The following is a 283,239-nucleotide window of genomic DNA, read 5'->3' on the forward strand; positions in this document are numbered from 1 at the left end:
CAGAAGGATCCAATCTTGTTCCAGTTGTTAAAATCAAAGTTTTATTAAAAATCACAGTTTAGCTTATTTAATTAAGCCTACTCAATGGAATTCTTATGGGATCATCTTACGCATCTCTGATTGTTAGATTCTAATCTTTCTTACACAGAGAAGACAGTTTCCCCAGTAATACAAGCTTCATATTTTTAATTTGTGAACTCTATATCCAGTGTTTGTCCTCATAACTGAAATTTGTCTTAGATTAATTCGATCTGGATCAGAATACAAGGATGCCTTTATTCTTAGGGTTAGATCATCCAGCTGAGTATGACTAGTAAATGAACATGTTCCTGTTTACAGGGAGAGTAAGAGAGAACTGGTCTTTTTTTTTAATCTAAAAAAAAAATTATCTTTTTTTTTTCCTATCATCGTGCAGTTTGTGTGCTCTGAGGTTGTTTGAGCTCTTGTTCAATTAGGGATTGTATGCCATACGTATAAAGTCATCTCATCTTTCTTTTGCTCTTGTAATAAGGTATATCTATTCAGTTTGGGACGGTTCACAATCCTACAAAAGAGTGAGTTTTGTTATTCCAGCAACCTCAGGAACTAGAGCATTATAGGAAATGATATGTGACTTCTATTTCATTATTTAGAATATTTTGTTTAGATATATTTACCTAATGTACAGAATAGCGTAATTGGAATTTCTATAAACAAAGTTCGGTGCCTGGCTGCTAATGCTCCAACGCTTTCTGGAAGGCTGCAAAACATCAAAAACAAAAGCATACAAAACAATATTAATTACAACCGTTAACAATTACTGCCAATATGACATGCATCAACCTAGATCATCTTCCTCCACACTTTCTATAATCGGGGCTGTGTTATATAATATCAGCTTAACAGCTTCTTAGTTGACTTCCTGATGTAAAGATAAACATCATTATATAACCTGCCTATTTTAACTTTCCCAGTCAAATTAAGCAGAGAGGTCGGTGTCTTGTACGGAATGAGTTTGTCTGCGTGAAAACCCGACCCAAGAAGTAAACCCTCAAAGAACGGGTTAGATGCTCTTCAGCAGTGTTTTCCTGTGAGGAGTGCAGTGGTTGCTTTAGGGTTTGCCTGGTGAAATGCTGACTGGTGTGTTTAGAAATTTAATTTGGGAATTTTTCTATGATCAAGTGTTTCCCAATTAAAACAAAATCTATTCAAAATAAATCTAACTCTTCCCATCATATGAACGTATAACAAATCCCCCCTAAATAGCAAGGTTATCTAATTCAGACAAAACAGAAGAAAGTGCTATTAAACCTCACTGTGGAATTCAGACACAGGCTATGCAAAGTAGCACCTTCCCCCAGAAAGCGCAGAAGCCCTTTTTACTCTAGTGCTTTTTCCTTATTTCTGTGGCACAGTCCACAGCATGCCTTGAAGTGGAGCCGCTAGCCATGGCTCTGTTTACTCTCTGCTAATTTTCAGGCAGCTGCTCTCTGGAGGAGCTACCTCGGCCAGAGTCCTTGCACTGTCCTAGTGTCAGCTCAGACATCTATACGAGCCTAACCACCCCTGGATACAGTAAGTGGTGTGCCTGAACCACACGATCCAGTAGCACACAGCAAAATGACATCACAGCATATCACATCAAGATACCTTTGTTTTCCCAACCCAAACAATGTAGCATTTGTAGCAGAGAGCATGGGATTGTGCCCAGCCTTATGCCTCTTACACAAGGGTGAGATCTATGTACATCTGCTGCCACCACATTGTCCATCACATGCACCTGAAGAAACAAATAGCCTTTGTATTTTGGGATTACAGGTACACGTAGCTAGATTAGGTGAGTGGAAAAACTAGAAAGGGAGTTTGGCAGTGATTTTTATAGGAATCAAAATCATACTTGTCAGAAAGTACCTTCTTTTAACAGCTAAGAATCACTCTCCAAATAAACAAAGTTCTTTTGCAAGGTTATTAAGACATTCTCATTCGCACCAAACACCAAGTATTTCCAAACACTGCAGGAACACACTGAGCACGTGGAGCTCTTATAGTAACCCCCCTCTCTCTCCTGGGATGACAGACAGCTTGTTTAAAATTTGCTCTTCCTATGCTAACACCTACCTTTTGAGTTCATCAGCTAATTGGAGAAATACGTATTTCTAAGCTGTTAGCAAAAGCACAGACAGCAGACTGCTGGTTTGCTCTTCACAAACCGTAGCTTCTTCTGTAGCACTCTGCCTGCTACTAGCTATAGGCTATGCTATGGGTATCCAAGTCACAAACTTCCCCTCTCCTGCCTCTCCTCACTCCCTGCTGCTCAAGATTGTAGAAGTTTTCTGCAAAGAGATCAGTTGAGAGAAGGAGTTACTGGAGCCAGCGCGCTCAGCTGGCCCTCAGGGCTACTGCTGGTGGTGAGCAGGTAATTGAATTATCAGGCACACCTTCCCTTTAATGGGTTTTATTCCTCCTTGTTTGCGTAGAAGCTTTGGGAGGATAAAGGTGAGTATGTTCTACAGCTCTGTGAAGGAAAAGAGCAGTGTTAAAAAGGAATACAGCTAGAGAATTCAAGAAAAGTTTTGTCTTGTTTGGAATTCCATGAATAATTTACATTGTAAGAGGGAGAGGCTGCTAATGACTAAAGCTGAGGGGCAAGTCCTCAAGTGTACCAGTGAACAACTGCAGAGCTGGAGCAACTCTGGATGAGCAGTGAAGAAACCTGGGAAACTGTGTCCAGCTATGCAGGGATCTACTGATGAAGAGGACCTAGGGGCTGCAGAAATTGTCCACAGTCAATGCATCCTACCCTTCACTCCAGGTGAAGTGAGCATTCAGTGGTGCTGAGCTCCCATTAACAGTGAGCATCCTGCAGTGCCCACGCAGCTTTTCTGTTATATTTTCTTATGTGTTTAGGTGTAGAAAGTCCTTGTAAACATGCTCAGTTTCCAAGAAAGGACTTTGCAGGGAGCCCTCATGTGGGTTTTGTAAAAACCACCCTTTAAATCCTAGTGGTATTGTGTCTACTCTTACTGAATATAAAAGAGGTTGTCAGAGTCCAAAGGAACCTGTTACTGATTCACATGCAGATTCCAGTTTGTCCTTTCTGTAAATCCTCTGTGATACATGCTCATTTAAGCTTTATAACTTGCATATCACTTATCTTGCCCCAATTCCCTCATCAAATACTATTGCAAGTTGAGGTCAATGGAAATTTTAACAGTTAATGGTAAGGTCCCAAGGAGTTCATATTAGACTCTCAGAAGCAGAACTACTTCTGAACACACTGACTTAAGTGTTTTGCTGGTGTTGGCAAAGCCTTGCATGGACAACTAACTTCTCCAGCTGGGTCCAAGGATCAAGCTATATGCTCCAGAAAGCTACGGGGAAGCTGGCTGCAATAATCAAACGTACACACTCAGAGGCAACAAGTACTGTAAGGCTATTTACTACTGATATTCCAGTGTTTCTATTCCTTCCATTTGCTTTTTGTCCTCAAAATACAGCATTTTTTGAAATAATATATCAATCATCTTTCTTATTTTCAGATTTTCATTACGGGTGAAAAAGAAAATCTTCCACTAACCATGACTGTGGTTTTTGCAAGGTAAAAAGTGGTATCACCAGAGGCCGTACCACATTCCTTTGCAGATCTACACTATTGCAACAGCAGAGTGTGTTGAGTAACTAGTTTGTCCGATACCAAGACTGACTCATAAGGGCAAAAAAAGTTGGAAGACAGGTGTATGCTTGCAGTTCTTGTCCCATTTCCTTGATAATTTAGAAATGTGGAAGAAGAAAACATTAACTCGGTGATGTGCAGGCCCCTCTTCTGGAATGGTTTACATTCATGTGTTTGCTTAATGCCGAAAGCAGCAAAGTTCCTTTATTTATTTTTGGTTGCAGAGACCATGTGGACTAGGACTTAAAGGTAAAATATTTTGCCTTTTCTTTTATCAGTAAATATTTTACACTCTGTGGAGACAGACTTATAGAAGAAGCATGGGGTGACATGAAGAGCTACAGCAAAAGAAATGCTGTGAAGTTGAATAGTGTAGAGATCAAAGTCATACCAGGCAGGAGGGAGAGGCAAGAAATGTGGGTATTCAACACAGGATGACTGTGCTGAGCCTCTCTTACTGAGATGTGACCATGCAAGGGGAAGATGACTGATGCAGGGTTCAGGAGAGAGATTTTCAGGAGGTAGGATCATCCTGATGGTCCTGTACAAAACACTAGTGAGACCTTACCTAGAGTAATATATAACCATGGCCATCTGCGTTCAGCTAAGGTGAATTTGCACTAGAAGGCGGCAGAGGAGGGCTTCTGGATGATGACCAGAGTGGAGAGCCTCAGAGGATACCCTAAGGTCAGCAGGGCTATTGAGGAAAAAGAACAAGGCTCCCCCAGAAAGCAGAAGGCTTCCTGGGACAAGAACAGTGAGGTTTGGAGCTGCTTCCTAACTAGAAGAGCGCAGACAAGTCACTGAGCTGGTTTGAAGGTGGGACTTGATGAAGCCACACATCACGGTGTCCTTTCAATTCCATGTCCTACAGGCTTGGTGTCTTTTTACCTCGGATACTCAAAGATTGCACCATGTATTTAAAAAGAAAAGTAAATTTCACGGCCAGATTCGGGCTGCATCTGTATTGAAATTGCTCTGTATTGAGGGGAAACAGGGTACAAAAATGTAGATTTTGGTTTTGCTTTATTCCAGTAAATTCTCTCTCTCACACACATAGTTTCTCTTGTGCCTTCATTCTTGACATTTCTGGGGCCCTCTAGTAGGTGGTCTGGACAGTGTCGTAAGGTACAGCAGCTTCAAGGTAGCAAGCTGCTGAAAGCCAGGAGTTCTGAGGACTATTCTGATAGCTGAGGACATCTCTAGCATAGCAAAACACTAGGTATGCTCCTCTACTGTAAGGTGAAGGGGAGGGGACAGACCAAAACCTGTGCTAGTTTTGGGTTGGTTTGTTTGGGTTTTTTTTACTGCTTTATACTTAATCATATGAAGGAAGGGACAAAAATCAGCTAGTGAGGAAGAGTGGTATTCCTCTCATCAAAGCTGCATGGAATTTACGTTTTTGCTCTAGAATTGCTATGAACTTCCAGGCCTGTGCACTAAGGGTAGACTCGAGAGAAGAGCTCAGTCCACCATCGTTGGTCTAGATTCAAGGGCTCCTACTTTCCTAATCAGAAACAGCTCAGTATTCTCATGCAGATGCGGAGCATGTCTCACATTTCAGAAACTCACTAAGGAGTTACTCAATTATTAATTAAAATCTCATTTGATTATGATTCTATCACATGCTGGAGGAAGCATCCAGTTTCATTGCGAACAGTTAATTTAGACTCTCTGAAGATGTTCTGTCATTTAAAACAAAACCAGCAGTCCAAAGCAAGAAAACTATATCATTATTTATGGCATTACATTACAATTCAGATGGGATTAACTAACTCTGTTTCTAATCTTTTTAACAATATAATATGATGAAACATGCTGGCTGTGTTAATTATTGTTTGTTAAGGCTATTTATGCAGGGTACATCTTCGGCATAGTTCCAGTGAATTTCTGATGCATCTTTGCCTCTGCAGATTTCATTTTTCTCTGCTTTGGCTTAATGTAACTAAAAATGATAATTTTGTGGGTAGTCCCTGCACAGTGAGCCACATGCTCATATTTATATCAGAAACAGCTCATACCTTCAAGGAATTAGCAACTGAAGTGTGCTAATTTCTATCTGTGGCTGGAATTAGCTACTAGATACCCATTGTATCTGTTTTTTATATAGGCCCACAGAACCGCAAGCGTCAAAGGGACATTGCATGAGAATAAAGCGGCCCCCTCAGATCTCGCTTGCTTGATTCCTTATGTGGACTTCATTTGAGTTTCTGCAGTTAGTCAGGAAGCGTTGGATTCTGCTGCTACCCTGCTCCACGCTGCCCCAGCGTACACGGCGCTGTGCTCTCCACGTCTGGCCACAGCATCTTGCTGGCCGCAGTTGTACCACCAAGGGGACCGAAGGAGACTCGGCCGACTTTCAGCCCTTATTGACTCATGGTGCTTCAGAAATTTTACTACCCATGCAGTAAGTGCTAGTAAGTAAACTATGTGGTCTAGCCCCAGTAAGTTTAAATTAACATTTCCACACAATACAAACACTTGCTGCTTTTTATATTTTTGCGGCAAGTGATTTCTATAAACTCTTTGGATGGATGGAAAGTACTTTTGAAAATGTGGAAAACATATAAAACTCCTCCAAATAACCTGCAGATTTTAGCAGCCCACACATGGACCAACTCCATTTCACCGCTGGTGCCCACAATGGAAAGCAGACTGCTGGCCCCGGGCAGCCGGAGTCAAATCCCTCACAACAGTGTCACTATTAAAGCTGGGGAAATCACTCCACAATCACCACAGTCAGAATGAAATCATCAGCCTCGTACCACGACAGTTTCAGCAATGTTATATATTGAAAGCAGAACACAGCTTTTCATTTGGTGAATCCAAATCATTTCATGGTGGTGTTGGGTCGATGGTTGGACTCGATGATCTTAGAGGTCTTTTCCAACCTCAATGATTCTATGATTCTATGATTTTACAGACCCCTAAAAGCTTTTCAATATCTGTGCAGACCTGGGGAGTCGCTTTTAGATTCATTAAACAATAGGCTTAATTTCTTGGTTCACTTTTACAATACCCTTAAAAGCAGCCCATCCTACAGACATCCACAGAAGACCATTTGAGGAAAACCGCTCAGCTAGGAGGAAAGATGAGGTGGCATGTGGGAAGTGCAAAGAAGTGCCTGCTAGTTTGTGTTGATGGAGCAGCACATGCTAGCAGGGATCTGGGGCGCCCAGCCTTATCACGTGTGTACCAGGCTTGCTGCTCCTGCTCCTGGTGGCCTTTTCATCCTGGAAGGCTGCAGGGGGAACATCACCTTTCCCTAGGAGTTATTGGGAGGCTCAGCTGAGGACCAAGTTCCCCTGACCAGCTGAGATCACTTAAGCTTTCTCAGCTTGAACCAGAGACAGCTTCAGAAATGCCCCTCAGGAATGGGAACAGCCCGGGTGCTGGGGAGAAAGCTGCCCAGTAAGTGCAATGCACTCCCTTACAGAGAGCTGCCCCTGGGGCTGACAGGAGAGCAAGGCCCCTCAGGGACCGCCAGAAGGCTTCCTGGAACACGGGCACTCCACCACAGCATTTATTTTGCTGTAAGTGGTCATTGACTCTGCCAGAAACAACCTGTAAACTTTCTTCTTCTTACTAAGGAGCTACATTATGCGGACTCAGATCTGTTACGCTGATCCCTCCAGCAGCGCTGGTGGAACAACTCTTCCTAAAAGCAACCACTCGGCTAACTTCTGTTGCTCGTGCAAAAGCATACATTCAGACAGGGTATTTCATCTCTATTTACACTTCAACTTCTTATTCCTCTTCTTATTGGCTAGCATGTTATTGCCAGTATTTCAAGAAGCTCTATATTCGGTGGTGATGTACCATTTGCAGGCAGAACGGTTCCCCTGGTGGTGCTGTATCAGGGGTTCAGCACGCCAGCACCCCCTGCACCCTCTGTGCCAAAGCAGTTTCAGTGAAGCTTTCTCTTTAAGATCTCCTGTCACTTCATGCACCCATGGTCCTTATAACTATTTGTATGTAGTATATCTTGCAGTTCACTGAAATAATATTAAAACTGATTTTTTAATATCAATAAAATTCCTTTAAAGTTTTTGAAGGACTCTGTATTGCCATTCCTGAACTCAGTAATCTCCCAGGACAGATGCTGTGCAGGCAGCCAAAATAAAGCTTTCTTCAAGCTCTTTTACAAAGCACTTGAATGTTGCCATGGAGGGATGCAAACATTTCCTCTTTGGTGTCTCAGATAAGATTGCTGATAAGAAATACCAAAACTGCCTACCCTCATTACATCTGCCCTCTGGGAAATGGGCTGAAACAAACTTATTCCAGAGCAGCCATCAGACTGTAAGTCCTTTCTGTCACTACCAATTATCAATATTGTTTGATTAAACACTATATAGCAAGTTATCCAGGTTTACTAGCACACTTTTTCAAAGTATCTGTGGGTTTGTGTTTTTTTAATTCCAGAGAGTGAATTTTTTGAAACAGAACCAATCTGAATGGAGGGTGGGAGGGGTCTAAATTAGCAATGGTTTTGTGTGCCCATGTGCGGCTTTCCAGGTCAGACACTTCACAACAGTACAGTAACACTAGGAAAGTCCCTGCCTCCACTGAGCAACGTTTTGGGCAGATGAGTAAATTAACATATTCTTTCACGGTGGGGGAAGCAGCTAGAGCGTTTGCCCTAATGAATATTTCTGGCAATTTTACTATGCTAAATTACAGCAAGAAGTTCTCTACAATCTCACATTGCTTCTTCCAGCTCTTCAAAATGCTCACATGTGGCCTCTGTCACTTTTTCTGGCTGTATTAGACCACAGAATTATCATTAGGTTGGGGTACACTTAGGAGGGGATAGAGATATTTTTAATGGATAGAGATATTTTTAATGTAAACAGTCAACTCGCATGCTCTGCAGCAGAACAGTGTATCTACACGTTCCTTCCCCTTAAACCGGTGGTGAGATTTTTCTGCTTAACACCTAACACTGCTAGCATTTGGGGTACGGCTGCAAAAATAGCTCCGTTTCTGGCAGGCTCATTACATCATTCATAGCTGCTGCAGCAAACCTCGGGGCTGCTGTTCTTAATTTGGGCTATAATGCATATCCAGTGCTGGCCCTTTGTAGAGGAAGATGGAAGAGCTATCTTTTCTCTACTTTCATCAGCAAAAAGCAACAGGCAAAGTTTACAGGTTGCCTATGCTGTGCTGAGGAGCCAAAATTACCACGTAATGAGACTGATAAAGGGCAGATAGACTTGTCTGAGGCTGGAGTCCATGCAGCTGAGGAGCTGACAGCATGAAGAGAGACATCTGCCCCTCTGCCCTGGGTCAGTCCCCAGGATGTGCTGGAGCAGTCAGAGTGTGCTCCGTCCGTACCAGACCTTAGCGCAGCGAAGCAGCAGCAAAGGCTCCGGGGTGCCCACGTCCCTACTGAAGGCAGCGCAGCAGCTACCTTTGGACACAGAAACCCACCAAGCAAGGGTCATTCCAGAGCAGTGAGAAAGGGCTAAAGTGACTGGAGTTGAATCTGACCCTGTTCATGGGTTTTTTGTGTTGGACTTTCTGTTCCTAAAGCCCCCCCCTTACTTTCAAAAGGATCTCGCTCTACCAGTTTGATCCCATAGCCTGAGACAGCTGCAGTCAGTGCTCTGCAATCATCTAGATTTGCTTTTCTTCAAAATAGGAAGTGCCCATTGCATTTCCACCCATGAAACTAAAAGCAGAATAGGAAAAACCATACATATGCAAATGGTTATGCATAACTGCCTGAAGTTCTTAAGAGATTGCATGGAAAATAGATGTGGAAATTTCACAGATTTTCAGCATGACTCAGGGGGCATCCAAACAGTAAATGTGACTCATGGACTGCGTAGGCATGTACAGGTATGTGGGTAGGCTTCTGGAAGCCATATGGTTTCCTGCAGGAGCTGAATATCAGCACAAGCGGTGGTGGTGGGGAGAAGAAATGTGACGTTTTATCACATAACAAGCGACTTAAGCACTGCCTGTCCAAGAATTGCTAATGGAGAGGAGCCTGGCAAGGGCTGGCTTCCATCAGCACTGCAGAATAACACGGCTCCTCTAAAGAATGGGATCTATTCACAGGAAACTCTTTAGAGCACAATGAAATTTAAGGGGCGAGGCAACTATATTCCAAAATAATTTGTTTTTGTTGAAACTGGTCTTTGAAGAACTCTCTATAGGAGGCCACAGTCTGGCTGAAATGGGACATCATGTGGGACCCTGGCAATATTTGGGCTTTGTGAAAGCAGCTGGAAGCAATTTCATCTGAACTCTAATAATGTTTAAAAATGAACAGCAAGCTTGGATCCAGAGCAAGACACCTATCCCACAGAGCCAAAGGAGTTGTACCTGCTTAGCCCTGTCTAAATGTGTTATAAGATACTGTAATTAAATATTCAGGTGAACTTCTCCAGTCACAGAACGGGCATGCTGCAGTTGTCAGTTCCTGGCACTGGACAGTGCACAGATCCACCATCCGCTGAGGACGAGGGAAGCCTGAAAAGCTGCTACACCACCAGGGAATTCAATACCTCGCCCCCCACCCCCAAGAACCATGAGAATTTACAAGGTTGTTTTCCCTCAGGGGGAAGAAACAAGGAGGTAAAAGAGAGACATGGATTTTGTGACTTTAGATGAGTAGCATGAACCAGGGCAGACACTATCGGTGAAAGGGGAGCTACACATGATAAATATACACTGCCCCTTCATATTTGACAGCTGCAGCCTGTCATTTATTTCCTGCAAGACAGAAGTAAATCGAAGGAAAAGAGTGGATGTTTTTCCCCCCATTATTCTTCCTACAGCAAGTTCCTCCCCCACTCCAAAGCCCATAAAGAAACTGAAAAGGAGGAGGTAAATAACAGTTACAGGTTATGGGACTCAAACGGAGATTTGTTGTTAAAAGTCAGTATCAATGCAACATAGCATCTGGTGGACATGGTGCATTTGCTCCTGCAGCTTCAGTCTGAAGTCTGACACAAGCAGGAGACAGGTGAGGAAATCAGAATGGATTCGTGTTTCTTTTGTCAGCCAAAGGTACCTGAGGACAGGAGGCTTGCATCCTGCTTTGGGTTTGGATCTCACGGGTGCTGGGTGTCTGGAGATGGGACTGAGCTGATCTCACCCATGCTCACAGCACACCTGATCTGCTGCAGAGCTGGGGTAACGCTTCCTTTGCACAGTGCAGGTGTTACTTGGAGTCCCTCTCCAAAGAAAATTTCCACCAAAAATGGGGACTGTTTTGCCTGAAAGCATCAAAATCCTGGAGAAAGCCTGTGTAGTGGGATGCAAATCTCCTTTTGAGATCTGTACTTAAAGACAGAATTACTCTGGGGCGTTTGACCTAGGGCATGTCCTGTGGTCTGTAGCTTTCACAGTGATGGAAAATCTGTTCTCACCACAGTGGAGACATCCACAGATAGCATAGATAGAGTTACTCTGCTTTTGGGGTAGGTGAGAATTTTGCTGATAAATACTTGTAGATGAGGTAATACCCTTCTGTCAGTGCTGCTTTTACATTATAGCAGATTCAATGAAGGAAAAGAGACAACCATCTTGATCTAACAATACATGAGAAAAACTAGAATGACAGAAATAAAACACTAGTCTCCGAGCTGTCAGAACATCTGTGCTGATATGGGAACAGGCAGGAAGACAGCAGAGGGAGAGCAGGTTACAAAAACAGTGATCAGCCATGAAAGTTTACTTCCAAAAGCCATTTGAAAAGTATGGACACTGAACAGTGAGCCCCATGTTCAGAAGCTGATTAGGGTGCTCATCCACCATCTCCTGTTGGCCTCTACAGGAACAACGTTATCTGCTTTCAAACATATTGATGGTACAATTTTAGCTAGAGTCTTTGGGTGCAGTGCTGCTCCATCCATCTTTTAGTTAGTGGATGTAGAGAATATGGATTAGAGAGTCTCTTTCAGCTCCCTGGACAACTATGACATTTCAACACCTTGAAATCTTGGGACACTTAAGGTAAAAATGGAAATATTTTCTCACCTTCCAGAAATCTGCCAGATCCGCTTGGACAGGACCTGTCTCCCAGCGGTGGGCAGGGAGGGATGAGGGCAGTACTTATCTGCAGGAGTACTTCTGATGTGGGAGAGACACGCTGGAGCTACCCCCACTTCCATGTGCGCAAGCACCCCTTGCCATGGGTAACAAAATGAATGCCCTGCCCCAAAACGGACTGCCTCCTGGCTGCCCTTCTCAGGCACGTCACAGATGTCCTCAGTCATCCACCAGCTGAGCCAGTTTATATCCAGGACACTTCAGGCACACCAGCAAAAATGAAGCAGGCAATTACCAGCAATGTGTGAAGTGAGTACAAACTCCTGTGCGAGGTCCTACATCCAGTTCACTTGTGGCTGAGGCACTTCATGTTTCATTCTTGACTTAGCAAGATCAAGCCTTTACAAATAAATGAAGCACTACTAAATAGACAAGCCCTGTAAGTCTTACGTAGCTTTTAGATGCTAATCTTTCCACAGAATCAATGATTTAATTAATTAATTTTAATTTAGCATAATAAAGATGTCTCTGTAAGAGCTTGAACGTAACTGAACATGAAGTAAACATAACTTAATTATATCTCACTGATATTGCAATTATCTGCACAAGCAGCTGGCTGGTCAGCTGGGTCCCTGCCATCATCAGAGGGGCAGAGCACCGATCCAGGGATCGCACATTCCCTAAGCAACAAGCCTGACAAGCTCCTTCAACCCAGGGGGTAGAGACCTCCTTAATCCAATGTGGAGCTAATGGAGGGGTTTCACTACAGTGGCATAGCCCAGGAAGGGCAGGATTGGAGGGGCAGAAGGGATGTCAAACCTCTTTAAAAGGAAACTCAACACAAGTTTAGGAGGTCCCTGGATGGAGGCTCAGGTCCAGGGTGTATTTCTAGGTGCTCTTTCCATCATGAGGAAAAGTGAGAGAAATGCCAGGTTAGGGTGGAAAGTCAGTGGGCATGCTGGGATCCTCCCTGGGGGATCTGCGGGGAGTTCAGGCTTGCCTGCACCTCGCTGCTACCGGGAGCAGCCCCAGTAGCCACTCATCCTCTGACCGGTGAGGGGAGGTCAGGCTGGCATGGGAGTGGTGGGAGCCAAGTCCACATGCAAAGGTGGCAGGGCACAGAGCAGGTTTCTGTGGGACTCCATTAACTCTGGGCTATTCCCTTCTGCACTTCCAAGTGGTGAATTTGGCTCGGGGGACAGAGCACTACAGACACCTCGAGCCCTGCTTCTGTACAGAAAAAAAGCTGTGAGAGCATGTGAGTGTGTGCAAGGCATTGGCAGCTATGGCTTTCTGCACTGTGAAAAGGATCAGGAGAGCCTGTGATGTGGGCTGAAGATTTCTCTTGCAACCTCTGTGGCAAGTTAATTGTCATTGATTACAAACCCAGTGCAATCTTGTTAATTTGCAACACAGAACAACAACAGCCATTTAAGAGAGCAGCCCTGTATCCAGCTCCTCCAGCACAAAATTCTGACGTTAACAGCATAGTATGAGGCTGTTTAGGAAACAAATAGCACGTAGATCTGTTAAGGGTCAAAGGGATTGAAAAGCAGATAATAGGTACCTGATTAACAACATGAGGTGTTACACTCCATTACCTCTTTTGCGGTGGCAGCCTGCTCTCGTGAAGATCAGGTCTCTGCTGCACTAGAAAATGCAGGCAGAAGAGTCGCTGTACAATGCCTCAGTCTTGTCCTCTCTGCTCTTGTTGGTACCCGCCAGGGAGCCCAGGGGCCAGCTGAAACTCCGGGCTGTCTCACATCTGTATTGCGGGAGCAGTCCAGTCCCTGTACACTGGCATGGCAAGGAGCAGGAAAGAGGCAACCTGAGAGGCAACGTGACTTGACCAAGGTCACCCAGCAGACCAGCAGCAGAGCCGCATGTGAGGCTCCATTGAAATGAGTGACCGCGGTCTGGGCATGGTGCCCCGAGCTCGCCATGGGGCAGGGACAGCGCGTTTGTAGCTGGACGCAGAAGTTGCTAGCTTTTCTGCAAAACAGCCCTTCAGGTGACACCCTTCAAAATTCTGACAGAACAAGAGAAAGCTGCAATTCCTCACGTAGAGCCTCTGTCGGCCCTGTCAGAAGGAGACAGAAGGGAAATGGGATGAGGCCAAGCTCCACCAAAGAAAGAGGCAGGAGACATACGTTGTCTGTGCCCGGTACCCTGGACATATGCTCAGGCAAGTTCTATGGGACACTCTTTCACATCATCTCATGAATAAAGTAATTTCCTATTGCTAAGAGAACCACCACATCTGTACATGGTGCTTGACTTAATTTTTTATTCTAACACAGCAGCAAATAATTGCTTAATATAACACATATTCAAAAGTGGGGTTTGTAATAAATCTGTGTTTTATATTGTTTTCCTTCATTCAAATGTCATGATGTTGCATACGCAGCTCTGCAGTGTGCCTGCCTTCTCGCTAAGCTTATATTGCCCCTTCCCAGAGGAATGGGAGCAAGAGCAGCTCTACTGAGCTGCAGATTTCTTTGTGGCTGTCCCTGATGGATGATGGTGACATAAGCTGGCTGTCTTGGGGATTTCACGTAAGCTGAAGCTTGGAAGGCTGAGCTAAATAGAAGAAGCATCAAAGCACACCCAGGAGCCCAAAATAGGAAGGAGAAGGAGGCGCATGGACTGAAGTGGCTCAGAAGCACTAGATCTGGACAGCAGATTAAATATAAATTGCTGTGAATGTGGGGTTAGTTTAAACCAGCTCCAGCAAGACAGGGATGAGATGTCCTGCGGCATTCCGCAGGCACAGAGTGCTCTTAAGTAAAAATTCTCCTTGCAACCAAAGCAAGAAATCCCAAACCAAAACCTAGTTTGGTTAAAAGCTATCAGTACCAAAAATATTTTTTGGGCAAGTAGAAAAGGTAACTTTTGAAGCAGCAAAACACAGGTGGCAGGAATCAGAAAGGAAAGAGAAGAGACTTGAGTATGCAGGGTCCCGATGCAGTCTGAAAGCACTGGTTATTACCTTCTACTCTATCAAAGGGATCTGGAGTGACATCCAGATCCAAACAAGGCTTGCGCAGACCATTTGGGAAATAAAGTACAGTTTAAGTCTCAGTTACAGTCATGCTATCATTACTGCAACCGGGAGTGAAGGTGTGCGGCTGCAGAGCCTCCTTTAGGGAGGGGTCGCCAGCCTGTGCAAGGAGAGGCAGACAGACTATTTACAAATCTTTTTTTCTTATACACTCCTCAGAACACCTTTGGCCACTTCCCCCTTTCATGTGGCCAGGTAACAATGCAAACAACCAACCTACTGACTACGCCTTCTAGCTGGCATTCAGAAAAATCACGGAAAAATAAAAACGCCTGTATATGAAAATTCAAGCTTTGACTTGCTAATATATCCTCACGTAGCATGAAGCTAGGGCAACTGCATACAGGGGTGTTTTATGGATGGGTGTGAAGAGGGCAGAGATGTAATCACCAAACGGCAGTTGTCACATTCAGGGATGACTGGCTGGTTTCAGGAAGAGGATGTGCTCGTCTTCCCTGACGAGCTGTATGCGAACAGCGATGAGAAATGCTGTCACTTCATTGCTAAATCCAAAACAACACATTCACCTTTAATCTACTGCATTTTAAAAAGCATTAGTCAGACTAGGCACATGACGCTGGTTATCCCAGAAGGAACAGTAAGTAAAGCTTAGAGTCTCCTAAGCAGTTTATAGGCTATACGTTATGCTCGAGTGCCTCCTCTAAGTAAAAACCCGCAAAATCCTTCATCTCTGACACCTTTGGGAGCAACAGAACTGATAACCAGCTGCGCAAGAAGCTGACGCAAGTTGCAAGGTCAGCACCCAGCACAGAGGTACCACGGTGTCCCCATGAAGCAGAGCAAATACCCCTGCAGGACGGTCCCACCACCAGCACAGGCACCAAGGCACTTCAACATCTTCCTTGCTGCCTCCGTTTCTACATCAGCACGCGATACCTTCCAGGCCTCCAGGACTATAGTCTGTCCCTATTCTATGTACCACAGTCACTCTGGACTTTGTGGTTCAATGTCCCTGAGATCAAGGGAATTTATATCTGGATGAGATCCTATGTAACTAGGCAGAAATACAGGGTCATGAAAGCATGGTAGGGAAAATAATCCTAGTAGGAACTGTGGGAGCACTCTCAGCAAGGAACCGGTTCCTGCCTGGTGCCTCTGTTGGGGATGGCTGGACACAATTCCCTTTGCAGATCAGCATTATTCATATGTAAATCAAAAGCTGGTTCAAAGGCTTCTGTTGAATTCTTGATTCCCCCTGACTCTGGCTTTCAGTTTTCCCCCTTTATGCCAACAGCTTAGTCTTTTAAATCGCTGGAAACATCTCAATTATATAATTAACCAGAATGTGAATATCTGCAAACTGCAATGAGGGAAGGCTTTGGCTGCCCAAGCTTGAGGGCATGGTGGAAGCTTGTATGCTATGACTTTTTAGCTAAAGCTGATAGATTGGAAGCTAAAACCAGCTGTGGTCCTCTCTGCCAGTCCCTCCAAGGGCACAGCAGCCACAAACGTTGCACTGTGCCCACATAGTCACATGCACCCCATGGGTATGTGGGGAGGTTTGAATGCCTTCTGTTAAGGGAAGGAATTGCACAGGAGGTGGGTTTTGCATCCTTAGAGGCAACTTGGCAAGCCCCAAAAATGCTTTGTTCCCAGGGCTGGGCTTTGCAGGAGTGCCCCATCACCTGATCTGCGTGAATAAGCCTTTTCCTATTTAAGCTTCACTCTCAGCTGATGGACCATGAACTGCTGAACCCTAAATGAAAGGGCAGGGCTAATGGAGGCAGAAGAGTGAAGGAGTTAAGCAGTCACCAGCCAAGGGCAGTGAACAGGAGAGCAGGGATTTATCTGCCTGGGAAGCAGAGACAAAGATGAGGACAGTTACGAAGGCAGCGTGAAGGGAATGCAAAGAAGCGCAGAGACAGGAGACTGCAGTGGCACAAGATATACGTAACCCTTGAGAGGGACACGTGGTGATGGTTGTTCCAGCATATAGTGCCAGTGACAGAGCTTGCGAAAAGGGAATGGATAAAAATAAGTTATTATTAATTGAGCACATATTAATTTAGACCAAACCTCTAAGAAACATAGGTCTGATTCCAAATTCCCAATTCCAAAAGGCAAATTGATCAGCTCTAGGAAATGAGAAATCAGCTAGGCTGAGGAATTCAAGGACCAAAAAGCAGAAGCAAAGCTCTTAAACTGCTCTGGGACTTGTATCTCATGCAAAAGGGGTAAGGTCTGGAGCAGCACTGCAAGCCCAAGTCCCCGCTCCACCACCTTAGAAGAGTAGTTGGAGCACGCAGAGACTTGCGGTGGAATGGAATAGGGAATAAAAGCAAAGGTACCAATACATGGCAGGTCCAAAACATTTGGTTATCACCTCTGGCAATCCTCAGACCAAACGACACCTCACAGTAGGTATTAAACAAACAGAAAAGTTTAGTCAGCTGTATGAGGAAAAGTAGATCAAAGAAAGGAGAAGGGATGGTCTTTTTACAGAGAAAATGGGGTAAATACTAATCTCAGGGTGGCCCCAAGCTAAGTCAAGTCTATGCCTTACTTTTCAATAGGAAAACAATAATGTTGAATATGAGGTAAAAGGCAAGATGGATAATAGGATAAATATGATAAATACTGTAATTGACCATTTTTTCAGCCCAGAGATGGGGAAAAAAGCACAATTTCACATACTCAGCTGGAGTGGACCGACACAGAAATAGCAGTATTTGAGCAAGTGTTGGACGTTACCATATGACTAGGGAAAAGCAAAATAATATTGATACTTAAGAAGGGAGAAGTGATGAGGACAGCTCGAGGCCCAGTAGTCTAACTGCAGTAGAAAGCTAGGTCTTAAATTTTGAAAGAGTACAAGATAATGAAAAATACAGTAACATTAAATGTGGACTCTGCAAAGAGAAATTCTGTCAGACTTTGTTCTTACTTCCTTTGAAAGCCAAAGGAAGCCCCTTAGAGCTTTTCCCTTTGGACTTCAGAGAGGCAGCTGACATGACATCAAAGGGAGATTAGCAAACTGAAGATGCTTCTGCTAAAAGACAAGACACAAAGTAGGAAGGAACTGGCTACAAGGGAGGCAATGAAAAACAGCATTGACAGAGGCAGGATGAGCCTGAAGAGGAATTATTACCACAGGTCCTTAAGGGTCTGCCATTGAGTTTGATATTTCGACTGTGTCTCTGGCACAAGAAGTGAAGTCTGCTCTTGCTGTCTACGTTCAAGAGAGCTGGATTAATTTCAACAGACACGAAAGAAGGTACCACCAGGAAACCAGCCTGCTTCAGCAAGGACTAAATGGCTGGATAGTTCAAGCTGCAAAAGAAAAACAGAGGAGATCTCGTTCCTCTCTAAAACAGACCAGAAGACAGGCACAAGAGAGGAAACAGCTATTTCAGCCACCGACAGCAGTGGTGCAGGCTGGACAGAGTACACCAGCGTGCACCAGCAGCCCTCTCACCGCCGGGGCAGCGAGGGTGAGATGCCAAACTCATTTCCAGATCAAAAAGGATTCATTTGTGAAGAGCAGCAGACAGGACAGGGTAGTGGGTGCAGTTCTGTGGAGGCACCCACGCTAGCAAAGTCATCCCATTCCCTAGAAACACGCCACTCCTCTCTCTTGCTGCCTGCTTCTTTCCACCCGCGTTCGGGCAGGGTTTCACTTCAAACTGTGCCAAGGCGCTGTGCAAATTGGCCAGGGAGTACTTGCACAGCCATGGTACCTGCAGCACTGCCAGGGAGAAGCTGGGAGCTTGGCAGAGGTTCTCCACTGCCCGGTGCTGCCGGGACAGACCCCTTGGTGACAGGGGGTGCCCCCAGAGCGGCTGATCCCAAGTAATTCAGGAGCATTTCTAGCAGCATTACTCATCACCCTTGTCCTGACACATTCTGGGCCGTCTAGCCAAGTTAATGACACAGACGTTGCTTCACGGTGGTCAAATCTCCTGGCTCATAAAATAGTAGCTTGAGTTTCCTGCCTTTCATAAAAGTCAGGAGCCCTTCAGTATCCAGCTCATTCATGGAAGATAAAAATCTCTTGGCAGAGGCTCTTTCCTCATTTGCAGGTTAATTTCATTGTTCAGGCTCTGCAGAGCACTTAATACATCCCTCCCCTGTTAATCTCCAGCAGAGTTTTTGACTGATGTGGCTGGGTATCAGCCAGGCACCACCAGTTAAGGTGCAGGGGAGGTTCTTTACCAGTGGGTTCGTTTTCTCTCCCATCTCCACAACCAGCAACACGCTATGGGATTGCACAAACCCAGCCTGTCATGCTGCCCCTTGCATCTCTAATCTGCCTCATCTACCACTGAAGACATGTCCAGTGTCTTGCAGCACCAAGGAAGTTAATGACTTGTTCACCGGGGTGGGAAACAGCAAAGGGACCCAAAGGTGTAATGGCAGGGTGCAGGAGACGGCAATGGCCATGTATCAGGGAAATGCTCCCAGAAACAACACGTGCCTGTTAAACACTAAAAGTGCCTGAGCCTTCTGATTTTCCTTAGGGACTGCGCACAGCAATGGTTTGAGCCAGCCAGCATCAGGTGTGTCCTTCTGTTCTGCGAGATAAAGGCACCACTCCAGTGAAGTCAGTACAGTTCAAAGAAATTAAGCAGCACAATTTTAATTAAAATTATAAACTAATGAACCAGGTTCCCAAGGGACATGGTAAAATATCCATCGCTGAGCTTTCACAGTGAGGCTAATTGCATAGCCAGAAAATTAACAATCCTTGGTCTGGAACAAGCGTGGGAACTGTGCAGAGATCTCTGCATCTCCTTCAGAAACCAAACTTCCACACATCTGTGCCCACCTAGTCCTTCCCTCATGGCTTGCTGTGGGTATTTACCAGTTGCTTCCCATCGCTATTTAACTAATGTGGTCATACAGACTGTCCAGTCCTCATCCTAAAGCTATATCCCCTTTGTAGCCATCTTATCTCCGTGAATCTGCAGAGCTCATTTAAACCTTCTGCTGCCTGCTAGCGGTGTAGTGTTTTGTGTCAGGCTAGTAACTGAAAAGCCTTTTACTGTCATCATTTAGCCTTACGTAGAAGCGGTCAGTCATGGATGTGCCTTTGTAATTCAGAATTACAGAACTGAGCCTAAAAAGCACAGTCCTACAAAGGACATTAATATGCAGAAAGGGTTTTGATCTAAATGGGGCCATTTTGTGTGCCCCCACATGGTCCTGCATCTGTCCCTGCAGTGCCACAGCAATGGTGAGAACAGGAGCATCGCCTTTGTTTTTTGCTCCACCAGCACTAGTACTTTTAGAGGCTGAACATTATAACGCAGTGCTAAATAATAACAATAATTAAAAAAAAATCATCACCTCTGCTCTATTAGGCAGCTACAGGGACACCTAGCACTGCTCAACCAGTTTGTTTTTTGTCAAGACAGCACAGGGCTCTTGCAGTGCTCCTGCAGCTGTGAGCTGGCAGTGTCCGAAGCTCAGCAACCTCTCCACAAAGCCTCGGTAATAATACTGGCACCGCTGCCACGCTCAGGAAGGAGACCTGAGCTTTCTTCAGCCTTTGCTGGTGTTGCCCACACCAGGTCTCTTCAGTTCTCTGTTGCACAGGGCAGAAATGGAAAGGCTGCGTTCGGTTTATGAAGCTGATGAGGGATTATCTACAGGGTCCGAGCAGCAGGTCATTTTGCTGTTGCAAGGGGGCAACTCTGGTCACCAGGCTGCGTGTACCTGTAGGACTTGACCCCCAGTTATTCCCCGCCTTCAAGCTCTTCAGTCCAAGGATCAGTCCCAAGCTGTGTCCCCCAAGGTCCCCCACATCTGCCAGAGCTGGCTATGCCTGGGATACCACACATAGCTTTAGCTCTCCCAGACAAAAAGAAGAATGAAGTCACACTGAAATACACAGATTAATTCTGCTCCCCATCTATAAACCCAGTGGTCTGGGACAAGTTTTCCACCTCCTGAGCTCTGTCTCATGGTAATGCCCCAGTTCCTGCTGGTTAATGGCCTCCATCCCTCACGGTCACAGTGAAGTTGCCAAACAGCTGGGGAAACAACAATTTTGGAAAGGATGCAGCGGTGATCAGAAAAACATGAGCTTCCACTGTGACACTACATCCAGACTTGACAAAGCACTAGCTAGACAGCTAGGGAAATATCAGAGCAGAGACACTGCTGTCCCAGCCATTGCTACAGAGCAGCACCCACCCTTCAGGAGGACTCCTTGAATGCAACGATGAGCTCAGGAGTGCCAAAAGGCTTCATCTGGGAAAAATAACACAAGGCAACTCAGCAGTTATCACCTCCCTGCATTTCTGTAACATACTTGTTGCAACCTGTCACGGGACAAGGGATGGAGGGTCCCATCCACCCCAGCTGGGCTCCCTGAGGACAGGACACGTGGGGGGGGGTGGGATGAGCCTTACTGCAGCAACAGCAAGTGCCAGAAACCAAAGCTAGCTGTTCCCTCCCCCCCAAACAGGCCTGAACCTTTCTCACAGAAGGCTAGGGTAGGGGAAAAAGGGAAATCGCAGCTTTGTTTCTAAACTGATGACAACTTTTCTTTCACTTAGAGCAACACTTACATAAACACTTCTTGGAAGAAGCGTTTGCTTCTTTTTTCAGGAGCCAGTAGGCAGATGCACAATGCAGCATTTGGGGCAGAGCAAGGGTTTGTCCAGGGTAATCGTCTTCCCCTGCAAGTACTGAAGCATTTTTCTGTTCTGCTGCCCATTAATTCCTTGCATCGCTTGTCTCACTCAGCAGGAATGACCTAAGGCACAGGCCCTCTGGAAACATCTGGGTAACAAACTGATATGTTTGTCCTTTTTGGTAAAGGAACAATCTTGCAAAAGAATAAAAACCCACTTTATAGAGAAGTTTAGTTTTATGTTTACATCTCCTCTAGTAATTGTATTCACAGAGTTGCATATTTCATCAAGGCATCTTTGTTCTTTTATTTCCCTTCTTGTGCATTTACTCCAACAATGGTTATCGCTCACTGCAGTGCCACCTGAATTAACATAAAAATATTTGTACAATGTCAAACTACTAAGTCTCCTGGAGAACCAGAAAAATATTCAAATAGGTGATTTCATCAAGTGACCTATTTCTCTAGTGAGAAGTTTTTGTGATGTGGAAAGTTATTAAAAACAAGTTTTCATATGTAAATTTACATTAATAACTTCAAGCCCTAGCCCCAAATCTCATTTTTATTTTTGTGTGAAGAAGCAATTCCTTGGCAAAATCAGTGTGACTTGACTCTGGTCTGTAGTACACACGAGAAAGTAAGAGGTAGAGAAACAGCTTTGATTTGAATCACCAAAAGCTTCCTGATTTACTTCCTATTAGAAACACAAATGAAAAACAAGGACCTCATGAATGCATGCAATAGCTTTTCTATCAGTTGACTTTAAAAAACAGAACAGAATCATACTGGTTCACAGTGGAATAAATGTTAAAAGTAGCATCTTGAAAGTCTACTTCCTTAAGTACCTGATAATAATACCTGAAACATGAGGGCCAGTGTCCCAGCCATAAAAAAAACCCAAGCCCCAAACCCCCATAAAGCTATTAAAGTTAACAGGAGCTGAGGGGTTTATCACCTCTGAAGAGGGATGCTTTTAGAGACCGAGTGGGTGTACAAAGCCAGCTTGGGACCCAGATCAGGAGACTGCGAAATTGGCACAGTCTCCAAACACACAAATTTGAGTCAAGACCTGGCTTCACTCCATAGTCCAGGCTAATCTAGTCTTTTTTTTCCACACCTAAACATCATCCCTACATCCAAACACAGTTCTTTGGGGCCAACAGCAGCAGTACAGATTGTACACCTGGATTCCTATAGCAATATCATTTATTGCCTGTCTGCTTGCCACCTCAGTCCCCTTTCCATCTGATTTTCAGGCTAGAGGAGTTTCTCCTAAAGCTAGAGTATCTGTGAACAAGGGTGTCCTTTAGTGGAAACCCAGAAACATCAGACCTCTTCTCTGGAAGCAAAAAGGTAGACATAGCTGTTCCAACAAAGTGCCCTGGTACGGGTCCATCAGCATCTTGCTCTTGGAATTTGGTCTGACCATCCTGTATCTTACGACTGTTTTGCAGGTGACATGCATTTTCTGAATTGCTGTAGGTAATAAATAAAACATGCTTACTTAGCTGTTCCAAGCACAGAAAGTAGCTGCAGAATGATCTGTTGTTAGAAATGTTCTTCTCTGACATGGCTTTTTCATGGAAAGTGTCTTTACATAATCCACAGTAAGGGCTTTTTCCGATTTATATGGTTTGTCCAAGCCATGGCCTATAGTATAGCTCCCTGGTTGAAAAATAAGGTCAGCAAAAATTCACATACACAAAAAGTATATTAATTTTATTCATATTTAAATGTGTTTGCTGCTGTACCCGTGCATATTTGTGCAGAGATACCAACACACTCCTCCAGGTAATGATACACAGAAGAGCAATGCACTGGGGTGCTTTAAAGAAGTTTCACAAAAATAAGTCTTTACTGGAAGTCAGGAGGATTCTCCAGGATTAGGTTTGAACAGAATCCACAAAATAAGGCTTTCTCCTGGGCTGCTAGTCAATTAACTTTATTTTTTGCAAGTTTTGCCTGTCTAAGGCAACACAGCTGTGCTGCCTGCAGAACACACTCCGCAGTGCCCTGGGCACAGCGGTGATTGCTGTGCTGATGGATGGACAAATCTTGCAGGTTGTCAATGCCTGTGGTCATGCAGCAGGTCGGGACAGCTGCTGGGTTATGGGCTGCTCTCCCTGGGTGCCCAGCACGACAGGGCTGCTTCCATCGGCTGCGGCAGGAGAGCGATGTCAGAGAATATTTTGAGCCTGGCACCATGAATGGAGGTAATAACTAGTATCATCACGCAGGAGATAGAAGTAGGTGGAAAGAGAAGCTTTGTGTGGGTGGAGAGAGAAAAAGAGGCAGATTAAGGAGACAAGGATCAGAATTTGCAAATCATGCAAAACCAGTTCTCTGTCAGGCAAGGAATAATTAACTTGCTCTTTTTTTCTAGACAAGCAGCACTGGTGTTGATTTAGAAACTCCCTTTCTGACACCAGGTGAAACTGGACACCCTTGAGGCTGTTTTGCTTTGGATTTTCAGTGGTTTTAGTGCATAGTTTTGCCATTCACTGCATATTAATACAGCACTACAGATGGATAGTGGATGCTACCCTCCATTGCATATCCAAACCTGCTGGCAAAGACACAGGACCTTGGTGAGGGTCAGTGCCTGGGGAAACAGTTCAAGACAGTTCTAGTGATAAACATCAGCTCCAATGCCAGCCAGGGGCACCCTCCTGTGAATTTAAACAAAAGGGGGAGTACTCCCTAGAAAATTTTTTTGTATCAAGATGTAGTGGAATTCCTGTTACGTTATTCATTCCTTGGAGTTTTCTTCCACATAAGGCTTTTGCATTATTACACCCATGCAACTTTGAGGATGGGATCCAGGAACCTGACACGCTGGAGGGAGGATCAGGAGCAAGTAGTGCCATAATAAAGCAGGAACAAAACCAGCCTGCTGGCAGGTGAGCTTCCCCTTCCTGGATCAATACAGGCCTGTCATTTCTGCATTACTGCCTAGTTTTTTTGCCTTGTTGGAATGAGGCATTTTCTGAAGATAGTTACATCCCACATATTAAGAAAATTGCCAGTGCAGGCTGTAGCATTATGCAAACCATACCTGCTCTTGGCCATCATCTGGCCATGACCAGGCTGCGTTCATCTGTTTTCTGCTGGCTACGGTACTGAGCGTAGTTAGTTCTGTTCATCAAGTTGTAAAATAAAAGCTCAGTATTAAAAACGAGAACCTGACCTACTCCTTACAAGCATGATACACATGGCCAGCCTCAGGTCTGAGCACACACTGCTGTTGCTGCCACGTGCAAACCCATCTTTCCCAGGCACTGCGCCTGTTCCCAGACCAGCACAACAAGAAAGCAGCAGCTGTTTGCTCCTTATACCTTTGACACAAGAATCCCAGTTTCTGTTGTGCTTATTTTCAGGACACATGTGGGAAGTAGGTAAGTGTCCCAGGCATAGAGGCACAAAAAGTATTAGAGGGCTTCACTACCTGACCTCTGCAGAAGTCAACCGAAAACAAAACCCAGGAGCCTTTTACATTTTGTCCTGTGTGCTAAGAGCAGAGGTGGAAAGACTCATTGCATGTTTTCACACGTCAGGACAGAATCATCCTGCATTTAGAAAAAAACAGACATTCAAAGCCTGCTGTTTTGAGAAAGAAATTGTTCCACTCAGGGAAAAAAAGACACAGGCAGCTATTATTCTGTCTGTACAAGGCTTATTTAATAACCCGGTGTCTGCAAACCATAACTTGAAAATTTCCCCTGTCGTACAATGTGCCAGACCACAGCTGCATAAAATAGAGAAAACCCATTATAAGTGACCAGAGCCATTGGAAAACTGTGGAAATATTGCCTCAAGCTGCAAGGCCCTTTCCTGTGGAAAGAATATTTTGCAATTGTCTATTAATACTGTTTCCTTGCTGACAACTAGCACTCATACATTCTGGGTTTCATCAAAAAGGCTTACATATAGGCTGTTCAAAACCCTGAATGCAAATAGAGCAAATTTTCTTCCTCTTTATTCCAATTTATTCATTTCCCCCCTCCTTTCCTACCTCACACATCAGACATTGAAGAGAGTAACTCAAAAGCATGGAAATAATGAATGCGCAGGAACTGGATGCCACATGGCACAGAGGCACCATCACTGGATTCTCCATGTAATAAGGGACATTTCTGGACTAGCACAAGTAAGGAGATGCCAGAGGAATGCTTTAAAACAATTTTGTCACTATTACATCAATACTTAGTATTATTCTTTAAGCAAAGCAGCACTCCACATAATCAGTTTTTTGCAATACCTTCTAAGACACCAAGTGAATGAGCAGAAATCAGTGACTGTCTGAGTATCACAGCTGCAAAATTCTATAAAAACCTGTAAAGTTTCAGACCACAGGCAATGCTCCACTCCCCCTCCCTCCCCCAGGCTGCTCCCTTCAGGGTTCTAACTCAGCATCCCCTCCAGTGAAAACTGCCCCTCTCCTGCCTCACAGCCCCATCTGTAATGAATTGTCACTCCCCAGGTCTCTGCTCTGTTTGTGCGCTGATGTTCATCAGCACACATTGCTTTTGGATGAGAACGAGCCAAGGCCTTTGAGCTGAATAATTCACATGCTGATTTTTTGCAATATTTTTTTCTGAGCAATGTACAACTGCAAGCTAACAGATTTGCAGAAGCGTGGAAGCAATTAAACCCAGGGTTTAGGGTAAACTCAAAGCTGATAAAGGGGCCAGTTAAAGATTTAATATGGACAAAGGTTCTTCTAAAGTTTAAGGATGCTGGTTTGGGCCCCTCCATAGCATCTGGGAGAACACAAGCTCAGCTTGCCTATTACACCATCATCAGCTTTGTCAGACAGTCCTCGCTTTTCCACTCACTGGAGAGTTAATAACCTTCTCTAGGTTCAAACAGCCACAGACCCTGCCAAGAAATTCTCCACGGAGCTGCAATTATATTGTTAACTTTTCCTGCCAAAAACGAGTTCGCCAGCAGTCCCCTTGCTGGGGCCCATCAGAAGGAGCAACACTCGCTCAAAGGGGTGTAAGCCAGAAGGGTGACAAAAAAACTCAACCCCAGACTGTGAGCCCTCAAATGGAAGCGAGTAAAGACAACTCAATGTACACAACTGGTGGAGCCACTTGCAGCCCCTTTGGCACCCCACATCCACAGGACAGCCCCCATTCCTGTTTTCTGGTTGCACACCTGCCAGCAAGTGTGCTGAGGAGCTCAGACATACATGGTGCATAATTGCCTCGTGGGGCATAACCCCCCCCTTCAGCTTGACTGCAATCAGAATAGATGTAGTTTGCCCTTGTGTTCCTAACTTATAAAGCATGGAAGATATGAGCACTAATGGTTTTAATGGGGAGGTTTCCAGCAGCAGATTATAGTAGCCAATATAGGGAAGACTCTGGTCTCACAACTGGACTAAGATAAGCAGAAGTTTTGGGGAATGACCAAAGAGAAGAGAATTACCAAGGGTTTAAAAGGGAAGCATTATTTCTGGAGCATGTCCTAGCCACTGTTTCTGTGTGCTTTGCTTGTCAGCTTGGAGCAGGATTAAAGCACCAGAGTGGGGAAAAAGCAGCAGGGGACAGGAGCTAATGAGGGTCTGATTCACTGAGCTGGGAGGTGATGGGCAACCTGGAAATAACAAGGCATTTTGAAGGGTGAGAGCTGTAGCAAAGCCAAAACAGTGTCAGGAAACACAGGGGTCTTCACCAGGGCAGTGAAAACAGCAAAACCAAAAGTTGTGCAGAAGGCAACACCCGTGCCATCTCATGGTGGTTGCACAGTGAGCCACCCACTACAATATAGCCCCCCCCAGGCAGCTCTCATGCTGCCATCAGGGACAGGTTCTCCTGCCTGCAGGGCAGGATCTACAGCAATGCAGGAGTGCAGAGGCAAAGATGAAAAGGCATTTGACAGTCAACAAAATCTGAGCAAAGTTCCCATTTTCACAAGTCTGTTGCAGAAATACAGTGTAGATTTGCAGATTTCTTCAATTTGTCATTATTTTCAACCCCCGTTCTGTCCTCCAGCATGCTTGTGTCAGCCTAGCATGCTCCACACCATCCCCTGTGAGCCAGACTTCTGATGGAGCCACAGTGGAGAACCAGACCTGGGGCAGTCCTCCCCACTTGCTGGTACAGAGCAGCGCTTCACACCTGGGCAGCAGGAGCATTTGCAACATCTCAAAGCTTTCAAACACTTCAGCAAAAAACAGCTTTATACCACTCATCAGAAACTGAAGCACAAGTCCGCATAGTGCTGAGAAATCAAAGAGAAGACCTAGAGATCTTGATGAAGGGGGTTAAAAAAGGGAACCTTAACTAGTGTGGGCTGCCAAGGGGTGAGCTCCCACCCCAGGTCAGGAGCTGCAGGACCAGCCTGGCTGCTACCCAGCAATAAACCGTATCACAGCCCAGACCCCTTCCAACATCTCCTACCTATCTCCTCCTAGCAAACATCCACCCAGACCTGCCCATATTCAGCTAATTCACAGGTCACAGGCAACCCATGCCCCAAGCCAGCTCCAGCACAGAGCAGGGTCAGCTGTGTCCTGCCACATCCTACTTCCCAGGACAAGAGGGGAACCTCTTGCTTTCTCAGGCAAGGCAGGCTTTTGGCAGAGCAACAGGAGCAGGGAAAAGTCAGAGTAACACAGACACGAGGAAACATCTTACACAGCAGAATTGCAGGCGGCTCCAGACCACAGGAGCAGTTCGCAGCACTGACAGCAGCCAAGCAGCTCTGTGCTGCGCAGCCCAGAGAAAACTGAACCCAAAATAAAGAGGAAAACAGACTTCCTGGTAGCACAAGAAAAATCCACTTCCAGCTAGTGGGGGAGGGAGCCCTGCAAAGCCACACAGCCCAGGGCCAGATGGAGAGGTGGAGCAGTGGGCAGTGCCGGGCTTGCAGAGAGAGTTAATCAGTAAATAACACCAGGATTTTTGGCTGTGCAAACAAACGAGAGCAAGGAAAGAAGTGGGGCTGTGGCACACTGACGCTGGGGCAGAAGTAGAGGTCTTCCAGGTCCACAAGAAGGAAGCAGTTTAATTCCTTTTCTCTAGAACAATGGTGGGTGTGGGAAAAAGCACAGGCTGCTGGGAATGAACAGTTAAGCAAGGAAATAACCACATTGGAGGCAAAAAGAAAATTCTGAAGCGCAGCATGCTAGACCAGGGGAGGCCAGGCAACAACCATCCTGGAGAGCTGGAAGCCAGCACATTGAATCACGAGTCTGACAGCAAGGATTTCCAGCAGAGCCATGAACTCGCATGGTGTCAGATGGCTAGGAGAACAGTTTTCCAGGCTGAACACAGGTAGATTCAGCTTGAAAGCCGAGGCTATGGGGGATGAGCGGCTTCCAACAAAAGGTTCACATTACCCTGAAGTTTTCAAGATTTGGGGCTATATGGCTGGGGATGAGGGTCTTGTTTTCTACCTCCCTAACACCCCTGGTCCTCAGCAGGAAGGAAGCAGAGCTGTCACATAGGCAGCACCCAGCGCAGGGCAGGATGAGACCCAGCTGGTCCAGGGAGGTGGAGAGGAGGCTCAGGCAAGGGGGATACCCCTGGCACTACAATACATCTCTGCCCACAAACTCCAGCTTTGCATACTGCAAAGACACCTGTGTAACGGTGCTGCCCGCCAGCTGTGGGGGAGCTGTATACCCCGTGCTTCGCTCTCCGGGAGGCAGAGGGGCTTTGCCAGCACTGCTGTGCTCTGGTCCCTTCAGTCCTCTCCAGAGAGGGGCAGCCCTTTCCTGGCAAGGGGCTGAACCCATCAGGCTGAGAAAGTTTTTGGAGCGCAACATGGGACACACAGAGAGTCAGAGATGCAGCAAGCATCTCCAGGCTCATGGCACAGCTTGGGAGACCCCGAGAAAGCAGAAAACACCCACAGCACAAAACAGACCCAAACCCAGCCCCAGAGATGGGGCAAGAGAGAGACTTCCTAGAGACCCAAAGGACTCATTTCAGAGTTTCTTGCAACTCAGGAGATGCTGAAATCTGCTGAAGTAGAAAGCAAGACTGGACTTAAACACCTTCTATCACACCCAGAACACAGCAAGAAGAGGTAAATCAAATGACAAGGTCTAAAACCAATTCACTCACACAGGAGATCTGTATTTGCACTGTTCAAAGGGCAACCTTGCTCTAGTTACAGCAAAGCGCTGTTTTAGTGGTCAGAAACCTTTTGCTGTCTCCCAGTTAGACAAAGATGGGGCAGAAGTTCCACCTCCAGCTGTTGCAGAGCCCTCTCCCACCTCTCACAGTACTTATAGCACTGCACGATGCTGCTGTCACCCCACCATGTACTCACCCAGACAGCAAACTGGTGGCCCAGATGAGCCCCAACCAGTCTCACACCTTCACTTATAGAAACAAGCCTGAGAGCAGAGGTGGTTATATACTAGTGGGTACCTGAGCAGCTGGGATTGAGAGGGGCTGTCTAGGCTGGTGTTGCCACAGGAACAAATTGATATCATCTGGCCACAATTAAAACTCAGGCTGTGATACTTTTTTTTCTAAAACAAGGTTTCTATCCATCAGAGCTGTGGGTGTCTGCAGCAGCTTCCATATAGGAATAGTGCAGGCCAAGCCCCGCTGTTTATGAAAGGGCTTACATCATACGGTTGCTTGAGATAATAAGTGATCAGATTTGAGGATCCATGAATTTCCTCCTGACCTATTTTCTGTGATCCAAGGAGAGGGTGTTTTTGCCTTCACGTTCAGAGCTGGCTAATTAGGAGAACACCTGCGAAGAGAGCAAAGCAATCTTCCCCATCCGCAAAGGCACTCGTGCAGGCTCCTAGACCATAACAAGGGCGTTGTGCAAAAATGGTGCAGAAAGTCCTGAGCAGCACCTGCCAGGTGCCAGGAACATAGGGAGGGAGACCTCCATCCTTCCTATGGTTTCTGCACACGGAAAGCATAAAAACCCCACACTCAGCGTGAGGCATTCATTACCAGTGCTGCGAAGCCAGGCCAACAAAACATCTCCTTGTACCCATGCGGCATGTGAAAATGGGGCTGCCGTGTTCTAACATCTTAATGGTATGAAATTAGCACAAAACCACATAGCAAACAGTTAAATGGTGTTTTTATCTTATGGAGAAATTAAAATGTACCTATGGCTCTTGTGTACAGAATTAATCTCTTTGTAAGTTGCTAGCAATTAAGGAAAACACACTTGAATTAGAGAACCATGTTGGTTTTAATTTTGAGATTTTGTTATTAGATTGCAGGTTTAATTGAGAGAAGTGCTGCCTTCTGCGCCCGCTGCATCTCACTGTGCCTGTTGGATCTGAGGATGAGCTCGATGTTTTATTTCATACTTACACACAGCCGTGGCCAAGGCGAACCCAGCTTGGGCTTTGGGGTGCTGCTGTCACCGAGCTGAACCAGACAGTCGGGAGGGAAGAAAGTTCCCTCGCGGGATCTCGGCACTGCCCAAACGAGCTCACCTCCCCTCTCTGCCCAGGCAGAGACAGGGACTGCCTTCCTCGTGGTTGTTCTGATACGATCAGGCAACAAATGATTTTTATTCTACCAAACCGAAACCTATTCCTTGAAGCTGTTACAAGGGCGGCTGCGATCAAAGGCGACTGGGAAAGCTGCTGGTGGAAACAGCCGTCAGCGGTTTGCATGACCTAGGGATGGTGTAGACTAGGGAGAAGATGAAGAAGGTCCCGTAGCACCTCCTGTGGTCTATTGTTCAGGACTTCAAAGGGCCCAGGGATCTGTAGCCACTGCTAATAGCTGCTATCTTCCAGCAACAGTAATTATGAACTGAAGGAGACTCAGAGACAGTTACTGTAAAGGGCCAATAAAGCTACACCTTTTCTGCTTCATTTACTTGATTGCCCCCGTTTTCATTATATCCACCCCTCTAGGATGTGTCTTTTAATCCTTCAAGCTGATCTATCCCTATGAATATTCACTGTCAATAATACACTTATTACTGCTCCCTGAATATCCTGAAGCTGCTATCAATCATGCATTAATCTTACACGCAGCTCCTAAGACTTCATCTAAAATGCAAATGCAAAATATGTAAAATGTAAAGAACCAGGAGAAGAAAACGCTAAAGTCAGTAAATGCTGATTTAAGCTTTCCCAGTTCAGCTTCATATTCATTTTGCCGTTCTGGATTTTGGAGTAGTAACTGATCAGGCAGCATTTGTTGAAAGTCCGCATATTATTTATACAGAAACCTATAAACTTCACACATACGTTGAGCAAAGGGATGTGGAAACAGTCACAGTGAGTCGGACCAGTGATGCACCGCCCCAGTGCGTGCCAAGGGAAAAGTAAGTGTCCAGGGGAGCTTGCAAAGATGACTCCTGAATGTCCTCCCCCCGTCTGCTGGCACTTGATTCAGGCACTTCATAGTGGGATTCTATTATTTGAATTAGTGACCACCAGGTATTTTCTTCCATGAATCCAATGAAACATTTTTTGAATCCTTGTAAAACTTTAGTAGCCTCTATGCCACGCAGCAAAGAGTTTCACAGCTTAGGTACAAATTTTGTAAATGAGTATCATCTCCTCATTTGTTGTTGTGAACAGGCTTCTGCTAGTTCCACCTGATGCCTCCAAACCTCATATGAGAAGCAGCAGAGGATAACCATTCCCTATTTGTCACAGCACTCAGTATTTAGTAGACTTCTATAATCTCCCTGGGTCGTTTATTTTTGCAGTCTGTAGAACTGTCCTAACCTGCTGAAGCATCCCTCGTGGGGAAGCCGTTCAAACCCCCGATCATCTTTGCAGTGCATGACCGTGCCACGTCCCTAATAAACCACTTCATTGAGGTGATGCTGGGTGACATACAGATGCAGGAATTTGCTGATGCAGTCTGCACGAGCAGCTGGTGTGGCACTCCCAGGCTGCCACAGCAGAGCGCTCCTCCGTCTGCATGCGCTGAGCTAGCTCCCATCCCTTCTGTGCGCTGAACTAGCTCCATCCCTTGTGCACTGAGCTAGCAGCTCCCATCCCTCGTGTGCACTGAGCTGCTCCTGGGACTGGCAGCGCAGCGACAGCATCCCTTGGCAAGAGAGGGGCTGGCTGTGTGCACAACAAGCTGTCCTGGCAATCAGGGTAGACTGGGAGAGCCAGAGGGTGTTCCCTGAAGCAGGGATTTCACTCATCACTATTTTACACATCACTTTGTTCATATTTCTTCTTCTACAATGGAATGTCATGAGGGGCAAGAGCGCTTTTGTCATCAGCCGATGGGGAGAAACAATAGCTCTGCTCTCTCTGTCACCACCCCGCAGAGGCTGAATCACCATCACAAGGCGAATTATCCTCTTGCCTGCTGCTCAGCTCCTTCATCCCGGTGACTCATTCTGGAACAAGGACGGGAATGAAAGGCGGATGCTACAACCTCCTCCCCCTATACCGAAACGCGAACCAAATAGTAATCTGTGGTTGGGATCATCTCAGGGCAGGGGACAGTGAGAAGGGCTGGCGAGGAGACCCTGGGAGGCGGCGGCGGGGCTCAGAGGCTGGGGGATGCTGCACGTCCGGAGGCAGAGCTGGCACGGGGTGCGGGGAGCACAGGCAGCCTCTGCCTGGCAGCTCCAGACGAGCAGCGGTTTTGCTGGTTCTGCAGCCTCTCTCAGGGGTTGGCTTTCTTGTTAGCTAACTCCACCAGCCTGATACAATGCATAAAAGCTTGTCTTTCCTCGCTCAGCAAAGGTTGCCCATAAGCGATAATATTTCTTCTGCCTTCCTTTGGTGAAGAAATGAAGACTGTTTGGTTTTCTGTACATGGGGCCAGCAAAGCACTGGCTGCTTTGTGGGTAGCATGGAGAGTTGCTCCTCTCCGCAGACTAGTTTAAATAGATTTAAGTGGGCTGTAGGTGCCCACGAGGAGAAACGAACCCTGTCCTGGTCTAACATGGCTCTTGTGTCTCATTCTGGAGGGCAGACATGTCAGTGAGTCCCTGACTGCGGGCTGAAGGCTTTCCTGAAGGGGTCCAAGCCCTGCATATACCCCCGGGCTGTGGGCAGCCAGGGCTGGACCCCAAGCTCAGCCTTGCACATCATCCCCGGGGCACATCCACCCAGCTACAGAGCCAGAGAGGTGGCATCTCACCCGGCGCGTGATGCGTTGTAAGATAAGTGCTGGTGATTTCAGGTTAAAGAAGCTCAAAACAGCCTGACGGGGGAAAATATGTCTCCAGAAAAAGGGTGCCATATGTGCCTGCCGAGCAGGGCTGCTCTCGCCGCTGCAGCGAGGCTTCTCTTGTTACTCATCAGCAGTGAAACACACTGCCAGGCTGGTGGCGAAGAGACATTGCATTACCAAGATTAGACACTAAATGTATTTTACAGGAGGGATAAAACTAGTCTGAGGGTAACAAATCTTACGGCATGCTGCCTTTTGGAGCATGCCAGAGGGAAATTCCTCCTTCCCATGGCTTTGCTGTTAGCAAGGGAGCCCCGAGATCAAGTTGCTGCAGGGGCAGTGTGAGCACCTGGTCGCCCTGGGGGTTCGGGTGAGCAAGGGCATCTCTTGCAACAGGGCGCAGGGAGGAGGGTGCATGCACAGCCCTCAGCTGACCCATGTCGAGGGGCAGCAGCATCTCCGCTCCCTACCCGCCCCAAGGGCACTCTGCCAGGGAAACCCTAAAAAACAGCCCATGGGCACTTCTCTGCTTGCTGGGCGGATCGCTGTAGCAGAAGGATTCGTGCTGGTTTAACTCTTTGTATTTATGTCTCTCTTGTGTCACCACTTGCCTTCCTGGTCCCCCACAGCCACTCCTCCCCCAGGCTTCCTCACCTCCATCACCACCCACGCTGCAGCTCCGCTGTACCTGCCGTGCCTCGCAGAGGCTCGCAGGAGTGCGGCACAGCCAGCAAATGGCCCTTCCTGAGCACACAGAGCTGAAGGAGGAGGCAGCAGGTGCCACAAGTTGCTATGGGATAAATTAATTGTTGATGCAAGAAGGTCATCGCATTATCTCATTGCTAACAGAAAAGTTCAGGCAATTAAGCTTTAAGACACATTGGAGGCACTACCAGTCAGACAAATATTTTGTGGCAACAAATAACAAACGAACACAGATTTTTACCAGGCTTTTCAAGCTTGGGGGAAAAAAGGCCTTTTATTTTTTCTTATAAACCTTCCCTCTGCAAAGGCAGTCAGTAAATCCAATGTACAAGCCTTTGCTGGGAAGGAGAATCTCTTCAGTTTGCAGCCCCAGTGTAAGCTCCTCTGTGTATCATCATACCTTTAATTGTGCCTATTACGCTCAGAAATCACCTATTATTTCATACAAACCATATAATATAAGGCACAGAGTTTCAGAGTGTTGCTGAGGAGCAGAGGGAGCTCTGCAGGCAGCATTTCCATTACAAACAGACTACTCCATGGCCTGCGCCAGCTTGTGTTGCGCATGTTGGACCAGCCGGCCCAGAACAGCACCGTGCAGGACCCGGCTGCCGTAGCCGGGATGCCCCACGGCCACAAAGGCAGACAGGAGCATCCCCAGGCGCTGCCCCCAGCAGAGCCCAGCAGCCAACACAGGGGCTGCAACGCAGCCAGCGCTGCCGTTGTGGGAGGGCTGGAGATGCCTTATCCATGAAGCCTAGCTGTGATTTCTCCTGCAGGGAACCACAGAGGGTCACCTGAATACCTAAAAGGTGAGCGAATGTGCTGAGCTTCTCTCCTGACTCTGCGTGGGATGGCTGTTGCTGCAACAGTCTTTGCTCAATGGCAAAGACCTCACCAGGTGAGCAAGGATTCCCATTGCAGGGTAGCAGGTATCACTGGAAAAGCCCAAAGTGCGGTCCAGCTCAAGTGCCTGGCCCCCGTGAGCGGCAGAGCAGCCCTGCACCCTCTCAGAGTATTTTCTGAGATAGACAGAGAAGGGGAGAGCCTCTCTACAGCATCGCTGCAGCGCTTGAGCGGGGAATAGCATGTTCATGAGGCCACCTGTCCCCACTCCCTTGGGGATTAATGGCACTCACATGTGCTGGTGAATCATTAAGCCCAGGAGAAATGGTTCTCCCGCAGTAATTGTCTTCCCATTGCACAGTAATGTCTGCTAAGAGTACTGACAGCCTCCGCCTTTGGGAGGCTTATCATGTCAGAATTAGAAAATGGGTATTCGTGTTCCTCCTGACCCTGTGCAGACTTCAACCTCTCTGGATAGCTAATTCTATCCCAATAAATAATGGGCTTGCTTAGAGATATTATCAATAGACTGATAAGTAAGCATAAATGACAGGGCTGCTATTATACCAGAGGGTTGTGTTGACATTACAAACCGATACGGAAGCTGGAGAAGTCGCGCTGGGGTCATTGGGCTCCCAGGCAGGACATCGGTGGTGCCCATTGCAGAGGTTCACCCTGAGATATTTCATATTGCTTCAGGATGTATTTCTGTAGCTATTCAGTGACAGCATTTCCAAGCTAGTTTTAGTACAAACAAAATAAAATAATAACGTTTTACACAAAAGACAGCTCCCACAGTTTACAACTGCTGCAAACTTCTTTAAGCCTTTGAGTACTAAGGGGTATTATCAGCATTTTTGAAGGCTGGAAACAGTCTTGGAGGATGCGGAAGCCTTGGTGACAGTGGCACGAGTCTGAACAGGGAGCTTGGGAGAGCCAGCTGAGCCCAAGGCGCCTATCCCTGCTGGGTTCCAGCCTGGGGAGGAGGCTCGCAGCAGGGTGATGGGCAGAGGAAAGACAAGGGAGGGTTACAAAGCAGAGGATGGGGGGGACATCTGGACACCTGCACGGTCACTGCCCGCTGCAGAGCTGGAAGATGCTGCAAACACTGTGGGGTCCAGACACAGTGGTACCTGAGCAAACCGTGTGGGAGAGCCCATCCAGCGCAGCTGGTCTGCGGGAGCAGCAGGACCCATCCCAGCCCTGCGGGTACTCGGGCTCAAACGTGTGGCTGGTTGGGCACTCGATTTAGGAGACCGGGGAGCAGAGGACACACCTGACAGCAGCGCCCGTGTGCCAGGGGACCGAGCTGTGGGTCCCCGCCTTGGCGGAGCACCGCGCTCTCCCCAAACACAGCACACCAAATAAAAGGCAGTGGCACATATCACACAGATAAGACATTTCCTCTCTGAAGTGCTTTATGACTGTAGCCCAGTCAGGCTTCCCCTCACCTCCCAGATGTTATATGACCTCCGGGGCAACACTGCATACCAGAACTGCTGCTTCTGTCCCCAGCACATGAGACAACGCTTGCAGGGACAGCTGAGGTCCTGCGCTGGCCCGACCGACACAAGGAAGGGTTCGCCTACCCGAGCACGTGTCTGTGTCCCCCAGCTGTAGCAGTCTGCTTAATTAAAAACCCACCTCTCCCTGCAAACCCAGGATAGCAGGAACTCCTGCCGGTGGAGGGGAGCGAGTTTGGCAGGTCTCTGCGCTCCCCAGGAGAGGCAAGAGGCTCTGCCTGCCTTGGGGCCAGGAGAGGGAGCTCGGCAGGCACCAAGCCCAGGCCCCCGGGGGGCAGATCCTCCCATACCAGGGGTCTCAGGGAAGCCCAGGCTCCCCACCATGCGCCTCAGGCATCTCTTTTCCCCGAAAAGAGGAAAGGTCTTCAAAATAAGATTTGGGACTCCTACTTGCTCCCCCTGAGCCTGCTCAGGACACATCCAAACTTCTCTCCATGAGTACAAGGGCTGCAGATTGCTTCCTCGGGGCGAGGAGGCTGACGTTGCCAGCTAACCACTTCAGCTGCGAGAGCCTGGAGCTGCAAGGAGAGAAAAGCCACCAAACCTTCTGTGACTCACACCGAAATCATGATTTGTCTGCTTTTCCAGCCAGGCCTGTAATCAGGCTAGAAAAGGGCTGATCCCGAAAGGGTGGGACGGTGACAAGGATCCAGCTGTCAGAGGGGTCACAGCCTGAGCTAAGGGACCCACAGCTTGTCCCCAAGGGCGCAGACCCCCAGGCTGGGGGGAGTATCTCCAAGCAGCCATGTCTGCATTTCCCCCTGGCTGCTCAGGGGCTGCTGCTGCTGCAGAAGCTTCAGTAGGTTTTGCCACTGACAGCACTCATACCACCTCCAAAATTAGGTCTTTTAAGGAATGTACTGTTTTAAAAATTCTGCCGGGGGGGTGTGATACACACCGGTGCGGTTACAGCTCAAGACACATCCACCGCCTGGTTACCAGCAGGCTAAAAATCCAACCCTGCCCATTTGCTGCCTTTGCTTACAGAAGTCCTCCAAAACAGTTGTAATCGCGTTGGGAACACTGTTACTAGCTCAAAATCTCCTGCCTGCCCACTGCTCGCTGCTGCAGCACTACAGGAGCTCCTGTGAGCTCTCCCACCGCACTCGGGATCAAAGCCACCAGCTCAGCTCAAAGCACCGCTGAGAGTGGATCTTAAAGAGCGTTTCAGCCGAGTCCTAAAAAAAGCTCATCTGCTTTCATCCTCGCTGCGGTCTAACAGACATCTACAGGCCCCTGGGTAATTCCTTGCGGATTCCCTTTCTCTCTGCTGTATGAAACCGGGATGAATCCTGTCAAAAAGCACATTTCAAAGACCTCCGCGATCTCAGCAGTCCCGTCTCCACTGGCTGGGAGCTGGGAGGGAGGCAGCGCCGGAGCTGTGTTTTCCAGGAGCAGGAGCTCAGCCTGGCAGGCATCCTCCGGAGATGCCAAGCAGAAGGGCTGTATCGTGTGTCCTGCCTCCTCGGAGGCCTGGCTATCACCTGGGCTGGGAATTTGGGTGCATTTTTTCCATCTCTGGCGTGGAGTTAGCGTGACTGGATTTTTTTCTAAAGAAAATTATAGAAGAGGGGAAACAGCAGTCAGAAGATGCAGTCCTCCAGGGCACCAACATTTCCCTGGAATGGGAAAGAAAAATGCCTGGTGTTATTCTCAGATACCAGGACATCTGCCCAGCTTCTGCTTCCCTGGTGCGATCCCCGGCATGTGCCAGGCACGCAACACCACCGAGCCCAGCCTGGGACCACCTAAGGCCCTGTTTACTCACAAGTAACAACATTAGCAGCAAATCCTCCATCCCATGGAAGGCCAAACGGAGCAGCAAAGCCCCAGTGCTGCTGGGCAGAGCTGTGTACGAGCATGCACCCAGGGCCAAGTTAGCTCCTGGGCACAGACCTCAGGGCAATATGAGCGGCTCTGGAACGGGTCTTTGTTAGGAAATGGAGCTGGTGACCCTCAGCACCATGTGGGACGTGTGGTGCTTGGATGGGATGCACATCCTGGGAAAGCATCACACCCCAGCCACAGGCACACGAAGCCTTCGGCCCAGCACAGCTTGAGAATGGCCACACCTAGAGCAACCCCCAAAAAATGCATGTTGCTGGTGCTCCACTCTTCACTCCGAGTGATTTCTGGAGGATTTCGGCGTGGATTTCAGTTACGGTGCAAACCAGAGCACGACTGCAGCGGGTCAGAAAGTCACAAAAGCATCCGTGCGCTGAATCCTGCCGCGAGCAGAGACGGGTGGTGCAGAGTCCGGCCGCAGCAGCCAGGGCCACAAAGAGCCTTTCAGGGTGGCAGGCGGTGGCTGGGGCTCAGCCCAGTGATGCGGTACCAGCCCGTGCGTGGCCGGCAGCACTGGCACACGGCTCGGCTCTGTCTGCGCTTTGTGCTGGCGGCTGAATCGTCTCTGGCGGATGTGTCGCCCCTTGTTCTCATCTGCAAGGGCTGAAAGGGACCTTTTCAGGGCCTGGGGACAGTTGCTCACCTCCGCCCAGCGCTCAGCACACCCAGTGCTTGTGGCACCTGGCTGGGCCACAGCACCAACACCCATCGCATCTGTGGGGGGACTGCAGGGAACAGCACAACTGTAAGGCACCACGTACTGGGGCTCCAGGGTGTGCCTGGGCTTGCAGACAAGCTAAAACACCCCTTGGGCTGCACAGGAGAGAGACATGAGCAATGGCTTAACGCTTAGAGCCAAGGAGCCCGGGTATCTGACTACCTCGTTCCCACAACCTCCTCCACACAGGAGGGCTAAGCTGATGTGCAAGAGGGGCTTTGCTGCATGCTCGTCCCAGGAGCCGGGGAAGCCAGGGATGCCCTGCCAGCTCTCCTCTGCGTGCAAACCCCTTGGGAGCACACAGCAACTCACTGTTCAGCCACACACATTCGCACCCATCCTGCGGCAGGCTGCCCTGTGCCCCTGTAGCCTCCCCAAGATGCCACACTGTCCCCCGTGGCGCCCCTGCCACATCCCTGTGTGCCTGTCTCACCCCGCAGCATCCCTGTGCCGTGCTGCCCCCACGGCACACCCACCCACGCCTCCCATCAGCACCGTGGTCCCAGCCCAGCCGAATCTGCGAGGGAAGCTTGCTTTAAGGAGCAACAGGGGAATCTACCAACCTCCTAAGGTGCTCTTGACGTCCCTGCCAGTGGCTCACCTTCTGCAGCACAGGGGCCACCAGCTTCAGCTGTGGGTACGTCCCTGGGTTTTGGTGCAGAGCGCTCAGAGAGCTCAGCCAGGGATGGTCACCCCCCCACCCCCCAGGCACGGAAACAATTTTGGATGGCAAGCTATAGCTGAGCAAAATCTTTCAAAAGACCCTGTGCACCTGCCTGTGCAGTTCTGTCTCCTCTTCAGCAACAAAATGCAGACTGGGCACCCCCGGAACCACGGGGCACTGCGAAACACAGGGGTGTCACTGCTCCTGAGCCTGCAGTCACCCCCCGGGCCACTGAATCCCCGGCCCTGAACACATCACCCCGTGCAGAGGAGCTGACCTGTGCCCGCCAGGTCTTCCCACGCACCAGTTACCCCCTGCGCTGGCAAGCCCCTCGACGCAGAGCAATGGCAGCCTGGCCTGAAACAAAGCCACACGCACCGTGACAAAGACATGGCCGCTACCGAGAGGAGCCTGGGAGCCACTCGCCGCCCCCCTGGGGACATTCGCCCCTCCAAGCCCCTCACCAATTAGTGCCAGAGCACAGCTAGAAGTGTATTGATCCAGCCGAGCAATTAACCCGAGGGATCTCCCAGGAGCTGAGAAACAAAGGAAGAGTTCAGAAGGAAGTGAGGGATGAAGAGGAGGAAGGGTTGCATCCCTGGGGGATGCTGCCTGGGGAACAGCAGCAGCAGCACAAGCAGAGCTGTGCTGTGCCGTTCTGGGGGTTTGGCCCCCTCTCTCCTGTGCAGAGCCCTGCTTTCCAGGCATGCCGATGGTGTTGCTAGTGAGAAGGGCTGCTCCACCACGGGTGAGCTGGAAGAACAGCACGGTGCTCCTTGCTGAGGGATTCGGTGCTACAGAAAACTCCTAAGTGACACAGAGAGGCAGAGCTGGCCCACAGAGTCAGCAAAGGGAATGCAAATCCATCTCTGTGGGGTGGGGGGTGATTCCCTCATCTGCAAATGTCTCTGGCAAGTGTGGCTAATCCCCACGGAGCAGGCTCGGAGAGGCAGGGGGCAGAGTGGCATCCAGAAGAGCTTCAGAAAAAGTGCTGGCTAGCCGGAGGAAAGCAGCTCTCTCCGCTCCTGCTGATCCAGCACCCCCTGCTGTGTGCTGGCACATTGATGGGCTACAGGAGACAGCAGGGACCTCCCAGCAGCGAGAAGCAGCAGTGTGGAGAAGCAGCAGTTTGAAGAAGCAGAAGCAGGACAAGGAGGGAGGGGGTGACCTCCCAGTCCCACCAGGATTATTCCCAGAGGAATAGTGAGAGTGTGAGTGAGAGCAGGCTGAGTGACAGCAGTATCAGGGCTGCCAGGAGCATCCCCATCAGGGCAGATCCATTTCTCACCCCTGGGTGCTGCTCTTCCCCTGAGCAGGAGCATGGACTATGCATGGGCAGGGGTCAATCCAGCCCAGTAGGGCTGAAGACCAGCATCCTACAGGACCACTGGAGCAGGGATGGACAGCCCCAGGCAGGGCAAAAATGGGATCCTGAGCCATGGGCAGGGTGGGGGATACCAGGTGGGGCTGGTCAGGTCCTGATGATCCATCAGGGAGTAAGATCTTTCTCAGTGTTTTTAAACTCGTAGATCCAGAAGTGACACATCAATGACAATAACCCAAAGCTTCTGTTGAATCAATCTTTGTAATTTTTCCTGGTCTCTCCTTCAGATCAGTTATACTTTCAGTCTCACGACAACAAATACCCCAATTTCACCATGTTGTGGATTGGATTCTGGTAAGGTTTCCCACAACACCTCCAAGATCTCATGACAGGGGAAGCAGCGAATACTCACCCTGTGTTCATGGGTACAACAGAAACCTGCTGCTTTCTGCACTAGCGATGCCCAGTCCTGGGTGGGCTGGTTCAGATGCGCCGGCAGCATTCAGACTCCTAAGGCCTGAAAAACTGGGTGGAAGTCTCTGTGGCAACATGTTATTCACAAGATTTATGGTCCATCCTGCTCCAGGCGAAGTCAGAAATACCACTGCAGTGATCGCTCCGGATATTACCGCATTTTTTACACTACTGCTCTGACATTCACAGCCGAGGGAGAAATGAGGATGGGAACATTTACACTTTCACCCCCGGCTCCGGCAAGGGGCTTTCTGGGGGTTTGGTGTGTGGGTATTCGGGGAGAAGGAGAGCAGGCTCCTGTTACTTCCCAACTTGCGATTTCTGGCTGGAAAATAAAGTAAGGATGTGCTCAAGGATGAATACCTGTGCAAGCCCAAGAGGGGGCTTTTAGTCTTCTATGTCCTCTTTTCCTTGGGAAAGGCATGACCCCTCGTCAGTGCCCGGCCCCGTATCCTGACGGAGAGATAAGCAGTGAGGGGAGCAAATACCCCAGAGCCCAGCATGTTGAAGCTTGTCAGAAATGCAAAGGGAGGATGGGCCGAAGTCCCCGCCGAGGGCTGCACGTGTCTGGAGTGGCTGCAGTGAGGCCGTGGTTCCCAGGGCACAGCTCCTCGGCACCATAGTCTGATCCCAACCGGTTTGCGGGTGGGACGACCCCCTTACTGCACTGGCTGTGAAACCGGAGTGCCCCCACCTCAGGAGAGCTCTGCTTCCCCAGGACTCATGTGGTGGGTGAGGACAGGTCTCCCAAGGTTTTCTGCTAAAGCTGTTCCATATCACACAATTACACAACCTTGTGCTAGTGAAGGGAGGGGAGAGGATGACTGAAGGAGCCTGCAGCCAGGTCCAGTCCCTCTTCCAGTTCGTTAGGGAGTCCCAGAAGGACAGAGAGACTCATTTGTGATCGGGGACAGATGCTGACAACAAGGCATCTTCAATAACCACACTCAGTGGCAAACAAAACACTGTGTTAGCAAAAATTATTTTAAGATAGAAACCTACATCTTAGCCAGACTCCTCGTCCCTACACTTCCCGCAGACCACAGTGAACTGCCTTCTGGCTACGGGAGCAGAGCAGCCTGATTTGTGATTTTCCAGGCAGTCCTGAAGTCCTGGGGCCCTTTGGAAGGTAGAAGGTGGTAGACAACTACCTCCGCTCGTCCCTCACCGGTTGCAGGGGAGCTGCAGAATGGCATCTGGGCCACTGCATGTCCCTCTCTGCGTGCTCGTGGGTGGAAGTCCCCAGTAGGCCAAGCTGGGACCCCTGGGTTTGCCATCACCACCCTCACCGCTCTGCTGGCAGGGGGTGATGGTGAGCCTGCTCCAGGCAGTCAGTCTGTCCGGCTGACGGACCGCGCGCTACCCCAGCTGACCGCAAAAATTAGGGCACATTCACAGCACCCCTTTCACCCACTGCCCAGCGAGGGCTGTGATGTCCAGGTGGTGACAGGCAAGGGCTGGCACAGCCAGCGCTACCTGCCATCCCTGTGACAGGTGCACGGGCTGCTCCTGGCCCTGGCCTCTCCCCCTTCTCGCGCTCATTCACGGTGAGGATGAACCCCTCCCTCGCGAGGTGCTGCTGCCGCCTGCCACTCGCTGCTTCGGTAGTACCAGGCTGGCGCTTCACCTCGCACAGGGAAGCACCAGTGTAAGTCCGCAGCACCCCAAGGCTGCACGGCAAGCCCTACATCGCTGGTGGGAAAGAGGGAAGAGAAACCAGCGCTGTGTTCCTAAGCGGCATCTCCTCGGGGAGGTGTCGTCAGATCTTCTGTGAGTTATGCATATGGTTCCCTTCTTGTTTGCCGGAAAGGTATTTTCTTTTCAAAGCCATAGTTCCCGAAGTGCCAGCAGCTGCACGTACGCTTCAGAGCAAGGCCCCTTGGCTTCTGCCCAATTTCAGTACAGTCAGGGATTTGACTTCGTGGCTCAGCAACGGAGCCACTCGTATATTTAATTCTGTATCCATTTAATTGTTATATTTAATTCAATTGGGGCAGGTACCCTGCACTCAGCAATTCAACACTGCCTGAACTGAAGTGGCGCCTTCCTCTTTTCTGTATCTAGAGCAGTCGTGTTTCTGAACTGCCAGCCCAGGACCACGGTCTCAGCCAGACTCACAGGGCTGAGATGTCTACCCAGGGGCGAGCCTGGGCCAGACCTCTGCTGGGACGCAGGAGCTGAGGCACGGGCATGGGACCAGCTCTCCTAAAGCGGTGCGACTTCCTGGCTGTGAGGTGATTTTCTGTTTTACCGGGAAATCCCTGCACTTCATCCAGATAAGGTGGCAATAAAGGGTCACTGACTGCTGGTCTCAAAAGCAGCATTCACCACCCTCATCACTAGGAGCAAAAAGTTCTGAAGTGGGTAGGACTTCATGATTTCCTCATTAAGGCTCAGAACAAGATGTAACAGCTGTAGTTAAAATTACCCCATCTCTGCTGCCTCCCACCACACCAGGGAAAGTTATTTTTAACTCCAGGTTACCCAAGGGGTGCTGCACGGTGAGATCTGTTGCATCATTGCCAACGGTCTTTGCTCAGCAAGAAATTTGGGAAGAGAGAGCGCTCCCTCCAGCCAGCTGGGATCAGACTAGAGCCCAGGGGTGGGCACCGCTGCAAACTGACCCCTCCAGGCTCCCCAGCTCCTCCCGAGGGGGCAGAAGCTCCCACTGAGGCAGCTCTGGGAGTGCAGAGGATCAGGTGCCCAGCCAAATCCTCTTTTGCTATGCTTTTGTTCTTTTAGTTTTCTAATAAACTCAGTGGGCTGAAGCTATTCCAGGAGCTGCAGTAGCACCATTCAGGCAGGACCTAGAGTGCACTGAGTCGCTAGGACAGTCATGCAAAACCAGAGGGGATTAGCTTTTAATGCGCTTCTCAGGGCAAACCCTGAAATTGTGGGATTGCCAAGATCCCAGCAGGAAAATTAGCTAGCTTGCTGCCCTCCTGACCACAAATCAGCTACCAAACTCTCCCAGTGTCAGGAAAACTCGCAGAGAAACCTAGGAACGGCTGTGATGCACAGGAGCATCCTGGCCATCGCCTCCCCATATGTGGCCACACGGTCCCCTGCGAATCACGCTGCAGGGCAGCGGTACTGTCACATCTCCTCCGACCCCGGAGCGGTGGCACGGCTTCAGAGCTCTCTGTGGGTACCTCACGCGAAAGGGTTCAAAAGCCTCCAGAAGAGATGTTGTGTAGACGTGAGTGCAGTTATCACTGTTTGGCTTTATCTTTCTGGCTGGGAACGAACGTGGTACCGTTACACGTCTGCTACATTTGCTCTCAGGGGTCTCTGAGCCAAACTGAGAGAACTCAGCTGTGCGCTCAGTCTTTTCCGTATCTAACTTCACTGATGTCTGCATTAAAACCCAGCAGCATGTGTAAAATTGGGACCTTGCATCCCAAGCGGAATTACATGATTTTTTGTGTAACTTAGCATCGTGGGGCTAAATTTTTAGACTACAAGAACTTTTCTTGTAAAGGCTTTTCTCTTTCTGCTGTGTCACCTGCTATCCAGGTGCAAACATTGTTATCCAGGTGCTTTGCTCTGCGTGGCAGGTTAGTCCCTGTGCCTGCTGGGTCTCTTGTGGTTCATACTCTTACGTTTTGTCCCAGAGAGACATTTTCCACTTACTGGAAAATGAGGCAATACTCCTCCCTGCACCACAAGATGCAGCTACCACTGCTAGGACTCTGGGGAAGATCACGAAGCCAGCAAGTCTCTCCCAGGGTTTTATTTCGGGTCTGTCAGTGACCTGCTGCGTGCCTGCCCTGCTGAATCACCGCCATCCCCCTCCCCTCTTCAGAGCTCAGTTGCTCTTCCCGCTCCCTGGGAATAATCCATAATAATCCTTTGTAATCTGTGGGAATCCGGTACAGATACAGGTTGAAGAGCTGTGAATACAGAGAGTCCAGGGGTTAGGCATACTTGTCACGAGATGCAGGATACATCTGGTACTCCTGTGGAAGTCTTGCACTATCCAACACGGACATGTAAGACCCAAGACTGCAAATCAGCCTCTGAATGCAGTGTGTATGCGTAACAGGCGTGAACATCACCAAATTAAAAAAAACACCACTAACGAATATGAGCTTTTCACCTTAAATATTAAAAAATAAAGAGAGGGAGCCTCTGAATTTTGTTACCATTCATGTATACATTTATTAAGCCAAAGGAGTTTGATCATGTCACGGTATGTTACTAGAGCACGTGAGATCCCTTCTCTTTAACTTTGCTAACAATGGTATTTTAATTACTTGTTTGATTTTTGCCTTTCAAGCTTAAAAAAAAATTAACTCTTTCTGCATTTTTCCGTGAAAGGATCTTTTACGTTTTTTTCTTTTCTTTTCTTACAGTACAAAACAAACGTTTCTCAGACATGTAAACAACCATCATGGAAATGAAACTGCTCTTACAAGTTAACTCTATTGTTATGGACGTTCTGGTAGATTTAGCTCATGTTAGATGTATTTCAGCTCAGCGACTCCTTCAATGGAAGTTACTATTGTTATCGTCACCTGCACTGCAATAGTGCCTAGAGGCCCCGGTCAGGGTTAAGGCCCTTCTGTGCAAGGTGCCGTACAAATATTTTGGTGTAACTCTGAGGTCCCTGGTAAGAGCGGCATTCACTGATGTGACTATAACCCTCTGCTTCCCTCTGCTCAGCAGTGATCCTCACAAATTATAGGACCTGGACTGAAACTATTCTCCAAACTAAGTCTGGAGTTGATGTTCAATTACTGTTGAAGAGAAGAGAAATGTTACTACGGGCCAATCCTGATGCCTGCAGTCCTGTGCGTAAAGCTGCTCACACTCATGGGAATGCTCATATGAGTAAGAAACTCCTGTGGGAAAGGTCTGCAGGATTGAGTCCCTGGATCATCGAACTCCTTTGCAAGAAAGCACGCAAGAAAAGCAGACTGGTTCCTTTTCTCTAAGGTTTCATCAGTATAACTCTAAGAGAGAAAGGGACAGGGTCAGGTGCTCAGTTTCAGCACCTTGAGCATTTTGAGTTCTGATCCCCAAATTAAAGAAATCTCTGCTCTGCCTTGGGCTACTGTGACCAGGCCTGGAAAAGTCTGTGGGACACTCTTTGTCATTAGGAGGCAGTGGTTTGCTGTTACAGCATGGAGGGCTTCTGTTTTATGGTGTGAAGGCTGCATCCTAGGCAGGAATTGTGAAGATTGTGTTCAGCCATCAGCAGAAATTATTCTGAAAACACTTCAGAGCAATTGCAGTTTAAATAATGATTTTAACTTGACATTTGAGGTGAAAAAAAAAAAGATTACATGAAATAAATAGCAAAGAATCAATGTCCCTGCACAAACATAATGTATTCCTGCCTGTGAAGCATCCCTTGCAAATTACTGCCCTTTAGGTTATGTCAGATGTTTAAATGAACCCTTTAGAGCTAAAATACAGTACTCTGAAATGAGGTTAGAAAAATTTAAAAATGACTAATGGGAAGTGTGTACAATGCTCTCTTTAAAACAAATTTCCCACCTGGGTAGCCTAGGAGTGTGAGGCCTCAGTAGACATAGAGCCGGTCTGAAATGGCAGCGGGCATGTGCGTCATGATCTGCATGCGCAGCCACCAGTAGTAATCCATGGGGTGGTAGCGGGTGTAGGGGGTCGTGGAGGTGAGCGCATGGGCGACGCTTTCGATGACTGGTGAGGTGTCTGTCGAGCCGCTGTTGCAGTACGTCTCCATCTTGCTGACCTGCTCATCGAAGTACTTCCTGCCATAGTCGTTGCGCACTATCTCAGGGAGCTCGTCCCACATTTTGTCGGCTATGGCTTTGATTCGCTCGGGGCTGTACAGGTTGGTGGCAGCTATGAAGTTGCCAGGCTCCACGATGCTGACCATTACTCCCTGGGGCTGCATTTCGTACCGCAGGCAGTCAGAGAAGGCTTCCACACCAAACTTGGTGATGCAGTACGGTGACCGGGCAGGACTGCCCATCCGACCCATCATGCTACTGATGTTCACCACACGACCTAGGCAGAGGCCAGGCAAAGCACAGCTGAGCTGTGGTACCTGATCCAAAGCAGATACCTGACACGTACCACCCAACAGATTCCTGAACGTGCATCCACCCACCCACTGCGTATCTGTAAGGGCTGCCTGGCAGACCTGCCGGTGGCTCTATCTGAGCATTGCTGTCCTATGCAATGGCCTTCAGGCAGGAGAACAGGCCCATTGCTTGTGCTCCCTGGATCATTATACCTGAGGGCACAGGCACATGGTGACACACAAAGCTCAGTGCTACGGGGAACACAGAAGAGGCTGGGCAGAACCTGCACGGTGGGAAACAGGATTGCTCAGCAGCGATCAGGGCTGAGCCCAGACAAGAGGGAGCTGCAGCAGAGAAAGCCTCTGGCACCAAGGCTGAGCTTGTTTATTTGCAAGTCAAGGGCACAAAATCTAGGAGCCCAATGGTGGCTTATAGTGTCTGCCTCTTAAAAGGGAATGGGTTGCTCCTGCACCACAAACGGCAGAGCAGTGTAAGTAAGTCCACTGCACCCTCTTCTATGTGACAGCTGGATTACGGCTCCAGGCACAGAACTGGGGCCTTTCTCCTCTCCAGAAGCCATCCATTTTGGCTGGGGAGACTGCTGGTAGGAGACTGTGAATGCTGCAGTCTAATCAGAGGTTGCAGTTCTCTGCATTTTCTATCAGTGCTCATTGCTGAGTTGGGTTAGAAAGAGAAACTTTGACCACAGAAGTGGATACCTTTCCATGGTGTAAGAAATGCTCCCTGGGCCACATACAGCCCAGGTCTGCAGCACAGGACTATGAAACCAACATTGTTAATGTCTGTGGATGCCTCAAGAGTTAAAAATATTCTCATTTAGTCAGGTAGTTGCCCCCAGTACAGGAAAGCTTTTGCCCCTTTATGCCGAGACCCATGCGAGCTCCAGGTCTGTGTTCCTTTCCTGTAAAAACCCCACCTCTCATACGTTACAAGCTCCCGAAGTAACACAGTGCACAGCTGACAACTTCCCTGCAAGACGCATATCATAGTACACTGCTGCTGCCCAACCTGCCCAGCAGTGGCACAGCTGGTTTTTGTATAGAGGGGAGGATTGCTCCTCGCACTGGAATTTATGGTGAGCTGCAGCTTCTGAACAGGTAGAAGAAGGTATGATGGATTAGATCTTGCGTGGGATGTTGCAGGAGAAGGCAGCACAGATGGGGAAGACAAATAATAACTGGTTTTCAGGACTGCTGCCTTGCTGTGTAACTCAGAGTAGTTAGGAAATCTGTCATTTGTGTGTATGCTGTGGGTCCCATTCTGTCTGTAAAGGTATGAAGGTGGCCAGTGCTGCAGCGAGAAGCTTGATAGACCTTTTGGCCTCTAACACAGCAAGACATGGAGCAGGATGGGAAACCTGCTCCAGGGAGTGCCAGTCCGGAGGAGATCACTCACCCTTTGACCTCCGGATGAGCGGGAGGAAAGCCTTGGTGGTTCGCACAGTCCCCCACAGATTCACTTCAGCTACCTCCATGTAGGTGTCCATGCTTGTGAACTCTACTTCCCCGAATGTGGAGATCCCAGCATTGTTAACCAGCCCCCAGAGCCCTGGAAGACAAAATCAAGCAGAAAGCTTTCCCTCTGGGACGCTAATGAGAGCAGCTTGGAAAAGGCCTTGCTAGTAGATTATGGAACCACACAACAGAGCTTTTCATTAAGACCTGTAAAGATGAAAGCCCGACAGAAGAGACTCCAGCGTGAACCTCAGCCTCCTGAGCAAATATAACCACAATCAGGATCTGCCTGTACTGCCCAACACTGCAGCCACAAAGTACCATGAATAAGGCTTCCCAGGAAGTTCTGAGCCAGCAAACAGAGAACTTCATCCTTGTCTAAGCTGTTCTCCTTGCCATTCTCTTTTTATCCATTGTGATTTTTTAAAAGAAGCAAAATATAGTCTCTAAATGCAAATAGTAAGAATAGGAAAGACCTTGTAAGAAAAAAAAGAGTAATTATTTCAAAGTAAAATCCCTTGTGTCACCGTAAGAACTAGAATGTCTGCAATGCTGGGAAGGGGGATGTGGGTATGGGTGGACATGGGTGGGCATGCATGCCATGGCCTCTCCCTTTTATTCTGCTGCAACCAAGATGGCAACAACTGAAGCTACCAACTCATTTGGCAGTGAAAAGAAAGATTTTAAGGGAATTTGGAATAAAATGAACTCACTTCATATAATCATTGAATCATAGAACAGTTTGGGTTGGAAGGGACCTCTAAAGGTCATCTAGTCCAACCCCCCTGCCGTGGGCAGGGACATCTTCAACTAGATCAGGTTGCTCAGAGCCCCGTCCAACCTGACCTGGAATGTTTCCAGGGATGGGGCATCCACCACCTCTCTGGGCAACCTGTGCCAGTGTTTCACCACCCTCAGCATAAAAAATTTCTTCCTTATATCTAGTCTGAATCTACCCCCCTTTAGTTTAAAGCCATTCCCCCTTGTCCTGTCGCAACAGGCCCCACTAAAAAGCCTGCCACCATCTTTTTTATAAGCCCCCTTTAAGTACTGGTAGGCTGCAAGAAGGTCTCCCCGAAGCCTTCTCTTCTCTAGGCTGAACAACCCCAACTCTCTCAGCCTGTCTTCATAAGAGAGGTGTTCCATCCCCCTCATCATTTTCATGACCCTCTTCTGGACCCGCTCCAACAGGTCCGTGTCTTTCTTATGCTGAGGGCTCCAGAGCTGGACGCAGTACTGCAGGTGGGGTCTCACCAGAGCAGAGCAGAGGGGCAGAATCACCTCCCTCGACCTGCTGGCCACGCTGCTTTTGATGCAGCCCAGGATACAATTCGCCTTCTGGGCTGTGAGCGCCCATTGCTGGCTCATGTCCAGCTTTTCATCCACCAGTACCCCCAAGTCCTTCTCGGCAGGGCTGCTCTCAATCCCTTCATCCCCCAGCCTGTAGTGATACCAGGGGTCACCCCAACCCAGGTGCAGGACCTTGCACTTGGCCTTGTTGAACCTCATGAGGTTCACACGGGCCCACTTCTCCAGCTTGTCCAGGTCCCTCTGGATGGCATCACGTCCCTCTGGCGTGTCGACTGCACCACTCGGCTTGGTGTCATCTGCAAACTTGCTGAGGGTGCACTCGATCCCACTGTCTATGTCATTGATGAAGATATTAAATAGTATTGGTCCCAATAAGGACCCCTGCGGTCACCACTCGTCACCAATCTCCATCTGGACATTGAGCCGTTGACCACTACCCTCTGGATGCGACCATCCAACCAATTCCTCATCCACTGGACAGTCCACCCATCAAATCCATACCTCTCCAGTTTAGAGAGCAGGATGTTGTGGGGGACCATGTCAAAGGCCTTACAGAGGTCCAGACAGACGACATCTGTAGCCCTTCCCGTGCCCACTGATGTAGTCACTCCATCAGAGAAGGCCACTAGGTTGGTCAGGCAGGACTTGCCCTTGGTGAAGCCATGCTGGCTGTCTCGAATCACCTCCCTGTCCTCCATGTGCCTTAGCGTAGCTTCCAGGAGGATCTGTTCCATGATCTTCCCCAGCACAGAGCTGAGACTGACTGGCCTGTAGTCCCCCGGGTCTTCCTTTTTTCCCTTTTTAAAAATGGGGCTTATGTTTCCCCTGTTCCAGTCAGTGGGAACTTCACCGGACTGCCATGACTTCTCAAATACGATGGATAGTGGCTTAGCAACTTCATCCATCAGTTCCTTCAGGACCCGCGGATGGATCTCATCGGGTCCCATGGACTTGTGCACCTTCAGGTGCCTTAGATGGTCTTGAACCTGATCTTCTCCCACAGTGGGCGGCTCTTCATTCTCCCAGTCCCCGCCTTTGCCTTCTGCAGCTTGGGTGGTGAGGCTCAAGCACTTGCCAGTGAAGACTGAGGCAAAAAAGTCATTAAGTACCTCCGCCTTCTCCGTATCCCGGGTAACCAGGTCTCCTGTTTCATTCCAGAGAGGGCCCACATTTTCCCTCGTCTTCCTTTTATCCCCGACATACCTATAGAATCTTTTCTTGTTGCCCTTGATGTCCCTGGCCGCATTTAGTTCTATCACGGCTTTAGCTTTCCTAACCTGATCCCTGGCTGCTCGGGCAATTTCTCCGTATTCCTCAAAATCCAAAATAAAAGATTACTGGTTGTTCTGCTTTTAAACAACCTTCATGGGTTGAAGCGTGGATGTTCTTTAGGGGAAAAATGTAGTTCACCAAAGAGCAGAAAGGTTTCAGGAATGCACGAGCAACTGGGATTTTCACAGTACTGGAGCAGAATTTGCTGTCATCACCTCAGCAGATCGAGGTAGGGAGGCTAAGAAAGTCAGTTACAGCTACCCCCTGAACTCTGAAATCTGTAATATATGATATTATCTGCAATGGCATTAATAATGGTACTCAGCTGGCTTCATGGGAAATCCTTTGGAAAACCTCTCCATTTCCTTTGCCTTTTGAAAGTTTGGGGGAGACATTTCTGTTGCTAATCCCCAATCTTTGGGCACTGGCCACGTTTTACAACATAAAGGAAGTCACAATAAAGTTCAGGTCACAGGAAAAAAGCACTAATCCCAGGGCCTTGAACACCACCCTGATTTCTCCTGATGTCCCCATAGGAGCTAGTGGTGAAAAAAGCTGTTTTCTTTGTAGATGCTGTCTTAAGTGAGAAGCTGCTTTCTGGTATGACACAACATTTAAACAGGCCATTTACTCTGCACTGTTGCTCCTCAAAGCTTTGTGCCCTTCAATCATATGCTCAGCTTTTGAAATACGCCCTGAAAATGCTCTCAGAGCCCAGCTGAGGGAGCTCCTGCCACCTATGTGACCTTAGAGCCTACTGCATGCACCTACCTTTCTCTGGGTCCTCCAGGCTGCTATTCACATGCTCCACTGCTCGGTCCACTTCTTTGCTGTCACAGACATTGAGCTGGACAGTTCTCATTCGATCACTGTTCATGTTGTCCAGATCCCTGGAGCCACCATCTCCCTTGTCCTAGAGGGGAAGAAAGCGCTGGTTTGAATCTGGCCAAAGAGCTTGTGTAGAAGATCAAATGCATAGCAACCATAAAATCAAGCAAAAGAGTGCACAGGGCAATCACAGAATAATCAGGACAGTCCTGCAGCTCTCAGAGGAAGGGGAACAGACAGGGCTGCTCCTGCAGCAGAACACCATTCCTCGAGCATCTCCATCTGACCATGAGCCCTGCCACCGAGTCAGCTGGTGCAAACTGCTTCGACCGCCAAGAAAGCAGCCAGAGCTGGATCTGCCCCAGCAAGGCAACTTCTGCCCAGTACAAGCTCCTGAGATCAGGCGATGCCCCACTACCGCAGTGGTGGGAATGTAGTGCCATTCTCACTTTGGCTTGCATATGGGGCACAGCAAATAGCTGGGGAGCGGCTGCACATGTATGTTGCATGTGCTTCTCAGTCGCGTTGCCAGCTCTGGGAGTGACAGTCCTAGAAGACAGACTGCCTGCCCACTGCTCTCTCCCTTCAGCTGATCTACGCACACAGCTCCCACTGCCTGGAAACCTACCTACTGCCTCCAATGGACTCCTACAGAGTCCGATCATCAGGTGCCTGGCCAGCTTGCCTGCTAGCAATTCCCCCCGGCGTCTTTTCCAGCATCTTGCTCTCTTCTCTGCATCCCCCCATGAGCTTTTCTTCACTCCCATTTCCCGTCTCCACTCCTTTTTTTCTCAGCTCACAACAGATTCCCCCAGTATACACATATCCACTCACAGCCCACAGCCATGTAACTGCGGCCAACCCCTGAGATACCTTTCACATGGGCTAGATGCTGCTGGCAACAAGGCTGCCATGCCCAGAGCTAGTCCCTTCACAGTGGTAAAACCTGGCTATGGTCCTTCCAGGACACAGGCATGGGATATTAATAGGAGTTTGGGACTATCCCTGAATTACTCCCATGGTTATAAGCTACTGGACTGTGCTGGACCACTCCAGGGTACTTTTGTAGAGGATGGTGAGGTCTAGCTCTGAAAATAATCACTTTTTGGGAACATCCCTGTCTTTACTGTAAGAAACTCCCTCTGTCCCCTCAACATCATCCCTCACTAGAAGTCTTTTACTCCCCATTAACATGCTAGCCATGGAGCATGTCCCACAGGATCATCTGACAGCTGCTCAGCTCTTCTTCCCCCATCACTCAACCCTCCAGGTAGCCCCACTCGCTGTGTCAGCATCAGCAGGCACGCATCATTCACTCCTGAGCTTTTACAAGGCAGGTGTGACAGACAAGGCTTTTTTGGATAGATAGCTTTTTTCCCTCTGACCTGGAACAGATCAGTTCTTCGTGGCAGGGCTGTTTCCTGATAGCTGAATGATACTAGCTCATTCTAAACACCTCGAGCCACAGGCACTCCCTGTCAGAGACTGTCAGTAGTCAGCTGTCAATGAGATGGTGCTCATCTCTGCAGTCTGAACCCAGGCTTCCCATTTGCCCCCCCCAAGAGTGAGTCCCCTTCAGACATCATGCTGGGTGGCCATACATCCCCCTGTCTCTGTGCCACCTGGTCTTCCAAAACACCTTCTTGGCTCCTCTCATTCCTGGGCTTATCCACTGTGCTCACAGACAGTTCGCTAACTTAGGTACCCGATGTCTCTTCTGTCTTCTTCTCCACCCTTCTTTATTCCACTGCAGACTGTTAATACCGGTTAGTGTTTGTCCTTAAGAGAAGGCATCTACTGCACTCTCTTCACACAGAAGCATAACACATACAAAATGGAGCAGTTAAAAGTCCCATGCACAGCTTAGTGGTGTTTGCTTTTAATGGTGACTGAAAACAGAGTTTTGTGCTAAGTTTGCTGTTCACTCAAAAGTACTGTGGTGCTGAAGCCAGTGTGTATGGCAAAGCATTGAAAGGCATACAAGTGGCACATGTGGGAATGCCAATGGGGAATCAGCAAATGCAAGCATGCAAGTCCTTTGGAAACAGCAGATATGGCTAAAGGGAAGGGGAAGAACAATAAGGCCAAGGTGCTTCTTTCCCCAATCCCAGGTCTGTGAGGTGCTACAAAATCTCTGGGCCACAGCAACACACCAGCCTCAGAGGCCTTGTAAGCTCTACCGGGACCTTCACAGCATCCTCTTCTTCCTTCCCTACAGGGTTGGCTCAGCAAGCCAACATCCCTCCTGCCCTCCCACCCACATGCAGCTGGGTGCTTGGACAGGGACCCCTGGGGCTGGGATCCTGGCCAAGAGTTGGACTCTGGGCATTAACCCAGACCCACAGGGCCATTCCCTTGACTCTTCAGAAAGGGCAGATGGGTGGTATGTCAGGCACCCTGTGATTGTGTCATGCTCTCCTGGCACGGGATGCAGCCTGTCCCACAACCCCTGGGCCCACACACAGCAGTGGAAGGACCTCCTCATGCTATGCCAAGAGACCAATACATCTCTGCTGTCAGTCCCAGGGTCCACTGTCCCCATGGCAAGAGGTCCCAGCTCTTGCATACTGAAAAAGCACACCGCTGCCCCATCTTCCTCTTTCCATGGTAATACCCTCTGGGGCCCATGGGCTTCAGCTTGTATCTTTATCAGTGTGTCCTTGAAGTGGTATGTAACACCCTGTGGCTCTGAGCACCCTTGTTGAGCCCTACAGTAACTGGCCTGCATGCTGGCTTGCTCAGATAACCTCTGCCTTCTCATCCCCCTGCAAGCCCCAACAGGCCTGAGCACACAAAGCAAAGCAAACAGGGGTTCCACCACATTCCTGACAGCCGTGACAAACATCACATATGTCCACTGGTAACAGATACTGATGGAAAAATACCTTCTTCATCTTGTGTCAGCTGGCTCCTCCAGCTATTAACCAAAGAGGAAAAAATAAGACAGCTGCAGCGTGATCGTTCATTGGATCCAGTCTACCACTGTCTTTTGGCAATGAAGCATCAACACAGCTCTCACATGAATATATTTACCAGTGAAAATGTTACGAAGAAACTGTGTGTGAAATAGCACACTGTTAGCACAGATCCATCCTTGGGCTCCCCTCAGTTGTGACTCTAAACACCTCTCTCAGGTTTCCTTCAGGAAAAATAGTCAGGCGCTCAGGATCTGGCCACTCTAGGAAACCTTTCCTGATTGTGTCAGCAATGCACACACTTTTAATCTGCAATAAGGACGTGACGTTCCTAAGAACAGTGCATACCCTGAGGACACGATAGCTCCCCAAGCTCGAGTATGCTTCTGATGTGCAGGTGTGCTGTGAAAAACAGTCCCATGAAAATAACACTGAAGTTTCATAGGCGTTTCCTTTCTGTCAGGGCTAGGTCAAATATACCCAAGCAAAAGATAATGCTTCTTATTTCTACCTCCACTTCTATCCAGCATCTAAAAACACACCAGGCTTTTTCTGCCTCTAAAATCAGCACCAGCAATAATTACACTCCGATCAGAATCCTGCTTATGGTTTTGCTAGTGAAACCTGTGGCAGAATGAGAAATCAGCTCAGTCTCCTGGAGATGTTTTAGTTCTACAGAGCAGTTCTACATAAAGTATATGGCCTGAAGACACATAGGAGGCCAACCTGTTAACTAAGGAGCTTTGGCATTTTAGTTTTTCTGATGACAACTGCTGTTACCAGTCTTGCCATAGTCACACAGATTTTGGAACATGGGATGTGAGTCCAGCTAAAGAAGCAACATTTAATTACACAGTGATACAGCAAAGCTTTCTGCTGATTTTTGGTGAGGAAATAAATATTGATCAAAGCCTAAAAGAGTTCTGGCATGCTGCTGCGTGTCAGCTTACGCTAAAATAGTCAGAGGCCAAGATTTTCCACTAACATGCATTCAGTAGGATGAGTACTGAAGATACCAAAATGGAAGGGAGGTTTCAGTGACAGTTAAAAACATGCCCACTGAAAATCGGGTCTTTCTGGCAGCTCAGACAGGGGAAGTGAAACCCAGAAGGAACTTTGCAGCTCTGAAATTTTTGGCTCTGGTCAACATAGAGGCAGTCTACTATTCTAAACAGTGGTTTTTAAGTCTGCAACGTTCTTATTTCTCTGTTGATCTTCAGTTACAAAAACTGAGTAGAAACATCTGCCAAAAAAGTACTCATCTACCCTCTCTCTTCTTGACGCCTTTTGAAAAGCAAGTTTATAAGAAGTGTCTTGTTCTGCTGTGAAGCCTGTAGAGGGAGCCCAGGTTAACAAATAACCCCTTGACCCAAAGCTGAGACACCACAAGGGACAGAGCTATCAAAACACAAACTTTTCTTTTGAAAAAATGCAGCAGAAAGAAACTAATAATTTAAGCAAAACTTAGTAATAATGGAAAAATTAGCAGCAGAAAGTGTATTGAGAACATAAAAAACACCTGGCAAATTCTCTTTAAGTAATATAACTATTCAAGATACATTTATAGTGACGAGTGAGCTAAAAGATTAGGATCAAAATAACCGACCCACCCCAGGATATCCCAAGGAGTAAGTTTGTTTCTGTTTGGAAACGACCATGCAGCTAAAAAAGTGCAGTGCTTTATAAGGAGAGAGAGGCTAAAGCTCTCTCCTACTCTCCATGACCAGGCATCTCTGACTGCCATAGAGAGCGCTCCTGGAGAGTGTATCAAGACTGTGTCACGAAGCTATTTGTGGCCTGATTCTGCTGTCATTTGCACTAGTGGAACTCTGTCACCTTCACAGCGATTTCAGGAGACCCTCAATACACACTGAGGCACGGCTGTACTCATGAATATAGAAAAATATGCTCATACCACACACCACAAAATCACCGGTGGTTTGGTGTATGTCACAATTAATCAGAATAAACCCCGCGTAAATACATATCATCTGAGAGCAGGGCCAAAGGTCCAGACTCAACCTGATCCCAAAATTTGCTTATGGACAAGCCTATAAAATTAGATTTGGGGTTCCAGTCCATCAGATATGGAACAGACCACAACATTGTGATTCAGGCAAGAACCTCCCTAGATACCGTTCAGTCCTGGTTCCGGTCTAGACCAGGTTATGCTCTATGAAATTCAAGCACCCGTGTCCTTCCCTTTGGACTACCAACCACCCTCCCTCTCCTCGGCAGAAAGCTGTGCAGAGTGGAGAGGGAAGACTGGATTTGCTACATGTCTGTGCACGTGCCACAGGTGAAGAATACAGTTTTTGTTTTCCCTACCTTTTGCAGGCAGCCAGCATAAACAATGAAGCCTTTGGTATGCAGGTGCTTGGCCAAGGCAAATCCAAACCCTGAGTCACAACCTGTTATAAGCACAGCTCTGCTGCCAATCTGCAAAACAAAACAGAACAAAACGTGCTGGAATTGAGTATTTGAAATCAGTGATTTGCAGTGCACAGAACAAAACCGTGTCCTTGGCCAGGAGCAGTCCGTTCCAGGGACGTTCTCTACACTCATTGCCAGCTACTGCCACCCAGTGCCTCCTGAAGACAAGAAACGAAGGTTTCATACCAAGTTCACTCCAGTGAGGCAGGATCACTGTCCTCCCAACACAAAGAGAAGTTCGGCACCTCTGGCAACAGGCTCCCAAGGCAAAGAGACCAAGCAAACCACCATTCTCTGGCAGTTCACATCCATCTTGAAATCTGAAAATATACCAGACAGTTCCCAAGAAATGTTTTCCCTTCAGTAGGAACCGTTCCTATATGTTCAAAGCATGCAGGAGTCCGCTATTCTGTGCCATGCAGCCCGTAGGGCGTGGGGAAGATAGCTTGACTGAAGACAGGATATGGGTTAACCTTACTGACTGCTCACTCATCTTTCTCTCTCTAGCATGTAAACCCTCTAGTGCTGGATTTTAAAAGCTAAGCAGAATCAAGTGAGTTTAATATATGAAATTAAGACCAGTTGGTCATCAGTCTTTGTGTCTGTTTTTTGCTCTTCTTATTTTCCAACTTACAATTGAAATAGGAGAAGTACATCTCCTTCCTTCTCCAAACTCCTCCTTCTAACCCAAAGAGAGGCAGCAGTTAAGTAACAGGTTAAAAATTGCGTGGTGCATCAGACATTTCAGCAGCAACAAGTGCACATCCAGCAAGGTGCTGCTGTGGATGGGATTAGGTAATAATTACTTGCAATTCATTCCAACTCATCTCTTTCAACAAACTAGAAATTTGGCTTTCCCGAGCATACACAGGGACTGATCAGGGTCACACTGGAAGCCCAGCAGCAATGCAAGGGCCATATCTGAACTCCTCTTGAGACTCTGTCCCAGGCTTACGGAGCAAGATGTGCATGCTCTAGCACTGCTACAGTGCTGAGTTCTGTGCCACAGGACAGGCAAGAGGGCAAAACATCCCCCTTCCTTTTGTCTGGCACTGTTCCTGGCAAGCTAGGGCCTTCAAGGAAAGGGCTGTTAAAGAAGAGGGTCACTCTCCAGAACAAGCGGTGAGGACACATCGATTTATTTACATCTCTTTACACAACCATAATCCAGAGTAAGTGCTTTATTGAGAATTTGTCATGCAAATTCCCTTCACTCTAAGGTGGACGATTTCATCTGCCGAGTGAGTTCCAAAAATAGAAAAAACCCACTAGTCTGATTGTTTATTTCCATCCTTAGCAGCATGTACCGTGCTACGTCAATGGAAGATCTGTGCTAGGAAAGAATGTGGAGTATGTTGGAGAGGTCCAGCTCGGAGTCTTTCTGGCAAATCAGAAAGAAGAATTTGGTCACCAGGCTTCAGGGATTTTAAAACCCCAGCTCAGCAGAACTAGTTCCTGGAAACCACAATCACACTCACCTGATCGACTTCACTTGCATAAGAGCGGCTGCCACATGGGGACAAGAGAGGGAAGCAAAATCTTTGCACCGGCCTGTTAAAAAAAAAACCAAACAACAGAACAATCAGGCATGGAATATCTTGTCCGTACCCTGGTGCTGCAGCATACACATGAAAAGGAATGTAGTGTTGCCTATATACAGGATGTAGACTGTAATTTGAGAAGCTGGAATCCAGTCTACAGCTCTCCTTAGTCTGAGCCTGTGTGTTTCCTACAGTATGAAACATTTGTTTCTCAAAAGACCTTGATGCTATTTCCAGCTGCAGAAGCTGTCTGGATATTACCAAGAATTCTCAAATAGCTCCTGGTCTGGAGGCACAGAGCTGCTTCCACCCACAAAATGGGCAGTGCAGTATTTTCATTTCTAACACAACAACACTCTCACTTAGAGTTGCACAAAGCTGGGGTAGGGGAAGTTATTAATTTATCTGAAGAAAGTATTCTGCTGTGGCATTGTCTCTTATACCCAGTCTAAGGTTGAATTTGCTTGGATCTATCTTGCTGCTTTTACACACAGCTCCACCCTTCTGTCATTTGGGATGACACTTCTTCCTCTGCCGTGACTACCTATTAGATACTCTTAGATTTTATATCCCCTCTTCACAACTGTTTAAGCTAAGAGACACTATGTCTTTGAGCAATACCTGCCATGCAGATCTGAAGTCCTCCGCATAGTATGTCTCACTCCCAGGAAGACAAACCATGTTCACAAAGACAGACCAGAGCAAAGCAACAATGCCTTCCAGGGAGTGAGATTCTATTTAGAAAAGCTATACTACCAGTAGCATCACACTGTCTTAGGTCTTGCCATCATTCGTCAAAACTGTGCCTAGACAACACACCGGAGTGACCCTAGCCTCTGCCTTTGCCAGCCACCTCTCTGGATTATATCAGCTTTTTAATTTTTGCTTTGGGCACTGACATTGCCCTCCCAGAGCCTTCTGGCCTTCCCCTAGACTTGCTGTACTTCATCAACCCTCTGGCCCCTCTAACAACATCTATCCTTCAGCAGAGCTTATATTCCAGGCCGCTCTTCTGTCTTCTAAGTGAATTTGCATAATCATTCACAATTATCTCCTGCTCAGACATCACAGGTGCTTCCAGGGTGACCTGTGCTACACTGAACAGCAATCTGCAGACACTCTGGCCTCTGAGCTGCATCTTGGGAAAATAAGGCTAGAAAAAGGGTCTGCTGGGGCTGAAGCTTTGAACCAGATGGGAAAGGAGCTGATTTATATTCAGGCAACGGTGTTCGCTCACCTTCCTGCAACTGTTTAGCTCTTTTTCTAACTTTGAGTGTCACAAGCCCAATCAGCTCTTGAAACAGCTACAGCCAATTTAATTGCTGCAAAGGTCAGTCCCCAGGCAAAATCTGTGTTAACATCACTGACCTGCAATCCTGGCTTGGAACTTTTATCTCAACAATAAACTTCTTGGTGTGTCTCAAAGTGCTCAGAAATGTTCATAACATTTCTTTTAGTTGCATGAACTTGATTCTTATTTTTCAGTGTCATCTCTGGTCCTGTAATTTCACTGCAGAGCACTGATTTGCTGCACTCTATTCACAATAACCTGTAGAGAATAACTACTTGACATTCTGCCTACCTTGACCTGAAGGCAAGGGCATAAAATAGATGCTGGCTGCTGATCAGCAGGAATGTCATCAGAGGAAACAGCTACGATGCGTATGCGATGTTAGCCCCCACACTAATGTACCACGAGCCACTTTTGTCATTCTGCATGACTGAATTCTAGAGACTTTTAAAATGCACAGATGGTCCTCAAATTGGATCTGTGCCTGTAACCATGCATTCGCTTTTGTTCAGTTACACCAAAAAAGGCAGTCCTCAGCTTGAAGAGTCAAGTATATAAATGCTACCTCAATGCATTAAGATACCAGTATAGTGACAACACTGCCTTTCAGATGAACAGTTGGATTTCCATTTCAGGTTTAGCAGCTTGTGGGTACTTCAAAAATGCAACACATTTTTGCCCTGAGTACAAGACACACAAAGCACAAATACACAGTAAGCAAAACCAAAGAAGAAGAAGAAAAAAAAGAATATGCTGAAAATTCTTTTCTCAAGTTAATAAAGCATTAATTTGTATTTTTAAGGCCACAGCAGATTCCTGCCAGTGCAGTTTTGGTGTGTGTGGAGTAAATAGGAGATAAAAGGCCTATGTCTGTTTGCATAGGAAATCTCTAACAGCTTAGCTATGTTTAGTCTCTACAACTCCCTGTTATGGGAGCCACCCTTGACGGTGATGGTGCTGGACACCACTATCAACAGCAGTAGAACAACACTGGAGGTGGCAGTTCTTGCTTAGCAAGCCATGAGCCACTTTTAAATGGCTTATGTACAATTAGTGGTACACACACCATAGTTTGGGAACCCTGCTCTAAAGCAAAGCCAGTGAAAGCACTCAACTTGCTCTGAGTTTGGACTAGTAGGGTTCCCATCGTATGTCAATATAAAAGGTATTTTTTTCAGAGCTAGGAATTAGAATTAGATAGGCAATTTTCTGCTCATGTTCAGAAAAAAACAGCTTCATTACTCAGCCCACCTCCGTTTCTCACTAAAACCCTCCCTCTCAACTTTCTCTCATTTCATGTGATTCATTGCCTCTTTAATGAAGTCATAGAAATATATGACAGTTCCTTGCACTGCAGCAAGGCCTACTTGCTGATATTCAGGAATAAATCTTTGCTTGACACTGAATTAATGCTCTACTCAACCCGCTTCTGACTGCAGACGGTTGTCCAAGTGTGAAAAAAACCATGTTGCCAGCCCCTCCTTGCATATAGAGTCCATCTCCTCTGTGCTCAGCTCAATGACTGAGCACTGCCACAGGTTGCCCAGGCAGGTTGTGGAGTCTCCATCCTTGGAGATACTCAAAAGCCGTCTGGACACAGTCCTGGGCAACCAGCTCTAGGAGGCCCTGCTCGAGCAGTGGTGTTGGACCAGATGACCTCCAGAGGTCCCTTCCAACCTCAGCCATCTTGTGATTCTGTAAATAAACTGTCCCACTGAAATCAAATGAGCCCTCGACGTGTGCTTTACTCAAGATCTCACTCCTTCTTCTTCTCCACCAAGTTACTTACCTGAAGCCATTCCCTGGGTCCTTGAAATTCAGGGCTTTCACGGAGAAGCTCAGGACACGCCGGGACAGCTTGGTAGCCAACATGCTCGCAATTAACACAGTCTACCAACAGCAAGACTGTTCTCCCTTAGCTCTGTAATACAAGATAGCATCTCTGTTTTAGTTGCTCAATTATTTTGTAAGTCATGCTGACTCGATGCATTTCAACAAGAAAATAAAGTCCAAAGAACTCATCTTTCCCCCTTGCAGTCCCTCACTGAGATAAACAGCTCAACCTTCAACCACCTCAAGATGCTTTTAAATAAGGAAAAAGATTGTAAGTAAACTGACAAGCAGGGAGGCGTTTAAAGATAATGGCGATTTCTCCTTCTTTAATGCATCTTTAACTGTATTCTCTGGAACAGCTAAAAATTAAGGTACTTACATGCAATATATTATTTCAAGTGAGCTATATGAAATAATTTTAAACTAAAATATAAGTTCAAGTCACAGGTGATGTTATGTTACATGTTCCCAAAGCAATCCTTGGGCTTTACAACTAGTACAGCATGCAGTTAAAAATACATTTCTTTGTAATTAAGTAGCTGGCGATGCTGGACTATGCACAGGGAACCACCATTAAACTCACTATGAGGTGAAAACAGCTCAAGAACAAAGTTAAGTATGGAAAGTTAATTTCAATCATATTCATCTTGGATAAAACCGATGCAGCGCACAAAAAACATCTCCCCAGCTTAACGCACAGCTTCCTTTATTAAAGCAGAAAAACGGTATCTAATTGTTAGGGCTTATTTGCATCTCTGCCGAAGGCTGGGCTGCTTGCTGCGGCAGTTTCAGGGCCTGCTAGGAAACAGGCCTCGACTGAAAACCAGCGAAGTTACCACAGAAAGAGCTATTGTGGGGCACCAAGCTCAGAAGGGAGAGGTCCAGGCTCAGGAGGACTAGCTGGCTCCGGTAATCCTCTGAAATTGAGCCGGTTTGATCAAATTCGAGAGCTCGGCTGCTGCCCACGCAATTTTTTGTAACGAATTTTCTAAGGCGGGGGCGAGGGGACGGGCCTTCCCCGGGCAGGCCACGCCGGTCCTGCCCCACGCAGGGGCGCGGCTCCCGCGGCCGGGAACGGGCTCACGGCGCTCGCGCGCGTGGCGGCCCCACGGCCGCGGGAGCGGAGGGGTACGGAGAGGGGCGCGGCCTCCCACGCGTGAGCGGCGCGGGGCGGGCTGCAGGTGGAGGCCGCGCAGGGGGAGATGCCAGCGCCCCCCGCTTCCCGCCGCGGCCTGCCCCGCCCGGATCGCGCCCTCCCCGCGGGCGGGCAAGGTCACCGGGCGGCCCGGCAGCCAGGGGTCCGGCGGGGCCGGCCTGCCACTGCCGCCGCGACCCCTCCCCGCCCGCCCCTCTCCCGCGGCGGCCCCGAGGCGGCGGCGGCGAAAGCCGACCACCCGCACGTTACCTGGAGCCGGCGGGCCTGCCGGGCGCTGCTGCCGTTTGAATGAGGCTGGGCCGGTGCCCCGGCTGCCGGGGCGCGGCGGGGGGTGGGCCAGGGGAAGGGCCGGGGCGGGAGCGGGCGGCGGCGGCGATAGGCTGCGGCCATGCGGGGCGCCGCGCTGCTGCTGCTGGCGCTGGGCGCCGCGCTGTTGCTGGCGGGCGGCGGGCGGTGCCTGGCCCGCCGCCTCCTCCTCCTTCTCCTGCCGCGGCGGGCCCGCCGCGCCCTGCCCGTGAGTACCGCGGCGAGGGGCCGGGGGGCTTCGGCCCCTTCTGGGGCTCGCCAGAGGGAGGCCTCCGGAGGCTCCCCCGGGGCCCAAAATGGCGCCGCGCCTTCGGGCCCGCCGCTGCCGCCGGCTGCGGTTTAACCGGTCCGGGCCCGAGGCCTCGCGCCTGTGGCAGTTGTCGGCAGCCGAAACGGCGCTGCCCGAGCGGGCGGCTGGGCTGGTGGAGGCTTAACACAGGCGCTGCGAGGGGAGACGAAATGCCGAGCTGTGAACAGCCCCGGGCAGGCTGCCGACCCCTCAGACGGGGCTCGGCCGGGGCCACGGTGCAGCTGACTGCTGCCGTGCTGGCCCCCGCGCCGCTGTGACACCCCGCTTCGCTTCACAGGGTTCACGAAACAGTGGGCGCGTGGATTTTGTTCCAGTACTCGAAATTTGGGAGCGGGCGTAAGGGAGAAGAAAAGCCCTGTGAATGGAACAGAATTGCATAACCAGTCTCTTTCATATGTTTTTAAAAAATTACACAAAATGTCTGGGGTTCTTTCACTGGATTGGAGTTAACTTAGCTCTTGCTTATGCTCCAGACAACCTTTCTGCAGGCACTGGGAAGGACTTGCAAGTGAACATGTGTTTGCTCCAGGGCCTCCAGCTCAGCCCTGCCCCTCTGAAACGGCCAGATAACAGCTTTGGCCCGTTTGCAACCTCCCACTTCGCTCTTCTTCCATCCACTCTGCTCCCCTGATGTTCCCCATCCCTGTCCCACCTGAGAAAATACCTTCCATTTAGTGAATATTTTCAGTTCCTTCTCCTGGGATTGAAAACCTCAACTTCCTGAGTCTAGAAAAAGGGACCAAGCAAATTTTACTGTGTAACTGCTCTCATTTTGGAATTAATCTGTTTGATAATAAGCAGATGGTTGGGGAGGGCATAAAAGGGAACGGGATCCAGAAAACAAGTGACAGCAGGAGAAGATAACATCTAGGCAAGCATGGTGGGTTCCCATGTTGTCCAGAGAGACTGAGGCTGAAAAAGTAGCTTCACTTTCCTTAGCCTCTTTTGCAATAAATGTGTATAATTTTGATAGATCACCTGCATGAGTAAAGTAAATTCTACTATTTAATAAAGCGATCATATCCCAGTAGGAAAAGCTGGTGAGGTGTGTGCACCTGAGCTGGCTGCAGCTTCAAGTCAGGTTGCCTCGCCGGGGCTGTTTGAACTGTGTGGAACGTGTATTACAGTGCTGTGGATCACACGGCGAGCATACAGACAGTACTACCCCGCCCAGACGCCACAGCAGCACCTCCAGTACAAGAAGTTACTCTGCACTCTTAGCAGGTCTCGGGTTCCCTGGCAGCACTGCACACGAGTGCTGTCTCCTGCACAGTATTCCCTGAGAGCACTGTGTGTCTGTTAGTGAGTGAGGCACCTGAAGTGCCTCAAAACGCTGGTTAAGGTTGCTGTGATGCCTTCTAGAGAGGTGATAGCTAGTCCTCTCTGCCTGTCTCAGCACTGTGTCAAACTGTAAGCTGCAGACTGACCTTATCAAACTCCAGGAACAAGGCCCATTAGGCCTTATCTTGGGACTTTCAAAAGATAAGGATGATCGGGCTTTTCCGTGTGTTCAGAGGTTTTTTGGGGATAGGATCTTTTTGGCTGGGAATGGGGTCGCTCCCTGCTCTCATCCCTGGGAGCTCTTTGTCAACCAGGCATGGCACAAAGACGGGGGCAGCTACAGATGGGAGATCTAGTACATCCCTTGGGTTTTTGCATGCTTGTTAGCACTGCTGGGGCCTTGGTCTGTTACGAACCGTGCTGCTGTAGTCACATGTTTTATTACCAGCAATTAGGGTAATAGCAAATAATTGACAAATAATCACAGGTACCTTCTCCTACTGTAAGTTGTTCCTCACTTTTCTCCCCATTATAGACAGCTAAGAGGATTTTTAAACCTCCTCCTTTCTGTCTACATTTTGGTGGTTTGGTGTTTGGGGTTTTTTTAACCAGAGAAAGCAAACCAGCTGCTGAGAGCTAAAACTAGATGCACACAGGAACACAGCTCAGCCATTTGCTTTTATTTCCTGCAGCTGAGCTCTGTCCTTATCAGATGGGCTGATGAAGGAGCTAATGATGGTTGAGGATTGGGCATCTTCTGTGTTTGCCTGTTCTGGAAGTAGTTGCAACTTCTTTTGTGTAGTTCCTGCTCTTTTGGGAAGTCCTCTGTCTTCAGGGTTCAGAGGCAAAGGGCTTAGGGAGGTGAGGCAGAGAAAAAAGTCAAATCCTTTCTTTTCCATGGACCAGCTTGCTGAATTATTGTGGCAAATTCTGTGATTTGATTCATACTTGATCCTCATCTCTCTTGGAGTTGTGTTACTGTAAATTAAATTAAGACTGAGCACTGTATATTTAATTCTCACTTATCTTTTGTCCTTTAGCTGAAGCTACCTTCGGAGCTTCAGCAGAGCTAGCCTGTAGCTGGGTGCTCTTTGAGTATAGGAATCGGTGTTAATGTGGATGTTTGTATGATAAATGCAGGGTAGACTTTTGATCAGTTCTCATTTCAACTTCAGATCGTGACTCCCCTTTGAAAGCAGTAACTTCAGCATGAGTTAAAGGGCAGGACAGGGTGTAGCTTATTTGCATATTGCTCTCTGCTTGGGCTCATCTTGAGTTTGTGCAGTAATGCTTTGATCGCTATCACCCTGCAATTATTCCTTATTGCCACTTCACTACCATGCACGTCAGCAAAACCAGATCAGAGAGCACTGGTGATTGCCCCATTTCTGTCTGAAAAAGTGGCTGGACCAGCCGGTGCGATTCATACGTAAGTAGCATAAAATACAAATGTTCGTATTCCAGCTGTTGTTAATACAGTAACGGGGAGTATTAGTTGCAGATATCTCCACAGAGATGGAAGTGACCTCACTTCCTTATTGCATTCTCTAGATCTTTATTACTGTATGACGTTATTACCTCAAGGATACGGTTTCAGTTTGGAGCAGTGTGCAGCACTGCAGCTGGGTGCCTGCTAGTTGGGTTAAGCGTTAGGAGTTCATTGCTTCACAGCTGTGGTGAGGAGAGCAGGGGAGAGATGGCTTCCAAGCAAAGAAAGAGGGTGAATGGGCAGTGTTTCACTACAGGCTTCTCCAGGATTTGGGATTCTGTTTTCAGATCTATCACAAGCCTGTTGTGTCATACCAGATGGAGTATCAAATCTTCTCTCTCAATTTATCTATCAGTCAAAAGATAATAACGTAGGAGAGAACCGTAGGATTTGATAAATTGTTCCTGTTAAGGCTGCAGTGTTTCAGAAGGAAACCCTAACCTGTAGTCACATTCCTGCATGCTAAAATACAGCATGGAAAGTACCGCATAGAGTGGGAGTAGGGGAACAGACAATAGAGTCACTCTGCAGTTAAAAGAGCTGCTGTACAGTTCAAGCAGGTGACATACTATCATTTGGATGTTTTCTGTGCTGCTCTTTCTTATAATGCCTATGAGTTGGTAGATCATGAACTTCTTTTGAAATGTTTCTGTTCTGCTTTGGCCACTGATACTTGAAAGAGTTACTGTTCTAGCTTGGGTATCAAGGCAATGCAAATTGTTACAGACCAACAACTGGATAAATTTAGGGTTTCACAGTAGTTGGGAGCTGGTTGTGTTTCTACACAGTAATCTTGTCACCTCCTTTATGCTGGTTGACCCAGCAGAAGCTCTACTGAAATTGCTGGGTTTAGACTGTGGTCAGGTTTGTGTGCAGACAGGTACGTGGCCACTGTGATTTGCAGCTGGAATTGTACCTTGTAAACACTGGCTGGCCCTGGCTGCGGGGCTGCAAGCTGCTCCTGTGCTATGTCGCTGGGTGCTGGTGGTGCCTGCAGCGTTGCAATATCTGATGATATCGTATTACTGTCTTTCCCCACACAGGCTGAAGGAAAGGCGGTGCTAATAACAGGCTGTGACAAAGGTTTTGGACATGCCTTGGCAAAACAGCTTCACGCAAAGGGGTTTACTGTTTTTGCTGGATGCTTGCTTGTGGTGAGTAGTAATATTGATCAAAAGTCTTCTCTGATTGGAGAAAAATGCTTCTCAAGTGACAGCATCTTCATCTGCAGCCTCTGTTTACCCTAGTCCAAGGCCTGAGGGAAGTGCAGTGGGCAGGGATTGTTAGATCTTCCATTGCTTCATCTGCCTGTTGCATCTTGTCATTCCTGTAATTCTGAGCTCTGTAGGGCAGGGACTGTCTGTCAACTGCATGTCTGTACAGTAGCTTGCACAGTAGGGCACTGCTCACTGCTGGAAGCCCCTCAGCAATACTGCAACACGCTTAATAAATCTGATAGTCCAAGATTGCTATGGCACTATGGCTTTCTGTTTTCCCTGGCATCTCTGTTGCTGTCTTTCATTCTGTCACTTTCCTTTGGGGACACTCGCCTCAAAGTCATCTCCAAGCTGCCTCTCCTGCCTTGTTCAGGTTCTGTTTCCAAAGTGTCTTCTAACTGTGCTTCTACAGCTTCTGTAGAAGCTATTCAGTTTCTGGATAGCTGAATAAACAAATTTACTGTACCTTTCTGATATCTGTAGGTCTCACCCTCTGTCACCTGTGTTTGGCAGATGGCATCACTTGTTGTAAAAGATCAGTTTAGGCACACTGAATCAGAAGGGGTTGCAGACCCATCATCTCAGTCCCTGCTCTTGGAGGTAACCATGTTGTGTAATCCTCTTTATAAACTGGGCCAGCTCCACTTCCATCTCCGCTGGGGTTTTACCCTTACTATGCTTTTTTGCTGTTTCAGTAGTCAAAACTCTTGTAACTTCCGACTTGAATTGTTCAAAATCAGTTCATACCCACTTGTTTCTCCGTTTGAAGATGGCCATTTCAGCACAGGTGCTCAGGGAGTCATGACCACAGATTCTTGAGTAGTGTGGAGGGCGAGAACAAACAAAAAAAGGTGGCCCTCATTGCGTGTGTGATCTCAGCGGAGGTTACGTTCTTCCACCACACCAGAAGGGAAAGTTATTATCAGCTGACATATTGTGTAACTTGAGAGCAAGAGAGTCCTGTTGGAAAATTGCCACTATCTGGAAATTTCCATGTGGAGGCTCTGTAAATCCTTCAGTAATCATGTCATACGCTGCTTTGGGATGCCTGTCTCTGTGGTGATAGCAAGTCAGGCACTCAACTTTACAGAGCAGCAAGTGTAGGGAACAGAAAGGAGAGGGGAGATAGGGTGGTCTGAGAGGGCTGTTCAGACAGCAGCACGCTACTGCAGAGCAGACAGGGCCAGGCTCCATTTGAAGCCACATAAAGAAAATAAATGCTCCTGAAGTGAGCCCTGCTTTCTTGTTTTATTGATAGAAAAAAGCCATATTACTTCTTGATCACAGATCAAGATCATCTGTCCCAGAATGGCCGGGCAGCTCTCAGTATTCCCTCTGATCTGGCCTGGCAACTTCTTATTCAGAGCCAAAATTTTTGTGGTTCTGTACTTACATTCTGTGTGGAAGTGGAAACTGCATCAGCAATCATAGCTGATCTGCAGGTGACTTTCAGGAGATTAACTGAGCACTTGACCCTGAAGGGGTAGAGAGTGAGAAAATGTGATTTTTCTTGTTCTGTGTGTTAATAAATTTTCAGGAGACCTGGACTTGGAGCCCCAGGTTTTCACTTGTGGATTTTTCCCACCCCCCTGGATTGTTAGTGTTGCCTTACCTGCTGTTAGGTGCAACTAAAGGACAGGGTCTGGTGGTAACACAGTTATCTGGATAGCTGTTACAAAAATCTTACAGCCGAATGCTTTCTACAGTTCTTGGGACAGCCACCATCCTCATGGAACAGCCTTGTGTTTTAGATGGTTGAGGGAGGCAACAGCCTAGTAATTTAAAATTTGATGAGCAGGAGCTCACTGAAAACCTAATTGTAGAATGTATGTGGGATGAAAATGGTTATAAATCTAGAGCTGACTGCTCCGAGAAAAGGAAGCATATAGTGACTGCGGAAAAGGATGATGGATCTGAAAGAAGCAGGAAACATCAGTGAAGGCAGGTTGCTGTTAGGTCAGATCACTTGTGAAGAACAAGGTATGAACATATGAGAGATTATTGCTGATAATCTCTGCACACGCAGCATGGCTAGGGATGCAGCTACCCTATGGTAACTGGCCGTGTGCATCTAACTGCTTGTGACAAATGCAAGGAAACTTACCCTGTCATGAGAGAAGAGCGAGCTGCTGTAGGTTCACTGCAGGGTCAGAGCAGGTATGGGGGCAGTTGTAGAGCAGATGCCAGGCTATTAGTTCACACATAGTTACTCCATCATCACTTACTTGCGTGCTTTTATACTGACAATTAAAGGATCCCTGATGTACTAGCCACCACAGAAAGCTCTTGCGTTAAATACAAGATGTTACGCTGTCAGCTGCATCAGGAGCTTTTTAATGATCAGACAGTCAAAAATAAAGCCACAGGAGTAACAAGAATACTGCAAGCAGGCTGGGATAGAACTGGAGAGGGTCAAGTACAAAAGGGATTTCATTTAGCAAGGACAAGTAAGTCCACAGAGAAAGTTTCTGTTAATATATTAGGATTAAGATGGAAAAACACACAAATCGATTACAAAATAACCTGAAAAGTAGAGAGTACAGAAAAAGTTGAAATAATCATTGTCTTATTTTCTTTGATCCTACTGAAAAAAAGGATAAATTTTTTTCAGATGCCTACTGCCAGCAGTTTTCATGAGGACTGTGGGCGAGAAAAGGGAAAGAACCGGGAATGTTTACATAAATGGATGTGTTCAAGTTCATCAGGCCTGATGAAATGTACTGAAGAGCATTTAAAGGATAAGCCATTGTGATTTCAGCCCCACGGGTGATATTTTCAGGAGCACCTGGAGGCCAGGGGATTTCCAGAAGGCTGGAAGAGGGCAAATATTGTACTTCCCTTCCCAAAGGAGACAGACCTCTGGAATTGCCAACCAGGCAGCTCACCTTCGGTGCGCTAGATGAGGTTGCAACACACTGATCTGTCGATTTTACAGATGTCTAGATCATAGTGTGATACACACTGTCTATATAAGTTTACCGGGAACAGACTGTGCCATGTCGGTCTAATCTCGTTCTGGCGAAGCAGCGGAGTGGTTAAAGGGGAAGGAATAAATGTATCCTGAATAAGGGTTTTGACACAGTCCCTCATGATAGTCTCATGAGCAAACTTACGCGCTAAGCCTGTGACTGCTGTTCCGTCTCTGAAATTTTCTTGGAAGTGCCCCCTGGAATAGAGTTCCCTTGGGGAAAAAAAAATGTGCATGGTGCCAAGCAGGGAGGATTGCAGGCCCTTTGGGGAGTAGGGTTCAAAATGATCCTGATAGATCGGATGGAGTCTGAAATCAATTGGATGGAATCCAGTAATGACAAATATGAGGTGTTCTGCCTAGGAAATGCAGGAAGGGAGCGGGTGGATAGGGGGGGAACTGGTGCAGACGGAGCAAGCCGGCCAGATCCACGGGCATTCAGCATTGTGTTTGTGGCTTCCTGATTCCTACTGACATCTTGCTGCGGGTGCCCAAGTGCTTGCCAGGACCTAATCCTGAATCCCATGAGCTTCCCTGAGAAAAGGCCATAGCTCGGTCCGTTACAGGAGGGCTCTCTGCTAACAAGCCCCTGTAGGATCTGCCTGTCCCTCAGCACCAGCTGCATTGGGATCCTCTAAACCACAGCAGGGAGAGGAGCGAGCGAGGGGAAGGGGAGGCAGCCGAAAGCTGGAGCGAGGCTCCTCTGCTGGGTGGAGAGGACTGGTGTGGCTGTCGGGCTCCCCGCTCGGGAGCAGCCCCTGCTAGGCAGAGGGTGGGGTGGGCAGCGAGAGCCACGCAGGGCTGCGAGGGCAGGATAACCGGGGGAAATGAGATAGCTGGGAGGAAACGGCGAAGTCCCACCGAAGGCCTCTCTGGAGAGTACTCAGGCAGCAGGCTGGGCTGGAGCAGGGCAGCCCTCAACTCTGATGGAACTGGGAAGGGGAAGCTGGGGGATTCTCTTGAGAGGACAAAAATCAGACAAAAAATGACAGCAAAGGGAGGGGGGAGAGGTTTTGCAGGAGCAGTTGGGCCATTGCTGCCAGAACCTCGCTCAACTCGCGCTGCTGCGTGGCTCCTGCTGGTGAGTCCCAAGGCCACGAAGGCCATTCCAGGGAGGACAGCCAGGCTGCTCCCACGGGAACTGCTCCAGGTATTTTCCAAGCCAGCGAATCTACCGTTTAAAAAACAAGGAGGAAGTACCATGTGGGTATCTGAACAGGGAATGTGCTTATAGCCCCTGAAGACCACAGGACATAAGATGATGTTTACGTCTTTCCATAAAAATACATGGCTGCTTCATTTGTGAAAAGGTTTTCTGGACAAAAGAGTTAAGCAATTTGTTTTACAGTTAAACAGTGGCTGAGGTGGTGTCTGCAACTATGAAAAGTGGTTCCAATTGATACTACATGTTGAAGTCAGTCTTCCAAAATCAATATGTTTTGTCAACAATGAATAAATTGTAGCTGGGAAGGTAACTTTGCAGATTGAGTTACACTGGTGATAAGGGGAAATTCATTTCAATATGAATAATACGAACCATTTATACTGGATTTTTAAGTTGCTGGCCTATGACTTTGTTTCTCAAAAAACAGTGGAAATAGTTCTTGCTTAGTTTATAAGGATTATGAAAGTTTAAAAAACATGTAGGAAAAGTTGTTTTCAGTGCTCTGAAATGACAACTGGTACTTGAGTACAGATATAGTTAATTTTTTGTTTCTATATAGATACAGTAAATCTGTCTTTACAAGCTGAATTAGCTCCACTTTATTCACTGTTAAGTAGCTGAAAGTTGCTTTGTACAACTCGGTGAGATGCAAGAGCATCTTCCAGAAATACAGTGAGGCATCACACAACCCTCACCCGTTTCAAAGAGAATATAATATTTTGGTGACTATGTTATTAACTACTTGTAACACCACTTTCAGAGATTCTTTTTCGTGGCTAGATAAGAGGGCTAGACGCAGCATGTCACCATGTTTGATGTGCATTAGAAAAACTTCAAGTCTTTATTTGCTGTTTTTGTGATACCTGGAAATAAATTAGTTGTGAAATGATATGCAGCCATGGGGCCAGCAACTCATTCCTACTATTGTCATAATGCTGGTGTAACTATATATTGATTTTTAAGAGAGCTACCCTGTTTTACTCAAGGCTGTGATGGACGTTTCAGCTCTTCATTACACGTCTTTGTTCACTGGACTGAAGGTGGAGGTGAGATGTTGTATACTATATTCATTAAATAGCCTGAGATGCATAGAGAAAAACTAAGCAGTTACATGTTTTTTACATCAGCCTGGTTGCAGAGGCAGCTGAGCAGGTGACTGTGGGAGGGTTGCTCACCTTGTTTGCCCTTGTGCTGTGGGAGTTGGTATCAAGTGCTAAAGGAAGAGTGGCAGCCAGGCATGGTGACTCACCGATTCATAACTTCTTCCTCCCTAATGAGGTAGAGCCTGTGATTCAGGGAGTAGTTTGGTGAATTAAATCTCAAGCCTGCTGTGGAACTGCATGGCTAACCTGTGCTCTTTTCACTTTTGTTATATACTACCTGAGTAAGGCTGTAAGGCTTAGGCAGCAATCCTGTCTGGAAGTGAGCGGGTAAAGTTTGGAGTTTGCAGTGTGTTTATGTTTGAATAAACAAAAAAACCCCCACAATAGTAACAGAATCTCTAAGGGGGGGGGGGGGGGGATAAAGGAAAAGGATAGAAAGGAAAGCAGAGCCATCACGTTCTTATTACCTATAGTGGGAAAAAAAAGACTTGTTCTTGCTTCCTCAGCCACAATCTCCTCCTTTCAGGCCTCATGTCTGTAATCTTCTTGTTGTGTGGAGATCTCCACTGTGCCTGTATTCCTGTGCATCCTGTTCTGCTGTGTAGTAAGAGCAAAATATTATTATTATATAGGTTCAGCTGTAAATGTTTCCTGCGGTATCCTGTAGCATCAGACTAGTTGCTGTTAGGCATGCCAAAGGTGTCCCTGCTGTCTTGTTTTCAAAGTGGTCTGACAATACTATTTCATTAGAAGCCAGGCAATATTTTGGGATGAGTACAATGTCCAGTTAGCCTTTTGCTTTTAAGCCTAGAAAATCTGACTCTGATTTCTGTACAAGTGTTTGCTATGTTACCTGCAGAGCATGGAGACTGAGGCAGTGGAGATTCATCCACGGTTATCCCAGGCTGGCACAGTATTTCACGGTGTTATGGATGTGAAACCCTTCGTGTGAGGAGCTAACAGCAGGGGCTTTGTGGCCCTTCAGAGCAGCGGGTCGCTGATGCAGATATAGGAGCTGTGCTGGAGGGAATAGGAAGATGGCTGTGGGTTGCACGCTGGTTTATGTGGCTCGTGTGCTTATTTGTGCAGCAGGTTTACGCCTCTGTGTGCAATTTCAAGAGCTTCTATTTCCTGTTCGTGTGAACGTGCCTGGCCCCAAGCTGTATTACTGTTCCTTGTCCATCTTAGCGGGGACATCTTTCTTTTCTGCTGAACAGGACGAGAATGGAGATGGAGCCAGGGAGCTGAAGAACATGAAGTCAGATCGCATGAAAGTGCTACAGATGGATGTGTGCAGTGACCAGGAGGTGGCTCAGGCTGTGGATTTTGTGAAGAGGACCCTGAAGAAGCCAGAGGAAGGTATGTGGGGATCTTTGTATTTCTGGCACAGCTGGCTCTTTGCTGTGCTCACAGAATCCTTCCTACAGAGCAGGCCGTGCACTGGCCAGGTTGTTCCCTCTCTGCACCACCAAAAGAGGGTTAACAAGCCTGGAGGCCTGTGACAGTGTGTGGCTGGCAGTCAGGCAGTGTGGTACCCAAGTCAGTGAGGAGAATTGTCTTGCTGTTGATGTGCTGGCCACATGGAAAAAGACCAGGACTGGCTGGAGGATTAGGCTCTAACTCTACATCCTGTAAAAAGTGATGAGTGGCAGCAAGCCCACAAGAGCCTGTGTCTTTCTCCTTGAGTGTCTGTGAAGGGCATAGGATGGCCAGAGCCTGATCCCCTCCTGGTGCTCCTGCTGCAGCCTGGCTCATACAGACCTGTCTGTAGTGACCCTGCTAGTGAAGAGGTGACAGGCCCTGGCTGCTTACTGCTGTCCCCTCTGCTGTGCTGGTACAACCTGTTCACGTAACTGAGTGCTGAGCTGGAGCACAAAACTGACCTGCCCCCAAACCTGGATTATTCTTCAGCCAGGTCAATCCATGCTTTCAGTTTGCCATGCGACATCCCAGAGGTGACGTGAGGCAGGATCCAGGGTGGGCTTGGCATAGACCACCTTAATCCACATGCCACCTTAAGCATGAGTCCAATTCATGGACCCTCAGAGCATGTGAAAGAAGATAGAAGCCCCTCCTGCATGCTTCTTTCCTTCTTGGAAGTGGTTTGCAGTGAGGTTGTGAGGCTTCTTGCTCTGCATAGGTTTCTCTGCAGCCTCTGTGCAAGTAGCAAGCTGGACAGCAGCTGTAGACCCAGGCTGAGGGTGGACTGAAGTTTCACATCTGTAGCTCCAGGACTTAAGGGTCGTGTGGTTGCTCCTCTTGAAGTTTGGATGAGACTGCCGTGGGCCTGTCTTTGTTCACAGCAAGTATAAAGCTAGTAAATAACAATAGCTCTAATCTTCATGCAAATTACGTGAGCACACCCTTCCTCCTAAAACAAGCATATGAAATGTAACCGAGTTATGTACAAGCTCTGATCCCACACATGTTCTCTCTGCATGATTTTTCTTCCTACACAATCACCCAGCCCTCGTCACACATTTCACAGCTTCTCAAGCTTTTCCTGAAGAGCCCAGCAACAGCAGTGGTGGCACAGGGCCATTTCCCACTGAGTGAAAGCTTGTAAGGGACCATCTCTGTTGCTTCTATAAATGCGGCAGTGTTTGCAAAACCATGTGTGCAGCAGGGACAGAGAAGTCTTGCATCCTTGATCAGCAAGTTGGACTGGTTCCTCCTGCTCTTGAGAGCCTTACCCTGTAAGGTTACCTTGTTTGCTCCAGCACAGTGTGCAAAGCAGCAAAGGCTTCTTTTTAGGCCCATCAGTGCGACTGAGTTTTGGGGCTTGCCAATAAGTAAGTGTTGAAACGTAGAGACTATTGAGACTGAGGTGCCTTGCACAGAGGTGCTTGTTGCTCACTGAGTGTGGCCCCAGAGGAGCTAGTGCAGAACAGTTCTTGCACTGTACATTTATACCTCTTCTCTCTGTGCTGTGTACATAAGGCTAAACTCATTTCAATAGGAGTGCCCCTGTTTGTTTTCAGTCTTAAGCAGTTCCTACTGTATTGTTGACACTAAAGCAATAATAGTGATAAGGCTCTGCTCAATAAACACACCGCTGTCCAGCAAGCAGCCCTGTGACCGGGTACTATCAGCACTTTGTTCTGTACGTAACGTGACTGATTGGTGAGCAATGAAATTCCAAGAATGAACTATTGTAAATAATGTTTTCATGAACGTCCCTGAATCTAACCTTGTAACCCCAGAAATGGGAAATCGTTGTAGAGAAATTTAGAATCGGGAATACTCTGCAGAGGTCAGTTTGGGACTGGCAGTTTAAGTCTTTTGTGGTCTTTGGTAAATCACTGCCAAATTTGCTCTGCGTAGCTGCTTGTTACTGGTGAAGTTACACCATCAGATGCCCTGTTTCCATGGTCCTCCTGCTAGCGATTAGAGCCTGCTTTGCAGCAGCACAGGGGACCCCCTTCAGGCTGAGATGCTGTGGTGGCTGCCAGATGAGTGTGAATTTTGGAGTTATCTTGACCTATTAAAGCTGGCAGCTTCAGTAAGTACAGCAGCAACAGGCAGAGCAGGAGTAGATCTTGGGCAGAACAGGAGTAGAACTACCTGACTGCAGCATTTAGAAACTTGAATTAATAAAAACGGAAGTAAGGATAGGTGAGCAAGAGGTTTTCTTGGCTTTTGCTGCAGGCCACGACTTAGCTGTTATCCCAGCTAAGTTATCCTGGGGCCGTTGTGGCCTGGTGGGGATTGGGAAAGGGTTGTTTTGGAGGAGGATAGAGCTGCAGGCTAGTGAACTGGAGCAATATTCACCACTGTCTGTCAGAGACAGGTGTGCAGGGCAGAAGGGTTGCTGGGATCACCATGTGAGAGCTGGGAGGTGTGGGAATGGTGGCAGCTATAATAGGCAAATCCGTTCTGGGACAGACCATGAGGGAATGGTTAATGCGCTGTTATCACTAGGTAGGACGTGACCTTCTCTGGTCTGCTGTACACGGCTGGTGAACAGTCTTCAGGGAAAATGAACTTAGCTGGGAATGGGGCAGAGTTACTAGGGCCGGTGTGAGAGTAGAGAGCCAGTCTAGCAAGGGCATGTTGGTGTTTTTAAATGCACCAGGAGGATAAATTCCATTGGTATTTGTTGGGCAATGGTAGAATATTGCAATTTGCTTAGAGGGCTGTGTTCAGTACAATACAGTTACTCTCTGACCATGAATAAATATGGGCTGGAAGTTACTAAAAGACACTCATACATCAGGGCAGGGAAGCTATGGAGCAGAGGCAGGGCAAACAGCCCAAAAAATTTTGAGAGAGAGCTTGGTAAGTTTTATCAACAGGGTGGCATGATGTGGGTGCTTTTGATAGCCATGTCAGAGCTCCCTGGACATGAAGACTCTTAGCCCTGTGTTTGCTCTTGGTGGTAAGAGGAAGGTTAGGGAGTGGAGAGGGGCCCCGACTCCAACTGAGTACTTATACAGTGAAAAATAACTGTGGTGTATGGCAGGACATCTAATGAGGAACAACTCTGTTATCTTGTTCCAGCTCTTCTGTTTGTTCCTCCTGCAGTTTATGGCTGCATAGTCCTGTGCTTCAACAGATTCACAAAGTACAGACTCAGTCCTACAAATGTTTGCCACTGGGACTCCTGCAGTAATCACTTCAAAGGGTCAAGTTCTCAGTGACCTGCTAGGTCCTGGATGTGTAAGGGGCTCAGTGCAGAAGCTCTTGGTAAGTGCAGTCAATTTAACTTTGACAAGACTGCATGCACAAAAGACATTCATTTTTAAATTCTAGTAATTTTAAGGGTTGGTTGTAAGTTTGCCATCTTCTGCTATAGTTAGGGTTGAGGGAAACCAAATACCTGGACTAAAATACAGCAGCTGTTAATCGGGCTGTGAACTTGCAGATCAATTCCATGCACTCTCCAGAACAGTGAGTCAGAATTGTGAAGGGGATTTAGAAATCCAAAATATTTGTTTTCCTTTTCCCTTTTTTTTTTTTTTTTTTAAATTGAGGGAAAGTCCAGCCCCATCCAAATGGCAAAAGCCATGATAAAGTCACTGAGTGAAGACAAACCTGGGATTGACAGGAGGCATAAAAGAGTCAGCCAGATCCAGCTCTTCAAATCCCCAGGACAGCATTTGACCTTAGAGGAGACATTCAGGGAGGCAATGCTTGTGTGACCACATCACTCTCCCTGATGTTCCAAACTAGCCCCACTGGCTTCACTTCTGGTATACCAAGAGTGTATTTCGTGTCCTTGCTGGGTTTTTCTCTACAACTTTTTTCTACAAAAGTGCCCAGTTCTTTGTCAAGGGGTGGGGTTGGGTTGCTTTGAACAACAAGGAAGGCTTCTTCTCTGCGACACTCTTCCTCGTTCCACTCTTTAACCATGTGTTTGTTAGCAGGTCTGTGGGGCCTGGTGAATAATGCTGGTGTCTCGACCTTCGGAGAGGTGGAATTTGCAAATTTAGACAACTACAAGAAGGTGGCAGAGATCAACCTGTGGGGCACCGTGAGGGTGACGAAGGCTTTCCTGCCCCTCATTCGCAGAGCTAAAGGTACATGCTGGGCAGCGTGGCAAGACTCGGGGAGAGCTTTTGCAGCACAGCGAAGGGATGTAGCTACAAATCATGACTCAGACTGTGCTTCGAGGAATGCCTGTGCAGTCCAAGGAGGGTGTCTGAGGCATGCAGGCAAACTAGACAGCAGGGTTCAACATGCTGTGTAAGCATTTGGTAGTACAGGCCACTCTTGGGCAGTCCAGGCACCTATGCAGCAGGTGCTATCTTAAACATCCCAGGATATCAGAGACCTTTGTGTAGTCCTGGCAGATATGACACAGGACTCCAGGCCACACTTTAGAAAAAGTGACTAGAGGCCAGACAAGATAATCCTGGCTTCCAGAGTCCACCAAGTGCTTATGTTTGGATAACTGAATCTTCTCCCTTCATGTTATTCGATTCACAGATGATTGCAGAGTGGTAGTGGTGGAATAAATGAGAGTCAATAACAGCCATTTTAGATATCTTACAAGACAACAGTATTATCAAAAGTCTTTTTTTTCTTTATATTAAAAAAAAAAAGAAAGATACGTATGAGCAAAACTCTGAAGAGCTTCTTTATTTAGCAAGTGTGGGAGAATGCTGGCACAGCTGTGTGTTCTGTGAGGACAGAAAAAGGTTATATTGAGAAGATTGCTCAGATACAATTTCGAGAAAGCAAGTACCCACTAAACAAACCCCATCTCACTACAAAGGTAGCTTACCCATCAGGTCAGCAGGTGGTTCTCACAGGCCCTCCAAGCTGCACTTAGGTCTGGAATGAGAGAGCAGAGCCGCCCACTTGTTTCTCAGCTAAAATTTCAAGCTGCAGAAGGGTGTCATGCTCCACGGCTCTGAAAATCCTCTCTGTAAAAATAGCTGGTGAGATTTCAAGGGCCTGTTTGTAAGTGCATCTGAAACCATAATTGCACACATCTTGTCTTGGGGAAGGACAGAGCCACCCACAGAGGAGTGACCACTGCTGTCACTGCCCCTGGGCAGTGCATGATATAACACAAGCTGCCAGAGCTCTGCAATTGGCCTGGCACGGGCTGCTGGTGGGAGTTAGGACAATTGCTTTTCGCTGCCCCATAGACAGCAGCATGTCGAGTCTCCTCTCTGTTTGTCCCAGGCATGTAGCACTCTAGGCACTCCTGGCCGGCCAGCTGGGTGAGCAGGCTGTGCTGCTCATGCTGCAGGTTCAGAGAAACCTCTGCTGGTTCTCTGCCATCCAGCTCGGCTCTAGAAGCATGTAGCTGTGTTAGGCAGAGTGGCTGCAGATGAGCTGTTGTGCTTACAGAAAGAACCAGAACGTTTGTATGGCATCATGCTGTGTTGTGTGCTTTCTAGCTCGTAACACTGCTAGCTGGGAGCCTGAATGCTTCTCTAGCAAGATGCAGGAGTGGGGTGCACTAATGTGAGAGCGTACAGCTAGTAGCCTCAGAAGATCTGGGTACTCCCCTACTTGGAAATGGGGAGGGAAATGTCTTGTATGCTTTGTAAATCCTTTTTAATACAGGGGCAGGCATGTGTACCATCCATGGAGGAGGTCAGAGCAGGGGCTAGCCTTGTTTGAGTCAGGAGAGAAAGGCTCCTTGACAGGTGATTTGGATGCCTCTTCAAGATTCAGATTTTACAAATCAGCATCATCCAACAAAGCACCTTTTTACTGGGATGTTCTGGCTGCTTCTTCTGCAGCCCATCATCTCTCCCTGCTCTTTTCTCTCTAGGCCGTGTGGTGAATATCACAAGCATGTTGGGACGGATGGTGAGTCCATCTCGCTCCTGCTATTGCATTTCCAAGTTTGGGGTGGCAGCCTTCTCCGACTGCCTCCGGCAGGAGATGTACCGCTGGGGTGTCAGAGTCATCCTCATTGAGCCCAGTAACTTCGTGGCAGCAACAGGCATCCTGACAGCAGACAGCATCGACAAACAGGCTGAGGCACTGTGGAGTGGAGCCGGCGACACCGTGCGGGAGGACTATGGGAGGGAGTATTTCACTCGCCACGTGGCCCTGATGAAGTCCTTTGTTAACAGTGGCCTGAAGGACATGTCTCTGGTCTTGAATGACATCACTGATGCGCTCACTTCCCCGTGCCCGAACAACCGTTACAATCCCATGGAGACCTACTGGTGGGTGAGGCTGCAAGTCATGACTCACCTGCCCACTGCCATTGCCGACTGGCTTTACATCCCCGGAGCCACCCTGTAAATGGCCGTCCTTCAGGCATCCTTCCAGTGCTTGTACGTGCACACAGGTTAGAGCTGACTTAGTCAGGGCTGTTCTGCGCCCGTTGCTGATGCATCTCCCCTGTAGATGCATGTGCTTTCACTTTGTGTTATGGCTTCAAGTCTTGTGTTGTGGGATGCTGAGAACAGCATGGCGCCTTTGATTTTTTTTTTTTTTTTCCTAATTCTTGCTCTTTGTATTCCCTGCTGTCCTGATTAAAGTTGAAAGGTGTTTTGACTGTGGAGGAGGCAGAGGAAGGTTAACATAATGGGTCAAATATGTGGCTAGTGTGATTAGGTCAGCAGAGTTCTCCCGGTGATAAATTTGGCTCATTAATGGGCCCTTGCTTTTCCTTACAAGGACAGGCTGCTAATAGCAGAGCAAAGCTGTTGCTATGAGATGTCTCGAAGGGAGAAACTAAAATGGGAAACAAAAGCAGAGTATTCCATTTGATTGAAAATGGGTCAGTCACAGCCTTCCATTGTTTCCATGATACTGCTAGGAAGCTCTGCTGCGCTGTGACTGTCTGCTCTTTCCAGGGAAACAGCAACACTGACTCTAAACAGCCTCATTACCTAGCTCAGGGGGGTCAGATCCCTGCAAAGAAAGGTTCTTCCCTTCCAGCACTGTGGCCAGGAGGTGCCAGCGCCAGCAACTGCAGACAGGCTGGGCAGGGAAAAGCCCTTCTAATAACGAGTGAGGTCTGAGCCATCCCTCGGTCAGTCCCTGTGGATGCTGGGACTTGCAGCCTCTCTCCACCCACTGCTGATGAGCTTTGTGGGACAGGGTTGAATCTGATGTAGCAAACAAATTTGGCTCCTTAGGTACCAGTGCCTGAACTACTCAACTGTGGTACAGACAGTGTCCAGCCGTCCCCATGCTTCCGTCATGTCACTGCCCCATGCTAGGCTCCCTCTTGCTGGTGAGGGAGCTGCTTTTGCTTTCCCAAATCAGTATTTTGGTTTCATCCCCTCTGCACTTGAACAGCGACAGGTCGCTGTGCAGCCAGTGTTGCCTGGCTATGAGCTCTGGAAGGGTGCTTTAAGTGAGACGTTTCTTTTTTTTTTAATATTGCACAATGAAATTTCCATGTCACACATGATTGTCCCCTCAGAGAACCTCCTGATAACTGGTATGAGCTGTACTTTTGTACAGTACCCCCAAGGGTGTCTCCTGTTGGCCGTATACAGGGATTTCAATGATTTTTCCAAGTGCTGGGGCTGCCTGGCTTCATGCCTCGTTCCCTCTGTACCAGTGGTGACCACTAGTGGAGCAGCCAGCGGGCCGCGGGCGCTGCTGGCCAGGCTGGGACCCTACCCTCTTACTCTAGGGACCAGCTTTCCCTTCCGCTGCTAAACTTTGTTCTGCTGTGTCCTATGTGAGATTAAGTGGCTGTGAAAAGAGCTTATTGTTTGCTCTTTCCTCATCTGTCTCTGCTAGCTCTGACTTGGAAACTGTGCCGTAAACTTTTTATAGGCTGCTGGCTGTAAATGCTTGGAGTCTGCATGCAGCCGTGAATGCTGCGATGCCTGAGGAGGAAAGCAGGCTTCCCTTGGAGATGCTGTGGAGGTAGCTTGTATTAAAAGTAACAACTACTGGAAATGCTGGCCGTGCAGTTCTTTTCTCTTCCAGATCATCGGCAGATGGAGATTGCCTGGGGTCCAGGACCCAGAACGATCCCACTGAACTGCAGCTTAAGCAGTGTTGTAATCACTTCTGCCCCCTGCACTGTGAAATGTGAGTAATGTTGAGTAGCACTGATTTGCACAGAGAGAAAAATAAACTGTGAGATTTGTAAAGCACATGTCTGTGTCTCCAGTGCTCATTTCTACGTTGGTTTTCCCACCCCTTTGAATCTGAGGTCGGCATTTAATTGGGCTCAGTAATTAAGGAGGTGGTGGTGGTTCAGCAGGTAGTGGGTCTGTGGAGGCTCAGTGAGAACTGCCTGGAGCAGAACAGGCAGCACAACCCATTTCATCAGCAGAAGGCAGCTAGAGAGGCCTCTCTGCAAACACACACGCCGTCAGTGTTTGTATTTCATGTGGTTTCCCTCAAATGACAGCGTTGAGAGAGTGGTGCTGCGCATTATTCGTTGCCTCAGCGCTTTGTGTGTAACTAATCCAAATGCTACAGCTGCCTGATAATGAGAATTAGCTCTTCTCACAGACAGAATGGAGACTTGCAAGCCAAGAAGTGTCTGAGGCCATGCAAGGACCTCGTGGCCAAGTCAGGGTTAGGATTTCACAGCATGTGAAGCCCTTCCTCTGCCCACTGAGAAGTGCTCTGGTGAGCTGTCAGTGCCTGATCTGGTTTCTGCCTGGGTGGGGAGCTCTGGGTGGATGTCTTGGGGTGAGACGAGCAGAGTGCTGGTGCGGGAAGAGCACGTATTGTGTTTCTGTACAGTGCAGATGATCACGTGAACTCTGAGCCAGCGGAGCAAAGCCAAGATGACCGAGCGGGTCCCTTCCCATCTTGAGCTTCCGGCAGCCGTTCAGTGTCCAGTGAAAACTTCGTTCTGAAATCTGTTCCCTGAGGCAGCCAGACCCTTGTTTCGCACCATAGTGTTGCATTAATGCAGGCATTGAGGGCAGATCATTGTCTTGCTGGTGAGTAACAGAGGGAAGAAATCTCAATTCCATTTGACAGCAACCTTCAAAGCTGGAGGATGGAGGAGACAGAAGGAAGTTCAGTGAAATCCCCTGGAAGTCCATGCTCATTGCTGCTGTGGTATCCTACGAGGAGTTAGGCTGCCAAAGGGGCCTGTGGCTTTTTTTTCAAGGGCCAGCTGCTGAGGCCGTGGCAGCGTCCTACCTTTTTCTGCGTGTTTCTCACAATGCTTTGGAAGGCAGCGATGGTACAGCTCCTTGGTGCACCCTTTAGCCTTTGTAAAGTGTTTCTGTTTTCCCTTTCAGATCAGCATCGTTCTCTACGATGACACTGGGAACCAAGGGGGGTGGTCCTCTGTGTGCCATGTTTGCTCTGGTTCAGCTTAACACAGCAAGGGGTCTCCCAAGCAAGCACTGTGAGTCTGGATACTCCAGAGCAGAACTTCAGGTTCTTTGTCTTGACCAAAAACCAAGTCCCAAACCAGTGGCAAGTCCCTGTGTGTGTCCCAGACCTCATGGCACCTGTGGTTCCTGGTTTAGCCCCAACATGAAACCTCCGCTGGCAGCAAAGGGAGAGTTTAGAAGACAAAAAGTTTATTGCGGGTGAAGTGAATAAAGATTATCTCTAAAAGCCAAGAGAAACCAGAAGTCTCTTCTGAGTGGCAAGAGCTGCAGAGGAAGTGGTTCATTTCAGGCAGAGGCGAGAAGCAGCAAGTTGCTATGGAGATCCCTCATTGATAGTCCTGTATGTGTTTATCTCTACAATGAGCTACACAGAGGATGGGAATGTATGCTTCCTCTGGGGTTTCAAAAGTCGTTACCACTGTCACGAGTGGCTGACGTCCTCGGTTTGCTGTTCTGATGTGGCCGAAGATCTCAAACGGTTGCAGAGCTGGCCAGGAGGCGTGCTGTACCAAATGCGAGCTGTGTGGCGTTACTGGGAACTGTGCTCGACAGTCTGCTGGGCTGACGGGTAAGACCCAGCATTTGGAGGAATGTTTGTAGGCAGTGGGATGTGATTTCTCTTAGATAATGTTGACCGCCAGGATATTTCCCCGTGCCACTTTCCTCCCAAGTGGTGGCCCTGTAGGTGCTGTCTGGTTAGTTAGCACTGGCAAAAAAATAAAACCACACAGGGGATGCTAGAGTTAGCAGAGCGGCTGCTCTCCTCTGCCTAGTGGGCCCAAGCCAATGGATACTCCTGTTTCTGGCCAGATGATGCATATGACTGACTCGCGGCGTGTTGGCACTGTCTGCTGTGTAACCTGTTGCTTTGACACATGGGATGGAGTCGATAGGTGTTCGGGGAAAGTTTAGGATTTGAGAAGCACTTCTTGCGTGTCTGGCTTTGAACCTGGGGCTGAGGAACTGCCCACGGCCAGAAATGTTATTGAGAAAAGGAGGCCAGTGACTGCAGTGCTTTCACACACAGCAACGGCCCTGAAAACAGGAGGGGAGATTACCCAGGGCAGCTCTCCTCTGCTCCAGGTCAGGGCCTTACTTCTGCTTCTGTGGTGGTGCTTTCCCTCCTCCCAAAGGTCTCCATGTGGGGACACGGTGCCTCTCAGGTGGGCTGCTTCTCCCGGAGCTCCTTGTCTTCCTTGAGAAAAAAAACCAAAAACACCAGCACTATCAGTAGGAAAAAATTAAGTGTTAAACATGTCAAATCAAGATTAGGAAGCTGTGCTAAAGATCTCCACAACAGCCACAACAGGTCAGAAAGGCCGCTGAGGTCCTGCCTTGCACAGAGAGATGCTGGCCCAGCTGCTCTGCCAGCAGCCAGGGCAGTGCATGGGAGCAGGACGCCTTCGCAGGCTTCCTGCTTCTGCAGGGAGCTCTGCTCATCGGCACCCAGCTCTGCAACAGTGCCACCCAGTGCACCCTGAAATAGGAGTCTTGCTTAGCATTTTAGAAACTTTAAGACCTAGGAAGCCCAGGATGGGTTCATCTTTCTAGCTTGGAGAGCCCCCTGAACATGATGGTGTCGCGTAAATAGCAATGGCAGCACCTGTCCTTCTGGCTGGGGTTTTGAAACATGAGTTTTCAGCTTCTTGTGCAACCACAACGCTGAGAAATGTCTTAGAAACAAACCTAAACCGATACCAGAAGGTTTCTCAGCCAGCAGCCTGAGCCCTGGTGCTTGGAGAGATGCTACGAATAGCATGAGAATTTGTAAGAGAGTCAGCTCCACTGCCAGGGCCTGGCCTGGAGCCAGATACAGTTAATTCATTCTTGGCAGTGCTGGAAGGGCCACAGGGATGCTACTGATAAAGCCATATCGTCCTCTCCCCTGGCACTCCATCAGGGAGCAGGCCTGTGTCTTCACCTCGAAACAGTGATGTGAAATAATACTTTTTTCCCTGACAGAAGCTTATCAGGAGGCACAAAGTGGCTGTGCACGCGGGTCTCCTGCAGCATGCAGTGCCTTCTCTTGCAGTGTCTTGATAGTGAAGCAGCTCTTCGGAGCACTCGGCAGGATGCGGGGAGAGGGGTGCAGTGACCTGATGAAGTGTGCTGTGAGCACATCTCCTGCTCCAGGCACGCGGGCAGCAGTGCTGGTGCAGAAGGCAGCTCTGAGCACAGCGGTCGGCTGAGTCAGTGTTCAGGTGCAGTTATCACGCACATGATGCAGTGAACATGCAGTAATTCACTTCCCTCAGGATGGTTTAATTTGGTTTCCCGAGGATGGTTTGCCTCACAGCACTTTTGGCCAACAGAGCAGTAATGGGTCTCTGCCCACTCCCTTGCCCGTGAATGTGCAGTATCACTTTCCTCTGCCCTTAACAGAGAAGCTGTTTGTATTTTGGTCCCGTAGGTATGGTCAGGGAGGCATTTTTCTGGTCTCTTCTGATAAAGCGCATCGTTATCAGGGTATCCTTAATGAAGGAACCCCCGCCACCACGCAGCTTCGAGCCCCAAGGAATCAACATGGAGAAAGAGTCTGAAGTTTTCTGGCTTTTTGGAAAAATAGCTGTACTTTTAAGAGTGAGGGTTTCTAAGACTCGATGGTACTGCTACGCCATTGCCAGCTTTGCAGTTTCATAGCCCTTGCGTCATGAAATTGGCCCCTATACCGTGAGTTTTATGTGTTTGCTTTGAAGAGCACATGGTGACATTTGGTCTGCCTACCAGTTCCTCGCTCTTGCCTTCCCCTGCGCCTGCCTGTTCCTAGCCAGCATGGCACAAGGTTGTCCACCCCCTGAGCATGGCCCCTTGTATGAAAGCTCGCTCTCGTGCAGGACCTGGCAGATGATGTTGTGAAGAGCAGTGAAGTTTCCCAGTCTTTGCCAGCTCCAGCACACAGCCGGAGCAGCTTTGGTCACCTGAAAGTCTAGCAGATCTTCCTTCGCTGTGTTTGCCAAGACATCGATAAAAGTAGAAACAGGTAAAATGAAAGAAAGAATTTCCGCTTTGATTGTAGAGAGGGCATTCAGCGGAGTAACCAGGTAAGAGCTGGTCTGTTTTAATGGTATAATGGAAAGACTTTTGCCTAGGACTGAGATCCAGCACTTCTGGCCCTGGCGCTGCCACTGGCTCGCTAAGTGTCCTGAACAAATCACTCTGCCTGCACCAAGCCCCCTGACCATCCCAGCCATCTTTGCGACCACCCTGCCCATGCTGGAAAGCGGAAACCCAAAAGTATACATTGCAATGCAATGCAGTGCTGTGTGACTCATTTTATTGTTATAACTGATGCCAGAACAGGTGTTATCCCCCTTCCCATAGGCTGAATTACTTTTTGTGGCAGAATAAAAAATGTGGCGTCTCCAGTCTTCTGCGTGAAAGCTGCTACAAGTGGCTCATAAAGTCCTCTGAATTTTCATAGCTTCAGGGAGGAAGGTGCCAGGGTTGAGGGCAGACATTAACACTGTTGTGCTGCTTTTAAATGGGCACCAAGGTTAACCATCACCCCACAGGCACCTTGCCCAGGGACCTTGAACTGCACCTGCGGGGAAAGCTCTACATCGACTTTTACCGTGTAACACCAGGGCCCCCCTGCCAGAGCGATAGTGCTCCCGGGGTGCTGGTGGTACCTCTCACCTTGTGGGGTCAAGTGCTGTAGGAGAAGTTGTTTTCCTGGTGGGACTTTAACTAGCGTTACTATGACAAACAGTCAGCAGGCTGCCAGCACCGCGCGTCCTTGCGTCTCCTTCCTGGTTTCTGCCTGCTCAGGGGTGTTGAAGCATTTGGAGCACAGCAAAGCACCTTCCCTTTCCCACTCTAATGAGATGCAACCGTTGCTTCAGGAAGCATGACTAACGAGGGAGCTGGCGGGAGAGGGAATGCACCCTGATAAGGCCCCACGGCTCCATTGCCTACTGCAGGGAGGGACGTGGCAGACCCTGCGTCCCACCAGAGAGATCCAGTGGGTGTCTGGAGTATGGCTATATGGCTCCTCTTCCTATGGAAAGCAGTGCATGAACGCTTGCACAAGTACTTACCCCAGCAGCCCTCCAGAGAAGAAGATGGGGATCAAGTGCTCCAATACAGCCAAGATGCACTTTGATAATGGGAAAGTGCCTGCCAAAAATCTGCCTGGGGACTCAGGAAAGGCTTTGAGGTGGCACTCTCCATCTTTAAAGAGGACGAGATAGCGCAGTGGCTTGGCTCTGTGGCACGAGGTGGCTTAAAGGAGGTGCAGGACAGAGTCATCCGGTGGGTGCAGCGGTCTGTCCGACCCGACAATGGGCTCCAGCACTGAGTTTTCTCGGGGCCAGCACTGGTGTGGGGGTGGTGCTGGTGCTTTTACTGGGAGCTGCTGCCGCACCACGTGCACACGCAGGAAGCACCTCTCCTCCCCGTCTTCCTCACATACTCTCAGCCCCCGACACTAAGTCCCAACCTCATCCCCTCCCTGCACGTACTCTTTTGCTGCACACCTTTATCGACAAGCGAGTCCCTAAGACTCTGTATCCCCAAGAGCACATCTGGACCTTCTTTTTGCACCACTGGCACTTTTCCACCCCTGAGCCACACGTGAGCTGCCTGGTTCCCTCAAACTTTGGGGACACTCATACCAGGTGGCCCCTGCCCACCTGTAGCACCAACAGGAGCAGGAGGTCATGGCACTTGGCACAGCCGGGTCCGGCTCCCACTCCGGGCAGCTCTCCCTGCCTGCAGGCACGGGCCAGGAGCCGGCTTCCAGCTCTGTCTGCGCACGGGCACTTACAGACTCAAAATCAGTCCCAGGCTGATCCATCGCATCCCAAGGAAGTTCCTATACTCCTGTACATCTGTCCTGGTGTAAGAAGCTTTTGCTCTATTCCATGGGTAACAACCATTTTGCAAGAATAATTATGTCTGGGAATGCAAGGAATGACATCTGTTGTCATAAAAATTCAAGATAATTGGATAACGCATCTGTTGTCTCACCCCAGGTCTCTTGACACTGAAATACATGCCTGGCTAGTATCCCTGGGGTGCAGCACAGATAAAAGCATTTTTAACGCTGTCTAAACTAATCATTCCTAAAATCTCCCAACTTGTTTGAATGAAACTCACTATGAATGGTATCTCTGTGCCGTTTCAGACTGTAACTACGTATTGAATCAAAGTCAGAGCATTGACCACTGAATTTATGTTATTTATTTTCTGTATAACACCAATTCCAGTCTAGCAAACACTTAGGCCTGTGTTTCAATGCAAGGCATGTGTGCTCAGGCTCGGTGGCCTCAGTGCGGCTATTCATGGGCAAAGCCAAACACATATGCCAGTGTTTTTGCGCTCTGCAGCCTGCGCGGAGGGATGCGACTTGCTCTTTCAGACAGGGGATTCTTAAAATTCTCCTCTGACCTGTGGTGTGAGATTGGGGGCTCAGAGACGGGGGTTGGAAACGCTGTGCTGGCTGGTGGAGAAGTCCATCAGGGCCAAAGTACCACTCTCAGATCTTCCTGGTGCATACATAAAACACATATAAACCATATATAAAACAGCCTTGAGGCATAGGAACGAGGGGATGTCTGAGGCCGCCCCCGAACTCCGTGTGTGATTCCTGAGCTCCTGGTACCTGATGCGAGTTGCTGACTTGAAGCCAGCTCCGAAGTGCTCCCGTAGCAGGAGAGCCCGCATCCCTGCTGAAGGGCTCTGTGCTTGGCTGGCAGGATGGCATAATCTGCAGGAGATTTCTTAATTGCATTTCTTAATGCAGTAGAGTCTGTTCTCTCTTTCTGTGAGCGGAGCTGCAGTCACCTACACATTGTAAATCTATGTTGCGAGGAAGATGTGGGTTGTATATAAGTCATAGAAAATATAATTGTGTAACTGCATTAACGCATTCCTGAGCTAAGGTGCTGAGATATGGTTTAGCTGCAGAAAATAGGGCTGTGGGCTTTAAATAGCCTTACTTGGGCATCTCTTGGACAGAGCTGGCAATGCCGTGAACAGATCACTGTGCCTCCTCTGGGAGAACAGAAAGTCCCTTCGCAGAAGGCGCTCTCTAAGTATGTTTAATGACATTTTTTAAAGCCTTTAAAATACGTCTCAGTATGCTGGGGGCTGCTTAAGGAGTCCAGAAAAAAGCATCATGAATCCATGGGGGAATGTGGGAGCCATCCTCCGAGAAGCGGGATGCAGAGCACGGCAGCAAGCACCGGGGTGCCTGTTTGGGCTCGGCTCGGCGGGGTGCAGATGCACCCGTGCGAGGGGGGAGCAGCACCCTGAGCCGAGCTGCAGCAGCCAGGGCCCCGCAGCGCCCACGGCACTTAAATCTGAGCAGGCGTTCACAGGCAGGGGCCCACGGGAGTCTGGTGTCAGACGGTGGGATCTGCTCCCGCATCCACTGGAGAAGTCCTACTCTGCCCCCTTCTGCCGTGCGCTTCCTCGCTCCTCTCAGTGAGAACGAAATCTGGCTGAGCGCCTGCCCTGCCCGGTACCTAGCGTATGCTGTGATAACCTGGCAGCAAAATGCAACAACAAAAAATTTTTTACCTTATTTAGCAGCATAAGGCTGACCCTGGTGCAGGGCGTTCCTGGAACATACTGAAAAGCCAGGATTAAGTGCACTGCTTGAACTCTGGTTTTTATGGTGAGCACATCCGCAGGGGTGAGATACCGCCAGGCCAAAGCTTTATCACCCGTCCAGCTCTGCAATGTAGTTCTGTCTGCAGAGACTTGCCTGCTGTCTCTTTTATACTTCTTTGTCCTTGTTTTTCTTCTCCCTGTTTTGTTTTTTCTACTTTCAGAAGAGTAGGGATCCCTCTGGCTCCTCTCTCCAGGGACTTGGGCCTTGGCAGGAGTGCCAAGCAGGTTGGGAAGCCTTCCTCAGAGCCCAGCCAGAACCACTGCCGGTCCTGCACGACAGGGTTTGTCACTTAAATAATATCTTTTTTAGTTTTCCAACTTCTTAAATCTCTCTCTTTGGTTTCTTGTGTTTTGAATACATAATCGGATAATTTCCAGGGTGGAGAGCTACTCACAAATTGTATATACATGAATCACAACATCTTTCGTGCACTTGTCTTGGACCGAGTTCCCATATCCCAGAGGCCAGTTCACGCTTCCGGAGTCTGTTTACTTTCTTTGGTGTCATAACTGTAATTTGAAATTTTACACCATTTTGCATAAACAGATTTCAAAGCACTTTCCACCACTCCTAGAAACAGAGGAAAATTCCCACCTGCCTTCCCTTTCTCTGTCTTGTCTCCTGCAAGTTCATTTTTGTTTCTATATACATGTCGCAACTTGTCTGGCCAACCCAAAGCCCCATTTCCTTTACAGGAGGGAGAAAAACAACAAAAATGATCTTGCAGGAGAAAAGACAGAGAAAGGGAGGGAAGGCACCTCCTGAGTCGGGAAGAGCTGTCCATGCAAACAACGTCGTCTCCGTGGTGGGAGTCTCAGGACTCCCAGGATATCCTGGGTCTCAGGATATGGTGCCTCGACACTGCAGGTCCTGCCGAGAGGCTCCAGCACCGGGGCTTCAAAGGCAGCACGCCTGAAGACAAGATCTGTTCATGCAGAATGGTGCAAAATGGCCGTGCCCACGGCAGCTCTCCAGCCCCCGTGCGTTTGGGTTGCTCAGACACCATCTGAAGATGAAAGCTTCCTCACGGGGATGGGCAGGGAGCCCTGGGCTAGTGGCTTCCCAGGGCTGGAGCTGATGGTGACCCACAAGCAAAGGGTATGCCGAGAGCTCCTGGTCCTTGCAGTGCCTCCACCGGAGGCTTTTCCTGCTGGTAAGAGCTTGGGCAGCTTCTTGGCTGTCCTAAGCAATGTCAAGGATCTCATCACAGCGTTGAGAACATGATGTCACTCTGGCTGCTCTCCCATCCCATGGCAGGCGGAAAGCTGTTGGGGGCTTCTCTGCAGCTGCTGAAATCCCAGCTGGGGACACAGCATGGTAAGACAGCCTTTCCCTGGGGAGCCAGGTCCCGACCAGGCCTGGCCAGCTAAAGCTTCTCTGTTACATGGGTGCCAGGAGCTGATTTCAGGGCGGCCTGAGGTGCGCAGTTGGACAATCTCACTTCTGCACTAAGCCAGGTTGGCTGCAGGTAGAACTTCATGGGTGGTGTGGCACTGCCCTGTCCCAGCCCTCAACTGGCTGGATTTTATCTGCAGCTCCAGCTTATTCTAACAAGGGGGTTTTCTTTGCTGGCAGCACCCAGCGCCATTGCCTCCTCTTGGCTGCCTAGGGCCAGCCGAGCCTTGTCTCTGGAATGGACAACTGAGTAACCCGAGAAAATCCCGGCCAATGTAGCCCATCCATATGTGCCCCCAACGCAGTGCTGCCTTGCACCACGCACAGTGTGTGCCCAGCACTGCCTCGCCCCATGCACACCCTGTATGTGCCCTGCACGCAGGGCTGCCTCACCTGCCCACCCCTGGACACGCTGTGTAGCTCGTGCCACCTCAGCCTGTTAATGCTTTGCATCCACTCCTGCCTCCCCGTGTGTGCACGCTGCCCGTGCACCCCATCCGCACCCGCATGCGCCTCGCAGGCAGTGCTGCCTTGTCCTCCAACTCCTGCAGCACTTCACCATCCATGTGCTGTGCACGCACCCTGTACGCCTGCCTTGCAGCTGCCTCATCACCCAGAAATGTGGGGTAGGCTTCATTCTTGCATGAAGTGTTCAGAGCTCTCTGGTACCCCCCCCACCCCCCCCACCCCCCCTCTGCTTTGCCCTGGTTTCCCCCCAGCTCTCCTCCTTCCTGTCCTCCCACCCCTGCTCCAGCTTCCTGTCCTTTGATGTGCCTCCCCTCCTCTGCTCCAGGGCATGAACTGCTTACCAGGTGGAGATGACTTCTCTCCACCCCACAATTAGGTGCAATTATAAGGTTATGCTTTTCCCTGAACTCTTGCTCTAGTGTGTGTTGAAGGTGGACAGGCTCACGGGCGGAGTCCTGCTCCGGGCTAACGAGTGGCAGGACATGGAGCAGGGCCCCGGTCTGTGCAGGCGAGCGGTGCCAGTGGGTGCTGGAGGTGGGATGACAGGAGGGTCCTGGCAGTGCTGGGGATTGGGTGGCCACTGAACATGTTCTGGCCTGGTAGCCCCGAGCAGGGACTCAGCTGCAGGAGCCTGAGCCTGCTCCATTCCAATACAAGAGCAGCAGATACCTGGGTGCTTCCCGCTGTGGTCAGGCAGAGCCCAGAAATGTGCCCCTGGGGAAGGCGCAGCCAGCGCTTGCATGGAGACAGGTCCCAGCAGCCGGCAGCGAGCTCAGCTGTCAGCTCTCCTCATCTGTGCTTCAAGGCGTGCGGAGCCTTGGCACCCATGGGACGCCCCTTGGCTGGCAGCAGCCAGTGGAGGAGTGGGGCTCCATGCTCTGCAGCCCCTGGGCTTCTGAAGGTGCTGCCTTTGGCTGGAGGTGGGACCCCTGTGTCTCCTACCAAGACATAGGTTTGCTTCCACTGCTGTTGGTGCTGGCTGCGAGGGAGCTGATGGCTACAGTAAAGCCCACGCCACGTCATCCCCGCTCTCACTGGGGCTCAAGGAGTGTCAGCTGTTGGTGGCTCCTGGCTCCTCATCACCTCCTGGCCACATCCCAGGTGAATGCACACTCCTGCAGCAGGTTTTGTGGAGCATTGCTGGGTGTATGCCTTGCTGCTCCGGTGTGAATTTGGCCACAGGATGCCGGGAGCCAAAACTGCGGCGCCTAGTCACCTGGGCACGTCTCTGGCAGAGCCAGCACTGCAGGGCAGCCCTTGGGTGCTGGGCAGTGCCTGGAGGCCAGAGTGAGCACGAGCCCCTCCTGCTGCAGCAGGGTTTCATCAGAACTGCTCCATCCAAGGGCACAACGCTGCCACCACAGCCAGGGAGTCCTCGCTCCATCCCGTAGGATGCTCCATGTGCAGATGTGGATACGCACACAGACACACCTCCACACGCTTGTTCTCACGCACACAGGACAAATGCTCTGCTGTGGCCAAGGCTGGCTGTTCTGCAGTACTTTCTCCTCTGGTTGCTCTGCAGGATGCAGGCAGCCAAGCTCAGGAGAAAAACTGAGCTCACTGGTCTTCTGGGGGGGGGGAGGATCTCACCTCCACAGTGCACTACAGCATGGCAGCACTCATACCATTCAGGTCAGGGCATCTGTCCAGGGTTTTTCTGATTCCTAACCTGTTTGTATCACAAGAGGTGCAGATGAATCTGGGGCTTGCAGAGTGTCTGCAGGACACTTCTGACTTTCGCATGGGCAGGCAGAGCAACCCCATCAGGGACATGCACACAGTGGCTGCCAAGCTGCTGAGGGAGCTGTGTGCAGGCAGGGAGAGCCCCTGCGTTCTCCCCTGCCCCGTGCCAAGCACTGCTGGCAGGGCCATGGAGCAGATGCTCCCCCGAGCTCTTCACCCCCGGCCGGCGCTGCTGGGTCTGCGTTGGATGAGCCGTGCTCAGCCCCGATGGCCATCGAGGTCCTAGGAGCACCTCGGCTGTGGCCGTGTTTCAGGGCACACCTCGGCAGCACGGCCCCAATAAGGGACAGGACTGAGCTATTTGTGGCTCTTGGGCTGGCATTTGGGCAGCCAGGGGCTTGAGAGTGTGTGTGTGCATGTGTGAGGAAGGCACACGGTGCAGCGTGTAAAATCACACCTAGAGAGAGTCTCAATAGAGATTAGATTAAAAGAAAATGTAATTAAACACAGAGAGCATCCTGTCTGTTACTCAACTCTCCTTGCATAACTCTCAGGACCGGCTGTCTTCACAGATGGCTGCTCTGCTGTCAAAGTCATTTGCTGGGCACCTGTTGGAAAAACTGCCAGGTCAGCACAGTACTAATTGCACCGGCATCTTTCCCTGTAGTGAGATTTAAAAGTCTAGGGGAAAAATTGCTGAGAGGTCTTGCAGCTCCCCAGACGAGCCTGCAATGCCTCCCACTACTTAATCCTCCCCATGTACTCCTGCGAGTGACTGTGATGGGGACTAGGACATTGCAGTGGCCTGGAAGGTCTCCAGGGCTCAAGTGGTCCCTGGCAGAGGAGGTTGCACGTCCCCCCTGGGAGCATGGCGATGGCTGCTGCTGGGCCAAAGGGAGCCAGACAGGAGCCGCTGCTGTCACCAGCCCCTCTCAAAGGCTGCGGCACTTCTCCCCTTCCCCTGCTGTTTGCACCCAGGTCTGAGGCTCTTGTGGGTGGCCGAACAGCAGAGAGCTCCGCAGCTGCGGAGCAATACCCAGACATGTGGGGTGCCTTTGTTTGCCTGGATGAGCAGCCAAGTTGCAGCCCATCTCCAGCTTCGTACCAGCTGCAGATCTAAGGCAGCTGACTGGCCTGCCAAAAAAACAAAATACGTCGAGGACCAGGGAGTGGCTTGTGCTAGTGCTGAATAATGATGATCCCAGCACGCTTATAAAACGACGAGGCGGAGAGCTCACCACACAGCTGTTCCTTGCAGCCCTGGTCCTCCGAAGAGCATCACTCCGCCTCATCAGTCAAGGTACGTTTCTGAACTAAGAGATTCAAAATGGGAACTCTGTTTGTGTCCGCAGCGGGGCCCATGCCCTGCAGCTGGAGACAGACTGGCCTTTTCTTTTAAACTTGGGGAAAGTGCTACTGCTGCTCCTGCAGAGTTTCTGGCCAGGGAAGCAGAGCAGCCCCGTGCTGCAGGGTCTGTAGGTGCCAACCTGCCCCAAGAAGAGCCTGAAGCACGTGGGCAGCATCCTGGCTCCAGGGGCTGCTTGGGGAGAGCAGCACAGCTCCCGCCTCTGCTCCGCAGGAAAACATGTCCTTTCCCTCCTTGCAGCATGCTTTTGGGGGACGGTTCATGTTTTGTTTGGTGCTGATTTGAGTCTTGACCAGCTTCCCCACCCTGCAGTGCTGTGCACATCCTGGCACACAAAGACACCCTCCCGGAGGCAGCTGCACTGTGCCTCCCACCGCCTTGCAGGGCCAGGCAGCCCTGGCATAGGTGGGGTTGTCCCTCTCGCCATGCAGGCTCCTGCATGTGTACGCTGCTCGCTTCCATGTCCCAGGGCCCCGGCTCTGCCCCGGCTCTGGAGCATGTTCCTTGTGCTCCAGCATTTTATAGGAAACATCTCTGCATTTTCCCTTGCCTCAGCTTTGGACAGATGACGATGCTCCTGCGTGTCCTCGGGCGTTTATCGCCCCTGCATCTCGCTAGGTGTCAGGTGTGGGTGACGGGTACCAGCGCTCTCACCAGGCACTGCCTTGCTTCCTGCAGAGCTGCTGGGCACAGCCTGAGTACAGGCAGGGCTTGAGGCTGTGTTGGGCTGGGGACTTACTAGGCACAGTGCCTTTGTGCTCTTCTCATGATCCTTTTCTCCTTGCCGTGCCCCTGAGGTGCCCTGCTGCAGACGTCCTGTCTTTCTTGCTGTATTTCACACAGAGTTCTGCTCCAGGGCGGCCCCAGCTTAGCTGTTTTCCTCCTCTCCAGGTCCATTTTCTGCCTGCATCCCGGTGCAGCCATGCTGAGCACGGCAGTGCAGCTCTCGGTCCTGCTCGGCCTCCTTGGCTTTGGGAAAGGTCAGATGTTTCACATGGGACCATGCCCAGATCCACCAGTCCAAGAAGACTTTGATATCAACAAGGTGTGGAGAGCTTTCTGAAAATCTCACGGCGGGTAGAGGGTTAGGCTAAGGGGGCATGGGAGCAACGGCAAACTGCCTGGGTGCAGGGGGGGAGCTTGGCGGGTCCAGTCTCGACGCCTTGTGCCCAAGCTGCCAGCGCGGGTCTGCAGCCCCGCTAACCCCCCGCAGCCTCCTGCACCACGGAGGTGGATGCTTAAACAAACTGAGCAGGCGAAACTGTGCCAGCAAATGAGCCAGGCTGCTCTCCCTCAGCCCTCCTAAAAGTGTCTTTCTGGACTTTCTTTTATCAGTATTTGGGGAAATGGTATGAGATAGAGAAGCTGCCCTCAAGTTTTGAGAAAGGAAGCTGCATCCAGGCAAATTACTCGCTGAAGGAGAACGGGAAGTTCAAGGTGATCAACAAGGAGCTGCTGTAAGTGTTTGCGTTTGGGCTGTGTCCTCACCGCAGCTGTGGCACTCCTGTCACCTCTCTTGCTGTCCCGGGTGGTCATTTTTCTCCAAATTGCCTGTTTCTGGGTCTGGGAGTGCTGGGGGAAACACCCTGTGATTGCAGTAACTCTGCCAGGATAACAGGCTTTGCTGTGGTTACAGCAGACATGCGGGTCTCTGGTCTCTGCCTGTGCTTCCCTGGAGCTCAAGCAGGTCTCTCTCGTTGTCCAAGGTGAGTAGTGAGAAAATAGATCAAATGCACGTGGTGACTCCAGCGTGAAATAGCCTGGGTCTCCCCCCTGACTGGTTTGTGATCCCCAGTGATGGCTGAGAAGCCGGATGCCCTGGGTCCTGTCCCGGGGGGGGGTTACGGGGCTGGTTACGGGATGGCAGCCACCACCTTGTGCCCCTGCATGCTGAGAGGTGCCTGTGCCTTGTGCTCCTCTCTGCTCCGGAGTAAAGGGACCCGATGAAAAGGGGCAGGGAAGGTGAAGCACACGGGTCACTTTTACTTAAGCAAATATTAGTCAGCCTTTTTCTGGAGCATTTACCTTGCACTAGTAGTAACTGCTGTGTAAGGGGATCAGCAATTGCTGCCCATTTAAATCAGTGAGCAAAGTGAATGCACCGATTGTTCTCTTTATTATACTTGATAGTTTCCAATTATCCCGAGCTCTCCTGGCTTTTTGCATGGACAGATGCAGATATTAATTTATCTCTTTCCATCACCAGCCCCGGCTGCCATGGGGTGCTGCTGAATGAATGAGAGGGAGCGAGCAGTGAATGCAGCGCTGTCCCCTGCGCTCCTGGCATGGCATGGGGACTTTGTTCTGGCTCACAATAACAACAACGCAGCTACACATCCCTTGTGTCTGGCAGAGAGCGGCGTCCATGCCGCTCGCTGACCGCGCAGCACTGTCTCTGCAGCTCCACTGCTAGGGCAGCGCCCGGCAAACAGCTGACCATTTAGTTGCGCCTGCATTAATCTGTGGGAGATTAATCTGACTGTTGGTGTCACCACTTCAGCAGCTCAGTCAGGAAATATTTGGGGTCAGGTGTGCGCTGTGCATGACCTCTGCTGCTCGCAGTATTAGCTTCTGCTTCTTTGGGTGTTCGTGTTTCACAGGGAAGCATGAAACTTTCCTGCCTCACAGGCAGCATCCCGGTCTTGAGGCATCCAGGGAAATATGCAATTATAAGACGGGCAGCCCGAGTCGTGGGGCTTGCTGCCAGCAGGGCAGTGCTCTGAACCAGCAGCAAAACAAACCCTGGCTCACCAAGCAGGGACAGGTAATTTGTGTGCAGAGGAATGTGCTGTGACCTGGAAAAAAATGCAGGTGATTAAACAGATGTGAACACATGCCTTCTACAACTAGCAGGAGTTGAGCTGCTCCCTGGTACATCCGAGATTAGTGCTGAGATTGTCCCATCCCACGCGGAGGGGTCTTCCTCTCCCTCTTCTCTGTCACCGTCCCCGTGGCACTGAAGCACACCCCGCTGGCAGGGGCACGTGGGGAGAGGCACCCTGGGGTGCTGGGGTGGTTTAACCGGGGACAGCATTTGCCCCGCCGCACCTGGCCCAGGACCTGGTGTGCCCTGGCTGCTGCTGAAACTGTCCCCAGGGTCAAGCTGTCCCTCTGGGGATGCTGTGGTTAGCTTGTACGTGTTTCAGCCACCTCTTGGCAGGTGGATGCGTCAGGGGGGATGATTTACTGGAAGCCAAAAAAAAAAGTGATTTCAAACTCACCTGATTTTATTTCTCACCTTGTCATTCTCCTCTTAGTTCCAATGGCAAAGTCAATGAAGTCGAAGGAGAACTCATGCACATGGATGTAAAGGAGCCGGCCAAGCTGGGTGTCCGCTTTAACTGGTGTAAGTGTGTGGCTGGGAGGCTCGCAGCCTCCGCCAGCTCCCCGGTGCTCGCCGGGCTCAGCAGCACTGTGGTGCAGGCATCGCAGGAGGGCCACGCCTGCACGAAGCAGGCACCGCTGCCATGTCATCAGGGATGCAAAATTAGCAAAGCAAGAGGCAAAGCTCCCCTGGTGACTTCAGCGCAGCACGACAGGGCAATGGCAAAGGGTTAGGAGAGACGTTGTGACCAGCAGGCAGTGGTGGAGCACCCTTCACCAGCTGATCTCAAAGCAAGAAAGATCAGCAGCATTACCGTCCCTCCAGGTCATTTCACAGATGGGGACAGGGAGGGTGGGAGGTGGGGGGGGCAGCCCCACAGCTGCTGCAAGGGCCAGGAATAGGCTTGTTTTTCTGAACACAGCGGTATAGCTACTAGCCCTCCCTGCCTCTGCTTACAAGCGCCTTTTAATAACCATTAATAATATGTTTTTGTTTGCTTTTTCTTCCCTTGTCAATGTAACACACGACAGGGGCCCGCCGAGGTGCAGTGCATCTTATTCACGTTGCACAGCACTTTCCTCTGTCCGCAGCGACACTTTGGAAAGTGAGCAGAAGTCTCCCCCTTGGCTCCCTTCTTATTCTGCTCCCTCACACCTTTTCCTTGGCTGTTTCGTAGCACTCACACAGACAGGTTATTTGGAGAAATGGGTGGAGCAGGGGTACTTGCAAAGGAGATACAATTATTGTTCATGAGCACAGCCAGACTTAATTATGTGCTGCTAAGGCATCACCCACAGCCATTTCACCCGCAGCGTGCGCAAACCCCAACCGTCCCCACTGGACACGAGCCCCAGAGGACAGCGCCTGGCACTGCTAAGTGGGTCAGAAATAAATCCCGGGGCACTTACGCCTGCCTGATGGTTTGAAGCTGGAGTGGCTGTCCCTCATCAGAGCAGATGCTTTGGGTGTAGCAGTCTGATGGAGAAAAGAATTTGGCCCAGGCGGCTGGTGCTGGTGGGATGGGCTGAGCCATACCGATTCCCACCACCCGGGCTCCAGCTGGCTCCATGGACAGGGCACCCGGGGCAGCAGGTGGTGGTTCGTGCTCCTCAGATCATCAGTGTCAGCTCCCAGCCCTACAGCTCCTTCCCACCAGCAAGCACCCTCATGCGGGTACGAGCTGGGCTGGCTTTTGTTGGCCCGGACGAGCTGTTCAGGTCAGTGTTAACTTTCCAGCATGTCCTTCCTAGTCAGGGCTTTGTGGCTTTCTCGAGTCCCTCTGGGCAGAACAAGGAGTCCTAATAGGCTTTTACAAATTATAGCTCCTTGTACTGACCACAGTTATGCGGCCCAGGAGCAGCAAAAGTGGGAACAGCACCAGGAGCCGTGGCTCTAGTGCTGCAGAGCAGTCCAGAGTCGGTTACCCGTGGCGTTCACAGTGCCCTTCTTTCTCCTAGTCATGCCTTCTGCCCCTTACTGGGTCATCTCCACCGACTATGAAAACTACTCACTGGTTTATTCCTGCACCAACATCCTCTGGCTCTTCCACATTGACTACGCCTGGATTATATCAAGAGCTCCCGAGATGCACCCAGAAACCGTGGAGCACCTGAAGAGCCTGCTCCAGTCCTACAAGATTGACACCGAGAAAATGATGCCCACGGATCAACTTAACTGCCCTCCTGAGATGTAACTCCCGGCACGCGGTGACACAGCGCCAGACCAGCGATGAACTTTGTTGCTTTCTTTATTATCCATTAGAATTTCTCTATGTAACAGAGAAATGTAATAATCCTTTCGCTAACGGTAGTTTGCCAGCCCTGAGTTACCCCTTGCTGTCATTCCCTCTATCACTCTCCCCGCTTTCTCGTCTCACTCTGACTTTTGTAGAGTAACTGAGTGATTCAAAGCTAACGGGTGAAGAAAAGACGTGAAGTGCAGACGTGAAGCTCTGCTGTTGCTGTGAGTTCTCCAGTACGTGGATGGGAAAGGGTATGAGATGTGATGTGCAAGTACTAGTCCCAGGGGAAAACCTTTCATCGTGTGCTTGCAGGTTTGTTTCCCATTTTTGTCTTGGTGCTTCTGGGCCCACCAGGAGTCCACGGTGTCTGAGCTACATCACAGGCACTGCCTTCCCAGCAGCAACGCCCAGACACGAGGGGTCGGTCCTGCAGCCTGGGAACTGAGAGTGGGGGTCTTTCATGTTTTCTGGTGGAGGCCTGTAGGTGTACGTTACTGCCAAGTCAGCAGACCTCCTTGCTAGAAATCAGATCTGGCCCTTTGTATTTAAAGTCTGAGAAGTCAAAAAATGTCCAGAAATTCAGCATTGCTCCATCCGCAGTGTCTGTACGTGACTTGCCTCAAGTGAGGCTGGTCCTGCACTCCCAAGGGGTCAGCTCTGAGAGTATCTGTAAGCAGACAGAGACGGGTCTGCTCCCTTGTCCTCTCCTCCCAAGGCTTTTCCCGAACACCGAGAGACGGCAGGTTGTGCCTGACATCCTGCTCACTGCTTTTGTACGTGCCGAGTGCCCGCTGGCACTGCATCTGCCCTGGCAGGTGTTCACCAGGCACCGTGACAACTCTGCTTGAATAGCATTGATGCAACTCATTAAAAATGAAATAAAAATATCCGCTTTGGGGCTTTTGTACCTTCCCAGCTGCATGACCTTTTCGATCAGGCTAGGGGGGGCTCAGCGTGCAGGGTCTGCCCCTCCTCTGAGGCTACGGCACTGTGGTAGTGGGAATGCAATGCAACATGAGCAACCATGTCTGAAGTTAAATGGTTTGCTCCAGGAGCCTGGAAGTCTTTCCAGCTCTCTCGGATCAGATGTGCGGGCTTCCCCCATTGTCTGAGCCATGCCAGCAAACCCATGTCGTGGCTTTGGCTGGCGGTGCCCCCATCTCCTGCTGCTTTTATTGACATGAAGGAACAACGTTGTGGACACAGAATATTGTAAACCTGCAGGAAAAGTTCTATGCTTACTGTGGTGGGACCCCGATGGGTGTGGGTGTGCAGCAAAGCGCCTTCTTGGTCTGGGAGGGCTACAGGTGCTGGGCAGGGAGCCAGCATTTCACTGATCCTTACCCGTCGGAGGGGGGTGAGACAGGAGGGAGGCCTTGCAGGGATCAGAAACAACTGCCACGTTCAAGCCATTAGCCCTTTAAACTTTTAAATCCTAACGCCACGGTTCCCGTGACACAAAATCAAACACTCCACCCGCATCCTCAGGCTGCAAGGATGACGGAGGACACGCCACGCCAGGATGCCGACAGCTGCACGGTGGCTCCCAGGTGTGTTAGGTTTTTGGGGTAGATCACTTCATCGCTGCTTCACCAGATTCCTATCTTCTTCCTCACACGGATGGTGATGCCGCAGCCCACAGCCCCTCGCAGCTCTGCTGCCAGCCCACGGCCGGGTGGCTGTGCAGGCACCGAGCCCCCGGCGTGGGACCCCGCGGCCACCACAGGAGGGGCGGCCGCTGCCACCCCTGGATCCGGCCGGGAACCGGGATCTGCGGGTCCTGCTGAGAAACGGGAGCGTTTTGCTCAGTGGCGGAAAGCCACGCCGTCCGAGCCCTCCGGACGCCACGCCGCCTCCCTTCTTGTGCCGCGGAGACCTGCGGCAGGCCCGGGCTGTCCTGCCGAAGGCCGCAGCGCCGGGGCACCGCAGAGCGGCCGCAGCATCTCCACACGGCAGCGCGGAGGGGGCTCCGGGGGCCCCCCGCAGGGGCCCGCAGCGGCCTTCCCGCCCGCCTCCGCGCGCCGGCAAAGCGCCGCCAGTACAACCGCACGTGTGCGAGACGCCACGCACGTGCGAAGGCCTCACGCGTGCGCGCAGGCGCGCGAGCCTCGCTCACGCCCAAGAGCCCCCTGCGTGCGGAGAAGCCCCGACGCCGCGCGCGAACCTCCTGCGCGTGCAAAGGGCACAAGCCCCGTGCACGCGCATGAATCCGCCTGTCAGAGCCCCCCGCCCCTGCACGTGCAAGAACCTCCCGCGCGTGCGGGCGCCCCACGCGCGCCCCAGGGCCCCGCGGGCGGGCGGGGCCCCCTGCGCGCGCGCCTCACGGCGGGGGCGCAGGCGCAGAGCGGCCAGGGATTTTGGCGGTCCGCCGGCCGCCAGGGGGCGCAGCCCCGGCGGGCTGAGGCGGCGGCGGGGCGGCCCCGCCCCCTCCCCGCGCCGGCGGTTCTGACGCGCGGCGGGGCGGGGCGGGGCCGGCCGGGGCGGCGGCGGAGGCCGGAAGCGAGCGAGCGAGCGGGAGGGCGGGGCGATGGAGGCGCCCTCGGTGCCGGCCGCCTCGACGTCGGGCGCGGCGGGGCGCGGGCCCATCAAGGGCATCCTGAAGAAGGGTGGCGGCAAGCTGTCGGCGGGGGGAGCGGCCCCCGGGGCGCGGCGGGTCAGCCCGGCCCGCGACGAGGACGAGCACGGGTGAGGGCCGCGCCGAGCCCAGCCCAGCCGGGGCCCCGGTGGTGGTGGTGGTGGTGAGGCGGCGGCGGCGGCGGGTCCCGGCGGGTCCCGGCAGGGCCGCCCCGCCGCCTCCAGCCGTCCCGCTCGTCCGAGGTCAGCGCGGAGCGGGATCTGCCGGGCGGCGTCTCCAGCTGGGGGTTTCTGGGCCGTCCCCTTTTTTAGGGACGGTGTTAAGGGGTTAAGGGCATAGCAGTAATGGGGCAGGCGGGTTAGTGGGTCATTCCCGCGTGGTTCCCGTGCCGTGGCGGCCCTGGGGCACGGTTCCACAGGTCGGTGGCGGTCAGGCCCCGCTGAGGCTGGAGCACCGCTGGGAGCAGGGCCCGTGTGAAGAAGGGAGATGCCGGGGCCGTGCACCTGGGTGGAGAAGGTGAGGGCTGCCAGGGCGAGGAGGACTGGAGCTGTAGTCGTGACTCCTACCAAGAGCGCAGTGTGGCAGCTGAAAGGGCCGATGTGATTCTTCGCTGTTCGTGAAATATTAGCAGAAGCGGTACTATCTTTAAATGCTCCTTCAGAAAGACAAACAGAAAGGCTTTACAGTCGCGACGAGGGTAGCTTACGGTTTGGGAAATACGCTTTGCCGTGGGAGGTCTGTTCTCAGTCTTCTCAAAGGTAGCTTATTTCTCTGTAACCAGAAGCGTGTCCCTGGGGAGGGGCCCTCTCCTGGGTTGAAACACAAGTAAGGTGTATTCTTGGTTGTGCAAGATTCATCTGTAAAGATCTCACGCTTGAGAATATGCACTGGGCACGTGGTTTGTATTTTGAATGACAGGAAAATCTTGGTTTAATTGTAACATGCTGAGTTAGTCCAAATATGCAAGAAGTGGCCTTCAACCAGCCAGCAGCTGTCCTCGACCAGTAAGAATTCTTGCACTTTTCCTGATGTTAGCGCCCAGTATGCGCTGCCTAACGTTGCTCTGAGACTCTCACATTGTGACGACCAGGATTTGACCTGAACTCTATGTTTCTAAAATTGCTTTTGATGGTTTTCTTCATTTGGGACCTCACTCTTGCAAGGAGAGAAATAATGATGAAATGGACATGCAATTATTTTTTTTTGTATTATGGTAATATTCCTTTCCTCTTTGCCTACTGAAGCCATGAATATAGTCTAAAGTCAGCAAGGTAAGAACAAAAAGTTTTTGGTTGCCTGCGTTAGCTGCTCCGGCTTTGCAGGGAGAAATTATTGCAACTGAAGGAATGAGATGGTGTTTTTGAAGGAGGTGAATGTAAGTAGCAATATGTTACGCAAATGTTGCAATTTTTTTCCGCCTCTTTAGTTTTACCGTAATGTAGCGCAAGGTGTTCACTACCCCACCAGACATAAAGCAAAGCTGGCTGTTGGTAGCCTCTATTTTATTTTCTGCAGTCTCCTCTGTACCATCTTGAAGAATGATCAGAAATTAGAGTACCGACTGATGAGCTGAGTGTATGGTGTGTTGGTTATAGTACACAGTAATTTCTTGCAAAGCAGTTAAGTGAGCAGGAGTCCAGCTTCTATTTCCTGTTTACCAATGTGAGTCAATAAAGTCAGTTAGATTAATTCTGAAATAGCCAATATCCTTTACCTTGCGAGGCAAAACCCGGCAGGCTGCATTAGAAGAATTCCTGGAAAGATCCGTATATGGTATTTAAAGCTGGTTTGTGTGCAGGTATTTTTGGGTGGCAACAGTTCACTTAAATCAGTGTTATTTCTGACTTCAGAAAAATAACTTTGTACTTAAAAGAATGATAAGCAGTACAGCTGTGATTTTCTTTGAAGATTAAAAATTAGTTATAAATTACGGTATCTGTTTTCTTTCTCTATCAGCAGCCTCTCTGCTTATTTCTAATACTGAAATTCAGTTCTGAATACCTTTAAAAATAGCTGCAGATGGAAGAGCTCATTGTGTCAGCTGTCATCTTTTAAAGCACCATGTTCAGTAGAGCGCTCATGTATTTGCATCATTATTGACCTTGCACTGTTGTTAGTGATTCTTTGGAAAGCTTCCTTAATGAAAATACGATGCAAGAGGGAAGCTTGTGAAATTGGGGTACCACTGGAACTGCATCCCAAGAGCCGAGATCATGGTTTAATGGCAGAGATCATGGTTTAATGGCAGATACGTTCTTGGCATTCCTGGTGTGCAGTATTTTTTGTCTTAAGGCTCCTGTGAGAGCCTGTGAATGATCTGATCTGGCATTTTACAAAGTAATTAAGTGTGTGTGTGTATAACAGCTGTGTTGGAACAGGCAAGAGAAAAGTCTGCTGTGGTAGGAGCAAGTGAGGTGTGAGAGGGGTTCCTTTGAGTGATATTGCTGCAGAAACTTCTTGCCTGTCAAGGTGTGGTCTCAAAATAAATGATTATATATATATATTTAAAGTTGTGAGAGAATACAAATGAGCACTTCTGAGATTTTTCAAATCTGATTTTCCTAAGGAAGATTAGATTTCATATTTCTGTATCTGAAGGGGTGTCAGGAAGCATTTTCCTGTCATGGTTCTAAGCTTTATCATTAATGTTATGCTGCTCAGGCATGCCTAAGCATGTTAAACTGGAGACAATCAAGGGAGGTGTGTGTTCTTAGAGCACTTAGTCACCCTCCTGTGATGGCTTTTTACAAGGAGGGGTAAAATGACATGTTTGTCTGTTTGCCACTAATGATAACTTTTTTCCTAGCTGAACTTTAAATTGTGCTTTGGGAGGTGTTCCACAACCAAGGCTTTTAATGTTGGAATCTAAGTTTAGAGAAATGAGTGTGAAAAACTAAATCACTAAAATAATTCTCAGTCTTGTATTTATAAGTTACTGAATTGCTAGCTGTAGGCCGTCTGATCTCAAGAGTGGTGTATGCCAAAGAGATTCTTCTAAGGTTGCCAATATTATTATTAGGTATTGAGTTGTGAGCCCAGGCAATAAACCTTGATGTGCTCTGGGCAAGTGCAGTGAGCACAAAGCATGTGATGGGAGTTTCTCCCATCTGTCATATTTCCTCTTCAACTAAGCTCTGTCTCTTTATAGGGGCTGGGTACCATTGTTCGACTGCTATGGCTAGTAAAAATTCTCATGCGCTCACTATGTAACCGTATGATCATCTTATGTTAGTCATAGATGAACTTAAACATCAGCTAAACACCTGCTTAAACTGGTGATTTTTCAACTCCTAAATAGATAGGTTTGAATAACTGGTGTTGCTAGACTAGAGCTCTTGCTTTGTCATCATGAAGCTCATGACTCTCCACCCTGCCAGAGCAGGCAATCTCACTCATGTGTTGTCTGCTTAGGTTGCAATTCTTGTGTTGCAGTTTGAACAAAATGATTAAATAGATCTGAAACCTCAGACATGAGAGTTTGGCATTGGTTACTATATGCTAAGGGGGATTAAGCTCACTTAATTTGTATTCATTTCTGGAGTGTAAGTCTGTGGCATGTAGGATTCAGCATTAACTCCCGCATCTATTTTTTCATCCCTTTATTTTTTTCCCATCGTATTCTGCAGTGCTCTCCATAAATGTAAAATTTAATTCGTGCTTGGAATTTTGCTTTATCAGTTTTATTTTCCAGATAACATTCTGCTCAAGAGCAGTTGTACTGTTGAGACTGAATATATTTTTTTAAATCAGGTAATTTGTTATTGGAACAGTCTGTGTTTAAATAAGAGTAGTTAAAGCCTTCTAGCCAACTTCCCCCCAAAAAAACCCCAAAACAAAAACCAACAAAGCCCTGTAACATTTGCTTCCTTAAATAATAATTTGCAACGCTTCAGGAATATGTTAATGCATAAGGTAATACTAAATAGTGGAATTATTTTACTATTCTAAAGTTAAATTTCTTGGTTTAGTCTAAGGGAAAGACCACCTTGTATGAAGCTTGCAATAATCTTTTTAGAGAAAATGTGGAACATGGTAGGTTCTGTTGATTAAACATTTCTGTGGCTTTTAGATCAGTGGAGGGGTGACTCTTCCTCTGGCCACAAGGCTATTGCTTTCCTTGTGGCTTTTATATTTTGTCAGTCGGGGTGGACTTTTGTTTCTGCAAATATACATAAAGTGGTACATTCTCTAATTGAGGAAATTCTAAATTATGTAACATCACTGGTGCCTGTCTGTGTAAAATGTGGAAACTCCCTCGGCTTAATTACAGCAGTGAATCAGTTCTGTTTTATGATTCCACTTCAGGGCGACGAAAGCAGTATTATAACCAGCTTGTTCAGTGCTATTTATTTTACTGCAGGAAGTTATTTGTTGGTTGGTATTGTTTATGCAACAGTTTCGCTAATAATCATAGCAGCTCACTGAGCGGAGGTGAGGTGGAAGTTACTTGGTCTCGTTGAAGTGTTGTGGGTTGTAATAAGAGGAAGAATGATTCTACAGTAACTTGTAACAAGAGCAAACAGTTAATGGGACAGTGACTGAACAAGACCGGTAGTCCCTTGAGAACATATACGTATGTGAATAAGCATACATTTAGAGATCACTGAGTTTATTTAGTTATTGTGAATTGTTAGGGAAATAAAGTTGCATTGATAAAATTTGTCATGACTTAACTAAAGTATGTAGAGAACAGTGTTTAATAGCCATACTTTGAACATGCCTGTGTGTCATAACAGTATTCTTTGTGCATAGTATGTAGTAGAGGTCAAAAGAAGTTCTAAACATTCCTTTTCTGTGGCCAAACAGAACTAATTGTTTTCAGAATATAAGAAAATTTAACTTTGTTTTCTTATTTCAGTAAAAAATCCCAGAAGTGGGATGAAATGAACATCATAGCTACGTACCACCCAGCAGGCAAAGATTATGGCTTGATGAAAATAGATGAGCCAAGCACTCCTTATCACAGGTAGGCTTGCTAAACTGCTGTCCTAAATGATGCCAGGTGACATAGTAGTTTTACAGCAAAACTGACTTTGGATGTTGTAGTATTTACTATAGCTGATTGTCTGATAGACTGTGCAGGCCTACCGGATATATGCAACATATTCAGATTTACAAAGCTTCTAAATAAAGGCTTATAGCTATCGAGGAGAACTGTCAAAAAGGAAAGTCAATTTTTAGAAGGTTTATGTCTAGCAGGCTTTAGGCTTTGAATGGAATAAGTAAGTCTGACTTGCATTGATTTTATTTTTTTCAGTTAACATCTGTGTACTAGAATATGAAGTTATCATTCATATTAATATTTAAATTAGATTTGGAAAGTTTTTCAAGTATTAAAGGAGTCTTTTAATTGAGTGTTGTAAGGTTTTGACTGTTTTATCAAGCAAATTTTAAGCAGCAAATTATTGATAAAGGCTACCTTCTCTTGTTTTCCAAGCATGGTAGGAGAAGATGATGAGGATGCAGTGAGTGATTCAGAATCAAATGAGCCCTTAAAAGCAGATGTGTTGAGTAAAAAGTAAGTATTGTCATAGAAAATTGACTGGATGTTAAGATAATTTTCTCTTTCCTGGAGTAGTTTTTCTTTATGGAAAGGCGTTGCTGGTTTCTCTAGAAGTCAAACTTTTGCTGTTGTCAAATTAAGTAGTTTTCGGTGTTTGATAGTGCCACTGGTACTTCAAACCTCTTGCAGGTTGTTAGTACACATAAATATGGCAAAAATAATGAACAAAGCAGTTTCTGTGAGTGTTCTGAAATTTCCTGTATTTTAAATGGTGAAAAACTTGCTGCTCCAGCATTTTTCATTGCATGTTTTATGTAGACTGGCAGCTGCAGCTGAAGGTAAAGGACCCAAGATTATAGCAAAGCAAGAGGAAAGCAGTGAGGAGGAGGAAGAGGATGAAGAATTAACACCTGAAGAACGAGGTAGGCATAAGTTGTTTTCTTTGTTTTGGTTTTTTCCTACAAATATTTCTTATTGAAAATCTGAAACTATTTGGGAAGAAAAAGTACTGTCTAACAGAAAAATGTTGTCATTTGAAAATGGAGATAAATAGTCTTTGAAGGGTAAATAAAAGATTGAACAAATACGCCGTTTGTTTGTACTCAGGACCGTTTGGTTTGGGTTCTACATACAAACAGGAATTTGCTGTTACTGGCTGCCCCCTTGTATACAAGCTTAAGGTGTGGGAATTCCTCTTAAACCTACACTTCTCAAATAAGAAACTCTTCTGGTTTTGGGGTGAGGGAGTACTTCTTAATCTGAACATATTTCAGGTAGACTTAACAATTCAATGAGTACCACTGCAATTAAGATGCTACTAATTGCTTGCAAACATACAGGTGGTATTTCTGTTGTCTTCAAAGCAACTGGTAGATGGTTCCAGCAGGAAATCTACATTTATTCCTAAGCAAACTGCCTCATGCATCTTCAACAGAGATGTTTTGTGTTAGCTTGGGCTAGGACAATTTGAGGAAACAGTCAAACAATAAGACTTCTAAGGTTTCAGGCTTGTGTTATTTAGCTGTTGCTTCTCATCTTTCCTGGCCCGAACTTTGAGCGTGTAACCTTACTACTCTAAAGGAAGGGGAAAAAAAAACAGTGTTGGGGCTGCCAATAAGCAAAGTTTAATTTAATTATAATGCGTTACTGCTAGACCTGCTAATGTTTAATATATGGAGCAAAGTTAGGCTTCAGACCGTAGGGAAAGTGGAAAATATTTTCTTCTACATGTGGTAAATCTATCTCTCATAACAGGCCTTTGGTAGCTAGCCAGGAGTCAAGTCGGACATCTGTAAAAGTTCATCTTCTATCCCACCAGTACGTCTCAATTTGTCCTTAAGTTTACTTAGAAACAAGGCTTGCGAAACTTTGGAATTTCGTGTGCTGTTACTAGATGCTTCTCTTGGTTCAGACTTGCTCTTACTTGCAGACAGGTTCTTTTAAAAGTGGTTTAGCCATTTCAGTCCATTAATTACTAGCCTTTTTGTAAGTCAGACTCATTTAAAAGAACACTCCACAGCTTGAAGAAAATAATTTTAATTCAGTGATTGCTTGATCAATGGACTTTCAAGGTAGGAATTAATTTGACCTAGGAAGCAGTTAGTTCCTCTCTGAAGAGGAAATAAGTTGTTTTGTTTTTTTTTTTTTAAATGGAAGAAATAAATATTTGCATTTGTTTGTCCACAGAGAAAAAGAAACAGTTTGAAATGAAGAGAAAAATGCATTACAATGAAGGTCGAAACATCAAACTGGCAAGACAGCTCATTGCAAAAGAACTACACGGTGAAGAAGAGGAGGATGATGAGGATGAAGAGATGCATGATGCTGCAGATGTAGAAACAATGAGTACTGAAGCTACTGAACATGGTGAGCTGATTAATCAAAAAGCATGTTTAAGTACTGGTGGTCCTTTCAGCTGCTGGGAAACGAATACACTCAAGTGTGAGAATGAATAGAAAGGGTACACTATGTATGTAACGCTCAATGTGCAATACTGCATGCTGTCTTGATAGGTAGACTTGTAGCATGGTACCAAAACCATCAGTATTGCTAATTAAGCATGTGGGCGTTTGTTTGTTGTGACATAACAGAAAAGCCAACACCTCTGCTTCATACTATTTCTCCAGCATAACTGACTTTTGGTAGTCAAGTTGCCAGCATCCTTTTTAAAGGAAGAGTTGTCTTGTACAGAACACTTAAAAGCTGTGGCCACACGGGAGAGCCTGACCTTACGTTGTGGTTTAGTTCCCGTTCTGCTCCCAAACCATTCTGTAGCCAGCAATGGGAAACTAGCACGAATGTTTCCTCTCTGTGGAGAGGAGTGTATCTAACTTCCTAAGTAAGAACTCCTGCCTGTCTTACTGTAATGTAAAACTGCTGTTAGGACTTCAGTATGCACTTGTCCCTGAGTGGTAATGCTCGTTTCTATAGTATGGGATAAGACCCTCAGCTTTGCTTTTAGCACAGCTACTGGAAGAAAGTCTGGGACTTTTAGCTGGGAGCTGTTTCTGGAACCTGCTTCAGGGCTGTCTCTTGACAGAAAACTCGTAAAACTATAGAGGCTGACACCTTCTCCTTCATCTTTAAGCTTTTCTCTGGGTGAAAAGGGTAGACTGTATAATAAGTCTTTGACTTTTTGTGGTGGCCTTCTGGTGAATAATTACAGCTGTTCACTACCCACCTCTGTGTATAACAGCACTTCGACCAAGTTTTTGGCATTAAAAAAAAATAGTTGTCTGTTGCTCATGAGACTAGTGGCAATGAAGTCTGTAAGCCTCATTCATCTGTTGCTTGGTGAAGCCATGAGACCTTAGCACAATCTGCAGACTTGGGAAGATGCTGCATGGGTTTAACTTGGTTCACATTTGCTTTTCACAATCATGTGAACTAGGAACTCTTCTAAAATTAGTTTAAATTCCACACAATAAAAAGGTGATTTGCAAAGTTCTGTGTTTTTAAGTTCTGTGGATTGCACATTTTAGTCCCATTATTTATTACAGGAGGACTAAATCCTTCATAATTGCTCCAAAAGGGTAATTTGGTATGTGTCTGAGACCCATTAATGGACTGACTTTATCCCGTAACTTACCATATGCCTTATAATGGCTATTTACTAGAACTTCACTCTCCAGGGGAAAGGAGGGCTCCAATAGGCAACCTTATGACCTTTCTCCATGGCCTGAAGCTGCCATCTCTCTGCACTCTGCTGTAAAACAGAGGCAACTCCGCTCCCCAGCTGCATTCTCCAGTGGAAAGAAGGCACACCTTTGCAGCATTTTTCCATCTCTATTGTTGAAGTCCATTCCACCTTGCCTCATAACCAGCTTCAGAGCCACAACTGGTAATTATCAATTTTAGACTGCTCATGGCCAATAGATTCCATAAATGTAACTGTTTGCCAGTTTATCAACCCATTAACTAACTGGTTCGCCTCCACACCACAGTATATAGAAATACTTTCCATTAACTTGATGTAGTTCTGAATTCTTCATTTTTGTTTTGTATCATTCTGCTTAACAAACCTTGATGTTTCATTATCTTCTAATCTCTGCATCAACTATCATAGCTTTTGGTCTTTGTACTTGATCAGTTCTTCTGAGGTTAAGTACTGATCTCACTTTTGTAGCAGCTGGTGAATTGAATGCCCTCAGACTGATCATGGGTGATTCTTTGTGGCAGGGTTGGTCAAAGCATGATGGAATATGGACAAAACTGTTAATAAACTTCTCTGTCTTCTGCCACTGCCCACGTTTTAAGAAATTTCTACATTGAGATGATAAATGTTCAGCAACATAGCTCTGTTAAAGTAATGTCAAAGTTTTACTGAAATAACTTTTTTGAGACGACATCTCTTTATCACTCTCTCATCTGTATTCTGAGGGCACAAAAGAATTTCCTTATTCATAAATGTTAATTAAACAGATATTAGAGCTACAGAATGTTTCTCAAATAGCTGACTTTAACACTCGCTACTTGGGTTTTTTGCTAGTCTGTGCTTTTGGTCACACCATGATTTTGGTCATGTTAAGCAATTGGGTATTTAAAACAGTATTTCAATTTGGTTGTTTCCTTCACGGAAGTGGATTAAAATGCCATTAATGTTCTTGTTCCTGAGATTCCCCTGCTAGGACTGTAAGCGTGTGGCAAGATTATTCATCTGGATAGCTTTCGAAGAGCTCTTCGACTTCAAATCATTGTATTTTAAAGTGCTTTCTTATAGAGCAGAAAAGGAGGGGTTTCTTTACTCAGTGTATTGGGTGATGCAGGAGCTGATTTTTGTGATGGCTTATTTTGGCTTCACTCTGTTAAACTGACTAACAGCTCTGACGCTTGCTTTCAACTGCAAAGGAAATGTCTTTTTCTGCATGTTGTATTGTAGCTACATTTTGAGAATTTCTTCCATTGGACTTCAGTTCTTCTGAAGTTACAGAGATCATCTGGTGATGTGGCTACCACACCTGTTATGTCTGAGACTGTCAATCTGTGCAAGTGAGAGCTGGCATGCAGTGTCTTTTTATTCCAGTGGAATAACATGGCTTCTATAGTACTGATGATCGTTCCAAGTAAAGATGTAACATGAGAGGCATTTCTTAGTGGTCTGTTGTGACTCTTAGGGCTCCGCTGGCTCCTGGGTTGTTTTTCAGGCAATTTGAGACCCTCTTCTCACTTGGAATTTTTTTGTCCATGAAGATCCCTTAAAGGTTCTGTGCTTCTCTTATCCGATGCTCCTTTCTACCCTCTAATCATGTCTGGTTTGTATTTGATTAAAACTAACAGTACTCTTCCAATCTCTACACTCTCCTTTTGAAGAAGGGGCTAAAGACTTAGGACAGGTTTTTAAGAAGGCTTCTGTCAGATACCACCAGGTCTGCTAATATGAGTTGCGCTTCTTGGTTACAGACTGAGATTTCTTGCTGATTGAAACGAAGATGGCCAGTCCAGTCAGTGATGGTGAGAACTGTTTGTATATTTTTGCCCCTGTCTTCATTGTGGGCTACCAAGTGTTTTAAGTGGATGGGTCATTCCTTTCTTGCCTCAAGTAGCTGTAACTTACCCCATGCATACGGATTCTAGCAGCCGAGTTTTTTGGTGGAAAAGAAAGTTCAAGTTGTAATTGGCTGCATTAGGATTCCGTGCTTCAGCGTTTCAGCTTCTCTGGAATTTCTCTGGCTACTCCCTATTTATGACTCCATGAACGACGTAAATAGACTTTGCCAGCAAAATAGTGACCTTTGTTCCTCTCCACTAACGCTTTTCCTTTAACAATTCTCTTTGAACTCACCGAGGGAAAGATTCCTGATGTAGGTAGATTTAAGCATGATGATTTCAATGCAGACCTGTCCTTACTTCTGCTACACAAAGTATCACATACAAGGGTGTGATCTATAGCAGTTCAATTGACAGGCAGTAAAACTATTGTTCACTCCTCATGGTTCATTTAGCATTCGTTGCTGTGATAACCCTGCTCAGATACTGCTGATCAGCTTAGCAGCCAGCTGACTGGGCGTGTGCTCTTTTGGCCTTTGGTAGATACAGAATACATTGTGTTTTCTTAACCACGGTGAGCGTCACCCTAAAGATGACTTAAGTGAGAAGGCTGGGAGCATACAGGAATTGGTTCTGCTTGTTAGCTATGCTATCCACTTGCTAAACTGCACTTGTTACCAAGTCTAACTTGTGCTGAAGCCTAACTGGCCTTTTTTAGAGAAGATTATCTTCTGGTTGTGGTTTTCTCTGATCTTTGCTTTATGCCGCTGAATTTTCAGGTGTGCATATATATATACACACATATTTATTTATATATGTATAGTGGGCTTTTTCATATGAAAAGCACTAATGAGAAGGAGCTTTCTCTGATTTATTGCTGTTCTGTGGCTCAAAACCATGAGTTTAATGACTTCCTGAAAAACACAAGAAGACTGCTCCTTCATTTATAAGCTTGTTTTGTTTTAAAGTATCTCATCTGGAATTGAAATTTGACCTGAAAAGTACTATGCTTGCTTGTGTTTCAGGAACCTCATATGCTAGTTCTGCAAATTTGATCTCTCTCTTAACTCCTGGGTTAAATCCTCCCAATTCCAGGGTTGGTAAGCACTCAGTGCTTGGTATGTGAACAATGGTGTTAGCCATTTCTTCAGAACATGAGGGTGAAATAACTTAGTTTGAGAGTGCAGAAACTTCCAAAGTAAATCTTGTAGGCTGCTAAAAGGAATTGGCAAACATAACCTTTGGAGAAGCAAAGATGATTTTAGGAGGCTTTTTGTATGTGTTTTGAAAATACTCAATGAGTGTGAAGAATTATCTATTTTTTGTAATCTTTCTTATGCAGCACATGCTACTCGTGACCAGCTGGAAAGTAGAGCACACAGCATAGAAGAAATCTGTCCAGAACTGTAACTGCTTGTCAAAGACACAAATATAAACATCGCTTCATGATTTTTGCAATTAAGGCTCTTAAATATTGAGAAGCATATCAGTTACAATGTTGTATTGCCAAGAATGTTCATTTTAGACTTGTCCATTAGGCAGAAAAACCTGTCTAATTGATTTATTCTTGTGCCTAGTATTTCACGGAGAATACTGCTTCATAATCTGTTCAACCAGAATGGCATTCCCTGTATGTATAACACTGATTATCTTGCGTAATGTACTGTTACTCTTCATGCTTCGAAACACAGTATCTTGGTTTTTCACTATTTATTTGACAGTGTTCTAGGTGTGGTATCTCTTATGGAAAGGTTTAGGATTCAAGAGCCAAACGGTACAACATACATCAGATTGACATGCAAGCTATTTATCGGATGTGTTAAGCAGTTTAAAAAGGGATTATTTAAGTCTTAAACTTTTTTGCAAAATGTTGACCTGTTAATATAGATTTGAGTACGTTATTACCCGTACCTTCCCAGTCTTTACAAGAAGAGTGGTGTTAATTTTTAAGAGTGGTGTTTGGAATCAGTTGTTAGTTTCTGACTGAGGCAGTACTAACGTCTGGTGGAGGGAATGTTTTTACACTGGAAATGTGCTAACTTGAACTTTGCATTTAACTGTCATCTCTTCCATTGGGACTGTATGTTTTGTGGAGCTCTCTTTGGCTTATCATGAGAACATGGAAGTTCTCTCCAACTTTTCTCTTAAAACCACATCCACTGTCACTCTTCTGGCTCGCTTCAAACTTTTGGTCCTTTCCAGTTGCATGAAGAGTGCTTGTGCTACTAGCACTTGAGGAAAAACACCCAACCATGAGCAAATCCACATCAGGACTGTGAAGATGAGCTGAGTTTTAGGCTCTGGCTGTTCCTTATATAAAGATAACTGCTGCTGATCTCCTACTCATTTGGGGTTGGTAACCTGCATACTGAAAACCACTGGTCTAAATCTTCCTGTATCCATTGCAACTTACAGCAGCTGCTTTTGCAAAATGAAGGCTGTTTGGAAGAATAGAAGGGAAACTGCCTAGTTCAAATACTTGTTTACAGTGTGGTTGTATAGCCCCTGAAAAGAGGGATTCTGAACCTCCAAATTGCTATAAACAACTTCCCACTCGGTGGAATTTGACTGGTGAATGTTCCAGTATTCAGAGTAGTTCCTGGGTTTTATTACACAAATGAAGTATACACTTAAGCTTTAGCTTGGTTATGGAATAGTGTATATCTTAATTTTGATCTGAATTTGATATGTTGCAAAAATCCATATCATTATATGGATCTATTTTAAAATGTCTTTTTGTCCACTGTATATGTGAAGTTTGAATAAAGGAATGAAAGTTATTTTACAGTTACATGCATTCTCAAGTGTGAGCTTTCATGAAATCCTAGAGAGACTGAGAGTGAATAAGGCAATAGGATGCTGTCCTTTGAAAGGTTTATACAGGAATAATTAGTTAGAATGGATGCATTGCCAAAGATGCCTGTGAGTTGTCCTAATTGGGTGTTGTAGTGTGCCTTTCCCAACTATCTCCTCTCCTTAGTAGGTGACAGGGTTGTCAGCTGTGGCTTATTTAGTCTTCTAAGGGCCTGAATCAGGATTAATAGCATCTTTTCACAAGAAAGAGTTGAACTCTTGATTCACTCCAGTGTGGTGATGCTAATTTTTCAATATGGAGAATGCTCTTTCTTCTTGTATCAAACATGGTCACTTCTATAGAACAAACAGGGGCAGAGTAAGCATTTAGAGACTTCTGACTCCTGAAGTCACTTACTGCAGCTTTAAATTTGGCTCCCAAGAATAGGATTTCAAAACTTCAAAGTTTGCACCCTTTTTATACCAGCTTGCAGCGTTCAGACTGTTGGAACGTCTGCACCGACCTGTATTTCACACCGACCAGCGGATGGCCTGGTCTGCCCCAGCTAGGGCGGTTAAGTCCTACTGAGAGAGTGGCAGCACTCGGCAAAGCTGCGTTACTTTCAGACTGGAGCATGAACGGGTCAAGATTTGACCAATGTGTATGGGTAATGCAGGTGTCTTCTGCCATGCTGTAAAACAGATTACTTGTACTTTGTGATAAGTACAAGTGGGTACTTTGTACCCCCAATTATAGAATCGTTTAGGTTGGAAAAGACCTTTAAGATCATCGAGTCCAACCGTTAACCTAGCACTGCCGAGTCCACCGCTAAACCATGTCCCTAAGCACCACATCTACAGGTCCTTTAAATACCTCCAGGGATGGCGACTCCATCAGCAGCAGCTCTTATACGAGCTACTGTCCTGCCCTCCTTCCCCCCCCACTTTCTGTGTCCAAGACCTCATTTTCATTTTGGTGCTCAGCAAGGGGTACTTAGTACCCTACAATGCCTACAAAGCATTTTCTTTAACAAACGAAAAAACCTTTGCTAACTTCCAGTAAAGACCTTTCCTGTAATGGCTTCCAAAATCCTGGATGAAATGGGTATGTAGCTTTGAGGGAGGTACAGTATACGGAAATGCATGAAGATGGCTTTAAGTGAACCTCGGAATGTATAGTAGGTCCCTTCATCAGTCAGATGATTTTGAGCTGCCTGGGTGATCTCCCTTTTTCCGTGCCACCAAGCCCCCAAGTTTTAGTTAGATGCCATTTTTGAACTTGTACTGGTTTTAGTTAGGGGTTTTATTAAAGGCTTTGCTCTCCTCTTCATTCTCTTCAGTGCTAGCAAAAATTCTGTTTGTGCTGCTTCACCTCGCTCACCTGGAGTGCAACCCGATGTACCTGACGCTGCTTGTAACTGAAAGGCTGGTTTACTTGATTTTATCCAGGCCTACAGCTTCATGCATTTTAAAAGCCAAAGTAGGCAAGTTTACTTTGCAGTAACTACAGATACTCTATGTACATAGCTTTTTTTACAAAGGGATGTCTGATTTCCTTCTATTCTGGAAATACCAATTATAGTTCCCTGCTGAACGGGGACAAGAGAAGAAATGCCTTTTCTCTTTTTACGTTTGATGGGGACTTAGCTTGCATGCACATCTTAATCCTGGGGTAAAGGCATATGGTAAGGGCTCATTTGTACAGTAAAGAGTGGCGTAAAGAGGAAACAAAAGACACGCAGCCCCTACTAATGTGGACGCTGAGCTCCGCAGCATCACAATTGTGAAGCTTCTTGCACAGGTTTAAATCCTCAAGCTGCATCCTGTTTAGAGAAAGTATTTTCAATATGCTTCCAATAGGAAGATCACTTGCAAGTAAGAGCCTTAACTCCATCTTTAAAGTTTTTTTCTGTCCTTAAAGTTTCTTTCACAACGAGTTGTATACAGTTCATGCAAACTGCAAATATTTTTTTCCACAGCTCGCTCTCTCGTGTTAAACTTGTATATCTTACCAGAACTCTTTGTTTCTGTAACATGCTTTTTGTGGTGTTTATTATGATACCACCTCACAAATGTAATTATTCTGTTTGAAACCAGTGTTAAGTGTCAAAACGTAAATAAAACCATTGTTCTCATTACTGCCTTACGGCACTAACACTAGATGTATTGGTTTGACTTCTTGGAGCTTTTTAGAAGAAACCAGCAGCTACTGTAACGTTTGCAGGTGTGTTCACAGATGAATACTTAAACCAATATTGCAATTTCCTTATCACTGCAAACGAGTACTCTTTAGTGTAACTTTGATACACATCCATTTGTACACACTTTCAGATTTTGTGGTTGCTTGGCCACCTAGGCGCGGGGGTAGATCTGGGAACCTGAATCGTGAATGTAAGACAGCAGCACCACAGAAAAGGTTGCGTTTTTCTAGGTAATTTTCTTTGTGTGTTGTAGGATTAAAGCAAGACTGGTCTGTCTCTTTATGGTCTGCCTTGAGTAATCACTCACTAGCACTGAGTAATGGAAAATGACTTAACACCAACTATTCCTTAGGAAGTAAAACTGTATTCCAAAAAAAAGAGCTGGGCTCTCTTCAATTGCACACTTTAGTTGAAAAGTGGATTTCATAACATAAATGCAGCCAAAGTGATACAAAAATTTCTTAACTTGCTGCTTTTTCTATGTGAGTATGACGGATGCACTCGACTCCTTAACCAAATAACTGTAGTTTGGTTAGTTTTGGTGAGGGACAGCTCACAAAAATATACCATCGTTGCATCTGAGTAACTCGCAGTTTGGATCTGACATTTCACCAGTCTTAAGAAACAAACCACAAAAACACCCAAAACCACAACTGACTGAACCAAAAAGCTTCCCTTTGCTCCTGTGAAAGGACACGTTAGCCGAGGGAGGGACAGCAAGGGTACAGCAGGCATTCAACTTCTTGGAAAGGAAAGAAGTCTTATGTTCCACTCCGTCCTTCCATGTTGACTGTTTCTCCTTGTGAGACCAAAAGGAAGTCAGGGGAGAGACAACGGGTAAGATAAGGGAAAGGGATGAAAAAATAGAGGTGAGGCGTGGCGCAGGTGATGGGGCACTGGAGGGATGGAGGGTGTGAAGAGTGCAGGGGGCGAGCAGGCTCGCTGGGAGCAGGTACGGCGGCTCCTCAAACTCCCGGAGGAGCTGAGAGTGAATGTCACCCACTCGTGTCAGCTTCAGAGTGAACGTCACCCACTCATGTCAGCTTCCCAGGACGGAGCCTGTGACTTGGTGTGACATTGCTTCCTCTTTGCCAAGTTTAACTGGAAGAGAACAGTAACTTGTACTCCTCTGTCACTGCCTTTGAGGATGAGTGGGGATGGCCGACGCTCCTTTCCCTTTGTCGTTTTTACATCTGGGACCACTAAGCAGTGCCAAACTTGTTAAAGCTCCTCTTCTGTTTTCTCTTAAGGGATCAGAAATCTGCAATGTTCTGCAGTCCTTCACTACAAAGTGAGAGAGGACCAACGTGGCCCTTTTCACTCTGTGATACAGACCTTTTGCTGTCTGAAAAGCCTTCAAAAAGTATCCTCAGGCAAACTTCCGTGCAAAACCCAAACATGCACACTCGATACTCTCTGTACCGAAAAAAACCCCCCTGCTGTCCGCGTTTCTCCTTCAAAGACAACTTTGAATCCCCCCCAAGTGACGCAAGTCTACAGTTACTTCCGAGATGTAGAAGTGAAACACGCCGGAGAGCACCCGGAGCTGCAACTTCTCCATGGTGCCTCAGCAGCTGCCGCCGCGCCTTCAGCAGGCGACATCGGCTCCCCTCGGCGGCGGGGCCGTGCGTTGCCTCCCGCCCCAGCGGCTGCCTCACTTTCTGCCACACAGCACGGCCACCCGCCCGGCGCTCAGCGGGGCCGGCTGCCCGCTTCAGCCGTCTCGGCTCCTCCAGACGGGGCGGCCGGGCCTCGCCTGCTCAGGTGGGCACCGGGCCAGGCCTTCCCGCGCGTGTCTTATCCCCGAGGGAGACGTTCCCCTGCGTGACTAATGGCTTTAACTTAGAGAAGGTGAACATAGAATCACAGAATCATTAAGGTTGGAAAAGACCTCTAAGATCATCGAGTCCAACCGTCAACCCAACACCACCATGCCCACTAAACCATGTCCCTAAGCGCCTCATCTACACGTCTTTTAAATACTTCCAGGGATGGGGACTCAACCACTTCCCTGGGCAGCCTGGTCCAATATTTAACTCTTTCAGTAAAGACATTTTTCCTCACGTCCAATCTAAACCTCCCCTGGCGCAACTTGAGGCCATTTCCTCTTGTCCTATTGCTAGTTACTTGGGAGAAGAGACCAACCCCCACCTCGCTACAACCTCCTGTCAGGTAGTTGTAGAGAGCGATGAGGTCTCCCCTCAGCCTCCTTTTCTCCAGGCTAAACAACCCCAGTTCCCTCAGCCGCTCCTCATAAGACTTGTTCTCCAGACCCTTCACCAGCCTCGTTGCCCTTCTCTGGACACGCTCCAGCACCTCAATGTCCTTCTTGTAGTGAGGGGCCCAAAACTGAACACAAAACAGTTACAAACGATCGGCTGGGCAGCACCCGGCGACCGCCTCAGGAGCCCGCCCGACCCCACGCGCCCCGGCCCGCCAGCAGCGACCCCGACGCCCAGCGCCACCGCCGCGTCCCGCCCCGCGGCAACGTCACCCACCGCGAGCGACGGGCGGACCAGCCTATCGCAGCGCTGGGGCGGCCCCCTCAGTGTTTGTGGGCGCTGGGATTGGTCTTCCGGGTAGCCGTGGCAATGGAGCTTGGCCAATTGGTGGGAGGCCAACGGCCGTTTTCCCGTTGGCTTACCAGGCTGTCACTCTTTAGGACGCCCGATGAGGAAGTAATCCCTGTGGCACCCGGCGGTTAGCTGCCTCCTCTGAGTGGCCCACTTATGGGGCGGTCTTCCTATTATGCCCTCCCCTCTCGCCTTGTGATTGGCCAGGGCGCTCCCCTGCTCCTGCGACTGGATGGGCCGGCTGCCCTTCCACCGCCCTACGCCGATTTGGGGGAAGCCCCGCCTAGGCCGGCGCCTCGTTGGCTGTTTCTGCCGTTCGCTGTCGCCTATTGGCTGGCCGGGCCGTCAGTCGCGGTTGGGCGCGGGAGGCGGGCAGAGGGGTTGCTCGGCGCGGCCTTCCCGCAGCAGCCGCCCCGCCGCGCCGCCCCCAGCGCCGCCCCCGCCCAGCCCCGCCCGGCGGCCGGCCTCCGGCCTCGGCTCGCCTCGCCTCGGGCTCGCCCCGCCGCCACCACTAGCAGCAGCGGCAGCAGCGGAGGCAGCGGCGCGCCCCGCGGCAGGGGAGGATGAAGGTGACCGTGGACTTCGAGGAGTGCCTGAAGGACTCGCCGCGCTTCAGGTGCCGCCGGCAAGGGGCCGGGCCGGGGTCGTGCGGGGGGACGGGCCGCGGTGGAGCGGCAGGGTGTTGGGGGCCGCGCAGGGGGGGGCAGGAAGCGGGGTTGGGTGTCTGCGGGGTGACAGGCCGCGCAGCAGGGTGGGGAAGGGGCTGCCGGGGCGGGCCGGGCTGCGGGGACGGGAGTCGTGGGGGCCCTGGAGGGTGACAGGTGGCGGCGAGCCGTGGGCAACCGGCTCTGGAGAGAGCGGTAGGCTGGGGGTGGGGCCCGGGCTGTTGTGGGGCGGTGGTTACGTGGGACAGGTGAGGGACAGGGACTGGGGAGCGTAGGGTGTCAGGGTAGGGGCAGCGTGCGTGGAGGGGGTGGCTGTGGGGGGTTGCGTAAGGAGGTCAGGGGCTACGTGTGAGGAAGGGGCTGTTGTGAGGTTCTGTAGGACGAGGGGCCTGCTGGGGTGTGGGGGGGCTGTGGGGAGGGAGGGGGTGTGGGAGGTGGGAAGTGCAAGGAAAGGGGGCAGCGTGTGTGGTATGCCGGCTGGGTGGGCGATGCGCGGGGTCTGGGGTTCATGTGGAGGCAGCACCGTCCGCAGTGAACGCTGCTGGGGTCACCCGCCTTTGGGCGGGTGGGGGGCGTGAAGGGGGGCAGGCAGCTGGTGCAGGAAATGCTCAGCAGCCAAAGCAATGCCTGCCCAGGCTCAAGAGCGTGAACACCCCGGTGGTCCATCTCCAATTTTTCAGAGTTGTGCTTATACTTCAGCTCCCAGTGTCTCCTGCCTGCGTCTGCTGCATGCGTCCATACTCAGTCTGTCCGCTATTGGGGTGCCAGTACTAAACAAGCTCAGTATAATCTTACTTCCCGTTGTCAGACCAAGGCATGTACTTTTTTGTTTTTCCCCACTCGAGTGACCACTTGTTTGTCATTGCTGTAGGCTTACTTCTGCTTGTGTTGGGCAACTTTCCCCTTCACCTTTCCCTGTGCTTTTATCCATTCTATATATATATTTTGCACCATTGTGTCTACTCAACATAATTCTGCCTCTCTGTTGGATGCGTGGCTGGCCTGTCCACACAGACCCACTTTCCGTGCCTGGTATCACCCTGCTAGCTGATGGAGAGGCAAACAGCTCCGTGACTTGATGTGATGTGTCACTGCTGTGCCCCTCCTGTCCTGTGCTGAGCCCATGCTTGGAGCGCCTGTGGCTCTGTGGTGGGCAGAGGCTGGCTGTTGAGGGAAATAGTCCTGCTCTGGTCTCTGGCTGTGTGTTTGAGCCTCCTCTTTGTGTCAGCTTTAGCAATCGTGTGGTTCTGGGATGTGGCGGAAGCTGGAGAAGAAGGTTTGAATGGCTTACCCCTGGCAGAAGTTGGAGTTCTTGTTCTTCCCTCCCTTGCTCCTGTCTGTGCTGCCAGCTTGACCCTGGCTGCTTCTGCCACGGGTTTTTCTGGTGACCGTGACTTGTACTGTTGGATCCTTCAATGAGCTAGCTGCCCTGGCAGAAGAGACTGGATGGTTTTCTGCCAGGTTAGTGAGTTGAGTCAGCATCACAAGGGGTGTGAAACCTACTAAAGCTTATGGGGAGGAGGAAGAGGAAACTTCACTGCCAGAAGCAAGGCTAGAGGAAGGCAGTGGGGAGTGAGACCTCCCCTGAGGTAGCAGGGAGCTTTTACATTGGCTTAGCTGTTCCACAAAACTTTGCCCCCAGTTGGACGTGCTTGCTAGTATATGTACTTTCTGGCACAACTACGTTTAATGTGGGTCCATCCCATTTGGTGACAATGCAGTCTTAGATTGGTTTAATTTAACCGTAGAACTATACCATTAAATATAATGTTGTTGTGTGGTGGGGTTTTTTTTTTAATGACCGATACCTGCTGAAGTATAGAATACACTTGAGAAAGCAAGAAATTGTGACTAAAATTTGTGAGCAGAAGTGTGCTGCTGTCTCTTCAAGTTAAGACATACCAGTTCATTTGAACTCACTTTGTATCATTCTCCTTTTGCCCCTCTTGATTCCTCTCCTTCAAAGAGAGAAACTGGAAAACCCTTTGTCAAGGTCTTCTAGTACATTGTGGTCTTTCTGACAGTCTCTGATACTACTACCTTTGAAGAAATTGCAGAAAACCTTATGGTGTAATCACCTGATGCCACCAAAAAATCCTTACAACCTTTAATTGATAGGAAGTGGTTAAAATCATGAAGCAAAAATCCTGTAGTATTTCTGAAAAAAAATTGTATCTTTCATCATTAATCATTAGTATTTGCTGTTATAACTTTAGTCGTTCTTATGAATTACCTAAACCAAATACTAGAAGCCTTCTAAATGAAGTTTACTGCAGTGGTTTTATTAAGGGATGGTAGAGACAGTAATGTAGAGCAAGGTCATTACAAAGTCCTAGCGTTCTTGCAGGGAGTAGTGTGGACATAAAGCACCTTCCTGTGCTGTGTTCCTTATCTTACAGCAAAGCAGAGCTGCAGCTTTCTCCTGACCTTGCTGAGCAGGTGGGTGTAGTCTCCGTCCTTCCCATCAGTATACCTGTTGGAGCAGTTAAATAAACCTGTTGGGAGGCATCTAGTGTACAGAAATGTCATAGTTTACTTTCTTACAGTCGTGGAGAGAACTGGGAGGACGTGGGTGAATCAGAGTTCCTGAGTCACGAAATCCCTGTTTTCACAGTGAGCTATTTAAATTTTTTAAAACGTGCTACTACATACAGCTTCAGACACATGGCTTTCTTGCTTCTCTGTTTCTCATGAAGTTCATGTTGATCACTTTTGGCTTTGAGATGTAATTGGGAATATCATAGTTACCCGAATCAAAGAAATAAAGGCTTGTTTGCTTGCTTAAAATGCATATGAAGGGAGCATGGGTTGTCGCTGTTGAGTTGCTGATATGTGATAGATAATAATGGCTGTAAAGATTCACGTCAGAAGTATGGTGGGTTATTTCATAGTAAGGCATGCCTTTTTTTTCCCCCAGTACATAAACAAATCTTTGAATCATGAAGCAGTGATGGCCTACTGCATCACTAGGCTTGTAAACTTATGACATACCAGATCAGTTTGGGGTTGGGAACTTGAGGTTTAGAAACTGATTTTGAAAAGGGTAATGGAAAAGGTTATGAATTCAGCATGCTTTTGCAAATTTGCAATTGTGGTGTGTTTTTTTTTTTTTAAACCTACTTTGAAAATCATCTCGCTGAGATCGCATGCCTTTTCTTCATGACTCCCTCTCTTAATGTATGGACAGACCAAAAATCTAGCAAGGAAATGCATTTGCAGTTCTCCTACAGCGTGTCAATGACTTCCCATCAAATAAAGAAGTTGCTTAGGGAGGGGCCTTGGAACAGTCCTTGAGTAGTAAGAACTGAGCTGTGCTGGCAAGTTCTGTGTATATAATCAGGAATTCCTGAAGTGGTTTTTTTTATATGCAAATAGTATTGTGAAATAATACTTTCTCCTTATCTTTAAACAATGAGAATTTCAGTTTCAGAGTTTAATGTAACAAGCTTTTACGCTGATGTTTCATTTTCATTTTTTCTTCTTGTAACTAAATAACGTTTTCTCTTAATGAGTTGACGTATGCAGTGTAGCAGCCACATGAATCACTCTGAACCTAAATTTTTAGAAAGGAGAAGCAAGTTTAAGTGATGTGGAAATCTATCTGCTGTAAGTAACAGTTAACAATCTTGATAAAGAACAAGTAATAGAAAAAGCAAAATTCTGTTGCTTGCGATGTGTGCAATTGTAAGAACTCTCTAGAAAAACCTTCAGTCTGTTCCAATCTTTAAAAATGCATCAGTAAAAAGCTGTGTATTGCTGAGATAATTTCTTTGTCCTTATCTGTCACTGTTGCTGAAGTTTAAAATTTTTTTGTATTTAATTTTGTATTCACTTCCTGAGACCCCAGCTGCAGAACAGATGATGGATGAACAAGGTAGATGAAAGAATATAAATGAAACTGTTGCCAATTACCATTCTTGGTAAATCTCAGGGGTAGTTTCTGGGTAGAACCGCTGGTTATAGTGTATGCCCTTTAAAGGGACTTGTCTGAGGAGTCTTCCATTTAGATTGAACTAAAGCATTGCTTTGTGTATGCAGGCCTGCAGTGTAAGTAAGACTGGCTTGTCACTGAAGTTCCCTGGTATGTGTGTTGGTTTTTGTCTTCTGTGGCTTTGGTTCTGGTCTGTCTAAATGGGGCCAGCTGAGATGCGCCTCATGCTTATGGGGGGGATGCAGGCTGAGTAGGTCACTCGTGCCACTTTATGGCTTTCTAGACTTACGAATTTTTTTTTTCCTCTTCTTTAGCACTGTGTAACCAAAGTTTAGTCACTAAGCATCTGTTTCCCAGGTAACAGGAAGTGTTTTGTCACTTTAAAATATGAGTAATATAAGAAAGCGAGTTATTTAACTGATTTGGAATAGGTCTGGTTCAGTAGTCAGAGGAATTATCGTATGTGCCTAACCCATATACTTTGGTCTGCTTATTACTTTCTGAAGAAGACATAGAAATCAGAACAGTAATAAACTTGTCCCTTCTGTGTTGGCTTCCAGTGGGTATGGTGCTGCAGTGCAGCCTGCTTCCTAAGCTGCTGCGTTACAGTACTGCGAGTAGCAAGTAAACCCCTCTTATTCAGCATGGGTTTATAGCACAGGTAATCTGTGTGTGGTTATGGTACTGTTGAAATCACTGAGGCTGCTCATGTGGCTAAACTCAGCCACATTTAAGGTGTTAAGAGGTATGTGACCAAGAACTCTGTCTGCATACAAAATCTGTTTGTTTTGCTCAGACTTACCTAGCTGGTTTAGGAGTAATTTCGAAAGAAACGTTTGGTCTGGGTTTTCTGCCCTTGGTGTTTGGGACTGAAAAGCAAGTTTTTAACTTACTTGGCAAGGCAGGGTGGAAAGTATTGCAGAAGAACAGAAAAAGAAAGATACAGTAAATTGAAAGAGAAAGCTGCCAAACATTTGCTTGTATGTTTGTGTTTACCACTTTTCATACTTAATGTGGTTGTTATAATTTCCAGTATGTGATTGTAGAACAGCACTTTTCATAGCTGAAATGTAGTGACGTGGAGGACAATCTTAGTGGGATGCTGGTGAGTTACACGTCTACAACATCTCTGCCCATACTGCTAGGAGTCTGAAGGAGTTAGTTAAACAGAGTGCTTCTAGATTTCTAATTCTTCGCTTTTGTGGAGATGACAGTGAATGTGCTGTTCTACTCAGACTCTAGTCAATGATTTATTTATTTTTAAATCTGTGACTGCATCTTTCAAATGTATGTTAAGAAAATAATTGACCTAAAGAAAGGGGGATGTATTGGAAGACAGGACCCAACGTTAGAGCATTTTCTTCTAGGGCAGTCGTACTAGAGTAAAGAAGTTTCATCGAAGATCCCTCTCAAATACATTTCATGAAAATCTCTCACACTGAAATCTTTTAAAGCCTTTTCAAATTTAATAGTAACTTGTTACAGTCCTTCCTAATGGAGATTAGAGAAATGTGTCCTGAAATCAGGTTGTCTTGATTTGGTTAGTGCACCTAAATTGTTTTAATTAAAAGAAAAAAAAAAAAAAGTAGGCTGTGATAATTTTGTATTACAAAGGTTAGGGCTTTTTAATGGTGATTCTGATTCTGTTTCTTTGTTGTTTGATTATAATTTATGTTAAGTAACAGCAAACCAAAAAATCTTAACTATATCTCAAATTGCTAATAAGAACTTAAAATGTTAATTTCCTTGGTTTTGGTCTTTTTAAGTTTTTATCTGGGAATGTTTAAAGAAACCCCACACCCTGAGAAGGGAGCTTACAGTGGAAGTAGTAACAAAATCTGCTAGCTATCATAATGTTGCTGTAGCACAGCAGCAGGATCAGTTGCTGAAGAACAGATATTAATTAAGCCTGTGCAACTGATCTTTAATGAGTACTTGCAGAATTAGAAGGACAGCTTATTTATGCGCGTGTGTGTGTGTGCGCAATGTAACTGTAATTATACAAGCTCTTACAGTCATTCAAGTTTTACATATGGATTTGAAGAGGTTTGGTTCTTTAGCCTGGAGTGTCTCATTTGTGTTGGCTGAGCACATCTCATGTAATTACATTAAGAACTAAAGTTACGGAGATGATAGTTTTATATTTGGGGGGGGAGGAATATCAATGTTAAAATCTCTGGAAATTAGGGTTAGTAAATAGAATATTCATTAGGAAGGTGGCAACTATAAAATAGAAATCTATCTATCTTGGGCTAGGTGGGCTTTGGGTAGCTTTGTTTTTTCCTGTATGCATCTGTGAAATCATTGGCCACCGAATAGCAAATGTGCTGATTTAGCTATGTTAGCAGTGTCCTGTGATCTTTTTTTCAGGCTTAGCTTCTTGACAACCTTATACTCAGAACTGTGTTATTTAGAGTCAGCATTTTTCCCGTTCTTACTTCGTGCAGTGAACAATATGACTTAAGTTATTCGTAAAGTTTTACTATAGTAAATAATTCTAAAAAGTCCCCAAAGCAAACTCCATTCTGATAACCTGCTTTGGGAGAAAAAGGAAAGGAAAATATCTAATTTTCATTGGCTACAGAAACATTCCTACTGAAATTCTGGTTTACAGAGCCAAGAAGCCTTTGCCTGGGTCTTGATGCAGGCCTTTCTGGTTAAATCAATTAGTTTAGTATCTCAAGGAGATGCAAATGCAGAAGTGTCATGAGGGAGTGCAAAAAAAAAAAAAAAAAACCCAAACCACTAAACCCCGCCATGCAGTTACTTAATGTTATGTCTTACAGTGCCTTATGTTTACGTGGGCAGGAAATAGAAGAATAATTCTGACTAATGTACTTTTTTTTTTGCCTCTCACTTGTACATGCAGAATTCAGTTTAAAAACGTGTAGAAGTTTAAACTGTGTAAATGCATTTGTGACCTTTTTGAGCAGATACCGTGCTGTTTGTTTGAGATGCCAATATCCCTGTGAGTTTAGGTAATAATTTAGGTGGTTTGCTTTTTGATAGTGACAGATTTGTAACAAAAATAACAGCTAAAGTATCTGTCTGCAATGGAAGACCAATATGAGGAAATGTCGATTAGCATGTGGACTGTAACATTATTTTAATATATACAGGAGTTTTCCATACTTCTTTGTGACAATATAAATCCTGGTTTTGTTGCCATTCTTTCATACGACTAAAAGATTAGATCAAGAACATGAGAAGGAGTAGGTATTATCATTATGATCATAAACTAAACAATTCTAAGCAGTCCAGTAAAGTAGACTAAAACATTGTTTTGCCTTCCTGATGATCTCTTCAAGAGGAGTCCTTGCATATGCAGAAGAATAATTACTTTACGGTTAACATTTACTTTGTGAATATTAAAAGTAGCCAGGCCTCAGACCTAGGGTAAATCAGTTGTTTTCTTTTGATGCACTGGGCATAATTTATGCCTGCATGGAAGAGAAATCTAATTTATGGGATGATGTCCTGTATACATTTTCAAACTGTTAAGACATGAGGATAGACTGAGAAAATAATTTGCTGCAAAATAGGTCCTTCGAGTGTTTTATGAATGAGAGGAGGTTTTGAACAGAGAAAATGCCTGTCAGATGGCTGGCAAACTTGCTTGTGTGGCATGAATCTTTCTGTGAATCAGGCTTTCTGTTTGCTGTTGTAAGTTTTCTGTTTGCATATTGCGGAGTCTTAGAATTTCAGGCACGATGTGCTTGAATAATTTTTAGAGTTCATATGTCAATAGTAATGGGGATTTAAATAGTTGTATTGTGGTTTTGCATGAGAGAGAGTCTAACAGTAGTCAGTGCACATGCACAAACTACCTTTTTTCTTTTCATGAATTAATGATATGCCTTCAGTAACAGTCATTAAAGGAAGACCTCTGCTGACAATTTTTTATGAAAAAACATAAAGCAGAGCTAGTGATCAGTTTGCACGATGTGATTTTAAAGTTTCTAAAATTCCAAAATGTATTTTTGTATTTTAAGCTGGATATAATACAAAGAGACATTGGAGAAGCCATACGTAGTGAAATGTATTCTGCCTGACAAAATTTAAAAAAACAAGTTCTGTACAAGAGAATTCCAGATTTCCATCTTTCTGGGTGCCAGATGTTAATTTAAGTAGGAACACATGGATATCAAACACACTCAACATTTCTGTGCATTTTAAATATCCTAGTCTTCAATTATTAGTCATCTTGTAATTATTTTTAAAAGATGTATAACTTCTGTAATCCTGTAGATCATGTAACAGGTTTTTGCGTACTGATGTTTAGAATGACATTTTGTGGATTGAAATTTAAATGGAATTCGCTCCTTTGGTACAAAGGAAAGGCATGTTGTATTCAGAGTCTGACTTCTGGCCATGAATGTTATCCCTTCTGCCTGACAAAACAGAGGTTTGGAATTTGAGCTGGGAGATGGGGTTTGGTTTTCTGCTCCGTGGTCTCTACCCAGGGAGGCACTGAGCCTCTTCTGTTCCCTTCTTCACTGCTGCAGCGATCCGAGCTGGGTTCAGGGCTCCTTCAACTGCTTTGCACAGTGGTGGTGGCTGGTGTGAGCCAGTGCCAGGAGACCTGTCCCACTCTTTGGTGCCTTCCTAGACTCCAGCTCTCCGGTGATTCCCTTGCTGCTACGGCTGCTCGTCAGTGGGCAGTAATGGGAGACTGAATGTTGCTTATTGTTAAGATAGAAAGGTGCAGCTTGTGTGTGGGTGTTTTGGTTTGTTTAGAGTACTTTGTGAAAGTAGTCAGACTCTGCATTTGACTGGATTCTTCTGGTGAACTTTAATGTAAAGAACATGTAGTGTTATTACAGTATCATTGGTTTTATGTAACATGCTGTTGCTAATGTACTTCAGGTTTAAGATGACCTAAGTGAGAGCTGGGTGGGTGAAGAAGAAAAATAATGTAGGTGGAGCGGTGTTGGGCCATGAGATCTTAACTGGGACTTGCAAAAGGCATTAAGGAGACTCACTACTCGAGTGGAAATGTAGGTTCTATCTTGTCTTTCCTAGACTTGGAGCATTCATGTAAGTTGGCTGGAGTTCCTGTCTGTATAGAGAGTTCAGTAATTAATGAAATAGGCCCCTTCTTTCTTAACTTCCTTAAACAGGAAAAGTAGAGTTCATCTCATCTACTGTGTAGCCATCTCTCTTCTTAAGGCAGATCTTGGCTTAGGCTCCTTCAAATCTTAATGAAAAGTAATAGTTGTATCCCAAGTGGCTCTTGATTTGTTTTAGCCATATGTGTCAGAATAAGGTGAACTGCACCCTGGAAATAGCATGTTTCTACTTTATCGCTTCCAAAGGTGATTTAGATGACTAACTCGGGTATCTATGCATAGATATCAGTATTTGATCAGATAAGGCACGCTACAAGAATAAACACATGTATTGGCTTTGCCGGTCAGGGTTGTTATTGAGGATAAAAACTGTTTAAGATGACTGAGGAATCTCTGATGTTTCATTGAGGATGCAACTTCTGGCTGAATTTGTGTGTTGCTAAATTGGTCTGTTAGAAAAGTATACGCACATGTGCACACCATCTCTACAGGATTATTCTCCAGAAGAAATCTCCAGTTTGTGGAGAATGATTTTTTTTTTTTAAAGTACTCATTTAACTTCCTGGAGTGCTTGATTTTGTCAAGTGTCTGATTCTGAAGAATGTATCTGCCTGTTTATTCTGTCCTACTTGATTTATCCCAAAGTGAATGATGAAAAATGACAAGATGAAGTGTTAAATGTGCCTACTATTGCAAAATATCCACTATATTGTAAGTATTGATCTTGCAAGATGTTGTTTGAAAATATTTGCAGTTGATTTGAGATGAAAAACCTTTAGTATGTAATTAATAATGGATATGTAAGCTTCTGTTTGGTTGAGAAATAGCTTACCTGCAATTAACATCAATAGATGAATGAAAGCCCAGGGTCTTTAAAATCTCCCATTGACTGAAAGTCAGATACTAGGGAGAAAAGATACTAATTGTACCCAAAGAACATTTAAACCTTTTCCAGGGCTGTGGGTGTACCATATGCATTTGGTAGTTTTTATGTTATAATATTCCAAATGTTTATTTTTTAATTGTTCACCCATTATCATTTGAGAGGGATGAAGAGGAAAGGAGACTGGCTTTTCCAAATGTGAAAACAGTTAATTTGAGGAAAACACCAATACACTGCATTTCTGTATTCTCCTACTCCTAATGCTTATGTATGCTGTTATCTTGAGATTGGATTCATTTGACTGGCTGCAAAGGCATAAAGGGCAAACGAAGACTGTTTCTTTGCAATATGAGGGAACAATAAAACTACACAATGAAACTATTAATTTACATGTAAAATACACTCATGGTAACTGAGTGTGAGATACATGTATGTGTATACACCTAATAGCTAAACAAAAAATTCAAGTTCAGAATTTGTCTATTGCAACAAAGCTGCAACCTCCCCTCTGACTGTCCAATAGAGTGTTCTGATTTTGTGAAAGTGTATTACCAAAATACTCAGTTTCTGAAATGGACAAGAAGGGTTAATACTTGCTGAGGACTCGGTCTTCATAGCAAATCTGAAACTTTCCCTTGGCTTCCATAAAGAAGATCCACCTGGTATAACTGGAATTGTAGAGACCTAATGGTCCTTAGCTCTTCTGGAACATGGTGAGCTTTTGTTATAAAGGCTTTGCCATCTTATGGTGGTTTGGACACAACAGTGCTTTTCTAACTGTAGTAGGTCTAAGTTAGCAACTAAGGAAATTACAAAAAGAAAGGGACAGGTATTGCCTTATTTTTCTGAAATCAAGCAAACACGAGACTCCTATTAAGATTGTATGATATCTGTAAGGAATGCTCTTTGATTAATTACAGAGTACTCTGATCTCCAGTTGCCTGTAGGAGGTTTTCTGTACAGGTGGTTAAGTCTTGGTGTATCAGTTCTGAACGTATTGATACTGAGAATCCTATACTGGGGGAATCTAGTGATATTTACTCTCTGTTTTTCAGGCACTGCTACCCTGTCTTTTATATTGGCTGCATTTGAGGTACATAAGGGGTATCTTTCCAAATCAGGGATTATTTCCTCATTCTTCCTCAGATTGTTGTTACAGCTTTTAAATGAAAAGTTGACATGACTCCTTAGCATCTGACTAGGAACTCCAGGTCTTGAGGCTAATAGTTAGGGCAAAGCGTTTAGATGGAGGGATGTCCTATCTTGTATCCTTTGCAGTTGGTTGCTTGATGGTTACATTTATGATTCCACTTCCTGACCTTACTACATATTTGAGTTTTCAAATGTTGAAATCCTTCATTCCTTCTGCTGCTTCTGTGTTCAAGCTCCTGGGTAGTTGCTGAGATGTAAAAGATTAAAGCAGCCCTGTGATGTTTGCAAGTTTTCAGCAACAAGAAGTTTCTGCACAGCACCATCAGTTTCTTGAGCTTATTTCTGCTGCCCTTTTTTTTTGTTGCAACATCTTGATACTATAGTCCTACTTCCTTATCTGATAGTAAGGCCTTCTAAAAAGCTTTTGACTCATTCTTGAGATGTTGGAATCAGTAGTCAAAGTTGTGCAGGGCAGGTATTGTGATGTGTTGCATTCTTACCTGAGTTTGTTTAGCAATGTAATCAACTTTCTTGTCTGTGAAGCTTTCATGGTCACCATTGTGTCCCCATCTTGTTAACAATTGTCCCATAATGAACAAAACATTTAAGTTGAAAGATGAAGAAAATCCTGCTTATCAGAATCTTTGTGGAAGAAAAGGGTTGCTAATTTCCTACTTAGGCTTACTATCAGGCTCTCCTGGGGTAAAAAAGCTTAGGGGAAAAATATTACGCAAAACTACTGGGAGAAGAACACTGTTGGGCATTTCTGGCAATCTACTGCAGAAGAGTAACGAGAGAAAAAGCTTGAGAATTTAGGGCCAGCAGGTAGCACAGATGTCCTTGCAGACTGTGTATGATACATTAAATGCTGCTGCAAGTTTAGTGGTAATCAGTTTGACTCTCAGCTGTGTATATTAAGTGCAATAGAACTTCTTCCTTTTTGAAGACTGATTTGTTCATAATGTTATCTTTTGAGCCCTGTGTAGTCTCGCAGTAAAGAACAAATCAAGTGAAGCATGCATCTTAAAGGGATTTATTCTGTTTCTTTGTTATATCAAAGACCATATGAATTACTGAGGAGGAACTAAAATTTGTAGGTGAAGAAGACCTTAAAAACTGGTACCTACAAGCAGACTTTTGCTTTAATGATTAAGTGAATTCAGTAAATACCTTTGTCTTATTTCATTTGATTATTTTATAAGAGGAGAAATCTGACTTGAGGAATAGAAGAATGGCTCTTCTAATATTGAGGACTTGATTCTTGTTTCTTTTCTCTGGCGAAATTTGAAATGTGGATAGTGCTTGCTATAGACCTGAGAAAACTTGGGGTTTTATCATCAGCATGATAATCTTCAGTTCAGGAAATGCATTTCCATGTTTCAATCCACCAAGCTCATAGAAAATTTCTAGGATTTCGGGATGGGGGTGAAAAGAGTGTTACATTTCTGATTCAAAGTCCTACTGTTCACGTTGTGAAGTTTTTTCAAGCTATTGATAAAATGTTTTGTGGCGATGACTGAAGAATTAATAATGTAAGGAGTACTAGCATAACTGAGGAAGTTTTATCTTGGCATGTCAGGGAGCATTCATCATCTGTTCCTCAGCCTGGAGGGGCTCTGTGCCAGCAGGGAAAAATCTCTGCGGTGCCAAACCAGGACTTCAATGCACTCTGTGACAGGTTGCAACAGCGTTCTTTCTTCAGACCGTATTAATGGTTATGACACATCTCATAAGCTATAAAACTCTTTTTATGTGTATCCGTGCTGTTATCCAAGGTTATTAGGCCTTATTGTTCAGTGTATGACTTCTTTGTCCCTCAATATGTCATGTTTCTCTTTTAATCTGTGGTTGTCTGATGCCATTATACGTGTACCAAATGTAGTCCTTGTTAGCATGTGGGTTAAGATGCCTCTAGATACCTTTTTATATCTAACTATAGATGAAGGAAATCAAATTAACTACACAGTGATTGGAGGGAGCAGTTGATATGCTAGAGGGTAGGTCTGCCATTCGGAAGGACCTCAGCAAGGTGGAGGAAAGCACTGGTAGAATGCTCCTGAAGTTTAACCACGACAAATGTGAAGACTTCCTCTGAAAAGGAACAACCCCATGCAGCTGTGCTGGCAGACAGGGACCTTTGTGTCCTGGTGAACAGCAAATGGACCATTGGTCAGCAGTGTGCCTGTGCAGCAGTGAAAACTGGCAGTGTATTGGGCTGCATTAGCAAGACCATAGCTGGCAAGTTGAGGGAAGAGATGATTACCCTGTATTTAGCTGTCATGAGGTTAAGTCTGGAGTGTTATGACCAATTTGGGGCTCTGCCAGCAAAAGAAAGATATTACCAAAATGAAGGATGTGCAGCTAAAGGCAACTGGAATGGAGTACGTGGAGTTCAAGGAGAGGAAGAGGGCTGTGGCTTTCTTCAGGCTAAGAAGGCTCACAGAGGGTCTAATTGCTGTCTTCAGTTACCCAGTTCAGGTAATAGGTATAGTTGTGGGGTTTTGTTTTTAGGTGCACAGTAGAAAGAGATGATGATTGAAAGATGCAGCAATGCAAATGACTTGCACTGAGGGTTTAGCATGGGAACAGGTTGCCCAGAAAGGTTGTGTTACTTCCATCCTCCATTCTCATTCAAAGTGGAGAGGATCAGGAGTATTGGTTATTAAGTAGTTACAACTTGGTTTGGGTGGAACAGCATCATCAAATTATTCCCTTTTTAGTGTTTTTGCCATAGCTGTGTTATGTTACAGCCTCTTGTAGGTGAAATCTGTGTTGATTCTTGGATTTTTTAGCAGAGAGGACAGATGGGGTACGGAGGCTTGAAACGTGTCTCCAGTAGAACTGACTGTTTACTTGTTTGGTATGGTATTGCTATTTTGTCTTTTCTGTGACATTCACAACAGATTTCTATTTGGAGGACTTCGCTGTCAACATTGTATTTCTTTGTACAGTGGCATTAGTCATGGTGTTATGTGTGTTCCCCTGGCCTGATTTTACCCCCAGCAGCTAGTCTGTAGCTGTTTCTAAACAAATCTGTAAGTAGTTGCTTAGCATCTGAAATGTGATACCAGGGTGCAACTGCTGTGTGTGTGGAGAGAGAGCAGACCAATTAGGTGAGCAAGTATAGTATCTTGTCTGGTATACCTGCATTTTAATTTGCCTTTACATCATACTTAGAGCTTATAGTCCATCCTCTGATTAATGTCTACTGGCCTTTTTGCTGCCTGTCACCTGACAGGCTCTGGCATAGAGGAGACACTCCTGTAAATCATCAGGTACGTATTCTTACCTTGCACTTCTGTATCTCATCCTATTTCCAGTTTTTCACATTCAGTACTACATTTTTTGCAAGTTGTCTTTAAGGTGTTTTGAAGTTATCTTGCTTTGAAGTCTCTCTTACCATTATAAGAAACTTAGTGACTGATTTACTCCTATTTCCCTCTGTCACTGAGGATGCTGAATACAATCACTGTCAGGAGTGGTCCATGAGCAACTCCACTGCTGATTTTGTTTCAGTCTGATAATTGGGATCAAAAGCATTAGAAGTCACTGTCTTGCTGGCCTTTTCATCTGAATCTGGGCAGCACAGGTTGAAACCTAGGTTTGGTATCACATAAAGCTATAGCGTGAGTGCTTGGTAATTTTGATATGGTTTGATTTTTACACACATCTAGAGCTGTGATACTGCTGTGGGATGCACAGATAGCTTGCAGCTAATGTCTACTAGTGTCTGTATTGGGTTTGTATTTAACATGAGTTAGAATGATCATTTCCTTTTACTTTAGGCAGTTACGAACCAGCTTTATCCAGCAATTAGTGAGCAGTACATATCTTTGTAACTGCTTTTCAGTTTTCCTGATGTTCTTAAAGTTTAAAATGAAATGCAACTGAAGAGGACAAAGTAGAGTTAATCACAGTACCGTGTGCTTGTTGGTTCACGTTCCATGTTCTCTGTCCCTCCGAGGCTGAATGGCTGAATTGTTCTCCACTGGCAGTGGAGTGTGGTAATGCTTCTTTATTTAGTCTTCTGATATACAGCCAGTCTCATGAAATTATACTGCAGTAAATGAAAGAAAATGTGAATGTAGTCATACTTGAATATGTGTACTCAAATACTTCGATTTAGCTGTTGATAATTTGTGGCTAGTCTTGCACGTCAACTTTATACTGTTGAACTGTAGTGGATGTTAGTTGAAAGGACACGTTATCTGCAGTGAAGTCAAAGTTGTGCATTAAGGGGCTATTCTGCATAGAATATGTGCAAGTGGGAGAGCTGTGTCTTTCCAAGATTTGAAGACAAGACTTTAGCAGTAATATTATTGAAATTGTGATGGTGAGAATCTGTTATTCCCATTTTGTGAGTCCAAATACATGAATGTATTGAGAAGTCCCAGTCTGAATAGCAGTTGATTTTGTGTACTTGTTCCTATTCTTCTGAAAGTATATTCAAGAGGTGAATCTAAGATTTAGGCTTTAAGCTTTCCTCAATTAAAATTTAACAAAACCCACCAAACTGGAAAAATATTTTATTAATGGGCTTTTATTCTTTTGAATTTTTTTTATAGTGGGACATGTTAATTCTAGAATTAACAATAATTAATTGTTAATTATCCATAGCAGCTTTGACTTCTCCAATTTGTTGTTTGTCAGCATCTAATTTATAATGACTGCTGATTCCAGCCTCCTCACTTTCAGGAACGCAGTCTAAAAATGCAAGCTAGAACATGATGAATGAGTGAAAGACTAAAGGCAGGATGTGGCTTCGATGGCAGTTAGATATCGTTTGAAGAATAGCTGACTTTAAAAGTGTTGACCACTGCCACTTTTTACACTGTAAAGAGTAAACAGGCCAAGCAGACCCTTGTCTGTGGCCACAGTGTGCTTGGCATTATGGTTGGCAGCGTGTAGTGGTTTAGTTCAGGCTAAGTTACTTCCTTAGCACATGTCTGCAGCTCGTGGCCGAAGAGTGACCGATTCTCTTTCTAGAGGAGAGTTTAGCTGTCATCTTTCTGTTTGGTTTCTGGGATTTTTGGAGTTCCGTAGTACCTTAACCTGGAAGCAAGTCTTTCGCTGGTCACTTAAGGGGAGCGCTGTGATGGACACCAGAGAGTTCAGCTTTCCTTCATTGTATGCTGGGCTAGGTAACGGGTGACATTATCCTCATTTAAAAAGGCAGCTAAGTCAAGTCTTGAGTTTCCTTCCATCATCTCCTATATTCCTCCTGCATTGCAGCTATGGCTGTAGAGGAAGCTGTATCTAGCAAACTGAACTGTGTTTTGGGGGGGGTGGGGGGGGCCGCGGAGGAGAGGAGGAACAGCAGAGAAGAGAAGCACATTCCTGAAAGTCCTTGTTACGGAGCATGGAGAGTATGGGAGACTGCTCATTTATAAAAGCTGTCCTCCACCCTTAAGCAGCTGTTCTGGTTTTGTGCATTGCCATGCAGTGTTTGAACATCTCAGGACGCCACAGATGTTTGACTTTGATTTATATACTGAGACAGATTTGATCCTTATTCCTAATGCTGGAGCCTTCTGGCTAAGATTACCCTGATGCAAACCCTGCTCCCAGCTCCCACTTCACTAAGGAGCAACATTTTTGGTACATGTCAGGTCTGGCACTTGGTCCTCAGCTGTTTTATGACCACTTCCTGTGTTTATAGCTGGAAATTGGGTCTTGGCTGTGGACATGAGATTTACTTGGAATTATGACAATTTTCTGTGAACTTTAAGTAGTTCCTGACACAGATGTTTTAGAGAGAGAAATGCACCTTTGTATTTTGTGGCTTCAAAAAGTATTAAATTAAGAAAAACAAGGATAGCGTTAACGTAGCACAGCTCAGATCAGCTGTTCTTAATGTGTTCCCTAACCCAGTACGAAAACAATTTTTGTGACTAGATGGTGTTAATATATTATTAGATACATGTATCTGCATTCTGATAGTCTGACGGCATCCTCTCCATTCTTCTTATGCTTGTAATGCAGTGTTGGTCTAATACTGTGAATATGTTTGCACGAGAATAACTCCTCTGCTAGTTTTTATATGATGGAAACAGTGAAAGTAGCCAGTTCTATGCAAAGACACAAGGAGTTGAAACAGGGTTTGACTGGAACCTAACAGCTGTTTGATCCATATCCAGCTGTCCGGCCCAGATGGGCCTTCCCTCCATCATGTGGCAGTGGTGGGAAATAGCCCGGAGAACCAGCCTGGTGCTTCAGGGGCCTGTGGTCATTCAAAGATGATCTGCAAAGAATCATAGAATCATTAAGGTTGGAAAAGACCTCTAAGATCATCAAGTCCAACCGTCAACCCAACACCATCAGGTGGTGGAGGGGCTGTATGTCTCCCTTCTCCCATGATACCTCTTTCTGCTTTGCTCTATCTTTCTTTCTTGACCTGCCCCTCATCTTTTCAGTCTTTTGATGTTCTGTTGTTACTTCTCTTTCAGTTGGGCTTATTCTGTCTTAAAGTTTTCCCCTTGGAATAGAGCTTTAATTACTGAGCAGATGTGTTGTCTTCATTCTGCCTGCTCTAACTGCCTTTATCTCTCTTCTTCATCTTGAATCTTAGACTTTTTAGCTCATTAAGTCCTGTGGAGCTAGAACTCTTTGCTAGTTAAAGACACTAAAAAAAAATAATTCTTATCAGATCTTGCTGCAATTCTGTAAACAAGCTACTTAATCGTGCTTTTATGTTAATGCCAAAGAAACAAATAAGAATTGGTTGCACTGTGACTATAAACAAACAAATACAAAATTGCAGTCTAAATATTGAGATACTTTTCCTTACTTTGTTCTTTCCCTCCCCCCCTCTGTAATGCTCTCTGAAACAAGATTTAACTCTAGAGACTTAAATGAAAGTTAATCATTTATGGAAGAAAATAAAGTAAAAGAGAAATTGATGTTGCCTGAAATCCTTCATGGTCTGAAGCTAAAGAAGAGGCAGAAGCCAAAATGTAACTGCGCAGGAATGTGGTTAGATATAAAACCTAGGATGTAACTGTGGGAATGCCTTTAGATACAAAAATCGGAATGCAGCTATGTGTTAGTGAAATCTGCAAAAAGCTGGGAATGTCATGCTCAATGTTTGAGAACTGCAGGCAACTGGCAGTGTCTTTCAGAACTATTCTTGTAAAAACTGCTTTTCCTGAGTTTGGGGCCTGGTCCAGTCTTTTTTAAATTTTTTGTTCTTGGCTTGAACTCATGTGAACTAGAACGGAATTAGGAAGAGACAGTAAAGCTGTGGTTCTGTGTACTCTCCCCTCAGTGTTAAAGCTGGCTTAAGAAATTCCTGCTCCAAATTGTACTTCCCTGCCTGTCTCATTTTTTCCAGGAAGAGTTTTTTTGTAGGAGTGAAATGTGAAATGTATCTGATCCAATTTTCCAAAAAGCATTACAGAAAACTTCCTATTACTTTTTTTTTCCCCAAGACGGACTACTACTGGTGAACAGTGTGGCTCCGTGAACAGTTATGCTGAAATGACTGAAAGAATGAGGCGCCCTGTGATGGGAGCAAGGGATGGGAATACAGCTGTTCCTACCGACCTCTGTGTAATGTGAAATCCCAGCCTCGTTGAACAGATTTTTTTGTAGTGTAGCATTTGTTGCCAGAAATTAGTACATTCTAGCTCTCAGGGCAATAGCCTGATGAAACAACAACATTCATGAACTCACTGAACAAAGTGTCATCCTTTCTCAGTCTCCTATTTTTTCAGGTAGCAATAAGCAAGGAAGGAGGTATCAAAGGCAACACCAGCTCTCAAGCAAAAAAAGTTATGCTTTAGAAATGCTTCATGAAAGCAACTTTTACTGGCGAGTAAAATTTGACTGGCCTGAAAGTTGCAACCAATCTAGACTAGAGGCAAATGACATAAACAAATGTGCCATTGAACTTACTGCTAAGTCAGTTGACTCACGGCAAATGCTATATTTTTCATAATCTCATTGCAAGGTCATTCATTAAATAGCTGTAAGTTTGCAGGTTTGAGCCAGGAGAGTCACCAAAATAATTACTTGAGAAATTTCACTTGGACTTTTAGTTTCTTTCCTTTGTTATTACCTTCAAACTTACAGACTATTGGCTATACAATAATAGAGGAAACGTATTTCAATGTGACAAACATTAAGATTAATAAAATTTCATTTCAAATCTTTATTACTAAACTATATGTTTTATCAGTGATGTAGTCTTTCTTCTTTTTACTGTCAAATTTTCTGCAATTCTTGTGGTTCTCTAAAATCTATGCTGTTTTATAGTTGAAATTTAAGTGAAACTGTGGTGGCAGTAAATGGGTTAAATTAACATGTCCCTTCCCCCAGTCCCAGAGTATTTTTGTGTAAAGTTTTACAGGAAAACGTTTTTTTAACCATGCAGGGCAGCTTTAGAAGAAGTAGAAGGAGATGTGACAGAACTGGAACTGAAACTTGACAAGGTAAGCTTTTTAATTCAACAATGTCTGCTCTGAAAAATGTGAAAAGATGCATTTAGGTTTTGTTTTAAAGTTCATAGCTGGGAAGCGGCAGTGGCCGCCGACCAAGGGTTCTGCTCTAGCAGAGAGAACGGATCTGGGTCGAGTGCACAGCTGGGCCCCAGAGACCCAAGCTTGAGTAAGGGCAGCAACAGCCAGCGTGGACTCGCTTTCTCCCCCAGCTGAGGGTTTGGATTGTGCAATACCCTCCTGCCCGTATGGCCCCCTGCCCCCTCGCGCTCATGTGACTCAGCCCCACAGTGGGAGCCGCATGCAAACTAATTCAGCTTTCATGTGAATTAAAAGCCAGGGGTTGGCCATCCCCGCATCGAGAGCTTATTTTTTATGACAACTGCAGACTGTGAGGACATCTGGATACTCTTTGTTCTAGAGATTTGAAGTCAATGCTTTCTGTCTTTGGTAGTCTGCGGCACAGTCACAGCAGGAGAGAGAGAGAGATACATCCTTCACTTTTGTCTGGAGGACTTAACTACTGTAAAATTCATCCTGCTTTTTGTTGTGCTTTGTGCACGTATATAAAAGGTTATATGTAGCATCTTTTCAGGGCCTTACAATCCATTTATTGGTTTCCTAACCAGAAGTATTTGGAGGGTGGCTTATTTTTGTTCTACATCTGTAAAGAGTCTCCTTTCCTTAGCATTTTATGCTAAATGTTTAAAATTATTTGTTGCCTGTGTTTTAATGTGGTAGGCAGATGTCATTTTTTCACCTCCTTAGCTACTTTTTGAATATGAACTTTTGTTCCTGCAGCTGCAAGTTGGCTGCAGAAAGATAAAGACGAAGTCAGTGTCAAGTGTAGTGTTAAGTCTGAAGACTTTTTGTTACTTCTTGTAATAATATTTCTAGCTTTTGTAGTTAATAATGTAACCATTTGCTCTTTCAAAATAAATTTAAGACACGTTTTGATTTGGTGTGAATTTTGGTGAAACTGATGGGTGTAAGACACATTTTTACTGTAGGGGTGATGAATCTGGTTTGGTAAATTAAACTATTTAAAGTATTTAAAGGATCTGAAAAATCTTTCTTGGAAGTTTGTGTTTTCCACCAGTCTAACAGGGTCATTTTTGGGGAAAAGAATTCTCAAATTCCTTAAGGGGCATGAATAATGCCTTGCCCCCAGCCTCTGGCAGGAGGCCAGTGCCAAACATATCATTCTATCACGTAGAAGCTATAATTGTAGTATTACTCTTTGCCCCGAGACAGTATCCTAGTTCTCTTTAAAACAAAAACACCCAAACCTGTTTGCTCCCCTGACAAGAAAGCAAGTACACAAGGTAAGTATTTAAGTAGTTTAATTGCAATGTGAAGTGTAAGTGATTTAGTATAATGCTTAAGTTAAAAGCCAAGCTTCTTGTGTGAGCTGAAGTAACTATGGCCTGAGGGTAATGATTTGTTTAGACTTGGTTCGTAACTTTTTCTGCTCAGTTATCCATACTAAACTTAGTTTTATTTTCCCACAATTGTGACTTTTGGGCTACATTATCTGCATTTTTTTCTCCTCTGGAGTAAAGGACACTGTGTTCAGGATTGTGAACCATAAGCAAAAGCGAAGGAAAAAAAGGATCGTGTTGGTAGTGATTTTTCTGTCCACTGTTCAAGCAACTTGGCCATTCATCAGAATGAGGGAGATGATGCTCGGATTTCTTCTTTTCCTGAGAGGATCTGAGTCAACATAAAAATTACTGGGTAAATAAGGCAGGAAGGTCACTTGGGTGGTTTCCTTGCCCCAACATAGGATCAAGTACCTCTATGTTGTTCTTCATGAAAATTTGTCTAACATCCTTGAAAAATCCTTCAGAGACGAAGGTTCAATCTTCTGATTTTATTCTCGGTTTGGTTTAGCGTGGAGGAACTCAATTATAATACGCCTTCTCTCAAGAGAGCATCTTACTGATTGCACTAATCATTCTTTCTTTCATTAATGGCCCAGTACATAAATGGTTCAAAAAGTGGGAAAACATCCATCCCAAGATACTGATGACCTTCATATCAGACTCTGCAGTACCATGATAGCTAAGGTGCTGACCTAAGCAGTGAGTGGTAGGGATGGAAACCCATCAGAAAAAGACTAGTCTGTTGTACGAGTGAAAACATGATTGATTTCGCCTTCTGAGATGTAACCATCTCTCTTCAGTTGCGTCTTGTGCAGGTAGCCTTTTGCTCTCCTGTGCCTGTATTCTCAGTGTCTCAAGATGAAACAACTGGTGTGGGTTTCTTTTGGGATTTTTTTGCTCGGAAACCACAAAACACTTATAACTTGCTTGGGATCTAACCAGTTATGTTTTAGTTGCTGCACTTTTTGCCCTCATATAGCCCTCTCTCTTGAAATATGTGCAAAATCTCGGTTAACAATAAAACAAATAAAAAATAATAAAAAAAAATTATGAAGAGTAGTAACCTTCTCAATGGCATATCAGTTGACCTAGAGTAGTATTTTTATAGCTGTCACTATACAATAGAAAGCTTTTCACAGAATGTGGGGCTCTAAATTTAGAGTTTAACTTTTGAAATTTTTGTTTCTTAGACTTAACTAAGCTCAGTGTGTTTCATATTTATATGGTGTTGTAAAAAACAAAACAAAAAAACTTCCACTTTGTCATTTTTTCCTCTTTAGCTGGTGAAGCTTTGTATTGCAATGATTGATACTGGGAAGGCATTCTGTACAGCCAACAAGCAGTTCATGAATGGAATTCGAGACCTTGCACAATATTCCTGTAAAGATGCATTGGTTGAAGTAAGTTGTTTAAGAGGTGAAAATGGAAGAAGAAAAGCATAACTTAAAAGGGGTAAAATATAACAGTTGGCAAGAGAAGTAGTTGAAGTTTATACTATTATTTGCCTTTTTGCTCCTTTTTCTTTGAGATGTCTTAAGAGTGAGCTTTTTTTGACTGTGGTGCACTGCAAGTGTCTGTGCTGTTTAGCTTCAGCTTTAACCTGCAATGGCAAGGTTTTCCAAATTCCAGAAAATATGTATTAGGTTAGGAATAGTCATCTTGGGAGGAGTGGAGAAAGTCAGGTTGAAGCTGTGAACAGCTGCCCTGTTTACTTTGCTAAATAAAGGGGATCTAATAATGAGATCCTAAGAGCCAGTTCTCTGCAACTAATTCCCTGAGTTGATCTCTTGGGTCCTGGAACTGGCACTCCCTAATACATAGAAATTTAAATTTTTAAATGTACAGAGCCCGCTTTGATGGTGGGCTCTGACTGATGTCTTGTCAGGCTAATTTGGAACACCTAATATTTCCTGTCTGTTACTTTGAAATGAGGTATGAAATTGTGTAATATGCAGGTATAATTATGTGCACATCTCTGTGTATATCATCTACACTTCATGTGTGTCATGTAATAGAACAGCAGTTGCATGTATGCATCCTCACACGCTAGTTGAAATAGATAATGCCTGTGAACTTCAGCATAGTCTGTGTGCAACTGAAACTGTTGTTGTCTGGAAATTTACTTGCTAGAAATGTAGTGCGGTGGCAAACTAGTAAAACTTACATTATTTGATTCCAAGTTGGCTTTTGTTACACTTGTGTAAGCAATAAGCAGTTATCTAAATATATTAGGGATCGTTGTTTTCTAACTGTGTTTGAGACATTCATGCTACAGATTGATGTCGATGTTGCTAAGCATATCAGCTGTGAGGCAGTAGTTCCTACAGTAAATGTGTGTGTACTGATGATTACACGATGTTAATGAGGTTTTTGGACTTAGAATATTAAACACTAATGACTATTAAGTAGTGTAATATTAAATATTGTGAATTAATGTGTTTAAATTATGTGAACTTCCCATAGTTCAGTCAACTTAATTTGAATTTTTCCTGCTTTGCTTCAGTTTGGTCCTTTATGTATAGGTAGGTAGCAGTAACATTTTTGTTGTTTGTAGCTTAAATAGATTTACTTGATATTACCCCCATGTTCTCCTTCTATCATAATGGTTTTAGTTTAGTAATCATGCTAAGGAAAATCAGTTCCCAAGTTCTTCACTGAAAAGCTGTAAACCTCTGAAACTTTGTTTTTGTGCTGTGTATTTGGTAGGGCTTAACTTAAACCACTTTGTTTTTCTCTTTACAGACCAGCTTGACAAAGTTCTCAGACACCTTACAGGAAATGATCAATTATCACAATGTAAGTATTTCTAGCTGAACCATGACACTCATAGCTTACCTCCAGTTATATTTGATAACAGAATAATGCTAAAGCTTCTCTTGTTGATAGTATTTGCAAAGTCATGGTTTAAGTGGTATTAAATACCTCTCATTTTATACTTGTAAATATTTTATTTAGATTTTGTTTATGAAGTATTTATAAATATCCCCTTTTCTGCAGGTTTTTATCTCCCTTTATTTTTTGTTTGGAATTTGTAAGCTTTGCTAAAACCCAGTGCTGTAAGACAGAGTAAATACTGGATTGTTTAATCTTTTTTAATCAAACTGATAGGCAGCTGTGACAAACTGTGAGTGTATTTCTTTGCTGGACTGAAATAATGATTACCTTTTCCATAACTTCTACTTTTTTCCCCATCCTTTATAATGCACAAAATGAAGCACCTCTAATTTGTGAGTAGTTTTCTTTTTGGAAGTATGACAGATTTAGACAAGCGTAGAGAAAGGGAGAAAATGCTAATAGTGATTTTTAGCATGTCAGACTTAATCAGAAAGCTCAGTTTTGCCTGGATTGAAAACTGATGTATTTTTTTTTCTCCTCTAAAGAGTTTAGTCTTGTATCCTGAATGCCAAAAGGATGTGTGTGTTCTTCTATTTTCTTCCTCTTCCCTTGGCCCCTACTGCTTTTCTTTCATTTTCCAGCAAATTGCTGGAGAGCAAATGCAGTGTCTCGAAAGTGCTGAAAATATGCAGGGCACTTAAATTTTTTTTTTTTTGTACCACTAGGAGTTTAAAATGTAATGAGATACAGAGAATGCAGTTCAAACAGCTTCAGCTGAAATTAAGTTTGTTAGCATTAACTTAGCTTCCTAAAACTGTCTTATTAAGCATTTTTTTGAAAATGCATGCTTTTAGAAGGAAAGGAAAACAAAGGGAAGCAGGTTAATACTATTGAGTTGGATTTCCTTTCCATTATATGAGATGTACATATCTACACCTAACATAATGAAAACTGTAAAGAGGGGAGTAAGCGGACAGTGATACTTTGATGGTAGAGGGAAGCTAGTGCAAAGGTTCAAAGCAGCAGTAGTGGGAGAAAGTTACTTTCATGTCAGTGATTTCTGCAGATTAGATTGAGCAGGTGAATCTAGTTGGCTGTCCCTGTTTTACACTCTTCATCACACTTCTTGCTGCTGGTTACCCTCTTAACCATGTCTTTGCTACATGGTATGCTCTTTTTGAGACATCTGACCTAGGTCCTATATTTTTGCTGCCATTATTGTTCTACATGATTGTGGCTTGCAGTGCTTTGGTAAAATTTGGCAGAGCACAACTCTCCCTTTAGGGCAGTTTGAAGGCAGAAAGCAAAGAACCAGCCATATTAAAAGATTTCTTTGCAGATCTAAGTGGGACCACCCTGACTTCTGTCCTGCTTTTTTTTTCCCCTCCACTTCCTTGCTGCGCTCAAGCATAGTGGCCTTTACCAAAAGGCACAAACATAAGAAGCGAGGCATGTTATGGGGTTCTGATACAGAGCTTTGCTAGAGACGTTGTGGTCCCGCGTGGCTTTTTGTGAACCTGCTTAGTTCAGCAGGACTTACTAGCTCAGAGTGTCAGCTCTGTTGTTGACCAAGCTGGCCCGAGAGCCATCGTGAGTGAGAAGAAGCTAGAGGAAGAAAGAGGAGAGGCAGGCATCCTCCAGCAGAAGGAGGGAAGGGATAGGACATGGTCCCACTGAGATCTGGATGACTGTCAGCTTTCTCATATGAGGCTTTGCTACAAATAAGGCTAGGAACCAGGCTAATGCAGCATCTTCACTGATTCAGCAGTGGGGGAGTAGCTTTGACAGCTTATGGCAAATAGCAGCTTTCTTAGACATGGTTTGGAGTGTATGAAAGGTAATGTGTTGGAAGGGCTGTAAATCTAGTCAGATCATGGTCTGGGCACTTTTTTCTGTTCTTTTAGGGGAAAAAATGTGTATGTATTTTTCTGCCTAGCACTTTTTTCCTCTTCGTTACTGTAAGCAGAATTGCAAGGGCTCATATTTCTGGGAGTCCACTAATCAGTTGAGTTCCCATCTGGTTATACCCTTTCTGTATTGATCTTGATTGGTGCACTCCTCAGGCACTGGCAAGCTTAAATGTCAGCAGTGGGAGTAGTCCCAGCATGACTTCCAGCTTGTCGAAGTTCTTTATCTATTCTAGTTGTCTGTTTTTCTGGTTTCTCAAAGTGGGAATACAAACAGGATCTTCCATGTGTTACTGTTAGATATAGGACAATTCAGGTTGGAGGGGGCCTCAGGAGATGTCTGTTTCAACTGCCTGCCTAAATCAGGGTCAGCTCTGAGGTTGGAGCAGCTTGCTTAGGGTTTTATCCCATTTGGTCTTGAAAACCTCCAAAAATGGAGACTGGATGGAGGATATAGTACCACTGTTAATGGGTGACTTAAACTCAGTCATGTTTTCCTTCCTTCAGTGTTTCTAGAACAAGCTGGTAAGGGTTTTGCTGTCAGCATTTGGCATTGCATGGCTTTTCATTCCCGAATTTTGTGAATAGGGAAACTAAGACTGAGAACGTTTAAAAAAAACATTGTTTGACCTGAAACTTTGAGTTCTTGACTTGTTCTTTCAATAAAATTACTTAACACTTAAAGATCTTTACCTTTTGGAAGAGATTCTGTTCAGTTGGGCCAACTACTACTTTCTTATATTCTTTCACCTCTTTATCTTTTGTGATCGTGCCTTGTATATTTCCATAAGGCAAAATGGGAGGTGTAGAGGAGTTGGAAATTAAGGCATCATTTGTGGTCTGCACAATGATAAGTGGCAAAAGGATTTGTCTCATAGCTATTGACCTGTTGCATTCTGTCCTGAAACTCAGAGGGCAGATGTGAAGCTGAAGGAATGTGTGTTTTCATTCCTCAATTAGAATTTCTGGGGTCATAAGAGAAAATACAAGTTGTCTAACATTGAGGTATGCTTTGGCCTTGGAAACTTAACAAATTTTTCAAGCTTTACAATTTGAATGAGTAGATTATATTCTGCCCCTCCCCCTCCCCCCAGCCTCCCTAAATCATCAGAAATTTGAGAAGCATGGCTTAGAACACTTAATCTTAGAAAAAGAAGCAGCCATTCTTCTTAGCAGTTCAACAGTGGGTATTTTTTTTTTACAAACATATTATGTAAAGGAGATGGTACTAATTACGTATGTTATATTTTCAGCATTAATTTCAGTCTGTGTTTTTTTGCCAGAAGTTAAAGGCATGTTCTTTCTATGGTTTCATTTCTCTTTTAGTTGTTGGTTAAATTGTGAAAGTCTATAAGAATCAAAAAAAGTTGTTACTTAACATTCAAAGTTGTTTCTTCAAGGCTGTTTGTACAGTAATATTCTTGACTATTTAATAATCATAATAAACATATTCTATGAAAGTGGGCATGTCTTACATTGTCAGGATGAGAGAATAAGGTGCCAGTAACGCTTGTCTTTAAGAAAAGACCAGCAAAAGGTGTTGGGTTTGTGTTATTTTCCTTATTTTATTCCTTATTTATTTATTTCAAAACTACTTTGAAGGGGTTTATATTTTGATATTAGACACATTGGTTTAATCATAATTCTCATCTAATTCTGCAGAATAACCGTGTGAATGTCTAAAATGAAAAGTTATGAGTACCCCTAAGTTATTGACCTACATAATAATGCTTTTCTTTCAGATCCTGTTTGACCAAACCCAAAGATCAATTAAAGCACAGCTTCAGACTTTCGTTAAAGAGTAAGTTAATCTGCACTTGTAATGGGAAAATTGTAGGTAAAATAGAATTTTAAAACATCTGATTTGAGTGGGTTGGTGAAACATCTTTCCTGAAAAATCACTAGCCATAAATTGAGAAGTGCATATTAAAGCTTGTCAAAATCACCCCGAATCAGTGAGGCTTTAGATCCAGCTGCAGAAATGTTGAAATAGTATGAATTACTGATCTTAATTACATGTTATCATTGTCTAAGCTTAGGGAAAAAAGTGCTTACCAAAGCTTTTCCCCAGTAAGCATGAGATGCATTTATTTAAATTCCGGTTTTGTCCTTTCCTCAGTAGAGAAAGACAGAGAAGCTTCTGTCATACTTTGTATGATTTCCATTTGATCCAAGCATTTATTGAAGTATATGAAAACAAAGAAACTAGCTATAACGGTCACGAGCATGGTCTGTCTGGTGTATCTTTTAAACACTCTTCTCATGCTTTGGAATTCATTTGTTATCCATCTTTCCTTTTGCTTTAGAGATATTAGGAAATTTAAAGATGCAAAGAAACAGTTTGAAAAAGTTAGTGAAGAAAAAGAGAATGCTCTAGTAAAAAATGCCCAAGTTCAAAGAAATAAGCAACACGAAGTAGAGGAAGCAACCAATATTTTGACTGCAACACGGAAATGTTTTAGACACATAGCTCTGGATTATGTTCTTCAGGTAAGTGCAGCAATAAAAGTTATTTTTCAAAACTATCTGTTACATGTAGTTAGAGATCTGTCCTTTAGAAGTTCTTCGGAGAAGAACAACTTCTTCGGAAGCTGTGGAGACTCAGTGAAAAAGGAATGACTTTGTCTGCAAGTAATTTCTTTTTTAAGGAAATCTGAGCAAAATTAATTTACTTGATACGTTCTTATTGCTTAATGCTTTGGTATTCAGTGCCATTGCTGTAATGACACAGTTTAATTTTCAACTTGAACGTTCATTTTAAACAAACAGTATTTGCCTGATACTTACCTAAATGTATTTCATGAGTTGGCTATGGTGTAGTTCCTTATATATTTGAAGTAAAAACTGTAACCTAGCCTAGGAAGTACAAATTACTGAATAATTCTGATGTAGGATATTGACGACTACTACTACAATTTCAGCTGTTTGCTTTGGGTTTTATTTAACAAATCCTACTTGTCTAGAAGCCTCGGAGTTTGGCATTGTGCTATAGGGGAAATCAAGAACATAACTACTCTTTTGCTTTTTAGTGCAGATTTCCTATAAAGTGTTGAGAGGTGTTCTTTGTCCTACTACTTTGAATCCTGTGAAATAATAATAAATTTTCTGTCTATACTTACAATTCATCTGTTTCATAGTTACCCACAACTACAGCAAAACCGGGATTATTGCAGCTCGGATGGTACGAGGGGTTGGGGGCTCCTAAATGGGTCTGGGGTTATCCTATGATCAAACACAGAACAGCCCTTTAAAATTATGTTAGTTTTATATTAGACGTTATCATCTTGATTTGTGACAGTCCAGTCAGTTAAAAGCTTAGTTAACTGTTCTTTAAATTGCATGTATTACATGTTAAAGTGGAGTGGAATTGATGTGATTGGGCCGGGCACATGCACAGATATGGTGGTCAGTGGTCAACACTGAACTCCTGCCGTTTGAACACTAAGGACGGAGTTTATTTTGATGTTTAAAAAGTCATATGAATTATGTACCACTTGATTATTTGTACTAACATCAAATAGTAGCGGGCGGGGAAGCTGGCAGTCATTACTATAGACCACGTCCTTGTGTGTGCATTGAACTGCAGATCGTTTGCCTCCTGGAATTCGTATGTTCAAAGTATGAGCAGTTCCTGTGATAAAGATGCATTTAAAATAATAGGGAAAAGTTTCAGCATCTCTTAATTAACGTGGGCAAAAATGAATTCAGCTTTAGGAATTCTTTCTACTTGGGTGACTCTTTTCTTCTGGAAAAGTGGCTTCACAACTATGGTCTCTTTGTGGCTATATTGGCTTTAAACTGTATTTCAAAGCCTTTGCTTTCCTTTTTTTTGCCTCGTGAGTTGAGGGTTTGTTCTATGCAAACAATGTTAATTATTTTTGCTGCAGAAGGTTTTCCAAAATACTGACTATTTAAGTATAGAAGTACAATCTGGTTTTGATTATAGCTTCAGTAAGTTTATTTCTTTTGCTGGAATTTTAAACTGACATAGAGGTGTTAAATTACAAAATCGTGCATGTTCCTGCTAAATGGGGCTTTTACAGTAAAATCTGTAGTTCTGGATGACGACCTTAAAGATTAGGGGACAAAGAGGATAGAGGAAGTAGATGAATGTCAAAAATCAGTTATTTTTTTCTCTATAATGTGAAATTCTTCAAGTTCTAGGGCAACACCATTGGGCAGTGACTTCAGCTAGCTTAAAAATGCACGTATATATGAAAAGTTACTTATTGCAGCCATTATGATCTTGCTTGTTTCAGAGGCTGGGGCTATATCCCAGTTTTGGGACACTTCAGACAATGTCAGCCCGAGGGGAAAAATAAACATGCCGCTGTCCTTTCCTCTCCCCTGGCAGGAGACGGCAGTGGTGCTGAGTGCAGCTTCTTTAAGAAGTGGTGGGCTGGATTAGCTCATCCTGTCAGAAAGGGTATTTGAAACACGTTGAATTCAATCTCTTGAAAACGGGTACCAATTTTCCTTGATTGAAAGGTGTATTATATTACTTCTAGCTAGCACGTGATGTCTTATATTTTCCTTTCTAATATAAGAAAGTTGTGACTATCACTGTGAAATTCTAGCTTCCCAAGCTTTTTCTGATGGTGTCACTTTAATACCATGCATCTTCTTTTAGAAGTGCTTTGTGAAGTCTGATATTGAGTTATGTTCTTCCAATGTTTTAAGCTTTGATATGATTATTTGGAAGTAGTTTGAAGTTTACTTCTGTGGGGAAAATTTGCAAGTAGAATAAAATAAGTTGCTTGTTTGGTTTTTTTTCTAGATCAACGTTCTTCAGTCTAAAAGGAGAGCAGAAATCTTAAAATCAGTAAGATATATTTTATTTTCTGCATAGAAAATGTTAAACACATCTGAAATTAAAAATGTGACTGCAAAGCAGTATATTAAAAATTTAGTTCTTTCACCCATCAAAACATTACCGGTACGTTTGGCACTTCAGTGACAGTCAGTTTGGCCTTTACTATAACTGGGCATAGATGCTTAACTTTTTTGGCAATCCTTCTGGTTCAGATGTGAACACTTAAGGTTTTCACTGCTGTTGATTCTTTGGTCTGTGTTTCATAGTTAAAATCGAACTTTGTCTGCCAAGAATTCTGCTGTTTAGGTCTGCTATATTCATTTATAAACAATAAGTACTACTTATAATCTATTCTAAGATGGATTCAGTTCTTCCTACAAAAATGGTATTTTTTATGTAAATAGCATATTGTAATAGCAAATATACAATATGCTTTAGTATGGTATCTGCTAAATTAATATACAGCTATATCTGCATGCTAGTTTTCTTCTGTATTCCCTTTTCTGCTTCATATTATCTCTGTAAAAAGTTTACTGAGGTAGAGACTGCCAAATTAAATGGTGCTTTTCTTTCAAAGGTCTAAAGTTGCACTCCTATAACTTCCTTAATTCCTTTAAATAGCAAACACTTCAGTTGGATCACAGCTTTATAGCTGCTTGCCATTCTACTCTGCATCTTCCCAACTTGTTTTCTTTTTTAAGACTGGACAGTCTTCTCAGCTATGTTCATAAAGGTTATGATTTTCGGTCATTAGTAAATATCTTCTGTGGCCCCCTCGCTAATTTACATGTCCTGGTTAAACAGGAGATAACAAAAGTTTCAGGTGACATGAATTAGAAGTAATTTTCTGCCCTTAACTAGATTTGTTTTGTTAATGGAGTTAATCCTATTAACTAATTTCTGAGATTTTTGGCTTGGTTCTTTGCTGCCTTTACCTTGCATGTTTATTTACAACATCGGAAGCTCATGAGATATTGATGTAAAATTGCCGGGACAGAAGAGAGCAGAAATTAACCCTGGAATTGTATTTTAAGTTTGTTCATGTGGATTAGTTAAGTGATATATTTATGTGATATCTGATAAATATTTATCCTTTTAAAAAATATACTTTTTTCCTTCTAGATGTTATCATTTATGTATGCCCATCTGGTTTTTTTCCATCAAGGCTATGATCTTTTTAGTGAACTTGAGCCGTACATGAAAGATCTTGGTGCACAGGTAACAATTTACTTTAAAAATTCATAACTATATGCTGGAATGGATGAAAACTTGATATATGCGTACATACCAGGTACATCATAGATTTATTCAACAAAAAGGGAACTGTAGTGTGATAAAGGCAAAGCATAAAAATACACTGTAAGTGGTTTGAATGAAAAGAGTTAGAAACTGAAAGTTGTCTGTTTACTAAAATTACTACTACCTTTAGGATTTACCTACTTAAACATAGCCGTGTAGTGCTGTTTGAGGTACTCTATGGTATTCAGGACACTGGGTTAATTTGGTTTAAAATTTCTTTTATTTATATATATATATAACATGACCCATGTTATAAATATATTTAACAATAAAAAGTAGATTAGGTTTTTTCCTTCTACTTGTATACATTATTTACTCTATAAATTATGCAGTGTGCCAAAAATAAAATTGATGTTAGCAACTTAAACCATAAAACAGAAGTCTGATTTTAATAAGTAGTGCAAAACTGAGTTCATACATTGAATCCTTCTTGCCCAGTTTTCTTGTTTAAGTTTAAGAACACACAGTTGCAACTTCTGGGTTTTCAGTGAGGGTCTCATGAAAAGGTTAGACGGACCACAGCCAACTGCACACAGGAGACATGAAAAATGGTTATGCAAAATAGATTAAGAACATACAATATTCAACTGAAGATCTGTCAGTGGTGCAGGAAGAAGACTCAGCAGTGTCTTGACTTGTTTTCAGTGCAAGTTGAATGGGCCTGGAAATACTGGTACAACACTTTTTCTTTTTTTTGCCTCTGTCCGAGGACTTGCAACAACTGCACTGATGCAAAACCCTCTATAGCCACTTTCCAACCTCATCCACAAAACAAAGCCAACCCAAATTCTAAGTGTCTATCCAGATACAAAAGCAAATACATGACAGCAAACATTTATTTGCATTCATTTCAAGTAAATGTGTCACTGAATGTCTTAAGAAATGACATTGTTCTGAGCTGGTTATTCCTGCCACAGCGCTGTTGTCATCTGTGTCCCTCAACCTGCTTCTGTGTCTGTGCAGTGAACCAGATTGGGAACTGTAGAAAACAACTCCCAACAATCGAATGTCTAAATAGTTATTTTTCTGCTAGACTAGTCCCCCAGCCAGGTTACTGTGGGTCTTAATTACTTGTACAAACGCATGTCGGGAGGTGTGTGCTTGTGTGTGTGCACGTGTGTGGCGAGCAAGTGATGGAGCTGAGAAGAGACAGGCTCCTTGAGCTGGCACTGCCATCAAGAAGGGAAGTGACTGTACAGCTACAGCCCTCTGTGTTTGGTGTAATAGTGGTACTTGAAAGGTTCAGGTGCATGCAACTCTGTCCTTAGTTGTGCCTTTTATTCTTTCACATCCTTCCATTTTGGGTTGTAATTGTTGAACTGTAGTGTTTTGATAGTATAGAATGTGCGTCCTGTACCTCTGCAGAAGAGGGGATGGAGAAAGGAGACAAAAACTATGGAGTTGGTAGTGGTTTATGCTACCAGCTAGGCTTTAATGTTTCCATTTCATTGAGATTATTTGAGCAAGGAACACACGGTTATTTCTGAATGGCTGATGGTCCTTTTGCTTGATCTGGTAAGGAGCATTATGTAACATTCATCTTGGTGCTGGTGTCATAGCAACTGAAGGAGTTAAATTTAGAAAATCCAAAGCTGAGAATGTTTAAAACATACTGCAGTTGGAGCAAAGATAGACTGAAGACCCTAAAGTTGTACAACTTGCTGAGTTTTTCTTCTGTGGCAGACCTTGGCATTTAAGTAATGGATATTTTTCATGACAGAAGCAGACTTGTAAATAGCTTATGAAAGTTTAACGGTTAATGGCTTTGCAGTTTGTATTGGTTGAAGCTTCTGCCTGTAATGGGTCAGAGAGAAGGTATGTTGTGACACAACAAAACAGGGATTTGCTAGATTTTTTCCGAGAATATTGTCACGTTCTTTCTGTTGGTGAGTTCATTTGCAGGTAAATTTTGTGTATGATCTTAATTACAAGGTTTAACAGCACCTGAAGTATTAAAATTGAAGTGATCTTAAATAGTATAGTTATAATTTTTAGTTCTTTTGTTTTCCATTTTCAAAATAACTGATTTGCATGACGGAATAGGATTGAGCAATTTTGCTTTCTGGATATTTTAGGTCAGGGTAGGATTATTTGTGAATCAGATCATTGTAGGGGAATCTTTAATGGCACACAAGTGTAATACAAGCTTTTGCATGGAAATTATGGTATTTGACACTTTTAATGTGAAATGTGGTATTAGTTTAAAAAGAAAACCTACTTGAATTTTCATTCTGAGATGACTATTCAAAAAGCTAAACATTTTAGTCTTGGTTCTCTACAGCATACCACTTACAGCACTATATGTTCATAAAAAATACATTTACCGGTACATACAGTATTTTGAAAAACCTAGTTTTTTGAAGACTACCCAGTTATGGTATAATGACTGGGATTTTGATAGTTTAGTTGTGTGATTGGCCACAGCTCTTGACAGTTGCATGCTGTTGGTCGTCTTTGTTTTAAGACAGTTGATGTATTGCTCACCTGTGTGAAAAGAAGAAATTCCGGTCTGAGCTTGGAAACTGGAATGATGCAATGCTGTCTTGATAGTGAAAAGTAAATGATGAAGTGAACTGCTGTAAAGAAGTTTGTTTCGGCACTTGTGCTGTGGCAAATGTATCCTCAAACACTTGTGTTTAAGATAAATTAGAGCTAATTGCTCTACTCTGAACCTGGCTACCTTCTGTTTCACCTAGCAGGGTAGGAGGAAGAATTTCCTGGGGGCCATGTGCAGATTCCTGAATCTGAGGTTTTAGCAAGAAACTTGATTCCTATAAAGTCTTGCCCAGCCCTTGGACCAGTTCTCATATTTATCACAAAACAACGGGTTTCCCAGGGTTCTCGATGCAAAACAGTCTTTGAGCACAATGGCGTCCCAGTCTCTATTTTGGAGGCTCTTCTATCATTTTTAAGTCATATAGTTATATAAATATGACATCTGGACACTTCAGTCTTTAACGTGTTCATGTTCACAAATACCTGTAAGGTGTGAAAGTGCTGGTGTAGCCATTTGAGCCAGAGAAGAAGCCAGGGAGAGAAGAGTTAAGAAAAGTAACAGAGTATGGAATTGGATCCAGATGTCCCAACTATCTGATGGCTCCTTAATTGTTGGAGACTGTCTAGCACAAGGCTGTAAGAGCCAGTTATTGTCCCTTTTTTCTCTCATTTGTATCAGTTCAAGCAGGGGAAATGCAACACTGGGGAAAATGACCAAAGTTGGCAGGGGTTCTCGCTTGTGGTTATGAGAGTGGGTGGAGGCGATCCTATTTGCGTGTGAATTAGAGGTTCTGTTAGTCATACTGTGCCCTCTGCCACGTGACTGACTTCAGCTGGAAAACTGGTGGTGTACACTGTTCCTGGTCTCCTCGTTCTAGGCCTGGAGTATAATGAGGTCTGTCCCGCAGATGTAAAGCTGCGGGCTGTACCGCTGTGTTCAGTATTGCATCTGCATCGTTATTCAGTAAGATGCTGTGACTGGGGTTAACGGCAGTTCTTGTATTACAGGCTGGATAAAGGAGGAGTTCATCAGACTCCATATGTGTCGCATAACTACCAAGCTGTCTGGTCTTTCAGGCAGCATCTGCTCCTCCGCTTCACCACCATATTTCTTATTTAAACATCAAAGTCTGTTAAATACCACCACCCCCAGCCCCCAACCACAAAAAAAACCAAAAAAACCCCCACTGTCCACAAAAAACCCAGAACAACAACAAACAAAAAACCACAAAAACCCAAAACAAACAAACAAACCCCCCCAAAACCCCACCTTACTCTCTTACAGGATATCTTAAATTTCCTGCCTTTTTTCCATCTGGTTATAAAAGGAAAAAGTTTATATGGTAGTGCTATAGACATGCTTGCAGCAGGTTTTTGGTAGTGTCTTTTTTATTATCACAGACTTTGTAAGGATGCTAACTTAAATCTTCTCTGTTGTGTCAGACTCTCTTTTCTGCAAAATATTATTGTTACTTCTGAAACTAGAAATAGTTTGAATGGTTCTACCTAAGATTTCAAGGAATCTTGCTCAAATACTGCTGGTGACCTGATCAAAACTGTCAATACAAAAGCCTGGTTGAGGCAGTTCGCCCCCTTTGTGGAGGGGAAAATCACTAGCATTCGCTCCTTCTAGTTTTTGCTGCTAATGCCAGTGCTGCTGCATAGGCCAGTCAGCCAGCAAGAGCAGCTAAAGCATGAGTCATTCTCTTCGGAGACTGAGCACCAATGCGGTATAGAGTCGCATATGCTTGGCACCATGCTGTTCTTTGAAACATTTCTTCTAAGGCTTACAAGAAATGTACACCTTTCGTAGAGGTTAATTCAGGATGGTAGTGCAGTGCTTTAAACGAGGCTTCAGTGGTTATTCAAGGTAAACACTTTGTGACCAGAGAAGTAATTATATTATGCAAATAAAACAAAAGTCATGCAATGTCTAGACATAATGTGTTCTTTTTTGTCAGCATTATGAAATCTACTGAGCCAAATTTCTCTTGATATCTAAAGATCCAATTTTCTGTTTCTCTTTACAGCTGGATCAGTTGGCTGTAGATGCTGCAAAGGAGAAGAGAGATATGGAGCAAAAGCACTCCACTATTCAACAAAAGGTACTTGAGAGAATGTAAAAGGCAGACTGCACACACATTTTTGTGTCTCTGGCATCTCTCCCCAGCAGTGCATCTCTGCATCGGAACTGTGAGGGATGGTATCTTTAGTGCAGAGAAATAGACTTACACATTATTAAGCGTAGGGTTGGATTGCAGATATTCATTTTGTATTACAGAACAGAATATTATGTTTAGTTTTGACTGGAACATAAATAGAACAGTAGAATTTATTTGAATGCTGGGACTCTTAACATTTCATTAGAACTCTTAATTCCGATTACATCTTGAATTCAATATAGTTGTAAAAGTTGTTATCTTTCCCTCCTGTGTATCTGTAGAAGAGGTGTATATGCTGCATAGTCCTACAGCCATATGTATCACTTTCTTTCTGGACTGTGCCAAATATGCGTGCAGCACTTTGAGGTAGAGTGTGGCAGCTGCTATTGCATATGAAGAGCAAAAGTAAACTTGTGTAAAGGCTGTCTAATGTACGGTGTTCGACTGCACAAATATGAAAGTGATAACATTAAATTGCTGTTTTGGGAAGATTTTTATATGCAATAATTCTTATTTTTGCTAGTTGAGAAAAATGTAGATAATTCATGTTATGGGGGGAATGACTTTTGTTGTTTGGATGTTTCAGAAGCTCTAGATCAGTATTGGTTTTGCAGGTATAATGCTAGAAGTTAAAAATATTTCCACTGAACTCTCCGGTAGTGAGCTAATACTGCAGGTACTTTTTAAAGAGATTAGATACCAGTTTAAAGGTAATGCAACACTTCTTACTCTCATTTAAATACATTCTGTATCTGTTCAGGTGGCATAAATTAAAAAAAAAAGCCTAATGTAAATGAAATCTGATGAGTAAATAAATTCAGGAATGCAAACATGCTAAGATTGTAATTTAGGTAGCCTTAGTAGGAGTCAATATTAATACTAATGGGAAAAGGTAACTCTTTTGATTGCTGAAAATGTTTTTGTCACTTCATCCTGTCATTCCTGCAGGAGTTGGTGGGAAGCATTAGAATTGCTCTAACTGTGAAACTGAGCAGACACGATGATGGGTTTTAGGGCAGTGCTGATGTGCTGTGTTTGGAGGCAGACAGCAGATAACTACAGGCAAGGAAGGGGAAGAAAGAGGGGAAATGGGAAAGAGATGGAACTTGAGAATTAACACTGATGTTCAAACTTTAATTTGTTTGTGCTCGATAGGCCGGCCTAGTTTCAGGAGTGGGCAGTAGTTGAGGGTTTTACTGTTAGAGAACAGCGGTGCTTGGTGAAGGATGTAAGTTATGGGCAATTATCTTTTAATTGGCTATAGAAATAATAACTTGTTACCCTGAATTATGGTCATTGCTGTTGCCAATGGTTTTCACAGTCTTTGTTTTTCTTCAAATGCTGCTTAAGGCTGCTTTACAGGTAAACTATTTCTAATAATATCAATGGTTATTTAAACTTTTAAGCTTAATGAAACTTGAAAACCTATATCTGTGCGTAATATAAATATTCTTGGTTTCTAGTACAAATGCCAATCACAATGAGGTTATTTATATATTTTTCTTTAATTGAATGACAATTTTACACTGTCTCTAAAATATAATCAGGGCGATCAGATTGTATTGTATGTTGTCCTCTAAAGTCTGTGTTTCAAGTTGTATATGTTGTTTCCTGTCCTTATCAGTGAAGTCATTGATGCATTTTTGTGGTGATAATGCATAGATTAACGCATCTAGGCTTTGGAGGACATGCTTCATCGGCGATTCCTCTTATAGCTAGTCAAATCACTTTCTTGGTTTCTTACTCAAATCATGTTGTCTGTTTTTTGTCTCCTCCTACTTGCTTTTCCCAACCTTCCCACCAAGTTTGCTTCCAGCTCATCAGGATTTCAGAATCTTGAACTGCCTTAGACCTTGGATCTTGTTCTTTATATCATTATTTATCATCTAGTCAACCTGACCAGGATGGCAACCTTGTTCTCTGTTCTCTTCTCATGGCTTGCCATGTTGCTTTCCACTGGGCTGCCTCTTAGGCATATGTTCCCAAATCTTCCAGTGCCAAATCCTTCCATGTTTTATAACTACTGAAACTTCTGCTTCTTGTGTTGAATATTCCATGAGGTATATATGCATTTAATATACTGAAGTTTTAATCTAATGCTTCAGAATGATGCCTTTTCTTCATTGTGTGGATAAAGAACAGTTCCTTTTCTGAAATGTATAGGTAAGTGCACATGTGCACACACCTACCACCCACTACCTGTGTTTGCATATATGTGCATATGCATGCAGAATAATTGCACTAATTAAATAACTCATCTCACTTTTCTTTGTAATCATCATCCTATTTAATTAGGCTGTTGTCCGAGAGGCTAATACAAAAGTCATGGAAGGGCTTGGTCACCACTATAGTTTCATTTCTATTTTAAGAGAATTGATGTCTGATATTTTTGTTTGTTTTAACTTTTGTGTTCTATTTACTCAGCAAATGTGCAGGAAACTTTTTTTTTTAGTGTAAGAAATTATTGTTTCCATATTAATCTGGAGCAACACTATGAATTAATCTAGAAATGTCATGATCATTCTGGGAACTCTTTACACTATATTTGTATAGGGAAAGATTCATATTAAAAGAGTGGTATCACAAGTGTCAGTATCACTTAAGACTTATAACTCTTGTTTTCTGAGCAGTTTGCAGCCCATTGCTGTAGTAACATGTTGAATTAAGAAATAATTTAAAAAATGGTTGGACCTGTAAACAGCATTATGGCTTTTGGTTTTGTGACAGAGCTAATATTTTGTTCTAAAATGAGGGAAATGATACAGGAAAAACATTTGCAGTGAACTTCAAATAGTTTTCGTTGTATTCAAATCCCTTTTTCATGTAAAAAAAAAAAAAAATCTGCATCCAAAGAACTGCTCAGGAAACAGCTGGAGTGAGAATGATTTGAAAATTTTTAACATCTTGAGTAAACAAGGTGATAGGAAACCACATGCTACCACAGTCATAACGCAGGCATAAGCCAGAGCTGCTGTTGAGAAGTAATGTAAACTAATTCCTGTCTCAAAAACCAAAGATGTGCTGCTGTTTCAAGTGACTTGTGTGCTCAAGGACTATTTTGCCTTCTTTCACTTTGTCTTGGACTGTAAACCTTGTTACTTGTTGTGTCTGTTGTTGTTTTAAGCCCTTCCTCAAGGGACTCTCAACTTAAGCATGACAAACATCTCTTTTGCCGATGGGAATGGAATCAACTTTCTAAACGGTGGGGGGTTGCACAATTAGTTTCTTCTGTTTAGTATATGCTGGAGTAACTTCAGATTAGTGTTTTCTTTGGTAGTTATGCTCCCCCATTTACTGCTTTTTTTAAAAACTTTAAAAATTCTGCTTCTCTAAAGTAAAAAACATATTGAATACACACTCAATGTTAAAATGCTGATACTCACGCTCCCTAAGATTTACTGGTAGAATGGCTTGAATAGCTGTCATGACCTGCTAGCAATCTTCATATTGGAAGTAAATCGAAAACTCTGCTGCTGAAAAGTATGGGGGTTTATGTTTCGGTAACAAGAAACTTATATGTAGAGAAACAGAAAACATGCAAGCTATGAAATGAATCCAGTATGTGTGATAAATTGATAAGTTCGTATGAAAATGCATTCACTGAAACACTGTCAAGAATAGTAAGTATTCTGTGACCCACCAGATTAGTATTAACTGTGGAAATGAAAGTTGTTTTTCCATTGCCAGCTGATTTGCTATCCCTCATGGACATTTAAAGAAAAAGGAAAAAAAAAAAAGGCATGAAAGCATGCTGTATGCTTCACTTACATAACCCACTTCTACATGTTTCTCTTCCAGTAGCTGGCCAACCTTGAAAAATGTGTATCAGAATAGAAGCCATAGATGTTCCTTCCTTCAAATCTGAATGAAATGTGTGATATAGCACTTCAGTGTAACTTTCACAATACTGGCTTAATTTTCTTAGTTCTGATTAGGGGACATGTACTTTAATCCTAACTGACACCTAATTAGTAAATAAATTATGTTTAAAATTCAGTCTTTATCAGCTGTGTGTTTGCTTCAGGAATACAAAATTCTGAATCATGTGAAGTGACTGGGTTTATTCACATGTGATTCTCTTATGCAGGACACTGGAAAGATATGGATGTATTTCTCTCCACCCCCTGATTATTTTTCATGATTCACTAAATTTTCCATGAGCCGAGATAAAAATAAACTATAATGTGACTGCTTTTCTCCTATTCTTTTAATTATAAAATAGCAGAGATTATAAGATCAGATGCGGCTTATCTAGTTCCTTTTTCTACTTTTATCCTTTTAATTGAAATGAAGTGTGGGTTTTTGTTTGTTTGTTCGTCTTTTTCCTGACCACAACTTTACCAATGAGGTTTTATGGATAAAGCATATGGAAACTTTACTCCCTCGCCCCCCAGTTGGTAGTCTGCTATGTACAGTTAGGAAAATATTAAACATTTGTCTGTATACTCTTGTGTCTCTCTGCTCTATAAAGGTGGAAGTCAGTCAGGGAAGCAATTAAAAATGACACTAAATGCACTTCATGAGGAAGGCTCATTATTTTAGACAATTTGGACTGAGAGTGTAGCATGGTAAATGATACAAAGGAGTTTTCCTGTCATGCTTGTATATGTCTTCAAAGCGTAAACCTAGATTCATTGGAAAAGACAGTTGCATTTTCTGCAGCAGTTCTCCAAACCTTAAGGAAAATTTGATTACATAGTAGTTTGGACAGAAAAGACCGAGGGAGTGTATGTTGTCTTTCACTAGACAAGGAGTTGCAGGCATCACTGAGGCAGGAAGATGCAAATCTTTAGCAGGTTTCATTATGTTTGGGAGCTGGTGAGTTAGAGTAATTTATCAGTTTTTTGGGGAGGGAGGGGGAATGTGTTATCAGCATGTCTAAGTCTGTGCTTAGAGGGGTTTTTTCTTTTTTTGGAGGGGATAAGAAAAAAACAGAAAGGACTCAACACTTTGAGAATGTGTATGTCATATAAGTTGTGAAATACCAAGTTAAAATTGTACTGTGGTATTTGGCTGTTTGTGCTTACATTAAGTTTTTAATGTTCAGCATGTTCTGATCTATAAAACAGGCAGAAAATCAAAATTATTAAATGCTGAATAATAAATAATAATTTGTGATTTTTGGGAAGCTTTTATTTGCAACCTATGTGTTTATTCAGATCAGTATATGGTAGTGATACGATAGTTCCATTTTCTTTTGGAACTCTCTTGCACTGATCTTCTGCCAGTGAATTAATAAAAATCTAGATTTAACATTTCAAATTTAGTTAATCTATTCAGATTGGTAATAGCTGAAAACACTGTGAGTAATTTTATGGAATTTGGTGCTGTGCTGGCCTGGGAGTGTAAAGGGCCTATTTCGATATTTGTAACCGTTTCATTGTCTTGTTTAATTAACCTTGGATTGGACCAAACCATCTGCATCTAAGAGTAAACATAGTATGTAGCAGAAAAGTTGTGTGCAGGCTGGAATATTACATAGGGCTAATGGTATTGTTTTTGAAGCTGACTTTTTTTTTGTATAGCCTCTTTTCCCATATGTATAGACAAATTCCGAAGGAGCAAAGTACAAAACAGACATTTACAGGCACACGTTTTTCACACAAAGCTGATGTTTGCAATTTACAAAAAGTACCTGCTGAAGGTATGGGAGAGTGACATTATGAAATGTCCTGCATCTTCGGTATTTAACCTGTTTTTTTTGTTCTGAAACTTAATTTTCGGTGGTGTGTCTCTTCTGCCCTAGTTAAGGGGAAGAAGCCATATGTTGCTAGTCTATTTAAAGGATATATTTTACTAACAGTGAAATTAAATAATACCATGTATAGTATTTTGATCTCCGGACATAGCTCATGATAAATTATGTCATTCCATGTGTGCTTTTTCATGCACCCCTAGTAGCTGTTAGCCTCCCACTCACTGAATACCTGAGCTCCGTAGCTCCCTGGGAAGAGTCCATGCTGTTTCAGATGAGATATGAAAACAAATAATCACCACATGTATTGCTACTTAGTCTACGCTACCTTTGCTGGAGATGTGAAGCAGTTAACTCCCATTGCACCTTTTCCTCTACCTTACTCTCCCCTTTCTTTGGAATATGTGAGACCATTTGAGCAGACAGTTGAAGCATCAGATGTTCTGTCAGTAATGTTTGCCCTCTACTTGGCCATAGAGGTCACCAATACCTGAGCAAGAAATTCCCCTTGTGTGCAGGTAAAGTAAAAATCTTCAGCATTCTGATCTCCTAAAAATGCTTTTTAAAAAAAATTGCCAGGGGCTGAGAGTCATGGCTTGACTAGTAAGTGTTGCAAGCAAAACATTATTCTGAAATGTTTACTCTTTTTGACATTAATACTACCCATATTTGAAGTTTCATTTGAAACTGCAATGTCTTTTTCTTGTCTTGTTCCTTTGTACTAGGATTATTCTAGTGATGATACTAAACTAGAATACAACGTAGATGCAGCCAATGGTATTGTTATGGAAGGTTATCTATTTAAGCGGGCCAGCAATGCCTTCAAGACTTGGAACAGGTAATTATTCAGAACCTCTATTTACTGGCTTATTAAGATACTGCTTGTTAAGCTAAATTCTGGTCTGATTTATAACCTACGCAACTCACTGATTCCACAGTTTTGACAGAACACTTGGACGACTCTGTCAATTAATGTAGAGATGACACTTCAAAGCCATTTTTCCTTATTTTCTGTCCTAGTTGTTTGCGAGCCTTTTTCTGAGAGTGTGTCTTAGTCTGGAGAAGTCCTGTGTATGGAAAGCTTGCTTTGTTGTGCGCAGTCCGGCTCTGTACTTGCATTTTGGCCTTACATTGGGGTTGAAACAGACCAATCCTTATAATTGTGTACAATAAGTTATGTGAATGTATATGCTGGGAAAATAAATGTTAGAGGACAAAGTAAAATGGAAGTTGTATCGCCTTTGGAAACAGGGAAACACAGTGAAGGACTCGAGGACTCAAGTTATTTTTTGTGAAAGATAAGCATGTAACTGTTATCCTTTTACAATTCCTGTCCTGTGCAGTGAATTCTGCTTAGTAGTTTTGATGGTCCTGTTGGGAATTCAAAATATATTGTTAGTCATGTCTCTTTAACAATGTATATTTTACTATTGTTTAAATATTTTTCTCCCTGAACAGGATTTCTTTTTCATTTCCAAAGGTGTATGCTTTTTTCAAGGAGATGCTATATATGCTGGAGCATTTACAGTATAGTTGGATACAGTTCTTGAATTTTAATTTGTTGTGATATAGAGCTCTTTTTACTATCTTATGCTCTGCAATTTTTGCAGCAGTGCTTTTGTTAAACTATTTACTGTGTTTCAAAGGCCAGAATATGCATTTGGATATGTGGTCCCTTCCAACCTTAATTATTCTATGATTCCTTGGGCATCTTGGAACACCACAAGTCCGTAACAAATTGGGATTGCTTCACTTAAATCCATAGACTGATGCAAGGGCCACTGGCGTCAATAAGACTGTATCTATATTAGCAAGTCATGTGCAACTGGTGTAAGGGATTTTGCATTGGACTACTTCAGGTCTGGTCCTGTGGTCTGATTATCCGTCTGTAATTGTAATGTACCTTCTGGGTTAGTTTGATCCAAGCAGAATTCAGAGTTCTCCAAGACAAATCTGCAAGGCATCAAAGGACGGTGAAGGGAGAAAACTGGGAGATAATGCTTCAAAAGCACGTTCCTGGTCTGAAGTAAAATGTTAGTGTAAGCACACTGAGAAAAATCCACAGTAACAGGGCAGGAGATTGTCCTTTATTGGATTCTCAACAGGCTGAAAGGGTCCTTGCAGGATTGACTGCAGCCTCTTGGTAATTGACTGAAGGCAAAACTCTTGACTCGCTCTCTGAGTTCTTCTTTGGGATAGCATAAAGGCTTGCTCTGTAGGGAGGGAGCAGGACAGGAGTGTTGGAACGCAGCTGAGAAATCTTCTTCCACGTGGCTTCATACCTAGTAATACTGTACATGTATCTTACCTTAAGGTAGTTAGTTTTAATTGAATCCTACTCCCTAACTTCTCTGTTGGACATTTAAATGGACACAAAATAAATACGGGGAAGTCATAATTAAATCAAGATACACAATGACGTTCTTTCAGGTTAAGTTACAGGTTTGAATATACATAATAAAAACATATCCAAACAATAAGTTATTTAAGAGAGCCAAGGTAAACAGCTCAGTAATGAGTCAGAGCTACCTACTTTTACTATATAATTTATATTTGCTTATAGCTTTTTTCTTCTACTTGTCACAGGAGTATTCAATAAAGCTAAACCTTTAACCTTTTTTAATCTTAGATTCTTGATCATTTATCTCACTGTGATAGGCTAGTTGGATGCTTCAGAATTAGGCAGAGAATAGCATTGGATATGCTATCTATAAACACTGTTTAGAAATTGAATCAATCATTTTAATTTTGTACTTCACATTCACAAACCATTACTAATTGTTATGACCTTCTTAATGAAGACAGCTGTTAGTTTCTGAATCTAGCCCCATTTTTCGTGTTTTAATTAGAGAAGTGTTTTTATCTTATTTTTGTTTCTGAATAAACTTGTAATTGCTTGCTACGTTGTAGGCACTGAGGTGGTCATTGCCACTTTCCACTGCCTGTTTCCACTGATGGAATGTTTTACTTGGGTAATATTGCAGTTTCAGCTGCAGGGAGATAATACTGATTAAAGTTTACCATATATTAGAGGTGAGAGTGTTTTTCCGGTCACTAGGTAGAGTACAAGAAAGGACTGTGTCATTGCATTAAACTGTTTTGTGTGTATAAATGTACAATGAAATACCAAAGGAAGAAACATTTAGAGAATTACTTATTTTATATGAGGGAATTCAGAGCTGAAGTCAGAGACCCCAAGACAGACAAGATATTTTCAGTGTTCTTATTGGATAGGTAGTTTGCCGCTTCATTATATGCCCATCTTTTTGGGGAGGTGGGTGGAAAATCAATCAGCTGAAATAAAACCAGAAGAAATTGCCTAGAACATCAGGAAATTCCAGTATTTCTTTCTGAACCAAGGGTGACGGCACTGAGCTGCCTTGCTAACTGCTGATCATACTGTCAGTAGTAATATGTATTTGAAATAGTAGTTTTTTTTTTCCCTCTGTTGGTAGCAGTTTGTATTTTGATGGTTCTAGGCCTTTTTAAGAGTGAATTAAAGGCACCAAAAATCATTGCAATTACCACTATTAGTGTATACTTGCCAGCATTAAAAACATAAGAGAAAAGGAAATGGTAGAATGGATTTTGTCTGGGTTTGACACACATCAGTATGATTCTAGCTAACAAATTAGGTAATTGTGATGCTTCTGTGTGCATGTCTTGGTCAGTGAATCCATGGATGCCGTAGTGGATTATCCTGGGAAAAGTCTGGTTGCTGGGGGAGAAAAAAATCAAAACCATATAATGCAGCCCTTTGAAGGGGGGCAAATCTGTTCTAATGAATGAAAACTTGTTTTGTTTCCAACCCAAGCTAATTTCTTGCTAGGATGATGTAGTTTCTTCCTGGGGCAGCTGGCAGCTTGGATTTAATTGTCTGAAGACTTTAGTTATTTGGGCTTTTGCATCAAGTTTCCTGTTCTTGGGATAGTTCTGCATGACACCTAGCTTGAGAAACAAATAGTGTTTGAGCAGGTTGCACAGTAAACCACAAGAGCTATTTGCAGTTCAGCGTTGCTGTGTTTTGAAAGAGCTGGAGATTTTGCAGTCTTTTTATTGTGACTAAATGGATAGTGTACAGTGTACATGAGTATTTCAGATAATATACTTTAGTGGAATCAAAATGGTATCTTTATACTGGAAAGGCTTACAGTAACAGGTATGGAGACCTATTTTTTTTGAATGTATGTCTACCTGTTTGTAAATGATATATCTTACTGTACACAGTTTTTCTTAAGGCATCAGGAACTGAAGTCAGGTGCATTTATTATTGTGGAGCAGTAGGTGGAAAGCTGTTTTGTTTCCTAGAAATTAAAATGAAAAATAAGTCCATATCATGAAGAAAGCGTCGATAAATGTGTGTAGGGAGAAAAGCCTTTATCAAATGCTAGTATGTTCTGAATAGTTTTTAGGTTGGATGCATTAAGTGTTTTCCTTTTTAATTCTGCTGTATTTTCAGATCATGCTAATTCTTTGCTTATTTTGCTCATTTTGCATTTTTCATTCCTTCTCCTCCTTTCCCTTATGTTTTAATCCTACCCCATTTTTTCACATGACAGGAAAAAGCCAGATCACATCAGGTACCAACCAGCTTCTTTTATACCTTCCCAATGTTTCTTTGGCACGCAAAAAGCTCTTAATTAACCCTGCATTTAATTTTGGTTACTTGCAATGGATGTGTAAGTGGCTCAGTCTAAGAAAATAACAGAAGGATTCTGCCTGGGATGCCAGTATACCTGCTGCTCAACACCTTTAAAGAATGAGAAAGATTGAGCTAGTTTTAGCTAAAAAGGAATTGAAGCAAAGTTTCTGCACTCAAACTTCTGAGCATACAAGATCAGTGTTTTGACTTTTTCCAATTGAAGTTGGTGAGATTTTTTTTCTTATCAACTGCATTGGAAATAGAGATGTAACTTTTAAATGTTGTGCATTCTTAATCACTCTGTTTTATTTGCGTGCTGATAGCAACTAGTGAAGAAAACTGTTTCCTTTTGCGAATCAATAAGCATGATTCACTTTTTTATGTAAAACTCAATTTAAATTTTATATTTCTTTTTGTTATTACTCTCAGCTCTCAGAAATTGGAAATGTTTTTCAATTAATTTTGTGTTGTTTCCCATTTAACAAATACTCTTTTGAATTGTGTAGGTATAAATGATGGAAAACATTCAGTTCCTAAACCCAAACAGCTATATTTAAGCACTACTGAGTGAGGCAGTGCAAATTACAAGATTCCCCAAGTATGTTTTCTCCTTCACCATGCTTCTCTCCTATTTTTGACAGAATGACACATTTAAAGAAACTTTGATAATGGTCAGTATTTACTGCACACACGTTGCCTAAAGGTTTATGAACGTTAATTCTTAGAACAGAATAGATGTGGTATACCCTGTAACAGCACCTTCAGTACATATATTGTACCTCAGAAGTTCCTGGCTGTTACTGCTGTAGACCCCCAGCAGTCTGTTTCCTACAGTAATGAGTAGAGTTTATTGATGCTATTTGGTTAATATGAAATAACTCAAAGTTTTTGGCCTGAATAAAACTGCTGTGGTGCTGACATGTTGGAGGGGAGTCTGCCACTTTTATTTCTTCAAGCATACAATAAAATGTATTAACTTTATTTTCCATTGATATCTACTTCGAAAGTGTGATCTACAAGTTACACTACATTCTAAATTGTTTATCTTGTTCAATAAAAGTTTCTTTGGAAAAAAAAATCAAAAAACCCCACACCTTTTGGCTGGACTGGACTTAAACAGATTTAATTTCTCTACTAGGAAAAAAAGGGGCTGGAATACTTCAAAAACTTCTAGACTAGGCTTTAAAGATGACACAAATTTATTTTACAATTTGTGTGCTCACTTATATCCAGTTGATCGGATTGGAGCTTATTTACTTTAGTGACTCACTAAATATTTAGCTGTAGAACAAATGAGGCATTGCATTAATGAAGTTAATTACACTACCTAAGGCCATTATTAGGGATTTGCTCCATTGCATGTTATCTTGGGGCAAGGCTGCATTTTTTTTTCCCCCTTTATCACTTAGGCACTGCTTTTCATGTTTTTCTATTTGGTGTTATGTTCAAAAACAGCACATAAAAAAGCCTGAGTTTATTTTCCTTTTCTAGTCTGCTTTTTTGTTGTTACCTATTTAAATATTAGCAATAATGTGCCTTATGTTCATATTTGAGGCTTAGTTACTGCATCTCTGTTTTTTTAAAATAGATGGTAAAGGTGATACCTTTTAAATAGCAGTGACCAAAATTGCTGCTGTTAATAAATTGAAAAAGCAGTTAACTTCTTGCATTATTCTCTTCAATTATCTTAACCCAAAAAGATGTTGGAAATCCAGTATTAAAAGAAGATCCTGTTGTTGCTTTTTATATTAAATATATCTGCACAACATTTGAAAAGATTAATTGTTAAAAGGTAGAATCTCATCTGTCTACTAAGCACTAACTTTCCTAACAAATACTAGATTTTTCTGATTTGAACCTAACTTTTTTGTAAATCTTAATTTTTCTTAACAATCTGTGTGCTTCTTTTCATGAATGGCTTGTGGTGGTTGAATAAGCCATGTGGTGGTTGAGCCCTCTTGTCACTAATTGTAGTAAACCGTAGCTTGAAGTTCAACAGCCTGTGGAGAATAACAAGATATGTTGCAATACAATATTTTGTATGCTGTTACCATTCAAACTAATTGGCGGTGCAGAAAAACGAGATGTGTGGTATAAGTGGGGTATTTGAGATAATTGAGGAATTATGCTATGATAAGCACAGGTTCACGTTATAAGCCTGAACAAAACAAAAAAAGTGTAAATTTCACTGCAGGACTGAATTATTTTTTATATTCCCTTCATTTTTGTCAGTTCAAAACCAGTGATGATTGGTTAGCTTTTATTTTGTGCATCCTCAGAAGAGCTAGAAAGGGATGGTTATATTTGCTGGTTTGGTTTTTTTTTTAATATTCAGTGGTCTGATAAAACACAGTTGTTGGAGATCTGAGGCACTCATAACTTTTTCCAAAATACAAATGATCTTTCCATTCTCTAAGAATTGTATCCTGTCTGAACAGCGAGTTTGACAAGGAAGGATACAGTTCAGAGGAGTTTTTAAGTGTTACGTTATTTTTTGGATTTTATAGGATGCCTTCGTTAAATCTTTTATTTGATATTTTCCTACAAAGCTGAGGCTTAAGTTAGGACCCTACTTAAAAGGTTTTCCTTGGTTTTGCTTTGGTTTTGTATGCAATCTTTTTATTTCAACATCTAAAATTTCAAGAAATGCCAAATATAGAGAGACATTAAGCCTACATGGAATAGCAACACTGTAGTATTTTTAGTGCCTTAGTTATTTCTTAGTTCTACTCTCAAAAATATTTCAGGAGTAGTTTACATAGTTTAAGTATTTTTGTTATTCAAACTATTTGAATTTGTGTTATCAAACAATTACTTAAAATTCTAGCTTGCTGCTAAAATACAGAAGTAAATGTTCTTTGAAAATGTTTTGTGTGATAGCTTAACTAATGTTGTCATAACGTGAATGTGTTTGTTTAGGACTCAAATTATTTGAACCTTGCTTTCTTTTCTGTTTTGTCTCTGCTTTCCCTTTTCTCATTATTCTCATGAAATACTTGCCAAAACTGACTGCGGCATTACTTTTGTGAATTCTTTTGTGCAGTCTCTCTGTAGACTGTATGTTAGCACATTTTGGTCAAATAAGCACTGTAAAACGAGTTACGTATTCTCTGGATGTCTCTTTATTTGAATAGGCGCTGGTTCTCAATACAAAATAACCAACTTGTGTACCAGAAGAAATTTAAGGTAGGTATCAAAAACTGGCTTGGGATAGTTTGGGGTGTGTATGATGGTTTTCCTGATTGATCAGGGGAAGGAGAAACAGTGCTGACATTGGCGTTCTGTCTGGTCTTGAACAACCTACTGCATTTTCTAAATTAGTGCCTCCCTTTGTAAAATGAGTCTTATAGCGACACTTAAAGATTTTGAGATTCCTGCACAGTGACTTGTAAGCACATACTTTATTTGCTGTGGGCTTTGTTGCCTTGTTGCAGAGAAGGTTTATGAAGAGCCTTAAAAGTTGTTGGTCCCAAAAGGCTTGTACGCACTTGGCAGCAGCGGAATATTCCATGCTTTTCTTTGAGCAGTTGTGTTTAACTCTTTCAGGACTTACTCTCTCCAGTTACGGGGTTCACGTACCCAATTTAGCAGCTGGAGAGAGAAGGGGAAAGAAAGGTATGAAAGCATTTGTTATGAAACAGTCAGGGATGCTACGTACAATACTGAAAATGTAAGGTGGTTCAGCAGTCAACATCCGTCTTTTTGCTGGTGGGAAAGTACAGTTGTTGTATATTACAGCAGCAAGTGCAACTCTGCCCCAAGCTGTAGAAGCCAGCCTTTTCAATCAATGTTTGGGCCCGTGCTCCTTTGTTTACTGTGCTAGAACCTGCTTTTGCACCACATAGCTGTAACTGTTCTTCATGTTGGGAAAAACTAGAAAACTGTATGGAGAAGGAAGGAAAAAAAAAAGAGGGTAGAGCTTATGACAATTCATTTCTCTTCAGTGTTAACAGACCAGGTTCAGAGGCTATTCCTTGTTATCTGATGCTATCAAATCAAGGGTCTTCATTTTTGTGGTTGGAAAGGAAACAAACAGTTGGGTTTGTGTGAGCACGTTTGAGTTGGCACTTTGTGTTTGTGAATTCCAATTACATTTTAATGTTTTTTTAAAAATGCGCTTTTAGAATGCCGTTAGCTTAGAACAGAATTCTTATGAATTTAATCAAATTTTCAAAACCACTGCATTCAGCTTCTGGGTTTTGTACTTGGCACTTAGAATACTGCTGATTTAGGTGTAATCTTTCTGATGTATTTGTGAGCTAATTGCATCTCTTAGAAAGTATCTTTGAGCTCTTTTGGATACTGTTGTTTAAATTTAAGGTGTCGATTATTTAGTAGATTGGATTGTAGGTAAAAAGGAATTCTCCAAAGTTTGTGTTAAATTTTCATAAAATATAACGAAACATTAAAATTTATCTAAATATTTCTTGCTATGCTAAGTATCTCTGATTCCACCTATTTAAAACTTTAATTTTGGAGGAAAAATTTGTGTAAACAAGCAAATAGAATTAGATGATAAATAATTAGGAATTATTAACAACTTTATTATCTTTCCTCTGTGATTTGTTTTGTTAATTTTTGTCTCTTAGGATAATCCCACAGTAGTTGTTGAAGACTTGCGGCTTTGCACAGTTAAACACTGTGAGGACATAGAAAGACGTTTCTGTTTTGAGGTGGTTTCTCCAACAAAGTAAGAAGTAGTGATGGAGCATGTTTATTTAAAAATAAAAAAAATCGTTATAGTCAGTTGTCTTGAAATGCAAGACTAACATTTCTCTTGGGATAGATCAAAACAGGAGAAGTATCTGAACAATTCTGTTTTCTGAAATTTTGGCTAAGAGTGATGCTGTGAGAAGTGTTCCGAGTATTTAGTTTACTTTTGGCATTAAAATAAAACATGCATTCTTGTGCTTTATGCATAAATGGCTTGTGGAGCTGTTGTGGCTTAGTAGTAGCTGATATTATCAAGCTGCTTAGTAACACAGAAAATAGATCTCGGTTTCTCCAAATTTCTGATTGGTGTAATGAGAGAGAAACATATTAATAAGCTGTTGTCTTAGTAGTGTTAAATTGTTTCCAAATGCACTAAATGAAACTGCCAAATACAAATATTTTTTCAGCTCTAGCAGTGCAGTGTATTGGTTATATTTGGAGAGAAGTATGGCAGTCCTGCCGCAGCCAGGGCACAGGACATGGATTTCTCGTTAATGATTTTGAGATGTGACCAAATCTTTGATATAAGGTCAACCTGCTTTTAGGTTTGGATGTTATCTACACTCCCCACTCCTACTTACGTTTATTTTCTTAATAGATTGCTGTCCTGATGTTTGCATCCTCACTTGTGGTTCACTTTAACATGCGTTTTGCTCCTGCTTGCCTATACTTTTTCAGCCCATAAGTGTTGGAACAGTTTTATACTTCATGACCTGTTTCCTTTAACTGTTGGTGTGAAAAGTAGTTTGTTCTTTGTCAGAGAGCTTTAAAATAATTTTCTCTTGATCTCCGTGAATGAACTGTGTTTTCAAGGACTGATACCTGTATCTTGTGTAATTGGTCATGGAGGTAAATTGCATGTGAGGATATAAAAATGAAAAATCTGGAATACGAAAAGAAAGGGAATAGGAAGCTAAGCCATTCTCTGGGTTATCTGAAGAGTCATAGCTATATGTTTTAGCATTACCTGCAAATAGTTTTGAAACAAGGAGTGTGCAATTCATAAAGGGTCAGCCGCTTTGTTACCTCAAAATAAATGGGTTTATTAGATGATGCCTGCTAAACAATATACTTGTGGTGATAGCAATAAACTTTCTCAAGAGTCTGTATTTTATTGAGCAATGTGTTGTTTGATGCTAGCTGCTTGGTCAGTCTCTCTGAATCTGAGTATACGTGTATTTGTTACAGAAGCTGCATGCTTCAGGCTGATTCAGAAAAGCTGCGACAGGCGTGGATTAAGGCGGTTCAGACCAGTATTGCTACAGCATATAGAGAGAAAGGAGATGAATCTGAGGTGAGTTTAAAAACCAACCAACCAACCACCCCCCCTTTAGATGCTGAAAATTAAAAATAGAGAAAACCTCTTTTTATGAGCGGGGAGGAAAAAAGAATCCATTGTTTGTCTTCAAGTGGAAATACAATTAAATTCTGAAGGCTATGATTTATATCTAATCTATATTTCACTCTATCTTACTAATGTTACTTTGGCCTATATGTTTTGATGAGATTTTTCTGTAGTTTGATTTAAAATTCGTAGGATTATTGGATACCTCTATATTCAGTTCTATATTTCTTCTAAAAAACTAAACATTTTTTCAGTTCTGTGGCTTTCCTTGGACTTAAATGCAGAAGTTACTAGGATTCTAGTGCACTGTCAGTATCTGTAGGACTTTTATTTCTTTAAGTGTGTGTCTCTTTTGTTTGTTTCTTTTCTTTTTTTTTTTTTTTAGAAACAGGAAAAGAAATCATCCCCTTCTACTGGAAGTCTAGAATCTGGCAGTGAGACAAAAGAAAAGTTGTTAAAGGGAGAAAGTGCTCTACAGCGAGTTCAGTGTATTCCTGGTAATGCTGCCTGCTGTGATTGTGGTTTGGCAGATCCTCGCTGGGCCAGTATCAACCTCGGAATCACGCTGTGCATTGAGTGCTCTGGGATACACAGGTTGGGGAAGCTCTTCAGAACTGTATTTCATTTGTGCGTTGACTTAGTCAGGAAGGGTGGTGTTTGCCTCTTCAAATGTATATTGAAGCAAGGTTAGAGACCCCTGTCTATAAACAGAATTAAGGTAGCTGCTTTATTTGCATAAATTAATGGTAAAGCTGTTTGAGGTAAGACACAGCATGCAGTTACAGGTTAATATTTTTTTCATGCTGTTTAGGAGCTTGGGAGTCCACTTTTCAAAAGTAAGATCTTTAACGCTGGATTCATGGGAACCTGAACTTCTAAAGGTACAATAGTAGTTTTGAAACAAGTTTCTCTTTGGTACTTAGATTGTTGTTCTAAAGCCACTGCATCAGAAAGTTCAATGCAGGAAACACTTGCATCTGTACCCAGTGCATCTCTTAAATTTTCTACTCAAAAGTGCTTATAGTTGTCTGTTGGTTTTTTTTTTTTTAATTTTTACTTTCTTATAATACATGCAGTAGCAGTAGTCATTCTTGTTACAAACTTGCGAGTCAGAACACCTTATGCACTTTGAGTAGTAAGTTTCATCTGACACTTTCGACATATAAAAATGGAAATCTGTTTACAGACCAATAATATAGTGGGCCGGAAAATTTTGGAAGTGCTATATCAGCCTAAAGTGTGATCGTACCTGAAAATTCAGATGCCAACCTTTACAGTGAGATCTTGATTTTGTACTCCTACTGGCTTATAGAACATTCATGTAGCTGCTCTTGTGTGCTATTTGTATGCCAAAGTTCTAGCTTGAAACATGGTTATGAAAATCACGTGACATTGAAATACCGAAGTAGGAACTCGCACATGGATGCATGTGTGCAACTGAGTAACTGATGCAAAGCATTTGTTTCTAGCTGTGATGCTGTGGTACTTAGGTATTGCTTCTCTATTCTGAACAATCAAAAGACAATGTGAGTAGGGGTGTTTCTCTTGTGGTTTGACCTTAAATAATTTTAATACCAAATGTGTTCATGCTGAGGAAACAAACAAAAAAACCCAAAAATACACCCCTTGTCCTGTTTATGTATACCGGAGCTGACGATTCTACCTGGTATTAAAAGCAAGAAGTCTGTTCATTGCCGTCAGTAAGTTGGACTTTATGGGCCAAGTTCTCCTTAAAGTAGTATCTGCAGGCTGTTTTTTGTCTTTGATCTTTTTCTATAGACATAATGGATTACGATTTAGCAAAAATGTCTCTTGGACAAGATGGAATAGAATTGATTGAATTGTCTCTTGGCGATGGGATAAGAATAACTACCGGCAAAGCTGGTGGAAAAGAGTACCTTTGATGAGGCCTGCAGATGTCATTCTGATTGCACAAAAAAAGATTCTTGAGTGACAGATGATCATTTTTGCAGTCTTTTTTCGGAAGGGAATGGCACTTTAAAAGAGTGACTGTATTTTTTGCTATCTTACTTGGAATTTGGTCTCTCTATTCACTGATGGTTTCATTATCATGATATAAACCCATGCTTATTTCTGTAAGTGTACTTTTACCTGTGAAAATACTAAGTTGTAAAAATAGGCTGAGTGAGACTAAAAACAACTAAATGGGTAGATAAAGCCTTTTGCAACTGTATTTGAATTTATTATTTTTGCTTCATAGCTTATGTGTGAATTGGGAAATGATGTTATAAATAGAATATATGAAGCGAAGTTGGAAAAAGTGGGAGTAAAGAAGCCACAACCTGGAAGCCAAAGGTAGTAATTCACTAGCAGTGCCTCTTACTTCCTTTTCTTGTTGCTTCCTTCAGCCTCCAGCTTTAAAAGATGCTGCCACTTAACTGTGTAACACTCCTTTGATTTACTGTCTCCCCTTATCACCAGTATGTTTTGCTCTCCCCCTTTTCTCGCTCTCTGTCTCTCTTGGGTATTCCTTCTGGCAGTCCCTTTCGGCTTCTCTTGTTCACTTGTTCTTTTTCTGATCTCACTCCGTCCTTTTGATGACAACTCGATAGCATCCTGCTCTGTCTCATCAATGTGGGCATGTTGATTTTGTTTCCTGTCAACTTTGTACTGTCTCAGCCAGCTGTACTTGGTCTGTGACCGCTCCTGGAAGGAGCGTGTGGCTGTGCCTTTTGTTTTTGGTGACTGTTCTTGAGTTTGACTTTTGTTCCCTGATCCCCAGAATGCTCTTTTCTTTCTGCCTACATCGTACATGAACTCTGCTGCTTTATAGCAACCTTCTAATGATTGTACTTCTGCCTTCCATTTCTCTGATGCTAATTTGTATTTGAAGGTAGTTTCCTAATGCTTTGTTCTGCTGTATAAGATGTCTTTTTAAAACTTTTTTTAACAGCTTTCCAGTTCTGTGCTGCTTGCTGTCAGGCAGTTTTATGGTATAGAAAACAGCGTTTTATAAAGTGTTAGCCATTTGGAGACAATTATAATAATATAAATAATGTAGGAGATTTGCTAGATATTCCTTCTAGTGGTAACTGCTTTTCAGCAATTTCAATAGTAATACTTTTATAGCCCCTTTCATCAGTTTGTCACAACTGGTGTGTGTGTCTTAAGATGATAACCTCAGGTTACAAGAAAAAATATTTCAGTATGCATTATGGAACTGGTGGCTGTGCCTACCTGAGGCTTATTATTGTTGTGGTTCTCTTGTGCAATCTTGATGTTCCTTTAACAAATGTTGCAATTTATATTTACCTAAGAAACTAAATATTTGCTATATTAATTGGTTATTAACAATGTAAAACATGTATAAAGGACTAATACCAAGAAGTGGTGGTTGGACTAGATGATAGTTGTAGGTACCTTCCAACTGAAATAGTCTATTCTATTCTAAGTAACATAAAGTAGCTAATGCTTATTTCTTCCACACACCACTTTGTAAAGTCTCTGCCTGAAAGAAAATATACATATGTGAATTTAAGAAAATTACTTTCTTTTGACCCTTATGCAAAATTTAATCAAGAATCCAGAAAGAATTAGACAGTGTGCTCTTCATCTTTCTGAAAACGTGTCATAAGTGTGTCTTATGTACAATGCCAAACTACAGTTTTGGTTACTGGCTTTAGTATGAAATGGATGTTCTTTTAACATATGAAGATATTAGCTTACTAACTCCAGGGATTTTGTGTATGACAGGCAGGAGAAGGAGGCATACATCAGAGCAAAATATGTGGAAAGAAAGTTTGTAGAAAAGCAGCCTGCATCAGTATCTCTGCTTGAATCTGGAACAAAAGTTTTGCCTCAAAGTCAGGAAGAGAAAAGGCACAGTGCCCCTGAAAAACCCCTTTCGGCAGGGGAACAAGGTGCAGCATCCCAAAAAGGTATTTACACGCTTCTCTCCTTAGCTATGTTACACATGTTCTTTTTAAAGTAACACTTTTTTGTATGTATTGATTTCCTGCCTCATGCAGAGAAATCGGAATCTGTCTTTTAATGGGTCATAGCCTCGTTCAGAAGCATAGGGGACAAAAGACTTGTTCAGAGATGTGCATTTTTAGGTGGGGAAGAATTTGGAGTGGGATGCTTATCATTCAGAAACATATTAACGACCTTCTTTCCTCCGTATTTTCATCCTTCTTAATTTTTCCGATAACGTTCTTTCCTGCCCTATCCCTTCCTTACTGCCTGCTTTGTGCTTTGCTAACTTGCATGTCCCAGCGGTTGCTGTAAGTAGCGACGAGGCGAGGCGGGAGTCTCTGTTCTGTCCTGATGAACTAGATTCACTCTTCTCCTACTTTGATACCTCTTCAAAACTACGTAGTAGTAAGTACTACAGCTATGGCGTGTTCAGTATTTGCACTAGTGATCCATTGTGTGTTGTGGCCATCTCCCTGCTTTTAATCCATTGTCTCCAGGCTACTGCATTGCTTAGTGTTTTCATGAAATAATTTAAGCTTTTTTACTTATCCTGATCTTTTCCTTTCTAATAATCTTTGACATCTATTATTATTCTTCTTATTATAAATGTTGTGGTTGCAATATGTGACTTCATATTTTTCTATGGATATGTTAAGAATATTGAATAATTACTAGTCTTAAAAAAAAAAAAAAATGTATTCAGGACCAAGTATAAGAGCTTGCTTTATTATCATGGTATCTGTGAAGAGTAAGTAACTTACGGTCTGCATAGTAATTACAGTTTCTCCCCAAAACAGTACAAAGCAGTGACAGTGGGATCCAGCAGAGTGCTGATGACAGCAGAGAACACCTTGCCTCTACTATATCAGCTAACAGTTTGTATGAACCAGGTGCGTTAGACTTTGCACTTTAAGATGAAAATTTAATCGCTTCTTGGTAGCATGCTCCTACCAAAGAGATTAGTACTTGGTGATACGATTCATGTCTCTTCTATCCTGGTGGGCTGAAATATTTTTAACAAGGGTAATAATTGCTTGAGTGACCTTTCTCTCCTCCAGGCTTGGTAGGAAGAATGACACTGAATCCTTCTGAATGAGTTTAGACAACTACGTTTTTTTCCAGTCAGATGATACTAAGCCAGAACTTTGTTTTTTAGCAGAGAGCGATGCTGCATTTTGATACAGACAAGTCTCCACAGAAATGCATAATCCTCTTATAAATAGTTAAATCCTTGGAGATGGAATTCCTGTTAAGTCACAGATAATAAGCTTTTATGTGTTATTTGAGCGTTCTTGCTTAACTTTTCTGTTTTCCACTTACGTGGAATTGACCGTGTCTTAAACATTACCCCCTCTTTACTCAAAGTTTTCTAAATTGATTGATGAAATTATTTGCTATCTAATATTAGCATCCTGGGCTGACTGATGTATTGAGTACGGCTTGTCAAAATATCCAAAACATTTATTTATAAAGCAAAAGTATTCTTCTACATCAAAGCACTCTTCTGAGGTATGTTTTAAATCCAGTAGTTCATAGCTGTGGTTTGTAGGCAAGCAGCATGTGGCTTGGATCCTTTCTTTGACTGCATTGTAGAAAGATGATGCTATAACTCATGAAAGCTTATATATAACAATATCTTTATCTCCCAGACTTCGCTCTCTATAACTCTTATTGAGATGAAAAGAAAGATTATGCTTTAGTCCAAAAGATTATAGCCACAGCGAGTAACTGGTAAATGACAGTGGTATCTTTTAACAAAAATGAGGTCAGAACAGTATTAGCCTCATATTCAGGTGTATCAAGCTGTCACAGATAAAGATATATTTGTATGACTACATCTCTGCAGGAAATTAGTTTTATTCATATCTTGCAGTATAGGCTAAAACACACTTTAACCTAAAATAATTTCTTAGAAATGACATGGAATAGGTAGATTGAAGGATATTCACACGTGCCAGAAATGTGGAGAGAAAGTTTTCTGCGCAGTAATAATTCTGTGAAGTGGCTGTGCCTGAATGCTGGAACAAGCTAAAGGCATCTGTGACTTCTCCTGGCAGAATAGGGCAACAATGCACAGCATTCTGCAAAACCTGAGCTACCTTATGCCAGAGAAATTACATTTTTGATCAGAATTCCAGGAGGTACCTTATAAAAACAGGGATTACAGATAAGTAATTTTTTTTTTCTTTTCAGAAGGAGACAAGCAAGAGTCTTCTGTGTTCTATGACTCCAAACAGCCTAGTCCAGGATTGCAGCTGTATCGAGCTGCCTTTGAGAAGAATCTTCCTGATATGGCAGAAGCATTGGCCCATGGAGCTGAAGTAAACTGGGTCAACGTAGAGGAAAACAAAGCAACACCACTCATTCAGGCCGTGCGAGGGGTATGTGATATACAGCACCGACTGACGTGAGAGGAGGGGAAGGGGAATAATAGGGATGTTTCTGTGTCACTGTTCCTTTTGAACTGCTTGCTTTGCTAATGAATGATAATGTGATGCTGAAGTTGTGTTTACAATGTTCTCTCAAAGTTGTTTCTGAACTATTTTTTTCCTGTTAATGCTTTGTTTGGAATTATATAACCTAGTAGTGTTTAAATTTGATATGGAAGCAAATCCCTTTTGTTTCCTTTGCCACATGATTCAGTGGTGAGAAGGCAGAACAGGTTTGGCTCTTATTCTAGAGATCTGGTGCTGAATTGTTTCTTTGCTTTTATTCCGTAGGGTTCGTTGGTTACTTGTGAATTCTTGCTGCAGAATGGGGCCAATGTGAACATCAGAGACATGAAAGGAAGAGGACCCCTGCACCATGCCACGGTTCTAGGACACACTGGGTAACTCACTGCTCCAGAATTTGTAAATGGCCATCCTTTACTATAGTTGTTAATGTGAAGCTTCTTCATTTCCCCAAACATTCTGGCATTTTAATGTATTTCAGGTGATCTAGGTTTTTCTTAAACTTCTGTGGTGAGAGAGGAAATAACATTTTGAATTAGCAGTCTCATCCGCTAGCAAAGCATGCATCTATAAACACACTTTGGTCCATTTTGTAAAAACATGTATTTAATAATGCTTTGAAATAACATGAACTTTTGGTGAAGACTCATGAGATTTTTCTCATTTTCTTAAGAAATATGATACAAATAGGAGAAATAGTGATGTGTGAGGGTCAAGGCTTTTTCTGACATCCCACCTGTGTGTTGCACTGAGAGTGTATCTCATTTCAAAATGTACTGCATTACATCCTGAGTTTTGGAATCATGGCTTTTAACTGAAACCCTGTATCAGCTCAGTTCAAATGAGGACATAATAATCTGGTTGGTGGTGCCCAAACTCTTTGCATGCATGAATTCTGAATAGAGTGCAACAACTTGGGAGAGTTTAAGATGTAAGCTTAGTCAGTATGCCCTGTTTATAAAGATGAAGAATTGTAATAGCAGAGAAAAATGAGATCAGTTTCTATTGGGTAAATCAGGCACCTGTGAACTGTGTTCTTTCTTGTATTGTTTTATCCTGCTCAGTCGTTCTTGTCTGTCATGGTAAAAGGGATGAGGTTTTTTTGGTTCTACAACCTAAGATGATACAGGAAGGTAGAGTCTCGCTTCTAAAGGGTTCAACTCCTTGCTGCACAAGCGTGATTTGAGTTAGGCTATCTTTCTAATGTGCATTAAATAATTAAAGGTTTTGCTTACTACTGTGTTAACGTCTTAGTTGTTCTACGTGAACAGCGCTGTTTTGATATGTTCAAGAGATTTTTGGTGATATAAGCCAAATATGTTGCATCCACCTTGAATTTATTTGCTTTTTTCCTTTATTGTTGTGAAAATTATTCTTAAATGCTTTTTCTAAACAGACAAGTGTGTTTATTCCTAAAACGAGGAGCAAACCAGCACGCCACTGATGAAGATGGGAAAGATCCATTGAGTATAGCAGTAGAAGCTGCAAATGCAGATATTGTAACATTGTAAGTTGTGTGTTCTGTTTTTGACTAGCTAACTAGGTTTTCCTATTCTGTTTCAAGTTAAACATATAAGAAATGTCAAAATTCCTTTACATAAAAACAGGGAGAGCAAAAGAAAAATCAAAGAGAGTGCACTATCCATAGATGACCTCACTGGTGTGGGGTTCAGGAGTGCATTGTAGGTCTTGAATTGCAGTCTTTTTCGGTGCTTTAAAGATGACATTGTTCTTTTTGTTTCCTAAATCATAGGTTGCGTTTAGCAAGGATGAATGAAGAAATGCGTGAATCAGAAGGACTCTATGGACAGCCAGGTCAATACTCTACTAATAACCATACCGAAATGCAGTACAAGAAGTGTATTCAGGAATTTATCAGTTTACAGTTAGATTCTTAAGATCTGAGGGAAATTTAAGACAGCTTCATACAATAATGTTTTTTTATAAACAACCGACACATGTTAAAGCTTCATTGAAATTCACTGGTGTGACTTTGTCAGATTATTTCGGGGACCTAAAAGGAGAGTGTTTAAAGTACGTTATTATAGTAGTGTATGTTACTACAGCCATTACCAACCTGTTTTGCTGGCAGTCGTCCACAGTTTTCTCCTATTGATGTTCCATTGAAATTCACGTAATGTTAGGATTTACCTGACGTTATTTAATAGCAGCCTTCTGACCCGGCTTGCTCAGAGACAGTTGAGGAGTTCATCTTATTACCGGATACCATTCTCCTTCCTGTGGAATGGTCCTCCTTTTCTTTTTTAAGAAAAAAATGCTTGCACACCAATGTAAAAATGTACATCAAATATTTCAAAATAACTCCAGACAAAAATAGGAAAGTATTATTTCCTCAAATTTTATTTTTAAATGTTTTTATTTGTTAAGATACAAATAAGAAACAAAACAGTCATTCTTAAGTATGTATTTTTGTATGCATAGTATCTTACCATTTGATTAAAAAAAAAAAAAGAATTGGCAGACATTTGAGCCAACTGGTACAAAAAAACCCCAAATTATATTTAATTAATATGTGCAACTTTTATTCCTAGGCACTCAGTCCCAATTTACACTATGTTCTGATGTGATATTTATGCAAGCCATTTCTTCTGTTGTGGTATGCTTCCATAGGAACCTAATTTAATCTCATGCAAATATCAATAATGAAAGCACACTTGATTGTCAAGTTAGACAGCTAAAAACACACCGCTATACCTGGCAGTAGTGAAAGGCAAACCTTATTTTTAAGGCTAAGTGCTGAGTACTCTTTGCTCACTCCTATAAAGCCCTTATGTATTTTCCACTGATTCATAAGGACTATGTGTGCTTTTGTCTTTTACCAGATTGGGGCTGGAATATGCTCAAGGGGCAACACTAAGTCTCATGTCAGTATCCCAGATGAACTCTATAAAATAAACCCAATTTATTTAGCTTCTCCTTAAAAATAGATGTTTTTCAAATTTATTTTTAAACAAATCTTCTAGGAAATTCAAATTAAAACTATAAAAGTACTATAGACACTCAGACATTCCAATGCTTTCTTTGGCAGAGCAACAGATAATTTAAAAGTATATACTTGATTATGAGCTTAAATGAGGAAGAATTCTCCACTCAGAAAATGCAGCAGGCTACGTATATGAAAAAAGCCTATTTCCACTTTGGCCATTTTGAATGTACAGCTGTTTTCTGATATAATGCATACTGCTTCACTGATAGGCTGAAGGTAACAAGTACTGAAGTATTTGAGTCTCCTCATTTTTATTTTAAGAGGTAAAAATAATAACTATCCCTTTGAAGTAGTAAAATGCCTTTGTTTTAAGGGAGGTAGGTATTTTGATTCAAAAGCTCTCTGCTAAATCATAAATGGATATTTTAGGTCATTTAATTGACCTGTCACAAATCCAAAATTATTATAAACCAAAAAATGTGTTTCTATTGTTTGTACAAAAAGCCTCAGTTGGTTACTAAATGTTACAAATGTTTAGTAAAATGTTTCATTCATAACAAATACAGGCACTACTTAAGTGAAAATACGAATGTGTTTAAACTGGAGATGGGGGAGACTATTTTCCCTGATGTCTTGTTTAAAATATTTTTTAGACAGATTCTTCAGTTAGGTAGGTGAAATAAAAAGCTGGATAAATCTTTCATTGAAAATATCTTGACCTTTTTATCAGTTTGTATTACAGTAGAATCTAGAGACTGCAGTTGATACCATCTGATCCAGATATTTTACGGATAGTATCTGATCCTTGTAAACAGGCGCGATTGACAATGGAAAGTAGCGCTGCCACAAGGGATAGAGCTTGACCAAAATCAGGGGGAGGGTATCATTAGAGTAATTTTTGACAGTCAGGCCACAAGCTGTAGCACAGTGTCCCAGCCAGGAGATCTTGCTGTATCTTTGGATAGCATAGCTCTGCTCTCCTCGATTCTTTACTTGCTAAAGTCTCTTTTAAAAGTTGAAGTAAATATTTGAGTGTTTTAAATGTTAATGTCAGCTAGGCTGCTAGAAGGGTTGTGTAAGTGTGAGCACAAAACCTGTCTCTGCTGTCGCAAGGTATGATAGCTTTACGTGGTCGTAGAGGAGGCAGGTCTTTTTCACTGCATATACATGTTGAATTATCTGCACTGCCCTTATTTTAGAACCCTTCTTTTCCAAAATTATGATTCTAGAAGAAAATAAGGATTTTCAAGACAATTGTATGTTTGCTGGGAGCTCTGTGAGGGTAAATATCGATGTACGAGTTTGCTGTCTTCAGAGTGAAGCCAACTGCCTATTTCTCTGCTTTAGTAATGCAGTTCATAAATGATTACTAGTGTTGCTAATGGCATCAACATTTCTAATTTAAATATACCTGGCTGGTTTGAGCTACTGAGAGAATGTATATATTGCTTTGCAAGGTACAGTTGGTCTTCCAAAATATTCCTAGAATGGGAACTAGCTGAAACTAGCTTGTTCCACAAGTTCATTTCTGTTGGTAGAAGCCATATGCACCATTGTACTGTTTCTTGTATAATACTTGAGTGCTCATCTTCTGGTGCTACAGTACATCTGCTAACTATTTGAATTAGTATTGCTACTTTTTCTTCCTATCTTTTCTTGAATGTATGATGTGTGCCTTTTGAGTTACTCTGGTGTTAAATGGTAAAGCAGTGTTACAGTATTTTTGTACATAAAATCTGCACTTTAGGGAAAACATTGCTTGGAAAAAGGGAATTTCCAGAATTCAATTTTAAAGTAGGATTTTAAAATAATTATAAGGTTTACAGTATTAAGTATTTTAATGCAGCATATAAACTAAAGGGGCACTTTATTTTAGTCTATTTTTGTATGTAGAATTTTTGTTATGTAATAGAGCCAAAAACAGAGCCACAGTGTATCTTGCAAAAATAGCTTCTGTTTTTTCTTTCAAGTTAATATGAAAGAACCAAATATAGCAACTTGAACTACAGTACTAGTTCACCAGTGGAACCCACTGCTGTATTAAAAGCATAATTGCTTTTATCGTACAAGCTCGATTCCCATTTGTGCTCTTCATAGCTGTTCTTTTGGTGAATGTTACAACCCCCTTCATTCTGTGCTTATCTCCCAGCACAAGCAGTTGTCAGAAACTGTTACAATAAGACATGTCCTGTGCTTGCTTTATCTCTAGAATGTAATAGAAACTAAATCTGAAAACCAAAAGGGAATTTCGCTAGAACTAACTTTTCTTAGTAGAGCAGTATTGAATGTATCTCTTAAAGTCTGGGAAGAATTGTGTCATTACATTTTTATATAAACCCACATGCCATGCATGTTAAATATTTCTGGAAGGTCGGTTATAATTTCTGAAAGTGTTTTCAAATGAATTGAGTCTCATCTCCAAAAGAATAATAGTTCTAATATTGGAAATGTGCATTAAAAGATGGAAAAACAAAACAGTGTAACTTTTCACGGTAGTGCAAACTCTTAAACACAAAAAAATCCTTTTAAAAACTGCCCTTTGGAAAAAAGTGGTGGAATAATACTTTTCTTCCGCAGTCGTATTGGGGGGGGGGGGGAATTGTAATGTTCAACTTGCATGATGAGAGAGACTTTGGGTTGATATCTCTGTTGTGCTATTAATCAAGCTTTCAGCAAGGAACAGTAGTGCTGGGATCTTGTGTCCTGTGTGGTCATCTGTGTTGGGAAGACAGTAAAATTCGGGTGGCTGCATAGTTCCTGACTGGACCAAATGTTTTCTGCATTTAATGCCCTTTGAAGGCAAATAGGGTATGGTTAATGTTTTAAAATGAAACCTGAACTCAAGGCCCAAAATGCTGCAGCAGATGAAAGAATGTGAAAATGTCCATTTTAAAGTGGCAGAAGAATGGCTTGGCAATGACTCAAGAAGTAATCATTCCTGAATGTGTTTTCCTGTGTAGACAGGGAGGGGGAGGGAGACAGGCCTGGTGGAAATTGCTGCCATCCCTCATTTTGGAATATGTACTAGTAGTCGGGTTGTGTTTAAGCACAAAGGGTGAAGATTAAAAAAATGAATGAAAGATATTTAAGGAAAGTATCGCCACTCTTATAGATAAAACTAAAAGATGTAATGAATGTTCAGTAATGCATGTAAAAATTTGTATTTGCTGAAGTAATAGACCAAAAGGATTAATGAACAGTAATTTCTTTACTTAGGATTGCTTTTTTTATACTGTTGCTCGCTGATTGTTTCTTTTATGGGCAGTTCTGTCTGGCTGTAAGACTTCTGACCTCTGTTTCCAAGTAAATCTTTATGCCATACTTCTACTTTTCTGAAGAGAATCTTGGTTAGCACTTCCTTGCAAAAACAAGGATTTTATTCTTTAATAGCTAATAAACATTTTTCTTTTTACATTGCTTTAACATGCTTTCGTTTTTCCTTTCTAACTCTGAATTTTCCTCTGTGTGGCTGCCTGTGAGGTACTATTATCAGGTATAGTTTGGCTTTGTTTAATTTGCTTCTATAGAACGTGCATGCAAGTAAACAGTCCCAAAGAGTTCACATCAGCATCATTCCATCTATAAGCAATCTTTATACATGAATAAGTGTTACAGTAACTGGTAGCGCAGTAGGGCATTTGTGCAATGGTGGGTGATGTTAACTATCGTGAATGTTTAACACCGTTTCCCTTTTCTTTTCTACCTAGGAGATGAAATTTATCAGGACATTTTTCGTGACTTTTCTCAAATGGCATCAAATAATCCAGAGAAGCTAAACCGTTTCCAGCAGTCGGATTCCCAGAAGTCTTAAGTGTCAAGAAGGAAAAGAACCTGATCCTTATAGTGCAAGTCTTTTTTACTTTAACAGAATGAATTATATACATTTTGTTAGATAGTTTGGATAAAATGACCACTCTAATGTAGCTTTAGATTGTGGTAGCTGGGGAAATGTATGGGTTGTTTTATGTTCTACAGTACGTATACCTCAGCAGCTGAAGAAAATGTTTAAAAAAAGGAATACCTGCTAGCTCAGTATAAAAATAGTACCCGTTAGGAAGTACGAAGTTTGTCTATGGTTCGTACATAAAGTTAACAGAGCGTAGCTGTATGCGTTGCAGACTCTGGATGGCAGGATGATCAGACCAGCTTTGCTATTTAGTATCCCCTACCGTCATCTGTCCCCGTATTGCCGTGAAGAATGTGCCTCTGACAAGAAGGTCTGGGTTGCATTTTCTGGGACTGTTTGGAAGGGAAATCGGGTCATGACTTACTGAGTTGTCCCTCTATTTGTGGGCCTGTAACTTAACAGATTCTCTTGTTCCTATGCTGACTGTGGTTAGAGCTAAGCTGTTAATAGCAAGACATGGTAACTTCTGCTCTTTTGCAAGCTCTTTTTCAGTGGAAGCTTTAACACCAGGCTGGCCTTTATGCTAGTGACTGCGGGTCAGTCACAACAGGTGTATATCCTGGAGGACCAAACTTCTAAGAGCAACCTATTTTCCTTTTTTTTTTTCCTCTTAAATTAAACTTTCTATGCAGCAAGTATACTTTTAAGTGAGCATGTGGAACCTTTCATGAAAAATAAACTTAATCCTGCTGGACATGATGTGGGGTTTGTTTGCAGTATTTGGACATCAAAGCTTGAAATTTGAGACATGAAAGTAAGTATTGAGCCAATGGAGTTTGTGTAGAGCAGTCCTACGAAGGCTGTTTGTTACCTTCTCTTTTTGCTGTTCTCACTACTAGCCCTAAGCTGAATATATAACATCTCATATGTAATGCAGCCACCCTAAATTTAGGGCAACCAGTCCTTTATATCAGGAAGCAGTATCCTTTATATAATCTGCAAAGATGTGTATGTGTATGTGTTGTCTAAACTAAGGTGTGCACAAGAAAACCTGGGAATTTCACTGCGCGCTTTTGCAAAGTAACGAATGAGCACGGTCTCCAGCTCTATTCCGAGGGCAGCAACGCAGTTTGCTTTGTTCAATAGTGAGCTCCGCTCTGCTGATGTGCATGTATAAAGGGTGTCTGTAGATACACGCTTATGTGTCAGGTTATTTAATACCTAGATAGTAATCACCTGAAGCCCCAAACCAGCAGATGCAATTTTTTATGCTCTATTTGTCTGCCCTATGGACAACTTAAGGAGAATTTTTAGGTAACATAGTATCGATGTGAGTTTTTAACAATCCTAATAGCCATGGCATTATGCTAACCTGCTGTTGAAATGTATTTAGGAAATGAATTGGCTTTTCTTCAAGCTGGCTAAGATAGGCAAAACTGGATAAAGAATTTCTGTAAACTATGGTAAAATTAAACTTTCTGGCATATTAAATTTTAACAAGGTATTTAAAATATCTATAATTTTGCATTAAATGTATAATACTGCATCAAATCTGGATGATTATTGCTGCAAAGTTAATAGCATTTTAGAATTGTCCAATATATTCTTTTTCCAAGCAGAAGAATCTTACAAAACAGTTCTTGCTTTGTGCGTGGTCTAATTATGCTAGGAAAAGCAGATTCTGCCCATTTAAAGAGTGCATTTAGTCTGAATAATAAGACACTTAGGAATATCACCTGTAAGCAGTAATTTCTAGTAAGTTGTTTTTTAAATAGCTGTCTATGAAATGATAATATACTTCCTAATCTGCAGTATTTAATAGCAGTGGATGTTTTAGTAGATCTTAGAGAAAGTAAAATTCCCGGTGTACAGATGGGACAATGCAAGATATAACTATGTATAGTATACACTTTAAACATAGGTTTTTCTAAAGATTTGTCTTTTGCAGCCTACGTGACAGGCGGCAGTATATAGTGTGATTGGCTGTAATGTAAAGCTGCCTGAAGCTTAATGGCGTAATCGCTATCTCAGTCCATGCTGCTGGAAGAGTGTCAGAGACACTTATTTCAAATCTCCACTGGTATTTTCCTTCCTAGCCATAAAAATCTCCATGACAAATTTTGCAGGACAACTTCCTGTAGACAAAAAGCTTCTTCCCTCTAGCTCTGCAGATCCACGTGCTGCATTTCCGACTCTCATCTGTCTGGGAAGCAGTATCAGTCTATTTATGCTAAAGGTCTAATAACATACCTGATCCATAGGTTGCATTACTCTTGTCAGGAGCTTTGGAGTTTTAATGGTTCAGGGAGCAGGTGTGTCACTTCTGATCCTGTAGCCTCGTTCCCCAATCCTTTTAGGTATGCTAGGATGTCCAGCATAAACTGCATTGTTAAAGCTTTTTTTTTCAGGTCAGGTGCAATGCATGTGTTAGGATGTTGCTCATCAGCAAAAATGAATATGCCATTAAGTTGCATGAAATGTGTCGAGGGCTTAGTCCTACCAAACACTGGCAGGCTCGGTGCTCCGGGGCCTCTAACTTTTAGGATTCAGCCCTCAGTAAAACAAAGTATGATAATCTCTAGTACTCTGAAGATTGGGATTTCCATATTGAGTTCTGACTCAAGTGCTAATCTTCTGCTCAGTAATAGTGGGAAACTTCCATTTTTATTACAATATGAATCTGAGTATAACTAGAGTAATAGACAGTAAGGCTCCACTGTGGGTTAACATCTTGTACTCTGTACCAGGTAATGGAAAGCTTCGATTCCGGTTCATGTTTCTCTGTAGGCATGAAGTGTAATAGGTCTTAGTCAGTGAGGTACAAAGCAGGAGATTTCTAACACAGTTTAAAATCAGCTTTTGGATAGAATTTTAGTAATTTACTAGATAGCCCATTGAAAGATTTTATACTATTTTTCTTAGCCAGAGTTAGATCATGTGTTCCAAAGGTCTCTTGGAAAGACAAATGTCAAGGAGCTCAACATGTATTCTAATGCATCTTGATTTCAGAGGTATAATTTACTTATGTTGCACGTTGATTAAAATGGTGTCTGTGGTGTCTCCTTAGTGGTCTGTATTGTTTTGATTGTTCATAAGGTTTCATATTTTATGTTAATGTCAGTACAGTGCATATAAACTTAAATTTCTGAATTATCAGACTGAATCATGCCACTGAATTATATTAGACATGCTGGAATTTGTTCCCATAAATTTGGGTGAAGGCGATGGATGGTATAAGTCTTGCTTTGCTTTCGCAAGCTGCACATATTGCAGTCTGAATGCGTGTTTCAGTTGTTCGTTAGTACGTTGTAGGCTTCAGCCTCCTTACCAATTAGGACCTAATCCAAGAAGTCACTGAAATCGGTAGCAGTCTTCCCACTGATTTCAGAAGCTTTGGATTGTGCCTTTCGTGGCTTCTAATGTTAGTGCGCTAAAGGATCCTGTATTAATACTGCATTTTTCACTCGGGGGGGTTTTACATTTTACCTGGTTATATACTGAGCTGAAATAGTTTTAGAAAATGCAACCAGACCTTCCAACTGCTGTCAGCAAATCCCCATACAAGAGGAAGTTTCTCCTGTTTTGCAGTATGACTTCAGTACACACATGTTGTCCAAATTATTAGAGTTCTCCTCGATAGAGCAAAAACTTTGTAGCACTGAAGAAAAAAGGTGAGAACTGGAATAAGCATAGGGTTGGCTGTGATGTTTCCAGGACTTCGGTGCTTCTCTGCAGCCATCTGTTTTAAAGTACGGATGTTAACTCTGCATTTTGATCATGAGAATCTCAGATGACACAGTGAATATAAAAGGACCATTTGGTAGAATTACAAATAAGGTGTAAGTACTAAAGACGTAATATTTTTACACCGTCAAAAGGACTGAGCTGATTATTTAATACATTGAAAGTATTTTGAGAGTCAGTTTTGCAAACTGTCGTCTCTGCCCATTCACAGATGGACACTTTTTCCTGAGTTAGAGTTTATGCCACTTGTTTGTGCACCCTGATAGCCAAAATGTCTTGCTTGCACAAAAGCACGTTTTTAGAACAGGGAGAACTCCAGAAAGGCAGTACTGGGGAAAAGGATGAATGTACCACTTTGGTATATCCCCTTTCATACGCTTGCTTTATCTTTCTGCACACAGTATTTTCTTGTTTCTCTTCCCATGGAAGGAGATGATGGAGGAAAGAAATCCCACTCGCTTTTCTGTTAGGATCCCAGATTTTCCATGTTTTGATAGAAATCACTGAGAAATCATTGTTTCCTCAAGCAGAGAGGTTACTCTGTCTGAAATAATGAACTTTTTTTTTCATTATCCACCTGTCCCTCTGTATTTGGTGTTTTTTAAGCATTCCAGCGGTAAAATGCTCGCGTTCTCCTGTGAACTCTTCCCCCCCCTTAAGGTGTAACTGTAAAGAGTGTATAACCAGCCCTAGTTCGCATTTAATAAGTCTGTAGACTTTGTATCTAAAACTTGAATGTAGTTTTCTGTAGTTTGTCATTGTAAATGAGAGAAACGCATTATTACCTTTGTAGTTAACCGACTGTACATGCTGTAAGGATTGTAAATACTGTACTTGATTAAACCTTTGTATGCTGTGAACGGCCTCGGTCTCTGGCGGCTAGGGCGGGCGCGGGGCGGGCGCGGGGCGGGCGCGGGGCGGGCGCGGGGCGGGCGCGGGGCGGCGGTCCCGCCCCCGGCATGGCGGCGATGGGCCGCGCGGGCCGGGGCTGGGGCTGGGGCCGGGGCTGGGGCTGGGCGCGCTCCCAGCCCTGCGCCCTGGCGCTGGCCGCCGCCCTGGCCGTCTGCGCCTTCTACTACCTGGGCGGCGGCGGGGAGACCTTCTCCAGCGCCACCCGCCGCCTCCGCGCCACGCCGCCCGCGCCGGCCCACCGCCACCCCCAGCGCGGCGGCGGGGAGGCGGCGGCCGGCGGCCGCGACCTGCACCTCCTGATGATGTTCACCAAGGCGGAGCGGAGCCCGGCGCTGCGCGCCAAGGGGCAGGCGGCGCTGCGCTCCCTGCTGCGGCACGGCCGGCTGGGCGGCGGGGACGCGCTGCACCTCCACCTCGTCACCGAGGGCGCCAGCAGGGACATCGGCCTCGGCCTGCTGCGGGACCTGCTGCGCGGCGCCGCCTTCCGGCACCAGGTGCGCCCGGCGGGGCGGGCGGGGGTGCGGGCACCTGCGCGGCCGGGCCGGGCCGGTCCCCGCTGCGGCCGTGCGCTCTGCCGCGGCTGTGGGGCGTGCCCGCGGGGAGCGGAGCTCCGCGGCACCGCCCTCCTGGCCTCCGCCACCCGCCCGCTGGGGTGCTTCGGCTGGTGGGTGCGCTGCTGCCGGAGCACCTTCTGGGGCTCTCGCTTACCTGCCCGCCCAGTGTGACAAAGGGAGCGCGCGGGGTTTCCGAGCAATGTTAATCTTCCCATAAGGCAAGGGGAGCGACAGTCTAGTGAAAAACGAGAAACTTTCTTAACTGACAGCCCTTGCTCCAGCTCCCCCATGGTGACCGTTCGCTTCCCGTCTGCGCTGGAGAAGGCTGCGTCTCTCCCCGGTCTCATGAATCTTCTGAAGGGCTTGTTCTGTGTGAGCTGAGACCCCGCGCTCCCTGCTGCTGCCTGCTGGGAGGTGTCCCGGTGCAGCTCAGTGATTATCTTACCCAGGACTGGGTAGCAGCATGGCCCAGGAACACCTCTGGCAAACCATTTCTGCTGGAGAAGAGCAGTTGCTCTGAGCAATGCTGCACCTCTTCTAGAGACCCTGCTGTTAGCCACAGTTCAGTGTCTCAGCACAAGGACCACGTGTGCTTGTGTGTAGATGGCTTCCCAAGTGGTCCTGCGGGACCGTGAAAAGAGAACGCTGTCGCCCTGCTGCTAGCGGCTCTTGAAAAAGGGAATGGAGAGCCTGCAAAGGTTGGAGTGCTTCCACGTGCAAACGTTCACCCTGCTACCTGCCAGAGAAACGGTTCTGCCTCCCAGAAATGTAGTCAGTGCAGTCCATGCAAAATCAGGCTTTCCTTCACATTAAACAGGTGTCTGGAAACTGGAGGAGTATTAAGTTCAGAGACTCCAGGTAACTTGACTTTCCTGTCCTGAGGTGCTGCTGCAGAGTACTGCTTAGAAGCATCCTCTACTTCTGCTGTAACTTTTCATTTCTCGTCTTTCAGGTATTTAATATTAGCTGAACTCTACTGAGATGTAACTAGAGATGTAACCTTAACATTGTTCATACATATCGTTTGTTGGTAAATAATCCCACCTCTCCTTTTTCTTAAACAGCACTTTACTGGTGCTGGCGCTCTGTCAGGTCACGTATCCGTGGTGGGTAACCTGCACCGTGCCGGCAGTGCTCAGCTGTCTGGAGGGGTTGTGCGCAGCTACCTTCAGGAGGATTCCTCCATGCCGCAGCAGGGTGGACTAGCGGTGCCCCATGACGGTGCAGTGCGACAGCCTAGCTCAGGTTTGTAGTATCATGTCCCCTGGAGTGGGAGGACCCCTGGGCAACCACGGCGTGCGGATCCCTTGTAGATACCCGTCTGTGCGTGTGGCTACCTTACTGCTGCCTGCTCTTCTCAGAAACCAAATTCCTCTGCGGGCAGCCTTGTCAGCACTGCTTCTCCAGGGGGATACGGGCTTGTGAGTTGAATGTTGCAGGAGGTGGGGGCATGCAGTGATGTGTCTGTTGCGGGGTGGGCCTCTGTCTGTAGGTGCTTGTGGGCTCACAGTAAAGCCTGGCTTGTGGCTCGGTGAGTAGGTCTTGTGCCAGAACTGATTTCTTGGGTGTAAGCAAGCAGCGTGGTCTGGAGGGCTCGGGTGAGATCCCACTGGGATCTACTCAGTGCGACAGCTTCTTCCCTCAGCAGTACACTTCAGATCTATCCACTTATCTGTTTTTAGGTAGAGTTCCTAGTACAGAGCAGAGGCTGTTGCCTGCTTCTCAAGCATACAGCCTTGCCCCTAATACTGTGCCAGTTTCTGGTACGCCAGCAGGTGACAGTGCCTCTTTATTCTTGCTGTAGCCTACGCCATTCCTCCTCTTTATCAGCAGGAAACATCACCTTAACTTGGACCTTTGGTGCTGCTAAAATGTTGAAGGTGGTTGATCCTGATGCTCAGGTAGCTCCAGCAGTAACTCATCTCCATCCTGAGACCTCTCCTTTCCCAGTTCTCTTGATGTCCCCAGAACACTCTCCTGGCTCTTACGGTGTTGTCCTAGAGCAGGCCCAGAGACAAGGCTTGATAAAGTACTCAAAGGGCAGCTTGAGCTGCCGAGGCAGGATTGATTAAAAACCCCGAACGTTACTTTTCCTTTGTGAGGATATGATTCAGGCTCTGCTTTTGGAGCTGTCCTTGTCCTCCCCTCCCAGCAGAGCTGGGATCAGTTGGGTCCTCTGTTAGAGTGAAGCCCAGGAATCAGAACTGGATCCCAACCCTTGGGGAAGGTCACCGGCCAGCTCTTGTCTCTCCCTAAGCAAATTCAGGAACTTTTAAAATCTCCTGGAGACTGAAGCAGCCGGCTGCAGCCTGCCAGGGCAGCATGCGGAGGGTGAGAGCAGAGGGGCTTTGGGATGCACCGCGGTGGGGTGCATGGGAGCAGCTTAGGACCCTCCCTGCTGTGCAGGGCAGGGCAGACCTGGGCTGTCCCAGTCATGGGGCAGTCATGACGTGGCATCACTGGTCCCACAGTGCCTGTACAGCTGTGTCCCAGATGTGGAGCTGGGAGCGCAGCGTGCCGACAGCGAGCGGCAGATGGAGCTGGTGCTCTGCGGTGTGGTGCCTGCGTGGCTTTTTGGCGTGGGGTGGAGAGCAGCAGGGACGAAGGAAGCTGTCTGGGAAGCACCCGTGAGCAGTGGTGCCGGAGGAAGGACTTGCCGCACACCAGCACCCAGCCAAGGCCTGGCTTTCCTGCCCACGCCTTGTCCTCCGAGCCCCAGCTTGTGAAGGTTTTGCTGTGCTTTTACCAGGGCTTTTATGCTCACAGTTGCAGAGAGCTTGTCCTGTCCCATGGGTTGCAGGGTGATCTCCACAGCCTCTCCCACTTCCCAGCAAGCGGGAAGTGCCCAGGAGCGAGCCTGGGCATGTCTCAGCAGCTGATACTGTGCTTACAAAGAGCCCCGACTCGTCCTGTTTCCTGCAACTCTGGGCTGTGCGCTCTGACTCCTTGTGCTGATTCGTATCGCTTATTTATTCCGTTCCCCTCCGAGAATAAAATTAACTGCGCGCTCTGCTCGTTGCTCTTCCTGGTTGCTTGTTTAGATCGGCCCTGTGGAGGATGCTGCCAAACACTGACTCCTCTGCGGGTCTGGTGCTGTGTGAAGACATTCTGGGGTGAATGTAACTGAGCTGCTGTGACCTCGCACTTACAAGAGAGCTGCAAAGATAGCCGGCATGAGAAGGAGAGAAAGTTAAAGAGAAACAAAATGTGGGTTGGTTTTTTTCTAGTAGATCAATTGAAAGGGTCTTTTCTCGGTGCAGGATGTGTGTTTACAAAACTGTGCTCACACAGGAAACCCCTAGAACTTAGTTTTCTTAATGTTCTCAGCAAACGTGGTTGGATTTAGCTATGGGGATTTACTGAAAGCTGTTACACAAATAAATAACAAAGTACAAAATTAGCAGCGGATCAACAAGCTGTGCTAAAGTCAGCAGTGGGGAAGGGAGAAGCCCTCGCGGTCCTGGAGAGGCTGGCCGGCCTGTGGCTGCGGAAGGAAGATTCAGCTGCTCAGGAGTTTGCTTTGCAGAAGTGCCTAACCAAAGGGTGGGCAAAAGACACAAATTTTCCTGTTTTCTTTGGCAGGGGAGAGAAGGAGGATGATGCTGTGTCTGGAGTTTCAGGAGTATTTTTCCCATGATTTTTGTCCACTGGTGCTTGGCACTCTGCTCATTTCAGAGGTGACTGGAATTGGTTTGACTTTTTTTTTCTCCCCCTGCTCAGCTGTTTCCTATGTGCTGTGCAGACCTCAGGCTGCCTTTGCTGGATGCAGAAGGGCGGTTACAGGTCTGTATTTCTGCTCCGTGCTTCTCCAGTCCGTCTAGACCCTGAAGCTGCCCCTACCAAGCTGGGCTGGGAACAGAGCGTGGTGCATCCCAGTGGTGGTGGTGCTAGTGGTGCTCAGCTCCGTGCACAGGTGGTCAGTGGCTTTGTACTTGGAGAGTAGTGGTGTTTTGCTGTGTTTGGTCCCCCGGGATCGCTGCTGTCAGCAGCGCTTGGTGCTGCCAGTCTGCTCCCTGCAGCTGTGCTGCTCTCCCGCCTGTTCCTGCAGCGTGGCTGGTGCTAACCGTGATGGCAAAGCCGGCTGCGCAGCTTGGCAGGGCTGGGGCGAGATGTTGCCATAATGTTCCTGGTAACAGAGTTTTCTCCCCTGCGGTGTCTCAGGGAAGGATTATGTATGCTGTGCTATGCAAAGCCAGGTATGGCTGCTTGATGAGCTCTCCCAATGTACTTTCTTGGTACATGTCGTTCTGTGTCTTTCCTGCAGTCCTTCTGCAGGCGCTTGGCCCCGAGACCAGCAACCAAGACGCCAGCAGTGTGGCCGCCCCACCGAGGGACATGCTGGCCGCAGAGCCTGTGCGAGGGCTCTCGTACAGCGCCTGGCTGACGGCAAGGGCCAGCATTGAGTCATTGGCCAAGAGCAGGTGTTTGGGGTGCCCTCCCCAGGAGGGGGGGGCTGTGGGGACTCCGCTGTGACTGTCCTCCAGCGGTACCCCACAGTGGGCTTGGCTGCTGTGTCCGGGGTCAGGATGGGCCCATGACCTTGCCTTGTTCGGCATACTGTGGGTCCCACGAGCAGCTCCCTGCCTCCGGCGAGCTCTGCTCTGACACGAGAGCACTTTGATCTGGGTAACGTTTTCTGCAAGAAAGTGTGGGAGGAAGAAGCTTCAGACTACTTACTGCCTCTGTCTCTGTGCCAGCCTCGCTGCGTGTCGAAGTGGCCTCTTGTGCATCCCATAGAGAGGATGGTCATTGCACCAGCTCAGGCTCCAGAGCTGCCTTTTCCTTTGAAGCACTTGACTTGGTTTAGGTTTAAAAAAAGCAAATACTCTATCTTGTATGTTTAAGTGTATAGTGCAGGGCTCCTTGCTCTTAAGCAGATGAAGTTTTAGTAGGAAAAAGGAGTGAAAGCATAGAACCACTGAATAGTTTAGTTTGGAAGGGACCTATGGAGATCATGGGGCTGAGTTCCCTGCTGAAGGCTTAAGGAAGTGTCTCTGTATCCCTCAAACAAGGGGTGTAGGCTCCCTTTCCCAAAATTCAAGTACTGCTGTGAAGTCGTGTCCTCACTGGCCTTCAGTTCCTGCTGGGCTCTTCCTGCTTTCCCTGGACTGAAGAAGGCGTCGCGACCTCAAGTCTCCACACTCGAGTTCCTGAACTCCCCCCTATCCGCACTGGGGTCGTGTCCCTTGTCTCTCTTAATTACCCTGAAAATCCCTTCTGTTATCTTGCGTGATTCAGTGACCTGCGTCCTTCTGTCTGTGTAACGAGCATCGGGCTGCATGAAAGTTCCTGTTTGTCAGACTTTGACCAAAATTAATTATAAGTTTGTAAAAGTTCAGTAGCTGACAAGGTACATTGGCAGTTGCTCCTGTTTCTGGCCCGTAGCCATGACCTGCGCAGGCGTGCCAGGGCCGGTGCTGGTACATGGGCTCCAGCAGGGCTGAGGAGCGCAGAGCATTGCTGGCTGAGTGCGAGCAGAGCGCCAGCACAAGCGGGCTGAGCTCCATCTAGAGAAGATGCTTGGCTCTGCTGTAACTGCTGATGTTTGGATTTTTGTCGGCGTGCTGTGGCCCGTCCTCCCTTTCCCCCTCCAGCTCTGGCAGGATGTGCTGCAGAGCTTGCCTCCATGCTGGGCTGAGGTTCAGGAAATCCGGGCTGCGTCCCTGGCCCTGTCGTCGCCTGCCTCTGTAGCAGGGAGCAAGTCTTGGTCCTCAGGGTAAGTGACGTGATCTGGCTTGCCTCAAAGCGGCAGGATGCCAGAGCCTGGAGTGAACAATCACCTCTTCTGATGGATTCCATATGGGAGACCAGATATGTGGTTGCATTAGGTAGTGGGAACAGACCAGAAAAAAAACCCACAAAACATTGAACACACTTGATTGTGTGAGCGGATTCGAGTCTCTGCCCATCTCACAGTTATGAAATGGCTGTAGAAATCCTTCCCTCCTCTCCCTGCTGCACTTAGCTGGCTCTCGTGGCAGGGGGACATGCAGGGGCCGGGGCAGTCGGGTCCCTTTGTGCAGCTGCAGTGCCAACCAGCAGTGTCTGTGCTTTAACAACCTCCTCGCCCCGTGCCAGTGTGGGCTGAGCAAAGGCTGCCAGCGCTGAGCCAGTCCCCAGAGGCGGCAGCTGAGTGGTGTTTCTGGTGTCTCTCCTAGGTAATAGTCCATGATGTGAATGAGCTGACAGAAAAGCTGTTTCCAATTGTCGAAGCCATGCAGAAACACTTCAGCGCTGGATCAGGGACCTACTACAGCGACTCGATCTTCTTCTTGTCAGTTGCAATGCATCGCATCATGCCCAAAGGTAAGCCTCTGCTGAGCTGCCGCAGCAGCTGCCTCTGGCAACACAGGCTCTCTTTTCCTTCTGCACGGAGATGTTATCTAGTGCTATTTGAAATGCAAAGAAAGCTAACGAACTTTTGGGATGGGCTCCTGGGGTTCTGCTCCTTCCTGCAGAGTGACAGACCCTTCGGTCCAAGACAGCCTGCATCCAGGTCTCTGCTGGCATGAGTGGCGGGAGGTTATCCGTGCCGCACGGCAGCTGGCTCTGCCCTCGTGCCCTGAGATGGTAGGAGAGGTGAGACAGGAGTAAGTGTGCTTGCCCTGTGCGTGTTTACAGCCCCCTTCCCCATGGGCTGTCAGCAGAAAGAGGTGCCGCATGTTTGTGGCACGGCTGCCTGGCTGTGCGCTAGCAAGCGTCAGCAGAGAGCGGTTGTTGAGCCTTTCCTCTTGGCTTCAGTGAGCTCTTGGAAAGCTTTTCTGATTAGCAGCCACTGATCACTTAAGTTTCCTTATTGTGCCTTTGCTCTGCTGTTACTGAGTGCGGGAACAACAATAAATCTGCAGGAAAACAAGGCAGCTGGCAAAGAGGGCTTGGCTGAGTTGATGCCATGTTTTCCTTCCCCGGCTGCGCACGGGTGCTTCTCGGGGGACCGGCATGCTCTAGCCTTCGACCGGTTGCACGAGGAGGGTGTGGCATCCCTGGGCACTGAACCCCTTCCCTGGAGCTCTCCCAGCCCTGCCTGTCCCTTCCCGGTGCTGTCCCTTCCCGGTGCTGTCCCTGTGCTCTCCCTGCTGGCTGCCCTGCTGGCCTGATGCACCGGTGAGGGCAGCATCCTCTCCCGGGCCAGCCACTGGCCACGTGCCCTCCGTGTGCCATGGCAGGGTGTGGGTGGCAGTGGCGACAGGGAGCCCCGGGGTCCTGCCTGGCCGTACACCTGCCCCAGGAGGAGGTGACCAGCCTCTCGAAGCTGCCTGTGGATGGCACGTGGTTGTGGCCCGTTCCCACACGTGTGTGTCACTGAAATAGCTGTTCCCATGGCTAGCACCGCCGGCACCAGCAGCTGCCTCGGCATCTGGAGCCTCTGCCCAGCCATAATATTCCCTACAGACTTCCTACCATGGATCCCAGGCGCAGTCTTGCTCTTGCTGGGACGTGAGTGGGTGCGACTCCCCTGTGCCCCTGCTGAGTCCTCTGCCCAGTAGCTCCTGCCTCTGCACTGGTTCATGAGGCTTCCTCTGGACATGCCCCTCCCTGGGGGGCACAGCCATCCCATGTTAGCTCGTTAAGCGGTGGGACAGTGGTGTTTAATTTGTGCAGACAGGCATTAGGGAAGAGCAGGCAGGGAGATAGCCTGGGGCTGTGGGGCGAGGTGGCCCCGAGGGTCCCATCCAACCCCCGCCGATCATTACTCTGTGGTCTCCAGCGAATGTGCTGTACTTTGCTCTCCATTGGACTTGGGTAATTTTTTTTTTTTGTCTCGTGATGTCTGCATTGCGAGTGCTTTGAAGTACGTTGAATACAAATGATGGTATTAATGCTGGCTAATTCACTCTTCAAGATTCCCTCCCCTGTCTTTACCATGTGCTAAAGATATCTGTGTCGTGCTGCCTGCCAGCAAGAAGCTGCTCAGTCTGAAATGCCTTTTCTCAGTTCGTCAACCCGCTGGTTGTCTCATCTCTTGGAATGCTTGTTTGCTCTCCCTCAGCCTGATGGGGCCTTCAGTGGTCTGTTCAGGGCACAGGATGTTTAAAGAGGCATTTTTACAGTTTCACGAGCTTAGTTTTTGTTTCAGAAGCTGCTAGTAAAGCTGATTTATATTTCCCTTGCAAGGGAGGTCAGATTTACTGTGCTGGGTGCCTGGTGATTTATGGGGCTGGCGGGGCTCCCCGGCCCCTTCCCTGCTTCCCGACGCGCAGCCGGCACCGGATGGGAGGCAGCAGGGAAGGCTGCAGCTCTGCTGCCCGCTTGCAGGCTTGCGGGTGGCGTGGGAATGGCACTGGGCTCCTGCCGCTCTCCTGGCTCTGACAAACCAGCCTCTACTGGTGTGAAGAAGCCACTGTGCTAAGGTGAAGGAGAAAGGACCGAACCTTCCTTTTCAGGCAGTATTAGCATTTTTCCTGGTGCATTTCTGGGCCATTTCATCTGCCCTGAATGTGCATCTTTTTGTGTAGCTTTGCAGGCATATGTGGCTCCGTAGCGTTAGCACCATTTTTTTGTGGAAGCCAGATTTGATTGGAAGCTTAAGCATCCTCCAGCAGAAATGAAGGCCCTGATCTGAATATTAAACTCTTGTGTGTTTGTTTGCATTTGTGTTAATTGGTCTCTAGTTTTTTTCAATAGCTAGCGACCTTTGCATTAAAGTTACTTGGTTTTAGTTTCCCAAATTTACAGTTTTTTTAAGGGAGGCATTTCCGTAGTATCATGACTTAGTGATTTGTTTGGAGCCTTGGGGTTGTGATGGGGCACTGACTTTACAGGCTGATGGCACTCAAAACTAAACACCAGGGTGGTGTTTTGTTTTTTTAAAAAAAGACTTGTGGAACACATGCTGGCTGCGTGCATATTGCACTGAGAATAAATGGCTTTTGCCACTCAGCTGCTCTGTCTTTCACTGCTGCTTGGGATCCTTGCCCAAAAACTTCAGATCTAAAACCTGCAGCTGCCAAACTATAATATAACAGCTTCTTAGCTGGTGTAAATCATGGAACTCTCTTGCCTTAAATGTCTTACATCAGTGGAGGTAATCTGATTTAAACCAGCTGGGGACTTGGTATGCAGCGTGCAGAAGTGCAGACTGCATAACTCTTGTCTGTGCTTGAGGCTCATAAATCCTGTTTTAACGCGATGTGGCCAGGCCCAAGGAGCTGGAGGAGGGCTTGATGCATCGCAATGATTTTGCAAGGGAGAAGTGATGGGACAGTTACACAGAGAGAGGACGAACAGGGTTCAGGCTTAGGAGGAGCTGCCAGGGTGAGGACAATGCCAGCATGAAACGGTCCTGGGACTTGCAGAGGAGTGCTAGGAGGGGAAGGGAGGACAAGGACTCGGACTTTTTTACTTTCCTTTTCAGTATGCCAATCCAGAGGTGGCCTCTCACTTCCCGACTGGCTTCGATCCCTCTAATTACTTGTCATTTTAGTCATGTAACTTCAGAGGACCCGACAAGCTTTTTATCACCCTCCTTACGGATATGTGAAGGAGTAATGTCTGGGCAGGTCTGCCTGGCAGGCAAGATCACGGGGCAGACTCCTGATGCCATGGGCGAGGGGAGGAGGAAATGGGGTGGCAGAGGGGCAGCCAGGGGAAGCGGTGGGCTCCCCCGGGAATTCTTGGCCCCCATCCTTGGCCCAAGTCAGGTAGTTTTCAGGGAGAATTAGTTTAGCGACTGCGTGTCCTCAGCAGCTGGTGGGCTGAGCGAGAGATGTCAGCATCCAGCAGCTTGGACAGAACTTTGAAAACTGCCGTTGGTGTTTGACTCCATTGGTTTTGCTGACCGTGCTGCAGCAGGATGACTGTGGGAGAAGAGAAGGAGCAGAGGGAAAATGGGACAGGATGGAGAAGTACCTTTGTGGCTTATCTCTGCCAACTCGGACAGAGAAGCGGAGTCCGTTAGCTCAAGGGAGTCTCTGAAACCTGGCTGGAGGTACCGTGCCTCGCATGGAGTGAGGGTATTTAGCAGAACTTGACTGAAGATGATATTTGACAAATTGGAGGCAGCAAGATTTCCTGGCCGGTAAGAACAGCTGGCAGTCTTCCTGGAGGGGTAGCATAATCTCTGAACATGGTCTCCTCCTCCCTGCCTGGCAGCGTGTGGGGGAGCTCTCGGGGTTTCTCTCCCACTGACCGACCCAGCGTGAAGGCAGAAACCCTGACGAAGGGTAGGAGATGAGCACAGGGTGCAAAGGGCCCCTGGGCTCTGCCGTGTGCGAGGTTAACCCTCGTGCAGCATGCCGCATCTTTCAGGCACTGGCGAAGCACTAACTCGTTAATCCTGGTACCGCTCTGGGTGGGCAGGGAGAGGAATGCGGCTCTGCTCCCCCAAAGCTGGTGGGATGCAGCTGAGCAGAGCCACGGCTGGGATGTCTGCCTGGAGAGGGAGTGCCAGTGAGGATGGGCCCCTTGCTTGTGCTAACGCGGCTCTGTGTCTTCACACGGGCGGTGGAGGGAAGAGTGCAGAGCAGGATGGCATGTGACTGCAACGTGTAATTCCACTAATGGGATCTCTTACGAGCACATCTATAAAATTAGTCTTGGAGATCTCCAGGAAAGCAGTTCAGCAAGATAGTTCCTTCTCGTGCCCAGCCTCTCTTCTCCTTTGATGCCTGCTGCATCCCAGAGATGACCCATGTGCCTGCAGAAGGCTCTGCGAGCAGACAGCGAGAGCCATCAGAAGGTGTCTAGCTAACAGCCAGGGAGAGAGGCAAATGCTGTTCAGCTCACCCTCTGCCTTTTTTAAATACTTTGAAAGCATGGGACTGAGAAGGGGGAGAGAGCCAATTCCCTGTCTGGCTTATAGCAGTGTTAGGAACTGGGGTAAGAAAGTGGATGTGTCAGAAAATATTTGGGAGAAAATATTTGGTGAGGAAATACTTGACATAGTTATCACTATTGAAATCGGTAGGGTGAGATGCGACGAAATTATTAAGGCCAGTGGTTGCAGTGCTTATGAGAGGCGATGGAAAGAGAAGTAGGAGCTGGGCAGTACTCTACGGTGAAGACGCACCTGGGGACTTGCTGACTGAAAACTCAGGAGCTTGGTCTGCAGGTACATTTGATAAGGTTGTTCGTCAGGGGCTCATAAGGGAACTAAGCAGCACTGGGAGAAGTGGGTGAGTTTCTGTGTGACTAAACAAAGATGAGGAGCTATGAGGAAGGAGAACAGAGCGGGACTGGTCATTATGTATTGCTGAAATTTATGGCATATCAACATGGTCTGTTGGGGAAAAACCTGGAAGAGGTTCAGAGAAGAGCAGTGGCTTCTGTATGGGATGAACCTGGCTGACTGGGGCCCTCCAGTCTGGGAGAGGGCTGGCCGAGGGGGTTACGGTGTGGTCCATGAAGCCACAAGCCATGCAGGGTAGATGTTTGTACGAGAACTGGGGGACGTCAAAGTTGGTGAGAGGCGGGTTTAGAACAGAGAGCGCAGTGGTTATTCACACAGGGGCGGTGATCCGTGGAGTTTCTTGCCGTGGGATGTTGTAGCTGCTGAGCTGCCTCATGGAAGAGAAAATCATTGCAAGCTGCTGTCTGATAGACACCGCCTCTGCTTTGGGATCTCCCCGAGCTGCAAGCTGTGCAGGAGTACGTCAGGGGACACATGGCTGTGTGTGGTGGGGGAAAGCATGGCCGGCTGTTGCAGGTGAATAAGCAGCACTGTGTCCAGGGAAGCAGCCGCCGACAGGGAGCTGTGCCATCGGCTTTGTAACGGGTGTCCAGACTTAATGGCTGTGACACACTGGGATCAAACAGGAGGTCCGGTGGTCTCCCTGGCCTCAGGCTCTGAACAGGGTATTTTACCTAGCTCATTATCAACGGCTGTACTGATTATGAAGTGTAGACCAGATTATAATGATGTTTGTCCAAGTTGCCTGTTAATGACCAAGCCCCAGGCCGCTTGGGATTTGGTGCTGCTTGCAGCAGGCTCCAGCTGCTGGCTCCGGCTTGGTCTCCCATGGAACTGATATCAGCCTTTGCCTGCTCTGGGAGTCCCAGCCCGGAGACAGTGGCCTCTGTGAGCATCAGCTTATGCCTTTCCCACCGAGCGGAGCTGGAGGGAGGGCAAAGGCCAGGGAGGAGACGCGTTGGAGCAAGCGCTGAGCTGCGCTTTGCCTTCTCAGGGCACCTTGCCTGCGCCGAGGCCAGGCACCCGGAGCGCTCCTGCTGCTGGCTGTGGAGGTGGAGAGCCTGGGAGCCGGGGGGAATGTGTTAAGCAGAGGTATCAGGAAAATAGTGTGTGCTGGAGCAGCGCCCTGACGAGTAGCTGTCTTCTGCTAGTGCGCTTCTGTAAAAGCAAACAGGCAGCGTCCTGAAAACGTGATCTGTTGCATTTGGGAAAATAGGAATTTGTAAGTGTGCGTGTGTGAGGGTTTGCCATTGCAGCTGCAACATTCGAATCCGTAATGCGGGACTGCCTGGGTCGGGCTCTCTTTGCCCGTGGAGTGCCAGGTGACTGCACGTGATGTTTCCCCTCGACAGCACCTGTGCGCATTGAGTTATGGTGCGTTAATCTTGTGTCACACCGTGAACAAAGAAATGTGCATCAGAGGTCTGTAAGGTGGAGCCCGGCAGAGGGAGATGGGGGAGCACCACCTCCTCTTCTTCCTCCTGTCAGCTGCAGAGCAATTCCTGGTGCACAGTGCAGCTACCCACAAAATTCAGCGACTTACATTGTAATAAATGAGTATTTTGAGAGTGTGTCACTCCTGATCCTTTCCTGCTGGCTGAGCGTTGCCATTGTGGCTGAGCCCCACCACATCGGGGGTACACAGAGATGCAGCAGGTTGGGAGAGTGCTGGGTGGAGAGCACCTGTGTCCCAGATGCTCCAGGCCTGATCGTGCATTATCAAGGTGGAGACATTGTGAAGAGGCACAGAGAATTGGGGTCTGTGGTGAAGTCACGGGGGATGGCCCCAGCGCCACGTGCTCCCAAGCCGCAGTTCCCACGGGATGCTGCAGTAGCTGAAGGGTTTATTTTCTGGCAAAAATGTTTCCATCTTTACAGGGATGGAGGGAGTGTTAATAGTTTCTGATGTGCTCTCATAACCTCCCTCCCTGCTTCATGCCGCAGCCATGTGAAAAACAGCCAGATTCCTTCCCCAGCCTGTCTCTGGGCTGCGCTCGCTCATGTCGGATCCTGCGAGGAGAAGAGAAGAGGCTAGAGTGATGGATTTGTGAGCAATAGGGAGAGCGGTGCCAGCCATTGTGGGAGCCTGTTGTGCCATGGGAGTTGTTTTCATGGTGCTTTTTGGGAGCAGGCAACAGTAGACCTCTAAATAAGCCCATCCCAGGTAAATGCTGGAGGCTGTGGCCTTGTAGGGGGGTACTCACCTGCCGAAATGAGACGCTAACCCTGTCCAGCTGCCTGCAGGACATGCCTCTCCTAGCAGGAGAGCCCCTTGGCCCCAGCCCTGCTGTGGAGGTGCCATCGGGAAGGGCTGCTGCGGTGAGGGGGATATGGATGCTGCTTGGAAGGTGCCTGGCAGCCCCCCGGGAGCTTTGGCATGGCAGAGGCCCCTTCCCCACGGCACCGCCGCCGTTGGGGGCTGGCACGACTTGCAGCCCCTGGGGATGGTGTCGCTTCTCATCATTTCCGCTGGCCGCCCCTTGCTGCGGTGCCACCATCGATTATTTTTGGATGTCCTAGATCTGTCAGGCCGGGGCAGGCGCGTGCGGCTGTTTTCGCCCTTCCCACGGAGCAGCGGGGTCTCGGTGCCCGGTGCTGTGGGTGGGTGCTGCCCTCCTCCCTCCCCAGCCAGCCCTGCTCCCCCATCCCCAAAGGGTGGAAGCTGCTGGGGGGGGTCACCCGGGGTTGATGCCAGGGCTGCTCTCCCCCACGGCCTTGCTCCCCGCTCTGCCGTAGCTCGTTAGAGCTTGGCAAGAAGAAACAAGGACAAAACCTGCCTGCAGCCCCGCAGCCCCTTCCCCCACCACGTACAGTTAATTGGGATGTGAGATCATCTACCTTAATGCATTTATTTTCCTGTATCTCTTTCTGGTTTCCCTTTCTGTCTCACCCGCTCGTTACTTCACAGTTTTCCATCTGCACTGCTTTGTAATTTATGGCAACCTGGAATTAAACCTTATTTTGTCTGATTATAAGGTTTCCTGCTGCTCTTCCTCCAGCTCCAAAAAGTGTCTTCACACTCCTCCCCCAGCGGCACCGTATATGAAATACGTAGCAAGCAGCACTTACAGCTCCATCCTGAAAACTGTCACGTGCTCAGCGATGTCTCTGCCTTGGAGTCCGGTTAAGAGCCAATGTGTTGAGCACCGTTAAAATATTAGTCCCTCAGACCTTGATGGATTGCAAGGAGACACTTGGATGCAGAGGAAAAATTAATTTCCTGGAACAAAACGCATCCATCTCCTGCCGAGTCTTCCCCATCCCTTTGGAGGTGGCTGTGGGGTGTGGAGCAAGGCGAGGAAGAGCGATGCTGGCATCAGCACCCAGGGCCATCGCTGCTGCACCAGACCCCTGACCTCATCCAGGTGCCTGCCCTTCGTGGGTGGTAGCAATGATTTGTCATCTGTCTCTGGCAGGCAGCCTAACTTTTTAATTAGCTGATAGACTGGAATTGCTGTGCAGAAGGCGCTGCTCCGCTCCGCTGGGTGCCTAATAGGTGCTGCAGAAACCTGCGTCGCAGCACGGTTAGCAGCTGGGGTGCTTGGGTATGTCCCCCCTCACCTCCTGCCCTCACTTGGCGCCCTGTTTGCAGGGAGGGGAAGCTGCTTGATGGGGAGGGGGGCTGCTAGGCTGCCCCAGGGAGCAGAGGGGACCCTTGGCTGCATGGCAGAGGCGAGGACCTGCGTTTAAGTGGGCAGCTGGAAGGTAAGCTGTCTGCACCTTGGCAAGCCCCGCCGGTGCAGGGCTTTGTAGGATCATCTTCTCTTGGGAGGGTGGGCTCCGGAGCAGCACCAGGTCCTGAGGAGGAGGACTGCAGCCCCCTGCAGTCACTGATGTGCTGGCAGCGAGCTCTGCAGAGCGTGTCACGCTTGCACACGTGCATGCATGCCCCTGCCTCAGCTGCCTTCCTCTGGGCAAGGCCCTCTTCTGTTGTTGGGGTCAGCTGCGTGGGCAGTGGTGATTAATCCTGGAAGCAGAGGGAGAGACTTTATCTGTGGAGAAAATAAGGCCTGGCAGGGGGAACGCACAGCTGGAGAGGAAGCTGCTCACAGCCCTGCTGACAGCAGGAGGGAGAGCGGCCGGGGGCAGCCAGCAGCGCGGGGGGGGGCGAGCCAAACAGGGAGCCTCTAATGAAGGGCAGGATGGAGAACCCAGTGTGTTTGTGTAAATAAACCATGCATATCCACGCTGGGCTTGTCGTGGCGCTGGCACAGCCACCCGGCACCGCAGCTGCACTCATGCTCTGCTCCCTGCTGCAGAGCTCAGGCTTTTGTGGGCGGCTGGCTGATTCTGCTGGGCAGCACCTTCCTGGTTGCACAGGGACCCTCCGGAGCCTGTTGCTCGCCCTGCGCCCACGCCTGGCCTTGGTGCTGGCCGTGGGAGTGGTGTTTTTCTTGGCCACGCTTCCCTCTGAGCCAGCAAGGGCGGAGGATCCTGGTTTCGCAGCCAGTGCGGGTGGCTTTGCAGAGCCGCACGTTGCTGCCGGCAGGCATGCTGCCCACTGGAGCAGGGGCTGCTGCCGCCCTGCTCCAGGAGGTTTATTGCCCGGGGCAGTGATCCAAAAGTCGCTGCTAGTCCTTCACAGCTCCTGGTTTCCTTGGGATGTCCCCCTGTCATGATGGGGACAGCTAAAAAAAATCGTTAGTCAGAGCCAAACTCAAAGCGATGGAGAGAGGTGGAAGGGAAGCTGTCCACGTGTGCCCAGTGTTTGCAGACCAGCAGACCTGAGCCCTCCAGCCCCACTGACCCCAACTTGGAGAGCCTGAGCCACCCGGCCCTCTTCCTTCTGATGGTTCAAAGCAAGTGGCAAAATGCACAGCCACCCCCTGGTTCTTCCAAACACCGCCGTCCGCAGCCCTGCAACACCCAGAGCTGCAGCCAGCAGGGGACACTCCCGTCCCTTCGCTGCACGGTGACACCAGTGCTGGCTGCAGCCACCGCTGTCCCTGCAGAGGGTCTCTGAGCCACTCAGCATCTGGCAGCTGTCTGTACCTACCCATCCCCTGCCCTTGCAAGGCCGTTGCCCCCCGCGCAGTCTCCAGAAGAACACAGGGAAGCAACGCTCCTGCCTCCTTGTGTTGCAGGACTCGCTGCTGCTGGCTCTGTGGGGAAAGGCGAAGCGGCATGCCTGGTCGCACAGCACGCAAGGCACGGTCAGCAATCCCAGCAGTGTCCTCCTTGATCTCGCCTCTTCTGCTCTGCATGGGTGCAAGGCCCCAGAAGTCGCTCCTGTGATGCAGAGGAGGCACAGGGAGATCGGGGTGCTCCCATCTGATACGTGTCAGAGGAGTCTCTCCTCATTGGCATGGTGCACCAGGGTGCTTAGGTCCTTAAAAGCAGGTTTGCTGAGACAGGTATAGACTGGTGCAGAGGATGGCAGGAGCAGAGCCAAATCGCCACCAGCATTGGTGACAAGTGTCTGCCTCAGGAGTGTGTCTGAGGTTTGGGCACAGTGCAGCCTGGCAGGGTGCTGGCCTGTCCCCTCCTGCCATCCCACCGCTCCCTCCAGCGGCTCCGCTCCAGACTAGCTGCAGGCAGGATTTTGTACTCTGAGGAGGGAGCTGAGCTTATGCCAACACGAGCCCGTCGACGGGCTGGAGAGCTACACCACCTCCGGGGGGTTTCAATTCTTGCTTCTTCTAGTCTAAAGCTGTTAAACCACTGCTCAATTAACAGTGATTAAGACCGTGCTATTTGCTGGACAGCTTCTGCCCTTTGCATTGTGATGGCAGCTCTCTGTTCCGCTATTTGTTCCTGGACACAAGTTGTTATTATTTTCATTCCTTTCCCCTCTCCACAAAGTGATGGCACCTGCAGGTGGTGGCATCCCTCTGCCCCAGATCTGGTGTGGTTTGTACGGAAGAAGAGGGTTTGGAGCTGAGGCCAGCACTTACGCCCCAGCCTTGCACCTACCATCTGGGCTTGGCTTTGCCAGGGCAGCAACCCGTGTACAGAGAAAGTTGTTGGGATGAGTGTAAATGAGTTTGCCTGCAGAATAGCCTGTGCTGCCTGCAGAGGCCAGGCTGCGGGGCTGCAGGGTCTTGCTTTTCTGCCTTGTCTAACTATTAGAGCCCAATGCACGGTTGGTGAACCACCCTGGGCTCCCCACACCTGCACCCAGGGGTGCCTGGTATCCAGGACATTTGTAGCTCACATAGGAGCCTCTCAAATCACATGTCGTACTCCAGAGACTAGTTTTGGCCATCACTAGGTGACCTGTGGATGCTCTGACTGTGCATGGAGGGTGTCGGCATCATCCGCCCCACGGGGAGTGCACGCTGCTGCTGCCTGCCTCTGCCCTGGCTGCCTGCAGTGCTGGGGAGGCAGCTACTCGCTGGTGGCAAAGGTGCTGGCGCAGGAAAAGGCAAATAGCCGAGAAGGGGATCTCCTTTGCTCCCATCAGGTTTCTAGCTGGCGTTCCCAGAGCAGCCAAGGGAGTTGTGTCCACAGGCTTATGTGCTTGGCAGCTTCCCCCAGCCTCCGTGCAGGTTCCTGCCTTTGCATCTCCTCTTCTCCTGACCCTCCATCCATCATCCGTCCACTTTCCTGTAGTTTTAAATCCACTATTTAAATCTCTTGCAGGCCATCCCTTCAACTCAGGCTAGAGGAAAGTAGTCCTAGCCTACAGGCAGTCTCAAGGCTGCCCATCTGTAGGCTGTTCCAAACAGTGGCTGCGGGTCAAGAAGGGCTGGAGGGGTAATAGCTGCTGCAGGGTTGCTTGCTGCGCAGCATCCCCAGAGCCCTGGCTGGGTTGGCCAAAGCAGCGCTTCTCCTCCCCGTGCCCCGCCGCTGCCGCTCCTGCTCCTGCCTGACTCTTCTGAGAAGAGCGATTTGCTCCCAAGGCTTGCACTGCATGTTGGTGGGGTGGTCCGGCTCACTGCATGCCCGCCTACTCCTGTCCCGCTCTGTCCCCGCTGTGCCATGGAGCAGGCTGTGGGGTCGGTGCCTCCTGGGAAGGGCCGTCAGACTTGCTGCAGAAGCTGCCCCCTGCCAGAGGTGCTCCTGGGCACCGCTCAGAGCATCCAGACAACCCGCCAGGCCCCTTGGCATACACCCAGGGTGCCTGCCCGCGTGCCGGCATAGCTCTGCTGGGTCCTGGCAGAGGATGCTGGGCAGCCGGGCACAGGGAAGTGACCTCCGCCTGCCTGTGCCCCCTTGCTGGGCTGAGGCTCTTGGGGGAATGAGGGAGCGCTTGCATGAGGGGGGGGGGTCCTGCATCTCTCTGGAGTCCCGCTGTGGGATAACTGTGATTCTCCCTCTCTTTGGCAGCTGAGCCCCGGTGCAAGGCAGCCTGGGTGCTGGTGGTGGCTTTCTCTCCTGGTTTCCGGTGCCACAGACCCTGCTGCGGGATCACGCATCCCTGAAGCTGGTCTTTCTCCTCTGGATGCGGCTGGAGGGAGGGTTTGAGCCGAGCCCGGAGAGCAGCCCTGCTGTGGCTGCTGGTACAAGGCTGCAGTAAAACATTACGAGCGTTAAACAGAGCCAGCCTGTGTCGTAAAGCTGTCACGGCTAATGGAGATCATCTCCGCTTTGAGTGGTGTAATTCCCCTTTATGCGCTGTGGCTGGAAGAGCCAGAGTTGAATGGTGCATAGCGTAAAATACAATATGGCAAAGTTAGAAAATTCACTTGCCGAGCAAAACACTCTCAGGCTTTTCCCACATTTCCAGCTGGACCCCTCCAAGCTGTTTGTGCCTAAGAGAGCATGCGATTCCTTCACCCCCACATGGCAGCCAGGACAAAGTGCTTGGTAAAAGAGCAAAAGAGCACGATAAATCATAAATATTAGTGCCTGGCCCCTTGCCAGTCACAGGCAGAGAAATCATCTTGGCTATTAATCTATCCGTGCAAGCTGCATCTGGCAAAGTGGCGCTTAATGTCACCCATGCTCATTTTTGTCTCAGTGTTGCAGTTCATGCTTGCTTTAAAAAAAAAAAAAAAAAAGGAAATGTACTTTGCGCTCTCTGTGTCTTAATTTGTTTGTGGGTTTTTCCTGAGGGGCTCTGTCAGCACAGCATGGGACCAGTGTGGGGTGCTGGGGCAGGCAGGGCTGGGATTAGACCTTCCCCCGAGCTCAGCTTTCATTCTCCGCTGTGATTAATTGCAGTTAGCGCTCATCTCTAATTGTGGAGAACAATCGGATGACGTGCCTCGCGATTGATTTAATTGAAACCTGATGAGGTGTCGGAAGGCTGCTGTGCACTGGGGTGAGCTGGGATCCTCCTGGGAACCCCAGCCCCTCTCCCTGTTCTCGGCAGTGCCTTGGAGGGCTCAGGCTCCCACCCTATTTTGCTTGGGCTGAGCTTGTGCGAGAGGTCTGGGTCCCCTCACCCTGGAGTTTTGTGACCAGTCTGGATATTCTAAAGTGCAGTAGTGTTAAGGATTCAGGGTTTTGCACCGCTGTGGTGTGGACCACTGGGGAGGTTTGGGGTGTTTGGAATACACGTCTCCTTCCCCGTTGCAGAAATCCTCTGCTCTGCCTATTCATCTGCTTGAGCTGCACTAGAGATTTCTAATGCAGTTAGGAAGGCTGAGGGAAATTGCTTTCAGGTCAAGACCTACTTTAGCCTGTAGTGAATTACTACGCCTGGGTTTTAAATCTTTGCAAACAGAGGATTATGGTGGTAGTAAATACTAGGTATGCCTGGGGATTGCCGTACTGCCGGCTGAAGGGAGTATGGCCTTTCTCTTTAGCAGGTAGAGAGTGATGGATAAATTGAGATATGGCCTGGGTTGTAGCTGTTTCTCCTTGATTTATATTTCTGCTTGGATGCTTCGCAGGGTAAGCAGTATATTTCTTGCTTAACCTCATGGGGCTTTCTCCTTCTTAAATGAGGACGGCATGGTAGATACAACCAGTTGCCAAGAGACCCGGATTAGTGCAGGATCTGCAAAAAATTCAGAGCTGCTGTACAGCCCAGCATCTGCTTGAAACACAAACACCAAGTGACGAACGCATTTGAAATGGCAAAGCTGCATTCCTGTGCTAGAGGATAGCTGCCCTGTGCCTGGCTGCTCTCAGCATCCCCGGGTCTCTAGTCCCAACGGTGGCTTTGGGAGTTGAAAAGAGAGCGATTGCCTCCTGCTCTCAGCAGACCGGGAGTAGCCGGCAGCCTGTCCTGAGCACGGCGGGGCGAGGGGGTGAGGAACCGTGGTGGTGTGAAGGCTGGAGCGTGGGCAGCACCGCAGAAACACCATCCTGATGGGAAGCCCTGCCCGTAGCCACGGAGGGTGCAGGCAGCAGAAGGTGAGGGCAGGCTGGGCTCATCCTCCTGCCTGCAAGTACTGGGCAGGAGGAAGGATGAGGGCCTCGTTTGCTAATTGCTGTGAAAGCCGTGGTGACACGCACGTCTAGCCTGCAGAAAGCTGTAACGGCACCTGTGCCTGATGGGTGGGGGCTGAAACAGGTTGATACAGTCTTTTTAATCCAATTAGTGCCGACTGCTGAGCAACCCGGCCAATTTGCTCTTGACTTTTATAACACATATAAATAGCGTTGGCGTTACATAACGCCACGGGGGATGGCTCGACTCCGCTCGCAGTCCCTGAGAAGGGCTGATCTTGGCTGGCCAGATGACCACGGCTTTGCCCGGGGCTGGGGGAACCCATGGGACGGTCCGATCTCTCGTAGTGTTTGCTGCGTTCCACTTGGCCTGCTGCAATCCGTACGACATCCCCAGATCCACCCGGGACAAGCAGTCTTGACGAGGCGCGTCTCCTGCACCCTTTCCCAAGCAGCATCTCCATCAGTTGGTCTCGTGTACTGCACGACTACGACAAATGCAGGCAGGGGCCTGACCCTGTTAATGAGCTCAGGCCTGGACTTGATAATGATGTCCTCCAGCCTCTCCTCGCTCTCGACTTTCGCACTGCGAATGGAAGATGCTTCCATATCTGCACAACCCTCCTTGTCTCTGACAGAGTACCACCAGCCATAATAAAGTTTTCCAGGCTGCCGCAGACCGCCAGCGGTTTTGTGCAGGCAGGGGGCTGTAATCTCTGCCCTCAGGGAAGCCCGTGTCAGGCCGCTGGCAGCTAATGAGCTTGTGCAAGTGTTACTGAGGGTGTCATGTGGCTGACTGCATTATTGATGTTGTCCGTGATGGGAATTGCTCTGATGCTTCGAGCCAGGGATGCTGTGGGGGTTGGAGGTGGGAAATGCTTGTGGAGTTGGTAGCTTTTCCCAGAAGTACATAAAGTGAGCGTGGGGTTTTGTGTGGCTGCTCCTGCAGAAGCACTTCTAGAAAGGGGGAGGCTGGGTTGGAACTACCTCTTGCTTTTGTCAGTCATGGAAAACTGGTCTTCTGGAAGGAAGGAGGGAGTGGATGGAAGCAGGAGGTCACCAGAAATGATTTCCAAAGTAAATCATGCCTAAAATGTGCAGTGGTAAATGCTGTTGTGATGGTTGAAGGTTGGCGGCTTTATGTAGAGGTTGCAGCTGGATTGTGTTTGCCCTGAATTGGCCAAGTCTTGCTCACGGGACTGATTGCACCAAATCCTCGTTGGGTGTAATTCGTCGTGTCACTGTTGGTAATCACTGGTTATGATTTTGTCTTGTATAGCTGATTTTTCCTCTTTGTGCTTTCAGAAATAACACAGATCATCCAGGTGGACTTGGACCTGAAGTACAAGACCAACATCCGAGACCTGTTTGATGAGTTTGACAACTTCCCGGAGGGAGCAGTCATCGGGATTGCCAGGGAAATGCAGCCAGTGTACAGGTATAGCCCCCTTCTCTTGGGGAGCAGGGGGTGGGCAGCGGCAGCTGGCATGTCTTCTCTAATTCAGGTCGATCTTTGGAAGAAAATCTAAGGGGAAGCAGCTCCCTGCTTTAATCCCTGCAGGAGGACTTAATCTGAAACTTGTAGGTCAGTATGAACAAAGTGTACAGTGTCGCTGTGGTTTCCTTGTTCTCATGCACCGTCACAAGGCTTCCAGAACCAAGTTCCTGGTCATCAGTGCCAAAATCCATACCTAGATTATAGCATATCTGCTAGAGGTGTGTTTGCCCAACCATCCCTGCTGAGGTGCTCTGACTGCATTCTGGAGCATCAGTTTGTACATCGGGGTTCAGAGGTTTTGGCTGTGAATATTGCCACTCTGCCCAAGCAGGAGCAACATTTTCCTAGCCCAGGTGGACCTGGGACCAGTGTGTTTCAGCTGTGCTCATGCATCATGTTAGTCTGATGAAGAGGAAAGTATGGTCAGCACCGCCTGAGGACTCGCTCTGAGCAGTGCGGTTGCCTTGCATCCTGCTGTCTAGCTTTCCTCTTTGCTCTCCACCCGTATTTTCCACAAAATACCTGACCCAGCATTCGGGGAATCCCCCTGGCATGAGGTTTAAGCGGATCAGTCTGCCTTCTCCAGCCAGTAGCTAGCTTGCAGCGAATGTGAACCCCATCCTCTCCTGATGTGAGAAATCTTTTGGGAAATGCCTAAAATGACCAACACAGTGGAGAGATGTGTCTTCCATTGCCTGTTGGTTGGTGGCATTTGGTGGTTTGCTTCATTTCCCTGTAGGCAGAGAGTAGGGGTTGAGTTTGGGCAACAGTGAGGTTCTGCGTCCCTGGAGTGTCAGTGCACCTTCTGTTGAAGAAATACTCCCCCAGGAAAGACCGAGTGGGCAACTCTGGTGACCTGAGCTTGCAAGCATGCGGATAGCCCCGTGGTCACTTGCTCTTCAGACCCTTGGTCTGCCATCTGGTGCTGACTGTGGTGGCAGCTAGCGGTGGGAGCCGTGCACCAAGGGGTGGCCCCACTCTTCCCACTCTCAGGCCACTGGTGGACTTCAGGGACACAGATATTTCCAGGCTGGTGCTTAAGGAAATTGGTTTAGTTTAGCCTGCATTGTTCCAAGGATGAACCTCAGGTTTTGTTTTAGTCCAGGGTGAATCAGATCATCAACTCAGGATGCCCTAGTGGCTTCTCAGCTGAGCAGAGTTTGAGTGTTTGAGATGGCTTGGCTAGATTTGCTAATCCTACTGGAAATGTTCTTGGAGAAAGATAAAAAAAGCTTAAGAGCTCTGTATGTCTTTTCCTTCCCTACTGGAAGCCTTAGTAGTGAGATCAATAACTGAACCTCGTAAGACGTGTCCAGCAGCATTCTTGGGCAAAGGCTGAGCTGCAAAGATCTGGAGCAGCCGTTCCTGCCGCATGTGCATCCAGTTGGGATGAGGGTGGACGCAGAGAAAAGTTCACCAGCAGGGGATTAATGGTCATTAATCACCACTGATCATTTCCTAGAAGCCCAAGCCAGCTGAGAGCATGCTCATGCGAGCATTTCTGGTTGCTCAAACTGTGGAAGTCACCACTGTTCCCAGGCTGGAAGAAGGCATCTCTGTGCCCATGGCAGAAATGTCACCTCCCCTCCTGGCTGGCTTGTGCTCTTGTCAGGGAGAGCTGGGACCAGAGGAAGGTGGATGCTGAGGTCTCCTCTCCATAGGGCGGCACCATGCTCAGAGCGTGGAGGGCTCCTGTATCTGCTTTGGGTGTCCTGGCAGGATTTTGGTGCCCAGAGTGGTAAATCCAGCCCCAGTTAATCATATCCAGTTGTTAGAGCTTGAAGCAGGATGGAGGGAGCAGCGACAGCCGAGTGCGGCTGCGGGGCTGTGTTGGACTGTCAGCCTCAGTCAGCGTTGCCCAGCAGGGCAGATCACTTTCTCGGTGAAGTAAGGAGGGGGGCCGGCAAAACCGCAACCATGGACTTCCGTAGGGCGGACTTTGGCCTGTTCAGGATGCTGGTTGAGAGAGTCCCTTGGGAGACGGTCCTGAAGGGCAAAGGGGACCAGGAAGGCTGGACGATCTTCAAGAAGGAAGTCTTAAAGGCGCAGGAGCAGGCTGTCCCTGTACACCGTAAGAAGAACGGGAGGGGAAGACGACTGGCCGGGCTGAACGGGGAGCTCTTGCTGGGACTCAGGAAAAAAAGGAGAGTCTACCACTTGTGGAAGAAGGGGCAGGCGACTCAAGAAGAGTACAGGGATCTCGTTAGGTCATGCAGAGAGGAAATGAGAAAGGCAAAAGCCCAGCTAGGACGCAATCTGGCCGCTGTCATTAGAGACAACAAAAAATGTTTTTACAAATATATTAATGACAAGAAAAGAGCCAGGGAGAATCTCCATCCTTTATTGGATGTAGGGGGGAACATTGTCACCGAGGATGAGGAAAAGGCTGAGGTACTCAATGCCTTCTTTGCCTCAGTCTTTAACAGGCAGACCAGTTATCCTCAGGGTACTCAGCCCCCTGAGCTGGAAGACAGGGATGGCGAGCAGGATGAACCCTCCATAATGCAAGAGGAAGCAGTTAACGACCTGCTACGCCACCTGGACACTCACAAGTCTATGGGGCCAGATGGGATCCACCCGAGAGTGCTGAGGGAGCTGGCGGAGGAGCTCGCCAAGCCACTCTCCATCATTTATCAGCAGTCCTGGTTAACGGGGGAGGTCCCGAACGACTGGAGGCTTGACAATGTGACACCCATCTACAAGAAGGGCCGGAAGGAGGATCCGGGGAACTACAGGCCTGTCAGCCTGACCTTGGTGCCGGGGAAGGTTATGGAGCGGTTCATCTTGAGGGTGCTCACAAGGCATGTGCGGGACAACCAGGGGATCAGGCCCAGCCAGCACGGGTTCATGAAAGGCAGGTCCTGCTTGACCAACCTGATCTCCTTCTATGACCAGGTGACCCGCCTAGTGGATGAGGGAAAGGCTGTGGATGTGGTCTACCTGGACTTCAGCAAGGCCTTTGACACCGTCTCCCACAGCATTCTCCTAGAGAAGCTGGCAGCTCACGGCTTGGACAGGTGTACTCTGCGCTGGGTCAAAAACTGGCTGGACGGCCGGGCCCAGAGAGTTGTGGTGAATGGAGTTCAATCCAGTTGGCGGACGGTCACGAGCGGTGTTCCCCAGGGCTCAGTACTGGGGCCGGTCTTGTTCAATATCTTTATCAATGATCTGGATGAGGGGATCGAGTGCACCCTCAGTGAGTTTGCAGACGACACCAAGTTGGGCGGGAGTGTTGATCTGCTCGAGGGTAGGAAGGCTCTGCAGAGGGACCTGGACAGGCTGGATCGATGGGCCCAGACCAATTGTATGAGGTTCAACAAGGCCGAGTGCCGGGTCCTGCACTTCGGCCACAACAACCCCATGCAGCGCTACAGGCTTGGGGAAGAGTGGCTGGAAAGCTCCCTGGCAGAAAGGGACCTTGGGGTGTTGGTCAACAGCTGGCTGAATATGAGCCAACAGTGTGTCCAGGCATCCTGGCCTGTATCAGAAATAGTGTGGCCAGCAGGAGTAGGGAAGTGATCGTGCCCCTGTACTCGGCCCTGGTGAGGCCGCACCTCGAATACTGTGTTCAGTTTTGGGCCCCTCACTACAAGAAGGACGTTGAGGTGCTGGAGCGTGTCCAGAGAAGGGCAACGAGGCTGGTGAGGGGTCTGGAGAACAAGTCTGATGAGGAGCGGCTGAGGGAACTGGGACTGTTCAGCCTGGAGAAAAGGAGGCTGAGGGGAGACCTCATCGCTCTCTACAACTCCCTGAAAGGAGGTTGTAGCGAGGTGGGTGTCGGTCTCTTCTCCCAAGTAACAAGCGATAGGACGAGAGGAAATGGCCTCAAGTTGTGCCAGGGGAGGTTTAGATTGGACGTGAGGAAAAATGTCTTTACTGAAAGAGTTAAATATTGGACCAGGCTGCCCAGGGAAGTGGTTGAGTCCCCATCCCTGGAAGTATTTAAAAGACATGTAGATGCGGCACTTAGGGACATGGTTCAGTGGGCATGGTGGTGTTGGGTTGACGGTTGGACTTGATGATCTTAGAGGTCTTTTCCAACCTTAATGATTCTATGATTGCGTTTGTTAGTGGTGCAGCCTGTAACAGGATAAATTCAGCATTTGTTTTCCTGCAATTAGCCCACAGTGGAATCGCTCCATGTTTCTGACTCTGCAGGGATCGGTTTTGCATTATTTCCACACATAGCTAGGGAGCGGGGATGGTGTTCTGCTGCCTGGATGTGGTTTGTGGGACCGGGCGTGCCTGGAGGAGACTGCGTTAAGCTTTGGGGTGCTCCACTGGAGGGAGGGATCTCCGGCACGGCAGGAGGCAAGGCATGGGACCGCAGGGCTGAGCACTGAGTATTTGACCCAAGCCGAAGCCATGCTCTCCCCACTCCTGCCACCCGCCGTGGGGACAAACAAGCCAAGCAATAACAGCCCTCACAGGCTGCATTTTTGGGCTGAACTTTCTGTTGTTGCAGTTTTGACGTTCTGGGTCACTTTGGGCTATGTTATGCTTTTCTTCTTGTGCTGTTTTGATCTTCATTTGAAAACAAGGTCCTGATCCTTCTTGTCATCACCAGATAAGCTGGCGCGAGGCGAGCTGTGCAAACGCCAGCCTGCCCTCCCGCCGAGCCCTCCGCCCCACAGGGCTCGCACCTCGCTGCTAAAAGGGTTTCCAGACAAAAACGCGAGCTGACGAAGCACAAGTGTCTTTGTAAAAAATATAATCTTTGCTATTTTTATACTTTTAGCAAGATAAAAACGCGTTGTAGGTGTGAAATAAGAGGTGCCAGCTCTAGCCGTGTGATTTGCCATGTGCGCAGGCTTGAAGCATCAGTTGGGAAAGTGGTTGTGGGGGTGGAGGAGGATGCCGGGCTGCGGGGACAATGGCAGGGTCTCTTGATTTCCATTCATGTTTTCCTCCCCACTTCATGCAGCTCTCCGCAGCACTAGCGCTGCCCAGGGGGATTTATCCCAGCATTGCTCCTTTGCACTGAAAGCATTCCCAGCAAGGGCAGTAAGGTGATGTGGTTGGATCTGCAGCTGAAGGAGATGCCATTGTCCTGGTACCTGCTCCCACAGCAGACCGGGAGGTGTTTTCCAAGCAGGACACAGTGCCTGGGGCTGTGACTCTGCAGCAGTGTGGGTGCACCCTTGCCTAGTGGTTGTGTCGGTGTGAATCATGGCTGCGCTGGCACACGTTCAACACCGAGGCCTTAAAAGCAAGGTAGCCAACGTGGGCCAAAACGTCAGAGGCGAGTCAGCAAATCTTTCCTGAGCTTGCTCACGGAACTGTGGACTGGTACCCTCGGGGCGGGGTGAGCCAGTGGCTGGGAAAGGTCTGGGTGCCATCTTCCCCTCTCTGTAGCAATGGGGAAGATGGATGGAGATCAATCTACTTGGCTGTATTGGATCCTTGTTACCTACTTGGTCCGTCAAAGGAGGTAAATGGGTGCAGACTGGCGTACTTTGTAAGTGACGCGCTGTTTTCTGGGAGGTGATGCTGTTCCTACCGTCTGCCTGTTGGCTGTCTGGTTGTAGGCTGCACTTTCTAGGCTGGGACTGCACAGCGCTCGGCTGCTGTGCTGGTGCACCTGAGCACACTGTGCACTGGTGCGCTGCGTACAGACGCTTGCAGGAAACAGAGGAGTAAGAGAACAGCAAATAGGAAACATCCTAGAGCCTGCTTGCACATCCTGAAGGTAGGGGGAAACCTCCAGACAGCAAAACAGGATGGCACGGGAGTGTTTCCACTTGTTTGACTCATGCTGAAACAATGCCCGGCTGCTGTTTGTCTTGGACAAATGCATTTCTCTGAGCAACAGGATCTCCTGGCCCTCCTGCAAGGCAAACGCTGGGCTTTAACTGTTGCGCAGCCTGGGGCTGGCCTGTCCTTTGGGGTCACTCATGATGGGTTTGAGTGGCCTGCGGAGAGCGGTAGCTCCTGCTGAAGCTGTATGTGGATCGCCCTGCAGATCTGCCTTCCCACCGTGCCCCGCAGGGCGGTGTCTGGCAGGGGGTCCTGGGTGCAGAGGGGGGAGGTTGCAGGAGCCCACGTCAGGTGCGGGAGTCGGTCTGAGGTCCGAGGCCGTCGGCTTCAGGTTTACTTTTCTCCAGCTGCAGCCGAGGAAGCGGCACTCTGTCCGTGGGTCAGACGTGTTGTCCTTCCTGCGGCTTTTGGATCTGATGTGTGACACGAGGTATGGTCAACATCTCTGTGGATGGGGTCGCAGGCAGAGCTTCCTCCTGCAAGGGGCTTACCCTGCTGCCAGGGCTGTTGGGGACACAGTACTATGCACTAGGCTCTTAGATGCTTCTGGGCTTTCCATGGCAGTACTGGATGCCTCCTGACAGGTTGACGTTTGCATGCTGGCCTGCGGGCAGAGCCTCTTCCCAGCACTGACATATGCCTGCTCATGTGTCTGCCTGCACAGGATCCACACCACGGCCAAGACCAGGAGCTCCTGTTTCAGCGAGGATGATTTTGATCGAAAGTTTAAAATCTGCATCTGAAGTTTGCCTGGTCCAAAAGGCTTTCCATGCAAGGAAGTGCTTCTGCAGAGTCATAGCCTTAATTAAAAATCCTGTTGTCCCCTGCAGCATTTCAGCTACTCAGGCATGCTGGCAGTGTCCTGTTCACCAGGCTACAGAGGGCGAGAGATGATGCTCTGTATAAATATTTATGTTGCACTGGGCCTTCCGTGCCAGATCCTGGCCAAACTGAGAAGTCCAGGCCCTCCTGTGCTCTCAGCCCTGCTAAGAAACACGCAGGCAAGTGTTGCAGATGCAGCCTGCAAGCCAGTTACCCGGCGAGCAGGCAGATACTGTCCTCAGGGTGTGTGCAGGGTGCGTGCCTGGCCTGGGGAGCGGCTTAGCTGTGGTCCCAGCTGCGGTGGGGCTGAGTGATGGCCAAGTGAAGCACAGCTTGTTGCGGGTCAGCCTCCTGGCCAGGCATGAGCAGCAGCGGCTGTGCCTGGGGGACCCCCAGGTGTGTGAGGGCACAGTGGAAGTCTCCACTGGGGCATGGCAAAGGCATCGTCATGCAGATGCTGCTGCAGCCTAGACCTCTCCGGGGGCCTCCTTGCCAGCCTGAGCTCCCCAGGCACGGGAGCTCAGCACTGCTGGGTGCCGAAGGGAGAAGCCTCCCCATTTCAAAGCAGTCCCATGGCTGAGATGAACAGAGTGGGAAAACACTGCGGCACTCCCAAAAATGCCCTGGAAACTCTCCGATTACAGAAGGCACAACTTAAACCCTATTCTTACACAATTTCCTGGTTATAGATCCCTCTGGTCACGCTGGTGGCGTGCAAGAGGAAGCAGGACAGTGGTATTGATTGCACAGCTGCCCTCGGCAGCCTTAGGCTGACCCGGGACCAGCACACCACACCGTGCTCCCCGCTCCCATCCCCACGACCATCCCTGCCTCTTCGCTTCCTATGTGGTGCTGGTGCTGTTACTGGCACTGCCATGTTGCGGTGGGCTCTGGGTGGCCGCCAGTGCTGGCACTGCCTGGGACCCTGAGTGCTGCCCCCGCATCGCTCACCTTGGAGGTCTTGTTGGGGAGGACCTAACCCACAGGTCCTCAGGCAGGTGCTTTTACCCCCTTTCTCTAGCTGGGAGCAAAGTACCTGCTAGCTGCCTGTGATGGTGGACCTTAGGAGAGGTCCCAGACCTTCTCAGGTCCAAGGGCGCACGTAGCTGGGGCTGGAAGGGCAGCTGCTGCCTCCATTTCTGCCGTTGGGCAAGATCTTCACTGCTGTCTCCCATGACAAGAAGCTAATAAAAGCTGGAGGCATCTTGGGAATCCACAGTGCTGGAAATGATAAAAGTTCATCCTGCAGGAAAGGATATCTACATCAAAGGGACAGCTACAGACTACAAAGGCCTGACACTTGAGTCCTTGTATGGCTGCAAGGCCATTTGCCTTTGCTTCTGCCTAAAACCTAGGGAGAGCTCGAATAGAACATTATTTTGTGGAAAGCAAAAGCTTTGTTTCTGCTTGTGATCACGTGGAAGCTGCTGTAGGTGTGCTGTGTGCTCTGTCACACGGGTTTTATTTGTTTTTGGAGCTGGTAAAGTAACACTGAGAAGCCCATTAATGAGTGGAAGCAAGCCTGTGCAACCTCCAGACCCAGAGGCACGGCACTTACAGTGCTTGATGTTTGCTGGGAGCTCAGCGGCAGTGGTGTTAAGTCAGTTTGTCAGATGTTTGGAAGAGGAATGGAGTTATCCTGGGCTGTGAGCAGGCTAATGCTGAATCCACAGCCAGCCCGGGCTGTCGGCGTGTCTGGGCTGAGATGGTACATCCTGTACCTTCTCTTGGGATTTAAAAAAAACCCAAGGTACTGCTGACAGTTGTGAGCAAGGAGGAGCAGCTGAATTCCCTGGGTATCAGCTGAGGCAGTGGTGGTGGTTGTAAGATAGAGCAGTACAGGTGGGCTGTTGCCTGGGATGAAGCTTTCCGGAGTTGGAGATAACCATTTCCAGCAGGCAGGTCCTCCTGCCTGAGTTCGCCTGGTTTCCTGGGCTCTTCATGCAGGCAGGTTGCCCTGATTTGGAGACTTTGCTCTTTTCCAAGTGCTTTTGCCCTGGGGGAGCAGGGAGATGCCTGCCATGACGGGCTCTGTGTTTCCCAAGCCCCTCAGTTGGTGAAGGCAGGAGAATTTGCCTCGCCTGTGCCCTGCCAGGCATGGTGACACACCGCTGCTGCCTGCCCACAGTCCTGCAACTTGGACCCTGTGCACTTTGGATTTTAAACCATTTTGAGGTTTTGACCTGATTTGTGGCAAGTGCAGCTGCTTGATGCGCGGGGGGAACGGTTCTAGGAATTCTTTGGCAATGGCTGCCAAGAAGCAGCCAAAATTACAGAACAAGCAGAACCTACAAGGAACTGGCAGCAGAATTCATTTCAGGAATTCAGCATTACTTTCTGATAGAAAATTATCCGAAAAGGTAAAGGGTTTTGTTGTTTACATCTGTGCACATCATTAACATGTAGGACCTGTTGTACTTATTCCCATTACCAACCAAACCTGAAACCATTTAAACACAGTGAATAAGTTTGACAAGATCTGACAACCACAACTGTGCATCAATTAGCACGAATACTATTAACAATATTAATACTAATAACTGTCCCTTCTGAGATATTGGACATTACAAAGATTATTTTTTCCAACAACCAAGACACTTGTGTGTGTTTGGGTAAGGCAGTCAGGACTCTCCAAGCATGGGTTCAAGCTTTCCCTCCGAGGACGTTGCTGTCCTGCAGAGAGCACGCGGGGGTGGTGGTCCTCGTTTGCAAGGGCTGCCTGAGAAGTTTGCCATGACTTTGCTACGGGCTTTTTTGTTGATTATAGCACACAAGTCCAGGATGTGTGTGTCAGGTGAGCATGTATCAGTTATCGTACCTGCACTTGTCTTCAACTCCCGAACTTCTCAATTTCAGCTCCTGAACATCTCAGTTTCAGTGTCTAGAGGTAGGTGTCACACTGGTGGCATCTTCCGGAGCTGCTGCGCTTGTCACAGGACTTTCAAGAAAGGCTCTTTCTAGTGGTGAGATTACGGTGCAGTTTGCATGGCATAAATTCCCAGCGTGGCCGTCTCTCCCCGCGGGCAGCTCCCGCTGCTCATTCTCCAACCTCTGCACCTGCCCTAAGCCCATGATCCCAAAGCGCTTTGGTTGGATTCATGGTCTTGGAAAAGGGGTAAACCCAGGTGTTCTGCAGGAAATTGATGTTTCCGGACAGACCAGGAAAAGCCCTGCTTGTTCAGGCATTTGGAGAATTGCAGCCCAGATTGCCCCGGTGGATTTACATTGCCTTTTCCATGTCACCGTGTCGCCAGCTCTGTGAGCTGCTGGACCAGTTTCTCCATGCCCAGTAGCACAGCTTCTGCACCAGCAGTCTCTTTGGCCTTTTCCCCTCTGATGCTTCACTTTGCAAACCCACACAGCTGACTTTTTTGGAGGACCCTGTGGTTTTCCAGCTATTGGGGCTGTCCCGGCTGCCCTCTCCGGTAGCCGGAGTTGGAAGGTGTCCTCCTGTCCGGTGGGGAGGTTGCAGAGGGCGAATCAGTTCCTCTGCCTTGTGCAAAGTGGTGTTAGCAGAACCGGCGTGAGCAGGGTTTCTGGGTCCGTTTTCCCAGTTCCGGGAAGCGCATTGTGGGGGTTGCTGGAGTACCTGTACTGGTAGATCATCAAACAAACAAACAAGCAGCAGGAGATCGAGAGGCTTTGCTGCATAGCTGGGATGCTTTCTGGAGCGGTTCGGTGCTGGGGCCGCACGGGGAAGCTCCCCGCAATCCTCTGGAAGGGCTCCCACAACACCCTCCTGCTCTCTGAAGCTTGGTGACGGCTCCCCTTCGTGCCGGGACTCCCCCGTGGCAGCACAGCTGGGACTCCCGAACGGGGATGGAGGGATGGAGGCCTTTTATTTCTCCTCCCCACAGCAGCAAGTGAGCATCTCTGAAGGGAGAATGTCTCCTCTGTTCCTGAGAGTCCCATCGGTGGGTGAGGGTGGCCTGGGGGAGGCTGCCCATGCCTCTGAGTCAGGCAGGCAGGAGGGTGCTGCCGGAGCGGTGTCTGCTCACAGTTGTTACAGAAATCTGCCATTTTGGCAATGATTAGGCCCGCAGTGTTTGAGTGCCCCCGTGAATGGGCTGCCCCCTCTCCTTCCCCAGCGCTGAATGAGTGGATGGTCTGACGCACACAGCCCACCGCTCTGCGCCGCCGCTTGCACCATGGGCGTTTGATCTGTAGAGGGGAGGAAACCGATGCGACCAAGACAGAGTGATTTATGGTCCCACCTCTACTCAGAGGGTGATTTTAGCACTGGCATGTGGCATGAAAATTTTGTGGGCGGCTGGCCTTGAAAATCTGTGTCCCAAGGAAAGGTTTTGCTTGCGAGCTGCATTCACAAATTGCTGCTAATCATCTATTTAAGTGTGCACATTTTTGGTCTGCTAAGTCCATGCAGAAATGTAATCATCGAGAATCAATTTCCTGCTCCAAATACAGGCCTTTTAAAAGTTTGGCATGCAGACCGTGCTCTAGTAGAGACCAGCGCTGTACAGACATAATTTGTGTATTACGTGAGAAGTTTATTAAGGAATTATTGATGTCTTCATTGAAGATCTCAGTCCGTTGGTTCGGCAGTGTTTTCCAGGAGAGGGCTGGAGGTCCTGCCTGAGCTGGACCCTCGCCCTGAACCCGTCGGAGGAGGGTAAGGCAGTCCTGGTATGCACACCAACACATCCTGCCCTTTGTCCCGGGCTGGGAATTGGGGTTGCTTTGCCCCAGGGTGACATTTTCCCCTGCAGAGTGGGGGGTACCGCTGTGTTGGTGATGCCATTGCACATCACTGGGCGCATGGTGCTCCTGAAAAGTGCCGAGCTGGGATTTCCTGGGTTACACAAGCTGCTCAGCCTCAGCTAAGGCGCTCTGGGCCAGGCTGGTACTGAACCTGCCGCCCCAGCTCCTTAAGGGCTTTAGCATTTGCACACGGGAAATAAGCAATTAGCAACAAGGGCCGCTTTGTTGCAAAGCTTCTGCCTGCAGCAGGGCTGAGCTCGCCCGGCCGAGGTCTGGCAGCGCTCAGGCTGGAAGGGGGAGCGTGGGTCAGATGCTGCCCTGGGTGCAATCCCGGGGCGGCTGCCTCCCTCCGGCTGCAGCAGAAACTTGGAAGGGTCCGTCTTCACTGCAGCAATGCCTTTTGGTGGGGGGGGAGCTGGGGGAAGGGGAGATGGCCTTTTCCTGAGGGTTAATCTCGGTCAGAGTGGTGGTAAGGGGCTGGCAGCTGCCTGCCACAGTGAGGTTTAGCCAAGAGGAGGAGAAGGGTGCAGGGAGGTTTCTTGGCTGTGCTCTTACTTCTTCCTGAGGATTAGGGGGGAAGCCGCCATCATCCCCTGGACGGATGACGCCGTCATCCCTATGCCATCATTCTTCCCTTTCCACCACCCACAGCCTCTCCTCTGGGCGGCACAGAAGCCGCTGCCAGGGGGTCCTCCAGGCTGCTGTGGGAGCCAGGTTGCTTTTAAGTCTGTATCTGTTGTCCCCAGAAGCCTTTACATTTATTTACCCCTTCTGTTTGCTCTCTCCCCCTCCATTTCCAACACGTCTCCCATCCCCATCAGGACGCTGCGTACTTCCCATTGGGGCTCCCATCCCGTCCTCCTCCTCAGCTGGCTTGCTGGAGCCCCGCCGGTACTGGGCACTGGGCAGATGGGCAGCTCGGCCGGGGATTGCTCGGCGGGACCGCAGCCACGCACTGCATCCTTCTGCCTGCCCCGGGGGAGCGCTGGCAGCAGCACGGAGCGGAGGAGCGCGGCGTGCTCGCGCCTTGTTGCTTATTGCACAGGAACAGCGGTGTTTGCCAGCAGCTGCAGCTGGGGATAATGCCACCAGCCGTCTGTTTTCTGGCTCAGGAACTGAAAAGTGTATTTAGAGGTAGCAAGAGCGTGTACTTGTTGTTTTAGTTGGTGTTTGGGCTGGCAGGGCTGCTGTCAGAGTGGTGCAGAGAAGACGGCAGCCCGTGCTTCCCTTCTGCACCAGGAGCCCTGTGCCCAGCTGGCTGGGGATGAGGCTTGGGGTCCCCCAGCCCCTGACCCTCAGGGGAGCGGCTCACTGACAAAGTGCGTCCTCAAGGTGCTGGCCCACCGCTGCTGCCCCTCCTGCCCTCCCAAACAGCTGGCCCAAACTCTGCCAGCGCTTGCAAGAGGTGGCTGCAAACCAGTGAGCTCCAGCAAGGAGTTTACTGGCCCAGGGATGTTTATTGCATCCAGAAATTTGCAGGCCCCTTATTCTTGTGGGTTTATCCCATGGCTGTTGGCTTTGCTTCCCCCTTTGGTGAGGGAGAGACTGTGCATCCTTCCTCCCCTTGTACTGCACTGCTCAGGCTCATGCAGTGCACGTGCACAGTGCACAGCGGCATTCGGAGACCCTGCAGCCTTCCAGGAGCATCCTCTGATGGCAGCCGCCCTGGGGCTGGCCCAGCATCTGATTTCACTTCACTTCACTTCACTTCTTTTTGACCCAGCTCCTTGTTTCCCCGGCTGCATGGGGGGATCCCGCAGGCTGTCTGTCCACACTTCTGGAGATGCAGCCGCCTGGGGAGGATCCACGTCCTCATCAGCAAGGCCTGCGGCGGCTGCGCAGCTGGTGTGGCAGGGTTGCAACCTCTTGAACATCTCAGGTGGGTACAGGCACGCAAGCCCAGTTTGCTGCCTGTGGGGCCAGTGCTTCGGGCTTGCTGCTGGTCACCCAGCTGGCAGTAACTCCTCCAGCCTGCCTTTCCTGCCAGCAAGGGCACCCTGCTGCTTTACCAGCAGTTTCTGGCTTATCCCATGAGGTTGTCCCATAACCCAGAGCTGAAGTAAACAAATGGAAGCTCATGGGTTTGGACAAAGTCTTCCCCCTACCCAGCATTTGCCCCTTGCTATGCATGAAAGCAAGAGAAGGACCTGCAAAATAGAGCTGATAGGTGGAGCGGTCCCTTCTCCCCCTGGCAGCTATTCCCAGTGAGGCATTTTAAAGTGTGCGATGACAGCTCTGCAAGCCCGGGGCTCGTGACCGCCGGCCTGCGAGGCAGGGGAGGTGCTGCCAGAGCGCCCTGCGCTGGGCCAGCAAGGGAAGTCCTGGTGGAAGCAGGGTTTTTTTATCTGGGCTGCCTGGGCCTGGCATTTGAATGCTTGGAAATGCTCTTCTCCAGATGTTTCCTAGCACACGCTGGCTCTGTTTATAAACAGCTCCTCAAAGCAAAGCCTGTCGGGGCTGCAGGCAGGCGCTTGCAGCAGTGGCCCCGTACAGCTCCCCTGCACCCCGCTACGGGGTCGGGGGCCCGGGGTCACCTCTTTCCCCTCCTGTCTAGAGGGGCTGGGGTGGTTAACAAAAGCCTGAGATGCCTCCGCTTCCTTTCTCCCGGCCAGCAGCTTCCTGCCCCGTTGCATCCCTGGGGTGGCCGGCATCTCCGGGATGCCTTCCTGCCTTTCGCTGCCGGGAGAGTGGGGAGCAGGGCACCCCAGAGCCGAGGCCGGCAGCATGCTGGGTCTGCCTGAACCACCTGTCCCAAGGGAGATCCCGGCTGCTCCAGGGGCTTGGGGCGGGAAGACAGGGGAGACCTCATCGCTCTCTACAACTACCTGAAAGGAGGTTGTAGCGAGGTGGGGGTCGGTCTCTTCTCCCAAGTAACAAGCGATAGGACGAGAGGAAACGGCCTCAAGTTGCGCCAGGGGAGGTTTAGATTGGACACAAGGAAAAATGTCTTTACTGAAAGAGTGGTGAAACATTGGAACAGGCTGCCCAGGGAAGTGGTTGAGTCCCCATCCCTGGACATATTTAAAAGACGAGTAGATGAGGCACTTAGGGACATTTTAGTGGGCATGGTGGTGTTAGGTTGATGGTTGGACTCGATGATCTTAGAGGTCTTTTCCAACCTTAATGATTCTATGATTCTATGACACTTCCATTGCATCCAACCACGGTTTCAGTTCCTTAAAGGAAAGTGGTTGTCTTGGGAGGGGCTGCACCCCCAGCAGCCCAGCCCCTCCCTGGATCCTGGCAGCGTGATCATCAAGCCCCTGCAATTTCCGTCCCCCCCGTGTTTTGCCAAAATTTGAGGTGGGTGCCAAGGGCGGACGGCAGGCAGGACAAAGCAGCACAGGGCACAGGCTGGGTTAGCTGTTCAGCTCATTGCTGTGCTTCCCCGGCCCCATCTCCTCCAAAGAAAATGATGCTCTCATACCCGCTGCTCCTTCTTCTTCCAGCTGGGTGGAGGTGCCTTTCGACCACACTTTTCTCTGTCCTGGCCCCTGCAGAAGGAGAGAGATGAGAGTCTCCATTACAAGGACAAAAGCCGAGCGAAATCCAGGCTAAACAGATGCTGCCGGTGGCCCTGCCAAAATACCTTTCCCTCGGTTGGCCCGAGCCCAGCACTGGAAAGGCTGCGGCGCGGTGCTGCGAGCAGGTTCCCAAGCTGTCGGCGCTGCGGAGCCACCCACAGCTCGTCGCATCCTGGATCTCGCCCCAGCATCGCTCCCCGGGGACTGCCCTGTCCTCCCCCCCCAACCCCGCTCCCCTGCGGTCCCTGCACACGGCCTGGGGAGGATGGCCTCGTCACGCCAGCGCCGGGAGGAAGGGCTGAACAATTGCTGCTTGTCGGTCTGTCTCCTCTCCCTGCAGAAAAGGGTACGTTGCTCCCTTCTCGTTATCAGCCATCGCCAGGTAATCCGCTGGGGAACAGCATTGGTGAAAAATTGAGTCATTTGATACAGATCTGCTTTTGCCTTGCCACGGCCTGGCGATGCTGAGGCCTTGGGCGCTTGCATTTTTCCTATTCTAGCTACTTGCAGGGGCTGTAATCTCGTCCCTTAGCTTGGGAAGCGTGTTTTTGGAGGTAAGAATGTGAAAGGAGTTGGCTCCACTGCTATGGAGCTGGAAAGACGCCTCCCTCCATGACACTGCTCCCCCTCTCCCTCCTGCCAGCTTCCAGCATCATTTTTTGGGCACAGGGATAGCTTTCCTGGCACTGCTAGGGAGAAGCAGAGGGAGCAGAGTATGCAGAGGTGGGCTTGAGCCAGTCTCTGCTCAGACCCCTGGACCTGAGCACCTCGGGAGGCTGATCAGTGCGAGGCTGAGTCTTGTCTTTGCAGGTTGAGCTTCCCTCTAATGCTGCGTGGAGAGCGCTTTGCTTTCCTTTTCTCATGAGCATCCACAAGTCGTCTTTGTGGATGCTGTCTTTTAGCATGATGTGGATGCTTTTGTCTATCCCCAAGACATAACTGCTCTTTGCCCAGGCAGAGCCCTTTCATCTCTTCCCTGCCCTTTAGATCAAACAAGCGTTGCTGCCCACGGGCTCCAGTGAGGCAGCCAGTCCTCCACTCCCCTTCCCCAAGAGGCGTGCAGACGCCTGCTCAAAAACTGAGCCTTCCTTCCATGGGAAACTGGCGCTTGGAAAAACCCTTTCCGTCCTGAATCAGGTGAAAGGGAGCGGTGTAAAGACCCTTAATGAAATGAGAAATTTCAGAGGTTTGAATCTGAAGCGTCTAAATGGAAAGTTGTAAGGAAGTGATGCTGCATGGTGGTCGTGGTTCTCCAGATTGGGAAATAAAAAAGGTGCTCATGGTTGACGTTATTAATAGATCCACATTTTCTGCTGGGATAATTCTGTGGTGGCTGCTGAATCCCAGCTCTTGCCTTGGCCACTCTCGCCTGGGCAAGGCTCCTCGCAGTCCTGTGCTGTCCTGGCTCTTCTCAGGATCCAGCGGATCCAGAGGACAGGCCAGAAGGGTGGATTTAATAGTCTGATCTCTGCACAAGCCGTAGGATTCCCTGAGCTAGTGCTTGTTAGAGCTGAACACAGCTTCTTACAAGAAAAATTTCAATTTAAATGTTTGCAGTGGGGGAGTACCCACCATGACTCTGGAGCTGTCCCAGGGGCTAATGTCCTTGCATCTTCTCGCGTCTGAATTAGCCCAGCTTCAGCTTCCAAGCATGGGACCACTTTAAACCTTCGGGTGCTAAATCCACACCATCTACCAACAAATTCTTGTCTCCTGTAGGTGCACAGAGACTTTGGTTGGTGTCTGACAGATTCAGAGGGGAACCAGAGGCAGGCTTGGCTTATTCTTTCTAAGTGTTTCTCTCCAACATCTTCACAGCAAGGTGCAAAAAAACCTGCTGTAGCTTTGCCTTAAGTGTTAGGGTTGGAAGGAGAGCACGGTGCTGGCACCCCTGGGCTGTCAGACGTGGGGTGAGGGCCGTGGGTCCTTCCTGCCCTCCTTCGAACCGCAGGCTTGGCCAGCTCTCAGCTCCCCGGCTTTGTAGCAGAGGATGCTGCTTGGGGGCAGAAGACTTTCAGTCTGAATGGGAGCAATTTTTTGGGTCGGATTCAACCCCAGTTGCTTGGGTAATAGCATGGGATGAATTCAATTCCTGCAAGTGGGAGCAGCCGGTGTGTGTATGGTGGGGTGTGCTCACCGCCCCAGGGCTGAGGAAGGAGCCAAAGACTCTTTTGGTCTGCTTGCTTAGGTTGTCTAAATTTTTCCCATTTGAATCACCCTCTGGAGTTAGTTTTGTGTATTGCTAGACTTGCACCGCACTTTTCTCCTTGGCAGCTGGAAATTAGCTAGTGAAGATTGTGTCTGCCAGAGCTGCTACAGCTGAGCCTTCCTAGGGCTGCAAATGCTGAAAGCAGTGCTTATTTAGCTAATGAGGTGTTGCCATTGGATTTCTGGTTTTATTTTGAAGAAATATTTCTGCCACTCGGATTTATTTCAAGCCTTCTTTTTGCACAGTCTCAAACTGGGGCCCATCTTTGATCCGCAGCTTCCCCATAATCAAATCATAGTAATAATGATGCTGCGAGCTCTGCTGCTGAGATCCCATTAACTGCAGGACATCTTCCTGGGATGTACCAGCCATGGGGGCACTTCTGGTGGTTCGCCCTAGGCACTGGGGATGTGGTTTCATCGTCACGCGATCCTCTGTCCTGTTGGCTCACCAGAGCGATGCTGGTAGAAACAAAAGGGGCTTTAGGAGAGAGCAGGAAGAGTGTTTTGAGGTCTGGGCAATATCCTGTGCAGGGGGATGGAGAGAGACGCAGCCCATGAAGCACCAGGCTGCTCTGGGAGGCTAGGTGCCTCCAGCCAGCAGAATACAAGCACTGCGAGATCCCTTGGGTGGGTGGTAGATCCTGTGCTGTGATCCAGACTTGAGGTGGCTGCTCTTCGGGCTGCGCTCCCTGACTCCCCTGTTCCTGTTTTTCCTCTCTTTGCAGGCACACGTTCTGGCAGTATCGCCGCGAGAACCCCCAAACCAAAGTGGGGGACCCCCCTCCTGATGGGCTGCCCGGCTTCAACAGTGGTGTCCTGCTCCTGAACCTGGAAGCCATGAGGCAGTCCAAGCTCTACAACCAGCTGCTGGAACCCGCCATGGTGCAGAAGCTGACGGAGAAGTACCACTTCAAGGGCCACCTCGGGGACCAGGATTTCTTCACCATGGTGGGGATGGAGCACCCAGAGCTCTTCCATGTGCTTGACTGCACGTGGAACCGGCAGCTTTGCACATGGTGGAGGGACCATGGATACAGTGACGTGTTCGACCAGTACTTCCAGTGCGAGGGTGAGGTCAAAATTTACCACGGGAACTGCAACACCCCGATCCCTGAAGACTAGGGCACCTGCCACCCCCGGGAGCAGCTCTGACTGCAGCAGGCCCTGCAGAGCCATAGTGGCTGCACCAGCAGTCCCTTGGGAAGGGTGGCCAGCCCTGATCCGTTGCATCCCAGGGGGATCCCTAGGGATCCCAAGAGTGTTCAGTATCCCACTGCCTGTAGCCTCACCCCTGCAGGAGAAAGTGCAGTCCGGTAGTTGGAGTAGGGCATTCACAGTCACCGTGCCCGGGCTCAGCTCCCAGCTCTCACCTGGCTCTGCTTGGGGCAAGTCCACAGTGCCCGTCTGTGCCACAGCCACCGGGGCACGGGGACAGCCGAGGGCCTTCAGGCGACCGCTGCTTTTGCACATGGCAGGGTGCTGCTCTGGGCGTGCTCTGCAGCCTTGCCTTGTCTAATGATCAGCAGGAGGCCACAGCCAGGCAGTTGGGTTTCGTTTTGGCATTCGTCGGTGGCCCGTTTCTGCATCTCACGCAGAGCATCCGTCTGGTCCCTCTGGAGAGCAGACACCGTCCTCAGGTCATCTTCCTTTTGAAGCATTCCAGAAAGGCGAGAGGGTTTTAAAGACTGAAAAGCTGCTTTAAATTGGGTTACTTACAAACAAAAATCGAATGCTAGATGAGCTTTAAAGCCTCCCATTGGTTCTTCTTAGCAATAAAAGCTTTACTGCCCTATCTTGTCTTAAAAGCGTTCAGTGAGCGTGTACCAATAGGTTCATTTTTCTAGCTTTGCCTTTAACCTTTCATACAAGAATAAAGCTGCAGATGTAAAAGACACTCGGCTGTTTTTCTGTGGCACAACTGAAGTCCTGTGCGATAGGAGGTTTCATGCTCTTCTTATCATGATTAAAAAGTAGTTGATGTATATCTGTTGGGCAGTTGAATGTGGTGCCCTACATAGCTTCTTGCTGTGATTATCCCACGTCTGTCCCGAGCGAGCGATGCAAATAAATGGGCCGGCACACAGACTGAATTTTAAAAAAAGATCATCACCACTGTAGCCAGGGTTGGTTTGGAAGGAGCCGGGAACTGCCTGTGCTGTGAATGAGTGGGCTTCAGGCATGAGCACTCTGCGCCCTAAATAAATCCTGTCTCGGCTGGCCCGGCCAGCGCGCACAAGCTCCTGCGCAGGTCTCTGTCAGAGGGGGTGCACACACGCATTAAGCACTTTCAGCCCTGGTGGTTTTTACACCGAGCTGGCATGTGCCTGTGTGTGTGCACGTCTGTGTGTGCATCTGTGTGACGTGCACATGCAAGAGAGAGGGATGGGGACTTAATTATGGCTTAACCTAATAACAGCCCGCACAGTGTGCGGCAGGAGTTTCCCCCGTGTCCGTGAATGAACGTTTCTCTTTACTGAGGGAGAGGCTCTCCTCCCTCTAACTGATGTAAGGGGAACAGCAGGCTGAGATGCGGGCTGCAGCCCTAACCTCTTTGATTTGCTGAACCAATCCATTTCTGAATAGCACACAAGCTCTGCTTTAAGTATTTTCACATCCCCAGGGAAGGAACTGTGAAGAGGTGATTAAGGGCTAGTGAAAGAAGCAATAGCCTGCTGTATTAGACTCACATTTTCACCAAAACACAAGGTGATCAGGCCTCGCTGTGTAAGACAAGGCAAGCAGCCAGGGTGCTGGAGGCTGCAGCGGGGCAGGATTCAGGACAGGCGATGCACCATGATGATGTACCCTGAAGGACGAGGAAGTTTTGCAGTGGCTCAGCCAGCCAGAGCTGCCGCCATGCCTGGAGAGCATGTGCCCTCCCAGGGTGTCTGGAGGGTCTTTGCTCGGTCGGTGCTCGCTCTGATTTAGGTTTGAGCTGGGTGGGGACGTCCTTGCGTTGCGTGGCCGGGAGCAGCCCTGGGATCCACCCACCTCGTCCCTGCCCTGGCAGTGCCGTGCTGCTTTCCTGGGCTTCCTCGTGCAGTGTCACGGTCCCGTGGTTGGCATCGGCGCTTTGTCACCACCCTGGCATGTCCCAAGGCCCCTGCGATTGCCCCGAGCGGCTCCTGGGGCTGCCCCATGTGCACAGCCCCTGCCGTGCCCAGGATGCTGCTGCGGGGACTCAGCCCTGCACTCGCTGGCCAGGGCACACCGGTGGCACTGGTGACACATGGGGCCTTGAGTGCCAGGGCAAGACCTTGCTGTCGGTTTGGAAATGGACGTGCTGGAAATACAGGCCAGGTGGCTCGTGTCACCAGCCCTGGGGAGCGGCAGGCGATGAGCAAACGCAGCTTTTCCACGGGGCTGAGCAGCTCTGGCATGGCTCTGGGTGTTGGGGCTGGCCTGAAAGCACCATGATGGGTTTGGGGTGGCACTGCCACAGGGTGACACCGAGGCTGTTGGCCTCGGGAGCCAGGGCTGCGTGGGGCACCCTCTGCCTGCAGCCAGGGGATGCTTTCCTCAGAGTTGGGAGCACCTTTCCCTCTCTGTGGTGTCCTGGGGGCTGCGAGGGGCAGGGTACGCCTTCATGCAGCCACCCTGGCCCCCAGGCTGAAACCTTTTGCTTAAGTATTTTGCAAAAAAAAATGTTTCCAGTTTTTTCTGAGCAAAACGGCAGTCCACTGGGAAACTCGCTGCATTTTTTCAGCTGGGAAAAACATAAGTGAAACATTTAATTCAGCTCAGGGTGGTTTTCCCCAGGCACTGCAGACGGCCCAGTGGCACGGCTCCACATGCACAGTGCCCGCACCCCCCGACCCGCACGGTCCCCAGGGCCGTGACTAAGCGCCGCAGGCAGCGTGGACCTGCATGGCACTATATATAGACCCTGCACGCAGCCGGGGCCATGCTGCCTGTGTAATTATCTCCCCTTCATGCCCTGCTGATTGCAGGCACTAATGAGCTCAGCTGCAGAAGCTGCCGCAGCAGCCTGGGGCCGGCCAGCGTGGGGCTGCTGGCTCAGCCTTTTTGAAGGGCACTGCCGCCGGGTCCGCTTTGGGGCTGAAGCAGAGCTTGCTGTGCTTGGCCGGGGTGGCAGCACCCCTGCGGGCACACCACAGCCAGTTCCTGCACTCGGTGCCCAGCTGGCTGGCGGCTGCTGAGCCATCCCATTACTGCCCTTTGGCAGTAATTCCTGGAAGAATGGGGACTTTCCGTCCCCATCCCTCCTCGCACTCCAGCACCCTCCTGATGCACAGCCCAGCCTCGGGCAGACACTGAACCAGGCACACGAGGTCAAACCTGAGCATCCCCTCCCAGTCCCTGTGACACAGGCCTGGGGCCGTCACAACCAGCACTAGCAACCGCTAGCACAAGCACGGTAAAAGATGCTTGGTCAGCACTAAGCAGCACTAGTTTGCCCCTGGGCACCGGAGGTTTGCTGCAGTGATCCTGCAGCAGTGGCCTTGGGGCTGATGGGCAGCTCCTGGTCTCCAGGGGCTGGTGCCATGTCCTCGGGCCAGCGCTGGTCCCCTGCCTAGCTCAGGGGATCTGCAGACTCCGGAGCCCAGTTTCGGGTTGGTTGGGGCCCCCCAGAGACACGGTGGGCAAAAGGCAGCCCTGGGCAAGAGGCACATGGGGACACGCTGCTGTGACACGCAGTGATGGGGGGGACACAGCTGTGGGGAGCAGGGGACCGGCCCCGCCAGCATGGGCTGGCTGCAGGGAACAGGGCCATTGCACCCCACGGGAGAGCTGTAGTGGCCCCGGCCAGGGCCCGGGAAAGGGGACGGCGGGTTTTACACCAAGGTTACTCAGCTCAGCTCCTCCGTCACGCCTGTGGGCTTACTGCTCCTTGTCTTCTCACCCGCTTGCTCACAGCGAAGTGCTGCTTGTACCGAGAGCTCCATGCTTTTCCAGGACAGAGAAGGAGATGGGAGAGCAGAGGGGTCTCCTTGAACTCTTTGTAGAAGATCAGGCTGTGGAAAGTAGCTCTGTAGCTTGAGCTTAAGGAGAAAATTAAATTTCTTTCCTTGTATCGTTCAGCATTCATGAGAAATTGCACGTAAAGCAACCAGTATCCCCTATTTTCTGGCCAGCTTTGCTTTCAGCCCTGCACTTGAGCTGCATGGGATTTTTGCTCTCCTCTCCTGCATTTCGTAACACTGCCAGTGTTTATTCTCTTACTCATTTGTACTTCTTCCCCATTTAAAACGATCAATTGTTGGTATAAACTCACCTAGGGAGCAATTACTGTAAGCCTAACCCAAACAGGCGCTGGGGGTGCTCCATTAAGCAATATAACCGCCCTCCCCTCTCTGCTGCTCCCAGAGGATACAATATTTACTTTTCAGCTCTCTGCTATTCATACTGAGCGCACTCCGGTCAGTGTGCCAAGAATAACAGAACCATAACAACGGGTTTAAGCGCTAAGATGGAGTTCCTGACTTTGCAAAACAAAAAAAAAAAGCCAACCTATTATTTTGCCTCCCCTAAGAAATGCCTGGCTGCAGCAAAGCGAGCGGGTGCCCGAACCACCCCTCTGTCTTCAGCAGAGCTGTGGGTAGCGTAAAATCTGCCCCGAGGGAATGCAGAAAGAGGCAAAAAAAGAGCAGTAAGCCTGGGACACAGGTTGATGACTGCCGGTTTTTCCTTTTAACGCAGATTTTTATTAGGTTGCTGCATTGTTTTGTGAGCTTTTCCTCAAAAGCTTTGCAGAGCCATGGAGGGACACGTTCCCTAGCACCTCGCTTGTGAATATTGCAGCCAGGTTTTTAGTAGCTCCATCTCTGACCGTCATCAGCCTCTGTGGCTTTAATTACTAGTTGCTAAGAAATTGCTGCCAGGTCTTGTCAGTCTTTTCAGTGCCGTCAGGGTTCAGTTTGCGCAATTCTCCTCTGGAAATTATTTATTCGCTAACCAGCTGCGAATAGGGGGAGCACTTGGAGCAAATTACCTTACTGCGATATTTCACAGGAATTAGCTATATTGTACCTAAAGTCTCAATGTTAATTTAGGCAATTTGCCTGTCGGAAGAAAAAGCTGAAACAAAGCAGAGTCTGGAGCTGCCAGAATTAGCTGTGGGTTTGTCCCTGGCAGGAGGCTTTGGCGTTGCCCAGCTGGGGAAGGAGATGCTCAGATTTGAGGGGCGTTCCTGAGAGCCAGATGTGTTTTTTCCTGGGGCAGATGTTGCTCGCGCTGCTGTTGTGGCAGGTAGGAAACCCTGCCCTGGGGCTCCAGCTCCCCTCCGAACAGACGGGCACCTTCGAGCTCCTTCTCCCAGCTCGCTCCGGATGGATTTGGCACCCTTCAGCCCTGGCAGGGCGCTTGTCTCCCGTGCCAGCCTTCGCCGGCACAGCCCCAGTGTCAGCTTCTCCTCCCGCTCGCACTTGGCCATCATTTAGCGGCAATTTGCGATCCTGCTGGTGACAATCCTAAGGCCGTGCAAGCCATGGGCTGCACGCAGAGCCCTGTTCACAGAAGTATTTCCATTTATCGCCTACAGATCGCTCGCTCTAAGTGCATTTTGTAGCTACTGAAAGGTTCGGGGCCTTTGTGATAACGCATCCCCTCCTTGGAGCTGGTCAGGGTAAATAGACCCTTTTAAGTAGTAAGGACAGTCTCAGTTCAGGGAACAAAACACTTGCAGGTGCCCTGTGGCACATGGGGCTCTAGGCAGTGTGTCAGAAAGAAAAGGTGTATTTTTTTTGTTTCTGCATGCTTTTTATTTTCAAACTCATCTCTTTTCTATGCTGGAGGACTTTTCTGGCTACCTGGGGAACAGAGCAAAGACATACCCTTCCAGCAAGATCCGCCGTGCTCAAGAGAGAAGGAAGTATTATACGGAGTGTGTAAAAACACCAGCAGCAGTAGGGAAAAAATGAACGGTCATGTGAGATTGAGCCCCTCGGCCGTGGAAGGGGGGCATGGAGAGCTGGTCAGGTAAAGGATGCTCAGCTGAACTGTCAGGCCCTATGGTCCTGTGGCAAAACCAGCCAAAAACCATTATCTGGAAAATGGGGGTGAGTGGTGACACGGCAGAACCTGCCACTGATGCCGAGCTGTTCAGGAGAGGGAAATGTAGAGCCGATGCAAAAAGCTGCAGAAAATGTGGATGATATGGAACAGATAGGTAATGAAATGGGAACAAAATTCATTGTCGACAGATGCCAGGTAGTGCCGATGCAGAAGGGCATAACCGGAGGGTACAAGGAAGAGCCGTGGAAAGTGGGAAGGCGAGCTGGGAGGCGGCATAGGCAGCTCCTTGCAAATGTCCACTCGGTGATCGAAGAGACAATGGGGTGTCGGGAACTGTTAGGGAAGGAAAAATAAACAAATGGGAAAAACCTGACAGTGCTGCAGGGATTGCTGCTGGCCGTGGCTGGGTGGGAGCCGGAGGGGAGGCTCACGGATACCCACATGCATCGCCGGTCAATGAACACATCCCGGCTGTCAGCACATCCCCCGGTTCTCTGCTTTGCTGAAGCAAAGCACCCCAGCGCAGGGGGTACCAGGGTGGGATTTCTCTCCACTTGCTGCCCATGCCAAGCCATGCCCCGGCAGGTTCACGGGGGGGACCGGCTCCAGCAGCTGCTCCGTGGGTGCAGGGCAGGAAAGCCACTGCCTGCTCCACACCGGCGATGGGCTACCTGGCCAAAACTGCCGGTCGGTGCCCTGCCTGGCTGTGCATACTCCTGCAGGCTGCGCTTACAGAGCCCCAGCTCTGGCCCTGAAAACGCCCTCGGTCTCCACTCCGTTAGCCCACCGGAGCTGGCGCAGAGGCTCTTTTCTGCGCAGTGATGTGCATCAGCTGTGGGTGCCTCCTCGTGTCACACCAACCGTGATCCGTTCTGCAGCAGTCATCAGCTGAGTCTGCCAGCGAGAAAATCTTCTTTCATGGGGGAAAGCTGTGGGCTTTCAGCACCACCTCAGGGAAAAAATGACCAGGGTCACTCGTGCTACATCTGCAAGTCCCCTGGCAGGGACCCCACTGGGTGCTGCAGAGCTGGGGTCGGGTTGGAGAGTGGCAGCGCACCCCTCCAGGTATTAAAGCAGCCTTCAGGTTATGGACAAGGATGGTGCAATTGAGGAGAATCAGCAACGTTCGCACCCTCTCCCGGGAACAAATGACATTTTGCAATTATGTAGGATCTCTGCTCAGCGGTTTAGGAAACCCTTACTGCTATAGAAAAGTCAGAGGTGTCCAGCCACGATTTTTGTCCAGTAATTGGAAAAAGATGTCCTGGCTCTGTAAACCACTGCACACAGCGGAAGCGAAACAGCAGCGCCTGGAGTCCAGTGGGGCTGGGGTGTATTCCGGTTAAATAATGGGAATAAACTATAATGCCTATGCAGAAGGCAAGGAGGATGCTAGTCCTGTGCCAGCGTCCAAAGGAGGAGGCTGGCAACTCTGAGCTAGCAGCTTGACTGCCAGGCTGGGCAAAAGGATGGGAAAACTGGTGTAAGATTCATCAGGTAGTAAATTTTCCAGGTCAAAAAGGTTTGACCTGGAGCAAGAAAGCAGCAAGCAGGGCTTTGGACACCACATTTTCAAAAGATGCAGTAACTGATCTAGAAGAAAATAGCTTACAGTGGAAGAGAAACTGGAGGCCAGCACGCTGTGCCCGTGCTGACACACCAGTGTTTTGCATTTTCAAAGCAGCAGACATTGCAAAAATAGGAAATACAAGCAGTCAGCACTATTAAACCAAATGTAACGAAATATCCTATCATGAATCATTTACTTGTAAACCTCAAAAATTTTTCAGCACATGACACTAGATTTCTTTTGCCAGTCATTGCTTCAGTGAAGTTTTTCCAGCAAAGAACGAGGATATAAAATGCACAGTGTTTCATCTTCTCCTTCCCTCAAGAGCTGTGTGTAATAGGATGCGTTATTGAATAATAATAATAGGGGAAGCATTTAAATAATGCTGGGCTGAGTAGGGAGTGCCAAGGCAGTCATACACTTGTCATAAAAACGGAGTACCAGGTTCTTAATGAATAAATGTGTCAGCTGAGTTTCGGCAGGAGCATCAGGCAGGCTGAGTGGGTGCCGGCAGCATCACATAGAGAGCCCGAAAATGACTCTGTGGGCTCCAGTATGAAATTACTGGTGTTTGCAATTCTGCAGCTCCTCCTGCCTGTGGGTTTCTGCAGCCTGTGCTCAGCCAAGCCTCCCTGCGAAGGGACCACATTGTCCTGATTTTAGAGGGGAAAAAGAAGCAGAGGCTGAGAAACCACTGTCTGACATGGAGCTGGGAGGGAATGTCTAGATTTTCTGGCCATCCTTTCAGCTGCCAGTGCCAAATGTCCTGGACTAGAGGGGACAGGACGCTGGCCTGGGAACGAGGTGTCCTGGGGAGATGTGGCTCCTTTTTCCCATTTCATTTTCATATCCCTCACGGGGGAGTGGTGCTCACCCTGCTCTGGTGGGATGGGCAGGTTCGGCAGGTACACAGAGCATCGCATGCATGCTGGGAAGGAAGCAGTGCAGGGTGCTGGGGACATGCCTGTAGAAGCACCAGGACTGCAGCAGGGGTGCGCATGTGCAGCATGGGAGGGTGGCAGGGCATGCTTCTGGGGGGACCTCCTGCAATCAGAAGTCCTCCTGGGGAAGCAGAGACGCTAGAAAGCCAAGTCCCTCCGCCCCCAAAGTCACATCTGGGACAGGACATGGAGTTTGAAGTGCCACCGCACGCAGCAGAGCAGGAATGCTGTGGGCGGACATGAACTATGTATAATGGTCTCAGCTACATTTATCCTTCTCGAAATAACTTTGCTTTTTGTGGATCAGTTGTCTGAAAACCATAATTGAGACTCTCCAAGCCCTTTATAGTTGCTTGTAGAATAGCGACCTTCTGGTAATACAAAAGCAGACGTGGACCTGACCAAAGCTAAATCAGTGCTGAGGCCAGCAGCAGGGACTGGGCTGAAGGAGAGGACGTTTTTGGCTGTCCCACACCTGCCCAGGGAAGGCATTTGTCTGTAAGCTGCAGGGAGGGCACCGGGACGTTAGCGATGTCCTGGGGGTCCCAGCACCGCTGCTGGGGCTGCCCACCTGCACGCTGCCCATCGCATGCACATGCACCAGGCTCTCAGGGTTCCTCCTACAGACAGTCCAGGTTCGGACTGCTGTCAAATTTCAGCACAGTAAAATGCATGCTAGTTCCGCCAAACTCCAGGTGTGAGGAGCATGGGTGAACCCATTAATTTTGTTTGTAGAAGCCAGACACCGGGGCGCTCCGCGGTGCCATCACAGGAGGTCCCCTGGCAGGGTGGTGTGCCCTGCTGCTGCCTGGTTTTAGTTAAGAGCCAAATTCGTTTGCTTTTTTTCTGATTTCCCCCTCAGAGAACAGATGTCACAGGTCTTTGCATACAGAAGATCAAACCGTGTTGTTTTTAACCAGGCCTTGTAAAGAAACCCATACGGCGCATTGTGGAAGAAATTACGAGTCATGTAAAGCCCATGGAGAGTTAAGAAGCTCGGCTCGGCGGGGGAGGAGGCAGGCGCCTGCCCCAGGAGAGGGGAGGCTTCGCTCTGGGACACCTGCCTGGGACGATACAAACAGAGCTGCAGCATTAGCTGAGACAGCATTTATGCTGAAATGCTAAATTATGCTAAAAATGATAAATTGGTAAATTCTGAGGTTTGTAGCATAGGAGTAATTCATTGCCAAGGTTGCATACGCGGTGCTTCAGCAGCAGCGGGACTGGCGCAGTGGGTAACGTCAGGAGGAGACGCTGCCCCTCGCCCGCGTGAGCTGCTGTGAACAGGGGCGCAGGGAGCTTCCCCGGGGCTCGTTTTCTTTAGAGTCGGCTCCAGTCGGCGAATGGGCGTCCTGGGCTAAGAGTGGTACCAAAGGCCGCCGTGCTTCCCTCTGCCCGGTCTTTGCGAGCGTGCCCATCGCAGGGGGCTGCAGCGCGGCGCGGGCTGGGCAGCGGCACCGGGGAGGATTCAGGCACTGGCAGCTTCTCTGCCCGGTTCCCACATCCCTACCCCGAACGGTGCGGCTCAGCAGCCCTCACTTCATGCACAAGGAAATGTGTCTGAGCTGGGAAACATCTCAAGATGATCGCAGATGGCGAAGCGTAAAGATAACTGGCTTGTCAGGGCACGCCTCTGCGTTTCCGTGTACTCAGAGCCGAAAAAATGAAATCTCCCCTGTAATCCCAAATTTCTTTTGATGATGAGAAAAGGCAATTGAAAAGTTTTGTTGCACAACCTTCAAGATCAAATGATAATTTATTTAGAATGCACTCTGTGGTATCACACAGCATACAGGCTCAGCAATTAGCTGGAAGCAAATATTCCTCCTCATTTTCTGTGAGTGTGTCATTAGGATAATGTCTCACCAGTTTAACATTACCATTATCAGTTGCAAATATTGTCGAAGTTCAAACCATTTGCTTGTAGTTTACTTTTTATATTTTCAAATATTGTTAATTCAGTTTCATTGCTGCCTTGGAAATAATCAGACGACGGTTTCTTCTCCGTTCAAACTGCCGTTAACAAACAACTGTTGGAAATATTCTGATATTTCTACAGCTGGAAGTATCAATGGCAATCAGAGAAAATGCCCCTTTTAAGCAAATCTTCAGTAGTTTATTTTCCAGCTGAAAGAAGAACTAAGGTATTGTATCCAATGCACGTGACTCCTGTCTGCTGCTCATCTCTGGTGCCTCCTACAACCTTCACAGCAGCTCAGAGCCACCAGCAGCCATGGCCAATACTGCTACAAAACCTGGCTTGCTGTTGCCTTCCAGCCCTTTGCTAAACCTCTGCAACAAAAGGGGGGGATTTGGGGGGCAGATACATGCTTTTTTGATAGTTATGAATAAATATAAATCTTTGCTGTGCCATTTCCCTGCCTGGATTGACAGTGTGAAGAGCCGAAACCTGGGGTAACCTCGCTGGGTAAGCCCAGTCCTCAGCATGATTTTCGGCATGGGCTCTCCCTGCGGAGAGCGGCTCAGGGTGCTGTTAGGACAACGCAGAAGGAAAAGTGCCAGCAGGGTTTGTGTTGGGCTTTTGTGCAAGGGTTTGGGTTGTCCAGCCTGACTCCCACGCTGAGCGCAAGGTCCCTTGCCGCTGTTTGGGATTGCTCTCTGGTGGTTCCTCTGCTTGCGCCAGTTTTCTCCTTGTTCAAACAAAGCAAATTATAGAAGAGGGGTATTTTTAGGAAAGTGCCCCCCCACCTTTTCGTGCCCCACAGAGTATACTGGACCAGCAAAACTCCTTGCCCGGTTGATCTGGAAACTGTAATTTTCTAGCAAGATTAAATTTGTATGCACGGGGGAGTGTTGCACGATCTGTGTTTGATGGGGAAGAAATGCTTTCAGCTAGGGCAAAGATCTTTGGTCACAGGCATCTGATAGAAATAAAGATTGTGGAGAGCTGTATGAACAGTGATAAATGTTTCTCACAGAAAGGGCAGTTAATCCTGGAGGCCTCAGCTATTTTTCCTCTTTCAGAACGATGCTAGGTGAAAATACCTGCCAACAGTGTCGTCTTTAAAGCCTTGAGAGCTTGAGAGGAAACTAAAAACCTGCTGCTGGTCATATTAAGTCCAGTAAACAATTTCAGCCCCAAAGAAACACTTCTCATGCGTGTTGCATGGGAGGCTTTGCATCAGGAGTCTTTGGCTATAAATCAAAAAGCAAAATAAATCAAGATGTGGTGCTTTATTCTGCCTGTTCAGGTGAAAGCCCCAAACCTTGGCTGTTCCTTGCTCCCAGGCCATGCCGTAGCCGGGGCTCTTGCTCTCCACAGTATATTCTGCATTAGGAGAGCATCAACTGGGCTTTCTGCACGGATTTGTGTTCACACCTTGTGAACCTACGCGTCCAGAGGGAAAAATGATAGCAGGAAAGATAATATCTGCTGGCAGCTTTTGCACCCGCCAGGAGGAGGCATGAATTATCTCCAGTTGTTACCAGTCACACTTACAATGCAGGAGGCTTCTTTCAAGATGTGGTGGGACACAGGCTTTTTGCACATTAAATGTTAACAGGTAGTGTCAGCTTTCACAGTAATTTAAGGCTGGCATTTCTTCCTGCCTTATTCTTGCTTCCAAAGTGCAACCAAAGGGCATCTTTCATCTTTTTAGGAGGCTTATCGTTATTAGACGTCATAAGCAAAAGGCTTTAAACACTCTCACCGCCTCTCATAGACCGGCTTCATTCAACACCTGGCCTGAAATGCAGGGTGTCCCTTTTGTCTGCGCTACGGGACATTTGGCCAAGGGGAATGAGTGCCTGCGGGAGGGCGAGCGCACGTGGGTGTGCATTTGTACATGGGCGTGTGGGCATGTGAGATTCTTCACGTCATCCTCTCCAGTCTTTACAGCACAAGCAGCGTCCTGCAGGAGGGTGGGATGGTGCTTTTCCTGGCGCGCGGGCACGCGTGGCTGCGTTGCAGAACAGGAGTGTGGGTGTTTGTACGTGCGTGCAGGCGTTTTGCTGGGGGAAGCTGAGGAAGGAGCCCCAGGGCAGAGCTGCAGGTGATTTGGGGGAAAAAAAAAAATACTTAAAAAATATTAAAACTGAGGAGGGAGGTGCCAGTAGCTGTTAAACACAGGGGCAAGCAGCAGCTCACGGCATGGTTGTGGCCCTGCTGTCTCAGTGCACCTTGGAGGAACTTTCTGGATATTGTGGTCTTTTGTTTTCCTCCAATGTGTGAGATGCAGATATGAGGTGAGACGCAGATGGAAATTTTGAAGGGTTTGGCTGTGTTTCTTCAAAACCAATGTCAATCCACGGAGTTTAAAAGGGAACCATCCTCCAGCAACAGGGTTTTTCCAGCCCTGGCACTGGTGGGACCCCTTCTCCCCAAGCAGGGCCGGATCCCTCTCCCATTTAACCGAGCCGGTCCCACGCAGAGGCTGCCCTTACCTCCCTCTTCCCGGAGAATGGCTTCCCTGACCTCCACGCCAGGCTCTTCCTGGCAATTAGCAACCAGCGAAGCTAATCAACACCTCTCGGCAGAGCACCACCGTAGCCAGGAAAACAGGCCGTGCACTTGATCTGGTGCTGGGAAGCACCACGAGCTCCAGCCAAGTGGGCACTTTGTGGAGCAGGCTCCCTGCCTGCCAGAGGGCGATGTCCCAAGTCCCCCGAGAGCAGCGGCCAGGGAGAGGAAAGCCCTTGTGGTTTGCAGCACACGTGCTTTTCAGCAGGTTACGCTCTGGAGCATGGGGAGCGGGATTGCTACGTGGCTTCTGAGAAGCGATAAGCAGCCGTGTATGGGTCTTGCATAATGTCACAGCCTGATTTCCAGTGCTGCTGAGCTCCTCCGTTGGGAAGAGGAGCCACCGAAACTGGGCCATGAGCCAGTCTGTGCCCTGTTGCTCATGGAGTGCAAAGTCTTCTGTCCTTCAAGCTTCAAAATACACACAGCACCCTCCTGTCCCCCTGGGATCTCCCACATCTTCACGCCTGTCAGTGCTGCTCTTGGTTTGTGCTGGAGCAGGGATGAGCAGAGCCAGGCCAGGTCCCTCTGCCCCTGCTTTGCCATCCCACTGGCTTCGTGGTGTGGGCAAAGCCCCGGCAGCAGTCGCTGTGGGCAGGGCAGAAACATCCCTTCCAGCCACTGCGTCCCCCATGCCGCTGGTGGTCAGAGCCGTGAGCTGCCCAGCCTCCTCTGCCAAACACGCTCCTCAGCTAATGTTCTCAAGGTGGCAAATAAATGTTCTCGTGTTCCCTTGGCTGGCGCGTGGCTTCACCCATGATGCTGTGCTGGCAGATGGGGGCTGTGGCCCTTTGCCCAGTTGCCCTGTGGCTTGTGCCCGGGAGGTGCCTCCAGCCCCAGGCTGGCACACTCAATGGGATGCTGGGGAGGTTTGCCAGCCAGGAGTGCCCAGCCGCTGGCCAGGCAGGGAGGCAGGGGATGCTGCAGGGGATGCTGCAGGGGATGCTGCAGGCTCGCTGCGCCCACGGAGCTCGACTGGGCATTGGCTGGGAACCCCAGGGCAGTAGCCCACGGACTGATATCTGGGATTGCCATAATGAGCGTGCCATGGCAGGCTCGTTATGCCTTCATTAAACTGAGCGGGCATCACCGCACCACTGGTGGACGCTTTGCCGCTGACTGGCAGCGCACCGCCGTGGCACATCTCCGAGCCGCAGGGAAGAGGCGGCCAGTGGCAGAGGGCTGTTTAGGAGGGATGTGCTGAGGCTGGAGCAGAGGGAAATGACCAGGAAGGGCAGCTGCCTGCTGGAAGGGATTATATGCAGCTCTGAATGCGGAGCAGGGATTATGGGCAGCCCAGCCTGCCAAGCGGTGCTGATGTGGAGGATCAAGGGGAAAAGAGCACGAATTAAATGATTGATGGGCAATTAATTTCTGGGCACTACTTCTGCTGCCAAGTGTGCTGGGCTGAGGGACTCTTGCTCCATTCCCACAGGCTGGGTGCAGGGGCCAGCACAGCCCTGCTCAGCTGTGGCCCCAGCGCATGATGACGGTGGCACAGAGCTGCCCTGCCTGCGGCCAGCTCCTTTGGCATCACACCCAGGTACTTCAGAGTGATTTACAAGGAGCTGCCACATCACCAGAGAGAGAAACAACCAGACATGATGTTCCACCACGCTCCTCAGGGTGAACTCTGAGTAATTACTCCAATTACATGCCGAATTACAGAGAAGCCGGTAGCCTCCACACGAAGACAAATTGCAGGATCCATCTTTAATCGTGGCTCAGGTGTTGTGCTCTGCTGCCTCCCATTTGAAGTACATGTTCATTTCCCCTTGTGGGTCTCTAATCATGTTGCTTATCATCACCTTTTTATCCACTCCTCTATTTCTAGCATGAATGTCAAAGAAGACAGTATATTAATCAGCCAAGTTTCCTTTATTGCTTCTTGTCAGCAGCAAACTGTCTTCTAAAAAGGAGCGACCAGGTGTTTTCACCAGGATTTGCCTAGGAGAGGCGTCCATCAAAACCGGGCAAGTGACAAGCCCACGGGGACCATGATTTGTTGCCCCAAGTAAACGATGAAGGACAGGGCTCAGCCAGGCAGGGAGAGGCCAGCCATAAATCCAGATCCCTCCCTGAGGCTGTCTTTATGCCAATATTCATGAAAGCCCATCAATAGCTTCTCCATCTGCCTGCAGGGCTGCACGGGGGTGAGCCGTCCACAAGCACGGATTTTGTCCATAGTGGAGCTGCAGAGCTGTGTCATGCTCCTTGCCCCACCTGAAACGTGTTCATCCCAGTTTAACCTAAGCTCAGACCGATGATGAGCTCAGACCGGTCATGCTGGGGACCACCGTGGTGCAGGGATAGAAGACCCATGTCTCCCGGGAGCTCATCGCTGTGTGCATCTGGTTGCTTCACCACAACCTTCCCAGGGTGCCCGGGTGCTGGTGGCTGCACCCAGTTCAGCTGCGGTCCTGCGGCCGCATGCCCTCCATCACCTGGTGCGCGGAGGCGATGTGTCCCCATCCATCAGGAAACAGCTGCATCCCTGGTGGGACAACAACAGGCCAGAGTTTCCGTCCAAGCTGCAGTGCCTGAGTGTGGCCAAATGGGACATCCCCTGAGGGGCTGCTCAGGCACCGCAGGCTCCCCCCCGGGGTGGGAACAGACCCACTCCTGATTTCTCTGTAACACATTTCTGATGAAGACCTGTCTCGTGCAGAGGGACCTCGCGCAGCTTCGGAGACAAGCCGGCAGGACAGCCAGGTCAGGGGCACGCAGGCTGAGCCTACCCAAACCTCGGTTACAGCATTGCCAGGGATGGGGAACTCACCGCAGGCTTTGACAGAGCATTTCAGGGGCCAGCTACCCTCACGCATTGAAATCCATGCCTTATTTCCAACCACAGCCTTCTTTCATCCTTGTCTGCCAAACAGAGGCACTGCCAAAGATTTAATCACATCAGAAAGAGCTTTAATAAGCTGGGATCAAGTAGGCCCTTTAACCTCTTTTTCTGGCCCGTGTGGATGTTTTCCCGGGAATTTCTCTCCGTGAAAAGTCTGTCTTCCCATCCGTCTGTCGCTCCTCGGCTTCCTCTTTGGGCTTTATCCAGCTTCCCTGCCTCCTCCTGAAATGCTGACCCCGTACGGGGCACAGCTTTGCAGGGGGGCTGCAAACCCCTCCTGGGTGGCTGTGTTCAGTCCCTTTCCTAGGGAGGCATCGTTTTTTTGGGGGGGGGTCCCCAGCCTCCCTGGGTGCAGCCCCCCCTCGCCCAGGTGTCGGGTGCTTTGCTAGCGGTACAGCCTGCTCCTGGGGCTGTGTCTGTGCCAGGATCGCTTCGCCAGAGCCTGGGCATCTTCTGCCTTCCCTGAGAAACCGAGAAGGTGTTCAATAATGGAGGGCTGAGAATTAATCCCCACCGGAGGCCCCTGGAAACACCCCGGCCGAGCGGCGGTGCCGTTTGCAGCAAGGCTCTGGGACCTCTGGAGTGTCTGGATTTCCAATGCATTAACTCCGCACGCTTGCTCCAAGCAGCTGCAATTGCCAAATGCCTTACGCAAGGTTCTTACATCAGCGCCGTCACAAGTTTGACTGATCGGGGCAATCTCAAGAACACAGATGTGCCAAGATCTCTTTTCCATAAAATGGTGCTAATTGACACTAATGATATTTCCCCGCTTCAAGCCTTTATCGATTGAACCCGGTGGCGGCCGTTTCACCCCTCAGCACCGGACTGATGTCAGCTGGACCGGCCTGGGACATCCTGTTTACTCCATGGAGTTACGGGCAGGGCGCCAGCGCTGGGACCCCAGGGGAAGTTCCAGGGACCCGCAGGCGCTAATTAGACGGCTCCTTACCCGGCTCCTTTACACTCGCCGACGTGTCAGACCTGCTGATATAAAAATCTAACCTCAGTAGCTATTGTTTAACATCTTCCTGAAGCCCTCATAGGATGGAAAGTGTTTTATAACAATTATATTTTATTTTATAACGTGCTGTATTGTTTGGCTTTTGCCTCCGAAATGCTGAACAGAATATTGATATTGATATTTATCAAATATCTCTCCTTTTCTGGGTTGCTGCCTACATGATTTGTCACACTCTGCTTTTTTGGGCCGGGCAGAGATTTCTCCTTGTGCTCACTGCTTCTTTCATCAATCTTGTGGGCTCCTGATGTACATGCAGTTTGTCATAAACTTATGGTTTTTATTCTGGTCTTTATTTTTGCAGCTGTCTTCACCTCTTGCAAAACTTGTGACATGGAGACCCACACCTTCTCCCGGTCGCAGCTTTGGGGAACCGGCCGACACATGCTGGGGCAGCTCTCAGCCACCGCTTCAGGGTTTCTATTTGCACGCTCCATTCCTGGACGATCGTTTCCAGATTTCATGGCGTGGGGCTTTCCAACCCACTGAATGCTCCACTGGGCTGCGGCACCTGCGGCACCGTCCTGCTCCCCGTCCTCTCTGTGTGGGCACCGACACCTGCGGGTGCTTGCGGGTGCTGCTCCCCTTGGGCTCTCCAGCCATCGCACCAAGGCAGCACCCGACAGAGCGGAGGTGGAGGTGTGCGGTTGGGCTGGTTCCTGCTGGGTGGGTGTGATGGCTGCCTTTCATCCCCAGGAGAGGCAGGTAAGCCTTTTGTGCTACCCCCACACATGCTTAAAAGCACAGGAGCCAACACCCAAAACCTGTCCTACATGCAAAGCACGGGGAGGGGGCTCCTCTGGGAGTGGGAACGTGGGCACCCTGTGAGGTGATGCTCCAAAGGAGCAGTCCCACGGAGGGGTGAGTGGCTCCTCGCCACTGTGCTATGCGGGGATGGGGCCCCTGCACACCCCTCCCCGGGAAGCACTGCTGCTGGGTTGCTAGGACTTTGCACAGATAATGTGCTTTGGTTCCAGTAGCAATGAGAAAATACAAAGAAACCTGCTTTGAAAGGTGTGTTGAGGCAGCCTGAAGAGCCGAGACCTCAGCATGATCTCAAGCTGGGACCTGTTCCAGCTCTCTCCTGCCCAAAAAGAGAGCACGGCCGGAGCAGGCTGGCGGTTTCCCAACAGGGGCTGTGGCGGAGGCAGAACTTTCTGCATTCGGCATCTAGGAAGGGTCCTACCCCCACTGCAGGGAACGGGCGGTATAACCTGAGTATCTCTAACCGCGGTGTGCCCAATGCACAGGTATGCGTGGCCATGGCTGAGGCCATAGGGTGAGCGGCATCTCTCATCGCCGTGCCAGGCTCCTGCGGTTCCCTCCCCTGGTAATTACCCTTCCCCGGGAGCTCCTGAACCGGTGTGTGCGCCAGTCGTCACAGCAGGCAGACCGAGGCAGGGTACAGGTAGCAATTAATTTCTTCTCTACAAATTATCAAATTGCAAACTTGCTTTTTAATTGTACACTCTTTGAAGGAGGCCACTGCGTGACTGGGACATATTTCTGGCTATGGCTCACCAAAGAGCTGTGTGGCAGCTTTGTGTGGTTGGAGAATGGTGAGCTCTCCAGCCAGGCTAAACAGCAGTACCCCCAGGCTGCCACCCTGCTCCATCCCCTTGCTCCTGCCTCGGCCACCTTCACCCCAGCAGATGCACAGGTTGCTCTGCACCCCAAATGCCTCTTTCCACCTCCCCGAGCACAGCCTCATGCAGAAGCAGAGACCGGTGCAACCCATAGGCTGCCCATCCGCAGACTCGGGACCAAACTGCGCGGCAGGCCCTGGGCTGTGCATCCAGCATCACTTGTTTCCCGCCTTGCTCCCCCACGCCCCGAAAAGGCTCGCCACCCGTCCCAGCCCCGAGGCACTCCCCGCAGGGCTGCAGGCCCCGTGCAAGAGCTCGCGTGCCTGGTTCTCTGTCATCACGCTGGGCTTGCGTGGGGGCTGACTCAGTCGTAAGAAGGGGGAAAGAAATAGGAAGATGCCCACGGGAAGGGCAGCATCCCAGAGCACAGGGCGCTGCTCCCCGGCCACTGCCCTGCACACCCACACCCTAGGAAGCTGCGATGACAAACGCCTGTAGGTATGAGCAGGACAAAAAGGCTAACAGAGGTATGATGGAAGGCTGATTTAGCTGGTATGGGGGCTTCTCACAGCTTGCACGTCAGCAGCTACCTTGGGAGGGCTCTGACAGCTGAGTAAGATTGACAGCTCTCCTGGCACCCCACCCAATCCCATAGCACAACACACCTGTGCGTTGCCCTCACTTGCTTTTTTTATTGGCCACCCACTGGCTTCATGCACCCCAGCTGGTCCTGGTCAGGCTATTTAGGCAATGCAGGAAGGTATAGGTACTCCCCTACACGTGGAGGAGGGTTTGCTCTTCCTTGTGCTCAAACCTGCAGCAGCAGGTAAGCTGGTCAGTGTTTGAGCTCTCTCACTGTAGAAAAACTGCTAGTGATTTTGAGGTGGCTTTTGTTGAGTGTCACGTTTTAGCCCTGAGGTGCTGTTTGGTTTCTTCTCGCAGTGATGGAGGGTTCAGTTCCCCTTCCCACGTGTCTGTGTCCACCAACTGCGCCTGCAATGTCTTGCCCTTCATACCATTCCCTTTGAAGGCTTGTTTTGCTGGTCAGGCAGCTCTCCCCCATCTTTTTGTGTCGGGAGGCTGGTGTGGTGTTGAACCAGGTCACTAGAGAAGTGGTTGTGAGGGGTCTCCAAAACTCAAATATCTTGATCCAATGTTTGCAGCAGTCCTGCTGGGAGCAGAAGGTTGGACCAGAGACCTCCAGAGGTCATTTCTAACCTGCATTTTATTTTTCTCTGAGTGCTGTGTCCAGCACAGGACAGTCCTTTATCAATGGTCTCACCACCGCGGGGCAGCCTGGTTGCTTTCATCAGCTGTGGCTCCCAGGTCATGTCCTCAGCCATTGCTTCCCTGTACTGAGTCTCTCATCCTTCGTAGCACCTGTGCCCTCAGGTCCCAGCTTGACCTTGTGTTCACAGTTTCAAGGTGTTTTTGGGGCTGTGGCTGTTGCCTGCATGATTCAGATCACTGGCACTAGCAGCATGTGCTACTTGCTGTTTATGGCACCATCAGCCTGTGTCATCTGCTTGTCTTCCCAGGAAAGATTTTTTTTAGTCATTTAGTTAATTAGTTAAAATACTAAATTATGCAACACCAGGAGCTGATCCCCTAGGAGCTGCACCTAACAGCCAAATGGCACCTCTGATTCTCTCTTGCACTTCAAACTTGGTCAGAGCATCTGTTTGCATGCAACGTTCTTCCACAGATTGTCAGGTGGCATTAAAAACCTCGAGGAAACTGGATTGCAAGGCAATCAGCTTGTCAGGCAGGGCTGTAGCCTTCAATTAAAAAAAAAAGGGGGGCCAACAGCTCTGTTTTGCAGATCTCTCTCAAGAGCCATGCTGGCAGAGAGTATAAGGCGCTTAACTGTGTTTGGACACCACCTTGTACCTTGGTGCCTTGGCCATTTGGCTATGGGGGGGAATTGGTGGCACCAGGGTGTTCCTTGCCCTGTCCCTCCCCGAGCTGAGGCCCCAGGCTCTGCTTGGAGCTGGGTTTGCAGCCATCCTTCCCACAACTCCTAGGTACCACGCTGCATCGGCTTCTCCATTGCACAGGCTTCGACACATCAAAAATCAGTGGCAATCAATTAAAAATATTAATGGAAGAAGCAAGTTCCCTCTGGGGACAGCAAGGACTGTTTGCTGTCTGCCATCGGTTCCTGGTGGTGCCTTGCTGAGCATCCCTGTCTCGTGAGGAGGTCTGGTGGTAGGCAGTGGTTACGAGGCTGTGCTGGGGCTCACCAATGGTGTCCGTGCACAGGGTCACTGCTGTGGCATTGGGAGAAGTGGCACGGACAATGACCATTAGCAGCGCAGTGCCTCTGCCCTACCCATGGCTGGGTCTCCTCTCCCTGATGGGTAGGTCTCATGCTTTGCTTGGGTGAAGGTTGAAGGCTCCAGAGCTGGGGCAGTGTTGTCATTCCCGGGGCTGACAGACTCATTTCCAGGTTAAACAGCTGAGTGGGTTGATGCGGGAAGTCCTGCTGTGCCTGCAAAACTCATCACCCCGGCGGGCTGGGGGAGAGGCGAGAGACGCCTGCTGCCCTGGTGCGAGGGAGGATGCAGGCTGGAGCCGGCTGTCCTGCTGCTGGTGGGATGAGAGCGGCGGCTCAGGGGATGAGCCGAGTTATTGGATCCCAGTGAAATCCCATGTGCCAAGGACAGGGAGCTGCAGCTGGGACTACGCTGCCTGCACTGGGAGTGCAGGGCAGGGCTCCAGGCAGGGGCTGAGCCAGGACCAGGCAACACGTGTCCCGGGACAGGCTGAGCCCCGTCCTCCCGGCGGATGGAGGAGGTGGAAACGTGGCGCACACACAGCTTGTCCCGTGGGAGGTGCGGAGGCACTGCGGGGGTGCTGGCACCCAGAGCCCCTGCTTGCGTTAGCACCTTCTGGGAAATGAGTCCTTGCACTGTAATTCCTGCCGCTCTGCACAGATGTTTTCTGGCTGGTTTAGTCTGACTGTGGCTGTGAGCATGTAACCCTCCTCTGGGAGGATGCCGGTCCAGCGAACGCTGGCTTGCTTGGCTCTGCAGCCTGTCCTGCAGGCACCACAGGTGGGATAGGCAGCAGTGGGGGGGGGTTGACCCCTTCGTGGCTGCACCTTTCTTGTGTCCTTGGTCAGCACGTAAGGGAACACTGGAAAAGCAGCAGGCTGTTTGGGGAAGTCTCTGCTGATGTACTGGGGTCTTTCCAATGCCCCGTGGTTACAGCAGCGTGCCAGGGAGCTGTGCAAGGTCTGGCACGTGCATGGTGCAGGCAGGGGATGCCACCTCTGCACCCCCATGCCAGACCAAGGTCTGCTCTGAACTTAGACCTTGGTCTCTGTGCAACTCACTTTGCTTGTGTGCTGTGGGATAGGGCCTCTCAGACTCTCTTCTCAACTCTAAAAGCTTTTTGTAAAGTAGTGGCTGTTTGTGGGCCTGCAGCACGGGGCCTCCCAAAATCAATCCTCCAATGGAGGAAACCCCTTGCAAGCACTTCTTGTCTCTCCTCCCCGTCAGCTCGAACACCCAAAGGAATAAGCTGCACAAGGATGGCCCCAGTCTTGATGTAACATAAATTATGTAACACAATGTCACAATTATGCATTTATGAAAGAGAAGTAGGGCAGGGAGCTGCCAGAGATGGCTCTGCTCTCTGGGTGAGCAACACCCACAGGCTGCTGCTGAGTGAACCATAAGCTGGTGGGGTCACCTCCCTCTGCATCCTTAATGCCACAGTTCACTGCAGAATTGGTGGGGGTTTTCAAGACCCATTTTTTTTCCTTCAGAGGCGGGGGGGGGGGGGGGGGGGAACTAACAAAGGAAATAAACAGGTAACTTCTGCAACCAGCAGCAGGCTGCCTTGCATGATGCTTGCACAGCCCCTTGGCAGCCCTCGGTAAATCGTTTAACCAGGGCCCCGTGCTGGGTCAGGTCAGAGCCTTTCTGGATCCTCCAACCATTGTATTTGCAGAGCCTCTCTTTGCAGTTTCTGTAACAATACACTGAGCACTCATGTTTCATCTTCCTCACTGCACTGGGAGAAGAGTAAATCCATTGTGATCTTTGCAGAGCTTGTCAGCAGTGGAAAAAGAAATGCAGAGACTGAACTGAGTTGACTGGTTTGGGCGATTTGGAGCCTGCAGGAAGAGTCAGCAGCCCGTGTTTCATCTCCATTTCCTCTGCTCCAAACACAGATGGGAAAAACAGGAGGGGGAGGGAGGAGAGGCGATGAGAAAGTGAGAGACAGGAGTGAGGTCTGGTACACCACTAACAGTGTTGTTGGAGCAAGCTAAATATTTTAGAGCAAAACAGTGTTTTGGAGTATTGCAGAATTAGGGAAACATTTTTTGGATTTGCTGTTCTGACTGTCTTGATCTGAGGGACTGGAGTCAATTGCAAAGTAAATAATTCAAATATTTCTTTTTCTTCCTCTAAGTGTAAGGAATGAGCTCTCTGGCTGGTGCTGGCTCCTGCAGTGGGCTTGCAGAGAGGCTGTGCTCCTGTGGGTGGGTGCCCGGCTGCACGGGGCTGTAGAGGTGCCAGGTAGCTGTGTGAAGGTGTCTGGAAGTATGTGGAGCCCGGGGCACACGGCAGTTGCCTGGTGTCCCTGCAGGCAGTGATGCCCCCCACGTTGTGCTTCAGGATGGGCATCTGGGTTATGGACCACAAAGTGCATTGCACAAAAGTGAGATATCCGCGATGAGAAAGAAACCAGTACCTGCACTGGGAGAAACTGGATTTCCACTCCCTATTCCCAAGAGCAGAGACAAGCTCTTTCTCAGCAGTTCTGCCCTGTGCTTTTCTTTGGGACTCACCCAGGCCATTCACATCCATGTCACTGTCCCCGGGAGCTGTGAGCTGGGTCGTGCATACGTGCACGGAGCCGGAGGAGCAGGGCTGAGCACAGCGCACACACACACCATCGCATACCTCCCCCATGGCCCTCTGCACGCCTGGAGAGGAGGAAATCCTGCCAGAGCTCGCCGGACACAGAGGGGAATGACCCAGACCCCCAGCAGACATGACCTGTTCCCGTCCCGCAGAGGTGTGCGAGGCTGTGCCATGCAGGTGAGCTGTCACGTGATGCCAGTGGAAGAGGAGAGGCACTCATGTGCGTGGGTATGTCGGATCAAGTCCTGCAATTACGGTTCAGGGTGGAAGAGCCTGAGCCATGCTGCTACTTTTCCGACTCTCCAAAGGCTATCAAAACCTCCAGGTAAAGCAGGGAAGTCAGCTCTAATGTAAAACTGCAGCAGGAGGAGACAGCTGCTTTCAAAAACAACCTTTGCAAGGTCATCTCTGAGCAAGGCGAAGCAGCAGCAGAGGGCTTGAGCACTTTTCTGCAATTCAGCTCAAAAAGACTGGATCTTGCTCTTTCTTTATGGGAAGAAAAGCATGTGATGACAGGTCCCCAGAGCTTTTATTTTGAAGCCAAATGCTTAGAGTGCATGAGGACAGCAAAAGCATTTTCCTTCAGGTGTTACAAATCAAATAAATGGAGACGATGCACTGCAATTCAGTGCAACAGCCAACGTGAGCTGCACTTGTATCTCGGTGTCACGAAGGTGTCAATGACAGGAGGTGCCCGGGACTGTTGGCATCAGCAGCCCTTCTGCCCCAGATGTTTCCTACTCAATTGGTTGGCATCTCTGCCCTGGTGTAACTTTGTGCTGGAGCTTTAACAGCCGGGTTTTCCTGCCTCCTTGTTAAAGATGGGTGTGCAAAGCTGTTGGTAGTGTTTAATTACACCATACAGAATGAGCTCCAGGAGAGACTGTCTGGTTTAACTGACTCCCCATTCAATGTGCAAAGCTGAGTGGAGTTCCTATGGGCATCTATGTATTTTTTTTTATCGTCCTTGTGGGAGAGGGACTAGGATTGGGATGGGGCACTGCCCTGCTCTTCCTGCCCCCAGCGCTATCATAGCCATAGTACAGGCTGCTGCCCCATACAAGAGAGGAGCTGTAAAGGGACCTGCCCTCATGGGCTGGGTATTGCAAGGTTCCCTGAGCACTGTGGAGATGGGGGGGAGTAAAGCCCAAAAGATGCTGCTGGGGCTCTGCAGAGCTGCCCCTGGCACCTACGATCACCTCTGGGTAGGGGTGGGCTGCAGAGGGACAGCTGCCTGGTGTGACCCAAGGGAGCTGCCAAGAGCCCAGCAAGCAGCGGCTGGGACCACATGCACCAGTGCTTGCAGCGGGGAGAGGCTGTGTGCTGGCCCCGTCCTGGCAGGGGGGTCGCAGATGCACCCTGTGAGTCATGCAGATGGGCTTTTGGGAGCATGCAGTTGTGCCTTGGGAGTGGAGTGCTGGATGCTGTTAACTTGCCTTTGCTGTACTAACATCTGCTAAACAAATGATCCTGAGTGCAAATTGAATTGTAAGCAACACTAAAGGCAAGAAATGAGCCAGTGGATTTCGCAACAGCTCTAGAGCTCTTATCCTCTCATTAATGGGGTTTTACAGCTGTCATAAGTGAGCCATCTCCCTGGAAATAAAACATTTTCTTTACAAACAGCCCTTTAAGTGTTGCAGGCCATTTAATAGATGGGGTTTCTTTCTAATTAAAAGAATCATTCCCTTAGCTTGTGTGGTTTGTGGCTGGACTACCTGCCACAGCTGCAAACTGGAGCAGTCCAGTGCAGGCCACCAGGTCTTCTGCAATCCTGCTGGGTGAGGGGGACCAGAGCTCCCCTCCCACACTGGTTTGGAGTATCTCACCCTCATCTCTTCCCCATTTCGCAGGTGGTGGTGTGCAGCACACATGCTTGGTGCTGTCTTCCCCACTCCTCCGGCCACGAGTTGGTGTTTTGCTTACCCGCATCACAAACAGTGCAGGGAAGAAGCTTTTATTTAAAGCCCCTGGAAATGACAGTGAGATGAAGCAAGGCTCGATGGCATTGGCATAATACCAGCAAGAAATCCATTTAATCCCACCATGATGAGTTTACTACATCTCCCCATTTGATTTATAGGGCCAGTGCAATGTAGACTTTGAAACAACCAGCAGCTCTGCTCTCCATCCTGGCCAGCTCCTGTCACAGCTCCTGGAGCTTCTGCCAGAGGCTGTAAACCAGCTCCCCGCATCTCCTGGCCCAGCTGGCTTTGCTGGAAGAGTCCATCTCCTGCCTGATCTCTGCCCTGCCTCATGCAGGGGTGAGGACGCAGCTGTCCTGCAGGTGGCTGTGACCATGCCACTCTGCCTGACGCTGTTTCCAGGTGTAGAGGCAAGGGGTGGCATGCTTCAGGGTGGCCCCTGCCCGAGCTGGGGTCCTACAAGCCCATCTCAACACCTTGGGACTGAGAGCCATGGGTTTGCTTGTGAACCTCTTGCTTCCTTAATGCTTCTCCCTTCGCACTGGTTTGGACTGCATCCAGGCAAATGCTTATCTTCCTTCGCACTGGAAGCTGTGCAGGCTCATGCCGGCTGCTGTCAGAGGAACTGCTCTCCATTTCAAAAGAAATCAAGCCAGCTTTGTTTCCAAGCCTCTATTAATCATCTTTTCCAACTCTTCTTGTCTTCTAGCAGCAGGCTCTGCTTGGCCATTTGAGCTGGAGGATATGGGAACGTTGGCTGGGGTTAGCCCTGGTCTAGCCCTGCGGTTTAATCTCCCTCCTCCTGACCCTGGTCCTCTACAGAAAACCCTGCCAAGCAGGATGGGTGGCACCGGTCTGGGCAGTTTGCTGGTAGTAGGAGTGGGCACTAGGCACTTGCTCTGCTTGAAATATGCTTCTAGGTCAGAAGGTTTCCCATGTATACAGGCTTTGCAAATGAATCACTACTGCAGAAGGACCCAGGGTCTCTCCAAATCATTCACAATGTGAGTTTAAAGGCTACAGTCAACCCCAAATCTGTACGTGGCTATCTGCCATGGCTGCCATGCCCCACCATGGGTGTGATCTGTTCCTGTGTGGGGACCGGGGAGTCTTTTAAAGCAGAAGTGACCATCTTTCCCTTGTTAAGCAGGCATGGCCTCCACAGCTGTCAGTGCTCGCAGCAAGAGCTCATGTGGCACCTCTGCTTGGTTGCTGGGGATGCATCTGTGCCAGGAGTGCTCCAGATTCAGAAAAGTCACTGGTCCTCCCCCTGGAGCTGATGCACCACAAAGTCTGATGTAGCTGTAAGAAACTGATGTTAATTATTGAAGGCACTTGTGGCTCAGCTGTATGTTGGGGAGATGAGATCTATTCAGCCCCCACAAGCTCGTTGGCTGCACAACAACCCCTGTCATGTCCCATCCTGTACAAATACCTGCAATACATCTGGTCTCATTGAGAAATAGCCTTGCTCTCTGCACAGCCCTGTGGCTCCACTCCTTGAAGCCCCTTCCTTGTGCTGACAGATGTCCTGCCCTGCTCCAGCCTGCGACAGCAGTGGTGTTGGTCTCACTGCCACGTGTCCCGGGACTATCTGCAGCACCCTGCATGCTGATGGCATCCACGTGCTGCTTTGTGCATCGGCTGCCACCATGCAGTAGAGCATATACCTGCATAAAACCACCGTGTGCCCGTATCCCGAGTGATGTGAGCAGTCCCAAGGAGGACCAAGGGGAGTCAGAGAGGATCCAGCGAAGGGTAGCTGAAATGAGCCTCTCCTAGAGGCTGCAGACTTGACGTGCTTGCCTGGAGTTGCCAGACCCGACGTGCTTTGCACCATGGAGCTGAGAGGGCAGGCGTCCTTCAAAAGGGCCTGGCCCTGGACGTGAAGAGTTAAATCATGGTTGACATCCAGTCCTGCTGTGATTTGTCAGCCTGGACACATGTAGTCTATGGAGAAAAACAGGCAGGGTAATTTCCTGGTATAAATGAATTTCAGAGACCACCGCAGGAAGGAACTTGGGATGTGTCCAAAGGGTAACCAGGCCATGGAAAAATACCAGGCAGGGGAAGGGGCCAAGGGAATCAGGACTTGAATTTTCCCTTTTGTCACTACAGAGGTGGTAGCCGCCATTGCATTTTCCAGTTACGAGTCCAGTTTAAGGAATTTAGGACACTTCAAATGTCAGATTGTTGAAGAATCAGCTCTTCCTAAGGGAAAGCTTCCCTGGGAGCCTGAGCCCTTTCCAGCTGGCATTTAATTTTATTTACTGAATTGCTTATTGTACCTGTGTGTTGAGTATAAATCAGAAAAGCTCTTTGCTGCTGCCTACACTGTATTTAGGCATTGCTTTGTTCAAGTCACCTCTGCACTCCTGCAGCAGTGCCAGGGACCAGTCTACCCTGTTCCTCCTCTCCATAGTACGCCACAGACACAGAGGACAGTGCCTTTCTGCTTCTCCTCACCTATTATCTCCTGTGGCCCTGGTCTTGCAAGACATTGCTGCTAAGGCAATTCTCAGTCCCCACAGGGTCCCCCCCTATGTCTCCCCTTGCACCTCTTTTGGAGGAGGATGGCTCTGCTTGGCGGAGATGAGCTGTAGAAGAGACTTGTGCTTTTTTCCTAACCAGATCATTTCCCAAATCAGCACATGGGGTTGGAGAAGCATCCCGGGAGCGCTGGGAGCAGATACGTTGCTGTGGCCTGTGCCGGGGGTGGGGAGTCCATGCTGTGCTCGGCTCCCATCCAAATCTTGTCCGAAAACATGTCCGTCTTCCTTCCTCAGCCTCTCAGTGCCTCACCTTGGTGTCGCTTGCTTACATGGGGTTTGCATTCCTGGGAGAGCTTTGCAGTTTGCAGAACACGCTTTGTGGGCAAAAGGACCTTGGTTGGTGTCCCTCACCAGGGCTGAATGCCAGAGGCGGGCAACTGACACTCTGTCTTCTGGAGGCTATAAAGACAAGATGTGACCTGGTTCAGGAAGTCCCAGGGCCACAAATTCTTGATGACTGGTGGCACATCCTGGGACATACCATTAAACTTACCCTCTTCTCGCACCCTTCTTTGGGAGTCTGCTGTGTGCCACGTCTGGAGCTGGGATGCTGGGTGAGATGGGATCCTGAGCAAGGTAATCCCTTGCTGCGACCCAGGGCAGCTGGTCCTCTGCTAAATAATTTTTATTTCATTGTAGCTCACAACAGTGAGTCACTCCCTCTTTTTTTTTTCATAGTAGCTTCCAAGGGTCCCAGACAGAGGAGGGTCCTCAGGATGCTGGTGGTTGTGCAATGAAGCAGGGTCTTGTGGTGCCTGCTCTCAGTGGTCTCACTTGCTAGCATGTGTCCTTGTCACCCTTGCAGTGATCCTGGCACAAACTTGGTGGCAGACCAGGTGTGGGATATAAATGACAGTTCACGGGGTCAAGATATTCCTAAAAAACGTGAGGGGGTCTGAACCTAGAGAGGAGAAATGAAGCTGAACCAGGTTGCAGAGACCAGAGGGCTGGTGTTATGAATGTGCTGGTCCATGTCCTGGGGACTCGGGTGGTGTTTCTGTACAAAAAAGAACTGGCAAAGTGTAGAGTAGTGAGACATAAAGGCATGTCCCATTTATTTTCATCCCAAGGACCAAAAATTCCCCAGCAGCAAAGCTTCTCAGTCATTAAAAGTCAGTTGAATAGAAAGGCTTTTTGCAAGTGCTCTCGGCGCCAGCACAGGCTGGATTGCAGAGACGGTATCTGCAGAAAACACAAGCTGTAAGAAAAAGTGCTAATTGACCACTACTGAGTGAATTTATCATCCTGCTCGAGATGCAGGAGTTAATAGAATAAAAGGCTTGTAGACAGTATGGAGGTTATTATTTCAGGCTATCATCAACCTTAATTCAGAATTCTCATTCCAAGGATGCCTTAGTGAACACTTGTGCTACATTAAAAGCTGAGTAAGCCTGGCTTTTTTTTTTATAAACTCTCTCGCTATTTTCCTGTCTCTCATGATGTAATTGCATGGTTATTATTTAAAGAGCGTCATAATCAATTGCTTTTTTTAGGTTTAGAAATTTGTATGACATTCAGCGCCATGGTAAAGGATTCAATTTGCTGGTCTGGGCTTGGATTTTGTTTAAAGAAACTGCGAAATACATGTGAGAATCCTTCAACACAAAAGGTACCTCGGCCTTAGGGAACTGTATCTCCCAATATTTGCTGTGCTGGGGTCCCGGGGTCTCCCAGACTGTGACTGTGAGTTAGGGAGCGGGGTCGCATACAGGGGAAGAGGAGGAATAGGCGGTGTTGCAAGCAGTACGCTGCGGACCCCTCATTCCCATTCCAGTAGTGGAAGTCATGGAGAGCAGTGCTTTTTGGGATGAGACCTCCAGGTGTGTCCCCATCTGCAGGGTCTGAGTCTTGTGGCAGCAGCATGGGAGCATCCCGAGCATGCCACTGCAGGTTTCTGCTGGAAGGGCCCGGAGCCCCTCTGGCAGTGCGGTACCAAGCTGGGACATGCAAGCGTTTGTCCTGCATGCAAAATAAATCTGCGCTTGCAAAGTGCGGAAATGGGTGTTTATAGGCTCTCCTACAAAGCCCATATTCATGAGTGTGCTTTTCATGTTAGCATCACGCTGCAGTCTCCCTGTTTCTTCCCAAGTTGTCTCCTCCTTTCATATGGAAATCCTTCCCTCCCTCCCAATATATTTTCACCCATGCCAGGCTCCTGGGGCTGGAGCAGGGTTTTCTCAGAGGTCTGAGCCCTTAGCTGGAGGAAGCAAATGTCCTCTGGTGACCTGGGGAGTCTGAGGTGGCTGCCTGCATGCCGGGAACTCTCTATGCTGATCCACATCAAAGTGCTTGGCTGCCTTTTCCACTTTCTTTGTGGCTCTGCGTAGAGATAAAACCTATGAAAGACCCAACAGTAGATTCTTATGCCTATCACAGGGCTAAAAGTGGTGATCTATCACATGCCGGTCATCCCTCCTTCCCACGGCGCAGGGCTGGGGATGTGGCTGCCAGGGCACTTTCCAGGCTGAACTTCAGAGGGAGCAGTGCGTTACGGGTAGCGCTGGTCACAACTGGTGGTTGTGTCGTCTCCTTGCAAAAGCTGGGAAGCTCACAAGAGGTCTTTTTTGGGGCATTTTAGGCTAGGAGCAGGAGTGGCAGGAGTGCCCTGCACTGGATGGGATGCTATGGTGGGAAGGCGGCTTGGGGTGGGGAGGATGCTGAAAAGGATGCGTGCAGGCGTCGAATCACTTGGCTGGATGTAACATTTCTTGTGTCAAAATAAAACATTAATTTGCTTTGCTTTGACCTTGCAATGTCTGTGTGCTTCAGGTAGCGTGTATCCCAGCAAAGTTAAATAGCAAACTGAAGGCTGATGCTGTAGAAATTTATTCTTAAAAGTAAAGAGGGAGTCTGAGAGCAAGCCCTGCTCCAAGGCAGGCAGCTCCAGGAAGCGACATGGTGTTCCTGCCCCACGGGAGTACATTTGGAAATGCTATGCCAGCAGCACTTGCTCAGTTAACAGAGTCTGGGGAGTGAAACGACTGGGTGTGGGGCCGAAGCTCAGCCAGTGAGCGTCCCCCATCCAGGGTCTTCTCTTGGGCAGATGAACGGCCTTAACTGGAGAGCTCAGTTTGTTCCCACACCAAAAAGAAACATGCAGGAACACAAGACCTGGGAGGGAGACAGGCAGCAAGGCTTTTCTCATAGTACCTCAAAGAAAAGAAGAGCAGATACCTGCAATAACTTGCCACATTAAGCTTAAGGGCAGCTTCAGCATCTTGGAAGCAAGTGAAGTAATTTGCGGTATGCCGTTACTGCAAATATGCTTCTCTGCAACCAGAAGGGACAAGTCATTAGGGACACTGAGAAACCACTTGAGGAAAATTTCTGTGGATTGATCTGCTGTTGTGAATGAGATATATTCTGCCGCCTCATAGCAAGAGGACACGTTTGTGACAGACTCCTATTTAGCGTGTATTAAAGATCCCACTGAAGCCTCCAGTTTTATTTATGAAAACACTCCTGGGGCACCAACTGCACTCTATGCAATTTCATTCAGGCTTTTCAGTGGGTAGAGCTTGAATTAAGTGTGTAACTGCCCACAAAAAATCATTTGTTTTATTGCTCTCCTGATGAGAGGGAGCAGAAGCCGTGGCGGGGGTTTGGAAGGCTGCATATCAAATCCACCAGTGTCTAGACAGAAAATAAATACAGTGCTGAGAGGGACGTGGTGGCCTGACCCTTTGCCGTGCGGATGCGGTCTGAGGGGGACGGTGAGGATGGAGGGGTGAGCTGGGGGGCGAAATGCAGCCCCGGGGGTGGCTGAGGATGTGGGGGCCTGATGGCCATGGAGGGCTGCTCTGTCGGGACGGCTTCATGCTGGGGGCTTCCCTCTGGCCTGGCTGCGACACTGTGAGGGCTTAGAGCAGTTTAAACATTTACCTGCTTTTAAGCCCCCTTTGATGGCCTCAAGCATTCATCTGCATGAAGAGCTTAGGGTGTCCTAAGCAGCCTTACGCCCTTTGGGAGGCTTAGGGCTTGGAGCTGCCACTTAGCGCCGTGGAGCATTTAATGGGATTTGTGCTCGGTGGCACTCACCCACCATGCACGGACTGCCCGGGGCACCGGCAGCCCCTCACCCAGCCTGTGGTTTGGGGGGCAGGAGGCAGCTGAGAGCAGTGTGAGATGGGGCTTTTGCGGGCATTGCAGCAGTGGAGGGTCCACGGGGAAGAGGTGTGGTTGTTGCGGGGGCATAAAATGTTTGTCACATTCGTGGGACGTTGGGGCAGAACAAGCAAAACCATCCTTGGTTCTGCATGGAGGCACTCTGGTGGTTAGCTGATCCCCTGCTTCGTGAGGCTGTAGTAATCCAGGGACCCTGGGGATTTTGGCAGTAAAATAAGAGAGGTAGGGCGCAGCCTGCTTGTCCCAGAGGCAGTACTCATGCAGCCTGCAAGAGCCGGGAGTGTTTGCGGGAGAGCTTCACACGTCATGGGGATAACAAGCACGGCGGAGAATGTCACCGTCCGCTCATGGGCGACTTATGCCTGGGAAGAGGCATGGCTCTGTTCCCGGGGTACATTATCCACCTGTGGCTTTTTGTTTCACTGCAAAGGGTATGTTTTACCCACAGGTACTCCTGCAGCCTCGGCCATACACAAGCTGGATATTTCCTGCTTTGAGTGCAGTCAGCATCTTTCCAGGGAACTTTTAACTTCCAAATTTAGTTTAATAACTGATCAATAGACTTAACGAAATCCTACACTCCATGCGAGGGTTTTCTGGGGCTCTCAGAAGTGCAGTAACACGGGAATGCAGGCAGGACCAGGAAAAGCAGGATTATCACCTCCTCTTACCCTGTGTCTCCCTGCTCCACCCAGGACAGGGCGGATGCCGCTGGGAGGGGAGCGGGTCTGAGCTTTCCCTTCCCCAGCTGAACACACGTTGCATGAGGGAAGGAGACCTATGGCACGATGCATCGTCCAGGCCCCGTTCCCCTTCCCTGCTGCAGCCAGCACAGACTGCCTTCCCAGCTTGGCGCTGATGTCTCCAACGACCTGAAACCCCCGTTGCCCCCGGACCAGCCCTTGCCTGCTGAGTGCACCTGATGCAGTGAGCTCCCCATTCCTCCTGCCTCCAAAGCTGTCTTGTTCCCAGGGCTGCCTGACCATCTTCCAGACCACGCTGACCTACAGAGATTGCCTTGGCTCTAATAGCACATCTCTGCTGATCAGCACTAAATAAACACCCCGGGGAAAAAGCCCTCCCTATAATTAGAGGTAGCCACCTGCATCGCCTGCTCTTGCCACCCTGCATAAAAGGGAGTCATGGCTAAAGTCAGCTCTTGAGCAACAATGAGTCCTTGGCTGTGCTGGAGCAGGCTGGCTTAGAAATCTCACTCCGGAGGGCGAAGACACCAGTGTATTAATAGATGTGGCTCCATCTTTAGCCCTCGGGCTGAATGTTATTAGCATTTCTTTTTAGCAGTAAGGCTCAAACCTAATTTTACATTGTCTGAGTATCTTGGACAAAACTCGAAAGGCCCCGAAACAGCCCTGGACGACAGCAATGTGCCGGCTGTTATCAGGGCTATTTGGGAGCCCCCGTGCCGGCAGCCCATGCCAGTGCCAGTGCTGCATCGTGGCAGAGCCTGGTGGTGGGGGCTGAGGGGCCACGGGGGAGAGGGGCTGGGACAGCGGGCTGGAGTCTCATGGGAGCAGCTTGTCCCTCTTTGCTGTCAGGAGAAGTCACTGCTGGGGCTTTTCAAACCTGAGGCTTGCATTGCAGCAGCCAGGGTCAGTGCTGATGCTGCCGTTGCTTCTTGAAAATAAGGATTATCTGGTTAAAGATACTGGTTCCTATGTCCCTTCCCAAGGCCAGTGTCCTGCCCGCTGTCCCTCCCTGCACCTGGGCATCCTCTGGGAGAAACCCAGCCTGGCTGCCCCTGTGCCGGGGGGTACCCTCCTCTTCCTCCTCTCCCAGCAGAGGTCCTGGCATTGCTCACAGCTTTTCCAGCAATGGCATGCGACGCCCTGCACAAGCACTGGTGATCTGCCCCCTCACCAGTGCTGCCATGGATCCCAAAGCACAACCCCTCGCCTCATAAGCAGCTGCAGGTATGAAGCCAGTCTTGCCTGCCCAGATTACCTGCTCACTTGGCAGAGTAAGATGACTTCTGGCAGAAGCACAGAAGAGAAATCACATCCCTGTGCTGGAAGTCAAAAACATTAATTAAACCTGCGGTATCATTGATTGCTATCTCAGGGGAGAGGCAGAGGGTGAGAAAAAGCTCGGGGGAAGGAAACCCAGGGGAGGATTTGCGAGGAGCCTTCCTAACCTTTAAAAATGGGCTGATTATTTCTGGGATGTCAGTGTCTTCCTATGGCAAGGCCCTTGGAGCAGGTCAAGCTTGTGCCGGGGGGTGTGCAGGGCACACAGCCCCCTTAGGGCAGGGGGGACACGTGGCCAGGTATCCCAGGACCCTTTCCAGCTAAATATTTGATGCTGCCCAGGTAGAAGCCTTGCCCACACCGGAGGACCTGGCTGGTACTCCCGCAGCACGCACCCTAGCAGGGACAGTTGGATGCCTACTGCTCAGTGCCTGGGGAAACCAGCCTTTTTTGTCTGGGGGTGGAAACTGGGCACCCCCTCAGAGCTGGGCCAGGAGCACTGTCACCAGGCGCTGAGCTCTCTGCTCCCCGTATAATGGGATAGCGACAGACCCATTTAAGCTGCCTGTGTTATCAGGCAAAGCTGCAATTACTCCAGAAATATTCATCCAGCTAAACTCCCTCATTACGAGCCATTTGCACCTAGTGGCTTTATCTAAGCACAATTGCTTCGGCTGGATTAAGCCCTGCCAGAGGCTTTCCTCTTAGACTGCAAATATCCAGCCCGCAAATGGCACACCAGGTCTGCGGCTTGGGAGCCTCCAGCAGCCTCTCCTTCTCTATGGATCCTGCCCGTCTCCCTGCTCACTAAGAGGGTGGCTGTGTGGGGGCAAAGTCCCTCTTTCCCCGGTGCTCTGCGTGCGCCTGGCCCGGGGCTGCGGGCACAGCCCTGCCTACCTGCCCGTGCCCAGGACAACGTCCTGCTTTACCAGCTGGGACCAGCTAACCTGCTTTACCAACGCCAGCTAACGCTCCCAGCCTCGCAGGGTGTCCCCATGGTGACAGTGCCTCTGGGGAGGGGGTGCCCCAGCACGCTCTCAGGGGCACCCAGAAGGGAGCTGGGTGCTCCCCGCACTGGGGAGTGGTGGCCGTGGTCCCTTCCCCTGGGGACAGGCAGTGGCCTGGTGCTTGTGGTGGCTGCTTGGCATGCACCATGCCCCTCCCTGACAGCTCTTTCACTGGTGGTCCCAGTGCTGCTGTCCCTCTCCCTCCCGTTGTCCGCCACGCTGCCCTGCTGCATGCACGGGCAGACAACCAGCAGCCCCCAGCCCTTCCCCTCCCCGGGACCTGCTTTCCAGCTCTTTGTGCTTATTCATCTGGCAGGGGCTGCAACGAGCTACGCAGAGCTGGCTTTGCTCTTTTAGCGGAGAGGATGGAAACAAGAGATGCAGGAGCAGGACAAGGAGGCAGGACCAAGAACGAGGCTGTGGGGCAGGATTAGGTGTTGGGCAACGGGCTGGGCGGCTGCCGGGTGCAGGATTGCACAGTGCCCAGGCGATGCCAGCAGCTGCCCAGCCGGTTGGGCAGCACGCGCCACGCTGGTGTCTGCTGCAGAAAGTGCTGCAATTAATGGGAATTTGTTCTGGTGGCACCAACCGATCAGGCAGCCGAGCGGGAGCCAGGTTGAGGGGGAAGGCAGGTTATCTGCCAGAGCCAGTGTGGAGAAGAGCCCCGGCTCGCTCCAGCCCTGTGCCCGCATGAGCACGATCAGCACAGGAGCGGCAAAAGCGCGGTGGCATTTGTAGGCAGCGGTTCCTGCCAGCCGGCCCTTTCATCCCGGCTTGTCTGACATGAAACAGTGTGAACAAACCTCCCTGCTTGCTTTGATTGCTTCCCAGGGATTCCTCCATTTGCATTATAATGAAGTGATATTTTGCTGTATAAATAAACCTGAAAGTTGACATAGAAAGGACTTACCAGCTCTAAATGCATTTGCATGCTCCTCAGAAGGAGGGAAAGAGCCACACAGGGATTAAGTAGGGACAAACTTCAAGTGCTGGTGAGGACAGTGAAGATTTACAGCAAGATGCTCTCCTGGCGCTTTGTAAGAGAAGTTGTGCCCAGGGCTGTCACGGAACAGCAAGACGGGGGTTGCTACTGGGATAAATGTCTTAAATACTGGCCTGAGCCACCCCTTTTAGCAGTGGTGCTCCTCTGGCTGGGTCTGCTCCTGTCTGCACCCAAGGGTGGGATGGGGCAGTGAAAAATGTGGTTTATTCTGGTGGGCAGTGTCAAACAGTTTTTCTCTTGGCACAACCTCAATTTCCCACTGACAACCCGGCTAGGTTTAGAGGGAATATGAGCAAAGCACCGACCACGCCGGTGTCTGCCGTGGCAGACGCTTTGCCACGGGTTGAGGTATGGTTCAGATGCTCTGGGCAGGCAGGTACCAATGTTTCTGCTTTTATTACCTGGGCTCTTTGCTTTTCTGCCAACACTAAGGAGAGAAGAGGAACCAGATGGGGGGTCAGGTCAAGCTGTGTTGCCTGGGGCAGGGGGGATGACACCCCCCCTTGCCTTGCAGATGTGTGTGTTCACCCCTCCTGTATCCCTAGTGCAGGTCAGGTTGGTGCTTGCTGGGTGTGACAGTCACACCAACCTGCTTTGGACCCTTTTCAGGACCCTTGCCTGACTCCCACCAAGGAGTGACACCAGTGGCTTTGTGGTCAGGTTAAGACATAGTGGTACATTGAAAACCACAAATACCTTGCCTGTGCTGAGCCACGTCTCCAAGTGATTTTTTTTGAGCCTCTGTGCAAGGAAAGCAGTACTGGGCACGATGTCTCGCAGGCATGCAGCTCTGCAGCTCTGGCTGGTGTCTGCAAAAGCCACTTCCCTGACCCACTTACTTACTCTGCAGCCGCACGTCTCGCCAGAGACCAGCTCCTGCTGGTGCTGACGGACCTGTGTTTAATCCATAAAAAAGCAGAATCCAGCTTTTGCTAAAACACTTGACAAGACCATGGTATTGGAAAGCAATTTGCAAGCGAATCGGCAAAGCGTGGCAGCACACCAGCTGCAAAATCAGGCACGTCGACAACTTGCAGGGTGAGGACATAGGCACGGCTGCCCTGGCACAGCCGTGGGTCCAGCCTGCCTGGCTCCTGCAGCTGCCATCCTGGCTGCTGGAGAGGGGCCCGTGCTCTTTCCCTTGTTAATCTCACAGTTTTGCGGACAAGCAGTAGGGGAAAACGTGCCCGTGCAGAGCAGGGCGCAGCGGGGAGGGAGTGTCTCCTCACCCGGGCAGCGGTGAGGCTGCTGCTGGCCAGCTTTGGGCTCTCCAGCTCAGGGGGAGGCAGGGGAACTGGAGAGCATCCAGAGGAGAGCTGGCATACTGGTCAGGGCTGGAGCGTGGGGAGGAGAGGCTGCAGAAGGTGGGCTGCTCTGGGGAAGGGCAGGCTGGGGGGATGCAGGCACAGCCACTGGTACTTTGCTCTAGACGGGTGGCAGAGGATGGAGCCGGCTGCTCCCAGCAGTTGGGCAGCAAGGGGCAGCAGCCCGAGAGTGGGGCTTGGGGGTGTCCAGCTGGGCATTAGGAGAGTGGCTGGGACACCCCTCTTCCTCCCCGGGGACCACTGTCGCCTGGCCCCATGTTGGGCTGTGCCTGGGTGACCCACATCCCCGCAGCAGTCCTGCCATCCCCAGGAGAGCCAGCCCGCACTGGCTGGCACCGTTACACAACCCTGCTGCAGCCCGCTGCCTGCACACTACAATAGGCACTATTTTTATTCCCTTTCTAGTTGTCACAGGCAGCACAAAAGTCCTTGGGGTGGAGGCCCTCCTCCCCCGTGCTGTTATGCAGGACATTTCAGCCACTTGTCCTTGTGCCCTGCTTGTGCCTGTCCCCGCCAGCCCAGCACACCGGGACCAGCAGGGACAGGACATGGGGTCAGTGTCCTGCGGGGAGCAAAGCCCCAGGCTTGGGCACCTCTCAGAGCCTGTCCTGCCTGCTCAGCCTGCAGACACCAGCCTCAGAAGGCATGTATTTTTGGGGAGACAGCGCTTTCGCCTCTACCCCACTCCTGTGATGGCATCGCTCCTCAGAGCGGCAGGGAGCAGGAGAACACCAAGATGCTGTGCCTGCCCAGCCACGGGCCCCGCTGGTCCAGACCTGCAGGTGGGCTTCCCACGTTGATCTCAACCATGGGGCTGCCTGGGGCTGGGGCCGCCCCCAGTGCCCTGCTCCGGGGCGGTGGGACGGGCCCGCTGTGCTGCGCTGCTGCCCCGGGGGGGTAAAGCCCCCAGCCCCCGCAGCACCCTTACACTGCGTGATGTTCCCGGGAAACTGCTGTCAGTGGTGGGTCTGGCCACTGGTGACAGCCAGTTACTCAGAGCAAAAATTCCTCATGGGCATGATGTGGATGGAGCAATTTTCTGCACAATTACTCCAGTTTATTCAGGGTGATAAACCAGTATTAAAGGAGGAGGAGGTGAGGCATGGGAGCGATGTATCTTCCTTCTGAACCTATTTCTTGCCATATAACACAGCCTGGACGTTTCCTAATGGGGCTGGAAGAAGTGGAGACCTGCAGCATAGGGATTAGATCAGACTAGAAATAAAATTCCCACACTTTCTACGTTAGAGATATATGTATTGTGGTTTCAGACTTCTTAGGCTTAACAAAATTATCTCTCCCTCCGTGCTTCATGCAAGTACCAGGTGGGGGAAAAGCAAAAGGTGCCGCCGCACAAATAGCTTTGCTAAGGAGGAGGACTGGGAAAATGAACCCCTCCTGGCAGACGGCAGTGATGCCGTGCAGTAAGCGGGAGAAAGTGACGGGGGATGAAGGTGAGCGGGGACAGTGGCACGTGGCCAGAGTGAGCAGGCAGGCAGCGTCGACGCGGTACCCTCCTGTTGCGTGCCTGTCGCGAAGCCTCGTCCCAGCAATGCAGATCTCCCCCCGAAAGAAAAGCCGACAAGGCTGTAATTCCAGCTGGCTGACAAGACATCAAAGCACTTCTCCCCACCAGTGCTGCCTGCCAAGTCGTGTTTTGCACGGTGCGATCCTGCACCACCACATTCACGTGTTCTGGGCAGGTTCTGGGGTGCTTCATGCATCCCCCCAGCACGCTGCCAGGCGTGTCCCCTCAGCGATGCAGTTTCCAAAACCTGGGGCTTGCAGCACCCCTGTGACCCCTTGCAACACCCTTGTTTTCTACCTCCTCTGGCTGAACGATGGGGCCAACCTGGCCCTTGGAGCGGACACCGGGCGGGCAGTTTCCTGCGGGGAGCCTGGGGTAAAATGCCTGTCAGGGCATGCTGAGGGAGAAACATGGCTACAATTTCATCGCCAACTGGATGGACACCTTGTTGGCGAGGGAGCCAAGCAGAGAATGAGGATGAGGATGAAAGGGCTGCTAAAGACAAACCCCAGTGGCTTGGTGTCTCGTGGCTGCAGAGGCACAAAACATGCTCTCAGAGGCACACTGCCAGCCTCCTGTCTGGCTTCCCCACCACTGCCTCCTTGCTCCATTCCCCTCCCCTGAGCTTTTTCCCTGTTTTTTCTCCTCGAGCCTGGATCTGCCCCGCAGCTCCTCGGAGCCGCTCGGAACCTCCTCTCCCCAGGGCAGTGGTTCGCTGTGCCTTGCCCTTCCCGGGGGCCTGTTACAGTCTCTCGTGGCATGGAGCCTTGCTGCGCTCAGCAGGAGTTACTCCTCTTTGCCCTTTAATGTGCTGCACTCCACCACTTGGGACTGCTGAAGGGGACGAGCCCTGGCCGACAATCAGCCTCCCCGCCGAGCTCTGCCGCTGCAGCCTGGCCTGGTCCCTGGGATTTCCAGGTGGGAAATCCCTCAGTGTTGCTCTGGGTGGTGGCACGAAGCACAGCGTGTTGAGTGCTGGGAGCTGCCTGTGTGCCACTGGGACCAGAGCCAGCGTGGTACAGCACCCGGCTACCGATAACCGGGCACGGAACAGAAAAAGGGTTACTCAAAAAAATCACAAGCCAGTGCAGCCAAACCCAGCCACTGGAAAAAGTCCAAATATGTCAGTATGTTACATCGGCGTCTACCAGGCGAACTGGCGAGGAACAGCGCGATCGGCACTTGGTTGGTTGCCGGCACGTGCTGCTTGCCGAGGCTGGCTGCCTCTGTGCAAACCCGGCTGTGCTGCAGGCTGTTGCAGGGGCATCGGCACTGTGCAGTTCACGGCCTTCTTGGTGAAGGCCAAGTTAAACAATGACCCCGCTAAATTGTTCCACTTCCAGTGCTGCGTTCGGAGCCAGCCAAGAGTGACTTGCTCTAGAAACCCAATCCTTCCATATTCTGGGGAAAAGCGACCCCTTCACCTGCACTCACTGCCGGTGCCAGGCTGGGAGAGGCCGATGCTGCAGCGCGGGTGCTGGCCCTGGCTCACAGGCTCTGGGGCTTCCTGAGCAGCAAGCACCGAGGGCAGGTGCTCCCTGCGCTCCCCGGGGAGAGGGCTGCATTGCCCTGCGGGCTGCCTTCGAGCCCAGGAGGTCCCTGGGTCCCCAAGGGTCCCTGAGGCTAGCGTAGGGAGCAGCACATGGCGGCTCCGTGCCAGTGGCGGGGCTGGTGGGACCCATGGGTTTGCTCACATCCCACTCAGTGTCTCATGCTTTTCCAATGGGAGAAACGACCTGCCTAATTAAACAGCACTAACGAGCTTGGCATCGCCAGCCATGCCTGAGCACACTGCAAACTCCAATGACACTTAGAAGAGGAAATGTGCTGCCTTCTGTGTCTCTCTACTAATATTTAGAAGGCTGACAGCTGTGTCCCGAGCCCAGTCGGTACAAGGTATAATTAGAAAAGCTGCTTGAATAGTGTTGTTATAAAAGTGATGTTAAAATAATGGTGTGGAAGGAAAAGCTGGGGCCATATGTTTCTGGGGTGTGCATGCTACACTAGGCACTGTGCCCAGTACGCTGCAGTGATACATTTAAGGCAGCCACTGCTGAGGGAAATTAGCATCTTTGTGCTGTACACAAGGTACACTCTGTTCTTCGGATGCAAGTTGAGAGTCACATTTGAAACCATCCAATAGAACATTTTCCAATTTTTATTTATCAACAAGCGTCTACGTGTATTCCTGGGGAATGAAATATTTATCTATAGACACACGCATGCAGAATGTGAAAGTGCCAATGTGTTATTTATCGCCGCTTCCCTCCTGTAGCTTATAAATAACTCATGAAGCCTCGTTGCCCAGCACAGCCCATGGCCAACTACCTAAAGCAGCTCTGGCTGCCACCGCATGCCAGCTCCGGGCATCTCGCCCCAGGCAGAGCATCCCCTGCCTCCAGGCCCTGCCAAGGAGAGGGCTAGCAGAGGGTGGCAATGCAGGGTGGCACTGGCCTCGCCGTCGGATGCCTCTGCACACATCCCTGCAAGTCCTGCTGGCTCTGCCCACGGTGGCTGGTGCGGGTCGCGGTTCCCTGCCCGCAGATGGGGTGACAGGACCCAGGAGCCAAAGGGAAAGTGCATGAGTGGCAGGGTCTTTTCTGTGCTCCCGTGGAGGGAGCATGGAGGGATGTGGGTGCCGGCTCCTGGCTCAGCCACCAAGAAGGGAAACTGAGGCAGCACCAGCGGTGAGCCAAACGCGCTGTGCTGGGCTCTATGGAAACGCTGTCATCTCACTGCAGATGTCAGACGACGAGAGCTGTTGTGTAAATAACATCCCCCACGATATGAGATACATCATTTGTAATGAAGCCATGCAAGCTGCAACCGAGCAAGACGCTGTCTGGGAGGTAGGGATGGGATAGTGGCAACTCAATTAACTCCCTGAATTGGAGGCTGAGGCAGGGAGCCCTGCCCCGGGGCTGGAGCCTGGGTCAGAAGCCAGGCTGCTTGCATGCAGACTTCACACATATAACTCTAGTTTCAATCATATAAAAAAAAAAATACCCTTCTGCTGAGCTCGAATAACACCTTTCTCCTGTGCTTAAGATGAACACAGATAAAACAAGACACCAGGGAGCTTTTTGCTTCCCCTGTAGAGTGACTGCAGAAAAATCAGTGCTGCTGCGTGAGCCCGCGGCCGTGAGCTGGGGCAGGTTACGGAGGTCGGGCTGTTCCTGCTGCACTGCAGGGGACAGGTCAGGGTCTGGTGCAGAAGGAAGAAGGGGAGAGGGTCCCCTCGGCAAGGCCGTGCAGCGGCTAAGGAGCTCACACATCTCACAAGCGGTGCTAACGCAATGCACAGCTCTGACTCTCTGGGATAGCATGAGTCAGAGCAGGGGAGAGACCTAAAAGAAATAAAAAGCCCAGTATTAATAACTAAGAATTCCACTAGATTACTTCATAAGTGAATTATCCTCCCTACATTACCTGCTGACAGCAGGAGCATCCCTGCCTTCTCTGCAGACAGAGGATGGATGGATGGATGGATGGATGGATGGATGGATGGATGGGAGCATGGCTTTCTTGACTTTGACCCTCCAGCGCTGCTGGTTGTTTGCTTCATGCAGAAACACTTGTGAATGGTGCTCACAGGGGTGAGGACTCGCTTCGTTCATTGATAAATAATGGCCGCTTGGGAAATTAAGTGCAGCAACCATTTGGCTTTGCACAGCGATCCTGCACAGCAGCTGAAAGCATGGATCTGGCTGGGGTGGCAGGAGGAACTCGGTCAGGAGATTGCAAGTACCTTTGCTGTCCTCTATCCAGGGCTGAGCAACCAGCCTGCTCCTGGCAGGGGTCAGGGCTTCTCCAGCAGCCGCCCTGCGCCAGGTGCAGGAGGACCGCAGCCGCCTCACAGCCGGATCAGGGGAGTGGCAGCAGCGAAGGGGGTATGTGGAGGGCTGGGAATGGGGCTGGAGTGACCTCGGGTCTCATTGCTGGAGCATCCATGGCCCCGCAGAGTCCAGCAGAGTGTGCAGCCCAAGGCTGAGCAGGACTCTGTGACACGGAGAGGGCACCAGTCGGCACTGCCAGGATGCTCCTGCCGAGCACCGGCGTTTTCCCAGCTGGAGGAGCTGCCAGAGCTCAGTCCCTTCCCAGGGCCACATCTCCAAAGAGAAATGGAAATGCTATCCTGGCAGCTTTGCGTGCTGGACTTGCTCACGGAGGCAGAGCCCCCAGGGAGGCCAACACGCCTGCAACGTTTGCAGGACCAGAGATATTCTCCCTCCGTCCCGGGAGAGGAGGTGCTCGCCTGGCCAGCTGAGCAAAGCTCAACGCTCATCAGACATGGGTGCTGCAGGTCTTCAAGCCAGGCCCTCGGTGCCGGTGAGCCGAGGGGCAGTGCGGCCGGGTGGAAGCCAGCTGCTGGGCTGCTGCAGAAAGTCAGCAATATCCATGAGCCTCCTAAAAGCATCGTCTAGCACTGAGTTATTTCTAGGCCACGGCAGTTACTGGGAAGGCATTACGGGGCTGTGAGGTACAGCATGTCTCTCAGCTGGAGGTGCACTCGTCAGCTTGGGAGCAGCACACACCAACTGTCCTTCGGGGACTCGCTGGTTTTTGACTTCACTCCACTTCAAAGCCCGGGCTCCTTGTGTGTGTTTTAGCAACGTTCACACACTTCAGGTTTCTAGGCCAAGTGAGAGCTTTGATTCCGTGCTGCACTCAGCAGCTCTGCGTGAAGGTAGCCTGCGGTTAAGTAAGGTGAGAGGCTGAAAGTGGTTCCATTTTGCAACAATAGCTGAGAACAAGGTACAGATTTTACCATTTAAAACAGGGACAAAACAGAGCTGGAAGGTTTTTGTGAGGTTTTTTTTTTTAGTTTTGCTTTTGACACCTAGTAGCCTTTTTTGAGTTGAATTAAATATACAGTGTCTGTGACCTTTGCCTCACGCTGGAGCATTCCTGTTCTCATCCGAATGGCAAAGCCAGGACGGGGCAGCAGCACGTGGGGAGGGAAGGAAGCAAAAGAAGGGGAAGAGAGGGACCTCAGCTCAGGCTTGCTCTCCTGGCCAGGGCTCATCCTGCTCTCTGCTGCCAGCTCCTCTCAGCACTACGATTTTTTTCTTCTTTTTTTGTCCTGCACCTAGCACATCCAGCTCACGTCTGGGCCTGGGGTACATAGGAGTGACACCAAGACAAGCAATTAATCCTAATTGAGCTGTCCTGGTGGCTTTTGTTCTCCTTCCACCCTCGGCTGACGTGCAGAGCATCTCTTCACCTTGCCAAAGAGTATTTTTATGTTAAATGGCTAAAAGTCATCATCATCGTAATGGTTCTTATGGCAACCCAGCAAACTGAGCGCTTAAAAGCTCCTCTTGCTTAATACATCTCTCATACGTGGCCCGTTACGCTTACCTTACCCCTGGGAACACCGGCAAGCCCTGAGGCTGAGCCAGCTCCTCTCTGAGCTGCCTCCCCAAACGGGAGAGGAGGGGTCACCCGTGCCCGCGGAAGGCACCCGAGTAGCAAAGCAAGCGCAATCACTGCCACCTCAGTCACCCACCGCTACATTCCTTATGGACACCATTCAGTCCGTAACAGCCTCGGAATCATTTCCCTCCTTACCATCTGAATTTTAAATCACCCCACAGCCTCCTCCTGAAAACCCGCCGAGCTGAAGCCGCTGCAGGTCACCTTGTGCAATTTGCTGTTGCAAGACAAAGAAAACAAGTTCTTCTTTTTCACAATTACCAAACCACTTAATCGAGCAATTTTCCTGCCCTGCGCTTGGGTTTCAGTTAACAGTGTTCCTCGGGGAGGGAAAATCTAACTGCACCTCCGAGTGACTTACTGCTGGTTCTGCCATTACAGACAACTGTGAAAAGTTGCTTAAGTGCTGTAACTGCCAGCAGCAGCTTTTCCGTGCCTTGCACTAGAGCCGAACCCAGAGGAGGCGCGCTGGGATTGCAGGCAGATGCTGGCCGGAGGGGCCCACACAGCCTCACCTCGGGCGCCAGCTCTCCAGCTTTCGGCTGTCTCTCCCCAGGGTCGAACCCCATCTGCCTGTCCTAGTGTGGCTTTCACCAGGGGCTCTGCCCTCGCATGTGAAAGCCTTGGTCCTGATGAGACGGCTCCCGCCGGGGGTCCCAGCACAGCCCCAGGTGCTTAGCAGGGACTCGGCACCAGCCCAGGAGGGGGAATGGCACCCCTGCTTCAGGGTGGAGGGCAGAGAGGGGGCTGTCCCCGCAGCACACAGCCATTACGGGGGAACCACAAGCCTCCATATGAAGCAACTCCCTGCGGCGGCTACTCACGGCCCAGGGCATCCCCGTCACCCCATGCATGGTGCAGCAGGAGGAGCACAGCTCCCCACACTGGAGCAGGCACTGATGCCAGTGGTGAAGCTTGGCTGCACCGAACCAGGGGACACTGGTTTCCTCTCCATCACCCTACGGCAGGAGCTGGCAGCGGGGCTGTTCAGGCCGGCGGGTGCTCCTGGGCAGGCTGCCACTGTGCCGGGAGCAGGCAGGCCAGCCCACCGCCACCAGCTTTTAGGACCAAGCCGTGCCGGGGTGTGGGGTCTGTGTCTCCACTGCTGCCTTTCCCACGCTTCAGCACTGCCCCACTGGTGCTTCCCCAGGGCCGGGGGGCAGCACCGGGGCCAGGCATGGGGACCAAGGGCCAGAACCCCCCATATCAGCTCTTTTGCAGTGCGAGGGCAGCACCCCCATTTCGCGGAGGACAGGACCCTGAGTCTTGGCTCGCTGCAGCTCAGCTGCCAGCTCCTTGAAGCCCCAGCAGCCCCAAGGAGCCCACAGGGGTGCCCAGGCTCCTGGCCGGCCGCAGCTCTGCTCCGACCCCTCCAAACTTCCTGCATTTGTTTCGCTCGAGCTATTTGGGGGAAGTAGGGTGTTGTTATGTCTTCAGCTCAGCGGCTATTTAGAGAAGGATAATGCCATTGTGGGGAAGACAATGAGAATACTAAATGTCTAAAATTCTCTGTCTCTCACTATTTTGACTAATTTCTTCTTTTTTTCCCCCCAAATGGGTATTTCCTTGGAAAACTACAATGAGATTTGATGGGCCCCAGTGGATGGGGGTAAAGCATGAGTCAAGCCCGCTAAGATGAGCCCAGACTGATCCCTGCTTTAGTTCTACTGCAGGCAGGTGAATCCTGCCCGCTGCCCGCTCAGGGACAGATCAGAGGAAGGTCAGGTAACGAAAGAGAAGGGATGGCCAGAGCAGGAGCAGACCTCCCCATGAGACCTCGGTGCAGAGGACAGCAGCCACCCCCTCCTGCCACTTTCCCAGGGTTATGTTTAGCTCCTGGTTTGCTCAGGGAACCCAGATGAGTACCTGGGACATCTTAAAGTCATTGTCCCACCAGAGCTGGCTTTATGGGACTTTTTTCCCTTGTAGGATGTCAGTAATTGGACCTGACATCAGGGAGAGTCATGTTGGGTCCTGAAATAGCTTTCTGCACAGCGTTACTCACAAAGGTGCCATGGGGAAACGTGGGTATAAATGTCCACGGAGCTGCTTTTGCAGGCGCTGGGATGCTGCGTAGCCATGGAGAACACCTGAGCTCGGGTCATGTCTCGAGTCCTGGCAGCCCAAACTGGGGAGCAGAACTAACAACCATCTATGGCCTGGCTGATGACCCCAAGTCTGGATTAGCCCAGAGGTGCAGTAAGGACTCTCAGCCTTTCTACCACTGCGCAGCAGGTCCTTGCAATACCCCGTGTCTGCAGCGGTCCTCGATCTTCTGCCTCGCTCACCAGCAGCAGCCTGGAGGGTCTGGTTTCTTTGGCGTCTCTCTCTTCAGTAAAAGCAGTGAAAGCCAGGCAGAGGCAGCGGGTTCAGTTCACTTCAAAGCAGCAGTAATCAAAAGGCCTCTGTGGGACTGGGCTGGGAGTCCAAAAAGGGAGAAGGCAGATCTTCCGGTGGCTTTTCCTAGGAATGGCTATGTACCTCCTGGCCACCAACTCCAGCAGATCCTGGTGGACCTTAGGGTCTCCTGCACAGCTGTACCATGCTGTATGCTCTGCTAGAAATTTGCTGAGACCTCCCTCCAGCCAGCGCTGGAGCCAGAGGTTTTTTGCAGCAAAGTCATGCGTGGGGGATGACTGCTGTACTGGGGTGTGTGGAGTAACTGCTGTACTGGGGTGTGGGGGATAACTTCTGTATTGGTGTGTGTGGGATAACTGCTGTACTGGTGCAGGAACTCCCCTCCTTGCCATGCAGAGCCTTTGCATTACAAGACACTCTCTAAAGCCTAGACATTTCTTAAGAAAGTAAAATTAGATCAGAGCAGCACTAAAGATAAGTGGCTCAGTTCTCATCCCGTAACTTGCCGGAGCAGTGTGGCAGGCGGGAGGCAGGACAGGACACAGTGTCACCTGCAGGGACAGTGGCAGACTGCCCCAGAGGAGCCTAAGCTCATAGACCTGCCCCAGCGCTGCACTGATCAGAGCTGAATGTGCAGAGGTATTGGGGATGCTGGGGGGACGCAGGACATGGACACGTATGTTGTTGCTGCTGCTGAGCCAGGGCAGAGCAGGGCAGGGACCTGTATGTTGTTCCTGCACTGGTGATCCCTCCAGGCGGGTCAGGCTACATCCCAAACGAAGGTGGATGGTGGGACGGGGAAGGGCTTCCCATGGCCCTGGCTGCTCCTCAGTGGTCTGTGCATGATGGAGACACAGCACATAACCTGCTCTCTGCAGCTGCATCCTCCCCTTGCTCATTTGCCTCCTGGCCACGGTGCCTGTCGCTGCAGGGGCCCTGGCAAGCTGCTTTCGGTTCTAGCTCTGCTGGGACCCCCAAAGAAGGTGGTGGGCAGGGCACAGACCCCAGGACCTGTCCCTGCTGCCCAGAAGCCTCCATTTCCTCCCAGGTGGGCGAAGGCAGAAGCAGGCTGCAGGGCAAATACGGTCCTGTCCACGTTCAGAAGTCATCATTGCTAACGCTCAGCTTTAATGAGCTATTGCCAATGAATGCTCCTGCTAGTAGCTGCCTGGGGCCAGCTCTCCACTCACACCACTCTCATCTCCTGGGCCACCACAGATGTGGACGGAGCCGCCCCTGGGGATCAGCAACCACAGTGTGCACAGGCAGAGAAAGTGCAGGCCTCCCCACTCAGAAACAAGTATTTCCAGACTATTCTCCTCCACTGTCAGGAGACGAGAAGATGTTTTTGCACTGCAGCGGGCTGCTCTGAGGCGGTCCCATTGCTGATCCTGAAGCTGAAGTTAAAATCCCTGTGCCAGGCAGAGGGGAATGAGGCTTCCCAATGCCTAGAACAAGGTGCTGGGGAAATACCACATCCCTACCCACCATCCCTGACGGCTGCTGAGCCGTCCCCATGGACCTGCTTCATGCAGCAGAATGAGAAGTCGCTGGTCAGGAAAGCAGGCGGTTGCATGCACATTTGGCTCTATTGTTTTGTAATTATTAGCAGAGAGGTTGAAAATGTAATTATGATAATTAAGCTAAATCGCAATCTTCCTACAGGAGCTACCGAATTATTTATACCAACTTTTCATCCTAATTCCCTTAACCATTCCCTGCCCAGAGTAGGAGGACCCCTCACCGCTCCGGGCTGCCCACACTGTGTGCCGGCATGGGCGATCCTCTCTGGCACTTGCTGAAACAGCAGCGAGTAGCAGCTTTTACTCAGCATGAAATTGGGATGGGAAAAGAGCTGTGTGAGAGACAGCGGCCCCGAGGGCTGGAGTGCTCCGGGGGCCAGGAGCCACAGCAAGAGGGGGAATCCAGAGGGGAGCATGCAGGGCTGGGAAAGGCAGCGCCAGGCTGCAGGCAGGGCTGGCTGGAAAGGGCAGAGCAATTCTGGGCAGATGCTCAGCAGGAGGTGGCTGCCAGGGTTGGATTTGGGCACTGCGTCTCCTGTCCCTCGGGGCTGAGGGTGTACCTGCCACCCTGATTTTTGGAGCTGGAGTGAGCACAGAGCTCAGCATAGCAGGACTTGAGGGCCATGGCATGCCCAGGCCAGCCTGCTGCAGAGCCTGGCTCCGCACACAGTGTGGGTGATCTCCATACCCCAGCAGCAACGGCTCCGGCACTGTCTCTCTGCCAGCTCCCTCCAGGAACGCTGTCAGCTTTAATTAATGTCACAGTTTAGCTTGTTCAGGCATCCGAGCAGACTGTGTGCAACTTCACGGTGCTGCAGGAAGAGCGATGGATCCCATCCCACAGCATTTTCCTTGTGTCCCCTGGGGTCTGCAGAGTGCCCGTGCCGGAGCAGCGGGGATTTCCAGATCTGGACATGACGCCGAGCGTGTCACCCCTCTGTATAGGCTGGCAGCAGGACCAGCTGCAGGAGGCAGGCTGGCCAGCTGCCCCCCATTTCGGACCAGGAGAGCATGGCAGGAGCTCTATACGCACAGCCCTTTGCTGGGGCCAGTTCTGCAGGGTAGAGCTCACATCCTTCCCACAAAGCTGAGGACATGTTCGGGGCATGGGGACAGATGATCTGTACCATGATGTGCCACCACCAGGTCTGGGGCACCTGGGATGGATCTGCAGGGCAGTAGCATGAAAGCCCAGATGCCTGCAGCGAGCAGCCCCTGCCCCTCAGCAGTCCTGGGCTATCCCGTCCCAGACCTTGCTCAGCTCCTGCCACCAATGGGGCTTGGTTTAAGCCCGCAGATGGGAGCTGGGCTCTGGATTACCGACACTGAGCATGCAGAGCATCTCCCAGCTTGGGAAAAAGCATTTTGCAGCCTTTCTTCCACCTCCACCCCTCGGCGGCAGCGTGGAGCGCAGTGACCAAGGCCAGATCCTGGAGGGTGCTGGGCAGCTGCAGCCTGGAGCTCAGCTCCTTGCAGAGCCGCCGTGTCAAGCTGAGGGCAGGATTGGGCCCATGTCCTTCATTATGTAACTGTTCCTCCGAGTGTTTTCGTAGCACTCAGCCCTCCCACCGGGCAGAGCCCCCACCGGCAAGGGGGAATGTCATGTCTTTTTGAATGCATAGCTTTGATTTCATGCCGGGTTGTAGCAGCGGCCCATTCCGCACCCCCCCCCCCCCCCCAGTTCATGCACCTTGCAGGGCATTAACCAAGATGCAGCACCCTACGAGCCACCAGCCAGCAAGCTGGACGTGTCACCTTGCCTGGGGTGGGTGATGGAGCTGTGGGGAGAAGCAGAACACCAGAGGCCGGGCCAGGTCGGTTCATCCGCGGGGCTCGAAGAGCCCCGCGGATGAACCGACCTGGCCCGGCCTCTGGGACCCCACGCTGCCTGTGCCCTGCCCCAGCTGCCTGCCCTCGCATTCCTGTCCCCGAACATCATCCCCCTCCAGCTGCTGGGGAAAACAGCCCCTGCTGCCACCAGCGGCTGGGGTGCGGAGGGGGAGCCGCCTTCGCAGCA

At 47.8% G+C, this 283,239-nt stretch overlaps 6 protein-coding genes and 1 long non-coding RNA gene across 15 annotated transcripts; 5 read left to right on the top strand and 2 right to left on the bottom strand.

The window, feature by feature from the left end:
* Positions 1-45,651: 45,651 nt before the first annotated feature.
* Positions 45,652-63,903, bottom strand: BDH1 (3-hydroxybutyrate dehydrogenase 1). 2 transcript variants are annotated; one of them, XM_076341062.1, is made up of 7 exons: positions 63,834-63,903; positions 62,385-62,516; positions 59,242-59,314; positions 57,659-57,769; positions 52,359-52,500; positions 48,946-49,098; positions 45,652-47,512 (listed from the first exon to the last, which is right to left on the bottom strand). In XM_076341062.1, the coding sequence occupies exons 2-7, from the start codon at positions 62,465-62,467 to the stop codon at positions 47,043-47,045; spliced, it is 1,032 nt and encodes a 343-aa protein (XP_076197177.1). In that variant the 5' UTR covers positions 62,468-62,516; positions 63,834-63,903; the 3' UTR covers positions 45,652-47,042. The 2 variants fall into 2 exon arrangements, with proteins under 2 accessions (XP_076197177.1, XP_076197178.1); XM_076341063.1 differs by lacking the exon at positions 63,834-63,903 and adding an exon at positions 63,265-63,367.
* A 69-nt stretch (positions 63,904-63,972) lies between these two features.
* Positions 63,973-82,958, top strand: LOC143161784 (D-beta-hydroxybutyrate dehydrogenase, mitochondrial-like). 2 transcript variants are annotated; one of them, XM_076341050.1, is made up of 6 exons: positions 63,973-64,098; positions 68,014-68,124; positions 74,641-74,782; positions 78,790-78,942; positions 80,655-81,182; positions 82,787-82,958. In XM_076341050.1, exons 1-5 carry the CDS (start codon positions 63,973-63,975, stop codon positions 81,134-81,136), a joined length of 1,014 nt encoding a protein of 337 aa, XP_076197165.1. In that variant the 3' UTR covers positions 81,137-81,182; positions 82,787-82,958. The 2 variants fall into 2 exon arrangements, with proteins under 2 accessions (XP_076197165.1, XP_076197166.1); XM_076341051.1 differs by having other exon boundaries at positions 80,655-81,168.
* On the bottom strand, positions 79,490-79,822 carry LOC143161785 (uncharacterized). The gene is made up of 2 exons (XR_012995595.1): positions 79,650-79,822; positions 79,490-79,545 (listed from the first exon to the last, which is right to left on the bottom strand). It is a non-coding gene; the product is annotated as an uncharacterized LOC143161785 (long non-coding RNA).
* Positions 82,959-95,571: 12,613 nt separating the features above from the next.
* Positions 95,572-101,649, top strand: APOD (apolipoprotein D). The gene is made up of 5 exons (XM_076340631.1): positions 95,572-95,630; positions 96,588-96,741; positions 97,032-97,153; positions 98,954-99,042; positions 100,479-101,649. The coding sequence occupies exons 2-5, from the start codon at positions 96,619-96,621 to the stop codon at positions 100,712-100,714; spliced, it is 570 nt and encodes a 189-aa protein (XP_076196746.1). The 5' UTR covers positions 95,572-95,630; positions 96,588-96,618; the 3' UTR covers positions 100,715-101,649.
* A 1,640-nt stretch (positions 101,650-103,289) lies between these two features.
* Positions 103,290-118,774, top strand: PPP1R2 (protein phosphatase 1 regulatory inhibitor subunit 2). 3 transcript variants are annotated; one of them, XM_076341054.1, is made up of 7 exons: positions 103,290-103,447; positions 108,196-108,303; positions 108,775-108,855; positions 109,159-109,262; positions 110,527-110,706; positions 113,740-113,790; positions 115,169-118,774. In XM_076341054.1, exons 1-6 carry the CDS (start codon positions 103,290-103,292, stop codon positions 113,742-113,744), a joined length of 636 nt encoding a protein of 211 aa, XP_076197169.1. In that variant the 3' UTR covers positions 113,745-113,790; positions 115,169-118,774. The 3 variants fall into 3 exon arrangements, with proteins under 3 accessions (XP_076197169.1, XP_076197168.1, XP_076197170.1); XM_076341053.1 differs by lacking the exon at positions 113,740-113,790; XM_076341055.1 differs by lacking the exons at positions 113,740-113,790; positions 115,169-118,774 and adding an exon at positions 111,972-112,858.
* A 3,117-nt stretch (positions 118,775-121,891) lies between these two features.
* Positions 121,892-192,607, top strand: ACAP2 (ArfGAP with coiled-coil, ankyrin repeat and PH domains 2). 5 transcript variants are annotated; one of them, XM_076341056.1, is made up of 25 exons: positions 121,892-122,009; positions 141,465-141,522; positions 144,194-144,313; positions 145,656-145,709; positions 149,398-149,456; positions 149,962-150,145; positions 152,433-152,477; positions 153,591-153,686; positions 158,294-158,368; positions 159,776-159,787; positions 164,846-164,958; positions 171,897-171,948; positions 173,352-173,452; positions 174,664-174,769; positions 175,206-175,414; positions 175,632-175,701; positions 177,042-177,136; positions 178,535-178,719; positions 179,057-179,161; positions 179,554-179,646; positions 180,950-181,137; positions 181,477-181,586; positions 182,606-182,716; positions 182,963-183,024; positions 187,864-192,607. In XM_076341056.1, exons 1-25 carry the CDS (start codon positions 121,957-121,959, stop codon positions 187,965-187,967), a joined length of 2,460 nt encoding a protein of 819 aa, XP_076197171.1. In that variant the 5' UTR covers positions 121,892-121,956; the 3' UTR covers positions 187,968-192,607. The 5 variants fall into 5 exon arrangements, with proteins under 5 accessions (XP_076197171.1, XP_076197172.1, XP_076197174.1 ...); XM_076341057.1 differs by having other exon boundaries at positions 180,953-181,137; XM_076341059.1 differs by lacking the exon at positions 179,057-179,161.
* A 99-nt stretch (positions 192,608-192,706) lies between these two features.
* On the top strand, positions 192,707-233,946 carry XXYLT1 (xyloside xylosyltransferase 1). The gene is made up of 4 exons (XM_076341061.1): positions 192,707-193,153; positions 199,372-199,519; positions 214,929-215,061; positions 232,880-233,946. The coding sequence occupies exons 1-4, from the start codon at positions 192,707-192,709 to the stop codon at positions 233,274-233,276; spliced, it is 1,125 nt and encodes a 374-aa protein (XP_076197176.1). The 3' UTR covers positions 233,277-233,946.
* The last annotated feature ends 49,293 nt before the right edge of the window (positions 233,947-283,239 follow it).

Source organism: Aptenodytes patagonicus, chromosome 6 (assembly GCF_965638725.1).
Source record: "Aptenodytes patagonicus chromosome 6, bAptPat1.pri.cur, whole genome shotgun sequence".
Lineage (NCBI taxonomy): Eukaryota > Metazoa > Chordata > Aves > Sphenisciformes > Spheniscidae > Aptenodytes > Aptenodytes patagonicus.

Coding starts and splice junctions, on each gene's coding strand:
- LOC143161784 (XM_076341050.1), top strand. CDS start 63,973: ATGCGGGGCGCCGCGCTGCTGCTGCTGGCGCTGGGCGCCGCGCTGTTG. Junction 68,125..74,640: donor TTGCTGGATGCTTGCTTGTG/GTGAGTAGTAAT, acceptor TCTGCTGAACAG/GACGAGAATGGAGATGGAGC. Junction 78,943..80,654: donor CCTCATTCGCAGAGCTAAAG/GTACATGCTGGG, acceptor TTTTCTCTCTAG/GCCGTGTGGTGAATATCACA.
- XXYLT1 (XM_076341061.1), top strand. CDS start 192,707: ATGGCGGCGATGGGCCGCGCGGGCCGGGGCTGGGGCTGGGGCCGGGGC. Junction 199,520..214,928: donor GCATCGCATCATGCCCAAAG/GTAAGCCTCTGC, acceptor TTGTGCTTTCAG/AAATAACACAGATCATCCAG. Junction 215,062..232,879: donor GAAATGCAGCCAGTGTACAG/GTATAGCCCCCT, acceptor CTCTCTTTGCAG/GCACACGTTCTGGCAGTATC.
- PPP1R2 (XM_076341055.1), top strand. CDS start 103,290: ATGGAGGCGCCCTCGGTGCCGGCCGCCTCGACGTCGGGCGCGGCGGGG. Junction 103,448..108,195: donor CGCGACGAGGACGAGCACGG/GTGAGGGCCGCG, acceptor TTCTTATTTCAG/TAAAAAATCCCAGAAGTGGG. Junction 108,856..109,158: donor GCAGATGTGTTGAGTAAAAA/GTAAGTATTGTC, acceptor TGTTTTATGTAG/ACTGGCAGCTGCAGCTGAAG.
- ACAP2 (XM_076341056.1), top strand. CDS start 121,957: ATGAAGGTGACCGTGGACTTCGAGGAGTGCCTGAAGGACTCGCCGCGC. Junction 152,478..153,590: donor GAGCAGAAATCTTAAAATCA/GTAAGATATATT, acceptor TTTTCCTTCTAG/ATGTTATCATTTATGTATGC. Junction 178,720..179,056: donor AGGTGCAGCATCCCAAAAAG/GTATTTACACGC, acceptor TGCATGTCCCAG/CGGTTGCTGTAAGTAGCGAC.
- BDH1 (XM_076341062.1), bottom strand. CDS start 62,467: ATGTTGGCTACCAAGCTGTCCCGGCGTGTCCTGAGCTTCTCCGTGAAA. Junction 52,501..57,658: donor ATGCTGGCTGCCTGCAAAAG/GTAGGGAAAACA, acceptor CTTCCCCTCTAG/GACAAGGGAGATGGTGGCTC. Junction 49,099..52,358: donor CCTGGAGGACCCAGAGAAAG/GTAGGTGCATGC, acceptor TTTGTCTTCCAG/GGCTCTGGGGGCTGGTTAAC.
- APOD (XM_076340631.1), top strand. CDS start 96,619: ATGCTGAGCACGGCAGTGCAGCTCTCGGTCCTGCTCGGCCTCCTTGGC. Junction 96,742..97,031: donor AAGACTTTGATATCAACAAG/GTGTGGAGAGCT, acceptor TTCTTTTATCAG/TATTTGGGGAAATGGTATGA. Junction 99,043..100,478: donor GGGTGTCCGCTTTAACTGGT/GTAAGTGTGTGG, acceptor TCTTTCTCCTAG/TCATGCCTTCTGCCCCTTAC.